Source organism: Mobula birostris, chromosome 5 (assembly GCF_030028105.1).
Source record: "Mobula birostris isolate sMobBir1 chromosome 5, sMobBir1.hap1, whole genome shotgun sequence".
NCBI classification, from domain to species: Eukaryota; Metazoa; Chordata; class Chondrichthyes; order Myliobatiformes; family Myliobatidae; genus Mobula; species Mobula birostris.
The window spans coordinates 37908728-38141584 of NC_092374.1; the positions used below are offsets into that span (position 1 = coordinate 37908728).

At 40.5% G+C, this 232857-nt stretch overlaps 2 protein-coding genes across 2 annotated transcripts; both read left to right on the forward strand.

The window, feature by feature from the left end:
• The first annotated feature begins 3267 nt into the window (after positions 1–3267).
• Positions 3268–141582, forward strand: LOC140197484 (uncharacterized). Its single transcript, XM_072257445.1, has 24 exons — positions 3268–3435; positions 7466–7545; positions 7910–7995; positions 18984–19030; positions 25490–25581; positions 33645–33721; positions 54412–55179; positions 68854–69047; positions 71684–71871; positions 74684–74869; positions 80871–81013; positions 85089–85215; positions 89058–89134; positions 92753–94577; positions 96576–96758; positions 103326–103468; positions 111010–111169; positions 113375–113463; positions 113586–113685; positions 119544–119640; positions 129130–130339; positions 134610–134750; positions 139712–139853; positions 141264–141582. The coding sequence occupies exons 1-24, from the start codon at positions 3335–3337 to the stop codon at positions 141419–141421; spliced, it is 6414 nt and encodes a 2137-aa protein (XP_072113546.1). The 5' UTR covers positions 3268–3334; the 3' UTR covers positions 141422–141582.
• A 34424-nt stretch (positions 141583–176006) lies between these two features.
• LOC140197641 (beta-1,3-galactosyl-O-glycosyl-glycoprotein beta-1,6-N-acetylglucosaminyltransferase 4-like) lies at positions 176007–183976 on the forward strand. Its single transcript, XM_072257906.1, has 2 exons — positions 176007–176311; positions 180792–183976. Exon 2 carries the CDS (start codon positions 180793–180795, stop codon positions 182140–182142), a length of 1350 nt encoding a protein of 449 aa, XP_072114007.1. The 5' UTR covers positions 176007–176311; position 180792; the 3' UTR covers positions 182143–183976.
• The last annotated feature ends 48881 nt before the right edge of the window (positions 183977–232857 follow it).

The window sequence follows — 232857 nt, forward strand, 5'->3', positions numbered from 1 at the left end:
AGACATGAATCACTGGGAAAATGCTGGAATGTATTACTAAGGATGTTATAAAAGAGCATTTAGAAACTAATAGAAATGGACATAGTCCACATTGACTTTGAAGAGAAAATCTTTTTTAACAAATCTATCAAGTATTTTTTTTAATGATTATAACTAGCGTAATAGAAAGGAGGGAATCATCAGATGTGATGTATCTGGATTTAGAAGATCTTTGATAAAGTTCTAAATAAGAGATTATAAAACAAAATTAAAGTGCACGGTATTGGAGGAAATACATTGTCACAGGCCCCTAGCTATTCACAATTTTAATCAGTGATTAGGTTGATGGGATATAATGTAATATGTCCAAGTTTGCTGATGGTACAAAGCTAGGCAGCTGTGGGCTTATGAGGAAGATACAGAGAGGCTTCCGGGATACAATCAGACAGTGAATATACATATATACGATAGGTAGAACACAATGTGGAAAATGAGTCATCTCATTGGTAGAGGAAAGACATAAGTATATATATATTTTTTTAAATAGTGAGAGACTAAAAGGTGTTAGTGTTCAGGGGGACCTGGGTGTTCTTGTAAATGAATTGCTGAACAGCAATTCTAGAGAGGATAATTCACTAAATATATCCAATTGGTTTGTGTGGACATTGAGTTAAATGTTAATGATGATCTTATTAAAATGACAGTGAAGATTCTATGGGCTGAATGCACTCCTCCCATTTATCAGACCACAAAGCTGGACTATGTAATGGTCACAGAATAGCTATGATATTGAATATCACTTTTCAAAACAAAAATGCCATCTCACATAACCTTTAGAACTATACAAAAATCCACAGTGAATTTCAAGATTAAAGGTACAAGTGATGAGCATTTCCCAGTGACTACTGAAGAAAGCCCAAAATGTTGTTCTAAAGCCAATACGTGAACATACCCAAGTTCAAATGAAGGATCATTAATGAACAACATTAACTCTGTTTGCCTTTGGACAGAATACACCCCTGAGCTGTTTCGTTTTCCAGCGGGGGAGAGGGGGGAATTGCTGGAGGAACTCAGCAGGTTGAACAGCATCTGTGGGAGGTGGAGAAAGGTAGATAATTGTCACTATTTCAGGTTGAGACCTTGAATCAGCACTGAGTGTAGAGCGGGGAGGGGCCAATAGGTGAGAAGAGGACTGGAGAGAGCAGAACGATGAAGCCAGGTGGGGCAGCTAGTGAGACAGGGCCAGGTGAGAGAAAGAGAGGATGAAGATGGAAGGTGGAGGCTGATAACCTGAAAGAAATTTGGAATCTGATAAGGAAGGAAGGTGATAATGGCAGCTAATTTTGGGGCGAAAAAGGGCAGATAGAACCAAATGAAAGAAGGGGAACCGGTGAAAGAAGTGTTGTGGATGTCAGGTGGATGAAACCAGGAGGGTACGGGCATGAAGTTGGATAATGGGGGATAGAGGGGTGCACTTGTGAGAAAGGCAACAAAAAAATAGGGGTTGGGGGAAGGGTTGGAGACTATTAGCAATAAGTCATAATTCCACTACAGTTTGCAAAGCCCCTTAACTTTCATTTTCTCTCTATCTACACCCACATGATCGTAATCTTTTGCAATATTTACATGAGCTGCAAGCAAATTGAAAACTTGCTTCTTCATCATTTTGTAAAGTTAAATGGTGGTTTACAAACCAATAAGGTGCATTACCACGATTTGTTGGAGTTGGAGTGTGGAGCAAAGAGATAGGAAGTATATCCACTAAATTCCCACCCCAAAAAAACTCAAAATCAAAAAGTCTAATGCTTTGCAGAGAGTCAAATATGCACTTGTATACATTATGATGGCAATGATATCCTGACAAATGTTCCATGTTAAACTATGTCTATCCTAAAGATCTCAATTTAGCTATGTTTCCTTTGCACCCCGTAGGAACAGCATTTAAACAATATATGTGGAACGATTTCTTGACAAGTGTACTTCCTACAGATGCTCTTATCATGCATGTTAATTCTGAACAGGGAATTATTCAACCTGGTATGTCCAATATGTAAATATAACTTTTTTTTTCGATTTTTATATCCATCTCCCAGTTGAGTTCCCACCATCCTCTGAATTTTATATAAATACTGTCCTTTCCTTTCTTTGTCCCAACTTTATTGCTACAGTGATTGAATAGACTTTTGACTAATGCCTTTCATCTAACCCTTATGCAAAGGCGCCACTACATTTATATCCTCAAATTTAAGTGATTGTTTTGCAAGAACGTCTGCCACCTTATTTCCTTCAATCCCAAACAGGGCAGGAATGAAACGAATACACAGGCATAGACCCTGCAACCGTCAACTGATGTTGTCCAAACTCAGGAAGAATGTCTGACCTACAATTAGAAGTACCTGTTTAAATAGATTTCAAGACTGAGAACGAAACAGAGCACAGAAGTACATAATCAGGGTGAATTTTTTTTGGACCCATTCCAAGGCTAAAATAATAGTGGCTATCTCTGACATCAATACTGATACTGTCTGATCATCTTTTCTTTATAGTCATCTGAAACTTCGGAACATAACCACCTGGCGCTGGATCTTTAGAACGAACTGTGTAATATCTAGTAATCTATAATATCTACCATAACCATACTGCCGAACTTTCTGTGCCACTGATAAATAATTGCTCCCCACCTTGACCTTTTCCTAAAGGCCCAAAACAACTACAGGCAAAGGGAAAAGCCATGGAGTAGGGACAGAACGTGGTACACTGGGACCATATTCCACATTAAACAATCCAAGATTTTGTGTCCATTCATTTCCAATCCACCCAAAACTAAAGACCTTACGAATGAAGTGCTCCCAACCCTCCACTAATATTGCCATTATTGAATGACCACTTTATGTTCTCTTGTGTTAACCCAAAAAACCATTGCTAACTGTAAGCTGAGTAGATGTAAAAACTCCGCCCATTTCTATCAGAAATGCTGAAATTGAGAATGATTTAATAGCACCACAACATCATCTCAATGCTCGAGCTAAGGCAGCATTTCCCAACACTTCTTAGCCCAACACCCCCCAAAGGTACTTTCATACCTGCCAATGCCCCCCCCCCTCATAAAGCAACCATACAGATCCGACTAAAGCAACCAATATACATTGTTTACATTTTGGAAAATTTGCCAAATCCATCAGCAATCACTGCTAGGTGATCAGTGGGAACGTACCTGCCAGTCGGGACCGCTGAGAGAGGGCAAACGACGCTGTGCAGATGCGCATGCTCACTGGCGGTCGAGCGATTGGTTCCGAGCCCGCGCGCGGCTGTCGCTGCTCGCTCGGTTGCCGCTGCCGGTGCTGGTGGGTCGGAGATGGCGAGCCAGCCGGTGTCGGATAGCGAAAGCGACGAGACGATCGTAGAGGGCTCGGTCCAGGAGAGTGAAGATGAGGCGGAAGACCGACGCCTGGAGAGGTGTGAGGATTATGAGGAAAACCTGGCGCGGATTGCGTGTTAGGCCGCGTGGGATTCGGCTTCGCCCCTCACGCCCGCCTTTCCCTCCATCGCTGTGACAGCCGCTAACCAGCAGCAAAGGCTCGCCCATTCCATGCTTACTGTTTCCATTCCGTGGCTGCCTTCAAGTCACCCAGTTTCCCTAAAATATTTGCCTCTCCTTTATGTCTTCACCTTTCATGTATTAGACTTATGCACTTGCTGAGAACTAGGATATGGGGCTTCATATTTTGGCCGTCTTCCCTACTAATCTCTTCCGAGACCATCAATTTTCTAATAACCTTATACAGCATTACAGACTTTGCAACACCCACAAAATGCTGGAGGAACTCAGCAGGTACGATGGAAGTGTACAAGTGTCGATGTTTCAAGGCAACTTCTTCGACTTTGGTTTTGCAGAATTTCTCACCATTTGTCTGGCTTTGCACTAATTGTTACCATGAATTTCATGCCAGCAATAAATTTCATTGCACCTTGGTATATATGTGCAAATAAACCAATCTGAATTTGAGAAAGTAATCCCTGAATTCCAAAGGGATCATTTGGTCTAGGACACTTTTTTTTTCCTGCCCTTCTACCTGCACTCTTGATATGTACTCCTGTGGGATTTCCTGTTCATCTTGCTTTCTTTATATGGAGACACAGAATGCAGAAAAGAATTTCTATATTGGGAGACACCTCATACATTTTTCAAGCATAATCCTGATTTTTTTTCATTCATTGAATTCATTTATTTATATTTATGGATATACAGCATGGAATTGGCCCTTCGGGCCGCAATGCCCAACAACCCTGATTTAACCCTAGCCTAATCTCGGGACAACTTGCAAGGACCAATTCACCTACCAACCAGTACATCAAACCGGAGCACCCGGAAGAAACTTACATGGTCATAGAGAACAAACAAATTCTACAGATAGTTGTGAGAACTGAACCCAGGTCACCTGTACTATAAAGTGTTGTGCCTACCATTATAGCACTATACAAAAGACATCAGTGAATTTATAATATTTAAGGGAATTGTGGGACATGGGGGTGGGGTAGTTCCACTGCTTTAATTTTCCACCTTGCTGTTGCTTCTGACTTTGGTCTAAAACTTTCTGGTAAAGCTTAATGTCAAGGAATGTCATCTTGTGTTTCTTTAAGGCAGTTTCAGCAGAGGATTTCTCAGCATTTTCTATTTGGTTATCAGCTTGCATAGAGTTGTAGCACAGAATGGAGCCATTAAGCCCATCAGATCTAGAAATCTGATATCGACTTGTAATCACTACTCTTAACCGTCCCCTCCCTTATGCTCTCCCCCCCCCATTTCTTATCTGAATCCTGATAGCAAGGAAATTGATGGGGAAGAAAGGCTACCAATGAGTTTTGTATGGGCTGCTGTTTACTGTAATCTGGAGGTATATACATGGTGAAAGGTGAGATGCTGGCTATTAATTGATTGGAATATTTATATGTAGAGTCAACAGTTTCAGCACTGGAGGATTTGAGATTAGTAGCATTAATTGTTTCTACTGCAGAGTGGAAGTGGAAATTGTATTGGATGGAATATGAACTGTTAGCTTCAAAATGAAGTCCAGTAAAGGTGCAGGCAGTTTAGTCCAACTAGTGACAATGATCAGGGTGAGGAATAAATTTGTGGTGAGGTGATGCTGATTCTAAGGACAGTCTTTATTTTCTCCAATCAAACATAAAGAAACCAATGTCTCTGAGAATTGATATGTCAGCTTAATATGATGCATTATCAAACTAATCCAGTATTTGTTGTATACATTATCTGTTCATATCTGTTGTGTTGCCAAATGCTTTTATGACTAATAATGAAGATGGGGATTTTCTTTGTCTCTTGAGCACTATTATAAAGCAAGATTTCTAAATTAAGATGCTGTAGGTATCAGTAATCTAAAATTTAAAAAATGGAAATGTTTGTAGATGCTAAAGAAATATCTGTGGATAGATACAGGATCAATGTTTTGGGTCAATCCTGTTTCATCAGAACTTCAAATGTAAGGATTCTTCAGCTGAACTTGGGTAGAAATATGGAGGAAAGCATGTAAGATTTCTGGTAAGTTGAGATGGGATAGGTTAAACCTGGAGATGATTTGGATAGTATTGTACAGTTCGTGATTAGTAAGTTTGCAGATGACACTAAAATAGGTGATATGTTGGTGAATGAAGAGGGTTATCAAAAATTACTGGGAAAGTTAAGTGGGCTGAGGAATGACAAATGGAGCTTAATTGAGATAAGTGAAAGGTGTTGCAGTCTGGAAAGTCAAATGCATGTAGAACTTTCACAGTGAACAGAGGAATCTTGGACTACACATACATGCTTCACTAAAAGAAGTCGCAAGTAGTTGGTGAAGAAAGCTTTTGCCATCTGACCTTTATAAATCAGGGCATTCTGTAAAAGCTGGGAGATCTTGGTGCAGTTGTATAGGATGCTCATGAAGCCACTCTTAGTATTGCATTCAGTTTTGGTTGCATTGTTGCAGGAAATATGTTATTAAACAAGAAAGTGCAGAAAGTATTTACAAGGCTGTTGCCAGGACTTGAAGGACTGAGTTATAGGCAGGCTAGATTCTTATCCCTTAGTGTAGGGGACTAAAGGGTGTAAAATCCATGACGGGCATAGGATGAAAACACTGTCTTTTTCCCGAGAGTTGGGGAATCAAGAACGGAGGGACCTGCGGATGGTATTGTGGAGTGAGCTGCCAGAGGAAGTGGGTTGAAGCATTGCAAAAACAGCTTTTAAATGACAGGTACATTGATTGGAAAGATTTAGAAGGTTATGGGCCAAATGCTGGCAAATGGGACTAGCAGGGATAGGGAACTTGGTCAGCATGGAACTGTTGGGCTGAAGGACCTGTTTCTGTGCTTGTAAATCTATGACTGCGATAATGATGCAAATCTAAAGTTACTACAACAAATAATGAGACAAACAAAGGGAAAGAGAATGCTTAATACTTCCTTAGGCACTTAACTTTAAGGTTTTAAAAAGAAACAGAGTAGTTCAGGTTGCTTTTTGCCGCAGGGAATTGCTTAGTTCCATCCAGGACTTTACTCTCTGCCCATTACGTTGCTGGCATTCGGACAGCAGTGAAGCTCCTCCATCTCTGTCTGCCTTTAGGTGCACACAGATATAGAAGGGTTCTTCATTGCTCTTTCTGTAACATTATTTTTTGACCAGTTGGGGTTGTTAGTCCTGAGCTGAACCCTTGAACCTGGAGGACCTTTGGACTACCCTTAGTCTAGACTCCACCCTTTGACTGTTTTGGCATGAGTGGCCCAACTAAGAGTCAAAGCACAAGGCCCTAACTCCAGCCAACATAGCCAGGTCATTAAGACACACAAGCCACCAAACCCCATGACAAAGTTGGGGTTCTCTTGGAGGATTCAAGACTTTGGCAAATACTTATGGGGTCTATAAGCTGTCATTTGACAACATAACTTCTTAGCACGCTCAGCTATACCCTTTGTTTTATAGTTAACTAATCACTAAAACTTTTTATAAAGAAATTGTTCCTTTGACAAATTTGTTAGACATAACAATTCAGGCTTTCAAAGCAGGTAGCACAGTTAGCTCAGTCAGGATCAATTTCCCAAGGCTGGAATATCAAAAAAGAGGTAATAGATTTTTAAATGAGAGGAGGGAGTTTTAAAGAGAATTTGAAAGGGCAGTTTTTCTTACCGAGAGGGTGGATGAGAAATAGAACTACGTAGTTGCCAGTGGAGATGATGGAACCAGGTGATGAAATCACTTAAGGGACTTTTAAACAGGGATTTGAATAAGCAAGGCATTTAAATAGGGATTTGTATAGAAGTATACTGTTTTGTTGGGACAAAAATGATTGGCATAGGTATGGTATGCTGACATGCAGTTTTCTTCATGTACAATTTGATAGCTATTTAAGAATATTTGTATGTTTCTAATTATGTTGCATCTTGTCAAATCATATTTTCCTTACTGTCATTTTATTTTGTTTTCATGTAGGATGCTATTTATTCACAAAAATGCTTTTCAACTGTACCATACAAGTGATTTCACTTCAGGGAAAGAAGCCCCATTTGGAGGTAATACTGTTGAGTTTGTGTATTTTGATTTGTATATCATCTCTATTTTCTGTGTTTTTTTTCTGTTCATTTTCCTCCCACAAGAAGGCATTGCTTTTACAGCCAGGTTCACCAGATCCGGAATTCTCTTGTATCTGCTGTGAGCTCAATATGTGTTAGTGCCAATGAGTTGATAGCTTTTCTAGAAAGTGTGTAGCCTCAGTTTTGATCTATTCTTTGGGGAAATTCAACTTCCTCTGCATGCTTCCAATAAAAATAGCAAAGCCCTTTACTCTTGTCTTGCAACTGCCCTTTTTGAAACACACATTATTTGAAATGTACCAGTGCCTGCAAAATGAATATTAACTTTTCCTATTTGTTCTAGGAAGTTCATCTCCTGTTATTCAGCTGATACCTAAAACCAAACGTTTTCAATTGCATATGAAAAATCAACAGCCGGTGAAAACTATGGTATGAACTGCGATATTGACATAGTCTTGTAGAACAAAATGGTAGTAAATATAATTTTGTTATATTCTGATTTTTAGTAGCTGAAATTAGAGGCAATTGGGAAAGGAATTTGAATTTTTATTTAAAGTTTCACTGGAATTCAAAAGCTCTTGTATATTTTTTCCTTCTGTACCAATATGAGGATTTGAGAATTTTTTTTGCAATAAATCATTCAGAATACCTGAAATTTCTCCTTTGTTAATTTCCAGTGTTATTTACACTTGATCTTAATAGTGAGTGATTATTTTCAAAGTCTTGTTCATCACCAGTTTGCTGCAGACAGCTTTTTTCCCTCATGCTTCATAGTATGTTCAGGCCTAATTGTGAGACAAGCATGATTGGGATTTTTGCCTCTACGGGAAGCTAGATCACAAAATACAAGCCTTTTAACCTACTCCAAGATCAATCTAACCCTTCCTTCCCACATATTCCTCCTTTTTTCACCCATTTGTCTATCCAGTAGTTCCTTAAATGTTTAATTATATTGTGAATACCACAAAAATTTGTGTGCTATATGATAGAATTTGACAAGACTTGATCATTAAATATTTACTGCATGAACATGGCATACAGATAAGTTGCTTGCTAGTCTTCAATGCATATGACCTGCACTAAACTGCATGGAGACATCTTACCACGAATAGAAACATTCAGTGCACGTTTGGCTATAGCTTGCTTTGGTGCAAGAATTGCTTTTGAATAGTGCCATACATAGAGAAGCAGGTTTCTATAGTTCATTTGAGAGCTGTTTCATTGTACATAGAACATTGAAAACCTACAGCACAGTACAGATCCTTCAGCTCACTATTCAGTGCGAACATGTACTTACTTTAGAAATTACCAAGGGTTACCCATAGCCCTCTATTTTTCTAAGCTCCATGTACCTATCTAGGAGCTTCTTAAAAGACACTATCGTATCCATCTACACCACAGTCGCTGGCAGCCCATTCCACGCACTCACCACTCTCTGCGTTTTTTAAAAAAAAACTTACCCCTGACATCTCCTCTGTGCCTCCTTCCAAGCACCTTAAAACTGTGCCTCTCGTGTTAGCCATTTCAGCCCTGGGAAAAAGCCTCTGCCTATCCACACGATCAATGCCTCTCATCATCTTGTCAGATCACCTTTCATCCTCCGTCACTCCATGGAGAAAGGGCTAAGTTCATTCAACCTATTCTCATAAGGTGTGCTCCCCAATCCAGGCAACATCCTTGTAAATCCCCTGTACACCCTTTCTATAGTTTACACATTCTTTCTGCGGTGAGGTGACCAAAACTGAGCACAGTACTCCAAGTGGGGTCTGACCGGGGTTCTATACAACTGTAACATTACCTCTCGGCTCTTGAACTCAATCCCACGGTTGATGAAGGCCAATGCACCATATGCCGCCTTAATCACACAGTCAACAGGCACAGCAGCTTTAAGTGTCCTGTGGACATGGACCCCAAGATCCCTCTGATCCTCCACACTGCCGAGAGTCTTACCATTAATACTATAGTCTGCCATCATATTTGACCTACCAAAATGAACCATCACACACTTATCTGGGTTGAACTCCATCTGCCACTTCTCAGCCCAGTTTTGCAACCTATCAATATCCTACTGTAACCTCTGACAGTACCTCCACACTATCCACAACACCCTCATCTTTGTGTCATCAGAAAATTTACTAATCCATCCCTCCACTTCCTCATCCAGATCATTTATAAAAATCATGAAGAGAAGAGATCCCAGAACAGATCCCTGAGGCACACCATTAGTCACTGACCTCCATGCAGAATATGACCCTCTACAGCTACTCTTTGCCTTCTGTGGGCAAACCAATTCTGGATCCACAAAGCAAGGTCCCCTTGGATCCCATGTCTCCTTACTTTCTCAATAAGCCTTGCATGGGTACCTTATCAAATGCCTTGCTGAAATCCATATACGCTACATCTACTGCTCTACCTTCATCCTCAAAGTCACATCCTCAAAAAATTCAATCAGGATTGTAAGGCATGACCTGCCTTTGACAAAGCCATGCTGACGGGTCCTAATCGTATTATGCCTCTCCAAATGTTCATAAATCCTGCCTCGCAGGATCTTTTCCATCAAGTTCCCAACCACTGAAGTAAGACCCACTGGATTGTAATTTTCTGGGCTATCTCTACTCCCTTTCTTGAATAAGGGAACAACATCTTCAACCCTTCAATCCTCCGGAACCTCTCCCGTCCCCATTGATGATGCAAAAATCATTGCCAGAGGCTCAGCAATCTCCTCCCTCGCTTCTCACAGTAGCCTGGGGTATATCTCATCCGGTCCCTGTGACTTATCCAACTTGCTGCTTTCCAAAAGTTCCACTACATCCTCTTAATGTCTATAGGCTTAAGCTTTTCAGTGCACTGTGGGTTGTCCCGACAATCACCAAGGTCCTTTCCATAGTGAATACTGAAGCAAAGTATCATTAAGTACCTCCGCTATCTGCTCAGGTTCCATACACACTTTTCCAGTTTCACACTTGATTGGTCCTATTCTCTCACTACTTATCCTCTTGCTCTTCATATACTTGTAGAATGCCTTGGGGTTTTCCTTAATCCTGCTCGGCAAGTCCTTCTCATGGCCCCTTCTGCTTCTCCTAATTTCATTCTTAAGTTCCTTCCTGCTAGCCTTATAATCTTCTAGATCTCTATCATTACCTAGTTTTTTGAACCTTTCATAAGCTTTTCTTCTTGACTAGATTTTCAACAGCCTTTGTACAGCATGGTTCTTGTAACCTACCATCCTTTCCGTCTCACTGGAACGTACCTATGCAGAACACCACGCAAATATCCTCTGAACATTTACCACATTTCTGCTGTATGCTTTCCTAAGAACATCTGTTCATAATTTATGCTTCCAAAATTGCAGATAGGGAAACAGATACTGGAAGGGTGTAATAATAACAGAGTTGTCATGATGGGAGATTTTAATTTCCCAAATATCGATTGGCATCTCCCTAGAGCAAGGAGTTTAGATGGGATGAAGTTTGTTAGGTGTGTTCAGGAAGGTTTCTTGACACAATATGTAGATAAGCTGACAAGAGGAGAGACTGTACTTGGTTTGGTATTGGGAAATGAACCTGGTCAGGTGTCAGATCTCTCAGTGGGGGAGCATTTTGGAGATAGTAATCATAATTCTAGCTCCTTTACAATAGCATTGGAGAGAGATAGGAACAGACAAGTTGGAAAAGCATTTAATTGGAGTAAGGGGAATTATGAGGCTATCAGGCAGGAAACTGGAAGCTTAAATTGGGAACAGATGTTCTCAGGGAAACGTACGGAAGAAATGTGGCAAATGTTCAGGGGATATTTGTGTGGAGTTCTGCATAGGTACGTTCCAATGAGACAGGGAAGTTATGGTTGGGTATAGGAACCGTGGTCTACAAAGGCTGTAATAAATCTAGTCAAGAAGAAAAGAAAAGCTTACAAAAGGGTCAGAGAGCTAGGTAATGTTAGAGATCTGGAAGATTATAAGGCTAACAGGAAGGAACTTAAGAAGGAAATTAGGAGAGCCAGAAGGGGCCATGAGAAGGCCTTGGTGGGCAGGATTAAGGAAAACCCCAAGGCATTCTACAAGTATGTGAAGAGCAAGAGGATAAGACGTTAAAGAATAGGACCAATCGCGTGTGACAGTGGGAAAGTGTGTATGGAGCCGGAGGAAATAGTAGAGGTACTTAATGAATACTTCAGTATTCACTATGGAAAAGGATCTTGGTGATTGTAGGGATGACTTGCAGCGGACTGAAAAGCTTGAGCATGTAGATATTAAGAAAGAGGATGTGCTGGAGCTTTTGGAAAGCATCAAGTTGGATAAGTTGCCAGGACCGGATGAGATGTACCCCAGGCTACTGTGGGAGGCGAGGGAGGAGATTGCTGAGCCTCTGGCAATGATCTTTGCATCATCAATGGGGACGGGAGTGGTCCCGGAGGATTGGACGGTTGTGGATGTTGTTCCTTTATTCAAGAAAGGGAGTAGAGATAGCCCAGGAAATCATAGACCAGTGAGTTCAGTGGTTGGTAAGTTGATGGAGAAGATCCTGAGAGACAGGATTTATGAATATTTGGAGAGGTATAATATGATTAGGAATAGTCAGCATGGGTTTGCGAAAGGCAGGTTGTGCCTTACTAGCCTGATTGAATCTTTTGAGGATGTGACTAAACACGTTGATGAAGGAAGAGCAGTAGATGTAGTGTATATGGATTTCAGCAAGGCATTTGATAAGGTACCGCGTGCAAGGCTTATTGAGAAAGTAAGGAGGCATGGGATCCAAGGGGACATTGCTTTGTGGATCCAGAACCGGCTTGCCCACAGAAGGCAAAGAGTGTTGTAGACAGGTCATATTCTGCATGGAGGTCGGTGACCAGTGGTGTGCCTCAGGGATCTGTTCTGGGACTCCTACTCTTCGTGATTGTTTTAAATGACCTGGATGAGGAAGTGGAGAGATGGGTTAGTAAGTTTGCTGATGACAAAAAGGTTGGAGGTGTTGTTGAAAGTGTGGAGGGCTGTCAGAGGTTACAGCGGGACATTGATAGGATGCAAAACTGGGCTGAGAAGTGGCAGATGGACTTCAACCCAGATAAATGTGAAGTGGTTCATTTTGGTAGGTCAAATATGATGGCAGAATATAGTATTAATGGTGACTCTTGGCAATGTGGAGGATCAGAGGGATCTGGGGGTCCGAGTCCATAGGACGCTCAAAGCACTTGCGCAGGTTGACTCTGTGGTTGAGAAGGCATACGGCATATTGGCCTCCATCAATCGTGGAATTGAATTTAGGAGCTGAGAGGTAATGTTGCAGCTATATAGGGCCCTGGTCAGACCCCACTTGGAGTACTGTGCTCAGTTCTGGTCGCCTCACTACAAGAAGGATGTGGAAACCACAGGAAGGGTGCAGAGGAGATTTACAAGGATGTTGCCTGGATTGGGGAGCATGCCTTATGAAAATAGGTTGAGTGAACTCGGCCTTTTCTCCTTGGAGCGACGGAGGATGAGAGGTGACCTGATAGAGGTGTATAAGATGATGAGAGGCATTGATCGTGTGGATAGTCAGAGGCTTTTTACCAGGGCTGAAATGGTTGCCACAAGAAGACAGGTTTAAGGTACTGGTGAGTACGCACAGAGGAGATGTCAGGGGTACGTTTTTTACACAGAGAGTGTAGGGTGCGTGGAATGGGCTGCCGTGGAATGGGTGGTGGAGGTGGATAAAATAGGTTCTTTTAAGAGACTTTTGGATAGGTATGTGGAGCTTAGAAAAATAGAGGGCTATGGGTAAGCCTAGTAATTTCTAAGGTAGGGACATGTTTGGTACAACTTTGTGGGCCGAAGGCTCTGTATTGTGCTGTAGGTTTTCTGTGTTTCTATGTTTCCAAGTTCCTGCCTGATAGCCTCATAAATCCCCTTACTCGAATTAAACACTTTCCTAACCTGTCTGTTCCTAACCCTCTCCAATGCTATGGTAATGGAGATAGAATTGTGATCACTATCTCCAAAATGCTCTCCCACTGAGAGAGGCGACACCTGGCCAGGTTCATTTCCCAATATCAGATCAAGTACAGCCTCTCCTCTTGTAGGCTTATTTGCATATTGTGTCAAAAAACCTTCCTGAATACACCTAACAAACTCCACGCCATCTAAACCCCTTGCTTTTGGGAGATGCCAATCAATATTTGAGAAATTAAAATATCCCAGCACAACAACCCTGTTGTTATTGCATCTTTCCAGAATCTGTCTCCCTATCTGCTCCTTGATGTCCCTGTTACTGTTGGGTGGTCTAGAAAAAACACCCAGTAGAGTTATTGACCCCTTGCTGTTCCTAACTTGCACCCACAGAGACTCCGTAGACAATCTCTCCATGACTCCCTCCTTTTTTGCAGCGGTGACACTATCTCTGATCAGCAGTGCCACACCCACACCTCTTTTGCTTCCCTCTCTGTCCTTTCTGAAACATCTGAAGCTTGGCACTTGAAGTAGCTATTCCTGCCCCTGAGCCATCCAAGTCTCTGTAATGGCCACAACATCATATTTCCAAGTACTGACCTATGCTCAAAGTTCATCTGCTTTGTTCATGATATTCCTCGCATTAAAATAGACATATCTGAAACCATCAATCTGAGGGTCCTTTCTCTATCACCTGCCTATCCTCCCTCTCACACTGTCTACAAGCTTTCTTGATTTGTGAGCTAACCTCTCCTTCCTCTGTCTCTTCAGTTCAGTTCCCACCCGCCAGCGATTCTAGTTTAAACTCTCCCCAGTGGCCTTAGCAAACCTCCCTGCCAGGATACTGGTCCCCCTCGGGTTCAGGTGCAACTCGTCCTTTTCGTACAGGTCACGCCTGCCCCAAAAGAGGTCCCAATGATCCAGAAACCTAAATTCCCTGCTCCAATCCCTCAGCCAGGCATTTTTCCTCCATCTCATTCTATTCTAATACTCACTGTCACGTGACATAGGCAGTAATCCCAAGATTACTACCTTTTGAGATCCTGTTTCTCAACTTCCTTCCTAACTCCGGGGTAGTGGAGGTATAATTTGTCCATCTCTGCTGATCACCCCATCCTTGACTAAGCTGTTCCACCGTGAACTCGATCTGTTATGAGTCAACATGATGCTTTCAGATCAGGTCATACATAGGACGTACCTCCACCGCACTGTTCAGGTGTGTTTCTGGGGTACAGGGGCGAGCGACCCTTGTGCCTGTTATCACTGAGCAGCAGTGAACCATCTGATTAACTATCAAAGTTCTCTTTGGGAACTAGCTGACTTGATCAGCATTTCTGATCTGGCTATTGTTCACGATTGCAGTTAATTTAAAAAAAACTCCCTGTAATCTGTTTTCAGGACCTCCTCCCCTTTCCTACCTATGTCATTGGTACCAATATATACCATGACCTCTGACTGTTCACCTTCGCATTTCAGGATGTCGTGGACGCAATCAGAAACATCCTGGACTCCGGCACCTGGGAGGCAGACTACCATCCGCGTTTCTTTCCTGCATCCACAGAATTGCCTGTCTCACCCCTTAACTATAGAGTTTCCTATCATTGCTGCCATCCTCTTCCTTTCCCTTCTGAGCCACAGGGCCAGATTCTGTGCCAGAGGCACAGCCACTGTTGCTTTCTCCAGGTAGGTCGTTCCCTTCCCCCTCCCCCCAACAGTACTCAAACAGGAGTACTTATTGTTAAGGGGGACAGCCACAGGGGGGTACTCTCTAGTATCTGACTCTTGCCCTTCCCTCTCCTGATTGTTACCCACTTACCTGTCTCTTGAGTCCCGGTGTGACTACTTGCCTGTAGCTCCTCTCTGTCCCCTCCTCACTTTTCCTGACCAGATGAAGGTCAGCAAGCTGCACCTTCAGTTCCCTAACCCGGTCCCTAAGGAGCTGCACCTTGACGCATCTGGTGCAGATGTGGCCATCGGTGAGGCTGGGAGTCTCCCGGACATCCCACATCTGACACCCAATACAGAACACTGGCTTCACAGACATACTTCCTATTCCTATTCTTCACGAGTAACTTGCCTCGCCTCAACCTGTTATCGCTTTAGCCCTGTTGAGCCAAAGCGCGCGCCCCTCCCCCTCCTGCCCCCCATTCTCATGCGCCCACTCTATAAAGCTGTCTTTTTAAACTCGTCCCGCTGGTCTAATTCGCTGACATCTACGTGCCTGCACAGTTGTTCCTGGTTTGTACTTGAGGGTAGCTACCCTCTCTCATCATCTACCATGGACTAGTCTCTTTTATCCACATCAGTGTTCACTGGCTTCATCTTCCCCAAGCTCCTTTTAGGGACGGTCTAGACACCCATACTATCAAGTCCAATCCAATCCAATCCAATCATGCTGTAAAGCAATTACAATCAATTTCAGTCAGGATGGTGTAGGTAATGCATTTTGGCTTCCAGCATCTTCAAAGCAGCTATTATGCTGCGTGATTCAGTCTGCAATGTGATGCAGCAATTAATGCTGTTGCCTCAACTCCAGGTACCTGAGTTTGATCCTGACCTTGAGAACTGGTTGTATGGGGTTGCACATTCTCCCTTCTTCGTTTTCTCAGTTTGTTGCAGTTTCCTCTCATGTCTCGATGTGCTGGTAGGATAATTATTTACCATGCAGGTAATTGACATAAGAGTCAGAGGGCAATAATGAAAGTGGAGAGAATAAATTGTAACGTTACAGAGAAATAAGAGGATAGCACAGTTGGAATTCCTGTGTTGAGTGTGGGCAATGAGCTGAATCACAGCCTGTTGTATGTTGTAAGTACATTAGAAACAATTAAGACATGAGAGACTGTAAATGCTGGAATCTGAAGCAAAAACCAAAGTGCTGGAGGAATTTGGTGGGTTGAACTGCACCTGTAGAGACAAAAAGTCAATGTTTCGGGTTGAGATCCTACGTTAGGACAGGTGTTCACAGCTCAAACTAACAATTGCATGACATAGTGACATAGTGAAACCTGACTGAACAAGCAGCAGGCAACAAAAAACGACATTTAAAGATCCAGATGTTTAAAAATACAAGAGCTATTCTAAAATAATACTCTATGTGTGTACTTTGGCATCTTAAAACAGAATAAAGTACAGGTTTCTCCCGCCATCCGAAGGTAGAGCGTTCCTATGAAATGGTTCGTAAGTCAGAATGTCGTAAAATGAAGAAGCAATTACCATTTATTTATATGGGGAAAATTTGTGAGCGTTCGCAGACCCAAAAAATAACCTACCAAATCATGCCAAATAACACACAAAATCTAAAATAACAGTAACATATAGTAAAAGCAGGAATGATATGATGAATACAAAGCCTATATAAAGTAGAAATACTTCTCTACAATCATTGCCGCACTGTTCTCCGTAGCGAAAATCTCACACAAGTGCCCTTTGGCAGAAACACGGCACAAGCGCTCTCAGCAGAAACACTCTCCAGGAACCCTTAAGCTATGAAGCTGCCAAATCATACCAAATAACACATAAAAATACACAGCCTATATAAAGTAGAAATAATGTATGTACAGTGTAGTATTACTTGAATCGGGAAGACAGCGCTGAGTACAACTGATGATGGTGTGTTAGGCTGAGTCGTCGGAGGTTGGGGTGGTGCAGTGGTCCCCAGCCTCCGGGCAGCGAACCGATACCAATCTGCGAAGCATGCAGGGGTGCAGCGGTAGCCGGGACACACCCAGCACATCTTTAAGAAAAAAGCCAAAATAAACAAGCTAATTAATTATGTGCTGGGCGGCACCTAATTAATTAGCTTGTTTATTTTGGCTTTTTTCTTAAAGATGTGTTGGGTGCGTCCCGGCTACTGCTGCATTCTCCGCGGCAATGTGTCAGTCTGCGGCTCGGGGGTTGGAGTGGTGGGACACTGGGGTGTCATCTCATCGTCGTCTGTTTCCATCAGGGCAGGCAGGTCACCTTCTTCTCTGTCTGCCTGCCTCGATGTCAAAGGCCGAGTTTCGTCATCTGCTGTGGAAGGCTTGAAAAACGACAGTATGCTTGACTGCTTAGACTCGCGCATCTTTCTATCATACAGTTCTTTGTAAGCACTCAAACCATCCTGCAAATGTGCCCTAAACCTACGTACCCTTTCAAAATTAAAGTTGTACTTTTCTGCAACCATTGTTGTCAATTGCAGCGAAAATCTCATGCAGTTCTTTCAAAATTAAAGTCGTACTTTTCTGCAATCATTGCAGCAAAAATCTCACACAGTTGCTTCACGTTCAGTTCCTGGACGACTTCACTTTTGGTCCGTTCGCTACTGCATTTGGTTTTGATTGTTATCCTTTCCTTTTCCAATTGCATCAGCTCTTCATCTATCAGTTCTTGGTCATGGGATAACAAAACCTCTTCAACATCATCTTCGTCAACTTCCGCCAGCCAAGCTCACTTTGTCCTTACTTCGTTCACCACGATCGAAACGCTTAATTATGTCTAGTTTTACACTAAGTGTAACACCCTTACGAGCTCTCTTAAGCTTTTCCGATACCTTAGAACTCATCTTGCTAATGGCTGCTCACAGGCACGTGTTTAAGCAATGCCGGCGAGAATGCAGTTCCGGGGGAGGAGCGGCTGCTCGGGGCGCGCGCTGCCTTTTTTCATAACAGTGAAAACACCTTCTGTTAGCGAAAGCAGGTAACTAATGTAAGTCTTTCATAACAGTGAACATTTGAAAAGCAGGGGACACCTGTATTGTATCCGAATTGAGTTGTTTTGGTGATACTTCCCCTGCAGCTTGCTTCCTATTTAATATTAAGATTCTGGATGTCAGGATATATCACTAGGCACATTGTGGTGATGGATTTTGTGGAAAGAGATGTCCCTTACCTAGTGTTCTTTAGCAGCAGGTTCTTTCAGTATCTAGGATTGTAGAACTGTTGCAGTTCTTTTCACCTTGTGGAATCTTTCTTGAATCAGAATCGGGTTTATTATCACTGAAATATGTCACAAAATGTGCTGTTTTGTGACAGCAGTAGTGCAGGACATAAAAAAATTACTATGAGATACAGTATGATAAAAGTGCAGAAGAGGAAAAGTGAGGTAGTGTTCACGGGTTCATATTATCGTTCAAAAATCTGATAGAAGAAAGGAAGAGCTTTTTTTTAAAATATTGAGTGTAAGTCTTAAGACTCCTGTGCCTCCTCCCTGATGCCCTCTGCATACAGGAAAGGAAGTCCAGGTGAGTGGGAACTCTGAACCATGATTAATTGTTCATGTATTATAGTATTTTTGTTCAGTCTGATCTAAAAATATAATAAATCAACACTAAAATAGTAGTTATTTATTAATGTGAGATGTAATTTATCACTTCTCACTTTTTATTGCCACATTATTATATGATCTCCATTCCGACAGAACATTTCAAAGCATTTAGTACTTAAGCACTTTTCACACTAAGATTTAAAAAAAAATTCTGGTGTTGGTAACCATTACCTTTTCTTTCTGTTTGTAGGCTTATGATGATGCAACACAGTTGGGGCAATCACAGAGCTTACTGAGGTAGGATTATGTGTGATACTTAGCAATCAGATATGTTTCTTCAATGTAGTTATTAGTTATTCTTTGGTATTGTTTACTTTTGAGTCATTGATTACTCTGGTGCTTGTTGCTGTTAAAGGTCAGTGATGGGTGGCCAGAAGTCATTTTGTTTTAGAAAGTTCCTCTTTAAGTTGCTTCTCATTTGATTCAACCCATACCCATTCCACTTCTGGCTGCCATAATTCCTTAATGGCATTGATCGGAGAGAATAATGCATAACTGTGTAACTTGTAATAGTTGTACTCTCAACCTCAGTTCACTGAAACTTCAAACTTTGAGCTGCAATGTGCATACAATGCTTGTGCTTGTGCATGCATGGAGGCTGAGATCCAAGCGGTTGTTGTCATTCTAATAAACATATGAGAGATTAGGCCTTATGCTCAGCATTTGCAAGACAAAATCCTGTACCAATCAGCCTCTGCTGGACTACTTTGTCTCCCAACATGAAAGTTTATGGCAAGATCCTGGAAATAATGGACCACTTCCCATATCTTAGGAGTTGCCTACTTGTGTGAAAGATTGAGGATGAAATTTACTGTTGCTGATTAGAACAGCCCTTTGTCATTTTGATGTAACCAATATTTGACAATGAAGACCTTAGATCTGACACAAAAGTAGCAGTAACCCTTTCTCTCCTAAAATATGTTCCTGAGACCTACAGCTGGATTCTCAAGTCAGAGGAAAGATATCATCAACATTACTTTGATGCTACCACTAAACATATCTTTATCAGCCCTCCACCCCCATGCTTTCCGCCGAGATTGCTCCCTCCGTGATTCCCTTGTCCATTCGTCCCTCCCCACTAATTTCCCTCCAGGCACTTATCCCTGCAAGTGACCAAAGTGCTACACCTGCCCACACACCCCCTCCTTCATCTCCATTCAGAACCCCAAACAGTCCTTCCAAGTGAGGCAGCACTTCACCTGTGAATCTGCTGGGGTCATCTGATGCTCACGATGCTGCCTCCTCTCTTACATTGGTGAGACCTGTTGTAAATTGGGGGAACTGCTTCTTCGAGCACCTTTGCTCCATCTGCTTAAATGGGGACTTCCTGGTGCCAAACATTCATTCCAATTCCCATTCCTATTCTGCCATGTCGATCCATGGCCGCCTCTTGTGCCAAGATTAGGTGACTCTCTGGGTGGAGAAGCAAAACCTTGTATTCCGTCTAGGTACCCTCCAACCTGATGACATGAATATCGATTTCTCCTTACTGTGACCAAATTCAGGAGGGGTGGCTCCTCTATTCCCCACTCTGACCTTTCACTTCTCGCCTGCCTGTTACTTCTCCTTGGGTCCTCCTTCCCTTTCTCCTATTGTCCACACTCCTATCAGCTTTTCTTCTCCAACTCATGACCTTTCTCACCCATCTGGCCTCACCTATCACCTTCCAGCTAGCCCCTTTCCCTCCCCCACCACGTGTTTATTCAGGCATCTTTCCCCTTTCTCCTCAGTCCTGAAGAAGGGTCTCGGTCCGAAATGTCGACTGTTTACTCTTTTTCATAGATGCTGCTGACCTGCTGAGCTTATCCAGCATTTTGAATGTTGCATCAATATTGCTTTTATAGAATCTTCAATTCAGTGGAAGGATAAGTTGATCAACGCCTGTGTCTTTTTCAAGCTTAAACTACCTAGCATTGAGGCTCTAGTTACTTTCAGTTTGACACCAGTCATCCCAAAATAAATACTGTACAAAATAAATATTTTGAGCCTTGTCAGAGGAAAAGGTTCAACAAGGTTGGGTCTTGAATGTTCGAAGTGGAGAAGGGGCATTTGGGATGATATTTAGAACTTCAAGTCTAAGCAGCAGGAGGACACAGAAATCCTCTGTAAATGGCAGAAGCGACGCACCTCCTCACAAACAACTACTCACCAGCTGCCTTCAGGCATCTCTTGCCTCTTCTGTTTAATTGTCTGTGATTTCTAAAATGCCTACTTCAAAGTCTACATAACCAGCAAAAAAAAATCATCCTTTATCCTTTGCAGCTGTATAAGAGCAATAAGATTAAAAGTTGATAGTTTTGAGCTGAAGTGAATATTTCAACTTTAAAGAGTCCCATGTTTTTATTATCAAATATCATGTAAACTTAAGTTTTCTATGTTTGTCATCTGATAATAACACACATTCTAAGCACTAGAACAGTATTTTTTTATATAGTGGCAGATTAAATATCTGTATACTATTAGACAGAAATATGGCAATGGTTTCAAAGTTCAAAGTAAAATTTATTATCAAGGTACACACAGATCACCACATACAACCCTGGGATTCTTTTTCCTTGGGCATGCTCAGCAAATCTATAGGACAGTAACTGTAAAGAGATCAATGAACAACAAACTACAAATTCAAATATAAATAAATAGCAATAAAAAACAAAAGCATGAAATAACAAGGTAAAGAGTCCTTAAAGTGAAATCATTGGTTGTGGGAACACAAGAAATAGAATGAGTATAGTTATCCTCTTTACTTCCAGAGCCTGATGGTTGAGGGGTAGTACCTGTTATTGAACCTGCTGGTGCGAATCCCGAGGTACTTGTATTTTCCACCTGATAGCAGCAGCGAGAAAAGAGGTTGCTGGTGAGGTTCTTTGATGGATGTTGCTTTTCTACTACAATGTTTCATGTAGATGTGCTCGATGGTGGGGAGGGCTTTATCTGTGATGTACTGGGCCAAATCTACTACTTTTTGTAGGATTTTCAAGTCAGGTCAAGTCACTTTTTATTGTTATTTCGACCATAACTGCTGGTACAGTACACAGTAAAAATGAGACAATGTTTTTCAGGACCATAGTGATACATGAACAATACAAAAGCTGCACTGAACTACGTAAAACAAACAAAACTACAGGAGACTACAGACCTACCCAGGACTACATAAAGTGCACAAAACAGTGCAGGCATTACAATAAATAATAAACAGGACGATATGCACAGTAGAGGGCAGTAGGTTGGTGTCAGTCCAGGCTCTGGGTATTGAGGAGTCTGATGGCTTGGGGAAAGAAACTGTTACATAGTCTGGTTGTGAGAGTGCCCGAATGCTTTAGTTGCTTTTGCCAGATGGCGGGAGGGAGAAGAGTTTGTATGAGGGGTGCGTGGGGTCCTTCATAATGCTGTTTGCTTTATGGGTGCAGCGTGTGGTGTAAATGTCTGTAATGGTGGGAAGAGAGACCCCGATGATCTTCTCAGTTGACCTCACTATCCGCTGCAGGGTCTTTCGATCCGAGATGGTACAATTTCCGAATCAGGCCGTGATGCAGCTACTCTGGATGCTCTCAATACAACCTCTGTAGAATGTGGTGAGGATGGGGAGTGGGAGATGGACTTTTCTCAGCCTTCGCAGAAAGTAGAGACGCTGCTGAGCTTTCTTTGCTATGGAGCTGGTGTTGAGGGCCCAGGTGAGATTCTCCGCCAGGTGAACACCAAGAAATTTGGTGCTCTTAGCGATCTCTACGGAGGAGTCATGGATGTTCTCAAAACACTTCATGATGATGGATGTGAGTGCGACGGGGCGGTAGTCGTTGAGGCAGGACACTGAAGACTTCTTCAGCACGGGGACGATGGTGGCGGCCTTGAAGCATGTATGAATGACGTTGCTGCTCAAGGAGATGTTGAAGATGTCAGTGAGGATCACAGCTAGCTGGTCTGCACATTCTCTAAGCACTCTGCCGGGAATATTGTCTGGTCCAGCAGCCTTCTGTGGGTTGACCCTGCACAGGGTTCTCTTCACATTGGCCACAGTAAGACACAGCACCTGGTCGTTTGGAGGAGAGGTCGTCTTCCTCGCCGCCACGTTATTTTCTGCCTCAGAATGAGCGTAGAAGTTATTCAATGCATCTGGGAGGGAGGCATCACGAGCACAGGCAGGTGGTGTTTTCTTGTAGTTGGTGATGTCCTGAATGTCCTTCCACGTGCGCCGCGTGTCTCTGCTGTCCTGGAAGTGGCTGTGGATTCACTGGGCATGTGCACGCTTTGCCTCTCTGATGGCCCGGGACAGTTTGGCCCTCGCTGTTGTTAGGGCTGCCTTGTCACCTGCTCTGAAGGCGGAGTCACAGGTCCTCAGCAGCACACGCACCTCCGTGGTCATCCATGGCTTCTGGTTAGCTTGTGTAGTGATTGTCTTGGCCACAGTGACATCATCAATGCACTTGCTGATGTAGCTAGTCACCGATGCTGTATACTCCTCTAAGTTGGTAGAGTCACCAGAGAAGTAAGGGCAGATACTACCTCAGGTGGCAGGGCAGCAGCGGCTTTTCGGATCAGGTGTTATTTTAATTTTTTAGTTTAATTTTAAGGCATAATTTCTAATTAGGGCACATGGATAACAGAGCGACTATCTACCATTGCCAGATACTGCTACAATATAGAGATCACCCAAAAACAAACCTTCATGAAGATCTGCTGGTTAAGTTACGCGACTTCGGCTTGCTGAGGGGATCGGGCCTACAGTCCTCAGAGTCGCCTGATGCCGGTGGCGGGAAGTAGGGACGTCGTAAGCGGTGTGCGACAAAGCGGAAGCGAGTCAAGCAGGCAGGAGTCCGTGCCAGGCAAAAAACAAACCCTAGCTGGCTGGCTGTCCCGTCCATTCTGCTCTCCAATGTCCACTTCCTGGACAATAAGTTGGACTACATCCGACTCCAACGAAATACTCGGCGGGAGTACAGAGTCTGCTGTGCGTATGTTTTCACAGAAACGTGGCTCTCTGATGGAATCCTGGATGCCGCCATTCAGCTGGACAGGCTCGTCTTGTTTCGAGCGGACAGAGATGCAGCTCTTTCTGGTAAGACTTGCAGTGGTGGCTTGTGTGTTTACATCAATACGGAATGGTGCAAGAACTCTGTGCTGGTTTCAAGATACTGCTCATCGCTAGTGGAGTTTGTGACTGTTAGATGCAGACCATTTTATTTGCCACGGGAATTCACCACTGTCCTTATAGTCGGTGTCTACGTTCCCCCCAGCGCTAATGCCAAGGAGGCGCTCAGTGAACCATATGGGACTATTAGCAAACTACAGAACGCACACCCTGATGGACTGTTCATTATCGCCGGAGATTTTAACCATGCGAACCTTAAGTCAGTGCTCCCCAGATTCCATCAGAATGTGGACTTTGCAACGACAGGGGAGAACACATTGGACCTTGTTTACACAAACATTCCTTACGCCTTCCGGGCGGAGCCCTGCCCCCACCTTGGTTACTCAGATCACATCTCTGTTATGCTAATCCCAGCATACAGACCGCTCGTCAGGCACTCCAGACCAGTTCAAAAGCCGGTGAAAACCTGGTCAGCCGGAGCCATCTCAGCTCTTCCAAGACTGCTTTGAGCACACTGACTGGCACATGTTCAGGGAGACTGCAAAGGCATTCCACTCAGAGGCATTGGTGTTCCCATACCAAGCCGTAATGTAGCCAGTGAATACTTTCCAGCAGATATCTATAGAAGTTTGCCAAGGTTTTTGATGACATGCTGAATCTCTGCAGACTCCTAAGGAAGTAGAAGCATTGTCATGCTTTCTTTACAGCTACATTTATGTGAAGGGTTCAGGAGGTTTCCAGTGCAACAGATTGCTAACCATATGTTGTATATTCTTGTGCAAGTGACATAGTGCAGCTGTGGATTCCATTTAAAGGAGAGGATAACTAAACACCCTATGTATTTTGTAACTGCTTACCTTGTCCAGTGATGCTAGTATATCAAGACATTTCCTTATGTCCAGTTTTGCAACCATCATACTTGAATGCTGCAGAGCCAGAAACTGAAGGGAATAAGCTGACCGATGCATGTAGGTGTATATAGATGCACACCTATTCTACACAATAACCGTGATGAGTGCAGAATACCATCAGCCCTATTTCTAACTGCATTTTAGGTAGCATCATATTGATACCTAACGGACAGGTATGCAAGTGTTTGCCACACGTTTGCCACTCATATTTGCTGAACACAACTGTCAGCTGTTGCTGGTCATCCACTACATAATGTACTGGGTGGGCACAGGAGTACATTCAGCCAGAGACTCATTCCACCGAGATGCAGCACTGAGCGTCATAGGAAGTCATTCCTGCCTGTGGCCATGAAACTTTACAACTCCTCCCTTGGAGGGTCAGACACCCTGAGCCAAAAGGCTGGTCCTGGACTTATTTCATAATTTACTGGCATAATTTACATATTACTATTTAACTATTTATGGTTCTATTACTAATTATTATTTATGGAGCAACAGTAACAAAAACCAATTTCCCCCGGGATTAATAAGGTATGACTATGACTATTTGATGATAGGTATATGTGAGTAAGTAGGTTAATTGAATTTCTTTATATGACGTTAGGATAGATAAGCCAGTTTGGAAGTCTCAAATATTATTAAACCTCTAATAAGCCCAATAATGCTTCTTGGTTTAGTAAATACAGCTGTATTTCTTAGATCAGGTGTGACATGTTTGACTGGTGTATCTGGCAGTGAAGGAACTACTCCCCATGTGACTTATATTGATATTGAACATAACTACTGTCAAGGTATGTAATGGAATTAATTTCATGTACTTGATTGTTAGTATGCTGCGCTTTATTAAGTGTCAGTAATGACTGACTTTTATTGTTGAAGACAGAGTTACAAATAAATAATCAGACAAAAATTGTTTCTCTGAGGTGAAAATTAATCAATATTTTTGCCAGTTATAATTTAATGTTTGCCACTCATATTTGCTGAACACAACTGTCAGCTGTTGCTGGTCATGATCGCAAGGTGGCACTGTGGAATTTATTTGTGAATCATAATTCCATAATAAATAAGTAGATAGCTTATTGATCTCAAACAAAATTACAGTGTCACAGTAGCATTACAGGTGCATAGATATACAAATATTGGAAGAGAAGTAAGAAAGAATAAAAAAAAAATAAGGTACCTCAAACACGAGGAGGTCATCACTTCGCCTGCTATAGGTTGACGTGTCATAAAGCCTAATGGCCAGGGGTAAGAATAACCTCGTATTGCGCTCTTCGAAGCAGCATAGTTGTCTTGGTCTATTACAAAAAATGCTCCTCTGTTCAGCCAAGGTGGCATGCAGAAGGTGAAAAACATTTTCCAGAATTGCCAGGATTTTCTGTAGGGTCATTTCTTCTACTACTGCCTCCAGTGTGTCCAGTTTGACTCCTATAACAGAGCCAGCCTTTCTAATCACTTTATTGAGCCTATTGGCATCACCTGTGTTGATGCCATTGTCCCAGCACACCACCATGTGCATTTGTACGCTCTGGTAAAATATTCCATGGTACTGTTCTTAAGTAACCATGAAATATTTTGACAATTATTTTAAAATATAGCGTTTATAGTTATGGACCAAAATAAGAAAACTTGTGCTTTTAACAAGAAACACATAAGATGGGGTGGGGGTTCATTGGGTCAGGCATCTGTGGAGGGAAATAGTTGATGTTTCTGGCAACATCTTCATCTGGACTGCAGGATGGAGGGAGATGGCCACTATAAAGAGGTGGAGAGAAGGGGTGGAACAAGAGGCAGTAAGCAGTGTGTGGATCCAGGGGAGGAAGGGCCAGAGGCAGATCAGGGGAGTGGAGATGGAAATAGCAACAGAAACTGGGAGGTGAGAGATGGAAGTGACAAAGAGCTGAGTATGATGGAATCTGACAGGAGAGGAAAAATAGCGTAGAATCCGGTGAGGGATGTGGGAAGACAAATGGAAACAATGGGAGAAGAATGTGTGGATGATGGGTAGATGGAGAGGGCAGAGGAAGAGAATGAAACAGGGTGATGGGAGTAATTGTAGGAAGAACTGAGTAGATCGAAAGGAGAGAAAAAAGGACGGAGAACAGTTTACGAGAAAGCGGAGAATTCAGTGTTCATGCTGTTGAGTGGTAGACCATAACGAGTAGAATATGAGGTACTCTTTTGCTCGATTGTGTTTCGTCACACTCTGGCTGTCGATGAGGCTGAGGATAGATATGTTGGTGTGGAAATTGGAAGGAGAATTAAAATGGGTAGCAACTGGGTGCTCCAGATAGCCATGGTGGTTGCTCAGCAAAGTTCAACATGTGATATAAATATTACGTTGCAAAATATTCTATTGAGCAATGGATTTATTTAGTAAAGGAACATGATTCAAACTGTACTTCACTATCAGTAAACACATTGGCCAACAAATTCTCAGTATTTTCCGAAGCTCATACTGCTTTGATGTAAAGCCAAGGTTTAAATTTGTTCAAGGATTGCATGGTAGGCCGTGTCCCCTGTAGTTTTCCATCATCACTAGTAAACAAACATTCAGGATGAACAATTCGCCCTGGACTATTATTCACAATCAGACCCCATGGTAGTATTCCAGGTCCCTGATACAAAAGTTGGAACATCATATTGCATACAAGATGTTGGTGAGACACTTGCAGTGTTGTGTGCAATTCTGGTTACCTACCTATAGGAATTATGTTATTAAGCTAGTAGCAGTGCAGAAAAGACTGACAAGGATGTTACCAGGTCTGGAGTGTATGAATTATAAGGAGAGACTGAATAGCTTAGGTTTTATTTTTCCCTTGTTGTGTAGGAAGCTGAGGGGTAACCTTTATAGAGGTATATTAAATCATTATGGGTGTAGAGCAGGGGTTCCCAACCTTTTTATGCCTTGGATGAATACCTGTGGATCCCAGGTTGGGAGCCCTGGTGTAGATAAAGTGAATGGCCACTTTTTTTTTCTTAAGGTAGAAAAGTCTAAAAGTAGGAAGTCAAAGATTGAAAGTGAGAGGGGGGACAACTTTAGAGGACCTGAAGGGCAAACTTTTCCATGTGGAGGATGGTGAGTCTGTGGAATAAGCTGCCAAAGTAAGTAGTAGAAGTGGGTATAATTAGAATATTTAAAAGACATTTGGACCGATACATGGTTAGGAAATAGTTTAGACGTATATAGGCTAAACCCAAGCAAGTGGAAGTAGCTCAGGTAGGCAGATTTCACGTCACATGCTGGTGGTGATAAACCTGATTCTGATTCTGACATGGTCAGCAAGAACGAGTAGAACCAGAAGGCCTGCTTGCTGTGCTGTATTACTCTGATCTTTCTGTTCTGTTCCTCTAGAAGTGATGCTTGGAGCTTTTTTTTTTCAATAGAGGTTGTATCTTGCATTGGCACTTAATGATTTTGTTCATGATAATTTTCTTAACAATTTTGTGTTGTTGCAATGTTGAAGTGTAAATTGAGGATCCAGTTTTCCACCACTCCATTTAAATCCTTGCATTTCAAAAAATGTGATACACATATCCCAACAAATTGTAGGGATCTGAAACCTGTTGCCTGAAAAGGGGTGGAGACAGAAACACTTGCTGAAATTCAAGTACACAAATATGCTTTCAGAGTCATTAAGTAATACAGTATGGAAACAGGCCTTTTGGCTCAACTCATCCATGCCAATTATGGTGCTCATCAATCTAGACCTATTTGCTTGCATTTGGTTCACCTCTCTCTAAACCCATCCTATACATGTATTTTATCAAAATGTATTTTGAATATTGTTATGGTATTTGCCTCAACCAGCTTTTCTGACAGCACATTCTAGATACATGCCTCCCTCTGCGTGAAGTGACCCCAGAGTCCTTTTTAAATCTTTCACCTCTCGCCTTAAATCTACGTCTTCTAGTTTCTAATCCCCCTTCCCTGGGGAAAAAAAGATTGTGGCTGCATGTGTGTATGTGTTCACCCTGTGTCCCTTATGATGGAATACATCTCTATAAGGTCATCCCTGGTGTTGGCATGTGGCCAAGTGGTTAAGGCATCAGTCTTAGTGATCTGAAGGTTGCTGGTTCAAGCCTCAGCTGAGGCAGCGTGTTGTGTCTTTGAGCAAGGCACTTAACCACACATTGCTCTGCGGTGACACTGGTGCCGAGCTATATCGGCCCTCGTGCCCTTCCCTTGGACAACATCAGTGGCGAGGAGAGGGGAGACTTGCAGCATGGGCAACTGCTGGTCTTCCATACAACCATGCCCAGGCCTGCGCCCTGGAAACCTTCCAAGGTGCAAATCCATGGTCTCATGAGACGAACGGATGCCTATAAAAGGTCATCCCTAAATCTTTTACCCTCCAAGGAATATAATCCCAGCTTGCCCAATGATGTCTTTTCTATAACAGGGTGACCAAAACAGAACAGAATACTCTTAAGTATGGTCTCACCAACACCTTGTATAACTGCAAGATAACGTTCCAATTCCTATACTCAATGCCCTGACTGATGAAGACCAGCATTCCAAATGTCTCCTTCATCACCCGGTCTAACTGTGGTACCGTTTTCAGTGAACAAGGTACTGTACTGTTAAGTCTTTCTTTTTCACAGCATAGCCCTTGGTGTTGGATTCACACACCTATCCACCTTTGGCTTGGCCATGCTGCTCTTAAACAATGAACTCTATTAGCTCTCCTGTAGTCTTTTAGAAGTTTAGTCTGCAGCTAAAGATAAAGCAAATAACTCTGCAAGGGCCTCCATAATTTCAACCTGAGCTTCTCACAAGGTCCAAGGATGGACTTGGACAGGCTCCGGGGATTTATCTGTCTTAATGCACCTTTAGAGTCATAATCCTAGGCAGTGGATCAAGAATTGGCTAGAGCTGTTTAAGTCTAAAATAAAAATGGAAAATCTCTGTACTGATAGAATAAGAAATGAAGTTAATATTCTAAATTGTGGTGATTTTTTTCTGGCATGTCGCTGTTTTCAGATTTCTGGCATCCAAATTCTTGTTTGATTTTTAGCACTAAGTCCATTTTTGTCCAGCAGTGACTGACTAGGCTGGAAATTTAGTGATAATCTTCCAATTTTTTGTAGTCTTCTTCAGTATTGACAATGTACCCAGTGTTTTGACAAGTAGAAATTTTAGAAATTGTATTTGATTCCATTATTGTTCAATATAAATGTTGACACTAGAAGTCGTGCTCTAATCTTCATAGAATCCAATTTTCATCTTCTGTTTTCTTGAGTAGTGTTCTTTATCTTTGTCTCTAAACTGCCAAGTATTGATTTAACTATCTATTCAATTTGTCTGACATTTCTGTATGCTCGGCCTTGTTAATAACGAAGCACCTTTCTGAAGATCTTTCAGTAATCTGGGTATATTATATTTGCTGCATTGCCCCTTTTTATTCTCTTAATATTTCAGAATTTGGTGAGGCTGTTCAAAGAAAAGGTTTCCTTTTCAAATCTATACTTTTAATACATTTAAAAAAATTCTGGTTTTTCATCTTTTGCTTTTTAGTAGTGAATCGTTTTATTTCAATCGCTTTTAAAATAAACACTTTCTAGCTTTAGATAACAAGTAGAAACATGTAATTTTGAGATTCCTCTGAAAGTACAATCATCTGGAACTTAATAACTTGGCCGCCATTAGAGCAAGAATCCACTGAAATCACATGGAAAGGATAAGGAAAATACAGAAGAGACAATGCTTTGAAAGAAAGGGTTGGAAGAATCAAGGGAGCAGCTGTCACCTGAATGCTTGGATAATGGCTGGCTGGATATTCATGAGCACCTATCTGAACCAAATGATGTAGTAGCATTTGGTGGAACCATTTTGGATGAGATGATACCATGTTATACATTGGGTATGTTTTTGTTTTCTTATTTTATATCAAGATCAATATGAGTAAAATCCATTTGTTTTCTAAATAACTTAAACTAGAAAACATTTAGCAAAATTAACTGAAGTTGAATGCCAAAACCCATTGTGCCACTTTATATGTTGGGTGTTTATAAATATTCTGGTTTATTATTTTTACTGATTTAAATAGTCATATTGCTGAAATAGATGTCATTTACAGTATTGGTGTATTTTTCCTAAAGGAAGTGTAACAGACTCGACAGATATAAACTTGGAACTTCTACAATTGAAGAAAGAGAAGTTACAGTTGGAAATACTGAATGCCAAATTATGGAACAAAGTGCTTGAGCTACAAAAAGATGTTTTAAATATTCAGAAATGGAACCTACAAACCCTAAACAGCCCATCATCAGTTCAGACTCCGGTATATCCCTCCCAGTTATCATTGACGACGTTCCACATGCCTTCCCAAAATTTGCTGTAATAAATTGAATCAAACTATTTTGAGATTTAAAGTTTAATGCATGTGGATATTTAATTGCTTGTAAAATGTCCAACAATTTATAAAAGTAGTTTGTGAACTATTCTTTGTTCAAGTTGTAATTATGATGTATTTTTGAGACAGCAAGTATTTGTACTTAAGTGGACCAATATTTTTCTCTAAGAAAGTCTCAAATGGTAACTGCGGAAATCGAGAAAGGAAGTCATAAGTGTGGAAATGAAGCTATGTTTTTGTATCATTTTTTATTAAAGCAGTTATTTGTTTTAGAGATAATATTTTAAAAGAATTTGAGAAATTTGTTTATTCAGACAGAAGTGTTACTTTTTGACTGTTAGTGAGGGAAGTAAATGGGTAAAAGATGATTTGATACATTTTCTAATAAAAAATCTAACAATTTTAAACCAGTTTGAGTTACACTCAAATAAAATGCCCAGAGCTCTGCCTGCATACTTTCTTTCCACTTACTTTAATAGAACTGAATTCAAGGGATGGTTGAAAATTCCCTTGCTATTAATACTGATTGGACTACTTCCAGGGAAAGAACTTCTTGGGAAAAGTGTTTTGTGCTGGAATTTCAATTGATGATAATAGTGGGTCGATATTTGGATGAAAAAAAAAATCTTCTGACTGCTAGGAATTAATATACATGAGATGTGATGGCATTGTTTGGTAGAAGTCAATGATAATTTATTTTCAGCAGCCATTTTAATGGTGATTGCTGCTCGTACAGCTTTATTAGAATGGGCAGCATGAGTGAACTTTCAGATTACTGGTTGGGATGAAGAATTAAATGTAGGGACGTAAATGGTTTAGGTGAATTAGGAATTGTGAATATTACTGAAATTTATTTCCATCCATCTCTGCTTATTAGTCAACAATTCTGATATTAATTGGAACCATTGAGTATTCAACATTATTCAACATTGAGTATTTAGATCAGTTAATGCATTTGAGATAATGTGGTTAGTGTAAATATATAACATGGTTTGATAGGATTTTAAGAAACATAGCAAATGTTAAATCTTGATAACCAAAACTATTGGAAATGCCCTGCAACTTCAGCAATGGCATTTCCAGCATTTTCTCTTTCTATTTCAAATTTGAAGCATCTGTATTCTGCTTTTTGTAGCTCCATAAACTTGCATTAAAATATGCTCTAATATATTCTATTTCCATCCAACATGTTTTAAAAAGAAAAGGGAGTGCAGTGATCTTAAAACCTATAAACATAGCTTTTTGTGATCTAATTGCAGTAGCTAGTCTGCACCTTATCATGAATAGAAATGGGAGCGATTTTCAATACTGTCTGATATTTTGTAGTTAAGTTTGAGTATTGCTTATGTGGTTTATTATGTCATTCAAAACAATCACTATCAAACCATTAAAGATTCTAACCCAATAAATAAATGTGTGAGCTTATGTATTCCAACTCTAGGCCCAATTAAGTAATTTTATACAGATTAAAAAGACGTATTGGTGCAGAGAAGATCATTCTCGTTCAGTGAAAGTGAAGTGAAACATGATGGTAGCAGGAATAAGTGACTTCATTTGGCATTTAATTTTAATTTCAACTTTTTACTCTTGTATACATGTGCTGAAAAGCTTGTTTTACAGTACATCATCTAATAGCACAGCAAACAAAATAATTTATAGATATCAGGAATTGTCAAACTAATAACAAGAATAAGGTTTTAATGTTTTTCTGACCTTAATAGAAGCACTTATTCAAGTTGTGTATATGTGCCTTAATGTTGAAAGATGTGCTGATTGTAATAGATGTAATTTTGATTTATGGATGTACAGTTTTAAGAATGAAGTGGTTATTGTAATAATTTAATCTTTCAAATGTTTTGAACATATCAGGCAGTTTGCCTCTGCTTACACTTCTATGGTCACAAAACAAAATGACTTCGTATGTAGATCTCAACAGATAGTGCTCTCCTATTATGAGTTAATAAATCAATGTCTTTTTCATGCCAGTGGAAGAGGAACAGAGCGTGCTTCCTTAAAATAATCCCACACAAATTTATGACCTATTAGACAGTCACTATGACTAGTGTAAAATTTTGAAAATACTTAAATTAAAACTAAGTTTTGTATCAGAAGGAATGATTGCTAACATAGTACAATGAAAGATGAAATTCAGCTGCAAGCTATGAACCAATGTGTTTTAAAACTAGATTTCAAATTAATTGAAAGATACTGAATTACAAGAGTAAATTAAAACATGGACTATGTATTGAGCTGCCATTTAGCCTTTGTTAATGATCTTTCCTGTTGAAAGATGGATTGTGTATTTGTTTAAGACCCAAAAACACCTGAGAGTAGCGTCACATGATAATATTTGCTCTCGATTTGAAGTTTACATTTGAACTGAACAGCCTAATGCATGTTTTTCTGGTTTAATATTAGTGTTTCCCCACAGCTTAAGTGTTGTTAATATTCTAGAAGCAATTTTAAGTTTATAATTGTTAATTCATGTTACCGTACAGAAGATTCAGAAGATACAGATGAAACAATGTTGGATACTGAGATGAGTAATGATCTACCAGCCCAAAGTAGTCAACAGGTAAATTGTATTTGTTCAGAAGTAGTAAATTATTTTAGATATGCTATATAATTAATGTGTTACCAATTCCTTATGACTCAGAATTTTTTGGTAAATCCTGGAGCTGAGTGCTTCATTCTCAACCTTAAACTTGATTTATATCTTGTTGCTGGTTTTCTCAAGGAGACCAGTGGGTGAAATAGACCCTGATATATCTACAGAATCATACTGCTCTTAGGTTGTGCGATGATCTGAACTGTTACTATTTTCCTGCATTTGGCCGTATCAATCTAAATCTTTTCTATCTATGTACCTGTCTAAATGTCTTTTAAACAATTAAGACCCCACACCTCACCACCCGCCCCAAAGACCCAATAACATATTTGTGAACGTTTAGTGCACCCTTTCCTAACTTCCTTTTATAGCAAGGTGACCAGAACTATACGCAGTACTCTCTCAGGTTCCCCTGTCAGATTGTACTCTTGTAATATGATGTTCCAACTCTATTCAGTGCCCTGACTGACGAAGGCAAGCATACGAGACGCTGCCTTCAGTTTCCTGTCCACTTGTGTTTCTGTTTTCAGGGAATTGTGTGATTGTTCTCCCAGGTTCCTTGGAACTCTCTCTAAATCGATGGTTTGTGGCAAATTTGTAGATAATACAAATATCGTTGGAGTGGCAGGTAGTGTTGAGGAAGCAGGGAGTCTGCAGAAGGACTTGGATAGGTTGGGAGAATGGGCAAAGAAGTGACAGAATATAGTGTAGAGATGTATGGTCATACACTTTAGTAGAAGTAATAAAGACAATAAGACAAGAGCAGAATTAGGCTATTCAGCCCATCAAGTCTGCTCTGCCATTCCATCATGGCTGATCCTGGATCCCATTCAACCCCTACATTTGCCCTCTTACCATAACCTTTGATGCCCTGAGCAACTAGGAAACTATCAACTTCTGCTTTAAATATGCCCACGGACTTGGCCTCCACCACAGTCTATAGAGCGTTCCACAGATTCACTACAGTCTGGCTTAAAAAAAAATCCTCTTTGCCTCTGTTCTAAAAGGTCGCCCCTCAATTTTGAGGCTGTGCCTTCTAGTTCTGAATACCCCCACAATAGGAAACATCCTCTCCAAATCCACCTTCTCTAATCCTTTCAACATTTGGTAGGTTTCAATGAGATCCCCCCCCGAGTCCCCGAGTTCTTCTAAGTTCCAGTGAGTACAGGCCCAAAGCTGCCAGATGTGCATATGTTAACCCCTTCATTTCCAAAATCATCCTTGTGAACCTCCTCTGGATTCTCTCCAATGACAACTCATCCTTTCTGAGATGTGGGGCCCAAATCTGTTGACAGTACTCCAAGTGCGATCTGACTAGTGTCTTATAAAGCCTCAGCATTATCTCCCTACTTGCACATTCTGTTCCCCTTGAAATAAATACCAATATTGCAGTTGCCACCTTTACCACAGACTGAACCTGTAAATTAACCTGGAAATCTTGCACAAGGACTCCTAAGTCCGTTTGCACCTCTGATGTTTGAATTTTCTCCCCATTTAGATAATATTCTGCTTTATTGTTCCTTTTACCAAAATATCTTATCATGTATTTCCCAACACTGTATTCCATCTGCCATTTTTTGCCCATTCTTCCAATTTGTCTAAGTCCTGCTGAAATTGCATTGCTTCCTCAGCACTACCTACTCTCTATAACTATCTTTGTATCATCCACAAACTTTGCCACAAAGCCATTAATTCCATTATCCAAATCACTGATAAACAATGTGAAAAGTAGCAGTCCCAATACTGATCCCTGAGGAATACCATTTGTCACAGACAGCCAACCAGGGAAGCCCCCCTTTATTCCCACTGGCTGCATAGCAGGCATTGACTTTTCTAAATGGGGAGAAAATTCAGAAATCAGGGATGCAAATAGAGTCGGAAGTGATAGCAGAATTCGCTAAAGGTTAAGTCAGTAGTAAGAATGGCAAATGCAATGTTAGCATTCATTTTGAGAAGACTGGAATATAAAAGCAAGAATGTAATGCTGTGGCTTTGTAAGGTACTGGATCAGAGCACATTTGGAGCACTTTGAACTGTTTTGTGCCCCATATATAAAGAATGATGTCCTCACATTGGAGAAGGCCCAGAGATTTATGAAAATGATGCTAGGGATAAAATGGTTAATTAATAATGAACATTTGATGGCTCTGAGATTGTACTCCCTGGAGCGTAGAAGGATGAGGGGGCAGCTGATTGAAAAATATTAAAAATTGAAAGTCCTAGATAGTGGATGTGGAGAGGATGTTTCCAGTGGTGGGAGAGTCTAGGATCAGAGGGCATAGCCTCTGAATAAAATCCCTGTAGAACACAGATGAGGAGGAATTTCTTCAACCAGAGGTTGATGAATCTGTGGAATTTGTTACCACAGATGGCTGAGAAGGCCAAAATGTTGGGTATATTTAAAGCAGAGGTTGATGGGTTGTTGATTAGTAAAGGTGTCAAAGGTTATAGGGAGATGACAAAAGAATGAGTTTGAGAGGAAGTAATAAAGCAGCCATGATTAATGGCAGAGCCGACTTGATGGGCTGAATGACCCAATTCAGTTTTATGATTCTATAACACTCTCCAGGGCCTGATCATTTAATGTTCAATTCCTGTTCTGGTTTAACTGGCCAAAATGCAATACTTAGCACTTGTTTAAATTAAATTCTATCTGCTATTATTTGTCCTATTTCCCTAGATCCTGTTATGTTCTTAGATCACTTCCTTCATTGTCCTGCATTGTGGTGTCACCAACTAACCACATTAACAACACTGCCATCCAAATCATTAATATAGATGACAAATAACAATGGAAGCAGTACCAATCCCTGCCGCACACCACTGGTCACAGATTTCCAGTCTGAATAACAACCCTCCGTTACTGCCCTCTGACTCCCTCTGCTAAGCCATTTTTTTTATCTAGTTGGCTAGGTTATCCTGGATTTCATGTGATCTAGCCTATTCTAGCGTAACACATGTGACCTTGTCAAAGTCCTTGCTAAAGTCTGTCACCCCGCTCTCATCGATCTTTTTGGTCACCTCTTCAAACAAAAAAATTTGAATTCGTGAGACTGTACTTCCCAAATGCAAAGCTATGCTAACTGTGCCTTATTCGATCCCGCCCTTCAGAATCCTCTCCCGTAATTTTCCCATTACTGATGTTAGGCTCACCTGTCTGCAATTGCCTTGCTTGTACTTGCAGTACTTCATCCATTGCCAAATATTTAATTAAATACTGTTTGATTATCTAAAATCTTTATTTTGATTATGTCGTACTTAAGGCACTTAGAAATAAAACATGTAAATTTTGCAATGTTGATTTTCCAACAGAGCTGTATATGAAAGGAATGAGGATTATAAAGAGACAACTGCTATTATTTGACAAATTCACTGATCTTCCATTCATTTTGAATGTAGCCTTGTTGAGATCTAAGTACAGAAGGTGGCAGCCTTATATAAATGGGAACTTTTTAACTAGTAATGTATCATTTTAAAAGTTATTCTTGAAGCATTCTGCTTTTTCCATACATTAATACATAGAAACATAGAAAATAGGTGCAGGAGTAGGCCATTTGGCCCTTCGAGCCTGCACCGCCATTTATTATGATCATGGCTGATCATCCAACTCAGAACCCCGCCCTAGCCTTCCCTCCATACCCCCTGACCCCCGTAGCCACAAGGGCCATATCTAACTCCCTCTTAAATATAGCCAATGAACTGGCCTCAACTGTTTCCTGTGGCAGAGAATTCCACAGATTCACCACTCTCTGTGTGAAGAAGTTTTTCCTAATCTCGGTCCAAAAAGGCTTCCCCTCTATCCTCAAACTGTGGCCCCTCGTTCTGGACTTCCCCAACATCGGGAACAATCTTCCTGCATCTAGCCTGTCCAATCCCTTTAGGATCTTATACGTTTCAATCAGATCCCCCCTCAATCTTCTAAATTCCAACGAGTACAAGCCCAGTTCATCCAGTCTTTCTTCATATGAAAGTCCTGCCATCCCAGGAATCAATCTGGTGAACCTTCTTTGTACTCCCTCCATAGCAAGGATGTCTTTCCTCAGATTAGGGGACCAAAACTGCACACAATACTCCAGGTGTAGTCTCACCAAGGCCTTGTACAACTGCAGTAGTATCTCCCTGCTCCTGTACTCGAATCCTCTCGCTATAAATGCCAGCATACCATTCGCCTTTTTCACCGCCTGCTGTACCTGCATGCCCACTTTCAATGACTGGTGTATAATGACACCCAGGTCTCGTTGCACCTCCCCGTTTCCTAATCGACCACCATTCAGATAATAATCTGTTTTCCTATTTTTGCCACCAGAGTGGATAACTTCACATTTATCCACATTAAATTGCATCTGCCATGAATTTGCCCACTTACCCAACCTATCCAAGTCACCCTGCATCCTCTTAGCATCCTCCTCACAGCTAACACTGCCACCCAGCTTCGTGTCATCCGCAAACTTGGAGATGCTGCATTTAATTCCCTCATCCAAGTCATTAATATATATTGTAAACAACTGGGGTCCCAGCACTGAGCCTTGCGGTACCCCACTAGTCACTGCCTGCCATTCTGAAAAGGTCCCGTTTATTCCCACTCTTTGCTTCCTGTCTGCTAACCAATTCTCCACCCACACCAATACCTTACCCCCAATACCGTGTGCTTTAAGTTTGCACACTAATCTCCTGTGTGGGACCTTGTCAAAAGCCTTTTGAAAATCCAAATATACCACATCCACTGGTTCTCCCCTATCCACTCTACTAGTTACATCCTCAAAAAATTCTATGAGATTCGTCAGACATGATTTTCCTTTCACAAATCCATGCTGACTTTGTCCAATCATTTCACCGCTTTCCAAATGTGCTGTTATCACATCCTTGATAACTGACTCCAGCAGTTTCCCCACCACCGACGTTAGGCTAACCGGTCTATAATTCCCCGGTTTCTCTCTCCCTCCTTTTTTAAAAAGTGGAGTTACATTAGCCACCCTCCAATCCTCAGGAACTAGTCCAGAATCTAACGAGTTTTGAAAAATTATCACTAATGCATCCACTGTTTCTTGGGCTACTTCCTTAAGCACTCTAGGATGCAGACCATCTGGCCCTGGAGATTTATCTGCCTTCAATCCCTTCAATTTACCTAACACCACTTCCCTACTAACATGTATTTCGCTCAGTTCCTCCATCTCACTGGACCCTCTGTCCCCTACTATTTCTGGAAGATTATTTATGTCCTCCTTAGTGAAGACAGAACCAAAGTAATTATTCAATTGGTCTGCCATGTCCTTGTTCCCCATAATCAATTCACCTGTTTCTGTCTGCAGGGGACCTACATTTGTCTTTACCAGTCTTTTCCTTTTTACATATCTATAAAAGCTTTTACAGTCCATTTTTATGTTCCCTGCCAGTTTTCTCTCATAATCTTTTTTCCCCTTCCTAATTAAGCCCTTTGTCCTCCTCTGCTGAGCTCTGAATTTCTCCCAGTCCTCAGGTGAGCCACTTTCTCTGGCTAATTTGTATGCTTCTTCTTTGGAATTGATACTATCCCTAATTTCTCTTGTCAGCCACGAGTGCAGTACCTTCCTTGATTTATTCTTTTGCCAAACTGGGATGAACAATTGTTGTAGTTCATCCATGCAACCTTTAAATGCTTGCCATTGCATATCCACCGTCAATCCTTTAAGTGTCATTTGCCAGTCTATCTTAGCTAATTCACGTCTCATACCTTCAAAGTTACCCCTCTTTAAGTTCAGAACCTTTGTTTCTGAATTAACTCTGTCACTCTCCATCTTAATGAAGAATTCCACCATATTATGGACACTCTTACCCAAGGGGCCTGTCACGACACGATTGCTAATTAACCCTTCCTCATTGCTCAAAACCCAGTCCAGAATAGCCTGCTTTCTAGTTGGTTCGTCGACATGTTGGTTCAAAAAACCATCCCACATACATTCCAAGAAACCCTCTTCCTCAGCACCTTTACCAATTTAGTTCATCCAATCTACATGTAGATTGAAGTCACCCATTATAACTGCTGTTCCTTTATTGCACACATTTCTAATTTCCTGTTTAATACCATCTCCGACCTCACTACTACTGTTAGGTGGCCTGTACACAACTCCCACCAGCGTCTTCTGCCCCTTAGTGTTACGCAGCTCTACTCATATTGATTCCACATCTTCCCGGCTTATGTCCTTCCTTTCTATTGCGTTAATCTCTTCTTTAACCAGCAACGCCACCCCACCTCCCCTTCCCTCATGTCTATCCCTCCTGAATATTGAATATCCCTGAACGTTGAGCTCCCATCCCTGGTCACCCTGGAGCCATGTCTCTGTGATCCAACTATATCATAATCATTAATAACAATCTGCACTTTCAATTCATCCACCTTATTACGAATGCTCCTTGCATTGACACAAGATCAAGAGTGCACTGAGCATTACCTTGAACAAGAGTGCACTGAGCATTTACTGCATTTAAACTTAAGCATGTCAAAATGTTGGGGCCTTTACACAATTCAATGTGGATAATGGAGACATGAGACTGCAGATGCTGGAATCTGGTGCGATAAACAATCTGCTGGAGGAACTCAGCAGATTGGGGACCATCTGTGGGAGGAAAGGTACTTGTGGATGTTTCAACCTAAAGGGACGTCCTTCTGAGGCTGTGCCTTCTGGCCCTATACTCTCCCACTAATGGAAGCCTCCTCTGCACATCCACTCTCTCTAGAGCTTCCAATATTCAGTACATTTCAATGTGATCTCCCCTTTTTCTTCTAAACTCCACTGTGTGTAGGCCCACAGCCATCAAATGCACTTCATACGTTAACCCTTTTTACCCAGGACCATTCTCGTAAACATCTGGACCATCTCCAATGGCAGCACATCCTTTCTTAGATATGGGGCCCAAAAGTACTCACAATACTCCAATTTAATTTGATCTATGCCTTAAAAAGTCTTTGTATTACATCCTTCCTTTTATATTCTAGTCCTCTCAAAATAAATGCATCACAACCTGGTATGGAAGTTGTCCTGTCCAAGACAGGAAGAAGCTGCATGAACACAGCCCAGCATATCACACAAACCAGTCTTCCGTCCTTGGACTGACTCACTTTACACCACACACTGTCAGAGCAGTGCTGCCAGGATAATCAAGGACACGACCCACCCAGCCAACACACTTTTCATCCCTCTTCCCTCCGGGAGAAGGCTCAGGAGCTTGAAGACTCGTACGGCCAGATTTGGGAACAGCTTCTTTCCAACTGTGATAAGACTGCTGAACGGATCCTGACCCGGATCTGGGCTGTACCCTCCAAATATCTGGACCCGCCTCTCGGTTTTTTTGCACTACCTTACTTTCCCTATTCTATTTTCTGTTTATGATCTATAATTTAAATTTTTAATATTTACTATCGATTTGTACTCCAGGCAGTGTGAAGCGCAGAATCAAATACAGGTAGCCCCTGCGTTTCGAACGTTCGCTTTATGAAAGCTCACTGTTACGAAAGACCTACGTTAGTTCCCTGTTTTCGCTAACAGAAGATGTTTTCACTGTTACGAAAAAAACAGCGCAGGATAAAAGGCAGCACACAGAAAAAGCAGTGCACGAAAAAAATCCGCGCGCCCCGAGCAGCCGCTGTCCTCCGGATTCGGAATGGCATTCTTGTCGGCATTGTTTAAACACGTGCCTGTGAGCAGCCGTTTGCAAGATCAGTTCTAAAGTATCGGAAAAGCCTAAAAGAACTCGTAAAGGTGTTACACTTAGCGTAAAACTAGACATACTTAAGTGTTTTGATCGTGGTGAACGAAATAAGGACAAAGTGAGTTTGGCTTGTGGAAGTTGACGAAGATGATGTTGAAGAGGTTTTGGCATCTCATGACCAAGAACTGATAGATAAAGAGCTGATGCAATTGGAAGAGGAAAGGTTAACAATCGAAACCGAATGCAGTAGCGAAAGTGAAGTCGTCCAGGAACTGAGCGTGAAGCAACTGCGTGAGATTTTCGCTGCAATGATAAAGTACGACTTTAATTTTGAAAGGGTATGTTGGTTTAGGGCATATTTGCAGGATGGTTCGAGTGCTTACAAAGAACTGTATAGAAAAATGCGCGAGGTTCAGCAGTCAAGCAAGCCTTCCACATCAGCGACAGCAGACGACCAACCTCGACCTTCGACATTATGGCAGGAAGTCATAGGAGAAGATGAGCTGCCTGCCCTAATGGAAACAGACGACAATGAGTTGACACCCCAGTGTCCAACCACCCCACCCCCCGGGCCGCGGACAGATACCGATTCGCAGAGAATGCAGTGGTAGCTGGGAGGCACACAGCACATCTTTAAGAAAAAAGCCAAAATAAACATGCTAATTAATTAGGTGCTGCCCGGCACGTAATTGTCAGCCCAGATCAGAGGCAACGCAATTGTCAATCGGTTCTGATCTGGCCAACGATTAACGTGCTGGGCGGCACCTAATTAATTAGCATGTTTATTTCAGCTTTTTTCTTAAAGATGTGCTGTGTGCCTCCCGGCTACCGCTGTACTCCTGCACGCTTCATGGATCGGTATCGGTTCGCTGTCCGGAGGGTGGGGACCGCTGCACCACCCCAACCTCCGACGACTCAGCCTAACACACCATCATCAGTGTGCTCGGCGCTGTCTTCCCGATTCCCGTAAGTGATACTACACTGTACATACATTATTTCTACTTCATATCGGCTGTGTTATTTGGTATGATTTGGCTGGCTGGCTTCCTAGCTTAAAAGTTACTGGAGAGAGTGTTTTTGCCAACAGCGCTTGCGTGAGATTTTCTGCCGAGAGTGCTTGCGCTGTGTTTCTGCCGAGAGCACTTGCATGAGATTTTCGCTACGGCAAACAGTGCAGCAATGATAGTGGAAAAGTATTTCTACTTTATATAGGCTGTGTATTTATCATATCATTCCTGCTTTTACTGTATGTTACTGTTATTTTAGGTTTTATGTGTTATTTGGCATGATTTGGTAGGTTATTTTTGAATCTGCGAATGCTCACAAATTTTTCCTGTATAAATAAATGGTAATTGCTTCTTCGCTTTACGACATTCTGGCTTACGAATCGTTTCATAGGAACGCTCTACCTTCGGATGGCGGGGGAAACCTGTATTGCTGTGATGATTGTACGCTCTAGTATCAATTGTTTGGCGACAATAAAGTATAAATGCTAACATTGCGTTTGCCTTCCTTACTGCTGACTCGATCTGCTAGATGACCTTTAGGGAATTCTGCACTAAGATTCCCAAGTACCTTTGCACCGCTGATTTCAGAATTTTCTCCCCATTTAGAAACTAGTCTAAGCCTTTATTCCTTCTACCAAAGTGCGTAACTATACACTTCCTTATGCTATATTTTTTCTGCCACTTCTTTGTCCAATCTACTAATCTGTTCAAATCGTTCTGCAGACTCCCTGCTTGTTGATCATTACCTACCCCTCCACCTATTTTTGTATCATCCACAAGCTTGGCCGCAAAATCCATCATCCATTCATTAATACATAATGAGAAAAGTAGTGGAGCCAACACTAACCCCTGCGGAACACCGCTAGTCACCAGCAGCCAACCAGAAAAGGTCCCCTTTATTCCCATTCTTTGCCTTTAGCCAGCCAGCTAATCTTCAATCTATGCTAATATATTTCCTGTAGTACCGGGGCTTTTGTTTAGCAGCCTCGTGTGGCACCTTGTCAAATGCCTTCTGAAATCCAAGTAAACAACATCCACTGACTCTCTTCTGTCTATCCTGATTTCAACAGATTTGTCAAGCTTGACTTTTCCTTAAGGAAACCACGCTGACTTTGGTCTATTTTATCATGTACCTCCAAGTACTCTGAAACCTCTTTGTTAACAATGGACTCTTATTATTTTGCCTACCACTACAGTATGGCTAACTGGCCCATAATTTCCCGTCTTTTGCCTCCCTCCCTTCCTAAACAGTGGAGAGACATTTGCAATTTTTGCTGTTCTCTGAAACCATTCGAGAATCTGATGATTGTTGAAGGATCACTACTGAAGCCCCCAGAATCTCTTTAGCTGCCTCTTTCAGAACCCAGCAGTTCAGGAGACTTATCTGCCTTCAGACTTTTCAGCTCTCCAATCACCTTCTCCTTAGTAACAGCAACTACACTTATTTCTGCCCCCTGACACTGTCAACTAATTGACAAAGTGCTTCATCCTTGCATACTTTACCCATCATGGATTGGATAATATTGGTGTTCAAAGGATGTGCTTTTACAAAAATTGTTTAATGTCTTAATGAAGTTGCAGCAAATGATTAGAAGTGCAAATGATAAGTTAGTTTTTATAAGAGTAAGAAAAATCTTACTGCATTTGTATTAGGCCTTAGGTGACTGGGAGGCATTCATTTCAAACTCATCTATAAAGAAAAGTGGGCATATATTTAGCTTTTAGTTGCTACAAGGTGTTAGAAGTTGCAAGATAGAGTCAATCTTCAGTGTGAGCAATGTGAAGTTGTGAGTGTGTAGGTACAGCAGTCTAGGAATTCAGGTTTAGTATGATAGATGATTTTCATGAAAGCTGGGTCTCCAAGTGAACAGTGTTATGTAAATGGCAACAATCAATATCAACTGAGACAGGTTATATAAAAACAACCAAACATTTATTAAACACGGATAAACGATAAGGAAAAAACCAAACGAAAACTTTAACCGGAAGTTAACCACTATGCAGCCGTTCAACAACTCGTCACTCGGCACTGGATTCTTAAAGCGTTAAATGCGAAAACAGTTCTTAAAGTTATAAAGTCAGATATAGTTCTTAAAATGGTAAATTCAAAAGTCCAACAGATTTATACGTTCAATTGGGAGAGACTTCTCTGGAGAAGGACTCCTTCATAGACGCGACTTTCCTGCTGGTTCTGTCCACAGGATTCACGATGCCAAAAATAAACAGTTTAAAACAACTGCCTTTAAATTCTTTTAGGGAGAGAGAGCAAACCTTTGCATGAACTCTTGCTCTTTTTGACAAGAGTTATCTTTGATGCAGGTCGCTACTCCCCCAACGAAGACTCAATAAGGTCAATCCTTTATTAAGCTGCCAAACGATGCCGACTCCTCTGGATCCTGTACTTCGATAAATTCTTCACTCTCCCTTCTACTGTTGGAATTGAGTAAATCAACACATCTAGCAAAAATTTCCGGTCCAATAATATTGTATTTTCCAACAGAACGCACACTCGGTTTTAAAAATGAAACTGCGTCACAAAAACAAACACGCAACAGAAACGGAGACACAGCACATTCTGCCTGGAAATCTACAAGCTAAAAACAACTAACTGTATCACCTGGGATCTTCCCTGATATACCCATGCACATGTCATCACGTGACCTCACATCAGCGGGAAAGTCACATCAGGTGACCTCCAAAAGACCATTACATCATTCTCACAAAAAAACACAGATCTCCTTGAGCATGTAACACCCTCCAAAAAAATTTTGGTCTCAACAAAATTTTAACAATTTATTCAAAAAAAATACAAAGGTATAAAATTTACAAAATACACAATATATACAGTCTATCTTTCAGCCCTTTACAAACTAATGTACAGTAGGAGTGTTACAAATGTTAAAATATCACTCCAAAAAAACCAAATTTTCATTGTACATTTAACATCTAGACAGACAATCAGCGATCACATTATCTTTACCCTTAATATGAGTGATCAAAATATTGTACTTCTGTAACATTAGACTGTTTTATTAAACTGGAGTCTAATTTCCTTAACCCTTTTCTCTAACAGTCACAGTGGCATGACTAAATTTACTGTTAGCTAAGTTAATAGTTAAGTTAGCTTTGGAAAGTGTCTCAAATAATTTCTCCACCGCAGTAATATGTGCTTTCCATGTATTATTTCCTGTAACTAAATCATCAATATAGGCATCTGTATCTTTTAATCCCTGAATCACGCTATTAATCATCCTCTGAAAAGTATCTGGTGCATTCTTCATCCCAAATGGAAGAACATTATATTCATATATCCCAGATGGGGTTACAAATGCTGAAATCTCTCTACCTCTGTCCATCAATGGAACACACCAATAACCTTTTAACAAATCAATTTTTTAAAGGAATTTGGCCTGTCCAACTTCATCCACACAATCATCTACCCTAGGGATTGGATATGCATCAGTTTTTGTCACAGCATTCACCTTACTGTAATCTGTACAAAACCTAATACTGTGGTCTGGCTTAGGCACCATAACACATGGTGAACTCCAATTCGAATTAGAATGTCTAATAATATCATTCTCTAGCATATACTTAATTTCTTGTTCAGCAAGTTCACATTTTTCCCTGTTCATTTGATACGGATGTTGTTTTATGGGTTTTGCATCAACATCTACATCATGCGTGGCTACGGTGGCTCTTCTAGGAACATCTGGAAATAAATATCTATATTTAAAAATTAACTGTTTCATCTCCTCTCTCTGCTCTGGCTGTAAATGAGCTAATTTTTCATCAATATTTTCTAGAATTTTTGAATTTGGTAACCTGGCTGAAATAATGTTGGGTTTAAGATGAGTTTCGGACGAATCCTCCAGTAAGTTTTTATCAAGGTCAGACTCATTATTGATCACAACAGTCATAGTAGGAGATTCTCTCTCATAATACGGTCTTATCATATTTATATGACACAGCTATGTTGTCTTTCTCCGATCTGGGGTTTTTACTACATAATCCACATCATTTACCTTAGATTTAACCTCATAAGGACCATGGCATTTGGCTTGTAATGGGTTCGTTTGCACTGGGAAAAGAACCAACACCTTATCTCCAAGCTTAAATGACCTCATCCTAGCTTCCTTATCATACCACATCTTCATCTTCTCTTGAGCCAACTTTAAATTTTCGTTGGCCAAGCTGCAAACTTTATACGATCTTTCTTTAAATTTCAAAACATAATCTAGCAAATTAGTGTGTACTTCTTTATTAATCCACTGTTCCTTCAACAAGGCCAAAAGTCCTCGAACTCTATGCCCAAACACAAGTTCAAAAGGACTAAAACCTAATGATTCCTGTACTGCCTCCCTTACTGCAACAAGTAGTAAATGTATACCTTCATCCCAGTCCTTTTCATTTTCTACACAGTATGTCCTAATCATAGTTTTTAGTGTAGAATGAAATCTCTCCAAGGCTCCTTGTGATTCTGGATGATAGGCTGAGGAAATAATCTGTTTTGCTCCCAGTTTATAAACTATCTGCTGAAACAACCCCGACATAAAATTACTACCTTGATCTGATTGTATTTCCTTAGGCAACCCAAAATAAGTAAAGAACTTTATAAGAGCCTTTGTCACAGTTTTGGCTGTTATATTCCTAAGAGGTACTGCCTCTCGAAACCTAGACGCTGTGCACATAATAGTTAATAAATATTGATGTCCAGTTTTAGTTTTTGACAAAGGACCTGCACAGTCTATAATGATTTTTTGGCTCACCAAATACAGAAATTGGTTGCAGTGGGGCCACTGGAGTAACCTGATTAGGTTTACTCACAATTTGACACGTATGACACGTTCTACAAAATGACGCCACATCTTGTCTTAAACTAGGCCAATAAAAATGTTTAGCAACTTTGTTCATAGTTTTCTTTACACCTAAATGACCACTCAAAGGAATACTATGAGCCATAGTTAAAATCTCATTTCGGTAAATTTTAGGAACTACTACCTGATGCTTAACTTCCCATTCCTCACTAGCAGGAATTGTAGGCAGTCCCCACTTTCTCATTAATACCCCCTTTTCAAAATAATATCCAACTGGTACTTTTTCAATTTCACTATCTGGAAGAGCTTGTTCTTTTAATTTAACTATCTCAGGATCTCTACCCTGCTCTGCTATTATCTCCTTCTGAGATAAAGACAAATCTTCCTGATCAGACTTACCAACAAAATCCTGATCAAATAAGGTAGGTAAGAAAGTTTCTGATATATCCTCAAAATTCGATTCCTGATTTGAACTGTCATGGGTAACAACCTCATCCTTTACATCAGTCTTTTTAGCCATAGCTCTTGTTACAACACAGGAAGAATCTGTGTTAGAATCCCTCTGTGGTTCCTCAGACTTTGAACTTATTGTCAAATGCACTTCAGGAAAAACTTGTCCACCTGCTAAATCATTCCCTAACAAAAGAGAAACATCATTCACAGGTAAACTGGATTGTAGTCTCACTTTAACAACCCCTTTAACTAATCCTGACCTTAAATTTATTCCATGTAAATGTACTGGCATAAGGGCACTCCCTACTCCTCTTATATAATTTACCTCACCATTGTCAGACTCATCACAAAACCTTAGCACACTGTCTAATATTAGTGATTGAGAAGCTCCAGTATCTCTAAGTATCCGTATTAGTACTGCATTGGATCCTTCTTTCAAGGATACAAATCCTTCTGTTATAAAAGTTTCATATCCCTTCTTAACTTGGTCAGACTCTGACACATCTTCATTAGTATTTTCTAAACCCTGTGGCTTTACGGGTTTTTCAATATGCTGCACACAAGCATCTGGGACCACTTCTTTCTCTTTCCGTTTCAATCGACAGCTATTAGCTACTACATGTCCAGGTTTCTTACAATAATTACAAATATTACCAAAATGTCTTTCCTTCACACGTGTCCCTTAATCCTTACTTTTTTCACTAACTTCAGATTTAATTTCTGGTTTACCTTGACTCTCTGTGCTATTTTTCCTTTTAAAAATTTTACCTGGAGAAAATTTAATCTTGTGGATTAAAACATACTCATCAGCTAATTTAGCAATCTCCTGCAATGTAGCAGTGTCCTGTTCATTTAAGTATGTTCTCACTTCAACAGGAATGCTTCTTTTAAATTCCTCCTGCAAAATCAACTCTTTTAATTTATTATACTCCCCATTCACATTTTTAGAGGAAACCCATCTCTCAAAACACACTGATTTCTCATAGGCAAATTCCACATAAGTTTTTTCCACCAATTTCTTCAAACTTCTGAATCTTTCTCTATACACTTCCGGAACCATCTCATATGCCTTTAATATGTGCTGCTTAACAATATCATAATTCAGTGCTTGCTTAGCATCTAAAGCTGTATAAACTTGTTGTGCCTTGCCTTTAATTACACTTTGTAACATCACTGGCCATTGGTCTTTCAGCCACTTTAAACTCAGAGCAACTGTTTTGAAATGTTGGAAATATGTCTCATTAAATGGAGGAGCCAACATAACCTCACTACTAGCAATAAACTGTTTCATAGAACCAGAAGACTGACTCCCAGACTTTAATTTCTGCATCTCTAGCTCAAATTTCCTCTGGTTCAAGATGTAACTGTTCAAGATGTAACTGCATTTCCAGATTACTCATTGGAAACTTACCTAACACCTCAGCATCAAACAATTCCAAATTAATGTAATGTTCAGCGATTTTCCTTTGTATGAAAGCCTTGGTGGAATTTCTCGTAATTCCTTTAATATCCAACTTCCTAATAATCTCCAATACCTCAGGTTTTCTCACATCCTCTGAAGACCCCGAGTCAGGCGTCTCCATAAACCCGTCAATATCCATTGTCTCCGAATACAACACACACACCAATCAAACCAAAAAAAAAATCAGATATTTCTCTTTTCCAAATCAAAATGGCAATTACCAGCACTTAAACTCAAAATCGGAACATCCCAGACGAGCCCCCACAGATTATGTTACGTACACGGCAACAATCAATATCAACCGAGACAGGTTATATAAAAACAACCAAACATTTATTAAGCACAGATAAACGATAAGGAAAAAAACAAACGAAAACTTTAACCGGAATTAACCACTATGCAGCCGTTCAACAACTCGTCACTCGGCACTGGTTTCTTAAAGCGTTAAATGCGAAAACAGTTCTTAAAGTGATAAAGTCAGATATAGTTCTTAAAATGGTAAATTCAAAAGTCCCACAGATTTATACATTCAATTGGGAGAGACTTCTCTGGAGAAGGGCTTCTTCATAGACGCGACTTTCCTGCTGGTTCTGTCCACAGGATTCACGATGCTGAAAATAAGCAGTTTAAAACCACTGCCTTTAAATTCTTTTAGGGAGAGAGAGCAAACCTTTGCCTGAACTCTTTGTTCTTTTTGGCAAGAGTTATCTTTGATGCAGGTCGCTACTCCCCCTACGAAGACTCAATAAGGTCGATCCTTTATTAAGCTGCCAAACAATGCCGACTCCTCTCGATCCTTTGATCCTGTACTTCGATAAATTCTTCACTCTTCCTTCTACTGTTGGAGTTGAGTAAATCAACACAGCTAGCAAAAATTTCCAGTCCAATAATACTGTATTTTGCAAAAGTACGCACACTCGGTTTTAAAAATGAAACTGCGTCACAAAAAGAAACAGGCAACAGAAACGGAGACACAGCACGTTCTACCTGGAAATCTACAAACTAAAAACAACTAACTGTATCACCTGGGATCTTCCCTTATATATCCATGGTGCACATGTCATCACGTGACCTCACATCGGCAGGAAAATCACATCAGGTGACCTCCAAAAGACCATTACATCATTCTCACAATAAAAAATACAGATCTCCTTGAGCATGTAACAACAGTAACTAATTTTTCTGATTGTGGTTGAAAATCTTGTTGACAAACTCGGGGAGTTATGCTAATCATTTGAATGATGCTTGAAAATTACCACTTAATTTTGAAGGTAGATGGTTTGACTCTCTCAGGATGGCTGGCATTTTGTACTGCAAATGTTATATGCTACTTTTCAGCCCATGCTTGAATATTTTCATGTTGGTGTACACAGCCATGGCCTGCTTTATTTTCTGAGTAAATGAGAATGGACTCGAACTCTGTGTGATAAACTAGCAAACATTCCAACTTCTGACATTATGATAGAAGGAAGATCATTGACAAAGTTGGTGCAGATGATTGAAACTAAGTTATTGCCTTGAACATCAAAAATGATGCCTTGAGGCTATGATGATTGACTTCAAACAAACATTACATCTTCCTGTGTGCAAGGTATGACTGCAACTGCTGGATTATTTTTTGTTTTTTTTCTTCTTTAGACTTCAATTTTCAATTCAAACTTCTTGATGCTACATTCAGTCAAATGTTGCCTTGATGTCTGCCTTGATGGGGCAATCACACTCACTTCTCTAGACTTAAGATCTTGTTTCAACCTATACTGGGATAATGTCTGGAGTCATGTAGTTTAGATGAAACCCAAATTGGCTTTCGTACGTGACAATTCTTGATGACATCTTCCATCACTTTGCTAATGATGGAGATTAGAATAACTATCTGAATTGGATTGTTATACTTTTTATGAATAGAACATACTTGGCAAATTTTCCACATTATTTGGTAGATTCCATTCTTGTAGCTGAGTGTGCCTGTGGCCAAGTGGTTAAGGCATTGGACTAGCGACCTGAAGGTCGTCAGTTTGTGCCCCAGCCGAGGCAACATGTTGTGTCCTTGAGCAAGGCACTTAATCACACATTGCTCTGTGACGACACTGGTGCCAAGCTGTATGGGTCCTAATGCCTTCCCTTGGACAACATTGGTGTCGTGGGAGGAGAGACTTGCAGCATGGGCAACTGCTGGTCTTCCATACAACCTTGCCCAGGCCTGCGTCCTGGAGAGTGAAGACTTTCCAGGCACAGATCCATGGTCTAGCAAGACTTTATTCTTGTAGCTATTATAACAGCTTGGCTGGAGACACTCCTAGTTCAGAAGTGTTGATCTTAACTCATTCACTAGGATTTGCCACTATTGAGGATAGGGATATGCATAGAGCTTCTCCTTCCACTATCTGTTTAATTATTCATTATAATTCATGACCAGATGTCTTAGGACTGCAAAGTTTTGATTTGATCTGCTGGTTATGGGATCACTTAGGCTACGTCCACACTAGACCAGATAATTTTGAAAACGCCGGTTTCGAGTGAAAATGACAGGCGTCCACACTAGGCATTTTTCAAAATATCTCCGTCCACACTAAAACAGATATTTGGGCGAATCCCCTCCTACTGGGCATGCACAGACACATCTACAGAAAACAAGCGAATAGGAAACGGTATAATATTTACGTTTCTGCGGCGGCGTTGTGCTATTTCCATTGGTCAAAAACTAGAGCACCTACAACAACAGTGAAAGAAAGTTTTCAAAAATGTCTTTGAGGAATACAAAGAAAACCTCCACTGGAGAAAGCTGACCGGACTTCTTCGTTTAGACGGACAATGAAGTTGAGCTGTTTCTGCAAGTTACAAATGACTACAAAGTCAGCAAAGCTGTGGAGATGTTTAATTCCAAACAAGCTATTAACATAGACAATAAAGTAAACAACACATGCTTGAAGCTGTCCTCTACCCAAGATCAACATTATCAACAATAACAAAATGTTAAATGGTCAACTCGACATGACTACCAATCCCACATCAAACCCAAACCTATTAGGAGCAGAAGAGGGCACTCAACTCAATTTGAAATACTAACTACCAAGTCAGATGTGTACAGCAATTCATTTTCCCCCCGCACAATTAAAGCATGGAATAATCTTAATCTTAATCCTAACACAGTCACACAACCAAACCCAATTAAATTTAAGGCAGCTTTTCTTCTTCAGAAATCTCCTTCTTAAGCCCACCCTCCACCACCTCCAGTTTAAATTCCATGCGGAATATTTTGGAGGATCAAGAACCAAGAGAGAAGAATCTTCTGCCGCCAGACCTGCGCAGTATTTCTGACATTAATGTTTTTAAAGATAGACTCAATCAAATCAATTTAGGGGATCTAGTCAAAAAAGTTCACTTTACAATTTAACTCTCACGCTGTTCACACGAACTGCGCGTTATAACAGTGGTGGTCAGTCAGCGACAGTGCCGGCTTGGAAACCCTGGGGTACAGGAGATTGAGGGTACGAGCACTGCAGACTGGGAGACCAGAGGGTACGGGCAGAAGAACAGAGGATGCAAACAGAGAAGCCGAGGGGACCAGCTTGAAAGCCACCTCCAGTTTAAATTCCATGCGGAATATTTTGGAGGATCAAGAACCAAGAACCAAGAACAGCCGTCTGGCAGTGCTTGCGCAGTCCCAAGCAGAAGCAGAAAAAGTATTGTTGTTGTGGTGTTGTCATGACAGCGTTTTTAAATCTCTGAGTTTACCCCGTACACGCTACAATGCGAAACAATCATTTTCAAATTTACACACTCTGGAGAGTGTTTTCGAAAATCTCCATTTTCGGGGGATGAAAACGCCGTTTCAGTGTGGACGGAAGGTTAAAACGAAGAGAAAAAGCTTCGTTTTCAAAATTATCCAACGTAGTGTGGACATAGCCTTAGTTAAGTCTCTAATGTGCTGTTTTTACTGCTTTCAAACATGTACTTTAATGTTGTAGTTTCATCAGGTTGACACCTCATTTTTAAATACTTTTGCATTCCACATGGGCCAATTTTGATTCTGTAGGTTAATATATTAACAGAGTGTGGGATTTTCTAAATCGTGAGTTTACACATCATGTTTGTATAAATTTGTTTGCTGCTGATCATCCTTAGTACTTCATGTGTGCCAATTTTGACCTGCCAGATCTTTTTTGAATTTATTCCGTTTAACATAATGATAGTGACATACCAACATGAAGAAAAGCTTCCTCTGTATGAACTCAGGACCTCGTTTCCATAAGGAGACAATTATAGCACTATTGTCTACAGTAGTGCTGTAATTGACAGATACTGCTGCAACAAGTAGAATATGTGACTAAGGTGAAGTAATTTTATCCCTCCTGTTGTTTAGCTTATTATATGCTGCAGAGCCAGATTTGGTAGTTAATGTGCTTCAGAATTCTTTCAACTTGATCAGTGATCGTGCTACTAACTAAGCTGCTTCTGTGATAAACATTGAAGTTCCCCTTTAGAACATTTCTGATTTCAGTTCTTCTTGCAAGTATTTTTCAACAGGGAGTAATTCAGGAAGAATAATAGGTAGTAATCGGAAGAACATTTCCTTCTACTGTATTTGCCTTTTCTGGGGGTCTGACTTGCTAGTAGGCTAAGGTGTGGAGCAGGCCCCAAGTAACTTTGCCATTTTCAATTTTGAGCATGATTCATTTAGATTAATTTATTGTGCTACCATGGTGGTTATGGTACAACTGAGTAGCTTGGTAGCCCATCTTAGAGGGGTGTTAATAGTGAACTATATTGCTTTGAGCCCATCAAGAATGAGGGGTGACCCGAAAGAAGTTTATAAAATCATGAGTATTTGTAAGGTCATAGTCTTTTCCCCAGGTTGTGGAATCCAAAACTGGAGGCCACGGATACAAGATAAAAGGGGAGAGACTTAAGGCATCTGAGAGGTAACTTCTTTACACAGAGGGTGGCGAGTACTTGGAATGAGCTGCCAGCTGAAGTGATTGGAGTGGGTACAGTTGCAACATTTAAGAGTTATTTGGATAGGTACATTGAGGATAGGTGGTTGGAGGGTTATGGGTTGAACACAGGCAACTGGGTAGAAGGACTGGTTAGGCCAAAGTTGGGTCTGTGCTGCATTACTCTATGACTCTGACTAAAAAATAATTAAAGGCATCACAAGTTCTTCCTTTGAGTTTCTATGCTTTATTTATCTCTGTAATCCATCAAAGTAAGATGTTTATTTTTTTTCCTTAGGAAATTTCAGATAATGAAAGTACTCCAGAAATAAATTTGATCACTGGAGCTCTTATTACCTCCTGCACATCGACACAGGAGAGGAGAATAGCATTTGCTGATGAACTGTCTGTAGGAAACTGTGCATCCAATATGCCATCATTGTTTTCAAGTCATGATTCCCTTGTAGAATCATTTAATGTTTCTAAAGCAGAAACAACCAATGCAATACGAAGTTCACTATCACAAGCTTTACCCCAGGAAGACATCTCAGCACAAGGGAATCTTGAAAAAAATACAAGCTCCAAATCTACAAGTAATGAAATACCAATAATGGACTTGTTAAGACCACTAAGCAATGAATCTAGAAGTAGCTCTCTTACAACAATAAATCTCTCACCCCTTATGGATTCTCTAGATGCATTGAGCGATGGTGCAGCAACAACATCATTAGCAGAAAGACAGGATGCATTGCCTGTAGAATTGTTGGCAGCAATCAACAAAATGCCATTAATGACAACAGTTCTTCCAGTCAACGAGACAGTGCCATCAGTTAATGAGAAATTGGCAATTAATTCATCCACTCAATGTGTAGTCAAAGAAATATTGTCTTCAGTAAATGACAAAGCTGCAGCAACTCAGCTGACAAACCCAGAACTCAAAGCATGTATATTTACACTGCATGACAATAATACAGAAATCAATGAAGACCTCACACAAATAACAGATAATGAACCAAACTTAGAATCTTCAAGGGAAACTGAACACCTGCAGAAGAAGAATATTGAGGTTAGAATCCACAGCATTTAGATTTTGTGCCATGATTTTGAATTACAGTTTTTATATTACATCTTAGTATCTAAACTTCTTCCATCAATATATAGCAAAATGTTTGTCAACCTTCTTCATCACATAAATTGAATTGAATTGACTTTATTTCTTATATCCTTCACACACATGAGTAAAAATCTTTACGTTATGTCTCTGTGTAAATGTGCAATCATAGTAATTTATAGTAATTTGTAATAAATAGCACAGTCAATGTAACATAGAATACACTCAAATCATCATGTTAATTAGTCTGATGGCCTGGTGGAAGAAGCTGTCCCAGAGCCTTTTGGTCCTGGCTTTTATGCTGCGGTACCATTTCCCGGATGGTAGCAGCTGGAGTAGATTGTGGTCGGGGTGACTCGGATCCCCGGTGTCTCAAACAAAGCCCAGGTTCAATTCTACAAATTATCTAGTGTAGTTAGCCACTTATTAAACTGACCGCTGTAAGAAAATAGAGTATATGTTTTCCCGAGTGAGAAATATTATCTTAGTATCTGAATTGGGTCGGAATACTTGTCAGTTCACCTTTCTGTCTCTTCTGTTTCGCTGCAGGAAATAGGAATTGTAAGCAAATGATTTCTTCTTTTGCTGATTACTCACTAATGTTAACGAAGTGATACAAAGACAGACATTGATTTCACTCCAATTTTGGTCCAGATCCCAGCAACCAGAAATGAATAGGAAGTGATTCTATGTATATTAGCAAAGAAAATCATCAACAGCTTCTCTGTTTTCACTGACCCTAGATTCTTGAGCTGAGTGCAAATCGTGCTTCAACTTTTTTGTTTCAGGATTTGGATGATAGACTTGTCCTAGATGCCAACATATTTATTACGCTACCTATGCAGAGTCTTGGCAGGTTCAAAGAGCATCACTAAAATTTGTTGTAGGCTTAATAATTCATGCTGATGAATCTTATCAATCTTACTGTATTTTCAACTTTAAAATTTGTAAGAGACAACTAAGTTCATATTCACAATAATCTTATAGTGTTCAGATCGCACAGCAATTACCAAAAAAACACAAACATATTCCATCACTAAATTAATGGTTGTCAGTATCTTATAAGTACCGTAAGCATTTGAATAATATTAAATAACCTAACAACAAATACATATGGTACCTTCTAGTACATTAGCAGTCTGTACAGAGTACAATCTTATCCCCATGTGGAATAGTTTATCTTTAAATGATTGCATTGTTTTAAATTGCTCATAATGCTGTGAGTCCAGCTACCTGCCAACTGGTCAATACAAAATGGGCTACAATAGCAAAGTAAAGCTGATTTGTACCATTTTGGAGAAGCAATCTCTCTGCTCCTTGCATTCATGTGTTATAAATTGTTGGAGAAATCACTTTCTTGTATTTTATGAATGATTTTGAATTGGATCTTGCTGGAAAAGTCATAGTGCTTAAATTATCCTTCTTAGTATGCAAATTAAGAGAAACTGAGATGAAAATGTGCAGAACTTCCTGTTTGATTTACTTCCATTGTATTGCACAAATCATATCTCACACTTTATCTCTCCATTCTTTTTTAGGACTTGTTAGATTCCCAAATTAATTGTTTATTAAACTCACCAGAGAAAACTGTATTGATAACTAAGGTCCATTTTAACCTTATAGCACTTCCAAATAATCTGCCTGCCTGGGGAGTTTACCATTTAAATTCTAATTGGGTACTGAGTTATTCTTAGAAACTTTCTAAATGATGTTTCAGATTTTACTGGCTGCATTGACCCGCCATCTGGATTTGACTCCCGCATACATACATTTAAATTGGCTCTCCCCATTTGGAACTACAATCAGATCTCTGCAATGAGCAAACCTCAGGTGGTGTACAGATGTGGTGGTGCTCTCTCATTTTTAAATCTTTTTATTGATTATTATTGAGATCAACAAAAATACATTAAAGTAATCAAGTCAACGTGTCAATACGTACAATGAGGAATTAAATTACCAAATAACTGATTAACAAAGCTAAACAATATATCAATAATTATAAGAAAAACTGAAGTGTTAAGAATTTTTTTTTGGAAAAAAGAAAGAAGGAAAAAAAGAATCCCTACTAACTAAAACAAAAAAAAATCCCTGCTAACAAAAAAAACGAAAAGAAAAAAAACATTGGGAGCACGACCCCGGAGCTATACGCCATATAAGCTTCCATAAAAGAAAAATATCAATCCGCTAACTCAAATCCATTTAAACAAGAATCAGAAGGAAACCATCTTAATTAATTACTATCAAATCAGATGGTAGTAGCGGGCAAAAGAACCCCACCTTTTCTCAAAGTCAAATTGAGGATCAAAAGTTCGACTTCTGATTTTCTCCAAACTAAGACATAACATCACCTGAGAGAACCATTGTATCAAAGTGGGAACAGAGACATCTTTCCATTTCAATAAAATAGCCCTTCTGGCCAATAATGTAACAAATGCAATTACATGTTGGTCTGATATAGAAAATACCATGAATATATTGAGGGATTATACCGAACAAAACTATCAAGTTATTAGGTTGTAAATTAATTTTTAAAGCTTTAGAAATTGTAGAGAAAATAGATTTCCAAAACTGTTTCAATACAGAACATGACCGAAATATATGTGTCAATATTGCTGTCTCGGTTTTACATCTATCACACTGACTATCAACATTAGGGTACATTTTAGACAGTCTCTCTTTTGTCAAATAGTAATGTACAATTTTAAATTGAATTAAAGAGTGATTGGCACAAATCGAAGAAGAGTTAACCAACTTCAAAATTCGCAACTAATCCTCTGTTATCAAGGTCATGTTAAGCTCTCTTTCCCAATCTTGCTTAATCTTAAGTGAAGGGTAATTGTACTGTTGTAACAGTAAATTATAAATTTTCCCAATAAAACCTTTCACTAAAGGATTCATTTTTAAAATAATGTCTAACAGGTCAGAATCCTGTATATATGGAAAATTACTTAAATATAAGAAATGTCTGACCTGAAGATATTGCAAGAAATGTGAGTACGAGAGAGAGTATTTAGCTACTAATTTCTCAAAAGACATCAATTGGCCTTCTTTGAGCAGATCCATGGAGGAATAGACTCCTTTATTCCTCCAAAGAAAAAAGGTCAGATCACTTGATGAAGATTTAAATAAATAATTTCGATAAATTAAACTTAGAATGTTAAATTTTTTTAGATTAAAAAAGTTACAAAACTGGTACCAAATTCGTAATGGTGACTGCTTAATTATAGGATATAAATTTATATTAGAAATTTTGGCCAGTTGTACAGGTAAAGAAGCTCCTAATAACGAAGTTAAGTAAAATTGTTTCATAGCTTTCAATTCCAAATCAACCCAAGGTGGTCATTCATTTTTATCAACCCAGTATAACCAGGAACACATATAACGTATATTAACAGCCCAATAGTACATTCTTAAATTAGGCAGAGCAAGACCTCCATCCTTTTTTAATTTTTGTAAATAATATTTTTCAATTCTTGGTCTTTTATTATTCCAAACAAAAGATGAAATAATAGAATCAACCTGATCAAAAAAACTTCTTAGTTAAAAAATAGGAATATTTTGAAATACATATAAAAATTTTGGTAAAATCATCATTTTAACTGCATGAATTGGGCCAGCTAACAAAAGTATAAGTGGATTCCATCTACAAAATAATTGCTTCATAAAATCCACTGAAGGAACCAAATGAGCTCTATAAAGGTCTCTGTGACTCTTAGGGATAATAATACCTAAATATTTAAAAGAGTCCGTAACTTTAAAAGGAATGTCATCATATATAAAAGCAGAATCACTTAGAGAAATAATTCACTGTTATGAAGGTTTAATTTGTATCCCGAAAATTTTCCAAACTCATTTAATAATTTCAATAAACTAGGAATGGATTCTTCAGGATTCGAAACATAAACTAAGAGATCATCAGCATAAAGGGAGATCTTATGAATAGTCCCATTTATGGAAGTTCTGTGGATATCTTTAGCTTCACGAAGTGCAATGGCCAAGGGTTCCAACACCAAATTAAATAACGGGACTTAACGGACATCCTCGTCACGTACCCTGCGAGAGTCGAAAAAAAGGAGATCTGCAGTTATTAGTAATAACAGTAGCAATAAGACTTTTATATATCATTCTAATCCACTTATTAAAATTAGTACCAAAGTTGAATTTCTCTAAAACGTTCAAAAAGTATTTCCATTCAACTCTATCAAATGCCTTTTCAGCACCAAGAGAAATAACACATTGTGGAGTCTTAGAAAAGGAGTATATAATATTTAACAGTCTCTGAGTATTAGAGAAGGAATAACGGCCTTTACAAAGCCTGTTTGGTCCTGAGAGATAATTTTAGCTAGAATATTTTCCAGTCGATTGGCCATTATTTTTGAAAGAATTTTAGCATCCACATTTAATAATGAAATAGGTCCGTATGAAGCGCAGTCAGTAGGGTCTTTATCTTTCTTAAGAATTAAAGAAATAGAAGCTTCATAAAACGTGGGAGGTAACTCTCCTATCAAAAAAAATCTTTTAAGCGTTTCCAATATATATGGAGAAAGCAATTTTTCAAATTTTTTATAAAATCCTACAGAATAACCATCCAATCCAGGAGCGTTACGAGATTGCATTGAAAGAATAGCTTTCTGAATTTCTTTTTCAGTAATAGGAGTATCAAGAGTTTGTTGATCTTCAACAGAAATTCTAGGAAAATCAATCTTTTGTAAAAAGGCATTCATTTTAAAAGGATCAGCTGGAAACTGAGATTTATAAAGTTCAATGTAAAAGTCTTGAAAAATTTTATTAATGTCTTCATAATTACAAGCTAAACTACTGTCTCCCTTAGGAATTTTAAAAATTTGTCTTTTAGCTCTAGCTGCTTTTAATTGAGATGCTAATAGTTTATTATTTTTATCTCCAAACACATAAAATTGACTTTTCAATTTAAGCAAATTTCTTTCAATAGGATAAGTTAATAGTACATTATATTGTGATTGAAGTTCAACCCTTTGTTTAAATAAATCAATGTTAGGAGAGATTGCATAAATATTATCAAGTCTTTAATTAGTTTTGAAATCTTATCTAACTCTATTTTTGTCTGTTTCTTAAGCTTAGCTAAACAGGAGATTATCTGACCTTGCAAATGTGCTTTAAATGTATCCCATATAATCAATTTTGACATCTCCTGTAATGTTAAAAAGAAAAAAAAGTCTTTTATCTGAGTCTCAATAATTTTGACAAAGTCGGAACTTTGTAATAAATTTTCTGGAAAACGCCAAGGCAAGTTTGCAATACCGACATCATTCAATTCAAAAGCTAAGCTTAACGGCGCATGATCCGAAACAACGATAGCGTCATATTCACATTTCTGGACTTTGGACAAAAATCAGAAATCATTGTAGGATTAATTTCAGTTTTTAATTATTTTTCCCATTACGGAGTTCCAGAGCATGCGGGTTTTCTATATGGTTATACTTATCACCGCCATTTTTGATTAGCCTGCGTTGGTGTGTGTGTATTTATGTGTTTAAAATATTTTATGGTAGTTAAACAGATAAACGTTATTAGTTGAAACGTACATGGCTGGAATCATCCTATTAAGCGAAAGAAGACTTTTAAAATTATTGATAGATTCCAACCTGATGTAATTTTCCCTCAAGAAACGCATATCAGAACGGGTGATCAAAATAGATTTTTTAAAATGTGGAAGGGGCTTCAGTATCATGCCACTTGTCAAAATAAATCAAAGTGAGTATCTATTTTTATTAAATCTAACATTTATCCAAGAAGACATTGTGTCAGATATTAATGGTAGATTTTTAATTGTCAAAGGAACAATTTGTAATGGAAAAATTGTCCTGGTTAATCTATATGGACCTAATGTAGATGATCCTTTTTTTTAATAACGTATTTGGTTTATTGCCGGATTTAAATGAATATATGTTGTTAATGGGTGGTGATTTTAACTGTTGTTTAAATCCTTTGATTGACAAGAGTTCAACCAATCAGCGGCTTCCGAGTTGTTCAGCATCACTTATTAACTCTTTTTTAATCGATTATGGCCTGGTTGAAATTTGAAGACATCTACATCCTAATGACAGAGATTATTCCTTCTATTCACATGTTCACAAAAAATATACTTGGTGCACTCTTAATGTTTTCGCAGGAGATACTGCTAGTAGCAAAGTTTTGTCTTCTGTCAAAACTAAGAAGCTTCTTTATACAATGTAAATATCTTTGATATTTACAGATATTTATGACAATCTTAATATTATTGTTAAATAATTTAAAAAGTAAAAGTTCTTTTGAAATGAATAAAATACAACCAAACATTTACAATTTAATAAAAATATTACGCTAAATTAAAATAACACAAAAGAGACTTCCCTTCCCTATTCTCTAGACTAATAATCCCCGTTAAAATGAATAAGATCAACTCTATACCAGTTTTAGCAATGTAGTAGGTAAGTGCAAGAGCTCTATCCCTCAGGACATCCTGAATTTAGGAATGTCCTTTGAAATCTAGATTCTCCTGGTGGTGGCTGATGGAGTAACAGCAATCTGCCGTTGCTCCAATTTTAATGATCTTACCATTTCCAACCTGTCTTGAAACTTCTTTTTTATTCTTTCATTATGGCTGGAAAGAGTGCCAGAGGTACTAAAAAGGATGATCTTCCTGCTTCTTTGGATTCTATTATGGATTTGCTGCAAACTCATACACGAGAAGCCTCTGAGAAGTTTCAACAATTCAGCACTGAATTTAAACAAATAGATGGTAAATTGGATTCTATTCAACAAACTCTTAATGAACACGATAAATGTATTAAAAATAATGAAGAAATTTTGTTGGTTCTGGAAATGGAAGTGGATGGATTGCAGAAGCTTCGTGAAAAGCAATCGAAGTCCAACGAAAAGTTAAGACAGAAGATTATCAACCTAGAAAATAGAAGTAGAAGGAACAACCTACGGGTTCTGGGTCTCGAAGAATTAATCAAAGGTAATCATCCTATGGAGTTTTTTGCAAACTTTTTGCAAGAATTATTTCCGGAGATTTTGATGTCTGTGCCTTTGATTGATCGAGTTCACAGATCTCCTGCGTTCAGACCTCCTAACAATCAGAGACTAAGATCAGTAGTAATCTGTTTTCAGGAATTTAAAACAAAGGAACTCTTAATTCGTGAATCTCGTCGAAGAGGTATGATTGACTATAATGGTCGCAAGATTAGAATTGTTGAAGATTATTCGCCTGAGGTTATGCAGGAATGCGTTAAGTTCAAAGAAGTTATGTCCGAGCTTTTTAATAAGGGTTTCAAGCCTTCCCTTCGCTACCAGCCTGACTCAGAATCACACTTAAAAATGGTTCTTTTGAATGGTTCCGCTTGTCTGTTGAAGCACAAAAGTTTTTAAAATCTGAAGGCTAAAGCGGAAGGCTAGCTGTTTAGTTTCTCCTTACAAGAAGACACAAGATTAAGCTTTTAATTCGCAAATCCCTTCGAAGAGGCATGATTGGTTATAGGGTGGAATATTAATAATCTCGGAGATTGTTCACTTGATGTTATGCAGAATGTGCTAAGTTTAAACAAGCTCTGTAGGAATTTTTTAGTAAGGGTTTTAACCCGTCCCTTGGCTACCCAGTTTGACTGAGAATCTCATTAAGATGGATCCTTTGAATGGTTTTGTTTGAATATTGAAGCACAAAGATTTTTTAAATTTGAAGGCTAACTGCTTAGTCTGTTTTTCCATGAAGATATAAGATTAATGTTTAATGTCTTTCTGTATAATAATTGTATCTTTTACTTTTGGTAAACCTTTGTAACTAATTTCCTTTTGTATTTTTGAATACTGTATTTTTGATATATGAGAATTGAATTTCTTGTTTGGATATTGTTTAGTCTAGGTTGGAATATAAATAACCTTGAAACTAATTGGAGCAATCACCAGGTTTTGGGGGGTTGTCCGTAGTTTTAGATGCCGACTTTCTATTTGTCAGTTTCCTTTCTTTGGGAGGTGGGCGGGGGTATGTTTTTTTTCCCAAAAGCTGTTTTCGAATTTTTAGCCAACTTGTTGCTCGGTTACCATTTCTCAAGGTTTATGGCTTGGTTTTTAACTTACATTTTAACCCTTCTTTTAAATAATATTAAAAATGGACCAAACTATTAATTTGCTCAGTTTTAACGTGAAAGGTTAAATCACCCTGTTAAACGTAATAAGTTTTTGCTTATATTCAGAAACTTAAGGTCCCTATTACTTTTTTTACAAGAAACTCACATATGCAAATGTCATAATCTACGTCTTTTTAGCCATTGGAATGGACTTTGTTTTCACTCTTCTTTTCAGGTCAAATCTAGAGGAGTTTCGATTCTTATAGATAATACACTTTCCTTTGTCCAACATAAAGTAGTGTCTGATACTAATGGACGTTTTATTATAGTTTCAGGAAAACTAGATAATAAATTAATAGTATTTGCCAATGTGTATGCCCCAAATGTAGATGATCCAGGATACTTGGAGCGTTTTTTTTTCGTTTTTACCAGATCTGAATCTTTATTCTTTGGTGATGAGAGGAGATTTTAACTATTGGCTAGACCCAATTTTAGACCGATCACCTTCTAGACCAGCATCTCTTAATAAATCAGCTTTGTTTATTCAATCCTTTTTATTGAAGTGTGGTATAGTTGATGTTTGGTGTTTTTTTATATCCTTTAGATAGGAAGTATTCGTTTTTTTCCTATGTTCATCATACATATTCCAGGATTGATTTCTTTTTATCGATAGTCAAATGATTTCATTAGTTCGTTCCTGTGAATATAAAGAGATTGCTATTTCAGATCATGCTCCTATGTTTCTATCTTTAAAACTCCCTGGTCTTCCTGAAACCAACAGATTTTGGCGTTTTAATACAACTTTGTTATCTGATGAGGATTTTTTAAAATTCCTAGAGAAGCATATTATTTTGTTTTTTGAAGAGAATAAAAAGGAAGAGACTTCTAATCTTATTGTATGGGATACTTCCAAGGCCTATATTAGAGGACAAATTATTTCTTATACTGCGAGTGTTAAGAATAAAGCTAATAAAGAAAGAATTGAATTAGCCAATCAATTGCAACAATTAGATCAAAAATATGCTATAGCTCCAGATCCTGTTTTATATAAAAGACCTGTTGAAGTTAAAACTAAATATGATCTTCTGTTAACATACCCAATTGAAACTCAACTTCTTAAAGATATAATTCAATTTTACATTCACGGAGATAAATCAGGCAAAATATTGGCCAACCAATTTAAAACTTCTGTAGTTAAATGACAAATTAAAGAAATTTGCAAAACTAATGGTGATAGGACAACTGATTACTCTGAAATAAATGATACCTTTAGAGAATTCTATTCTAAACTTTATAGTTCTGATTCCCCTAAAGATAATACTGTAAAGAATAATTTTCTAGCTCAATTAAGTATCCCTGCATTTTCTGCAGGTAATTGCAAACAGATGGATCAACCCATTTCTTATGAGGAAATCGCCGAGGCTATACATTCATTACACTCGGGGAAGGCTCTGGGTCCAGATGGATTTTCTGGAGAGTTTTATAAGGGTTTTTCTTCTTTAATTATACCGCAGTTACACTTGGTCTTTTTGGATCCTTTCAAATTGGGTAGTTTGCCTCAATATTTTTATGAAGCTTCTATTTCGCTTATCCTAGAAAAGAACAAGGACCCAACTGAATACTCTTCATATAGGCCAATTTCATGACTCAATGTTGATACTAAAATTCTTTCTAAAGTTCTGGCTCATAGGATTGAAAATACTTTACCCTCCATTATTTCTGATGATCAGACTGGATTTATTAAAAACCGAGTTTCCCATTTTAATATACGCCATGTATTAAATGTTATTTACTCTCCTTCGCAGGAGATATCGGAATGTGTGATATCCTTAGATGTTGAGAAGGCCTTCGATCGGGTTGAATGGAATTATTTATTTAAAACCTTAGAAAAATTTAATTTTGGACCAGATTTTATTCAATGGATTAAATTACTTTGTTTATTTCCTTCTGCTCGGGTTCTTACTAATTTTCAAAATTCCAAACCATTTAAACTTCACCACGGAACTAGACAAGGCTGTCTGTTGAGTCCTTTGCTTTTTGATCTAGCTTTAGAACCCCTTGCTGTTGCTTTTCGAGAATCTAATGATGTCTGTGGTATTTTAAGGAGAGGTATCACCCACAAAATCTCGCTTTACGCTGATGATATATTGCTTTTTATCTCTAATGTTGAGACCTCATTACCTTGCGTACTTACTTTACTCTCCCGTTTTAGCTAGTTTTCAGGATATAAATTGAACCTACGTAAGAGTGAATTATTTCCTTTAAATAATTTGGTATCAATTAATACTGATCTCCCTTTTAAAATTGTAAGGAATCAATTTACATATTTGGGTGTAGCAGTCACTAAGAATTACAAACACCTGTTTAAAGAAAACTTTCTTTACTGAACTATGTAAGAAAGATATCATTAAATTGGTCACCTTTTTCAATATTGTTGATTGGACGAATTAATTCTATTAAAATGAATATTTTACCTAAGTTTATATATCTCTTTCAGGCTTTACCCGTTTTTATTCCTAAATCCTTTTTTGATTCTCTTGAATCAATTTTATCCTATATATGGAAAAATAAATGTCCTCGTTTAAATAAGTTCATCTTCAAAAACCTAAAAAGTCTGGAGGTTCAGCCTTACCTAATTTTAGGTTCTATTACTGGGCAGTTAATATATGATATCTTATGTTTTGGCTATGTTATATTAATTGTGTAGACTGTCCGGTATGGGTTTCTTTAGAAGCTAACTCTGTTAATAAATTTTCTATTATTTCTCTTTGAAATCTTTTTTCATTTGAGCAATTGTCAGCTAAATAGAACTTACCCAAAACTAATTTTTTTAGATATCTACAGATCAGAGACTTTCTAAGATCTCAATTATGCACGTTTCCTATAAGTTCAGATAAGAACTTACTAGACGTAATTTTTAATTTGACACCTTTTCATAAAGGTTCAATATCTAATATTTATGGTATGTTACTGGAGACGAGGAATGTTCCTTTAGACAAAAATAAGAATCTCTGGGAAAAAGATTTACAGACATCAATATCTGAAGAAACTTGGAATGAAATTTTTAAACTGATTAATACTTCATCGCTATGTGCTCGCCATTCCCTCATACAATTTAAGGTGGTACATAGAGCCCATATGACTAAAGTTAAGCTATCTCGTTTTTATTCGGATATATCTCCCTACTGTGACAGATCTAATAATGGAGAAGCTTCATTAATTCATATGTTTTGGACTTGTCTATATCTTGAAAAATATTGGAAGGAAGTTTTTCACACTTTCTCTTTACCTTTCAAAGTCAATTTTAAGCCTAATCCTCTGGTGGCCCTATTCGCTATTGTTGCTAGACAAGATATCAAGCTGAAGACATCTGATTTACATATTTTGGCCTTTAGCTCTCTTACAGCTAGGAGGGCGCTTTTGTTTAAATGGGAAGATGTTTTTCCTCCTACTCATGCTCATTGGTTATGCGACGTTATGTCATGCTTAGATTTAGAGAAGATTCGTTGTTCAGTTTCTGAATCTCGTCAAGACTTTCAAACATTGTGGGGACCCCTTCTGAATTATTTTCAAAACTTCCAAAACCCTTTAATTTTTTGTTTAAATTTAGATGTTGGCTATTGTTAATTTTTATTTTACGTATTTTGCCTTTTGTTCTCCTTAATAAACAGCTTCGGTCTTAGTAGGGGTTAGACTTTTTTTTTGTAATAAGTTAGTATGTTTCAATATAACTAGTGACTAACCTACATGAATATGGGGTAAACACGAGGAAATCTGCAGATGCTGGAATTTCAAGCAACACACATAAAAGTTGCTGGTGAATGCAGCAGGCCAGGCAGCATCAATAAGAAGAGGTACAGTCGACGTTTTGGGCCGAGACCCTTCATCAGGATTAACTGAAAGAAGAGCTAGTAAGAGATTTGAAAGTGGGAGGGGGAGGGGAAATCCAAAATGATAGGAGAAGACAGGAGGGGAAAGGATAGAGCCAAGAGTTGGACAGTTGATTGGCAAAAGGGATATGAGAGGATCATGGGACGGTTGGCCTAGGGAGAAAGAAAGGGGGCGGGGGGAAGCCCAGAGGATGGGCAATAACGGATGGAGTATGAGGGGGAGGTGGGGCATTAACGGAAGTTAGAGAAGTCAATGTTTATGCAATCAGGTTGGAGGCTATCCAGACAAAATATAAGGTGTTTTTCCTCCAACCTGAGTGTGGCTTCATCTTTACAGTAGAGGAGGCTGTGGATAGACATATCAGAATGGGAATGGGACGTGGAATTAAAATGTGTGGCCACTGGGAGATCCTGCTTTCTCTGGCAGACAAAGCGTAGGTGTTCAGTGAAATGGTCTCCCAGCCTGGGGTAATGATATTGTTGTTATGAATAGATACGATGTAATTGGTGTTTTTGACCTTTTATATATACTTTCATATACTCTGTATTCTTCTATGTAGAAACTAATAAAACATTGGAAAAATAAATCTGGATAGTCAAACATTATCATTTTTGTTTGGTGTCACTGAATTTAGTGATACCAAACAGAAATGATCGTCCCAAAATGCATTTCTTTCCTCTACTACTCAATCCGGTCTTCTTTCCATTCATCTTTGTACTGTAGATTTGAATCTGTCCTTAGACATTCTTATGCTTCTTTCATGAATAATTGTTATGTTGTCCACATGCTCTTAGAGAAATGATACAGATTTTCAAAGTACAACAGAATGGTATTAAGGGGTTATCGACTCGGCTACAGGATGGTAACAGGCTGTTCTGACCCAATGACCCCACACTGCCCAATTGCACCCATGTGACCAATTAACCTACTAACCTGTATATCTTTGGAACATAAGAGGAAACTGGAGCACCCAGAGGAAACCCACGTGGTCACAGGGAATATATACAAACTCCTTACAAACAGTGCCAGGAATTGAACACAGGTCACTAGCACTGTAATAGCATTACGCTAACCACTGTGCTACCATGCCGCAGTGACTGATAAATTTCAAATTAACATTTTAATGTGTTGCTCAATAAGGACTCAGTTGAGCATAGATAGTGACCCAGGTAGACTGAAAAGGCAGCGTGTTGGGACCTGAGGTGAGAGCCGATTTGGCTCGCTCTCTGTGAGGGTCACTCTTCTCTCCGTGGTACTGAGGCTATGACGACTGCCCCACTTGCTGTGCTCCGTGCCTGCTAATATGATGAACTGATAAGAGAGACCTTGGGCCTACTCTGGGCTGCTTTGGGATTGGGATCTGAGGACACAATTTGATTCGTAATGTTGTTTGCTTCAATTGTTTGCATAATTTGTGTTCTTTTCCTTTCTCTTGCACATTGGGTGTTGGTCTTTTATTTTTCTTTAATTGGGTTCTTTCAGGTTTCTTGATTTGAGGCTACCTGTAAGCAAACAAATCTCAGGGTTGTATAATTTATGCATTCCTTGATAATAAATGTACTTTGAATCTTTGAAAACATGGATAATGTACATGGAACAGCTAGCAGAAAGGAATCCTGGGATAAACTTGTTCTTCTTGTTCATCCTACAGTTTTCAAATGGCAAGAATAAAAATGAAGCAGATACTTCCAAGTATGAGTTGATGGACAAGTTAACAGAAAGGCAAACTTGTAATGTGTCTAATGTGAGTCTGACAACTCCTTCACATCAGGACAATGTAGCTGGTGCGACCATCCTACGAAGATCTTCTAGGAAAAGGGTTGCAACAAATTTTACTTTTCCTTGGTATGGGTCTTCTTCTTGTGAAAATCACAAATTGCAATTTCACAAAAGATCAAAAGACATAAAGAGAAAGGCAGTGACACCTGACCATGAAGAACCTTTGCACAAATTACTTGAATATACCGGAGAGAAAAAAGTGCCAACTTTGCAAAATACACATATAGTTGTAAAAAATAAATTAGAACGTAGTGGTCAACAAGGAATGTGCAATAAGTTAATACACAATAACGACATTCAGGACTCTAAAATAAATGGTGCTTTTAGTACTAAGCTGCTTTGCAGTAAATTACAAAGCAGGCAACTATTTGCTAATTCACAAGAATACATGAAAATCAACACCAGGTGAGTTAATTCTATCATGTTACAGAAGTTACAGAATTCCAAAAGGTGCCACCATTAATTATCTACCAAGCTTTGGGAATAATATGAAATATGGCATAAACCCTGGTATACCTAGGTTATGACCTGCTGTTATAGCTGTACTATTTATATAGCTGGTGCAGTTGTGTTTCTGGTGAATGGTGAGTCACAGGATGTTGTTAATGGATTGAGCAATAGTATGCCATTGAAGAATGGGTGGTTAGATTCTCTTTTGTTGGAGATGATTGTTGCCTGGAACTACTGTCGTCAGAATATAGTTTGCTATTTATCAGCTTATGCTTTGATGTTTTCTAAGACTTGTACACAGGGATGGATTGCTTCATTTACCAGGGAGTTGCATATTGAATTATATGTTTGCACCCAGAGTTGTTGGAGATATTACCTTTCAAGACTTGATGTCATGCACTCTGTTTGAAGGAGATGGCTGTGAAAATAATGGATGCCATCTTACAAAATTCTAAAGATTCTAGAACAGTTTCCACCATTGGAAGATAGCAAATGTAACCTCTCAATTTAAAAAGAGTGATGAGAGAGAAAATGAAGAATTATGAACTAATTAGTCTGATTTCAGTATCAGGGAATTTGCTAGAAATCTATAATTGAGGAAGTAGTCATAGGGCACCCAGAAAATAATAATATTATATGTGCTTAAGAAAGAAAAAACGGGCAAATCAATTGATATATTTGAATTGTCAAAAGGTACTGAGAGTGCACTGACTGATGTACCCACGTGGACTGAAGATCAGCTAATGGAAAGGAAACAGAGTAGGTATAAGAGATCACTTTTGGTCTGAGAGTTTGCAACTGCAGGATTGCCACAGGGATGATGTTGAGGTTTTAGCTCTTTTTAATTTATAATCAATGATTTCATTGATGAGACCATGTGTAATATATCCAGATTTCCTGATGGTACAACACTAGATGGCAATGTATGATTTGATGAAGGTGATGGGTTTGAGTGATATGGGCAGTGTAAGTATTGGGGCAAAGATATAGTAGATGGTAAATAGAGAAAAATGATTGTTCACTTTGGTAGAAAAATTAGAAAAAAGGGGTGGTGAGAAAATGAATGTTGTTAGTATTCAGGGGGCCTGGATATTCCTGTATATGAATCACTCAAAGTTAAACAACAGGTTCAGCAAGCAATTAGGAAGATTGAGAGCAATGGCATGTTGGTTTTCAATATAACATTATTTGAGGACAAAAGTCTTTATAGAGAGTTCAGGTGATATTGCATCTGGAATATTGAATATTGTCTTCCTTATCTACACAATGATACGCATACGATAGAAGGAATCCAGAAAAGATTCACCAGATTGATGTCAGGGTTGACAAGTTTGTCATTTAATGAAAAATTAAGCATCCCAAGTTTGTACTCTCTTGAGTTTACAGGATTGAGAGATGATCTTTTTGAAGTGTACTAAGTTCCTAAGGAAGTCACAACGATAGATGCAGATTGAAGTTTCTCCTGAATGTAGTGTCAATTCATTCTGGTCTCATGAACTTCTCTATGCTGGAGCAAAACGTCTTGGGGTACAGATAATCTCTAGATCGATTGTTGATTCTATAAAGCATTCAGCTAAGTGCCCAGAGGCAGTTTGTGTGTTCAATGTTAACATAGAACATAGAACACTACAGCACAATACAGGCTCTTCGGCCCACAATGTTGTTCCTCCCATATAGCCCTCCATTGTCATAGATGTTTTAAGTATCTGATTCCTCATCTTTAAATCAGTCATAACTTCTGAATTTAGTATCCTGCTCACAGAAAATAAGTGAAATATGTCTTTGTTTCGTGAATCAATTAAAAATAGAAATAAAAGTTAAATATGATTTTAAATATTTATTTAAACATTTCAATGCTATTCAATAGTTTATAAATGTCTCTGATCTTTAGAGACATATAGAAACGGTGGAAAAGGACTTCAGTTTGCACAAAATGTCAGAAAGCCATTAGAGCGTTCTATTGCAAACAACAAGCAACACACATCAAAGTTGCTGGTGAACGCAGCAGGCCAGGCAGCATCTCTAGGAAGAGGTACAGTCGCTATTTCAGGCCGAGACCCTTAGTCTATTTGGGCAGGTTTGTAGTTTCTGCTGCCTGGAACCTATGGCCACGTAAAGGAAGTGTGACAATATTTAGGCCATAAGTGATGAACTACAAAGCTAGTTAAACGTGATCTGAACCATTAAAATTCCTGCCATTTCTTTACCACAACTGTTGTAAAAGTGTCATTTCACAGTTTATTTTAATTTAGGTCACATAGAGGAAAAGACAAAGAAAGAGAAAATATAACTAAAATAGAAACTAAAAGCAAACAAAAAGACATACAGCATAGGACAACATCAACAGTGAAAGCATATTGTTCAAGAGCTGAAAAAGAGAGCAACATGAGTTGTCATGATAAGTGCCAGGATGAACCACGAAGGAATACAGCGAAACCTGGTGAGAATATTTAAATAGCATTTATAAACTTGCATTTCCACATCTCTGCAGAATGTAATAGTGACAAAGCCCTTTATAATCAGATGAATTAACAGTGTGGGCATGGCTGATTTGATGGTGTATTATATTCAGTTCCACTGAGATTAATTTGTTATGTTGCTTAAAGCAAAACAATTGCAGTTTAAATAAAACAAAAGTTTCTGGAAGTAGGTCAGACAGCGTCTATGGAGAGAAATAGTATTAGCATTTTCTTGGACTAGTTATACTTCTAGGATTTTCTGTTTCAATTTAGATTACCTGCAGTATTTTGTTTTCAGGCAATTCCATTGTAGTAGCTTATTGAGTGTAAACAGACCAGCACCTAATAAATGAAGTAATTCAGAATGAAGAGCAATGGGAGAAACTGTGCTCTGCCTAGCTGTTCTGCATGTTTGTCCCCTGCTTCCCTCTTCTAGATGCACTTACTTACATTGCTTTTCTTTCCTGCTTTCTCCTCCTCATTGTGTCCAAAAAATGAAATGATGTACATGCGTTACAGACAAGCATTTAAAATCATGTGACATAGGAGCAGAATTAGGCCATTCGACCCATAGAGTCTACTTCACCATTCGATCATGGCTGATTTATTTTCCCCTTACAAACTCATCTTCCTGCCTTGCCTTCTGCCTGTAATTTTTGATGCCCTTACTAATGAAGAACCTATCAACCTTCAGTTTAAATATTCCCAATGACCTGGCGTCCACGGTCATCTATGGCAATGAATTCACCGATTCACCACCCTATGGCTAAAGAAATTCCTCCTCATCTGTATTCTAAAGAGATGTCCTTCTATTCTGAGGTTGTGCTCTTTTGTCTTAGATTCTCTCACCATTGAAAATATCCTCTCCATATCCATATCTATGCCATTCAGTGAGACATCCCCTCATTCTTCTGCAAGTGAGTGCAAGCCTAAAACCATCAAATGCTCTTCATATGCTAACCCTTTCACTCTCCGGGTAATTCTCGTAAATCTCCTCTGAACCCTTTCCAGTGCCAGAACATCCTCACATATAGGGCCCAAAACTGCTCACAATACTCCAAATATCATCTGACCAATGCCTTATAAAGCCTCAGCATTACATTCTTGCTTTCATGTTCTAGTCCTTGCAAAATGAATGCTGATATTACATTTGCCTTCTTTCCTACCAACTTAACCTACAAGTTGACCTTTAGGGCATCCAGCACAAGGACTCCCAAGTCCTTTCCAATTTTCCTATTCCTGAATTCACGTGCTATTTAGAAAATAGTCTATGCCTCTATTCCTTCTACTATTGTGTATGACCATACACTTCCCTACACCGTATTCCATCTGCCACTTCTTTACCCTTCTAATCTCTTGAATTCTTTCTGCAGACTCCCTGCTTCTTGAATGCTACCTGCCCCTCCACCTATGATTGTACCATTCACAAACTTGGCCTCAAATTATTCTCTGGAGTTGATAGTGGGATGGAGTAGGGGCTTTCAAAAGTCCAGCAATCCAGCAAGCTGAATCAGAAACTAACCTGAATGGAGATCTGTGCCTTTGAAATAGTGTGGTATTCTTGTGAATTATTAGTGCTGTAGTTCGTTTAGTTAGTTACCACTTGTAGAATACAATACCAGAACAGATAGTTTCATAAAACATTTCTAAAATCATCGTCATGTAAAATTGTGACATTTGTGAAATTTTATAGTGATATCTTTGATACTTATGGTATCAAATGTGAAAGGCAGCACATTTCCATTGAGTGATGGTTAAGTCTGCAATGCCTGTCATATGGGATACTTTAATTTCTGAGTGGTTCTGGACACCGCACTTTAGAAATGGGTTTGGACAAGGTTCTTCATAAATCTACTGAAATAGCAGGGACAGGAAATTTATCTGTGATCATGAGTGCTAAACACCCATAGTATCAGTCATATATTCTAAAGTACAACCAAAATTTGCCTGTACAAGTTATAGGATTCAGATTTCAAAAATTAATCATACCATGTGAATTAAGTGCAAAAGATCAATAATGAATTTTAACCCAGGTGAGGATTACATTTTGCAGAGTGCTTTCACAATGGTGTATTGCCAAGAATTTAAAAGATAGTTGACTTCAAAGTACTGGGGACAATTGATAGAATAATAGAATGAGATATGTCCAAATTGAAGCTTGGGATGAGTGAGAAATACGTTTGCTTCCTAAGATTAAAGAGTGAATATCTAGTTTTCTGATATGTTTTTCAGTTTGGGTATCAGAACGTAATGCTTCCAGGATCTTCCACTACAGAGTGGTGTTCTGGGGTTTGTTATGGTCCCATCACCACCTTCCTTACCAAGAAAAAGCTACACCCTTACCCAGACTCACTGTTGGGGTACAATCTTGCAACTAAATCACATGGTTGCTTATCCTACAGTGGAGCTGCCCCACTGTCCAGTATTGTTAGATATCTAGTTATCTACCATACCTCTCGCAGAAATTTGGTAGAGCTAATAAATATCTAGGGCAGGCCATCCATTTGCACTGTCATGACAATGGTCAAGAATTTGACCCTGGGGAAAAAAACACCAGGAATCTTGGCATATAAATTTGAATTTGACTTGATCACTGAAAATAAGGTACCCTGCTGTTATTACCAGTGTGATATATTTAAGGAATTATTATGAAACTGCGTCGTTTGTCTCACTGTGAGCAAGGTGATACAAAGTTTGTAATTATTCTAAATTTAAAAGTTTCGGTCCAATATAAACAATTAGTTATTTGACACCTGTATGAAAGACAATAATTCATTTAAACTTATTTATCAGAAGATGAACTGATCATAACTCGATCTGCTTCCAACATTGCTGCTATATTAAAGTGCCGCAAGACTATGAAAAGAAAAAACATTTATGGAGAGACAAAATTACATGAAGCTGCATTTAATGGCAATGTAAACCTGCTTCGTGCCCTTATTCAAGCAGGTGCCAACGTAAATCTGCCTGATTATGCAGGTGAGGAATGTATATTTGTAAAAGATTAACACTCCAATTATTGAACAGTGTTGAAATCTTCCAAGCTGAATTTTATTGATCCTTTTAATAACTTCCATTTATGATTTTTACAAAATGCTGGAGGAACTCAACAAGTCAGTCAACATCTATGGAGGAGGGTAAACAGTCAACATTTCAGGCCAAGACCCTTGATCAATGCTTGATTTGTTGAGTTCCTCTAGCATTTTGTGTGTGTTGCTTAAGATTTCCACCACCTGCGGAATTTCTTGTATTCATGGTTTCTGATTTGATCAGAATAAAATCAAAAAACTAAATTGTTAGGATATAGACCCTTGCTAGCTTGGAAGAGAAGATTAAACAGAAAATGCAAGCCACTGCACAATCCTGCTAGAATCATTGTTATTAATCTGTTGGTTTGTGATGTGTTTATCCTTCCAATTGTTGGGTGTACTGTTCAAAAGATATCTTATGAGTCTGCCTCTGGAGAAACCAAATGACAAATTAGGTTCTGCTTTGTGGAACACCCGTGTTCAGCTGGCAGGACAGCACTGAGCTACAAACTCAAGAAGCTGGAGGAACTCAGCAGGTCAGGCAGCCTGTCATGTGAAATTCTTCAACCCACTCCAAGTCTGATCTATATGTCTGTAGCTTCCATTACAAGATGGATATCCTAAGACTGAGGAACAGTACTCCATCTTCCATCTAGATACATCATAGCCCTTCAGGCCCAATATCAAATTCACAATTTTAGGTAACTTACTTTTTTTATATCAGAATTGGCCAACCAGATGTCATGTTGACTCAGTTTTTCTTTTTGCAGTAAGATAAGATAGATATTTCCTAGTGCTCTGCAATTCATTGTTTTACATGTTCCCTTTCATGTTGTCTTTCAATAATTGCCCTCATTGGCCAGATGAATATCACCTTGGTAACCCTGATCACACTCCATCAGAGATATTCCCTTTGTTCTATGTATCCTTCAGCACCCTCTTTGCGACTTGAAACTGATTTATTTTCTCTCTCTGTTCCTTATTCCAGTGAGAGATCTTTGAAGCAGCCTATTTCCACAATGGAGTCACAGGAGACTGCAGATGCTGGAATTTGGAGCAATGCACTTTCTGCTGGAGGAACTCAGTGGGTGTAGCAGGGTTTGTTTGGGGAAGGAATTATCAATGCTTGGGATCAAACCCCTGCACCAGGAGTGAGGGTGGGGTACAGGGAAGCTGGTATTAAGAGGAGATGGGGACTAGTAAGACCGAAGCGCGTGATAATTACTGAAATGACTGAGGAGAGGTGAAGGATGACATGCAGGTCCTAAAGTCAGGGAGTCATAGACCAATACAGCACAATACAGGTTCTTTGGCCCAACAGGTTCATTTGACCATGGTGCCCACTCATCTAGGCCGAATTTCCTGCCTTCAGCCCAAAGCCATGCCCCTACAATGTGCTTTCTAAATTATACTATTGTACCTGCCCCAACCACTTCCTCTCTGTTTGAAAAAGTTGCTCCTCAAGTCCTTTTTAAAACTTACTCCTCTCACCCTAAATCTATGCCCTCTAGTTTTGGACTCCCCAACCCTGGGGAAAAGACTGATTCCATCCTTTTACCTACAGTCTGCTGCTCATAATTTTATAAACTGCTATAAGGTCACCTCTCATTTAATTCCACTCCATTGAATAAAGACCTCGCCTGGCCAATATCTCTCTATAACTCAGGCCCTCCAATCCAGGCAACATCCTTGTAAGCTAATTTTGCACACTTTACAATTTAATCACATCTCTATAACAGGGTGACCAAAACTACATAGTACCCCAAGTGTGGCATCACCAATGACTTATACAACTATAGTATAATGTCCCAACTAATGAAGGCAATGTACTAAATGCCTTTTTCACCACCCTGTCTACTTCTGATGCCACATTCAATTAACTGTGCACTTATACTCCCAAGAACCTTTTCTATTACACATCCTAGTGCCCTACCATTCATAGCACAAGTTCTACACTGTGACTTTCCTACATGTATCACCTCACACTTATTTCTTGATTCATCCTGCACTGCCTTTATAAGTGAAAATCTATCATTTACTGCTACCAATATTTTCTGACTCTCATTTCATTTATATCTAATCATACTGATTATAATTCCTGACTTCTAAAGCAAGAATATTCCTTGTTACCATCCTTGTGTTATCCTTTATCAGGGTTACTTCCACTTTTTTTCTGTTAAAAAAAGTTGGGTAGCCTGGCATATTTGGTTCCTAACATTCCTTATTATGCGACCAGTCTCTCTGTAGTAGCTTTGAGGACAAACCATTTAGTCTTTATTTGTACCATTAATTCTTTACGTTGTTACATATGCTTATTCTATTCTTTAATGTTGCATAATTTTTCCTTATTTTACTATATGATGACGAAAAGGACTTCTTTCATAGGATGAGGTGCAGGGTTTTCATTACAACTGACTGAGGGATGAAGCTCTGCGCTGGATGCAGTTACAATTACTCACCTGTGACCTATACGATATCTTAATGGAGACCTATTGTAGCTCCACAATGCAGCACCATTCTCTTTATACTGTCTATCTCCCCTTCACTCCTTCAGCCTAGATGAACAGTCTTGACCCAAAATGTTCATTTCCTTTTGCAAATGCTGCCTGACTCATTGAGTTTCTGTAGAAGCTTTTTTATACTTCATATTCCATTGTCTGAAGTTCCTTATGTCTCTGTAGCTCCACCATCAAAATTCACAAAAGTTTTAAAATTTAGATTTTTAATGTGGTTGTTTCCAAATGACTCAAATAACAATTATATTGCTATAAATTACTCATTGGACCATTACTAATAACACTTCTAGCCCCCATCAGGAAGGCTTTAAAGCTCTCCGCTTCTTCCTTGACAACAGATCCGATCAGTTCCCTTCCACCTCCCCCACCCTCCTCCGTTTGGCAGAACTGGTCCTCACACTCAATAAGTTTGTATCCGCTCCTCCTACTTTCTCCAAACTCAAAATGTAGCCATGGGCACCCAAATGAGCCTCAGCAAAGCCTGCCTCATTGGTTGTGTGGAACAGTCTTCCCTGGTAATACTCCTCAACTCTTTCTGCGCTACATTGATGCTGATTGATACACCCATGCTGAGCTTGTCAATTATATCGGCCCTGCCTCCAACTTCAATCCTGCCCTTAAATTCACTTGACATCTCTTTCCCTTTTCTCAATCTTTCTGTCTCCATCTCTGGAGACAAACTGTTTACTGATAACTTTTATAAACCTACCAATTTCCACAGCTATCTTGACTATACCTCTTCCCACCCTGTATGCTTTAAAAATACCATTCCTTTTTCTCAGTTCCTTCATCTGCACTGGATCTGTTCCCAAGCTTTTCTTTCTAGGATATCTGAGATGTCCTCCTCCTTCAAAGGGCTGTGTTTCCCTTCCTCCACCATTGATGCTGCCCTCCCCTGCATTGCCTCTATTCCCTGAACATCTGCCCTTAGTCCACTTTCCTGTCACCTTAACAGGGATAGAGTTGCCCTTGTCCTCACCACCCCCCCCCATGAACTTCCACATCCAGCACATTATTCTCCACAACTTAGACCATAAGGCATAGGAGCAGAATTGGGTCATTCGGCTCATTGAGTCTGCTCCCCCATTCCAGCATGGCTGATTTAATATCCCTCTCAACCTCATTTCCTGCCTTCTCCCCATAACCTTTGATGCCCTGACTAATCAAGAATCTATGAACCTCCACTTTAGGTACACTCAATGGCTTGGTGTCCACAGTGTTGGTGGCAATGAATTCCACAGATTCACTACCATCTAGCTAAAGAAGTTCCTACTCATTCCTGTTCTAAGTGGACACCCCTCTGGTCTGAGGCTGTGCCCTCTGGTTCTAGATTCATCCACTATAGGAAACATCCTCTTCATGTCCATTCTATCCAGACCTTTCGCTATTTGATAGATTTCAATGAGATCCCCTCTCATTCTTCTAAAGACCAGCAAATACAGACCCAGAGGCTCATATTATCAAAAACTCCTCATATATTAACCTTTTCATTCCCAGAATCATTCTTGTGAACCTCCTCTAGACTGTCTCCAATGCCAGCAAAGCTTTTCTTAGATAAGGCACCCAGAACTGGTCACAGTACTCCAAGTGTAGTCTGCCAATGCCTTATAAAGCCTCAGCATTACATCCTTGCTGTTCTGTTCTAGTCCTCTCAAGATGAATGCTAACATTGCATTTGCCTTCCTTACCACCTACTCAACCTGCAAGTTAACCTTTGGGGAATTCAGAATTAGGTTTATTTTCACTGACATGTGTCGTGAAATTTGTTAACTAAGCAGCAGCAGTTCAATGCAATACATAATATAGAAGAAGAAAATAAATAAATTGATCAATAAATCAATTAAGTATACGTATATTGAATTGATTAACAATCGTGCAAAAAAGAAATAATATATATTAAAAAAGTGAGGTACAGTTCACAGGTTCAATGTCCATTTAGGAATCGGATGGCAGAGGGGAAAAAGCTGTTCCTGAATCGCTGAGTGTGTGTCTTCAGTCTTCTGTACCTCCTACCCAGTGGTAACAATGAGAAAAGGGCATGCCCTTGGTGCTGGAGGTTCTTAATAATGGATGTTGCCTTTCTGAGAAGCCGTTCCTTGAAGATGTCCTGGGTACTTTGTAGGCTAGTATCCAAGATGGAGCCAACTAAATTTACAACCCTCTGCAGCTTCTTTTGGTCCTGTGCTGTAGCACCACCACCACCCCCCCCCCCCATACCAGATAGTGATGCAGCCTGTCAGGATGCTCTTTACGGTACATCTATAGAAATTTTTGAGTGTATTTATTGACATATCAAATCTCTTCAAACTCCTAATGCAGTATAGTCACTGTCTTGCCTTCTTTATAGCTACATTGATATTCTGTGCTAGGACTTCCAAGTTCCTTTCTACTTTTGATTTTTGAATTATCTCCCCATTTTAAAAAAAAGTCTACGTCTTTATTCCTTTTATCAAAGTGCATGACCATATGCTTCCCTAAACTATATCCCATCTGCCACTTCCTTGCCAATTCTTCCATTCTGTCTAAGTCCTTTCTCAGAGTCCGTGCTTCCTCAACACTACCTAGCCCTCCACCTATCTTCATATCGTCTGTAAACTTAGCCACAAAGCCATCAATTCCATCATCCAGATAATTCGCATATAACATAAAAAGAAGCAATCCCAACACTGACAAATGCGGAACATTACTAGTCACCGGCAGCCAACAATAAAAAACCCTTTATTCCCACTCTTTGTCTCCTGCCAGTCAGCCAATCTTCTATCCATGCTTAGTATCTTTTCTGTAATATTATGGGTTCTTATCTTGTTAAGCAGCCTCATGTGCAGCACCTTGTCAAAGGCCTTCTAAAAATCCAAGAAAGTAACATCCACTGACTCTCCTTTGTCTACCTTGACTGTTATTTCTTCGAAGAGTTCCAACGGATATGTCAGACAATATTTACCCTTGAGGAAACCTGCCTTCAACCATCTTCAATTGGACCCTACCACCAAACACATCACCTCCCCAGATGCCCCTCCTCCATCCCATTCTCCCCTAGTCCACTCTTCTCTCGTATCAGATTCCTTCTTCTTCAACCCTTTACCTTTTCCACCTATCATCTCCCAGCTTCTTATTTCATCCTCCCTCCCTCACCCACCTGGCTTTACCTATCATCTTGTAGTGTGTACTCCTTTCCCCTCCCCCCAACCTTATTTTGGAACCTTTCCAGTCTGATGAAGGGTTTCAGTGCAAAATATTGATAATTTATTAATTTCCATAGATGCTGCCTGACCATTCGACTTCTCCAGTATTTTGTGTCTGTTGCTCTGGATTTCCAGCATCTGCAGAATCTCTTGTGTTCATGCAACAATTATTGCAACTTTTTTAGGCTGGTAGTGTTGAGTGAGATTGTTGGCCCTCACTATTAGTGTATGAAAATATTTTCCTTTGCTGCAGGTTGGACAGCTCTGCATGAAGCAAGTAACAATGGATTCCATGAAGCTGTGTTGGTGTTGTTATCAGCTGGTGCAGATGTTAACTCAAAGGGGTTGAATGGCATAACTCCTCTGCAGGATGCTGTCAGAAATGGAAATTCACAGGTATATTTTAAAGCCTATGTCAATATATCGACATCTTTTACATCCTCCTAGGACAAATGAGCACTGGAATCTATTCCTGGTAATACAGTGATATGCTGACCCCGTGTCAGTCAGGTCACATTGACCCTATATCTCTGACAGCTCTAACCCATCAAATATTGCTTCTCATATTGCTGCACAATTTGAACTATTTAAAGTGATTCACGAGTATAAATCTTCACGTTTAAATATGATGAATTTGATGCCAACAGAATTTTTAAAAAACTCATTTTTGCCCAGTTACTGAGTTTTTGATCTGCATTCAGTATAAGTAATACAATAAAATAATAAAGAGAACAGTGATTACTCATACTCCCTAGCACTTCCTCATATTTACTCTGGAAGTAAAGTGAATACCTATAGTACAGAAACCTTTAATTGACAATGGCCCACAACTTCTTGTGGTTTGTGTAAATCTACAGTGGGCTGGTGAGCATTTTGTGTGAGGACAAATGCTTCAAACCTTAATTAGTACATGAAACACAAGTATTGTGAATTACAGAAATAGCCTGGCTCTCTTGAAGATCTTTACTCATTGTTCTCAACCATTAAGAAGTACACAAAGGAAAACAGATACAGGTCATGGGATAAGAGACTGAGTGGGGCATGTGGAGAGGATTGGAATCACATTAAGTTGAATTGAGACTTTCAGTGTCAGGCTGAGTCAAAACTGAGCTGCTTAGGGTCAGGTAACACATCAGGTGGAAGATTGGTGGGAGGATTGCCAGGAGATCAGTGGAGGGTTACTAGTGAGAAATGAGTGGAATCTTGAGGATGTACAGTGAAAAACTTTGTTTTGCACAGCATCATACAAATCATTTCATAACGTCGGTACATTGAGGTAAACAAGGAAAAATAAATAACAGAATGAGGATTGTAGTGTTACATAGACAGAGAAAGTATGGTGCAGGTGGAAAACAAGATGCAAGGACCACAATGAAATTATGAGATCAAGAATTCACCTTTATTGTACAAAACGCCTGCTCAATAGAGTTATGGAATAGAACACATGACACCTGGCCACTAGGCTCTTCACCTCTTTCATGTATTCTATCTTGATGTTATTTGAGATCTGGCCACTCCACTGCAAACTTGTAGATGGCGCTAGAGCCAAATCTGGCCACAGTCTTGAGTGTATAGGGAGTAGAATTGGAGGCTGTGGTTACTGCCTCACAGGGCAACAGTGTTGATAATTTTGGCGGAAGTGTCCTTACTGATTGTAGTGTGGTGAAGAAGTCAAGGATTCAGTTACAAAGAGAGCAGCTGAGTTCTAGGAACACACATCAAAGTTGCTGGTGAACGCCGCAGGCTAGGCAGCATCTCTAGGAAGAGATACAGTCGACGTTTCGGACCGAGACCCTTCGTCAGGACTAACTGAAAGAAGAGCTAGTAAGAGATTTGAAAGTGGGAGGGGGAGGGGGAGATCCAAAATGATAGGAGAAGACAGGAGGGGGAGGGATGGAGCCAAGAGCTGGACAGGTGATTGGCAAAAGGATATGAGAGGATCATGGGACAGGAGGCCCAGGGAGAAAGAAAAGGGGGAGGGGGAAAGCCCAGAGGATGGGCAAGGGGTATAGTGAGAGGGACAGAGGGAGAAAAAGGAGAGAGAGAAAAAGAATGTGTGTATATAGATAAGTAACGGTTGGGGTGCGAGGGGAAGGTGGGGCATTAGCGGAAGTTAGAGAAGTCAGTGTTCATGCCATCAGGTTGGAGGCTACCCAGATGGACTATAAGGTGTTGTTCCTCCAACCTGAATGTGGCTTCGTCTTTACAGTAGAGGAGGCCGTGGATAGACATATCAGAATGGGAATGGGATGTGGAATTAAAATGCGTGGCCACTGGGAGATCCTGCTTTCTCTGGTGGAGAGAGCATAGGTGTTCAGCAAAACAATCTCCCAGTTTGCGTCGGGTCTCGCCAATATATAGAAGGCCACATCGGGAGCACCGGATGCAGTACATCACCCCAGCTGACTCACAGGTGAAGTGTGGTCTCACCTGGAAGGACTGTCTGGGGCCCTGAATGGTGGTAAGGGAGGAAGTGTAAGGGCATGTGTAGCACTTGTTCAGCTTACAAGGATAAGTGCCAGGGGGGAGATCAGTGGGGAGGGATGGGGGAGACGAATGGACAAGGGAGTCGCGTAGGGAGCGATCCCTGCGGAAAGCGGGGGGGGGGGGGTGGAAGATGTGCTTAGTGATGGGATCCCGTTGGAGGTGATGGAAGTTGCAGAGAATAATATGTTGGACCCGGAGGCTGGTGGGGTGGTAGGTGAGGACCAGGGGAACCCTATCCCTAGTGGGGTGACGGAAGGATGGAGTGAGAGCAGATGTGCGTGAAATGGGGGAGATGCGTTTGAGAGCAGGGTTGATGGTGGAGGAAGGGAAGCCCCTTTCTTTAAAAAAGGAGGACATCTCCCTCGTCCTGGAATGAAAAGCCTCATCCTGAGAGCAGATGCAGCGGAGACGGAGAAATTGCGAGAAGGGGATGGCATTTTTGCAAGAGATAGGGTGAGAAGAGGAGTAGTCCAGATAGCTGTGAGAGTCAGTAGGCTTATAGTAGACATCAGTCGACCAGCTGTCTCCAGAGATAGAGACAGAAAGATCTAGAAAGGGGAGGGAGGTGTCGGAAATGGACCAGGTAAACTTGAGGGCAGGGTGAAAATTGGAGGCAAAGTTAATGAAGTCAACGAGCTCAGCATGCGTGCAGGAAGCAGCGCCAATGCAGTCAATGTAGCAAAGGAAAAGTGGGGGACAGATACCAGAATAGGTTTGGAACATAGATTGTTCCACAAAGCCAACAAAAAGACAGGCATAGCTGGGACCCATACGGGTGTCCATAGCTACACCTTTAGTTTGGAGGAAGTGGGAGGAACCAAAGGAGAAATTATTAAGAGTAAGGACTAATTCCGTTAGACGGAGCAGAGTGGTGGTAGAGAGGATCTGATTAAGTCTGGAATCCAAAAAGAACCATCAGGAAGGTCTCAAAGCTCTCTACTTCTTTTTGGCTCAGCCAGAGTCTATTACTAACAATGAAATAGGCCTTATGAACCATACGTAAATAGAAATCTGAGATCATTTGGCAGGGACAGAAATTAACATTACCTTTGTATACATATTAGCATGGTCATGTTTTTGATAAATCCTGTGTTTCATGTTTCTACACTTCTAATTCACCCTGAATTTTATTAGCTATCTGGAAATTTGGCAATTGTTGAGGATATGTTCATTCTACCTTATTTAAGGAAAAGGTTTATAAAAATTATTTTTGCATGACCTATATTCACAACAATACAGCTGACATCCAGTTTTAACTTTAAAATATTCATAAAGTTGTGAATGAACACCAATGAAAATATTTTTCTTTTTGCTTTCTTACTCCTTTTTGACCCAATAATACCATTATTGTTGGTTTTGTATCTAACCCAATAAGAATCCTGTAACCAGATGATAGTGTCAAATGTACAATATAGTAGATCACAAGTTATGATAAGCATTATTTCAGATTCAGAATCAGGTTTAATATCAGTGGCATATGTTGTGAAATTTGTTGTTTTGCAACAGCAGTACATTGCAATACATAATAAAAACTAAGTAACAGTAAGTGTGATATATGTGTGTGTGTGTGTGTGTGTGTGTGTGTGTGTGTGTGTGTGTGTATACAAAAAGATAGAAAAAAAAGTAGTGAGGTAGGAACCATGGGTTCAATATCCATTCAGAAAATCGAATGGCAGAGGGGAAGAAGCTATTCCTGAATTGTTGATTGTGTGCCTTCGGGCTCCTGTACCACCTCCCTGATGGTAGATATGGGAAGAGGGCATGTGTTAAGGATGGATGCCGTCTTTATGAGACATCACTCCTTGAAGATGTCCTAGATGATGGAGAGGCTAGTGCCCATGATGGAGCTGACTGAGTTTACAGTTTTCTGCAGCTTATTTCCATCCTGTGCATTGGCCTTCCCATATCAGATAGTAAGCATTACTTCTTTATTTCGTGTCCATAAATTAAGTTCTTAAATCTTTTTATTATGTATTGCCCATAGATAGTGGAATTATTGTTGCAACATGGAGCTGATCCTTTTGAAAAGAATGATCATGGCATCTGTGCATTAGATGAAGCTTTGGATAACCGCATGAAGCAATTAATGAAAAGCTATCAACAAAGAAAAGGTATGAACATATTCTACTTTCATTGAACATGCATGATTGTGTACAGTATGCTGCATTTCAATTTTCAGACTTGCTGCCATACGTGGAAGAGACAATGGTTTCTGTAGGAGACATATCAGTCAGATATGACAGTAATGGATTGTGACAAGACTTTTAGAAGAGGTCTACACTTAGATCTACACTTTTGATCTACACGTAGAACCTCCTTTACAAATCGTCACCTTCTTGTCCCTTTCTTAGTGTTACTTTGACTTTGGGAATACATTTCATGCAGATCTGAAAATATATCAGAGGTTTTTATTTTTGTTTTGATACAAATTTGATGATATAGAAGAAGGTTATTCAGCCCAGCATGTCCATGCCAGTCAATGAAAAAGCTACTTGGCCCTATCACTTACAACCACTTGGAGAATAGACACAGCTTGCCGCAACAAGTACACGAGCAGGCATTTTAAAATGTTCCTGACTCTACCATCCTTTCAGGCAGTGAATTCCAGATGTCTACCATCCAGGGTGATTTTTTTTTCCTCATCTACCTTTTACTACATCTACTAATTACAAACGTTTGTATTTTAAATCAATAAATACTGGTTGTGGGCTCCTTTTCTAAGAGGAATAGATTATTTCTGCCTAGGCCCTGCATTATTTTATGCATCTCAATGTTCTCCCCTCTTTCACAGAAAGCAACCCTAGCCTGTCCAATCATTCCCCATAGTTTTAATTTTCTGGTCATGGCAACATCCTTGTAAGTCTCCTCTTTTCTACAAAGTTGTGATCAAAACTGTGCACAACACTCAAAATATGATTTATGTAGCATTATATGCAGTTATAGTTATAAGTGATAACACTAGAAAACAAATTGACTTTATTACTATAAACCAAAGATTTAGAAACTCAGTGACTCAATGCAAAACATATCCAGGTGCAGACTGTAATAGTGACCATAACCAAGTACTTTGTCATGTAAAAGTAAAACTTAAAAAACTAAATAAGCAAAAATCTGAACAATCCCTTGACTACTTGCAATTAATTAAAGAAGAAAACTTAAGACAAAAATTTGCAATTGAAATAAGGAATAGATTTCAAAGTCTAGAAATAGAATCTGTTGAAGATGATAGCAATCATGTAGAAATGAAATTTAACACTCTAAAGGATGCCTTGGTAGAATCAGCACAGTCAGTGATTCCTAAAAAAGAAAAAGGCACAAAGAATAAATGGATGACAGATGAAATCAAAAATCTAATGGAAGAAAGGAGACAGAAGAAAGCAAATCTTATAGAATATAAGTCCTTAGATAAAAAAGTTAAAAGCTTATGTCAAAAAGCCAAAGGAGAATGGTTAAACCAGGAATGTGAGCAAATAGAAAGAATCCCTATTACTGATCCAAAAAGGTTACATCAACAAATCAAGAATATCACTGGTAAAAAGCTCCTCTGTGCTTCAGGTGGATGTTTGAAAGCAAAGGACGGTACCATTATCCTGGAAAAAGATGAGATTATGAACAGATGGACTGAGTATATTTAGGAATTGTTTGAAGACGATTGAGGTGAAAAACCAGAAATTAAGAAAAACATTGAAGGTCCAAGTATTTTAAAATGTGAAGTTTGTAATGCAATAAATAAGATGAAGAAAGGAAAGGCAGCAGGCCCTGATGAATTAGTAATAGAACAAATTATTGCCCTTAAAGATTATGGAATTGAAAAACTTACTGATTTAATCAGTGACATTTATGAGACTGGAATAATACCAGAAGAGATGAAAAAATCAGTATTTATCACTCTTCCTAAGAAAGCTGGAGCAATAGAATGTGAATTACATAGGACCATAAGTTTAATAAGTCATATCACCAAGATACTTCTAAGAATTTTGATGACAGGAGCTAGGAGTAAGATACAAGCTGAAATAGGCAAAGAACAATGTGGTTTTGTGAAAGACAGAGGTACAAGAAATGCAATATTGATGTTAAGGAGACTATCCGAATGAGCTATTCAAGTGCAAAAAGATTTGTTTGTTTGTTTTATCAACTACACAAAAGCACTTGATAAAGTGAAGCACAATAAGTTGTTTGAAATATTACAGAAAACTCTAGATCTAGATTCGAAAGACCTCCGCCTAATCAGAAATCTGTACTGGGAACAAACTGCTGCTGTAAGAATAGATCGAGAAGTGAATCAGTTTACAAAAATCAAGAGAGGCATTAGACAAGGGTGTGTTTTCTCCCCTAATTTATTTAATGCCTACAGTGAAACAATATTACAGAAAATAAGACACATCTTGGGAATCAAAGTTGGAGTTGAAAACATCAATAATTTCAGATATGCAGATGACACTGTCAATTGCAAGTACAGAGAAAGAACTACAAAACTTGATTGATATTATTGTTGAAGAAAGTGCAAAAATGGGGTGGTCTATCAATTGCAAAAAGACAGAATGTATGATGATATCCAAAATGAAGGAGAATCCTATCTGCAGGCTGAGAATAAATGGGGAAGACATAAAAGAAGTACAGAACTTTTGCTACTTAGGAAGCTGGGTGATGTCAGATGGCAGGTGCAACTTGGACATCAAAAGAAGAACAGGGATGGCAAAAGACACCTTTACGAGAATGAAGAGTATACTGACCAATACTAAACTAGGCAAGACAACCTGCCTCAGAGAACTGAAATGTTACATTTATCCAGTTATGTTATATGGCTCAGAATGTTGGACAATATCTAGTAACATGAGGAAACAAATTGAAGCAGCAGAAATGTGGTTTTTGAGGAGGATGCAGAGAATATTATGGATGAACGAGGATGTCATGAACAGAGCAAACACAAAACGAGAAATAATGTATGAGATCATGAAACAGCAACGTAACTTCATCGGACATGTGATTAGGAAAGAGGAGTTAGAATGGCTGGTAATTATGGGAAAGATTGAAGGGAAGAAAGCAAGAGGAAGACAAAGACAAATGATGATGGAAATGACTGGAAATGAATACCAATGAATTGATCCACTTGACCCGAAACAGGAGTGTGTGGGCCATGGCAGTCAATGCTCAAACTGGGCCTGGCACCTGATGATGATGATGAAGCGTATATCGAATTTCATAGTCTATAAAGGATGCTCTAACCACTTCAGCTATCAGTCCACCTATCTTTAACAATCTGTGGACACACATTCTGTTCTCCCACAGTTCTCAATATCCTCCCATTTATTGTACTTTCCCTTGTCTTCTTGCATCTCCCCAAGTACATAACCTCGCCTTCATCAGAATTAAATTCTGTTTGCCACTTTATTACCCAGCTAACCAGACAATCTGTGTCTTCTGAAGTCATAAGCTATCCTCCTTCCTCTTAACTGCACAGCCAGTTTTTGCTTAACCTTCCAATATCTTTACAAGCTATGGGTAATGAATGAGCTTTATTTTTACAGACATCCATGAGTTGGTTTGTCTGTAAGTCAGAAAATTCACAAAAATCGCTTGATATGATAATGTTGTAATGAGTGGCATTAAAAGTACATGATATTGATTTAAAAAAGGAACAATCGCTAAAAGTGGAAAGAAATAGGAAACTAGTTCTGTCATTTGTAGGAACAAACATATGTACAGTACCATTGGAATTTTGAATTTAATATTATGGGAGCTCGTTTGGGGGTTTCAGTGAGTCAGGTGTTCTTAACCAGGAACAACATACATTATCCTTCCTGAAGTTAATTATAAATAGTAATAAACAAGGAACTGAGGACTGAACCTTATTGATCCTCATTGATAACATTGGATCTTCCTTGTACATTAATTTATGTCTTGAAATTGTCATGCTGGATTTATATTTCTAATTAAGAATAATGATAATTAGCCGCAGTCAAAGTTGGAGGAAACCGACAGCATACAAGAAACAGGGATTTAAAAAGTACAGTGGACAGTAAGATTGAGGTAAGTGTCAATTACATATGTATTTATTTATTTTGGGGGGAAAATTGTATTTGTTCACCATCAAACTCCTATCTTAACCTTCCTATTCCATAAAACTATCCCTTCAATGAATTACATTCATAGTGTGCTATTTATAAAGTCTGCCTTAAGAATAGCCCTCTGAAGATTAGCCATATTATTTATACATTGATAACTATGAAGAGCTAGAAATGAAGAAAGCTACAACTATCCATTTGAGTAGTCCACCCCTGCTTTCAATTCCTACATTCCTATGTTTCCTTCTGTTTTGAGTTAGCAGAATTAATCGGCTTTTGTACAGCTAGTTTGGGTGAATCCACCATACCATCTTTTTCAAGGCAGCTAAAACAGTAAATATGTTCAGAATAACTTTAAGCTTCAGTCAAGTCATGACATACGGTTTTTAAGTAAATTGTTTAGAAAGTATAGACTACTCAGCCCTTCAAGCTTCTTCCACTATTTAATACAATCGCACCTATTCCTATTGAAAAATTTTGCAGTCCTGTATGTTTGCAGTTAATTTTTGCCCTTTTGACATATTATGACTAACTACCGCTGCCTCGAGATCATTCAGACTCTTGCTTCCACTGCCCTTTGAGTAAAAGAATTACAAAGATCCTCGGCTCACATATAAAAATTGCCTTGCTATGTGTGATCCTTTATTTTTAAAGAATTACTTTTAAGTTCTAGATCACCCCTCAGTAGGAAACATTCTCTCTATATACACCATGTCAGTATTTTATATGTTTCAATTAATTTCTTTCCGACTCTGTAAAACTTTTTCTTTGAATGTTTTCTTTGAACTCCTTCCATTCCTTTAAGGAAGGAGACCTGAATGACAACCTCTCTGCAAGAACATTCTGTTAGCTTTCCTAATTACTTCCTGCAATGATTCACTAGCATTTTGTGAATCGTGTCCGGTTACCCAGATTCCTCTACATCTCAGAGCTCTGCAACCTCTCACCATTTAGAAAAATATTATATCTTTTCATTTTTATTTCATAATGGACAACTTTACATATTCCTGCATTGTAGTCCTGTTGGCAGAATTTTGCCTGTTCACTTAATCTACCTTTGTAGTCTCCCTGTACAGGGCCTTAAGAAAAGTATTTAGCCCCCACAATTTTTTTCACCTTTTACTGTCTCATTTTCTAAATTTAGAATATACTTAAGTAGGATTTTTGAGCTAATCTACAAAACATTGTACATCATGTCAAATCAAAAGAAAAATTTCAAAACTGTCAATAATTTTCTTAAAATTAAAAACCAAAATTGTGAGGCTGAAAAAGTATTCATCCCCTTTGTATTACTACACTAACTTTCTTCACGTGCAATATACGTATAACCTCACCAACTCACTCAATTTGTTGATTTGGAAAATTGGAGGATCACTTATTTTCAATTAATTCATAAGAAGAAATACCCAAGGTCCAACAGTATGGTAGGTTTTCAACAGACCAAACCAAAGTGAAGACTAAAAAGCATTCAAGACGAGTCAGACAACTTGTCAGGGAGAAGCACAAATTTGGGGAAGGGTACAAGACCATTTCAAAGGCACTGAACATACCTTGGAGCTCAGTGCAGTCTTTTATGAAAAAGTGGAAAAAATATGAAACCTGGGCCACGCTACATGGTCAGACCGCCCCTCTAAACTTAGTCGCTGGAGAAGAATGCCATTTGTAAGAGAAGCTACTGAGACACCAGCAGTTACTCTGAGTGAGCTGCGGAAGTCAATGGCTGCAACTGGAGATGAGGTATGTTTTTATGGAAGAGCGGCAAGGAAGAAGCCCTAGCTTAAAAAAAGCATATCCTTGCTGTGGTAAACCATATATATGTTGTAACTGGGTTAACTGTCTGGACACGCCCCTCTGCTGACTGCCCCTGTGGCTCCTCCCACAGACCCCTGAATAATGGTGATTTCGCCTTGCCCCTCTCCCTCAGTCCGGGGGCAGACACTCAGCCTGGAGGTCGTGTTGTACAGCGAATAAAAGCCTTTCAGTATTTTACCCAACTTCAGTCTTTTGGAGTTATTGAAGGTGTTTCACTTGCCTGAAAAGGCTTTGCAAAGTGTCACTTAGAAGACACAGTAGAGATGTGGAAGAAGGTCTTCTATCAGATGAGACTAAAGTGGAACCTTTTCGCCACAACACTGAGCACTACATGTGGCATATATCAGCCAGCTAACATCATCCCTACTGTAAAGTATGGTGGAGGTAACATCATGCTATGGGGATGCCTTTCAGCTGCAGGGATTGGAAATCTGATCAGGATAGATAGGAAGATGAATGCTGCTAAATACAGAGAGATTCTGGATAAAAATCTGTTTGCCTGTGCCAGAAAGCTTAAAGTGGGGAGGAAGTTCATCTTTCAGCAGGACAACATCCCAAAGCACACTGCCAGAGCAACCGTGGAATGGCTTCAAATGAAGAAAATTGATGTCCTTGGAAGGCCCAGTCAGAGTCCTGACCCCAACCTGATTGAACATCTCTGGCAAGACCTCAAGATTTCCGTCCAGCACCGCTCCCCAACTAACCTGGCACAGCTTGAGCAATTTTGCAAGAAGGAATAGGCAAATCTTGCTCTGTTACATAGTGTAAAGCTCATCGGGACTTGCCCAAAAAGACAACTGGCTGTGAGAGTTAGTTCAACCAAGTGCTGAGCAAAGGGGATGAATACATTTGAACTACTGACATTACAGTTTTTGAATTTTTAGTTTTTCATGCTTTACAATTTTCTGTGCTTTTTGGGATCTACTGTGAAAAAGGAGCATGTGATTCACAAATAATTCTCAGTTAAATCAACTATAATACGAGGTACTGTATCCTTTTCCGTATTTCCGTGTGACATAGAAAGAAGTCATTCTGTTCTATTGAGTCAATTCTGATTCACATAACAATCCCACTCACAACTAATTGTGTCCTGTAACCTACACTCCAATCCACTCTCCCAAGATTCTACCATCCAGATATGCACGAGGAACAATTTACAGTGGTTTCTCAACCAAGCTTTTATAATATACTTTGCTACCAATTTTTCTTCAATGACAGATTTAGCAACCAAAGCTTGGATGACTTACTCCAAATGATTTATATAAATGCTAAAAAGTTGAGGCCCTAATGCCTACACCATCACTAAAATTACAGAAGACATGCCACTACTGGCACTTAAAAATCTGCACACTGTTGCTCAGTTTTGATTTTGGCAGGACCCCTGCCCCAGGTCCATTCACCATATTGTGGTGGAGACTAAAGGTCTTCTCAGTGTTAATGGGTCATAGGTACAGCCTATCAAAGGCTGAAGAGAAGGATTGAGATATCAATAGAGGTGGTGGAGGCACACAGCTGAAATTTGAAACATTTACTTTGTTAGGTACTAGTATAGAAGACAAGTCGAGGACAGTGTAGATTCTCCTGAGGATAAACACCTTTTTTGAAATTGAACTTAGCATAACTTTATGAAAGCTAGAGAATTACACTATAATCTTGATTTCAAATGGGCCAAGATAGTTGAGGAAACCATTTAAATTGCAAGATACTGCCCTGTTCTTTAGTTTCACCATTGCTTAGTTATGGTTACTTACTGATTTTTATATAACTCTAGGTTTTCAAGAATTCTACTATGAACAGCCAGAATCCTGATACAGTGCCATCTGTTAAGAGAAAAACAGGAAGCACGCATCAAGTAAAAAACATTGTTCAACCCAACAAAACGAATCGACGCCCAGGGACTTATTGCGATATGAATGAAAATAAAACAAAGCAGCATGATGTGGAGCAGCCTCTGGGAAGACCTGTGACTCGCTACATGGTGAACTTGCAGAACCAGTTTGCTACCTATTCTGGACAGAAAATCACACAATCTAACAATTTAGAAATTCAGATTAAATCTACCTCTGTATCTGTAAATGCAGTTGAGACTAAGCTCACCAGTTATAATGATAATGTAGCTACTGGTAGTACATCTGGAGCTCAAATATCACTGAGGCGTTCTGCAAGAATCAGAAATTCAACTGGATTTGAAGTCCAAGCAGAGGAAAATTCAACTACATCCAAACAACACAGTATTGAAAATTCATCCAAACAATCTAGTAGAGAAAATTCACAGCAACATCCATTAGTACTTAAACCCTGTGGTGCTGTGAACAAAAATAAAAGTATTGCTGATCTCAGGTGTCATGAAAACATTACAACTCACACAGGAAGTCAATTAACTTCTCTGGAAGTTGAATTGACTGATACACTTTGCACCATAAATATGTTAAAGGGTGTAAGAAACAAATCTAATACCACTGATGCAGGTGGTAAATTACTCACAAAAGAATTGCTGAGTGCATGCAACACTGATGAACAACCTGCACAATTGATAAAATATTCAGAAGTTCATGTCAGCGAAGAAATGCTGAGTAAAGTGACCCCTTGTAATTTAAATGTGGAAATGTCTCAGAAAACTGAATATGAAAGAGCAGGAGGACACTGTATTCATGAAAGCATCTCCAACAATACAACATCCCTAAAAAATAGGAACTCTCACTTGCCTGACCAAGATGACTCCACAAAAATCAATAAATTTATTGAGTACATTCCAAGCACTGAATCCATTGCTACGGCTGAACTCACCATAATGGATGATACATTACCAAAAGTTGAAATTAAGCAGCACAATCACACTAAGAACAAGACTCTAGAATACAATCCTGATAGTAATGTGATACTTTCTGATGTTTCAGAATTTAGATGTAATATCCCTATGATTTATGAACATGAATCTGGACAGGATCTACTTGAACCTGTAACCTCAGAACACATTTCTTTACAGCAAAAAGTCAGCTCCACAACTTCAGATTATGAAAGAGTTGATCATTTTATCACAGAATATAAAACCTGTAATAATGTCACCTCAACTCCAGACCACAGTGAAACTGTAATATTAGAACTCATAAGCCAGGAAGAACATTCCAGAGATTTGATGACAACAAATGATCAGTATAACAATAAGCCACCTACTTGTGATATGGTCTCAGATTGCAAGTTTAATGCTGCAACTACAATGTTACATTTGGAATATCAAACCTATGAATCTAATGCCAATTTGTCTGAGCTCTGTACCAGTAATTTAAATGATGCAAAGCACTTGGCCAGGGCAACTAACATGGCGACAGCTGAAGAAGTAAATGCAAATGAAGGTGGAGAAAATATCAATGATACATTTGCAAAATACCAATTCGGAGAACCAGCACAAGAGACAAATAAAAGTGGACCTGAGCATGTAATAGCCGAAACAGGTAGCAGTGATGACAAAAGAAATAATGCATTGCACAATTCAGATGGAACAAGCAATGTACATACTCCAGAAGTAATTACACATGCAAAAAGTAAAAACAAGGGAAGAAAGAGATCCTGCAAGCTGTGCACCACAGAATCTTCAGGTATCCACTAAAGAAGTAAAACCGGTTGCTTTACATTTTGAAGTTACTGTTTAATTTCACACCAAAATTATGCTTTCCCAAATTGTAATATGCAGGAAACCTCCCCTACTTGTTCTCAATGTTCCTTCACTAATTAGAGTTTATCCTGGTTAAATGTCACTTTCAGCCTGTCCCACTTGATTGTCACAAGCCTGATGTCCTCAAGTACAACTTTGGACAATCATCTCAGCAGATGGGGGAAATCCCATCAATTTCACAATTCTTCATTCTCAAAAAATGTGTAAAATCTAACCTCAGTTTGTTTATTTCCATTTCTCACCTCCCATTTGTATCTCACTGAACAACAAGGTTCTTTCTGATTCTAACATTTTTGCTTCTCTAAAGATTGTTTTCATTAATTCAAATTTTCTCTTCACTTCTTAAAACATGCCTGAATTTAAGTTAATATTTCAGATAGACTGCCCTTTTCTCACCTTGTTAGATTGATCTATTTTTCTTTTAACTCCTTGGTTAAACAAATTATCCCCATTCCCTTAAAAAAAAGGGAGCAGTATGGTAGTCTAGTGGTTAGCACAATACTTTACAGTTCAGGCAACCTGGGTTCAATTCCCGCCATTGCCTGTAAGCAGTTTGTGCTACATTCTCCCCGAGTCCATTTGGGTTTCCTCTGGTGCTCTAGTTTCCTCCCACAGTCCAGTTGGTAGGTTGATTGGTCATTGTAAATTGTCCTGCGATTAGGTTAGCATGAAATCAGGGGTTGCTGGGTGCTGTGCTCAAAGGGCCAGAAGGGCCTACTCCACGTTGTATCTCAACAAAATAAAAATAAAAATGATCTATATAGGCCAAACAAAAATAAACTCTAACTCAAGAATATACAAATGCACTCACCCCATCTTCCCACTGCTTTAACAGTGATAGGGTTCCTCTTGTCCTTGCCTACCACCCCATCAGGTTCCGCATCTAACATATCATTCTCTGCAACTTCTGCCATCTCCAAAGGGATCCCATCACCAAACATCTATTTACCACCACCATCACCCCCCGGGATCACTCCCATCGTGATTCCCTTGTCCATTCATTCATCCCTCCCCACTAATCTCCCAGCATTTATCCCTGCAAGTGGGCAAAGTGCTACACTTGCCCATTCACCATTTCCCTCACCTCCATTCAGGGACATATATATTCCTTCCAGACAAGGCAACACTTCACCTGTAAATCTGCTTGGGTCATCTCTTGTGTCTGGTGCTCCCAATGTAGTTTCCTATACATTGGTGAGTCCCGTCGTAAATTGTGGGACTGCTTTGTCGAGCACCTCTGCTCCATCCACCAAAAGCAAAACTTCCAGGAAGCCAAACTTTTTAGTTCCTGTTCCCATTCCTATTCTGACATATTGGTCCATGGCCACCTCTTGTGCCATGATGAATACACCCTCATGGTGTAGGAGCAACACCTCAAATTCCACCTGGGTAGATTCCAACCTGATGGCGTGAATATTAATTTCCCCTCTGGTTTTAAAAAAAAAATCCCTTCCTCTCCCCTCTTCTTCAGTTCTACACTCAGTCCTCTTAACTCTTTTCACCTATTTACAACCTTCCTATGGGTCCCCTCCTTTCCTTTCTCTTAATTGTCCATTCTCTTCAATCAGGTTCCTTCCACTCCAGCCTTTTAACTTTTCTATCCACCTGGCTTCAGTTATTACCTTCCAGTTATCCTCCTTCCCCTCACCCTGCCTTTTTATTCTGGTGTCTTCCTCCTTCGCTTCCAGTTCTGAAGAAGGGTCTTGGCCCGAAACGTTGACTTTATTCATTTCCATAGATGCTTCCTGTCTTGCTGAATTCCTCCAGCATTTTGTGTGTGTGGCTTTGCATTTCCTGTATCTGCAGAATTTCTTATTTTTATGATATCCAACTGCAGTAGAAACTTCTTCTTCAGGATAAAACTTGTGATTATGGGGAGAAATTTTAAAGTTATGACAAGTGTTTCTTTTCATTGAAACAGGTGCATCAGTGCGTGGCATTGTCATACCAAAATCTTGTTTGACAACTCCAAAATTACATGCTTTAAACAAGAGAAATGGCAAAGGAGAGACTCGTCTACACCATGCTGTAATAAAGAGAGACGTATCTTCAGTAAGATCTCTAATTGCAGCTGGAATTGATGTAAACATGAAAGACAATGCAGGTTTGTACTTTTGAAAGCAATCTGTTTTATTTCCTTTAGATTCACAGAAAAGTACGGCACAGAAACAGGCCAATCCAGTCTGTGCCAAACCATTTTAAACTGCCTACTCCCTCGACCTGCTTTGGGGTTATAGCACTCCATACCTATACCATCAATGTACCTATTCAGATTTCTCTTAAACATTGAAATTGATCTCACATGCACCACTTGTCCTGGCAGCTCATTCCACTCTCACACAACTGAAGAAGTTTCTCCTCATGTTCCCCTTAAACTTTTCATCTTTTGCCCTTAACCCATGACCTCTGGTTTAGTCCCACCCAACCTCAGTGGAAAAAGCATACTTGCTTTAACCCTCTCTATACCCCTCATAATTTTGTAAACCACTATCACATCTCCTCTCAATCTTCTACATTCCAAGTACTAACCTGTTTGGTCTTTCATAGAAAAACAGAAAACCTACAGTACAATACAGGCCCTTTTGCCCACAATGTTGTGCCAAACATGTACTTACTTTAGAAATTACCTAGAGTTACCCATAGCTGTCTATATTTCTAAGCTCCATGTCCTATCCAAGAGTCTCTTAAAAGACCCTATCGAATCCAACTCCACCACCATCTCTGTCAACCCATTCCACGCACTCACCACTCCCTACGAAAAAAACTTACCCCTGACATCTCCATACCTACTTCCAAGCACCTTAAAACTTTGCCCTCTCGTGTTAGCCATTTCAGCCCTGGGAAAAATCCTCTGACTATCCCACATGATCAATGCCTTTCATCATCTTATACACCTCTATCAGGTCACTTCTTATCCTCAGTCGCTCCAAGGAGAAAAGACCAAATTCACTCAACCTATTCTCTTAAGGCATGTTCCCCAATCCAGACAACAACCTTGTAAATCTCTGCACCCTTTCTATAGTTTCCACATCCTTCCTGTAGTGAGGTGACCAGAACTGAGCACAGTACTCCCAAGTGGGGTCTGACCAGGGTCCTATATAGCTGCAACATTATCTCTCGGCTCATGAACTCAATTCCAGGATTAATGAAGGCCAATCTGTCTTCTTAACCACACAGTCAACCTGCACAGTAACTTTGAGTGTCCTATGGACTCGGACCCCAAGATCCATCTGATCCTGAACACTGCCAAGAGTCTTACCATTAATACTATATTCTGCTATCATATTTGACCTACCAAAATGAACCACCTCACACTTATCTGAGTTGAACTCCATCTACCACTTCTCAGCACAGTTTTGCATCCTATCAATGTACCGCTGTAACCTCTGACAGCCCTCCACACTATCCACAACACCCCCAACCTTTGTGTCATCAGTAAATTTACTAACCCATCTCTCCACTTCCTCATCCAGGTCATTTATAAAAATCATGAAGAGTAAGGGTCCCAGAACCGGTCCCTGAGGCACACCACTGGTCACTGACCTCCATGCAGAATATGACCCATCTACAACCACTCTTTGCCTTCTGTGGGCAAGAAAATCCTGAATCCACAAAGCAAGGTCCCCTGCATCCCATGCCTCCTTACTTTCTCAACAAGCTCTGCATGGGGTACCTTATCAAATTCCTTGCTGAAATCCATATATACTACATCTACTACTCTACCTTCATCAATGTGTTTAGTCACATCCTCAAAATATTCAATCAGGCTCGTAAAGCGCGACCTGCCTTTGACAAAACCATGCTGACTATTCCTAATGATATTGTGCCTCTCCAAATGTTCATAAATCCTGCCTCTCAGGATCTTGTCCATCAACTTACCAACCACTGAGGTAAGACTCACTGGTCTATAATTTCCTGGGCTATCTTGCACCCTTTCTTGAACAAGGTAACAACATCTGCAACCCTTCAATCCTCCAGAACCTCTCCCGTCCCCATTGATGATGCAAAGATTATTGCCAGAGGCTCAGCAATCTCCTCCCTCGCCTCCCACAGTAGCCTGGGGTATATCTCATCCAGTCCCAGTGACTTATCCAACTTGATGCTTTCCAAAAGCTCCAGCACATCCTCTTTCTTAATGTCTATATGTTCAAGCTTTTCAGTCCACTGTAAATCATCCCTACAATTGCCATGGTTCTTTTCTATAGTGAGTACTGAAGCAAAGTATTCATTAAGTACCTCCACTATCTCCTCTGGTTCCATACACACTTTTCCACTGTCACACTTGGTTGTATTTTCTTATGTCTTATCCTCTCGCTCTTCACATACTTGTAGAATCCCTTGGGATTTTCCTTCCTCCTGCTCAACAAGGCCTTCTCATAGCCCCTTCTGGCTCTCCTAATTTCATTCTTAAACTCCTTCCTGCCAGCCTTATAATTTTCTAGATCTCTATCATTACCTAATTTTTTGAACCTCTTGTAAGCTTTTCTTCTTGCCTAGATTTTCAACAGCCTTTGTACACTTGTTCCCTTTCCCTGTGTTATATCCCCTGAACATTTGCCACATTTCTGCCGTAAATCTGCTCCCAATTTATACTTCCAAGGTCCTGCCTGATAGTTTCATATTTCCCCCTACTCTAATTAAACATTTTCCTAACTTGTCTGCTCCTATCCCTCGCCAATGCTATGGTAAAGGAGATAGTATCATTTCCCAATATCAGATCAAGTACAGTCTCTCCTCTTGTAGGCTTATCTATATATTGTGTCAGGAAACATTCCTGAACACCCTACCAAACTCCACCCCATCTAAACCCCTTGCTCTAGGGAAATGCCAATCAATATTGGGGAAATTAAAATCTTCCATCACGACAACCCTGTTATTATTGTACAGTTCCAGAATCTGTCTCCCTATCTGCTCCTCAATGTCCCTGTTACTATTGGGTGGTCTACAAAAAAACACCCAGTAGAGTTATTGACCCCTTCCTATTTCTAACTTTTGCATCTGTATTTACTCAAGAGACGGACACGGAGTCTATAGAAGTGAGGCAAAGCAGCGTCAACTTCATGGACCCTATACAGATTACAGAGTAGGAGGTGTTTGCTGTCCTTTGGCAAATTAGGGTGACTGTATCCTCAGGGTTTGACAAGGTGTTCTCTGGGACCCAGAGGGAGGCAAAAGCAGACATTAGCAGAGATATTTAAATCATCCTTAACAACAGCTCGGGCACCAGAGGACAGGAGGGTAGCCAATGTTGTTCCGCTGTTTCAGAAAGGCTATAAAAATAAACAAAGAAATTATAGGCCAGTGAGTTTGACATCAGTAGTGGGAATGTTATTGGAAGTTATTCTAAAAACCATATATAGGTATTTGGATAGACATGGACTGATTAAGGATAGTCAGCATGGCTTCGTGTGTGATAGGTCATGTCTAACCAATCTTAATGAGTTTTTCGAGTAAGTTGAATGAAGGCAAGGCAGTGGATGTAGACTGCATGAACTTTAGCAAGGCATTTGATAAGGTCCCACATGAGAGGTTGGTCAAGAAGGTTTAGTCATTTGGCCTTCAAGATGAGGTAGTAAATTGGATTAGAAGGAGTGCAGAGGAGATTTACAAGGATGTTGCCTGGATTGGGAAGCATGCCTTATGAGAATAGGTTGAGTGAATTTGGCCTTTTCTCCTTCAACCGACGGAGGATGAGAGGTGACCTGACAGAGGTGTATAAGATGATGAGAGGCATTGATCGTGTGGATAGTCAGGCTTTTTCCCAGGACTGAAATGGCTAACACAAGAGGGCACAGTTTTAAGGTGCTTGGAAGTAGGTACAGAGGAGATGCCAGGGGTAAGTTTTTTTACACAGAGAGTGGTGAGTGCATGGAATGGGCTGCCAGAGACAGTGATGGAGGCAGGTACAATAGAGTCTTTTAAGAGACTCTTGGATAGGTCATAGAGCTTAGAAAAATAGAGGGCTATGGCTAACCCTAGGTAATTTCTAAAGTAAGTACATGTTCGGCACAGCATTATGGGCCAAAGGGCCTGTATTGTGCTATAGGTTTTCTATGTTCCTAAAAAAAATCATTTAAGATCTCCCCCATCTTTTTTGGCTCCACACACATAGATTACCATTCTGATCTTCCAGAGGTCCAATTTTGTCCCTTGCAATCCTTTTGTCCTTAACATACCTATAGAGTCCCTTAGGATTCTCCTTCGCCTGTCTGCTAGAACAACCTCATGTTTTCTTTTAGACCTCCTGATTTTTTTCCTTAAGTGTTCTCTTTAACCTGAAGTTGTATCTGGTCTTAATATTTTTGACAAAGGAAACACCTTTTCATTTATCTTGGTCCTATTAGTTACGTCTCTGTCTTTCTTGAACATCATATTAAAAAAATATTTATCATGCCCCACTGTAGTATGAAAAATTAGTGCAGTTGACATTGATCAAAAACATACATCGAAATCACCGAATTCTACGTCTTTGGTACCTTTGTTATTTTAAACAGGATCTTTTTTTCTGTTCTTGAAAGATTCCCTTTCCTTACATAACTCATAAACTTAATTAGCATTCTTTGAGTTCTTGAATTATTAAATATTAAAAGATGGCTTCTCATAGTAGAGTCCATTATGAGGAGTTTTGCACTTAGTTTAAGGTGTGCCTCTGTTGGGATGGTGAATGAAAGAAATCAATCAGATGGTGGTGAATCTTTGGAATTCTCTACTCCAGAGGTCCTTATTTGCACAGTTGTCCATGCCTGATTTTGATATTATTTTTTGACTCTAAGCAAATCAAGCGATTTTGTATAGTGTGAGAAAGTTAAGGTTGAACATTAGTCTTGATCCTATAGACTGATGTTACATGTTTGATGACCACATGGTCCACTCCTCTTTCTTTTTCCTAACTTTGTGTATTCATATGTTCCATGAGATATGGCTGATATGTAGTTTTAGTCTATTTACCTTGATGAGCAAAAGCATATTGACTTCAGATTTAAGATTATTAATAGTTATACACAAGATTCATGTCACATTTATTTGATCAGGAATCCAGAGATGAACAAAAGTACAAATAATAGTTTGGAAAGGATTGTGTACATTCTCTGAGAAAGTTTCAACTGAGTGAAGAAATAATAAATCACTAGAAATCTTGATGAGCTATACCAGCAAGGAAGTTCAAATCAATTTACCAAATGGCATCAGCAATACTGCATTCCATGTAGAGTGGGGAGACAATGATACCATTTTCACTCCCTCTTTGACTGTTCCCTATCTGAACAAGTGGACAAGTAATCTGCTTTAGGAAATCCAGAGCCACCAGCACTAGAACGCAATTGAGCTGAGTGATACCATTTCAAAATGCAATAAATCTTTCAGAAAATCCCCATATTTCAGCTAGGCCTTAGATTTTCTGCCTGCATTTGGCAGTCAAAGACCATAAAAGAACAGATGATGCCATTGACTGCTGACAATGAAAGAACTGGATGCAGAGCTGACCCTCAAGGAGCTCAAACAACAGGAATTCTGCAGATGCTGGAAATTCAAGCAACACACATCAAAGTTGCTGGTGAACACAGCAGGCCAGGCAGCATCTCTAGGAAGAGGTGCAGTCGACGTTTCAGGCTGAGACCCTTCGTCCTGACGAAGGGTCTCGGCCTGAAACGTTGACTGCACCTCTTCCTAGAGATGCTGCCTGGCCTGCTGCGTTCACCAGCAACTTTGATGTGTGTTCCTCAAGGAGCTCAGCAAGATCATTGGCAGCTTGGCCTCAAGGAAGGCACCAGGCAACAATGGGGTTCTCCCAGACCTGATCAAGCACTGCCTGACTACCCTACTGCACCCACAGCATGAAGTCCTCTGTCAATACTGGCAGGAAGGAACTGTATCAACAGCTTATGAGGAATGCCAAGATCATTACCTCTAAAAAAACAAAGGTGAGAAAGCAACTGTAACAACTATAGGTGCATTTCACTCGTAAGTGTTGTTGGCAAAGCCTTTGTCTGAGTCTTCGTGGTCCACCTATAGAGGTTGGCTGAACGTGTCTACCGGGAGTCACAGAGTAGCACCCATGCTGGAAGGTCAATTGTGGACATGATTTTCTGTCTCCGCCAACTCCAGGAGAAGTGCAGAGAACAAAAGAAGCCTCTCTACATTGCATTTATTGATCTCACCGTGGCACCCTGAAGCAACACCTTAAGTCAGGCAAGGAAAATTTCCTGAAAACTGCAGAAAGACAGACATAGAAAGAAATGCTGCAGCCCCAGCAGAGCTGAGATCAATTATAGATGTGACGTTTGCAACAGAGACTCCCTCTTTCACATTGGTCCCACATCCACAGATGGTGCTGCACCAACAACGTTGACAGCTAGGATGCAACATCCATGGTTGACCTCGACCAGTGGAGAGCCACTGATATCAGATGCCTGCAGGTCCTGTACAAATTAGGTTTCCTCTGCTAAATGCAGCAGTGTCTTATAAAATGCATAGGTTAGTATAAACCTGAATAATTATCATAATCAAAACCTGTGTATTTCAGAGTGTTTGTCCTGTTGCAGGCTGCCTTATAAATATAACATACAAAGTAATACAGTACCAGAGATAGGAAAGCATAGTCCACATTCAAATTATTGAAGTGAAAAAAGATACCTTGAGTGATAGTTTGTATATTCTGCAATTATCTATCAAGGTTGGACAGCACTTCATGAAGCTTCTTGCAGAGGTTTAACTAATATTATACAAGAATTACTGAAAGCAGGTGCTGATGTCAACTGTGGAGGAGTGGATGGGCTATCGCCATTGCAAGATGCTGTGAGCAGCTCTCATTACGAGGTATGTGTGTAGCATCAAAAGTTTAATTTTTTAGAAAATAATTTTAAATGATGAGAGTGTTATGCTGAATCCATACTGCTTTTAAATGCCCCTCCCTTTCCACGGTCTGCCCTCTGCTTGTGAAGCAAATAGCATAAAATTAATCTATTCAAGTGAACAATCAACTGTGGAAATCAGCCGAAGTGATAGCTGATCACTGAGATGTTGTGCATTTCAACCAATTAAGACTCAATAACATGCCTGAAGGAATTCCCTTCCCTGTAAATTCCAGTGGTGTAAATGCTCATAGCAATAAAATATTAAAGTATCAATACAAATTATGGATTTGTTTAAATAGAGAATATAGAATAAAATTACATTAACTAGGTAAACCTGAAATGGTAGGAGCTTGGTTGTTTATGCAAAAAAAGGTAAGAACACATTGGACCAAAAGTGTTTTTTTTTTGTACTGTAATAAATTTGAGTCTAAAATCCAAGAGCCCTGAAGCCATCCAAAATTTAGGATTTAAGCATTGTTTGTAGTTTATTTGAATGATAAAGCTTCTGCATTTATCTCAGAATTTCTAAAGTACATTGAACCACTGTCCTCACAGTATAAAGTTAAGTCTTGTTTTATTCATTTTAGGCTAACTACTAAATTGATTCGGAAAAGTCAGGTACAGACCAGGCCGTGGCGGCGGGACCAGGCCCAGGGTGTATTGATGCGGTAGGGCCTGGATCCAAGTGCGGGTCACAACCCAGTATTTGCACAATTTAAACGTCAGCCCAGATAGACTGAAAAAGACAGGGTGTTGGGACCGGAAGCAAGGGTCAGGCTGCTTGCTGCTCCACAACACTTACTCTGCTCTTTACAAGCCGAGAGGCTGAGGCAATGTCCTGCCACAGGCTTCATGTCTGTGAGCTTCAGTATGATTTGCCTGTTGTGTGAACAATTGGGAGTGGAGGAGCTGAAGACAGTCGGTCAGCTAGCGCGCTATAAAAGAAGTTTCGTCTAGCGAGGCGGCCGTTGTCAGAGCTGAGAAGGAGAGGAATCGCAGGCTTTTTCAGTTTTTTTTAAAACAGCCAACCAATTGGGAGTGGAGGAGCTGAAGTCAGTCAGCTAGCGCACTATAAAAGAAGTTTCGTCTAGCAAAGAGGCCATCGTCGGAGTGGACTGAGTCAGAGTGGGAGGGCTTTGGCTCAACAGGCTTCAGCGTAAACAGGCAGAGGCGAGGATAGGTTCCGAATTTCAGTATTGGGTATGACTCTAAACTGCAACCGGTGATGAGGCTGTGATTGGGGATTTTCAGAGCTTTGAGGAAAGTGGAGTTACCCCTTAGTCATTCATTGCTTCCAGGGCCGCTCTGACCCAGAACGGTAGCACCTGCAAGGGTTCCCGCTCAGGATACGAGCAAAGGCCAACGGCAGATCCGGCAGGTTAAGTAACTGAACTTATGACGGAGAAGGCGGATGAGCTAGGACCTCAAATGTCAATGGCTATAGTATAGGCAGACGAACACTTGGGAAGAGAAATGGCAATTTCTTTAGTTCGCCCAACGGTAGGCAATAGCAAACCACCATTGCAATTTGCTAAGCAAACCATGGTCAAACTCACAAAATGTATCACACAACAACAGCGTCAAGAGGATCTTCAAGACAACTCTGAAGATGTTTCGCTTGGTACGGTTGATTCTGGCCAGCAGGGGATCCCCGACCGTCATCAAGCTAATGCTCATAAAATTAAAGTAACACAAAAGAAAATTATTGCCACTTGGAATGTAAGAACTCTATATCAAGCAGGAAGATTGGACAATGTGATAAATGAAATGGAAAGACTAAAGATCAACATCAAGGGAATTAGTGAATTTCATTGGATAGGTACTGGAACATGTCAGATTAGAAATAAAACACTAGTGTATTCTTGTGGAACATCCCATACTAATGGAGTAGGAATTCTCATGGATGAAAACATGACAAAAAGTGTTTTAGGACATTGGCCAATATCAGAAAGAATGCTCCTTGTTAGATTCAGAGGACAACCATTTGATTTAGCAATTGTACAGGTATATGCACTGTGACGAAAGAGGGTTACAAAAGTACACATAGACTAAGATGTTAACTGTCCTGTGCTAGTACCAGTGGGATCAACAGTTGATCTGCCACCTGTCTTCAGGAGAGAGAGATAAGTAAAGACAATGGAGTAGCATTTGGAAATGTTAATGAAGAGACGAGAGAGTTTAACAGAAGGAGACACCGGTCTGAGTATTGTCAAGACCGGCTCCTTTTGAACCCTGAAACTGTTTGAAGTGTGATGAACAGGCGATACCTCAGCAGGGGGATAAAAAGGGGCAGGTTCGCTAAGACAACACACACGACACCACGAGGTAACAAGACCCTGGAAGCGGTGCGCCCCCACAAGTCGGTGGGAGTTTTGGAGGTCTGGTCGTGGGACCAGCCATAGACGCACAGGATAGAAAGATATGGTTGGCGGAAACCTGGTGTGTGTCCGCCCTTGCCTGGGTGCCGGGTTCACCGCTGAAGAATGATCGTGTCTGGAACGGAGGGGTCACAGTCGGTGACCTCAGAAGACATTACAAAGGGCTCGCCCGAAAGCTAACTGTGAGGAATATCAAAGGTCTGTTGAATCTGATTTGAATATCAGCATTCACTCTCTCTCTCCCCAATGGCACGACGGCGATTACTGCGAACTGAACTAAACTGAACTCTGTCACTTGTGATTGAACATTTTACCCCTAGACTGCGATAGAGCCTGATTGACCCTATTATCCTAGTTCTGTGTACGTGTGTGTTTTTTAATGCTAACCTGTTGCATTTATATCCTTACTATTGGAGTACTGTGTTGCTTATTTCTTTAATAAAACTTTCTTAGTTCCAGTAATCCAGACTCCAACTGAGTGGTCCATTTCTGCTGGTTTGGCAACCCAGTTACGGGGTACGTAACAGCACAAACAACAGATGGAACAAATGAAGATGTAGATAAATTCTATGAAGAGCTTTAACAAGTAAAGAATGGATGCAAATCTCAAGATATTGTTATTGTCATGGGAGATCTAAATGCTAAAGTAGGACAAGGTGCTGATGGAAATACCATAGGAAAATTTGGACTAGGGGAATGAAATGAAAGAGGTGAGAAATGGGTAGAATGATGCAAGATGAATAATCAGGTCATTATGAGCACCTACTTTAAAAACCATCCAAGACGCTTGTGGACCTGGAAAAGTCCAGGTGAGAACACTAGAAATCAAATTGACTTTATTACTATAAACTAAAGATTTCGAAGCTCATTGACTCAATGCAAAACATATCCAGGTGCAGACTGTAATAGTGACCATAACCCAGTAGTATGTTATGTAAAAAGTAAAACTTAAAAAAACTAGAGGCAAAAACCTGAACAATCCCTTGACTACTTGCAATTAACTAAAGAAGAAAACTTAAGATAAAAATTTACAATTGAAGTAAGGAATAGATTTCAAAGTCTAGAAATAGAGTCTGTTGAAGATGATAGCAATCATGTAGAAATGAAATTTAACTCTCTAAAGGATGCCTTGGTAGAATCAGCAAAGTCAGTGATTCCTAAAAAAGAAAAAAGCACAAAGAATAAATGGATGACAAATGAAATCAAAAATCTAATGGAAGAAAGCAAATCCTTTAGTCCTTAGATAAAAAAGTTAAAAGCTTAAATCAAAAAGCCAAAGAAGAATGGTTAAACCAGGAATGTGAGCAAAAGAAAGAATCCCTATTACTGATCCAAAAAGGTTACATCAACAAATCAAGCACGGTAAAGAGCTCCTCTGTTCTTCAGGTGGATGTTTGAAAGCAAAGGACGGTACCATTATCATGGAAAAAGATGAGATTATGAACAGATGGACTGAGTATATTTAAGAATTGTTTGAAGACGATCGAGGCGAAAAACCAGAAATTAAGAAAAACATTGAAGGTCCAAGTATTTTAAAATCTGCAGTTTGTAATGCAATAAATAAGATGAAGAAAGGAAAGGCAGCAGGCCCTGATGAATTAGTAATAGAACAAATTATTGCCCTTGAAGATTATGGAATGAAAAACTTACTGATTTAATCAGTGACATTTATGAGACTGGAATAATACCAAAAGAGATGAAAAAAATCAGTATTTATCACTCTTCCTAAGAAAACTGGAGCAATAGAATGTGAATTACAGAGGGCCATAAGTTTAATGAGTCATATCACCAAGATACTTCTAAGAATTTTGATGACGAGCTAAAAGTAGGATACAAGCTGAAATAGGCAAAGAACAACATGGCTCTGTGAAAGACAAAGGTACAAGAAACGCAATATTGATGTTAAGGATACTATCAGAATAGGTTATTCAAGTACAAAAAGATTTGTTTGTTTTCTTTTATCGACTACACAAAAGCATTTGATAAAGTGAAGCACAATAAATTATTTGTAATATTACAGGAAACTCTAGATCTAGATTCGAAAGATCTCCGCCTAATCAGAAATCTGTATTGGGAACAAACTGCTGCTGTAAGAATAGATGAAGAAGTGAGTCAGTTTACGAAAATCAAGAGAGGCGTTAGACAACAGTGTGTTTTCTCCCCTGATTTATTTAATGTGTACAATGAAACAATATTACAGAAAATAAGAGACATCTTGGGAATCAAAGTTGGCGGTGAAAACATCAGTAATTTCAGATATGCGATGACACTGTGTTAATTGCAAGTATGGAGGAAGAACTACAAAACTTAATCGATACAGTTGTTGAAGAAAGTGCAAAAATGGGTCTATCTATCAATTGCAAAACGACAGAATGTATAGTGATATCCAAAAAGAAGGAGAATCCTATCTGCAGGCTGAGAATAAATGGGAAAGACATAAAACAAGTAAAGAACTTTTGCTACTTCGGAAGCTGGGTGACGTCAGATGGGAGGTGCGACTTGGACATCAAAAGAAGAATAGGGGTGGCAAAAGACACCTTTTCAAGAATGAAGAGAATACTGACCAATACTAAACTAGGCATGACAACCCACCTCAGAGTACTGAAATGTTATGTTTATCCAGTTTATGTTATATGGCTCAGAATGTTGGACAATATCTAGAAATATGAAGAAATGAATTGTAGCAGCAGGGATGTGGTTTTTGAGGAGGATGCAAAGAATATCATGGACGAAACGAATATCTAACGAGGATGTCATGAACAGAGCAAGCACAAAAAGAGAAATAATGTATGAGATAACGAAAAGGCAACGTAACTTCATTGGACATGTGATTAGGAAAGAGGAGTTAGAATGCACGGTAATTATGAGAGAGATTGAAAGGAAGAAAGCAAGAGGAAGACAAAGAGAAATGATGGAGATAGCAGGCAGAGAATTGGAAATGAATACCAATGAATTGATCCACTTGACCCGAAACAGGAGTGTGTGGGCCATGGCAGTCAAAGCTCAAACTGGGCATGGCACCTGATGATGAAGTTGATGTTGTATGATGAGCTGAGGCTGTAGTCCTGCTCTGGCTGGTCCAGGCAATTGGCCAATATTGGGGCTGTGGACTCACTTTAGTTCTGAATGTTGTTGCTTGCTTCTATTGTTTGCATGTTTTTTGTTTTTTTTTCTTTCTCTGCGCTTTGGGTGTTGGTCTTTTAATTTAATTGGGATCATTCGGGTTTATTGCTTTATGGCTGTCTTTAAGCAGACAAATGGTTCTGGGTCTGTACTCACTGGAATTCAGAAGGATGAAGGCGGGATCTCATTGAAACATTTCGAATGTTAAAAGGCCTAGACAGAGTAGACTTGAAAGGATGTTTTCCCATGGTTGGAGAGTCTAGGACAAGAGGGCACAGCCTCAGGATAGAGGGGCGCCCTTTCAAAACAGGGATCCGGAGAAATTTCCTTAGCCAAAGAGTGGTGAATCTGTGGAATTCGTTCCCACTTGTGGCTGTGGAGTCCAGGTCGTTGGGTGTATTTAAGGCAGAGATTAATAGGTTCTTAATTGGACATGGCATCAAAGGTTACGGGGAGAAGGCCGGGAACTGGGGTTGAGGAGGGGGAAAAAGGTGTCAGCCATGATTGAATGGCGGAGCAGACTCGATGGGCCAGATGGCCTAATTCTGCTCTTATGTCTTATCGTCTTAGAGCAAGCTGTGATTGAGGATGTTGAGAATTTGGTTGTGACTGTGGGTGAGGCATTAAAAGTGTTTTTGGAGCCAAGGTTTATTTCCTTGACTGGCATCTGCAGGGGCAGCTGAAAAATCTTTCACCCCAGTTTGATGTTGTACCTCTAATTACTCCCCAGTAAACAATCTTTGATGTGCACTTAATTATTTCAGTAACTTATGAAAAATGCTATTTTTTGAGGAGATTAGTATGCATTAGTCATTCTAATCAAATTAGCCTGGGCTGAATTTGATTAAGTTGATAGCAAAGACAATGACAGCCTGTAAAGTTGATAGTAAAGGTAAGGACAAAGGGAGGGAGGAATAGTAGACTCCACTGTAGCAATTTAAAGAAGATAATATTTAACAGTGAACTTGAATAGTACAAAATCCAGACACAAATATACAATTTAACATTTAAAAAATTTAAAGTGCTACAGTTTTATTGCTACAAGGGTTTAAGCACAGAGTTAGTTATAGGATAGAAGTAAATAACTCATTTTTTAGCTACATGTACATGATAGGCTATGCTTCTATGCCTTCTCATGAGCTAACATTTCCTGTCAGAGGTGAACTAATGTTTCTCTATTGGCCAATATTATGCCAATGTTAGCATATAGTCCAAAGTCATCCCAATACAAATTGGCATGACCCTGCGGATCAGAAGGGCCTTGACTGATGTCGTACTTGTGAGCCAGAATAATTGTGAGGCATGAAAGAGAAGGCAAACCAGCTCTCAGGTTTAGATTTAGACAACTTCAATGCTGTCAAAGGCTTCTAATATATCTGAATTCCTAACATTTAAAAATATTCTTAAGTTACTAAAATCAATGAAAAGAATAAAAAAGGTGTTTACAGTTGTTAAGTTCTTATATAAAATAGAAACACATAAATACTTTTAAACAATGAAACATTTAATTAAAGTGAATTTGAAATTAGAATTTACCTAATAGTACCCTTTCTTGTTTATTGGGGTTTAGAAGAATGAGAGATGATACTGAAATGTATGTATTCCCACTCACTTTAAGCTTGTGAAGCTCAGAGGAAATATTGTTTTTATACTGTGTGAAATGTAAAAATTGTGAAATAAAAAAATGTTTATTTGAAGGCAAATCCAATACACCAGAAAATCCAATAGTTTGGCATTACCAGTGTCCCAAGGGTTCCTGATTAATGGAGTTTTGCTAATGCAATGAGGGTTGAAGAAATACATAATAACCTGTTAGATAAGGATATATTAAGAATATCCACATGTAATGTATTTACACAAAATACTGTATAGTGAAATAAAGATCAGGACCCAGATCATAACTTGATGCTTTCAAAAGTGAAATTTGGCTCTGAGTGAAAAAAATGGAGATTCACCCCAAATTGTTAGCTAAAAGATTTAACAAGTTTGTATATTTTTCTAGGCTGTGAAAGTCCTACTTCAGAATGGAGCTGATCCCATGCAGAAGAGTGAAAATGGGAAGAACGCTTTTGATGAAATTGTGGATGATAAGATTAAGCACCTGCTTGAGACTTACCATAATAGTGAAGTGACTAATTGTGAAGAGCCACAGCCGGTTACAGGTTAGTACTCTATCAGTTTAAGAAGATTCAATTGAGACTATGAGATATTCTTGATGCAGAATTTTCCCTTAGTGAATTGTGAATTCTCGATGAAAAGACAACTAACAAGGCAACGTTCTGATGTTGACTTCAGGCCTGATGCAGAGGTTGGCTGGTGTCTGAAATGCAGCTGACTGATTATGCCCAGTGGAATAAGACGTATAAAATCATTAGCATATGGTTTCGGTATGTTCTCTTCCAGCAGCTAGTAAATAAGGATGTTGAAAAATCAGACTAGGAACTCAGATTTCAAGGGAAGTCATTTTGGTGAAGTGCTATGGAACTAAATATTGGAATTCAAAATTATGAGGCATAAGCGGTTAGCACAATGCTGTTAGAGCTCAGGGGTCGGCGCTCTGAGTTCAGTTCTGATGACATCTGTAAGTTGCACATCCTTTCCGAGAGCACATGGATTTCCTCTGGGTGCTCCAATTTCCCCCCACAGTGCAAAGACTTACTGGTTAGTAGATCAGTTGGTCATGATAAATTGTCCTATGATTAGGCCTCCAAAAGGACCACAATCTTGGCATGGTTTGGCAGCTTGCATGCCCCAATGACCCGGAGAGCTATGCTGTCTAGAGTCAGAGCCTTATGCTTTGATTCTTGGAAGGGTCACCCATGCCAAACAGGTCAAAAGGTAGAGATCAGATTAAGAGTGGTCCACCAGTCCTCCAGGTTCGGGGTTTCAGCTCTGGGCGAACAGCCCTGACAAGTCAAGCAAAATTGTTAAGGAAACAGCAATGAAGAATCCTCTACATCTGTGTGTGATAGTATGACCAAAGAAAAGGTGGCGCTACATATAGGCAGAAATGAGGACCCTGAACCACACCTGGGCACGGTAGAGAAGATGGTCAGGAAAAGAGATGGAGGACTTTCATTGTTGCCCTAATTGTCAGCAGCTTAATGAGCAGAAAGTAAATAGGTCAGCTGCCAGGCAGTGCGGCTTATTGTACTGAAAGGGTCTGTTCTGCGGTGTATTTCTAAATAAATAAATGATGGAATCCACAGAGAGGACATGTAATGGGCAGGTAATGTCTTCTCTTTCAGAGGGGCGGTACTCATTGGCTACAACCTGGAAGTTCATAGAAGGTTGCACCACGTCTAGTTGAGGAGGATGACTTAGAAGCAGCAAGGATAGGCTAGGTTCAGTGATAGGTGATGCCTCCTGCATGGTTCTTGACTACAGTGTACTGAAATCTCATAGCTACACTTCCTCTATATTGAACGTGCAAGTATTTCCAGTGCTTAATCATCTGCTTCTGATAATTCTTCATCTTAAAACCCAACGTCTTCCCATTCAGATCAACAGTCTGTAGGACACAGAGAATGAGAAGCAGACCGAGGGCACCGATGAAAATTTGAATGCATCATTTAATGTTCCTTTTGGTACTGTTATATGTTAAAGAAGAGACTGTAGAGTCTGTACCTGGAGACTCATTTCCTGGGAAGGACTCCAATCCATCTTGCCTTTTAGGAGCTGAAAGACAAACATGTAGATCTGTAAAATATATTGGTGCCATCTAATTTGAGAACTTGTCACCTGCGAACCTGAATTAATGTTTATCCTATTGGAAATTTTATCATTTGCAAAGCTAGATTTGTCATTTGCTTGATCAACTTGTGACCAAATGACTAATTCGCTGAATTGGAAAGATCTGATGGGATAAATGTTTCGTGCATTGAACAGGTATTCCTATCGCTGGGACACGTCTACTTCTAAGATAAGTCTACTTCTAATTTTCCTTTCCATGCATTGTGACACATCTGGCAGCAACTTTGCTGTTTCTATAGCATTTGTCTGTTACGAGACCAAGTTGCTAGCTCCACTCTCAACCCAACACAGATGGAAAGCATGCAAGGACCTGGCCAGATTCAATCCAGGACCACTCACCTTGAAGTCTATTGTAGATGCCACTACACCACCGGCTGGCTAGTCTAAGAAAATATAACTCTGTATTAAATTCTTAGTGAAGCTGAGGTGAAGCATCTTTACCTGTAATTTTTTTACTTGAATTTCTGTTTGTATATATTTACAAAACTGCTGCATTGTGAAAGCAGTGCATTAGAATGAAATGGGATAGAATACTGCTGTCAAGGAGACAAAGACACTTGATTGACATGTTTATTTTTGATACATCTCTGAATGTTATGAAATGTATTTTATAGGTCCTCCACATGATGAATGTGCATCTTGTGATGTTGAGCAAACAGCACCAACTTTACAAACTAATAAAGACTTAGAAAGTCCAGAGTTTGTAAGTGTCATAGAAAACAAATATTTTAGAAATTGGAAATATGTTATTCAATTCCATGATGAAACAGTTCAAGTCATATGTATTTTAAATATTACTGAATAAAACAACATCTGTCATTTCAGAATATTTCCGAACATGAATCAATTGCAATAATGCTGAATGAAATAGAAACAAAGCAAGAAAAGATAACTAGGTATAAACTCAAGGAGCCTGAAAATGCAGGTAAGCAGATAATAGAGTCTGTAACACTAAGGTGAGAAAAAAATGTGAAAAGGTTCCATATGATTGAGGATTGAGTAATCAAAAATTTATAGCAGATGAGGAGGGATACTGAGTTAAGGTTACCAGTAAATTGAGTTTCAATTTGGTTTGGGTCACTGGTGCTGTGTAAGGGTAAGAAAATATAACACCAATTTTTTGAGATGAATGCAGTAACCTGCAGGTCTAAGGAATCAAGGAGGGATTTGGAAGATGCAGATGTTGTTAATGATAGGAGAAAGAGAATACATTTCAGGGAGGATTTTAGAAGAGAATTAGAGGACACAGGAAAAGAAAATGCCAGAGTGGAAAGCAATGCACAATGATGATTAAGACTTTGCTGCAGGATAGTTAGTGATGGAGGGGTTCAGACAAGCTTTTACCCTACATCTTTCCACTGACTCTGGCCTTTGGTCCCTAATGCTCTTTGCTTTCCCACTGTTGGAAGAAACAACAGCTACTTCTGCCCTGCCTTCCCTTTCCAAAGCCACACATTTCTTCCTTTACTCTAACAAGTCTTTTCAAAACTCTTCAATCACACTTCCATCCTGTTTTCTAAATTTTCTTACAATGTAAATCAGTACAGAGAAGTATAGTTCCACAGAGTACCATTATACAAAGTATGGAACTTGGAATTTTGAGTGTCTCAATGTGATGCAGTGAGAGAAAGAAGTGGTGTTCTCCCTAATGTTTCTAATAGATAGCTGACAGGATGCTTCAACCGTCTAGAAAGTATATCCTGTGTATCAAAATAAGCACACATGCAGGCAGTTTTGATTTGTGACAGGAAATAAAGGGTAATGGCCAATAAATTCTTTTGTGACAGGAAGGCTATTACTAATGGGTTTTCACAGAGCACAGTACTTGTACTTTTGTAATATTTTAATTTGGAGTTAAGTGTAGGAGATATGACAAACAAATCTGCACCTGATGTAAAATTAGCTATGTAGTTCGAAACTTTCAAATGCAGCATGATATAGATCATCTGGTCAATTGGGCAGCAAAGCAATAAGTGGAATTTAATCCAGAACAGTTTAAGGTGCAACAAGAAAAGGGAACATGCAAAAAATTCATGGTGTCATGTTTACAGGAAGAATGTCAGACTACAATTTATTGACCACAGTTCTGCCCTCAAGCAAACTCATCTCCAAGTTTCTAGACCTTTTACTCAACACCTCACCTTGCAACTATATCCTTGACTTCCTGACCAGCAGGGTGCACTCTGTAAAGGCAGGCAGCAAAAACTCCACCATGATCCTCAACTTTGGTGCCCCACAAGGCTGAATCTTTAGCCTCTTATTTTTTTGCTTTAAGCTCACAACTGTGTGGACAGATTTTACTCTTGAGTCTCTCCATCTACAAGTTTGTTGTTCTCACCACCATGGAAGGCCAAATCTCAAATACAATGATTTGGAGAATAGGAAGGAAACAGCCTAGTGACATGGTGTTATGACAACAACCTTTAGCTCAGTGTCAGGACATTTTTTTAAAAAGCTGATCATTGACTTCAGGAAGCAGAGGGGCACACATGCCTCTGTTTGCAACAGTAGTGCTAATGTGCAGATGGTAGCAAGCTTCAAATTCCGAGGCATAAATATCACCAATAACTTGTGCTACTCCTTCCGCACCCAATAAAGCACACTAGTGCATCTACTTTCCCAGAAGGCTATGGAAATTAAATTTTTATAATGCACCTTAGAATGCATTCTGTCCAGATGTATCACAGCTTTGTATGGCAACTGCTCTGCTCAAGACAGTAAGAAACTGCAGTCTTGTGAATACTGTCATAAGAACATAAGAAATAGGAGCAGGAGTAGGTTCAGCATTTGAGCCTCAATTTTTTTAGTCAAGTGGTTTTGAGCATTAGAGAATCAGGTTGGTGTGGTTTCAGCTGTTGGGAGATCAGGGATAGGGAATGATTCGGGGATTAGAAACCTTATTATAGACAGAATGACAGGCATAGGTTTCTGTCATAAAATAGGGATACAGAGATCAGAGCCTCCATCAAGATGAAGGATAACTAACGATAGGAGGATCAGGGAGTCAGGGCTAGGGGCACTTCAGTGAATGCCAGGACTGCTCAGATTAGAAGAATTAAGGCCAGACATTGTGGTCAGGGTGATGGGTGATACAAGGACAGCAAAGAATAAGAAGTCAGAGTTGGGAGTTGGGTTGGGGCAGGTGATTGGTTGCTGATTTGTGGGTTGCAAATTCTGTGGCGCCATTATTCCAGTGGAAATACACGGGCTGGAATTGCCACCAGTCGCTTTAACCTGCCAGTGACTCGTATCTCATTCCTGGAGAAATTACCATTTACAGAATGGGGTTATGTGCCAGTACCTATGACTGTAATTTTATGATTTCAAAGTTCAAAGAAAATATATTTTTGAAGTAATAATATGTTAACATTTGTAGTACTGTGCAAAAGTCTATACTTTTGTATAGTGGAGTGGTAGTGGGGCAGTTTGGAGGAGCAGAGGGATCTGGGGGTACATGTCCACAGATCCCTGAAAGTTGCCTCACAGGTAGATAGGGTAGTTAAGAAAGCTTATGGGGTATTAGCTTTCATAAGCCGAGGGATAGAGCTTAAGAGTCGCGGGATAGAGTTTAAGAGTGTAGCTCTATAAAACGCTGGTTAGGCCACACTTGGAGTACTGTGTCCAGTTCTGGTTGCCTCACTATAGGAAGGATGTGGAAGCATTGGAAAGGGTACAGAGGAGATTTACCAGGATGCTGCCTGGTTTAGAGAGTATGCATTATGATCAGAGATTAAGGGAGTTAGGGCTTTACTCTTCGGAGAGAAGGAGAATGAGAGATGATAGAGGTATACAAGTTACTAAGAGGAATAGATAGAGTGGACAGCCAGCGCCTCTTCCCCAGGGCACCACTGCTCAGTACAGGAGGACATGGCTTTAAGGTGTTACGTACCCCGTAACTGGGTTGCCAAACCAGCAGAAATGGACCACTTAGTTGGAGTCTGGATTACTGGAACTAAGAAAGTTTTATTAAAGAAATAAGCAACACAGTACTCTAATCATAAGGATATAAATGCAACAGTTTTATTATGATAAAACACACATGTACACAGAACTAGGATAATAGGATCAATCAAGCTCTATCGCAGTCTGGGGTAAATGATCAGTTTCAAGTGACGCAAAGTTCAGTTCAATTTAGTTCAGTTCAGTTCGCAGTAATCGCTGTTGTGCCATTGGGGCGGGGAGAAGTTGAATCATTTACAAACATTTGAGAAACACTTTCAAATTTCTCCTCAGACCTGCACGCTGAAACGATGACTGATTCTTTCAGAGCAGCAATTGGTTGCCGTGCACAGCTTACTTTTCTGGTTTTCTTTCAATTCAGACAAAGCCTCAGCAAGATTAAAGCTCACTGGGCCTACTGGTGCTCTGTATTTCCCTGTGTAATACACCACATCCACTGCAGTCTCAGCTTGTCACTGGCCCGCCTCCTGCTGCACTGTCATTTGATGCTTGTATTATAAAGCACAAGATTTGACTTGCATTTGCACCTCTATTTGACCAGAATTTCTCCAGAATTGTTCTCATGGGTTCACTGATATTCTACTCATGTTTACAATTTGTCAGGACATTGTGAAGACTTGTTAAATCAAACACTGAAGCAGAGAGCACCACCAGCATTTGAACTATTTAGGTATCTGCAGTCAGCCATTGTATGAGTGGTCAACCACAATTATCCCAGTACCAGCCACAGGGATAATAAAACTATTAACATTTCTCAGAGACATTGATGTTAGAGCCCTAGTCTCATCTATTTCTTTTGCATTTGCTTGAGACTTCACTGACTCAGTGATCTAAAGTTGCCCCCTAATAGAACAGAAGTTAATGCCATTAGCAACGATAGACATGAGTCACCATTGTTTTGCCAAAACTATCATTACCCTTTGTTACAAACACCCTACGTTGTTACAGAATGTCAGTTGTATCAAACTGATGTGACAAACATTGAGGTATCACAGTACATGCTCAGTGGCCACTTTATTAGGTACACCACTACATCTATTCATTTATGTAAATATCTAATCAGCTAATCAAGTGGCAGCAAATCAGTCCATAAAAGCATGTAAACATGGTCAAGAGGTTCGGTTGTTGTTTCGACCAAACTTCAGAGTAGGGAAGAAATTGAATTGAATTGACTTTATTTCTTACATCCTTCCCATACATGAGGTGTAAAAATCTTTATGTTACATCTCCATCTAAATGTGCAATCATAGTAATTTATAATAAATAGAACAATCAATGTAACGTAGAGTACACTTAAATCAGTGTGAGTTCATCAGTCTGATGGCCTGTTGGAAAAAGCTGTCCTGGAGCCTGTTGGTCCTGGCTTTTAGCTGCAGTACCACTTCCCGGATGGTAGCAGCTGGAATAGATTGCGGTTGGGATGGCTTGGGTCTCCAATTATCCTATGGGCCCTTTTTACACACCTGTCCTTGTAAATGGCTTGAATCATGGGAATTTCACAATTACAGATGCACTGGGCTGTCTGCACCACTCTCTGCAGAGTCCTATGATTAAGGGAGGTACAGTTCCCATACTAGTCAGGATGCTCTCATTGTGCCCCTGTAGAACATTCTTAGGATTTGGGGGCCTATACCAAACTTCCTCAACCATCTGAGGTGTAAGAGGCACTGTTGTGCCTTTTTCACCACAGAGCTGGTGTGTACAGACCACATGAGTTCCTGTGGATGCCAAGGAACTTAGAAGCTGTTAACCCTCTCAACCCCAGATCCATTGATGTCAATAGTTTAATGTTTAATATTCTGTGTTTTATTCGCTTGTTTTTACCATTTGCACCGTTTTTTCTTTTTTTGCATGTTGGGTGTTTGATGGTTTCTTTGAACGGGTTCCATGGTGTTTCTTTGTTTTGTGCCTGTCTGTGGGAAGACAAATCTCAGGGTTGTATACTGTGTACGTACTTTGATAATAAATGTATTTTGAATCTTTGAGTCTGAACACCTTGTGCTGATGATCAGAGACAGCTAGAAACTGTTGAAAAAACATTTAGGTAATTTAAAGAACTTTAAAATAAATGTTAAAATAATAAATGTAAAAAATACATTCAAATTATTTGCAACCCATGTAAGTCAATTTACTTCACCATCCCTAGACAAGCAAGCCTTTGCTGCACTCCCTCTAAAGCAACTATATCATAAGCCAAATAATGCTCCAGCTGTGGTCTGTGTAAGATCCTAAAGGATTACAGTAAGATGCTTTCACTTTTATACTCAAATACCCTTGTGTTAAAAGCAATCAACCCATTTTCCTTCTTAATCACCTGCTGCACCTACATGTTGGCATCTGAATAGTCTAAACAATACTCCTGTTGCAAGACAGAATGTGCTGGATGGTAGCATCTTGAAAGAAGTACTAGTGACATTTCATGATGCGTTATTAAATAAATTCTGTTACTGATCTTTCGTTCAGTTGTTCCTTGTACTCCCCTGCTGCAATACAGATCATTTGAGGTAATGACTGTGTAGCAGAGATATGTGTAAGAGAGAAGCCCTTGGCATGTTCATTGGGTATGGAAGCATATTACAGGACAAATCATCAATGTACTTTCTGCTTTTTTATCTGCTTGTAAATATTTTCTATTTATATTGGTTATTAAATTTTGTTGTTATAGGAATATATAAAGCTCACATATCTGACTCAAAAAATCAAAATGCTAACAAATCTATAACTTTTCTATGGGTTTCCTATAATATTGTTAGTAAATAACAGAATAGATAAATATCACCAAACTATTCTAACATTAAAAATGTCATCTGTGTGTTCTAACAGCTCAATTTGAACTGGAATTGACACAGATTCGGACTGTGTTAAATGAAATACTTAACAAACATAAAGCAGAAAAGGAAGATCTTGTCAAAAAATTCAGGTGAGTGTCAAATTTAGAACGGTACAGCACGGGTATAGGCCCTTCAGCATGCAATCTCTGTGTTGAGCATGATGCCAATTTAAGCTAATCCCATCTGCCTTCACATAGTCTACATCATTCCACCCCCTGCCTTGTTCATGTGTGTGCCCAAATGCTATCATATATGCTCCTCTGGCAGCATGTTCCAGGCACCTACTTTGTTTATATAAAATCTGTGTGGCACATTTCCTTTAAATTTTCCCTCTCTCACTTGAAAGCTATGCCCTGTAGTATTTGATATTTATATTTCGGATATGTGAGATTTCCATATTCCCACTGCAATCTGCAAGTTAACCTTGAGGGAATCCTGAACTAGAACTTCCAAGTCCCTTTGCAACTCTGATTGCAGGATTTTCTCCCCACTTAGTAAATAGTCTGCATCTTTATTCTTACTACCAAAGTGCATAACCTCACACTTCCTTTTGCTTTATTCCATCTGTTACTTCTTTGTTCACTCTCCCAACCTCTTCAAGTCCTTCTGCAGACTCCACCCATCTTGGTATCATCTGCCATTTACTGTATACTTTCCCCTTACATCTAACCTACCTGAAGTGCAGCTCCACACATTTGTCCAAGATAAGTTCCATCTGCCATTTTTCCACCCATATTGCAACTGATGTATATGTTGTTGTATCCTTTGACAACCTTCCTCACTATCCACATTTCCACTGATTTTAGTGCATCTGCGGACTTACTAAACAATTTCATTAAGACCATAAGACAAAGGAGCAGAAGTTGGCCATTCGGCCCATCGAGTCTGCTCCGTCATTTTATCATGAGCTGATCCATTCTCCCATTTAGTCCCACTCCCCCGCCTTCTCACCATAACCTTTGATGCCCTGGCTACTCAGATACCTATCAATCTCTGCCTTAACTGCACCCAATGACTTGGCCTCCACCGCTGCCCGTGGCAACAAATTCCATAGATTCACCACTCTCTAACTAAAAAACAACAGAAGTCCCTGTATTGATGCTTATAGAGCATCAATTTCATAGAACCTCAGTCAGAACAATAACCCTTCACCACTATCCTCTCTATTTTGCCAATTCTGATTCTAAACGATCTGCCTTGTCAAATACTTATTCAAGTTGACAAGTCCTGCCACTGTCCTACCGTCAGCAATCACCATTGACACCTTAAAAATCTTAATAAGATTTTTATGGCAACACCTTACCTACATAAACCCATGCTAACATAACAAGTCCATGCTTTTCTAGTTATGAGTAAATCCAATTTCTGACAATCTTCTCCAATAAATTCCCTGATGTAAGGCTCACAGGCCTATAATTTTGTGTTTTTTTCCCCCTTGTTATTTTTCTTAAAGTAACAGTGTTAGCCATTTTCCAGTCCTCTGGGACCTTGTGTGAGTAAAAGAGGAAGCAAAGATTTTAACACAAGGGAGTCTGCAGATGTAAGAAATCCAGAGCAACGGGCACAAAATGCTGGAGGAATTGGATAGGCGCCTGGGACTATACTCTCTGGAGTTCAGAAGAATGAGAGGGGATCTTATTCAAAATTTTGAAAGGGATAGATAAGATAGTAGGAAAGTTGTTTCCATTAGGTGAGACTAGAATTAGGGGACATTGCCTCAAGATTCAGGGAGAAGATTTAGGACGGAGATGAGAAACTGTTTTTCCCAGAGAGTGGTGAATCTATGGAATTCTCTGTACAGGGAAGCAGTTGAGGCTTCCTCGCTAAATATATTAAAGAAACAGTTAAATAGGTTTTTACATAGTAAGGGAATTAAGGGTTATGAGGAAAAGGCAGGTAAATGGAACTGAGTTTACGGACAGATCAGCCATGATCTTATTGAATGGCGGGGTCAGCCCGATAAGCATTATGGCCTACTCCTGCTCCTGTTCTTATGGGAGAAAGGGATGAAGGAGGGACACCAGGGGGAGGTGATAAGCAGGCAATGAGAAGGCGTCAGAGGCCGGACTGGGGAATAAAAGAAATAGGAGGGAAAAGAAAAGAAGTACCAGAAGGAGATATTGACGTTCATGCCATCAGGTTGGAAGCTACCTAGACAGAATATGAGGTGTTGCTCCTCCAGCCTGAGAGTGGATTCATCATGCAGGAGGCTATGGACTGGGAGTGAGACAATGTTTGGCCATCAGGAAGTTCCGCTTTTGGCGATGGAGCAGAGGTGCTCAACAAAGCGTTCCCACAATTTACATCAGGTATCACGAATGTAAAGAACACCTTGGGAGCATCGGATACATTAGACGACTCAACAGATTTACAGATAAATTGTTGCCTCACCTCAAGCACTGAATGGAAGTCAGAGAGGAGGTGAATGGGAAGATGCAGCATTTCTGGCGCTTACAGAGATAGATGCCAGGAGGGAGATTAGTTTGAAGGGACGAATGGGCAAAGGAATCACAGGGAGTGATCCTTGCAGAAAGCAGAGAGTGGGGGCGGGGGGATGGTGGTGGAGAGGTAAAGATGTGTTGGGTGGTAAGACCCTGTTGAAGATTATGAAGGTTGCAGACAATAATGAGTTGGATGCAGAGGCTCATGGAGTGGTAGGTGAGAACAAGAGGAATTCTCTGTTAAGGTGGTGGGAAACTGGGGTGAGGGTGGATGTCTGGAAAATAGAGGAGATATGGGTGAAGGCAGCATCAATGGTGGAGGAAGGGAAACCCTGTTCTTTGAAGGAGGAGGAGATCTCTGCTGTCCTGGATAGGAAAATCTCATCCAGGGAACAGATACAGCAGAGATGAAGGAACTGAGAAAAGGGAATAGCATTTTCACAGGAGACGGGATAGAAAGAGGAATAGTCAAGATAACCATGTGAATTGGTAGGTATATTAAATGTATCGGTGGACAGTTTGTCTCCAGAGAGATTGAGAAAGAGGAGAGAGGTGTCAGAAATGGACCAAGTGAATTTAAGAGCAGGGTGGAAGTTGGAGGCAAGGTTGACGAAATTGATGAGCTCAGCATGGTTTCAATAGGTCCATTTAATGTCAGAGAAATGTATACAATATACATCCTGAAATTCTTTTTCTTTGCATACATCCACGAAAACAGAAGAGTGCCCCAAAGAATGAATGACGGTTAAATCTTAGAACCCCAAAGACCCCCCAACTCCCCCCACCCACGCACAAGCAAAAGCAAGCCAACGACCCCCTCCACCAGCACAAAAGCATTGGCACCCCCCACCAAGCTCTGAAGCAGGCAGCAAAGCATCAATAAAGACAGAGACTTGCAGTACCTCGAAGATTATTCGTTCACCCAGTATTCGACATATCACAGTCCCTCTCTCGCGCACGCTGTCTCTCTCGCTCCCTATAATAAGGGAAAAAGAGATGTCCCCATTTCACAGTGAGAGGGAAGACATAATGAAGCAACTCACTGATTTATGGTGCTAAAAGTCTGTTGTGTTGCTTTTTCAGCTCTGTGCCGCTGGGCACACAGCCAACAGCAAGCCCACTGCTTCCGATCTTCCTTGTTCTGCCGTGATGCATCAGTCGGCAGCGGCGGCACCAGCCTTGAATCCACCCACCTCAAGAGACATGCAAATCTGGCACCCTGAAGGTGTGCTAGTCTTCTGGGCCGTGTCCTTGGCCTACCAAAAAGCAACCAGTCGTGAGGCCTGAGGGTGGTTTCTTTCTCGCAAAGAATCGAGTCAGAGTGCATAAAGCAACCCAATGCAATTGGCGATGTTGCGCAGAAGGAGTTGGGGAGCATTACTGGGGAATGCTTGGAACATGAACTGTAGCAGGATCCTCTTTTGAGTCAATATGGGTGGAAGTCAGGAACAGGAAGAGAGCAGTTACTCTATTGGGGGTATTCTATAGGCCCCCTGGTAGCAGCAGAGATACAGAGGAGCAGATTGGGAGGCAGATTTTGGAAAGATGCAAGAATAACAGGGTTGTTATCATGGGTGACTTTAACTTCCCTAATATTTATTGGCACCTGATTAGTTCCAAGGGTTTAGATGGGGCAGAGTTTGTTAAGTGTGTCCAGGATGGATTCCTGTCACAGTATGTGGGCAGGCCGACCAGGGGGAATGCCATACTAGATCTAGTACTAGGTAATGAACCGGGTCAGATCACAGATCTCTCAGTGGGTGAGCATCTGGGGGACAGTGACTACCGGTCCCTGGCCTTTAGCATTATCATGGAAAAGGATAGAATCAGAGAGGACAGGAAAATTTTTAATTGGGGAAAGGCAAATTATGAGGCTATAAGGCTAGCGGGTGTGAATTGGGATGATGTTTTTGCAGGGAAATGTACTATGGACATGTGGTTGATGTTTAGAGATCTCTTGCGGGATGTTAGGGATAAATTTGTCCCGGTGAGGAAGATAAAGAATGGTAGGGTGAAGGAACCATGGGTGACAAGTGAGGTGGAAAATCTAGTCAGGAAGAAGAAGGCAGCATACATGAGGTTTAGGAAGCAAGGATCAGATGGGTCTATTGAGGAATATAGGGAAGCAAGAAAGGAGCTTAAGATGGGGCTGAGAAGAGCAAGAAGGGGGCATGAGAAGGCCTTGGCGAGTAGGGTAAAGGAAAACCCCAAGGCATTCTTCAATTATGTGAAGAAAAAAAGGATGACAGGAGTGAAGGTAGGACCGATTAGAGATAAAGGTGGGAAGGTGTGCCTGGAGGCTGTGGAAGTGAGCAAGGTCCTCAATGAATACTTCTCTTCGGTATTCACCAATGAGAGGGAACTTGATGATGGTGAGGACAACATGAGTGAGGTTGATGTTCTGGAGCATGTTGATAGTAAGGCGAGAGAAGAGATTGCTGAACCTCTGGCTAGGATCTTTATGTCCTCATTGTCCATGGGAATGGTACCGGAGGATTAGAGGGAGGCAAATGTTGTCCCCTTGTTCAAAAAAGGTAGTAGGGATAGTCCGGGTAATTATAGACCAGTGAGCCTTACGTCTGTGGTGGGAAAACTTGGAAAAGATTCTTAGAGATGGGACCTATAGGCATTTAGAGAATCACGGCCTGATCAGGGACAGTCAGCATGGCTTTGTGAAGGGCAGATCGTGTCTAACAAGCCTGATAGAGTTCTTTGAGGAGGTGACCAGGCATATAGATGAGGGTAGTGCAGTGGATGTGATCTATATGGATTTTAGTAAGGCATTTGACAAGGTTCCACTTGGTAGGCTTATTCAGAAAGTTAGAAGGCATGGGATCCAGGGAAGTTTGGCCAGGTGGATTCAGAATTGGCTTGCCTGCAGAAGGCAGAGGGTGGTGGTGGAGGGAGTACATTCAGATTGGAGGATTGTGACTAGTGGTGTCCCACAAGGATCTGTTCTGGGACCTCTACTTTTCGTGATTTTTATTAACGACCTGGATGTGGGGGTAGAAGGGTGGGTTGGCAAGTTTGCAGACGACACAAATGTTAGTGGTGTTGTAGATAGTGTAGAGGATTGTCAAAGATTGCAGAGAGACATTGATAGGATGCAGGAGTGGGCTGAGAAGTGGCAGATGGAGTTCAACCCAGAGAAGTGTGAGGCGGTACACTTTGGAAGGACAAACTCCAAGGCAGAGTACAAAGTAAATGGCAGGATACTTGGTAGTGTGGAGGAGCAGAGGGATCTGGGGGTACATGTCCACAGGTCCCTGAAAGTTGCCTCACAGGTGGATAGGGTAGTTAAGAAAGCTTATGGGGTGTTAGCTTTCATAAGTCGAAGGATAGAGTTTAAGAATCGCGATGTAATGATGCAGCTCTATAAAACTCTGGTTAGGCCACACTTGGAGTACTGTGTCCAGTTCTGGTCACCTCACTATAGGAAGGATGTGGAAGCATTGGAAAGGGTACAGAGGAGATTTACCAGGATGCTGCCTGGTTTAGAAAGTATGCATTATGATCAGAGATTAAGGGAGCTAGGGCTTTACTCTTTGGAGAGAAGGAGGATGAGAGGAGACATGATAGAGGTGTACAAGATAATAAGAGGAATAGATAGAGTGGATAGCCAGCGCCTCTTCCCCAGGGCACCACTGCTCAATACAAGAGGACATGGCTTTAAGGTAAGGGGTGGGAAGTTCAAGGGGGATATTAGAGGAAGGTTTTTTACTCAGAGAGTGTTTGGTGCATGGAATGCACTGCCTGGGTCAGTGGTGGAGGCAGATACACTAGTGAAGTTTAAAAGACTACTAGACAGGTATATGGAGGAATTTAAGGTGGGGGCTTATATGGGAGGCAGGGTTTGAGGGTCGGCACAACATTGTGGGCCGAAGGGCCTGTACTGTGCTGTACTATTCTATGTTCTATGTTCTACATAATCAATGAAAAGGCAGGCATAGCTGGAGCCCATACGGGTGATCATGGCTATCCATTGTGTTTGGAGAAAGTGGGACAAGAAATTGTTGAGGGTGAGGACCAGTTCTCACCCAGATGGAGGAAGGTGATGGTGAAGGGGAACTGGTTGGGTCTTTTGTTGAGAAAGAAGCAGAGGGCTTTAGGGCCTTCTTGAAAGGGGATAGAAGTCTATAGGGACTGGACATCCATGGTGAAAATGAAGCAGTCAGATCTTTGTCCAGGTTTCAGCAGTTTCATCTCTTGCCTCTCTCAGTAATCTGGAATAGATCCCATCAGATCCTGAGGTCTCAGCCACCCTTAACACCCTTCAAAAGACCCAGCATCTCCTTAATATCAACATGTCAAGAACACCATCCTCCCCCTCCCTGATCTCAGTAACCCCCAGATCCTTCTCCTTAGTGAAAAATAAAGGTGAAGTATTCATTTTATACCTTGCCCACTTCCACTGGCTCCAGGTAAAATTCCCTCCTTTGTCCTTGAGTGATCCTTAGCTGCCCTCTCGTTTTTAACACTCATATAAAATGCCCTGGGATTCTCCTAAATCTTACTCACCAAAGGACATTCCCTTTTAGTCTTTTTGATGTCCTATTTAATTTATTTCAAGCTTCCTTTATATTCCTTAAGGACCCTGTCTGATTTCAGCTTCCTAAGCTTTACATATGCTTTCTTTTCCTTTTTGGATAATGTAACAACATTTCGCATCATCCATCACCCTGAACCTTGTCATCCCTGTCTCTGAACTTCCCTTTGCAACAGGATTCTTGACTTTCTTGTTGGTGGACCACAGACAGTATAGATTAACCTTACTTCAAGAGTGCACTGCTCTACTCGCTACACTCATGACTGTGTGGTAAGGCACAGCTCAAACACCATCTATAAACTCGATGATGACTACTGTTGTTGGGAAAATCTCAGATGGTGACAAGGAGACTTACAGGAGTCAACAAGATTGACTGGTCAAGTGAACTCAATGTCATTAAGACTAAGGAATTAATTGTAGCCTTCAGGAAGGGGAAGTAAGGAGAACACACACCAATCCTCATTAAGGAGTCAGTGGTGTGAAAAGGACAGCGGTTTGGAATTCCTGGGCATAAACATTTCAGAGGATCAATCCTGGGCCTACCATATTGATGCAATCATGACTAAGGCATACCAGCAGCTATTCTTCATTAAAAGTTTGAGGTAACTTGGTATGTCACCAAAGACTAGCACGTTTCTATAAATGTACTGTGGAGGACTTTCTGACTGGAGGTACCAATGCACAGGATTGTAAGAGGCTTTAGAAGGTTGTAGTGCTAGTCAACTTCATCATGGGCACAAGCTTCCCCAACATTGAGGACATCTTCTGAAGGCAGTGCCTCAAAAAAGCAGCATCCACCATTAATGACCCTCACCATCTGGGACATGCACTCTTGTCATTTCTACCATCAGGGAGAAAGTAGAGGAGCCTGAAGAGCCACGCTCATTGTTTTAGAACAGCTTATTCCCCTCTGCCATTTCTGAATGGTCCATGATCACTACTTTGCTGTTCCTCTTTTACACTATTTATTATTCATTCATTTGATTATAATTTATAGTAATTTGTTATGCTAGCACTGTGCTGCTGCCACAAAATGACAAATTTTGTGACTTGTGTCAGTGACAATAGACCTGATTCTGATTCTTTGCGGAACATATGTATTGGTGCCAAGTTCTAACCAGTTGACCTTTAAATGAATCTGACAAATTATGTGTACCCAAAACAGTTGATCCCAGTCTACTTTCCCTCAACCAGGGGTTCCCAGTCTTTTTTATAGATAGGTAGATAGATAGATAGATAGATATACTTTATTAATCCCGAGGGAAATTTGGTTTCATTACACCCTCACCAACCAAGAATAGAGCGTAAATATAACAATAAAAAAACCACCAACAATCAAACAACAAAATGCAAACTATGCCAGATGGAAAATAAGTCCAGGACCAGTCTATTGGCTCAGGGTGTCTGACCCCCCACGGGAGGAGCTGCACGTTCGATGGCCACAGGCAGGAATGACCTCCTGTGCTGCCAAGTGTTGTATCACGGTGGAATGTGGCTGAACTCCAACAGTAAAAAGTTCAATATCCAGTCTGCAAGCACGTTCCTCGATGGTAATATGCCCCGGATTGCACCATCTGTTGTTAACCAGATCAGTAAGCACCCAACTCCTTTACGCTTACCGCTCTCAGTGCACTTCCGGTCAGCCGGAACAGTATTACCCACCGGACTCCTCTTCTCCATAAGTCTCTGTTGTCTCGACCATAGGCCAATACCATTAAGCAAGAGATCCATGGACTCCAGGTTGGGAAACCCTTCTCTAGACCCTGCCTAATAATGTTGTAATTTATCTTCCCACAATTTAGAACTTTCTCCGGAAGTCCAATCTGATTCTTACCCATAACTATCTGAAAACTTGTGAAGTTATGGACACTGTTCCCAAAATGCTCCCCACTGAAACTCTGATCACCCTGCTAGTCTTATTTCCCAACACAAGGTCTAGTATGGCCTTTTCCCTGTTTGGACTTGACATATTTTTTCATGACACTGTCCCATCTAAGTCTCTGGCACTAACAATAGAACATAAAATGCTAAAGGTGTAATGGTGGGTTATACAAGAGGTGTCTGCTTTCCACAATGGAACTAAAATCAGCGAGTCATCAATTTGCAATATGGTTCCACAGGTCAATAAAAATGCCAAGGGTTTTTCTCTTGTATTACGTCAATGCCAATCAGCCATTACTTCAAAGCATAGAAATAGGCCACTTGGCTCATTTCTGTACTGTTACTACCATTTTACTAGTATATACCTTCTATCGCATGGCATTTCAGGTGATTCTTCAGTGCTCCAATTGTCCCACTACTGCTCTTTTTACCAAAGGTTATGTGTTATTAGCATTAAATGACTAATATCTATTTACTGAAGTTTTTTGAGCTTGATATATAATGACATATGTACATTATCTGTTATGGGGTTGGGGTTAATTAAGTTTAATTCATAAAGAGAAATAGAAGTAACAATTACTAAGTAATAATGTAACAATAGTGAATGGAATTTAAGTATGAGCAACTTTAGATTTTTCTGCCAATTGTCAATAACTATATGCCATAGTGATAAGTGCTAGAAAAATTATTACTAACTGTTTATTTTACAGGGTCTCTCCAGGTTCATTCAGACAGGGCACACTCCAGAAACAAGTAACTGCACTAGCCTCTCGACAGAGGATATTTCTAAATCTGTTACAGAAGCAGAAAACATTAGATCAGAAATTGCAAGAATACAAACTAAAACAGCAGCAGTTGCAGCAAAATAATTCAGTAATTCTAAATAATAGTTCAACATGCACTACTGAGAGCAGAATCAGGACAGATACACTCTGTAAAGAAGTGCAGCTTTCGAATCAGTGTAAAGGATTCAGTGCGACTTGTGCTACTGAAGGTACTGGACAAATATCCATTACCTGTTCTCCTCAAAACTCAGAATGCACACAAGAACATAATTTTCTCAGTCAAGGAGAGATAGATATCTCTGCTAATCAGGAGACAAATAGAACCTCTACTATTGAGGAAAATGGTATGGAATGTGGCATTGGAAGTGTTGCTACAATTAATCTTGATATTACAAGTAGGAATAACAATGTAAGTACAGTAAGTTCTTCTATACCTGACTCAAGTCACAGAGAGTCTAGTTCTTTAGAGTTGCACTCTCTAGAAACATCTTATCTTCAGGCTGAAACATTAAATTCAAGCCAAGCTGATGATGTGGATTCAACACCTTTCTGTAGCTCTAGCCAGAATATTCCTTTGAAAGCATCACAGTCAATCAATAATCCAGAAAATAATTTGGAAAGTAATTGTGGAAATGTGCTGCCAAATACAGAAAAGTCTATAGACACAAGCACAGTGCAAGTGACTTGTAACACGCAAAACTGCTTGTTTGTATTACCTGCCACTCAACCTACAGAAAGGTTGATGCCAATGAATTCAATGCGAAGTCAAACTATTGGCCAGCTCAAAATATTGAAATCCAACAATCAGTTTAATATCATGCCCAACAGCTCTCAGTATGGTAGGAATCAACAGCAGATTTCACAGCTCAACACTGGTGAGTCAGGTGTGAAAGACCAAAATATTAAAAAGATAAATGCTGTTCAACGAGACTACCAGTACACATCGGAGTTAAATGCTTGCAACAATGAAGATAGCAGCCTGGTGAATGCTTCTAGTTTCTCTGGGAAGCAGCATTATTCAAAATTTCTACCAGTGGATGGTGGAACTGGACAAAGAAGACTACTAAACTTAATAGATCTAATCAAACAAGGATTGATTCAGCCAGGAGAAGACACACTTGATCTCAAACTACAGGTGAACCATCAAAAAGAATCATTATCACAGAAATGTTTTCAGTATAATGGGCATTTTCCTTAGTTTATTTTCCTAATTACTGGAATGAGTTTATTTTCCTAATTACTGGAATGATATGATTTATTAATTGGAAAAATTCCAATTGGCTTACGCAAAATGCCTGATATGTATCTGTACACAAGGGTCATAATGGATCTATGCTCCCGTGCATTCTTTTCATGTACCCATTGCAATGCAGAGAAGGCCATTTAACCCGTGAACTCCTTGCCAGTTCCACTCAGGGGGATCCATTTAGTCCAATTGCCCTTTGTTTTATTCCCCAGTAGTGCTGTAATTTACTCTGTCCCATAAACCTCCCATCTCCCCTATTAAGACATTTGACACCACTTCGTGAAGAGGCAATTTACAGTAGAGTCTTAGACCACTTACAGCACAGAAACATATCCATGCCACACTGTATTCTGCTTAGTCCCATCAACCCGCACCTGGACCATAGTCGTCCTATCCGTGTATTTATCCAAATACTCTGAAATGCTGCAGTTGAACTTGCATCCATCACTTCCACAGATAGATTGTTTCATAAGAATTTCATTATTCATTCTTTGAGTGACGAATTTCCCCCCTCAAGTTCTCCTTAAACATTTCACCTTTCATCCTCAGACCACATCTCTCTCTGTGTAAATATAGGCCAAATAACCTATCTGCACTTTTCTAGTATGTAGGAGGAAGGAGTATATGCAAACTCAGCACCCAAAGTCAGAATTGAACCTGGGTTCCTGGAGCTGTGAGGTAGCAACAATAACTTCTGTACTAACAAGTTTAGAGGAGCAAATAAAATGGGATTCAGAGATCAGTAAATCAGTTCTATAATATAATTTTTTGCATAAAATATTATTAAATAACTAAATACTTTTATTGTCAGTCACTTTCCCATCCTAAATTTAAGCATGTTATAGCATTATTTTCTGCCATACATCCTGAAACTAACAATTCAGCAAGTGAGATCAATATAAGTTGCTTCAATTGATCCTAAAACTGATAGAATCTTGGCAAAACTGAACACAGCCTGAGTAGGATGAGGAAAAAGGCTCTCTACCCTGTCCCCAAGACAGCTCAAATTAGAATATAAATGATCAGCATTATTTGGAAACAAACATAAAAAAATTCTGAAGCTGCTGGAAATCTGTAGGAACACACACAAAATATTGCTGGAACTCAGCAGGTCTGTCTGCTTCTATGGAGAGGAATAAACAGTTTCAGGTTGAGACCTTTCATCAAGACTGGAAAGGAAGGGGAAAGAAGCCGGAATAAGAATATGGGGGAGGGGGAGGAGTAGAAGCTGTCAGGTGATGGCTGAAACCAAGTGATGGGTAAGGCAGGTGGGTGGGGAGGAGTATGAAGCAAGAAGCTGAGAGGTGATAAGAGGTAAGGGGCTGAAGAAGAAGGAATCAAAGAGGACAGAGAATCAAGGCAGAAAGGGAAGGAGGAGGGGCACCAGAGGGAGATGATGGGCAGGTGAGGAGAAGAGAAGGGTTAAAATAAGAACCAGAATGGGGAATGAAAGACAAAGGGGAGGGGGAGAAATTACTGGAAGTTATGGGTCAATATTCATGCCATCAGGTTGGAGGTGTTGCTCCTCCAACTTGAGGGTGGCCTCATTGTGACCATAAAGGAGACCATGGACCAAGAATTCAGAATGGGAATGGGAAGTAGATTTAAAATGGGTGGCTATTGGCATAAAACTATTTCAGAGTCCCTTTTGTGAAAATTCTTGTGCTATCTGAGTTTACTCTACTACTTTCACATCTGAGGTTACACATTGCCTGTGTTCTGAGAGATACAAATCATTCTGCCCATAGTCATTATGAACACATTTTTTTCTTGCCAGATATTTTAAATATATGGTGCAACCCCTATTTACCAGCTAAATTAAACTGTTTCTTTGTATTTGGTTTATCAAAACCTCTCATAATGTTTGTTAACTGTTAAATGTCGATTTAATTTATGTTCATGAAAAAATATATTTACAGATTTTTTGTTATACTGTATGTTTTAGAATATGTGTCTCATGAGCCTCTTTGCTATGACAGGAATGTTAGCGAAAGAAGGCATTTGAAATTGCAGTTAAGAGGAGAGTAGCCTTCAAGGACACAGCCACTTAACTGGATTGACAGTAGATTAGGAGAGTCGGAGATTGGAAGAGAGAAGTGAAGGGTAGTGAAAAAGATGGGAAAGAAAAGGGAGGATTGTGTGATGTTTATGGCAGAAGGGGAAAGAAATGGCTTGATATATGCAAGAGAGGCAGCTGCTGAGAAATGAGAGGAGTGAGGGCCTGTGAGAACAGGAGAAGAAAGAGTGGTTCAGGAAGAACTGCGAGAATAAGAAACATTTTCTCTGTTTATGTACATTATGTTCCTTTTTATTTTATTATCAGATTTAATTCTTCTTATAACACCAATTTATTATTTTAGATACACACATTGCCATATCTTAAGTAGTTAAGTGTTTTTGAATAAACTTCCTGAGCTCCAGAACACCTACAGATTTTTTTTACATTGAAACTTACAGAACATGGTATTTCAAATTAGGAGTTTTTACTTAATACAGAACTTTTTTTTCCAAAATATAACCTCTTCTTAAATCAAGCAATACCTGAAAATCAAAGCCTGATGTAAGATTCGTTAAGATTTAGCGTACTTTGCTTCTTTTTATAATCAAGGCCCTATTTACAAAATCAAGACGGGGAGGCTGTATTTAAAGTGCTGGATGTGGGATGTGTGGATACATATAGACTGCTTGGCAGATAACAAATAAGAAATGTAAGAAAGGCTGCACAAAATATCATGGCCCAGTATTCGTTGATGAAGAACCACCAATCACAGTAGATGTTTGGATTCTTCAATGTACTGGACTTTGGATCTGTCAAGCCAAGTTTCCTGGTAGGGAGGTTTCTGGATCAGTTGTTGAGACGCTGCATGGCACCTCATATGACAAAATCAGAACATTTGGTTGATCACATTCTAAATAACTAAGAAAGTCTTTGACAGGCTGTAAAGCCATAGCCTCAACTTTTCTGTCTATTGAGGTTTGTCAGTCTTTTAGAACCCTTGAATGTCCTTGACATTCAGAAACATCCAAAATCTGTGAAGGTTAAAATAATGCTTAGAATTTAAAGGTGAATAAAAATAATGAGAAATTACACATTTAATTGACAAATTAGCTGAGTAGAATCTATCAGGAAGTTCTGAACTTTCACGTTTGAAAGTACATGGACAGAAGCCCAGAACTTACTTAGAATATCTGTCCATAACGGTCATCCTGATATCTTTACATAGCAAATGAAAATGAGGGTATTTTCAATGTTTAGAACTATCTAATTGATTTGAAGCAATAAATCATGTTTTTAGCTTATTGTTTTTCAGGGTGGAGATTCAAAATAAATTTATTGTAACGACATGGCTTTTTTTTGTAGTTGAGAATCAAACTGCAATCTGGGACCTTCAAAAGATATATATTAATATGGACTTGAAAAGAGGGGAGTCTGGGCTGTGCTGGGGAGGATGCATTTCTCAGGACCCAATTTTAATAAATGTGGTTGATAGACATACCCATTATCAGACATTGATAAAAATAGCCCAACATCAGTCTTTGTGTAGCTAGCTACTGGTTTAGTGTTAATTAAACTTGTGTGGAGAAATGAAAACTGTTCATGATCTTATTGGAAAAATCTTATTGACATAATTTTATTGGTGTCAGATTGAATTACTGACCCCACAGAAGACCCAACTTCACAACACAGTTGCTTCAGTTTGTCTTGGCATGTTCAGAGATTTCTGAATATTCATCCAAGCTGCTCTGCTCTTGAAGCCTCCTTAATTGTTGTCTCTCCCTCATGCTGGATGTTTACCATCTACCGGTCTATGTTTTCCTAATGTCCTTTACCATCCTTCCCACCACTTACAACATTGCTGGTGTATATTAATCACATTTCTCTAGTTGCTGATTCCCACTGCCAAGTCCAGCTCATCATGTACGTAAAAAACAGTCATTCTAATACCTTGAGACACCCTGAAAAATGGTAGTCAGAAAAACATCAGTTTATCTTTCTTCAGAAGAGCGAAATATATTTCATATGCATTATTTGGCTACCTTTATGCATTTTTATATAAGCACTCTATGTATATTCTACATTTATGGTATATCAGAAAATATATATTTGCCTCCAATAGAAATGGCAGATAATGAGTTAGCATTGGTTTCTTGCCCTTAGGGAGTTTGTCATAAAGCTGAACTGCAAGCTTCTGGTATGATTAGAGGTAAAGATGGAACAATATACCGTAGTCCTGTGCATTGGATCAAAGAACTTCTGGGAGACAAAATACCAGTCAGCCGGAAATTTGCATGGAACAAGGTACTGGTTTAGTGACAATAAAAAAAAAGTAACTGCAGTCATTTACTGAGCTGTATTTACAGTACATGTCCTCATGACTGGAAATGCTCCAAGCTTCTACTGCTCTTTGTATTTGATGTGTTTTCTAACTTCACTGCGAAATGAAATGCATCTAAGCTTTAGAGTTTGATCTGCCAGTCTTAGACTCCTCAGTAAATGTAAATAGTTTATCTATCTATTCTTAGCTCTTCAAATTTCAGAGAATGAAATCCTGTTTTGTGCAGCCTTTGATCTTAATCTAACTCTTGACATCCAACTATGATTCTGATAACTGGCAAACAAATAATATTAGAAGTATGATCTAACCAAGGCTTTTTATAACTGCAGTATAACTTTTATTTCCTTTTGATGAAATCTTATGGATATAAAGGATGGGATTTTATTAACCATTTTGATTAGTTTGTGTACATGACCATTGTATTTTACTGATATATATGTTTGGAAATTAAAAATGTGTTTATAAGGATGCAATACATCATATCAGGCTATTTGGCCTAACCTACTGAATCATATTTCCTCATTTAGTGTTAGTGTCCTCAAGGGAGACAGAGGAAATGATTTGAGTGTGTGCTCAAAGTTTCCTTGAAGAAATGCAACACTTTTACTGATCCCTGGGAATCTCTGTCCATGACTGCTCAAATTGGACAATAACACTCTGAGTCAGTATTTTTCAGAACTCTTCTCCACTGAATATATTGATCATATAGAAAGTATTGCTTAATTTAAATGATTAAATAGGATCATAAGACATAGGCAAGTGTTAAGCCATTTGGCCCATCATCGAATCTGCTCTGACATTTCATCATTGCTGATCCATTTCTCTCTCCTGCCTTCTCCCTGTAATCTTTTGTGCCTTGACTGATCAAGAACCTATCAACATCAGCCTTACATACACCCAATGACCTGGCCTCCACAGCCACCTCTGGCGACAAGTTCCACAGATTCACTACCCTCTGGCTGAAGAAATTCCTCCTCATCACCGTTCTAAATAGACATCCCTCTATTCTGAGGCTGTGCCCTCTGGTCCTTGACCCTCATTATAGGCAACATCCTTTCTACATCCACTCTAACTAGGCCTTTCAACATTGGATAGGTTTCAATGAAATCCCCCTTCCATTTCTAAATTCCAGCGAGTAAAGGCCCAGAGCCATCAATTGCTCCTCATACCATAAGCTTTTCATTCCTGTAATCTTTCTTGTGAATTTCCTCTGAACCCTCTCCAGTGTCAGCACATCCTTTCTTAAATAAGGGGCCCAAGACTGCTCACAATTTGGCAAGATGGCATCAGCAACCAATGTGACTAACGGCAACATCCTGCAGACAACTCAGGGAACTACTACTTCTTCTTTTAAATATACTTCTAGCACAAATCTTTGTGCGATTGGAGCCTGTAATTTACACCTTAATGATATGGTTTTGGGCTGAATGAGCCATATGGTGCTTTTGCTGTTTCTGAGGGAATTTGGTGTGGTTGAGAGTGAGGTTGAGAACGGAGACTGCGGCCTAACAACGGAATGCAAACCCATGTTAGGCTCCATTACTTGGTGATCTTACCAAGCAAGATTTATATCGAGGATGAGATCAGAAGGCTAGTGGATATTCAGTGCCATATCCCTGGGTTTCACTGGTCTCCCTCTCCCTTTCGTTCATTGCTGATGGAGGAAGGTGCAGGAATCCTAGGTGTTGGGCAAGGTTAGATCAGTGTGGGTCAAGGAATGGACTCTGTTTTAGAGGACGCTGAAGTTCTTGTTAAATGTGTTTCTGGTTCTGGTTATTTTTTAAATTGCTATTTTGTGCAATTTTGATTGGGGCACTTTGACACAGGCTGACTCTGTACCCTGCAGTCAATGAACAACACAGCGCTAAATAAAACTGAACTGAACTAAACTGAACATTCCTAGATGGTTTCAAGGACTCTGCAGTTTGATGTTTAATATTCTGTGTGTTATTCATTCATTTTTTGATGTTTGTGCAATTTGTCTTTTTTTTGCAGTTTGGGTGTTTGATGTTTTCTTTGAATGGGTTCCATGGTGTTTCTTTGTTTTGTGGCAGCCTGTGGGAAAACAAATCTCAGGGTTGCATACTGCATGCATATTTTTATAGTAAATGTACTTTGAATTTCTGAAGTAAGACTGCACCAATGCCTCAGCATTACATCCTTGCTTTTATATTCCAGTCCTCTTGAAATGAATGCTGACATTGCATTTGCCTTCCTCACTACTGACTCAACCTGCAAATTAACCGTTAGGCCAGAGTGAGGACTCCCTTTGCACCTCAGATTTTTGAATTTTTCCCCCGTTTAGAAAAATAGTCTATGCTTTTATTCCTTCTTGACACTGTACTCCATTTTTCATTTCTTTGCCCATTCTCCTAATATGTTTAAGTCCTTCTGCAGCCTGCCTGCTTCCTCAACACTGCCTTCCCCTCCACGTATCTTTGTATCATCCACAAACTTGGCCACAAAGCCATGAATTCCGTTATTGTTGTCATTGACATACAACAGGAGTCTCCAAGCTTTTTTGCACCACGGACCGGTTTAATATTGACAATATTCTCGCGGAAGAGCCGACCCGGGGGTGGGGGGGGGGGCGCGGGGGGTGTTAATCACGACCGGAATATAGGTGATAAGTCATTTATAAGTGACTAATACACTCAATTTCGTTTCTAAAGGGGTTTATCTAATGAATTTAAAATTAAACACACAGCACATATTTTCCTCGCATGAATATAATGATAAGTCAATTATAACAGTGGTCCCAAACCTCCGGGCCGCGGACCGATACACTGCCGCGAAGAGTGCAACGGTACAGCGGTGGCCGGAACGCACCCGGCACGTCTTTAAGAAAAATGCCGAAATAAACAAGCTAATTGATTACGTGCCGGCGGCACCTAATTAATTAGCTTGTTTATTTTGGCTTTTTCTCTTAAGGATGTGCTGGGTACGTTCTGGCTACCGCTGTAGCACTGCATTCTTCGCAGCCCGGAGGCTGGGGACAACTGGATTATAAGTTACTTATAAGTCAATAGCATCATAACATTTTAAGTAACGTTTGGATATTAAACACACAGCGCATATTATCCTCGTATGAACATATAAAATCACTGCAACACACCAGTATGGCTGAATCAGTGGGAGCCCTGGGCTTGTTTCCCTGCAACAAGACGGTCCCATCGAGGGGTGATGGGAGACAGCGATACCCGAAGGGGGTTCCTTATGTCCAGTCTATTCCGCAATTTAGTTTTCATTGCATTCATTGCAGAAAACTCCACTTCACAGTGATATGATGTTGGAAATGGAAGCAACGTTTTCAGTGCTTTTTTGGCTATCTCAGGATATTCAGCCTTGACTTTGATCCAGAATGCCGGCAGAGATGTTATGTCAAACATACTTTACAGCCCACCGTCATCTGCAAGCTCGAGGAGTTGATCTTTTTCCCACGCTGACATGGAAGATTCACCGGAAACATTCACAAATGGGTCACGGACCCATTCCTTTGCACGCCTTGAGTCACTGATGACCTCGCATGCGTTAAAGTTCAACAGTGGGCATGACGGGGAATGAGGAAAGGTGCAGCTGACTCATATCGTTTCATATCGCCAAATCATATTGTTTCCTCGTGGCCCGTGGCCCGGTCGCACATGCTTTGCGGCCCGGTACTGGTCCGCGGCCCGGTGGTTGGGGACCACTGACATACAACATAAAATGAAGCCGTCCCAACACCGACTCCTGCAGAACATCACTAGTCACTTGCAGCCAATCAAAAAAGGCTTCCTTTATTTCCACTCTCTGCCTCCTGCCAATCAGTCAATGTTCTATCCATGCTGGTATTTTTTTGTAATGCCATGAGCTCTTATCTTGTTAAGAAGCATCACATGCAGTATCTTGTCAAAGGCCTTCTGAAAATCCAAGTGCTCAGCATCCACCAATTTTTCTTCCTCTATCCTGCTTGTTATTTCCTGAAAGAATTTTAACTGATTTGTCAGGCAAGACTTTTCCTTACCACAAGCCCCCAAATACCCCAAAACCATATCCTTAACAATTGCCCAACCACTGAGGTCAGGCTAACTGGCCTATAATTTCCTTTACTCTGCCTTTCTCCCTTCTTGAAGAGTGGGGTAATGCTTGTAATTTTCCATTCCTCTGGAACCATTCCAGAATCTAGTGATTCTTGAAAGATCTTTGCTAATGTCTCCGCAGTCTCTTCAGCTACCTCTTTCAGAACTCTGGGATGTAGTCCATCTGATCCAGGTGACTTATTTACCTTCAGAACTTAAAGGTTTCCAAACACCTTCTCCCTAGTAATAGCAACTGCACTCACTTCTGCCCCCTGAGACTCTTGAACTTGCAACATATTGCTAGTGTCTTTCACAATGAAGACTGATGCAAAATACTTAGTCAGCTCATGGCCATTTTCTTCTCCCCTAATACTACCTTTCCAGTAGCATTTTCCAGTGGTCCAATATCTATTCTCGCCTCTCTTTTACTCGTTATATATTTGAAAAATGTTTGGTATTCCTTTTGATATTGTTCACTAGCTTAGCTTCATATTTCATCTTTCCCCCTCCCTTGTATTTTGCTTGCCTTCTGTTGGTTTTTATAAGTTTCCTAATCCTCTAATTTCCCACTTACTTTTGCTTTATCATATGCCCTCTCATTTGCTTTTACGTTGGCTTTGACCAAGTTCTCAGCCACACATTCATCTGCCAAATCATCCTATTTTTACCCTCACTGGCTCATAAATAATATTCTCACCACTAAAGTTTATGAAAAGATAAATGCTGCTGATGTGATGTAGATAGCATCTTTCATATGAGCATTTAACTTTAATATAAAATAGTCTAACCAAATGCTCTGCTATTGCTGAGAATAGAAGCACTTTCATTTCAAAGTGCTGCATTGTACTAATATGTTTGCCTTTTAGGTTATGTACAAAGGGAAAGAACTTTTGAAATACAGCTCCATGATTACAACATCTACCACTCCAGAGATTCAGTCTATTTCAGAACCTATCATATTAACAGATAAGACATCTTCCTTAACTAAACAACAGAAAATGTGTACAGGTTTGTTAATATGACTGGTACATCAGCCAGTAAATATTATTCTGTACATGTTATTTTAGTTTATCTTTAAGTTAATAAACTCCAACTAAACTGTTTTATACAAAAGTTGTGTGTGTTCCTCCCTTCTATCCTGAAAGGTGAGTCTGGGCTTCCAGTTAGCTATCACTTTAATTCTCCATCCCATTCCTGTTCTCACCTTTCTATGGTCAGAGGCCTACACCATTTGACAAGGCCCACTGTAAATTCGTCTTCAAAATAAGCACAAAATGAAGTAAGGAATAAGAACAAAAGTAGACTATATGGGTCCCTCAAGACAGCTGTACCATTCAACAAAATTATGGCTGATCTTTGCCTCAAACACTATCTTCCTTCTCTGTCCCCTGATTCCTTTAACAACCAGAAATCTATCAGTCTTCATTTCAACTGATATAAGTGACTGGAAATCCACAGACCTCTAGCTTAGAGAATTCCACAAAGTCATTCTCTGAATGAAGTAAATTCTTCCCGTTTCAGTCCTACTTCTTATTTTTAGACTGATGGCACATTACAAACATTGGAACTCGCAACAAGTTCAATTTTACAGATAAACAGCTTTTAATGTTCAGAGCATCTGCCTGAAATAGGCATTGGAGACCACAGCCCTATGGTTTGCAAGTCCTTAGCATATCTGACAATATGGTCTTCAATGCTGTGTTACCATGCTATTACCATTTGAGGGAGTAGCTAAATAGAACATATATTTAGCACTGTTTATTAATCATTTGCCAACTTATTTATCAGATAATTCTACATTTTATCAATCAGTGGAGTGTATCTTAACTGGTTGCATCACAGCCCGGTTTGGAAACACCAAGGCCCAGGAACGGAACAGGCTAAAGAAAATGGTGGATACAGCCTAGCCCATCACATGCAAAGCCCTCCCACTGCTGAGTACTTGTAAGTGGAGTGCTGCCACAAGAAAGCAGCATCCATCATCATAGACCCCCACCATCCAGGCCATATTCCCTTTCACTACTACCATTGAGTACAGAAGCCTAAGTCCTACACCACCTGCTACAATGATCAGACCCTGAACCAGCATGGATAACTTCAATCACAACTACTCAGAACCTACTCTACAACCTATAGACTCTCTTTCAAGGACACTTTCATGCTCTTAGTATTGTTTTTATTTGCATAGTTTGTATTCTTTTACATATATGTTGCTTGTCAGTGTTTGTTTATGTATAGTTCTTTGTAACATGATTTTCTTTTTTCCTTATAAATGCCTGTAAAAATGAATATCAATGTGGTTTATAGTAACGTATGTGTACTTTGATATTAAATTTACTTTGAGTGTTGAACTTTAGTCTGCTTGTACAGCCATACACTTTTGTGCAACGTGTAATTTGTTTTTTTTAATATACCTAGTTACAGGTACCTTTTCACAGATTCAGAAAAAGAGATCCAGCTGCAGCTTCTTGCAGCTTCATGAGATTCTACTTGTAAGAGATGAGGAATTCCTGCCATGTCACATAATGAATCAGCATTGGAAATTCTACGCAGAGTCTGATGAGTGGAATTTCTAAGCTTACTCTTAAGACAAAAAAAATAACCACAGCAGTAAAGCTGAAACAAAATCACCATTTTGCTAAAATTGTGTTTAATTAATTACCAAATGACAGTTAGAGAAAAAATGTTTCTCAGCATTTTTAGTATTCTTTCATTGTTGACTTCTCTAGCATTAACTATAGCTGAAATTGATATTTTGGGTTAAAAACTTGTGAGATTTGCCCAAGTTTTGTGAAATTATTGTCTAAGATTATTCTATTTTTTATACTCTGCAATTAGTCCATTAAATTCTGTGAAAAGTAAAAAAATTGCCTTTGTTGGTGAAAGCTGTAAAAATACTACTGTATAAAAATGTACTATATAAAGTATGATAAAAAAAGGCTATAAAAATTGAGAGCATTTTCTGGATAAACACTGGCATCTTAGCTTTAAGTTAAAGGTTATCAGTTAAACTGAAAGTGTTTGATTTTGTTTCTTAAATGTCTATTGAGCAGTCTCAATACGAAAGATTTCATAATAGGACGTGGTGCTAACTTTACTGTATTGTATTTCACCTTAAGAATTTTCCATTCAGACTTTCTAATTTGCTTAAAGAGATTTGGTTATTATTTCATACTTCTGTTAAAATTATTGAATTGTTGTTATTTCACTACAGTATGTGTTGGAAGAATAAATCAGATGTTGAATGATTTGTGAAGAAATTGTGATTCTCTGGAGCTTCACCCTTTTATTTCCTATTTTCCATGATCATACTTACATTGAAGGGCAAAGTGCATTGTGGTTTTTTAGGTGGTAACTATATTAGAGTCATTATTGTTTAGTACAGAAGCACTACGTAGAAGAATATCTGACTTAAGATATATTTTAGCAACAATAAGTAAAATTAACAACAGCAACACACATCAAAGTTGCTGGTGAACGCAGCAGGCCAGGCAGCATCTCTAGGAAGAGGTACAGTCGACGTTTCAGGCCGAGACCTGTCGACTGTACCTCTTCCTACAGATGCTGCCTGGCCTGCTGCGTTCACCAGCAACTTTGATGTGTGTTGCTTGAATTTCCAGCATCTGCAGAATTCCTGTTGTTAACAACAGCAATATGATTTTATATGGTATGTCAACAAAAAATTTAAAAGCCTGGTGAGATAAAAGTTCTGGTTTTCCCAAAGATATTAAATGAAGAGAAAATTTTCAAGAGACAGATATTTAGAGAGGAAATTCTTGAGTTTATGACGTGTAGTTGAAGAAAAGTTTCTGGTGCTACATCAAAGGATTCTGGATGCACACATAAGGCAAAAATTGGAGCAATGCAGAGTTCTTTGTAGGCTATTGACCTTTTCTAACTATTCACCAAACATGGGGATCACAGTCAAAGCCAGCATTAATTGTCAATTGCTAAATACTCTTGAGAAATTATGATAAACTTTTAAACTGTTTTAAGTTTTTCTGCTGAAGATGCTCTCATAGTGTTGTTAAGAGAATTACAGAATTGTAAACCTGTGAAGATGAAAGAACGGAAATACATTTTCAAATCAAATAATGTGTGCCTAGTGTGGGGTGGTTTTCCTTTGCAATTCATTCCTGTGCTCTTCTCAGGGTGAAGGAAGTGGTGCCGCAGAACCATCAGTGATTTTTTTTATTGTATCTTGCAGATGGTCTGCACTGAAATCTTAAATACTGGTGATGGTGGGAATGAAATTTTAAGATAGTGAGCATGGTGGCAATTAGGCAGGTTACTTTGACATGGATGATGTTGAATATTATTTGAGACTAAAGTTTACCATCTACGAGATGTATTGAAATAATTTACTGAGGGTTATTTGGCAGCACCTTCCTTGGTTAAACTAATCTAAATCTTTGTTTATGGCAGACTGTTTCAGCTATTTGGTACAATTAGAATTCTATTTTCTGTGTTGCAGTTTCAAGTTTACCCTTCTAAATTGGGAGAAAGCTTCAAAGTTCTCTTCAAGAACAATACTGGTTCATAAGTTAAAAAAAGGAAATAAGGATTCAGCCAATCTCCATAACATAGGCTGAAGTGGGATAGAAGTGGCAACACTATGGCAAATGAACAAACTGCAGGTGATGATAATTTGAAATAAAAACTACAAGAACTTGAAATACTTGATAAATGGTGCACTCTTTGTGCAGTATGCAGAAATGTTACAGTTTCAGACCAATACACACACAAAATTCTGGAGGGATAGATGAAGAGTCTCAGCCCAAAACATCAATTATTTATTCCCCTCTAAGAGATGCTGCCTGACTTCCTGAATCCCTCCAACATTTTGTACATGTTGTTCAAAATTTCCAGCAACTGCAGGAATCTCTTAAGTTTTAGTTCCCTATCGATGTTTGGTGGAAAAGTGCTAAATCAAGTGCATTTTATGTTGCAAATTAGAGGAGGTGGAGCGAACAAAGGAAATGACTGATAAGGTGAATACCAAAGTTTCATAGTTACATCTCTTAGAAGACACTTCCTGTCTCATCTTACTCTGCAAAATCAAAATCGTAAATATGCTCAAGCCATCTAGTGTTTCTTGAATGACAGTTCTCATCACATTCTGAGCTCTTCCATTATTTCCATCCATCACACATGCAAGCTCGTCCCACTGTAAAAAAAAAGTATAACTCTCTCTTTCTCAAAGTGAGATAGAACTTCAATTCTGTTCAAGCTGTGTTTCAACAAAAAACCTTTCCTGTCCTTTCAGAATCAAATATCACAATTTTAACAGTTCACGATTCCCAATGTTCTTCTGTAAGTTTCTATCTCTTCACTTTTTGCTTTCTCCTACCAATGTCACCTTTTTGAGCAACAGGAATCTGCTGAGTCCATCGACAAGAAATTGTTTTTCAATATGTAATTGTATTCCAACAATTGCTGTTGAGGAACCCAGCAAACTCCCTTAAGATGATAAACACCAGAGATTCTGCAGTTGCTGGAACACCTAACAATGATACCTGAAAGTAACAGAAAGAGAAAATCCATGTCAAGAGTTCATTGAATATTTGTGAACTGGTCTCAGTGAGGTTACCAGCAGGCTATCAATCTTCGGAAAATACTGTAAGTGAAGCAAACGTACTTTACAGTATGACCTTAATAGAGGTAAATAACTTGTGAGTAAATAGTATTTTCCATGATATAATTGCCTATAAGAGGCTTAAAGTAACAAATTCAGCCAGTCAACTTCTTAGATGATGCAGCTCTTTACCATCCATGTGAAAGGACTTAACTTGCCCTAATGTTTTTCTGATCTCTTTGAGAAGGCTCACTGCTCCAAGGTAAGGATGAAAGTTGTTTCTTCTCTAGATGAGTTATGTCAAAACTGAACTGAAAGATCTCAATCAAGCACAGGCGTTCACCCACCGATAACACAAACGCAAAAAAAAAGAGGAGCAGCAGGCCATTTGGCCCCTCAATCCAGCCCCACCATTGATTATGATTATGGCTGATCTCTACTGGTTTCATCTTCTGTGCCTCTTCCCATAATGTTCTAATGTCTCAAACTTTCAAATACTTACCTATCTCGGCCTTAAATGTATTTAATATAAAGACCCCACCACCCTTGGGCATAATATTCTGCAGTTACATCATACTCTGAGAGAAGCAGTTGAGGTGCTTAGATATTTATTAATAAACATGTTCCCTTGCGCTTGACTTTCCTACGTATGGAAACATCTCACCACACCCTGTTAAGCCTTCTCAGGATCTTATATTTTGAATAAGGCTATTCTGTTCTCCAATGATGTCCTATGGGGACATGCCTTATTCTGATTGTTGAAAGTCGTTTCTGTTTTGATTGTTTAGTTTAGAAGATGCAGTTGCTTTGCCCCTTGGATAGACATCTGGTGTCCAGTTTCAAATATCCTGGATATATAAAATAGCACATGGAAGGGACTCATTCTCTTCTTCCTTTGCTTAAGACATGACCATTGGGAAGGTATTCTCTACGTGCACGTTGACAAATGTACGTATGTTTGTTGAGTATTCAGCATTGTAGTGCCTTTAATTTGGGAAACATAAATTTTTATTGTATGTAAGTAAATGATTAAAATACCTTTTTACAGAGAGTGCTTTCTGTATCACTTGCTAGACCCACGAACCTGATTGAATGGTGCAGACGACTACAAATCCAAACTGTTTAACCTTTCTTGATAGCACTGCCCTCTCATCCTATAAATTAGTCTAGTAAATCTTATTTGGACTGCCTCCAATAATCCTCATTTTAGGTAGGAGACCAAAACTGTGTGCAGATACTTTCAAGTCTTCCTGGATTTTTTGAATGAAAGACTTTCTAACCAAGCACACCCAATCACAAATTATGTGTGATCCTACACATTCACAGTATAAGATGTCCTTGGCCACAGTTTCAATCAGCAGCCTCTGTGGTTTCAGCAGCCTATTCTGCTGTTGGCAGTGTCAGCTGTGGCAACTCCTGCCCTTTGATTAGAGGTTAAACACCCAATTCTGCTGCAGACACTTCAAAGTTAGATTTAGATTGGCCCTAAAGTAATCAGACTGATACTGTAATGTGGTGCTAAGGAAGTATTTGTCAGTACCTCCAGTTGAACTCTGTCTTTTTGTGTGTTTCCCCCTAGCTGTGAGTCTGTGGTTTTGTATTACCATGTGCTCCTGTCTCCGCTCCTGCTCTGCTCCAGCCCCTGTATTAATGAGTACACCATCTCTCATCTGTTTCTTATCATTACCTGTATCGCTGCCACCTGTCTCTCATTGTGCTCCACTTATCATCTAACTCTCTGTTTATTGCTCAGTGTATTTCAGTCCTGTGTTTTCACCTGTTTGTTGCCAGTTTGTGCCATTGAGTTTTCCTGAGCCTTTCCAGTATCTGAACTCTGTCCGTCTGCATATCGACTCTGCCTGTTTCCTGATTCTGGTTTTTGGATTTCTCTGGAATTTTTGATCTCCACTTGAACTTTAATGCTGACTTTGTTCCCCTGGATTTGCTACTCAGTAAATATCACAGTGTGCACAGTACTTGGTCTGCGATTGGGTCCCCGCTTCAGCATCCTGACAGTGTTATACATTTGCAGATACTGCCTTTCTGATTAGATAATAAAGCTAGGTTAATTATTTTATTAAATTGCTTGACAAGGTTGATAGCCTGTTAATAATGCATATCTTCATCACCCTAGGTGCAGTTTAGCAGGTTTATGATACCCCATCTATTTGATAAATAGACATACCTTCATGTCTCACACAATGGAGTACAATCCAGGCAAATGTGAAGTATACTTTGGAAGATGAACTAAAAAGACAGTACACTGTTAATGGCAGGACCTTTACACTGCTAATGGCAGATCTTTTACGGTGCTAATGCAGATCTTTTACAGTGCTAATGATGTACAGAGGGATCTGTCCATAGCTCCATGAAAGTGGTTGTACAGGTTGGCAGGGTGGTAAAGTAAGTAGGCATATAACATGCTTACCTCTATTAGTTTAGGCAATGAGTTCAAGTGTCAGGAAGTTATGTTGCAGCTTTAAAGATCTATGGTTAGGCCGCACCTGGAGTATGGCATTCAGTTCTGGTCACCCCTTTATAGGAAGGATTTGGAGAGGATGCAAAAGAGATTTACCAGGATGCTACCTGTATAAGAGGGCATGTGCTATAAAGAAAGGTTGGACAAACTAGTGTTGTTTTCTCTGGAGCAGCAGAGACAGAGATGAGACTAAGTTGAAGTCTATAAGATTGTGAGAAGCCTAAATAGACAGCCAATATGTTCTCCCAAGGTTGAAATGTATGATGCTAGAGTGCATGCATTTAAGATGAGAGGGATATTCAGGGGGGAAAGTAGAGTGGTGGGTCACTGGAATGCACTGCCAGGGGTGGTGATGGAGACAAATACAGTAAGAAATAGTTAAGAGACTGCTGGATAGGCAAATGAATGTGTAGAGAACAGAGAGATATGGACATTGTGTAGATAGAAGGGATCAATTTAGATAGGTTTTAATTATTAGCTTAATTAGTTTGGCACATGAGCCAAAGGTCTGTTCCTGTTCCATGTTCTATGTTCCTCAAATAGAAATTTATTGAAATTCATTGAAAGTGGCATCACAGATATATAGGACCATAAGAAAGCTTTTGGCACATTGGCCTTCATAAATCAAAATAGTGAGCACAGGGGATGGGATGTTATGTTGGAGTTGTTTAAATTATCAGTGATGCTTAATTTGGAGTATTGTGTGCAATTTTGGTCACCTTCTTACAGGAAAGATGTAAATCAGGTTGAAAGAGTACAAAGAAAATTTACAAGGGTGTTGCTGGGCCTGAAGGACCTGAGTAACAAAGAAATATTGAATAGATTAGGACTTTATTCCTTGAAATTTAGAAGATTGTGAGGAGATTTAATAGAAGTATACAAAATTATGAGGGGTATAGATACAGAAAATGCAAGCAAGCTTTTTCCACTGAGGTTGGGTGGGACTACAACCAGAGGCCATGGGTTAAGGGTGAAAGGTGAAAATTTTAAAGGGAACTTGAGGGGAAATGTTTTCACTCAAAGGGCTGTGAGAGTGTAGAACAAGCTGCCAGCACAAGTGGTACATGCAAACTAGATTTCAACATTTAAGAGAAGTTTGGATAGGTACATGGATGGTAGAGGTAGGGGTATTGAGGGTATGACCCAATGGCTCTAATCTGGCACTATACAACATCAGTGTTGCAGGCTAACCCCAAGATAAAATTTCTATGGAGATATACAGTTCATATTAAATAGAAAAAGCAGATGTGCAAATCTTATACGAAATCTTGAAAATATGCATGAGAACATAGCATTAGGGAAAGGAGACTTCTGGGACTTTGAGATCTTTGTATCTTCTTTAGCGACAGACAATGTCCCAGTGGACAAGAGGATAGCTCATATTGCCCCTTTGTTTAGGAGGAACAGAAAGGACAAACCAGGAAATTACATCAATGGTAGGGAACTATTTTGAGAAATTTCTTAGGAATGGGACTTGCATGCATCTGGCAAATCTTGAACTCATTAGGGATAGTCACCATTGGCTTTGTGTGAGGGATGTAATGGCAGACAAATTCAACTGAAATTTTTGAGTAAGTGTTGAAGATTGATGAGGGTAGGGCTGTGGATGTTGTCTACATGGACTTCAGTAAAATATTCAACAAAGTCACTCAGGGTAGCCTGACCCAGGAGATTAAGGCACGTGGGATCCATGGAGACTTGGTAGACTGGATTCTAAACTGGCATAACCATAGAAGAAAGAGGACAGTGGTAAACACAAGGGATTCGGAAGGTGCAGGAAATACAAAGTAGTACATACAAAATGCTGGAGGAACTCAGCAAGTCAGGCAACATCTATGGGAATGAATAAACGAGCAAAGTTTTGGGCCGAGATCCTTCTTCAGGACTAGAAAGGAGAGGGGAGGATACCAAAATAATAAGATTAGGGTGGGGAGGGGGGAATGAGGACAAGCTAAAAGCTGATAAATCAGGTTAGATGGGTGGAAGAAGAAGCTGGGAGGCGACAGGTGGAAAAGGTAAAGGGCTGGAAAAGAAGGAATCTGATAGGAGAGAAGAGTGGGACATGGGAGAAACGGAAGGAGGAGGGGTATGGGGGGGGCACCTCATCTTGAATGCCGAGCGACTGAACCATCTTGACTAACCTTCCATGCAGGACCTTGTCAAATGCCTTGTTAAAGTCCACATAGACAACACCCACTGTCTTGCTTTCATCCACTTCCACCTCTAGAGTACTGGTAATTTCTGCACTTAACTCCCAAAGGGTCCCAAGAGAACATCTTGTCAGTCCCTGGGCATTTATCCACTCTGATTTTCCTCAGGACAGCAAACACCTCCTCCTGTGTAATCTGTACAGGATCCATGAAGTTGGTGCTGCTTTGCCTCACTTCTATAGACTCTGCATCCATCTCCTGAGTAAATACGGATGCAAAAAATTCATTTAAGATCTCCCCCATCAAGTATAGCACCTTCTGTTGTTGAGAATTGTCAAAGGCCTTCTGAAAATCTAAGTAAAAAACATCCATTGACTCTCCTTTGTCTACCTTGCTTGTTACTTCCTCAAAGAATTTCAACATATCTGTCAGGCAAGATTTCCCCTTAAGAAAACCATGTTGACTTCAACCTATTTTATCATGTGCTTCCAAGTACTGTACACCAAAACCTCATCTTTAATAATGGTCTCCAGCATCTTCCCAAACACTGAAATCAAGCTGATTGACCTGTAATTGACTTTCTTCTGTTTCCCTGCATTCTTAAAGTGTGGAGTGACTTCTGCAATTTTCTAGTCCTCTGGAACTGAATCTAATGATTCTTGTAAGATAATAGCCTGTCTCTGAATGTAAGAGATGGTTGTTGACTTCAGGAGAGCACGGAGTGACCACTCTCCGCTGAACACTGACAGCTCCTCCATTGAGATCATTAAGAGCACCAAATTTCTTGGTGTTCACCTGGTGGAGAATTTCACCTGGTCCCTCAACACCAGCTCCATAGCCAAGAAAGCACAGCAGCGTCACTACTTTCTGAGAAAAGTCCATCTCCCACCCCCCATCCTCACCACATTCTACAGAGGTTGTATTGAGAGCATCCTGAGCAGCTGCATCACTGCATGGTTCGGGAATTGTACCGTCTCAGATCACAAGACCCTGCAGCATATAGTGAGGTCAGCTGAGAAGATCATCGGGGTCTCTCTTCCCGCCATTACAGACATTTACACCACACACTGCACCCGTAAAGCCAACAGCATTGTGAAGGACCCCACACACCCCTCATACAAACTCTTCTCCTTCCTGTCATCTGGCAAAAGGTACTGAAGCATTCAGGCTCTCACAACCAGACTGTGCAACAGTTTCTTCCCCCCCAGCCATCAGACTCCTTAATGCCCAGAGTCTAGACTTGTATCTACATCAATTATTATTATATTGTAATTTGTCCTCTACTGTGCCTATTGTCTTATTTATTATTTATTGTAATGCCCTGCACTGTTTTGTGCACTTTATGTAGTCCAACACTTAGTCTAGTGTAGTTTTGTGTTGTTTCATGTAGCACCATGGTCCTGGAGGAACGTTGTTTCATTTTTACCGTGTACTGTACCAGCAGTTTATGGTCGAAATGACAATAAAAAAAAAGTGACTTAATTCCTCAATAAGCTTTTCAGCTACTTCAGAATGCTGGGGTGCAATCCATCTGGTCCAGGTGGCCTATCTACCTTTAAACCTTTCAGCTTCCCAAACACCTTCTTTATATTTATGGTTATGGTTATGGTTATGGTTACAGATCTTGCAATCCACCTGGGTCTTAGGGGTGCTGTACAGATGAGCGCTGCATCAGTTGCTTCCATCTCTCACAGTTGTGGGCAGGTGTCTGGGTTGTGGCAAAGCTCTCTCCAGTCCATTCTACAATGTTGTCCGTCCATTTCTTCCAATGCCTACTCCTTTTCCTTTTCCCCTGCACCATTCCTTGAAGAATGGTCTCCACTTGATCTTGTTATGTAGCCATACCATCTCAGTTTCCACTTCTTTATTGTGGACAGTAGATCTTTGCCGTGTCTCATGTGCTGGGTAATGGCTCTTCATCATTTGAGAGATGGTCTGAATAGGAGATGCCAAGGCGCCTGTTGAAGCATCTCATTTCTACTGCCTCGATCTTCTTTTGCAGTTCTGCCTGTCAAAGTTCATGATTCACACACATACAAGAAGATGGAGAGCACAAATGCATACAGGAGTTTCAACCTGGATGTGAGAGTGATGTTATTTTCTCTCCAGATTGGGTTTTAGTTTAGCCAGCATTGCTGTTGCTTGGACTGTCCTTGCAAGGGCTTCAGGCTTTGATCCTTCTTGGCTGATGATGGCACCAAGATAGTTGAACCATTCGACAGTGTCTAGTTCTTGTTCACTGATTGATTTCTGTTGTGATTGGCTCCTTACTACTTCTCATCAGCTTGGTTTTCTCTGTGCTGATCTCCATGCCATATTGTCCAAATGGTTCACAAGACAGTCCAATTCATTCTCACTTCCTGCCAGTCCATCAATGTCATCTACAAGCCTGAGGATGGTTGTGAACAGAAGAGATCCTGGAAATGTGTGACACTAGAAGAGACATGAAGAGAACTAAGAACACAACAACAGGATCTGTAGCATATGGAGATCAGCAACATGATCAAGAGCAAGGAAGACTGGATTGAGAGACAGTGTACAGAGATAGAGGATAGATTGAATAAGAACCACAGCAGGTGAGCATTTCAAATTATGAAGGACCTCACTAAACAGAGACAGTCATGAGTCAGCACCATCCAAAACAAAGAAGGAAACTGTCTCATAGAAGATGAAGACATTCTCAACAGATGGACTGAGTATTGCTCAGATCTTTACAACCATCAGACCCAAGGAGACCCCAACATACTCGCAAGCCAGGACTCATCAAACGACAGTGACTTTCTAATTCTGCAGGAAAAAGTAGAAGCAGCCATATAATCACTGAAAAATGGGAAATCTGCAAGAATAGACAACATCCTGGCTGAGCTGATAAAATATGGAGGAGAGACAGTGATAGACATCCTTACCAACATCTGCAACAAAATCTGGCAGACCGGGGAATGGCCAACACCATGGACAAAGTCACTCATCATCACTCTCCCCAAGAAAGGCAACTTTCAGCAGTAACAGAATTATAGAACCATAAGTTATAAGAACCATATAGGACGGGCAGACTATTATTTAGATGGGAAGAGAATTCAAAATGCAGAGATGCAAAGGGACTTGGGAGTCCTTGTGCAAGATACCCTAAAGATTAACCTCCAGATTGAGTCGGTTGTGAAGAAGGCAAATGCAATTTTGGCATTCATTTCTAGAGGTATAGAATATAAGAGAAGGGATGTGATGTTGAGGCTCTATAAGGCACTCGTGAGACAACACTTGGAGTACTGTGTGCAGTTTTGGGCTTCTTATTGTAGAAAGGATATAGTGACATTGGAGAGGGTTCAGAGCAGATTCATGAGAATGATTCCAGGAATGAAAGGGCTACCATATGAGGAATGTCTGGCAGCTCTTGGGCTAAATTCCCTGGAGTTCAGGACAAGAGCGCACGACTTCAGGATTGAAAGACATCCTTTTAGAACATTCACGCTGTTCAGCATTTTCCTGGAGCAAATAATGACAGATGCCTTGGAAGACCATATCGGCACAGTCAGTATCAGAGGACAGATCATAACCAACCTCTCCATAGTAATAGCAACTAAACTCATTTCTGCCCCCTGACATTCTCGAACTTCTGGCATACTGCTAGTGCCTTTCACAGTGAAGACTGACGCAAAAATACTTATTAAGTTCATCTCCCATTTTTTCCCTCATTATTACCTCTCTAGCGGGTTTGATATCCACTCTTGCCTCTTTTTTACTCTTTACAGACCTGAAAAAAACTTTTTGTATCCTCTTATACATTATTAGCTAGCTTACATTCATATTTCATCTTTTCTCTTCTTATGGATTTTTAATTCCCATCTTTTGGTTTTTAAAAGTTTCCCAGTCCTCAGACTTCCCGCCATTTTTTGCTAAATTATATACCTTCTTTTTTGCTTTTCAACTGCCTTTGACTTCCCCTGTCAGTCACAGTTACATCATTCTCCCTTTAGAATACTTTTTTGTGATGTATCTATCATGTACCTTCTGAATTGCTCCCAGAAACTCCAGCCATTGTTGTTCTTCATCATCCCTGCTAGTGACCCCTTCCAATCAAACTTTGGCTAGCTCCTCTCTCATGCCTCTGTAATCCCCGTTACTCTACCGTAATACTGATACATCTGACTTTATCTTCTCCCTCTAAAGGTCTCTAATCAAATCTGATTCATTGCACAACAGCCAGTCCAGAATTGCCTTTTCCCTAGTGGGCTGAACCACAAGCTGCTTCAAGGATCCGTCTTGTAGGCATTCTACAAGTTCCATCACTTGGGACACAGCACCAACCTGATTTTCCCAACTTAACTGCATATTAAAGTTCCCCATGGCTATCGTAACATTGCCCTTTTGACATGCCCTTCTATCTCCCGTTGTAATTTGTAGCCCATATACCGTCTACTGTTCGGAGGCCTGTATATAACTCCCATCAAAGCCTTTTTACCCTTGCAATTTCTTAACACTACCTGCAAAAATTCTTCATCTTCTGATCCAATGTCACCTTTTTCTAAGGCTTTGATTTCATTTTTACCAACAGTCACCCCATCCCCTCTGCCTACCTGCCTGTCTAGTCGATACAATGTGTATCCTTGAATGTTAAATTCCCAGCTATGATCTTCTTTCAGCCATGATTCATAACATCACAGCTGCCAATCTCTATCTGCACTACAAGATCATCTACCTTATTCTGTATACGGTATGCATTCAAATATAACACCTTCAGTCCTGTATTCATCACCCTTTTCCATTTTGCCCCCTTGTTACACTTCAACCTGTCCCACTGACTGCAATTTTGCCCTATCATCTGCCTGTCCTTCCACACAATATCACTACACTGCATCCACTTGTATATCCATTCACTTGGATGCTTTGGAGAGGGTGCAAAAGAGTTGGCCAGGTTGTTGCCGGGATTAGAGGTTGGACAGACTTAGATTGTTTTCTCTGGATCATTGGAGGCTGAAGGACAACTTATCGAAGCATGCCTAATTACAGTAGATAGAGTCTTTTTTTCCCCCCAAATTTGAAATGTTAAACACTGGAGGGCATAGATTTAGGTTGAGAACAGGAAATTTTAAAAGAGACTTACACGATTTTTTTACACAGCGATTGGTAGGTGGTGGAATCAGATGTGATAACAACATGTAGTCAGCATTTAGACGTTCAAATGAACAGACTGGAGATGGAGAGGTATGCAGATACTATGTGCAGACAGTTAAGGTTGGTTTAAATTGGCATCATGGTTGGCACAGACATCATGGGTGAAGGGCCTGATTCTGTGTTGTACTGTTCTATGCTTTGTGTTCTAATCAACAGAAGCAAAAAGTGCTGACATGCAGACAATTGTTTAAAAAATAGACAAGTTCATAAAAGCAGGTACTACTCAAAACCTCTGCAGCTTACTATTTTGAACTCAATCTTTTTTAACTTTTCCTCTCGTTGTAAAGTAATGGTGGACAGTTGAATGTGCCTGTATGAACCTGGTTACAGTGTCACTTCCTGTCACATTCAAGACATTAATGAAAGTAGTGCAGTGGATTATGGTTAATTGGGTCATCGGTTAATCGGGCCAGCCACTTATTCGGGACAACTCTTAAAGAGCAAATTGGAAATAGCCAGGACTCCCTTCATTTATTTGGACAATGCTGCTTAACTGGGGCAGGAGAAGCTCAGTTACATATGCTTGTGCGGCCATTGGACACTACACCATGCTTAGAGCAAATAATTGCATCAGTTGCGTATACTTGTGAAGTGTTATCCATTCGGTCTGATGGACACTGATTCAAAAAGCAATGGTTTGTGATAATTTTGGATTTTTAAAATTTTGACAAAAATTTTTTGGAGACCTTGGCCAGGATAAGATTTGACACTAGCTAAAAATTGCCTAACTGGACCAAACTAAAAACCACCTGCCTAATACCATTCATTGTCAGCTGCAGAAATAACTGCGTACCAAAACCTACAATTAAACACTTGATACATCAGCAAGATAAACTGCAAGAAGAATGGGCATTATATGAGGGACAACAGGGAACATCCCAAAAACAAAAGTGTGAAGGTAAGAATCCAAATATTGAAGAAGCCCTTAATTAGTCGTTTTCCATTGTAACTGGACGATGGACCAATGTTAAGAAACAAGTTCGAGGAGCTGGCTAGGAAGCTGGGTGATGAAGATTTTGAAGCAATGTTGTCTCAATGAAAATGTAGGCACTACATTAAATACAAGAAAGCACATGATGAGAAAGTTAGTGCTTTTTTAAAAGCGTGTCGTACCAGACTTTCAGCCATTCTTGTCTGGCGTGTGGTGTCAGGATTAATCGGGTCACGTTATGACGTTCCTCACTCGACCTTTGTATTTAACGTCAGGAACGTTCATAACCTTTGCTCCGGAGTCCGGTGCTGATCTCACTGCGCCACCAGCTGGCCTAAGTTAGTGCTGAAACTGGGCAAAAACATGGAAACCTGCAAAACTCCAGAACTTCCTTCAAGAATTTTGTCCAGACATTATCTACAATGCCGATGAAGCAAGCCTTTCTTATTGTGCCATGTCGGGTGGTTTCCTTTGCTACAAACATTCACCACTATCCGTTTCAAAGAAAGCAATGGTCACATAAATGTGTTATGTTGTTCAAATATGCAGATAAAAAGAAACCGTTGGTTATTCGGAAAAGTGTTAAACCTTGATGCTTTAAGGGGCTAAGAATGGTTAGTTTACCAATTGAGTACTATGCCAGTGTACACTTGATGGATTCCTCCAGTGGTAGCCATTACAAACTAATAGACAGTTTTATAGTACTGTAGTAACATTGGAGATGTTCTAATTTATTTTGTATTTCATTTAAGTATGTAATTTGTTACTCAGTAGTTTGTCTTTTTTATACCTTTTTAACTATTTCCATAACATTCATATAATTTGGGCAACTATTTAATTGGGCCAAGTCATACTGGTCCCAATGTGTCCCAATTAACCAGAATCCACTGTATTTAAAATCATCCCTTATACTTTTAGTTTTATCAAATGTTGCTGTATTTATAACAAACCTGATCTGCTTAGCAAACCACTTCACAAAAATGTAACAAAATTGAAATTAAGGAAAATCCCAAGGCATCCTATATATACATGAAGAACAGGAGGATGACTAGACTGAGGGTATGACTAATCAGGGATAAAAGAGGAAACGTGTGCCTGGAGTTGGAGGAGGTAGGGGAGGTCCTCGATGGATATGTATCAGTATTCACCAGTACGAGGGACCACAGTGAGTGTGAGGTTGGTGTAGAACAGGCTAACATGCTAGAACATGTTGACGTTAAGAAAGAGGAAGTGTTAGAACATTTGAACAACATTAGGAGAGATAATTTCTTGGGTCCAATGGAATGTTCCCACGAAGTGAGGAAGTGCCATTAGTGATGAACTTTGCATCCTCACTGACTACAGGAGTGTACCAGAAAATTGGAAGGTGGCAAATGTTATTTAAGGAAGCTAATTATGGTAATCCTGCCAATTCCATCTTTCACATGTCCAGTTCTGAACTCTTCTCTTTCTTGATCTCTCTGTCCCAATATTGGAAGACAAGCTGGTCTGAAACAAGCCCACAGACCTCCACAGCTATCTTGACTATGCATCCTCTCCTCCTGCTTCCTGTAAGGTCTCTATTCTATTTTCCCAGATTCTTCATCTTTATTACATTGACCTGATGATTGGACATTCCACACAGGTGCCATTGAAATGTTTTTTTTTCATTCTGAAACAAGACTCCTTCACCATAGTGAACAGAACCTTTGATCGTATTCATCTATTCCCTGCACCTCTACTCTAACATGCTCTCCTCTGGAACAGGACAAGGAAAGAGTTCCCTAGGCCTCATCTTCCATCTCACCAGCCCCTGCACTCACCCAAGCTTCATTCACAATCATCTTTTGTAAGTTGTGTCATCTCCAACAAGGACTCTGAATATTCTCCCTGTCAGGAGTATGCATGTTTGTTTTGTGACTGTAGCTTTACCTGTGAGAGAATCAAGAACTATAGATCACAATTTAAAAATAAGGATGTATCTACTTAAGAAAAAGGTGGGATGATTTTTTCTAATCTTCAGAAGGTTATGATCTGTCAATTCTGATGGTAGAAGCTACCAGAAAAGGTTTGGCAGAGGGATTATGCAAAGATGGAAAATATTTGACTCGATGCATAGATAATCAGCATTATCTATCTCACTGCAATCCTGCTGATATTATCTGTACACACACCAATAGCTTCCTTATTGGCTTAACTTGAGATGATGTTCCAAATGGCCTCATATTTATATATTTGTAAGGTTTCCTCTATGCATCTTCATTCAAGGCAATAGATATCCATTTACCATTGACATTTATTGTAATGTGGCGAAGAGTTTCCTTGGGAATCAGAACAACCAATTTGGCACAAGACAGACAGATTCTCGTATCAACAGGCTTCAGGCCAATCATGAACCAAGGTTATGGCATCTGAATATGAAAAATTACTGAGATTCAAGGATATCCACTTTGTGATTCAAGGTTTCCACATTGTGACTCCTTCCCCACCCCACCCCCCACCGTTTTTTGTGCAGAGATGCGCCATAACGATTTGAAGTACTTTATCAGGCATTGTCCATTGGTACATGGTAAATTACTGGAATAAAGGTCTAAGTCTCTGGTTTTATGATTGCCAGACAAGAGTTCAGGTCTGGACAACTGAAATTCAGTTAATTAAATAATATGGAATAAAAAAGAACATCAATGATGATGTTTGTGGAACTAATGGACTGTCATCCGTTAACTGTCAAATGCCATCTGATTCATCAAGGTCCTTCATACTATATATGGCTGCAGATCCACACCAATGTGGTTTCACACTTAACTCTTGAATGGCCAACCATGCTCTTTAAGAGTAATCAGGAACTAGTAACAAACGTTGGATGATTCCAACATCCCGTGAAAGCAAAAGGTGAATGGGTGACGACAGCTGCCTGGGTTTGGCCTTCCCTGCAGACCAAGAGCAGAAATCCATTGTAGCATTGATGGGAGAACTCCAAGACCATAGGCAATTGCTGCTGGGACTGGTACATTGTCCAAGTATGAGAGGTCCTGCAAAGGAGCTTGAGCATTTTACAATCTGGAAGATGTTATCAGCAAGCACTGTGACTCGAATATGGGTAATATCTGGTCAGGCATGAGAAACGTGCTCGAAGAAGTGTTTCTAAGGAATGGCTGCCAAAGAAATGCCCACCAACGTCAAAAGCTTTTATTTATACTAACAATGATTGCTCATGCAGTACATTTTAAGGGGAGATGTGACAACAAGAGGTCATTGCTAAAGTACAGAACATCTACAGCTATCAAAGGGAGGTGGGCCATCAGATTAGCATTTCAGCTGTGGTTCAATTGGTCTCACTAGTAATACCTACTAGTAATCAGAGATCACTAGTGAACTCTAAATATCTGATCAAAAGGTTTAATGCTGACACTTTAAAGCAGTGCGGACAAAGCAGTATAAAGATCAGAAAAGACAAACCGTGATCTCACATGCTCCTTTATACTCTGGCTCTATTTAGAAGGAGACCTTTGAGCTCATCACCTCCTTTTGGTTCCCTTTTTGCTTCCCTATCTCCCATGGTCCACTGTCATCTCCTGTCAGATTCCTTCCTCTTCAGCTCTTTACATCTTCCACCCATTCCTTCCCAACTTCTTACTTCATAGCCCCTTCCCTATCCACCCAACTTCCTTTCACCTGCTCTTACCTATCACACCTTCCCCTCCCCCCAGTTTTTAAAAAATTTTGGCTTTTTTCCTCATTCTTTCCAGTCCTGCTGGAGGTTCTTGGTTCTGTTTATTCCTCTCCATAGATGCTGCCTAACCTGCTGAGATTCTCCAGCATTTTGCATGTGTTTACCTTATAAGCTTTTGCTCACATTTGAACAAACATTTGGTCCTCAATCAATCTTTCCAAACAAGATCATCAACGTGTAGCTGGATCCAGTGGGGATCCATGTTTCTGACAGTAGAGCAGGTTGGGACATGGAAAGCACAATATAAATGCAAGTCTTCTTTTATTGGCTTGGTAAGGATTAAAGTAGCCTTTCATCCAAAAAGTGTAACATGAGCACAAACATCCTCGGGGCTAGGTTAATATGAAGGTTTCAGAAGGGTTGATTTTATTTATAGCCTAAAAAATCATATTTATGTTTCTGAAAAGCTTTTCAACAACAATGTGAACATTGGAAAATCAAATTCACTACCATTCTGAATTATTTCTTGTTAATGTTGAATAATAATAAATAATGTTGAATAAATATAATAATGTTGCATTTACTGCACTGTTATATATGTGAAATAGTTCATTCTCTTCCGTAAAAGGTGCTTTCACCTGCTCAGGAACATGCTGCCCTATTTTTTGAATTACAATTCTTTGGAATGTCATCAAGTTGAAAAGCATAGTTTTGATTCTAATGTAACTTTAGTAGATATAATTATTTATCAGCATTTATTGAGTGGAGTTCTTGAATTCTGGGAAATCATGTAACATGATTGCATTGCTTTGTCAGTTACCTGTTCATATTACCAAACACTCTCAGTGCTCTTGCTACCAGAGCAGCAAAGCTTAACAAAATAATGGCATTATATTACTGTTACAGTAATTTTTGGGTTTAGGACTTATACATTTAACAGTTGACTTTGGCTACCAGTCTTCAGATCTGAATATGTATTCTGGATTTAATTTGGAGAGCAGCTCTGAACAATGGGTTCCTAAAAATGTCATGGTCCGGCCTGTGAAGTCCGCGGTCCAGTTCACGGTCCAGTCCACGTTCCCTATTCCAGGTTTTCCGGTTTTCCCCAGTTTTTGTTGAGGCAGCTGATTCTCATTTGAGCTGACTTCATAAATAGCTTCAGGATTCAGCCTCTGGCAGCTGGACTGTTTCCTTCTCTTCCCTCCCTTCTGTATCCCTGACAGTTCCCACGGCAAGTTCCCTCGGCAGTTACCAGGGCAAGTGTATTCAAAACTATACAGAGAAAGCAGCTGCAATTGTATCTCAAATTTCAGTTAATTTCTTGGTGGTAGCAACACGCACAAAACACTGGAGGAACTCAACAGGTCAGGCAGCATCTGTGGAAATGAATAGTCAACGTTTCAGGCCGAGACCCTTCGACAGGACTGAAGAGGGAGGGGGCAGGGGCCCTATAAAGAAGGTGGGGGGAGGGTGGGAAGGAGAAGGCTGTTAGGTGCCAGGTGAAAAACCAGTGAGTGGCCCCTGCCCCCTCCCTCTTCAGTCCTGATGAAGGGTCTCGGCTCAAAACGTTGACTGTTTGTTTCCAAGGATGCTGCCCGTCCTGCCGATTCCTCCAGCGTTTTGTGCATGTTGCTTTGACCCCAACATCTGCAGAATATTTCGTATTTACAATTTCTTGGTGGTGCTATGGTGGTGCTATTGTAATTTCTGCTGGTGGTATAGCACCAGCAAGCACCACCTCAGTGCTGCCACTGCCTTTGTCTACCTCTCCTCCTTTTCCTCTCCACAGTTCCTTGTAGAACGGTCTTTGCAAGGTCACTGGATCTTGTTACATAGCTGTACCATCTCAGCTTTCTTTCTTCACCGTTGTGAGAAGGTCTTCATGGGGGCCAATGTAGTGCTGGATGGTCTTGCGGACCAGCTCATTTGTGATGTGGTCCAAGTATGAGATGGCCAAGATGTTGCGATAGCATCTCATTTCCAATGCCTGTATCTTCCTCTGTAGCTCTGCTGTGAGGGTCCATGTCTCACATGCGTACAGGAAGATGGAGAATACCAATGCACACAGGAGTCTGATCTTGTACTTCATGGTGATGTTGCTGTCCCTCCATATTGTCTGTGCAGTTCTTGCCAGAACTTCTGGTCTTGATCCTTCATCACTGATAATTGCCCTTACGTATTTGAACTGCTGCACTGTCTCAAGTTTCTGACCATGGACTGAGTTGCCTGTTGTGATGGCACCACTGGCATTTGCCATGAGCTTGGTTTTCTCGGCACTTATTTCCATTCCAAACTTTGTAGAGGCTCTGTCAAGATGGCTGACCAGGTTGGCCAGTTCGTCCTCTTTTCCTGCAAGTCCATCAATGTCGTCAGCAAATCTTAGGTTTGTGATGTTCCTCCCTTCGATGCTGACTGTGCTCACATGATCTTCAAGGGCAACACTCATGATTCGTTCCAGGAAGAAGTTGAAGAGAGTGGGGGAGAGGAGGCAGCCCTGACGGACTCCTACACCAGCTGGTCCCAAAAGCCCATGGCTTGGTACAGTAGTTTTATGCTGTCAAAGACAATCCTATGGCCATTGTAAATGCAATGTTCTGCTACTACCAATTTCTCCAGGTAACCCAAACAGATATACCTCCTGTGCTCCTTGATGTGGTTTTTGACTTTGCGTCCCATCTAGCCAATATATGCTATTCCACATTCACAGGGAATCCTGTAATTACCAGCCATCCTCAGGCCCATGTGACCTTTGACCTGCATAAGCTGTGATTTGAGCTTCCTTACGGGTTTGTATTAATCTGGTATTTCTTCAGGATTCTGGTGACCCTCCAGAAATCATGGAAACGTAGGGAAGACAGGCAGTCTCAGGATGGCTGGCTTTTCCATTCAAGGACATTTGTCATATCAGGCCGCAAAGTTCTCGAGGCGCTGCTGAGCTTTCTTCGTAATAGCACTTACATGCTGGACCCATGACAGATCCTCTGAAATTCTAATACCGAGGAATTTAAAATTGCTGACCCTCTCCACCTCTGATCCCCCAATGAGGACTGGCTCATGGACCTTGGTTTCCTCATCCTGAAGTCAGTAGTCATCTTCTTGAAGGTGGTAATAAAGTTGGTAAGGTAACTTAAAAGGAATGTGAATGCTGCTTCATATAAACAGAGTCAAGGAGTAAAAACTGAGCAGTAAGGCTAAATTTTTCATCAATCACCGGTAGCTAGAGCTGAATCGTTGCATTCAAACCTAGCCACCACAAATTAGGGCCAATTTCAATGGACGGTCCAGGGGGTATTTTCTAAGATCGTTCCAAAATGAGTGCCTTCAGTTTTGTGGAGGGACTAGAGGCTGGCATTCTGCATGTTGGGTCAAAGGAAGCTAATTGGAGGTCTTCAGAACTTAGAAGTTGATAGAGTACCAAAGGAGACCTGTTTCCAATAGTGGGAACCTGAATAAAACAGTAAAAGAACCAAAACAATAATTTTTTAAATTCAGCTGTGATCAAGGATTCTCTGCATGAGAGGCTGGCCAAAGAGGATTGATTAGCCACTTTCAAAATGGAATTGGATATATACTTGGAGGGGAAAGTTTTCATGGAATTATTTGAATGCTCTCTCATAGGACCATCACTGTCTCCGAGATTAAATGCCCTCCTTCTCTGCTGTACCATTCAATGAAATTCCAAACTTGAGTTTAATTGATGTGGTTAAAAAGGAAGGCAATGGCAACAGTCAATCATTCGCTTTTGCCCAGATGGAAGCTTGACAAATTAGAGTGCTTTCATGTTGTTTCAACCTTGGGCAATGCGTGGGGTATGCTTGCACAAACATTTGTTCATTTATTTGTTTCCAAAGATTTTCCATCAGGCTTGCACTTACCTTCACTGGTTTGAACATGCACTTGGCAGTGAGTGGGAAGTTCTGCTTAAGCCTTTTGAGGACTTTTGGCAGAGATCGCTGGAAAACCTATGGATTCCTCCAGGTTTTCCCCTTGGTGTTGAGAATACATTGCATGGTCACAACAAAATTTTGAGCTTTTGACTGTATAACACAGAAGTGTAAATGACACTACATTAAATTATCGTATATGACTTATGCTAGTTCATTGTTTTTGCAGAGAGTGAGTAAGATGCATTAAATATCTGAGTTAAACTATGTTCTTCCAACAGCAACAATACTTGGGAAGCATTTGGATAGGTGCTGACTGATTAGGGCATATAGAGATATGAAATGAATGCCACCAAGTAGGTTTGTTAAAGATAGGTATGATGGTTGGTATATATATGGTGAGTCAAAAGGCCTGTTTCCAAGTGTACAACTCTATTCCCCATGACTCTATAAGTACCCCTTTGTAACTTCCTAGTCCCATTTTCTAACTCAGGATAGTCTCTAAATTCAGATATACAACTTTTCAATCTATTATTCCATTGATTATTTCATATATGGTGGGAAGCTAATATTCTGAGGAACATTGTTATCTTACTACCTGCCAGTCAGAGAACAATCCCTTTATAACTTTTCAATATCTTCTAACTTCCATGAAACTGACAACTAATTCCTCAGTTATCATCATTTCCAGACATTTTCCTAGCTGTTGTAATGTTACAGATGCAGAAGATCTTACAAAGTATATATTTCTTGTCAAGCAACCTATTTATATATTTTGCTATTTTACTTGCAAATGTATTTTCCCCTTTTTATGAATATTTTGCTTATTCTTCCTACAACTTTTCCAATTATCTGCTTTACTACCTCTTGGCATTACAGTAAAACTCAAAATTCATTTTCCAGCTATTCAGAAATCCGAATGGTTCTGGCTGAGGGCATTTGCTGTTCACTTGTCTCCCTTGAAGCAGAAGGCAGTACATAGGAAAGTGCAGCCCTCTATCTGTATCGATCATGATGTCAAATTAAACTAAAGCCTCTTAACCTTAGTCCTATCATCTCCCCTAGTAGCAGATTCAAGGTGACCTTTACTCTTTGTGTTTAAAAAAATTACCACACAAATCTCCTTTAAATTTTCTCCCTTTCCCTGAAAACTGTACCCACTAATATTTGACATTTCAACTCTGGGCCGAAGATTCTGCCTCCCTAATTTTATATACTGTATTTCTATCAGGCTGCTCCTCAGTCTCCAGTTCTCCAGAGAACACAATATAAGTTGGAGGCACAGGAATTACTGCCAGGGCCCTAGTTCCTGTGCTCCCTTCCACCGCGGGAGCCCCAATTACTGAACTCCCTTCCAATTCGCGGGAGCCCCAATTACTGAACTCCCTTCCAACTCAACTGAGCCCCAGTTCCTGTGTTCCCTTCCAACTCACCAGGACTCCAGCTACTTCAATCCCTTAAACTTAATGGTTTTACCTGAAAACCTACTAAAATATTGTGCAGCAGCTACAAAACAGAATGAAAAGTGTGTAAGGGTATTAAAAGTAATAACATCTGTGAAGCTATCAGAGATGCCAAGAGAATGGGGTTGAGAGGGAAAATAAATCAGCCATGATGGAATAACAGAGCAGAAGCAATGGGCCAAATACTCCTCTGTCCTATGGTCTTACAGTCTAAAACCCATCCAAAGCTGAGTATCCAACTAGCTGTCATTTGTGGCAGCCCTGTGTACTAAAATTCCTGAAGAGATTAATGCATTCTACACAAGTTTTAAGCAGAAGGTGATTGGTATGCCACCACTCCGGCAGCTTCAAATGCACCTGAACCCACAATCACTGTTGCCGATTTAAGATCAGTCTTCCGGAGAGTGAATCTGCGGAACAAAAGAAAACAAAGGATCTGGCCATTGACTTCATAAAGGGCGGAAGTGCACATGATCTTGTCTGCATCAGCGGTGTTGGGGTTGAGGTGGTTGAGAGCTTCAAGTTCCTGAGTGTACACATCACCAATAGTCAGTGCTGGTCCAATCACAGCCAAGGATGCTCACCAGTGCCTCTACTTCCTTAGCAGGCTAAAGAAATTTGGCACATCCCCATTTTTTATTGTTGCACCATGGACAGCAAGCAATCTGGATGAATAATGGCTTGGGATGGCAACTGCTCTGCACATGACTGGAAGAAACTGCAGACAGTTGTGGCACAGCTCAGCACGTCATGAAAATCATGGACTTTATCCATACTTCCCACTGCCTCAGTAGAGTGGCCAGCATAATCAAAGACCCCACCCAGCCCAGACACTCCCTCTTCTCCCATCCTCCATCAGGCAGAAGATACAAAAGCCTTAAAAGAAGATATCACCAGGCTCAAAGACAGTTTCTACCCCACTGTTATCAGACTTTTGAATGGACAATAAGGTGGATTCTTGCCCTCAGAATTTACCTCGTTATGATTTTGCACCTTATTGTTTACCTGTGCTGCACTTTCTCTGTAGCTTTTACACTTTTTTCTGCAATGTTATTGTTCATCTTGTTCTACCTCAATGCACCGTGTAATGATTTGATCTGTCTAAACAGTATGCAAATCAAGTTTTTCACCACATCTTACTACATGTGATGATAAGAAACCAATACCAATACTGTACAGAAAGCATCTGGCCTAGATGGTGTCTCTGGCAATGTCCTTAAATCCTGTTCAGATTAGACGGTGGGGTATTTGCAGACACTTTTAATCTTTATTCTTTTTTTTGAAGGGAATACGCTGGAAGAGACTTCCGGTCTTATTATATGGGATGCCTTCAAGGCTTATATTAGAGGACAGATTATTTCTTATACTGCAAGTGTTAAGAAAAAAGCTAATAAAGAGGGAATAGAATTAGCTAATCAGTTGAAACAATTAGACCAAAAATAAGCCTTGGCTCCAGATCCTGCTTTATATAAAAGGCGTGTTGAAATTAAAACTAAATAGGATCTTCTTTTAACTTATCCAATTGAAACTCAACTCTTAAAAGATAAAAGTCAGTTTTATATTCATGGAGATAAAAAGGTAAATTGTTGGCTAACCAATTAAAAACCTTTATAGCTAAATGGAAATTAGAGAAATTTGCAAAGCTAGTGGTGATAGGACAACTGACCATTTAGAAATAAATGACACCTTTAGAGAATTTTATTCTAACCTTTATAGTTTCGACCCTATTACTGCAATGAATAATTTTTAGACCAATTAAACATTCCTACACTTTCTGTTGATAACCGAAAACAGCTGGATCAAACTATTTCTTATGAGGAAGTTGCCGAGGCTGTACGTTCATTGCACTCGGGGAAGGCTCCGGGTCCTGACGGTTTTTCTGGAGAATTCTATAAGGCTTTTTCCTCACTGCTTATGCCTCATTTATGTTCAGTCTTTTGAAATTCCTTTAAGTTGGGTAGGTTGCCACAACCTTTTTACGAAGCTTCTATTTTGCTTATTCTTAAGAAGAATAAGAATCCAACTGAGTGTTCTTCATATAGACCAATCTCCTTACTTAATGTTGATACTAAAATCCTATCCAAAGCTCTGGCTCGTAGGATTGAAAATATTTCACTATCTATCATTTCTGATGATCAGACTGGATTTATTAAAAATCGATATTCCCACTTTAATATTTGTCATTTATTATATGTTATTTATTCTCCTTCTAAGGAGATATCGGAATGCGTGATATCCTTAGACAATGAAAAAGCTTTCCATCGGGTTGAATAGAATTATTTATTTAGAACCTTAGAAAAATTTAATTTTGGGCTTGATTTCATTCAATGGATTAAATTACTTTTTCTATCTCCCTCTGCTCGGGTTCTTACTAATTTTCAGAATTCCAAACCATTTAAACTTCAACATGAAACTAGACAAGGTTGTCCCCGAGCCCCTTGCTCTTTGATCTGGCTTTAGAACCCTGAGCCTTTGCTTTTCGAGAATCTAATGATATTACTGGTATCTTAAGAAGAGGTACTACCCACAAAGTTTCACTCTATGCTGATGACCTATTGCATTTTATTTCTAATGTCGAGACTTCATTGCCTCCTGTGCTTTCTTTGCTCTCCTGTTTTAGTAAATTTTCAGGATATAAACTGAATTTACGTAAGAGCAAACTTTTTCTTTTGAATAATTTGGTATCAATTTATACTAAGACTCTTCTTCCTCAGAAAGCTGAAACAGGCCAAGCTTCCACAAAAGCTGTTGCTTAACTTCTACAAAAGCACAATTGAAACCACCCTGACCAACAGTGCCACAGTGCGGTATGCCAGCTGCACAGCTGCTGAGCGACAAGACCTGCATCGTGTGGTGAAGGCAGCCCAGCGAGTTGTCAGGATGGAGCTCCCAGGAGCTCCCAGCATTGGCAGGTATTCTTGGGAATAATGCACAAGGTGCAAAATCAGTTCATCCCCCGGAGAAGGAAGGATTCAAAGGGGGGAAAGTGGCCACAGTGGTTGACAAAGGAAGTCAGAGATAGCATAGCATTAAAAAAGAAGTATAACAGAACTAAGGTGAGTGGGAAGACGGATGATTGGGAAATTTTTAAGGAGCAACAAAACTTAACTAAAAAGGCAATACGGGGAGAAAAAATGAGGTACGAACGCAAGCTAGCTAGGAATATAAAGGAGGATAGCAAAAGTTTTTTTTAGGTATGTGAAGAGAAGGAAGGTAGTTAAGAACAATGTTGGGCCCTTGAAGAATGAATTGGGAGAAATTGTTATGGGGAACAGAGAAATGGCAGACGAAATTAATAAGTACTTTGGATCTGTCTTCACTAGGGAAGACACAAGCAATCTCCCAGATGTATGGACGGGCCAAGGACATAGGGTAACAGAGGAACTGAAACAGATTGACATTAGGAAGGAAACGGTGATGAGTAGACTGATGGGACTGAAGGCTAACAAATCCCCAGGTCCAGATGGTCTGCATCCTAGGGTACTAAAGGAGGTGGTTCTGGAAATTGCGGATGCATTGGTGATCATTTTCCAATGTTCCTTAGATTCAGGATCAGTTCCTGAGGATTGGCGAATGGCTAATGTTATCCCACTTTTTAAGAAAGGAGGGAGGGAGAAAACAGAGAACTATCGCCCTGTTAGCCTAACTTCAGTAGTGGGGAAGATGTTAGAGCACATTATTAAAGATGAAATAGCAGCATATCTTGATAGCAGTGATAGGATTGGGCCGAGCCAGCATGGATTTACCAAGGGCAAATCATGCTTGACTAATCTATTGGAGTTTTTCGAGGATGTAACCTGGAAGATAGACACAGGAGATCCAGTGGATGTGATGTACCTAGACTTTCAGAAGGCATTTGATAAGGTACCACATAGGAGATTGGTGGGTAAAATCAGAGCTCATGGCATTGGGGGGAGGATATTGACATGGATAGAAAACTGGTTGGCAGATAGAAAGCAAAGGGTAGCAGTGAATGGGTGTTTCTCGGAATGGCAGGTGGTGACTAGTGGGGTGCCACAGGGCTCGGTATTGGGACCACAGCTGTTTACGATTTACGTCAATAATTTAGAGGAAGGCATTGTGAATAACATCAGCAAGTTTGCTGATGATACCAAGCTGGGTGGCAGTGTGACATGTGATGAGGATATTAGGAGAATTCAAGGTGACTTGGGTAGGCTGGGTGAGTGGGCAGAAACTTGGCAGATGGTGTTTAATGTGAATAAGTGTGAGGTTATTCACTTTGGGAGCAAGAACAGGAAGGCAGATTATTATCTGAACGGTGTGGAGTTAGGTAAGGGAGAAATACAAAGAGATCTAGGAGTACTTGTTCATCAGTCTCTGAAGGTGAATGAGCAAGTGCAGCAGGCAGTGAAGAAGGCTAATGGAATGTTGGCCTTTATTACAAAGGGAATTGAGTACAAGAGCAAGGAAATCCTTTTGCATTTGTACAGGGCCCTGGTGAGACCACACCTGGAGTATTGTGTGCAGTTTTGGTCTCCAGGGTTAAGGAAGGACATACTGGCTGTGGAGGAGGTGCAGCATAGGTTCACTAGGTTAATTCCTGGGATGTCCGGACTGTCTTACGCAGAGAGGTTAGAGAGACTGGGTTTGTACACGCTGGAATTAAGGAGATTGAGGGGGGATCTGATTGAGACATATAAAATTATTAAGGGATTGGACAAGATAGAGGCAGGAAATATGTTCCAGATGCTGGAAGAGTCCAGTACCAGAGGGCATGGTTTAAGAATAAGGGGTAGGTCACTTAGGACAGAGTTGAGGAGGAACTTCTTCTCCCAGAGAGTTGTGGAGGTGTGGAACGCGCTGCCTCAGAAGGCAGTGGAGGCCAATTCTCTGGATGCTTTCAAGAAGGAGCTAGATAGCTATCTTATGGATAGGGGGATCAAGGGTTATGGGGACAAGGCAGGAACCGGGTATTGATAGTAGATGAACAGCCATGATCTCAGAATGGCGGTGCAGGCTCGAAGGGCCGAATGGTCTACTTCTGCACCTATTGTCTATTGTCTATTGTCTATTAACTGGACACTATCTATTCCAGCAGACTCAGGAGGAAGTCAATCAGCATAACCAGAGACACGACACATCCCGGCCACTCTCCGTTTGACCCACTGCCGTCCAGCAAAAGGTTCAGACCACTAAAAGCCAGAACAAATAGACTGAGGAACAGCTTCTATCCCAGAGCTGTGGCCTCCATCACACCACTCCCACAGAACAATGACTGAAACTGTGAGCACACACAGGCACACACAAGGACTCAAATACTTGCACTAACGGCACTTTGTGCATTACTGTGATATTCTGGTGCTGCTGCAACTTATTTTCTGCTACTTATCTATTTAATACTGTTTTTCTATTACAGTCTTGTTTTTATCTACCGCTTTATTTAGTGCCTGAGAGGAAGCCAAACAGAGTTTCATTGTACCTATGTATAATGAAAATAAAAATCATTCAATTCAATTCAATACTAACCTTCCTTTTAAAATTGTAAGAAATCAATTTACCTATTTGGCTATAACAATTACTAAGAATTATAAACACCTACTTAAAGAAAATTTTCTTACTCTACTGAATTATGTTAAAAGGGCACTATCGCCCCTTTCGTTATCGTTGGTTGGCTGAATCAATTCTATTAAAATGAATAACTTACCTAAATTTATATACCTTTTCCAGGCCTTACCCATTTTCATTCCTAAATCTTTTTTTGATTCTCTTGATTCTATTCTATCTTCTTATATATGGAAAAATAAACATTCTCGATTAAATAAAGTTCATCTTCAAAAAGCTAAAAAGAATGCAGGTTTAGCTTTACCCAATTTTAGGTTTTATTACTGGGCAGTCAATATACAAAACCTTATGTTTTGGTCATATTATATCAACTGTGAGAACTGTCAGGTATGGGTCTCTTTAGAAGCTAACTCTGTTAATAAATTTTCTATCATTTCTCTTCCTTTATCTTTAAGTAAACTAACTGACAATTTGGTAGTTAAACATACTTTGAGGATCTGGGTACAACTTAGAAAATATTTTGGTTTATTGAGATTTTCTATTCTAGTCCTACTTTTTCTAATTTTTTTTTAAACCCTCTAAGACTGATCTAGTTTTTAAAGAATGGGATAGATTAGGTATGAAACGCTTCCAAGGTTTGTTTGTTGGAGGAAGTCTCTTTTCGTTTGAGCAGTTGTCAGCTAAGTATAGCTTACCAAAAACCCACTTTTTTCGATATCTACAAATTAGAGACTTCCTGCGATCTCAATTATATACATTTCCTAAAAGTCCAGATAAGAACTTATTAAATGTAATTTTTAATTTGAAACCTTTTCATAATGGTTCAATATCTAATATTTATGGTATGTTGCTGGGAATGAGAAATGCTCCTTTAGACAAAATTAAAAATCTTTGGGAACAAGATTTATAGACTTCAATTTCTGAGGAAACTTGGAATGAAATTTTTAAATTGGTTAACACTTCATCGTTATTTGCCCGCGATTCCCTCTTACAATTTAAAGTGGTCCATAGGGCCCACGTGAACAAGGATAAGCTATCTCGTTTTTATTTGGATATATCTTCCTTTTGTGATAGTTGTAATAATGGAGAAGCTTCACTAATTCATATGTTTTGGACATGTCCCAGTCTTGGGAAATACTGGAAGGAAATATTTTAAACTTTCTCTGTACTTTTCAAAGTAAATTTTCAGCCTAACCCTTTGACAGCTTTACTCAGTGTTGTTGGAGAAAAAGATAGTATTCTGGAGACATCTGATTTGCACATTTTGGTGTTTATTTCTCTTATAGCTAGGAGGATGCTCTTGCTTAAATGGAAGGATGTCATTCTGCCTACTCATGCTCAATGGTTACATGATGTTATGTCATGTTGTCATGGTCCAGTCCGTGAAGTCCGCCTTCCAGCTCACGGTCCGGTCCATCGATCCTTGTTCCGGGTTTTCCTGTTTTCTCCCTTGTTCTGTTGGGTGCCTTAATCGAGGCACTTTATTCTCATTTTGGTCTGGCAGATAAATACCTCTGCAAACCAGGGATTGTTTGCTGGCCTGTTCCCTTCCTTCTGAAACCTTCGCCTGAAACCTCGTCAGTATCCCCGTCAAGTTCAACCGCTGGAGTGAGACCGGAGCCTTGCCACGCCAAAATAAGGAACTATCTATCGTTGAGTTTGGAACTGTCTCTTTGTGCCCCTGTGTTTAGTGTCCATGTCTAAGCCCTACGTCCTGTTCCCAAGGAGGGGTCCTGGCTCTGTGTTCCAAGTCCCAGGCGCTGTGTTCCTGTGTTCAAGTCCGAGGCTCCGTGCTCCTGTGCTCCAAGACCAAGTCCAGGGGCCGTGTTCCAGCCCTGTCCAAGTCTAAGCTTCGTGTCCTCATCCTGTTCTGGTGCCTAACCAAGCCCAGGAGTACCTCGCCCAGCCCAGTGCTGGAGATTCCTCGTCCCCATCTGAATCCTCAGCAGTTTGCCTCAGCAAACATCCTCGGCAGTAATCCTGGCCCTGCATCCTAGAAAGGGTCCCAGCCTTGCGCTCCAGGACTTGACTAGAGAGCTGGGACAGAAACACAGACTTGGGCTAGAACATTGGTTAGGCAAGCGGGACCAGGACAAGGAATTGGGAACTAGGAGCCTGGGCTTGGACTCTGAGCTGGAGACTGGACAAGGACCCAGAACCTGGGTCTTAACTCGGGCTCGGACCCCGGAATCAGGCGAGGACATGATGTGGCTACAGGACTGAACATAGCTTGAGTTCTTCATGACGAGGACGTGATGAGGCTTGGGTTCTGACTCTGATCCAGAGACTGGACAAGAACCCAGAACCTGGGTCTTGACTCCGGCTTGGACTCCGGAACTAGGCAAAGACACGACGTGGTCTTGGGAGACAGGACTGGGCGAGGCTACAGGACACAACGAGAGACTCTTGGGCAGGATGAGGGAACTCCTGGACAGGACAAGAACACGAAGCCTTGAGTTGGTACTCAGGAACAGCTGAGCCTTGGACTTGGGACAACAGGAACCTCGGAACCTTGGACTTGGGACGACAGGAACGCAGAACACAGAGCCTTGGTCTTGGGGAGAACAGGAACACAGAGCCTTGGGCTTGAGAGACAGGAACACAGGGACATGGAACACAGAGCTGGGACCCCTCCTTGGGAACAGGACTTAGGGCCGGGACTCGTACTCAGATCACAGAGCCAGGACTCCTCCTTGGGAACAGGACTTGGGGTCAGGGCTCTACACAGAATGCTGAACGCAACGAGATGGTTCCCAACATTAGGTAGCGGCAAACGGCCGGACCTACCTAGTGAAGGCATGGACACAGAGACGGTTCCCAACACTAGGTAGCGGCAAACGGCTGGACCTACCTAGCGAAGGCGTGGACACAGAGACGGTTCCCAACACTAGGTAGTGGCAAACGACCGGACCTACCTAGCGAAGGCGTGGACACAGAGACAGTTCCAACTCAACGATCTTATCTTGACACAGCAAGTCTCCAGTCTCGCTCCAGTGGTTGAACTTGACAAAGTTGCAGGCAAGGCCCTAGACACAGGTTGCAGGCAAGGCTTCAGAAGGAAGGGAAGAGAAGGGAACAGTCCAGCCTCCGGGTAATGGCAAAGATGGCCCGGCTTACCCAATGGAGGCAAGGACAGGAAGGGACAGATCCAACTGCAGGGTAACGGCAAAGCCAGCCTGACTTACCCCTGTTACGTACCCCGTAACTGGGTTGCCAAACCAGCAGAAATGGATCACTCAGTTGGAGTCTGGATTACTGGAACTAAGAAAGTTTTATTAAAGAAATGAGCAACACAGTACTCTAATCAAAAGGATAATGAATACAACAGTTCAGCAATGATAAACACATGTACACAGAAACTAGGATAATAGGATCGATCAAGCTCTATCGTCGTCTAGGGGTAAATGACCAGTTTCAAAGTGACGCAAAGTTCAGTTCAATTGAGTTCAGTTCAGTTCACAGTAATCACTGCCGTGGGAGAGAGAGAGAGAAAGCGAATGAATATTCAAAAATGGCTTCCATACAGACCTTCGATATTCCTCGCAGTCAGCTTTCAGGCGAGCCCTTTGTAATGTCTTCTGAGGTCACCGACTGTGACCCCTCCGTTCCTCTACAGTGAACCTGGCACCCAGGCAAGGGCAGACACACACCAGGTTCCCACCAATCGTTCCTTTCCACCCTGTGCGTCTATGGCTTGGTCCCGCGACCAGCCCTCCAAAAACTCCCACCGACTTGTGGGAGAAGCACCGCTTCCAGGGTCTCGTTACCTTGGGGTGTCGTGTGTCCTGCCTTAGCGAACCTGTCCCTTTTTATCCCCCTGCTGGGGTATCGCCTGTCCATCACTTCAAACAGTTCAGGGTTCAAAGAGGAGCCGGTCTTGACAATTCCCAGACCACTGTCTCCTTCCGTTAAGCTCTCCCGTCTCTTCATTAACATTTCCAAATGCTGCTCCATTGTCTTTACTTATCTCTCTCTCCTGAAGACAGGTGGCAGCTCAACTGTTGATCCCACTGGTGATAGCACAGGACAGTCAATATCTTAGTCTATGTGTACTTTCGTCACACCCCACAGAGGTGAGGACAGGATACTGACAAGACAAACCAGTAAGCACACTCGAACCCAGGGCCACTTATAATCTCAGCCCCAAGATGAGCATCAGGTGCCTATGATTAAGCCCAACTGAAACAAGGGACAGCCGGAAGACCCGAAGTCCGGAGTCCATGGACCGGACTGTGAACTAGAATGTGGACTTCATGGACCGGACCGTGACACCTTTGGTGTCATTGACAATCTCAGTCAAAACTTCTTACTTACATAGTTTGAGCATGATTTCTCTGGCCTAATATTCTGCACCTTGGCTGATAATGTGAACTTGGAATGCAATCTTCAAATTTCAAAGTAAATGTATTGTCAAAGTAATTTTATGTCATCGTATACATCCCTGAGATTAAATTAGTTCAAATTAAGTATAAAGAAACACTACAGAATCAAAGAAAAACTGCACATAACCGCACAAAAGATGGACAAACAATGGATGTGCAGAAAATAACACAGGGCAAATACAAAAAAATCAAATTAATAATAATAAATTAACAAGCAATAAATATTGAGAACATGAGATGAAAAGTCCTTGAAAGTGACTTTCAAGGTTGCGGAAACAGTTCAGTGATGGGGTGAGTGAAGTTATCCCCTCTGGTTCAGGAGCCTGATGGTTGAAGGTTAATAACTGTTCCTGAACCAGGTGGTGCGGGACCTAAGGTTGCAGTACCTTCTTCCTGATGGCTTCAGCATGAAGAGAGTGTGGCCTAGATGGTGGATGTCCCTGATGATGGATGCTGCTTTCCTGCCACGGTGCTCCTTGTTCTCAATAATGAGGAGGTTGTAACCACTACCTTTGGTAGGCTTATCCTTTGCACTTTGCACTTCTCCATATCCTATATCGCTTATCACACCCTCCCCTACCATGTCTATCTCCCCCAACTTCTCTTCTGTACTCACTTTGTTATAATCACAATTGGTGTATCATAACCTCCCAGCTCTAATATTCCAAGCCCCGGCTAATGAAGGCAGATACACCTTAACCAGCTTCTCTCCCATTGCTGCGACCTTCAAGGTTCTTTGGATATTACACCAAGATCACTTTGTTCCTATTCTGCGTATATCATCGCCTTATTAGTTTTCCCAATATTTAGCAGCTCTCATTGTCAACACTAAATTCTATTTCCCTGCCCACCTAACCAACTTGTCAATATCTTAAACACAAGATTCTATCCATTTATTTCCTCCTCACAAACAACAATGCAATCTTATCATTGCTAGTGACATGTCTCCTCAGTTCATCTCCAGGTCGTTAATGTTCCAGGTCCCTTTCTCTTCACCATTTACACATCAGACTTCAACTACTGCACAGAGTCTTGCCATCTTCAGAAGTTTTCGGATGACTCTGCCATAGTTGGATGCATCAGCAGGGGAGATGAGGCTGAGTACAGGACTACGGTAAGAAATGTCACATAGTGTGAGCAGAATTATCTGCAGCTTAATGTGAAAAAGACTAAGGAGCTGGTGGTGGACCTGAGGGGGGCTAAGGCACCGGTGACCCCTGTTTCCATCCAGGGGGTCAGTGTGGACATGGTGGAGGATTACAAATACCTGGGAATATGAATTGACAATAAACTGGACTGGTCAAAGAACACTGAGGCTGTCTATAAGAAGGGTCAGAGCCGTCTCTATTTCCTGAGGAGACTGAGGTCCTTTAACATCTGTTGGACGAAGCTGAGGATGTTCTAGGAGTCTGTGGTGGCCAGTGCTATCATGTTTGCTGTTGTGTGCTGGGGCAGCAGGCTGAGGGTAGCAGACACCAACAGAATCAACAAACTCATTTGTAAGGCCAATGATATTGTGGGGATGGAACTGGACTCTCTGACGGTGGTGTCTGAAAAGAGGATGTCCAAGTTGCATGCCATCTTGGACAATGTCTCCCATCCACTACATAATGTACTGGTTGGGCACAGGAGTACATTCAGCCAGAGACTCATTCCTCCAAGATGCAACACTGAGCGTCATAGGAAGTCATTCCTGCCTGTGGCCATCAAACTTTACAACTCCTCCCTTGGAGAGCCAATAGGCTGGTCCTAGACTTATTTCCTGGCATAATTTACATATTTTTTTTTATGGTTTTATATTGCTATATTTATATTCTTGGTTGGTGCAACTGTAACGAAACCCAATTTCCCGAGGGATCAATAAAGTATGACTATGACTATGACTATGACTATGACTATGTGACGAACAGCAGGCGAGTGTCTGACGGGGTAGTGTATTAACTGGGGTTTAACCAACACGCCCCGCTCAGAGTGTTCGTGTTCACTTGTTCCAATGATTGTCTCGATCTGGTCAGACGCCTGTAACGGCATCACGTGATCAAGCTACACACGGCAGAGCATGAAGTGGGTGTGCCCTGACAACCAACGAGAGAAGTTCAACCCAGCTCTTTCGCCCAGCCTCTCTCACGGCCCTCCCAAGCCCGTTGTTCCGCAAGTCGGCAGCTCGGAGCGTGGACTGCACCGCCGCATGCACTTGGGATCCATCACACGTTTGCTTCGTTTACTTTCTCAGAGCGTCCCTCATCGCTTGCTTTGTAAGTTATTCCGGTGGCAGCCCTGTTCGGTAATGTAGGGGTGCGGAGTGCTTGGGGAGCGCACAGTGAACTGAAGAGAGTAGCCTGTGTAACAGTTTTGGCTGAAACTACTTCCTAAAAGTTAAGAATCAGATAATTACCAATAGCGCCGAAACCCCCCGATCTTGGATCTTGCTTTTTGCCCAAGGCACAGCGAACACTTGTACAGATGGGAACCATCTGGTGTTCGGTTGAAGTGCCCTTAGTTGGAACTACCAACTTTAATAGTTAAAAAAAACCAGCATGTTAGAAGCACTCCAGCATCCGCAGATTTCCTCTTCTTGTGTTAGAAGCACTTATTGGGGTTGGTAACGTTTGTGACAAGAGTAGTGTATTAGTTCCGGACCTTCTCAGAACTTTGACAATAAGTCCCGGAACTGAAAATGTAGCTGTTTTCCTCCTGTGGATGCCTCCTGACCGGCAGATTGTTAGCAGTTTCCACTGTTTTTGTTTTCGGATTTCCAGTATCTGCAATCTGTTATTTTTAAATTCCATGTACTGTTAATTGAGTCCCGTGTGTGCGATCCAATTCGAGCCTGTTTCTATATCTGTGTGTATGCATTCAACTGCAGTGGTGTGTGTGTGTGTCTATGACAGGCAGTGAGAAATAACGGGGTACGTTATACAGGTTACACTCCTTACTGAAAAATACTGTTGAGTCGTGTCGAGCGGTTCCAGGAAATGTTTCCACTTGCCCTTCATTAGAATCCAGTCACATTGTATGTGCAATCCTCACTTCAGTCTAGTGCACACATTGGAAGACTCTAAGTTTCAAGTCGCATTTTAACTGCATGGAAATGAATAAAATCTCTCAAAGGCGAGTTAAAGCGTGAGTTGGCCTTTGAACGCAAAGACGCTTTTGCCGCTATTGATAACATTTTTCTTGCTGAAACCACTTCGCAATCTCGTGTGTACTTATTTCAGACCCGCGAAGTTAGGTAACCGATTTCCCAATACAGAACCGTAATCAATGAATATCCAGTCATCTCAGATCCGGTCAGAGTAGCAGAGGAAGGATGTAGGTAGCTGTGCTCAGGAATCTGGGGAGGGAGGTACTTTAGTTCCTATTATCTCGTAAAATCAGAAATCAAAATGTGTTTTGTTCGGTACATTTGCAATTTCAATTTGCCAAACAAATATCGAAGGTCAATGAACAAAGTCTCCAAATAGTATAAATGCAAGGACTTCACGAGCATTGATCCTGGGGTGCAAGTTTTCCTGGGAGTGTGACACAGGTAGATAGTATATGGAAGGAAGCATTTTGGTATCTTTGGTGAGATAGAAGGGAGGAGCTTGGGATTTGCCTCCTTACAGGCAACCACAAAACAAAGAAACTGCCGAAGGTTTTCAGCCCAAAACTTCGACTGTACTCTTTTGCTAGATGCTGCCTGGCCTGCTAAGTTCCACCAGCATTTTGTGTGTGTTGCTTGGGTTTCCAGCATCTGCAGATTTTATCTTGTTTGTGAAACAAAGAAACTCAATAGAACCCATTTAAAAAAAACACCCAATGTGCAGAGAGAAAGAAAGCAAATCGTGCAAACAATAAAAGTAAGCAAATCGCATCCAGAACTGGAGTTTTACAGAAGTGAGTCCACAGACACGAAGTCAGGCATCACTGCAGTCGGAGCAGACCCCAGCCTCAGTTCAGCACAGAGCCGAGTGAACGTCGCGGAGCAGCGAGTAGAACTGCTTCATCCTTTGTCTCCAGTCCCAACACCCTGACCTTTGCAATCTGGCCTGGCACTTAAGTCGTCCAAACCTTGGGTCGCTTCTTCCTCTCAGCCCTGGGCCCTGCCACTTCCATACCCCTGGGGCTGATGCACCTCCACCTCAATTTGGTCTGCACTCAACCTTTCCAATTTGACCTGGTGCTTACATCGATGAAACCTCGGATCTCTCCTCGATCTCGGGCTCAGACTCCACCTCAGCTCTGCCTCTCCTCTGCTTGCCTTGCCTTGGTTCTGCCACATCAAATTGTCTCCTGGCCTGCTCCAGCAATGGGCAAACGTTGGCTCATTGGCCTGGGCCTCGCCACCATTACTCAGCCTCTACATGCTGCGCCACATCCGTCCTGCGCCCTTGAGACATAAGTTCACACCGCAGAAATATCAGGTCGAACAGGGAGTTCAAAAGCTCAACTTCAAAAGGGAAGTTATAGGCTATTGTTTGCAGTGGTCATTTTCCATAAAAGATTTGAATTGAATTTGAATTTCAGTTTGAATGATGTTATTAATAAAGTATTTAGTTGTTTCCTTTGTTTTGTTTGCTACTGACAAGTAGTCACTGAGGTTTACCAACACCATCTTAAACTAGAAATTCTAGAGGTGAGCTGAGTGCAACTGCCATAATTGACTGAGTGTGATACCAAAGGGGGCTGGCAAAAAGGAAATTATTGGGTGTTGAGGGGAGAACACTAATGGTTGGAATTATTCCTCATGGAAATCATGCAATAAGGTCAGGCATGGGGACAACCACTGATTGTCCCCATGCTGACAAGCACCTTCAATTCCATTCTCAACCTTGCAAGAAATGAAGCATTTCTTGCCTGCATATAGCAAGACCTGGACAACATTTAGGCTTTGTTTGATCATTGGAAACTAACATGCACCTTACAAAAGTGCCTGGGCAGCACCCATCTTGAATCAGAAGTCATCTAATCACGTTCAAACTCATTACCATTGCAAAGTCTACCACCATCAATAACCTTGGGATTAATATTGACCAGAAGCTGACTCAGACCAGCCACATAAATACCAGGGCATCGTGAATAGGTCAGAGCCAGGATATCCAATCGTACTCACAAAGTCTCTCCACCATCTGCAAGGCACCTGTCAGACACTCAAGAAGCTTGGCTCCAGCCAGGACAACATAATCCTGATGCTGGGCTTTGACCCAAAATGTCAACAATTCCTTTATTCCTAAAGATGCTGCTCAGCCTGCTGAGCTCCACCAACAGATTGTTTATTGGAAAATCATTTGGGACCCAATCTACCACCTTAAACATTCATTCCCTCCACCTTTAGTGTCCAGTGTTTATCGTTTACAAAGTGCAGTTACTCAGCTTAGCTGGTTTGACTACACTGCCCGTGCCTCCATAATGCTTACCCCTAAGAATGATAAGGGCAGCAGGTTCTTGACAAGAGTGCTCCCAGATGGTCGCTCTCCAAGTCATAAGTCACTCTCATCTGCAAATAATTCACAGGCCCTCCATTGTTCCTGGGTCTTAACTGTGGAGGTCCCCACCTGACAGTACTATAGGACGGCCTTCATTAGAAGGGCTACAGCAATTCAAGAAAACATCTCATTGACTCCTTCTGAAAGGGAATCAAGGATGAACAGTAAATACGAGGAAATCTGCAGATGCTGGAAATTCAAGCAACACACAAAATGCTGGTGGAACGCAGCAGGCCAGATGGCATCCATAGGAAGAAGCGCAGTCGACGTTTTGGGCTGAGACCCTTTGTCAGGACCCTTCAACAGTCTGGCCTGTCTGCGTTCCACCAGCATTTTGTGTGTGTTGCATCAACAGTAAATGCCGGTTTTGCCCATGACACCCACATTCCAAACGAACAAACTAAATGTAATTATCAGTGAATATCCACAATCAACTTTGAGTTTACAATTAACCAGAAACCCAGGAGGACAACATGAAAGAATAAGCAGAAATATTCATTAAGTATCGTTGCATCACTACATTGTGGGATAACTTGGTTGCCTGATTTATACCTGCATCCTTTTGTCTCTTATCCCTGCTGAAACCTGTGCTACTATCCAACCTAAATAATGTGAGTATGGATTGGATCAAACTGATGAATTGTAATGCCTCAATCACCAGCTCAACAACTTGTGACTGAACAAGTAGTTTGCCAGGGCAGTTGGGAAGGTACAATGAACACTGGCCTTGTCCCTGTTGTCCCCACATTCAAATGTAAAATAATAGTGGGGCCACTTGAGGGAGAATCACAGATTTTACCTGCCTGCTTTTCATTGGTGCACTTTTCAATGACTGTATAATTTCATGTTTGCTTTCAACCTTGTAAGAAAATATTTGATGAATAGTTTTATGTAAGAGCACTTTCTGTGTGAGACAATCCGGAACTACGTTTCAATGTTAAGGGTAGCCCATTTAAAATGGAGGTGAGGAGGAATTTCTTCTCTCCAAAAGTTGTGAATCTTTGGAATTCTATAATATAAAGAGCAACAGAAGCTGAATCATTGAGTATATTCAAAGCAGAGACTGTTTTTTGTGTTATGAAAGAGTCAAGGATTATGGGGAAATGACTGGAAAGGTGAATTGAAGCCAAGATCAGATTAGTCATGATCCTATTAAATGACGGAGTGGGCTTGGGGGACCACATGGCCTACTCCCTGTGATTTTATTATATTCTAAATGACATCCACATCTGTTTGTGCTGACATTTGGGCTTTCTATGTTTTGCAGAATGCGTTTCAAGTTTTCCATTGGAAAAATTCATCTGAAGATGCTTCGGCTGCTTTTAGCTGTTACACTGCTGTGTGTCGGTTACAATTATGTAGTCAGAGACCGGCAGAAAACTTGGCTAGTAGAACCTCTCTTGAGTACCTCTTCACTTGTGTGGAATAGAAAGGATGCCATGTGCTTGCAGTCAAAGATTGAGATAAATTGCACGGAAATCTACAATTACAACTCAGCAGAGGTGGGAAAAACATTGGAAATTCGCAAGGGTAGCATTGTTGATTTGGAAGATGAAGACGTGGAGTTGATGACATCAAACTGTGTCCAATACCTTCAGCATAGAGGATACCACTACAAGTTGACCTCAGAGGAGGAGCAGGAGTACCCCTTGGCATTTTCTCTGGTTGTTCATAAAGATGCCATTATGGTGGAAAGGTTGCTGAAAATGATTTATATGCCGCAAAATATATATTGCATCCATTATGACCAGAAATCCTCAAAATCTTTCAAAACTGCCATGCATAATTTAGCCAGGTGTTTACCAAATGTATTCATTGCAACCAAGATAGAGTTGGTGTACTACACTCATATCTCCAGGCTCCAAGCAGATCTCAATTGCTTATCGGATCTTCTCAACTCCTCTGTCCAGTGGAGGTATGTTATCAATTTGTGTGGCCAAGATCTGCCATTGCGATCCAACATCGAACTGGTATCTGAACTGAAGAAGCTGAATGGAGCGAACATGTTGGAGTCTGTGAAACCCAGTGCCATTAAGAAAGAGCGATTTACATTTCACCATGAGTTTCAAAATACCTTCGGTGAGTTTGGAGGCATACTAATGAAAACGGACATAAAGAAGGATCCTAGCCCCCATGGCATTGAAATGTTCACTGGCAGTGCCTACTTTGTTTTAAGTTATGAGTTTGTCAAATACATTAATAACAGCACAGTAGCCACAGATTTCCTTGCATGGTCTGCAGATACATACTCACCGGATGAGCACTTCTGGGCAAGTATGGTGCGAGTGCCAGGAGTACCAGGTGAGCTCTCCAGGTCTGGAGCTGATGTGACTGATATGCAAAGTAAGACGCGGCTGGTAAAGTGGAGCTACCTCGAGGAGGTGTTATACCCACCTTGCACAGGAACTCATCGCCGCAGCGTCTGCATCTATGGTTCTGCTGAGCTCAGGTGGCTCCTTCAGAGTGGCCATTGGTTCGCTAATAAATTTGATTCTAAAGTAGACCCTGTTTTAATAAAATGTTTGGAACTAAAGATTGTGGAACGCCAGAGGGATTGGCTAGGATTGACTTCTCGAAAGTTCTCTGTTTATAATATTGATGTAAACTTTTGGAGTTGAAGAAATATCACACTTGGCATTGGAAGTTTTGATCAAGCTTCAAAGCTAAACAGAAAATCAAACAATGTTCTCTCCTGTTTTGTGTTTAAAGTTTTAACCACTAGCAATATAGAGAGCAGAGAACAGGCCTTAAGATAAGAAAACAAATGCCTATAAAACTTGAGCTATAGTATAGAGTCAAATGACACTATTTGTCAAAGAGGATATAAGGGACTTTATTTCTTAGACTGTATGGAGACTGAGATCTGATCCTATGGAGGTGTAAAAGATCATAATGGTCCTAGAGCCTTTTTTCCAGAGTTGGGGAATCAAGAACTAGAGGGCATAGGTTTAGAGAGAAAGGGGAAAGATTTAATAGGAACTCGAGGAGCAACTTTTTTCATGGAGGATGGTATCTATGTGGAATAAGCTGCTGGAGGAAGTGGCCGAGACAAGTACGATAACAACATTTAAAAGAAAGTTGAACAGGTACATGGATTGGAAAGATGTTAAAGGTTTTGGGCTAAGTGGGACTAGCTTGGCTGGGCTTCTTGGCTGTAGTGGACTGACTGGTCCAAGGGGCCAGATTCAGTGCTCTATAACTCTATGACTCTGAGAGGAAATTTACAGAGGACAGTTAACTTACTGATACTTATTTCAATGTAAAATATCTCTTTTGCTTCCTAGAAACAAAAGCGAGGTTAAAGATTAGCTTTATTTGTCACATGTACAGTATATTGAAACATTGAAGGTTTCACCAAACATCTTGATCAGTAATAATAAATGATCTCACTGGGGGTTGTCCCAAGGGACTTTGTTTGAGAACTGGAACAGAGCCACATGAGCAAGGCATTTTTGAGAATGAGCACAATATTATTTTATGCCCTGCTTCTAAAGGTACTATTTTCAGTTTGAGAATAATCCATATTAATACTAGATGTAAAAAATATAAAATTAGTAATTGCAAAATTCACCCCATAAATTTTATGTGTATCGGTGCTTCATATATTTACGTATTGGTATGTGTTCACTGGTTGGGCCAGTGTTTATTGCCCATACCTAATTGCTCTTGATGGTGGTACCAGGACTGCTATTGAGGATTTCGAACCAGCAGTGATGAAAGCTGCTGATATCCTTCCAGTTTAGGATGGTGTGCAGCTCTGAGGGGAACCTGCAGACAATAATGCTCCTGTGGTCATGAAAGTTTTGTCATCCTTGGTGGCAGAGATGATACCAAAGTAGCTTAGATCAGTAACCTTCATTTATTCAGTTGTTGTAATCTGGGTTTCATTGGAATATCTCCAACACATTGTGAATTCTGCAGTTGATACATCCACACTGTGCATCGGTCGTGGAAGGAATGAATATTCGGGATGCTGAATAAGTTGCCAATGTGCTTTCTGCTTTGTCCTGGATGGCATCAAACTTCAGTATTGCTGGAAAAGTGCTCATCTGGGGAAGTGTAGAGAATTCTGACAGTATCCATACAACTGGAAGAGATTTATGGTGTCTGGAGTTGGGTCATTTTCCTCTAGATACCCAGCTTCACATGGGACTTCTGTAACATATCCCATTAAGTTTCTAGTTAGTGGTGACCTATATGATGTTGAAAATCTGGAACTATTCCCACAACCTATAGACTCACTTTCAAGGACTCTTCACTCATGTTCTCGATATTTATTGCTTATTTATTCATTGTTACTATTTTTGTTTCTTCTGTATTTGCACTATTTGTTGTCTATTGCACATTGGTTGTTTTTCCATTATGTTGGGTGTGGTCTTTCATTGATTCTGTTATGGTTTTTGGATTTACTGGGTATGCTTGCAAAGAAATAAATTTCAGCTTTGTATGTGGTGATATATTGTGTATATGAACTTTGAATTTCTGAACTTTGGTAGTGCCATTGAATGTTATGTGTAGGTAGTGTGATTTACTTTAGGAGGTGATGGTTATTGCCAGGCATGAGTGTACACGAGTATATCAGACCACTTATAAGACTATGAAAATGATGTCTAACTCTCACTGCAATGGAGGTGTGGACATTTTTATCTGCCGAAGGTTTGCAAATGGAATTGAACACTGCACAATCATCAGTGAACATCCCCATTTCTGACTTTATGATGGATGGAAGGTCACTGAGAAGCTGCCAAAGATGCATAGCCTTAGAACACAGCCCGTGGCTATGTCCTGCGGGTCGTGATGAGTTACCTCCAACAATCAGAGCATTCTCCACAGTGGCAGCTACGTCCAGTCATTGGAGTGTTTTCCCCTTGATGCCCATTGACTGGATTAGGAATGGAGGTACATTTCATTCAAATGTTTTAGAATGATAAATTTAAAACCCTCATTATAGAACATCGAACATTGCACAGCAGTACAGGTCTTCAGCCAATGAGGTCGTGCTGATCTTTTGATCCACTCTAAGATTAACTTAACACTTCCCTCCTACATAGCTCCCCATTTTACTGTCATCCATGTACCTAAACGCTCCTAATATATCTGCCTCAACCAACTCCCCTGGCAGGGTATTCCACACACTCGCCAGTCTGTGTTAAAAACCTACCTCTGACATCCCCCCCATACTTTCCTACAATTGCTTTAAAATTATGCCCTCTTTTATTAGTGATTTCTGCCAGGAAAAAAGCCTCTGCCACTTATCATCTTGTACCCCTCTATCAATTCACCTATCTTCCTCCTTCACTCCAAAGAGAAAAGTCCTAGCTCGCTCAATCTGTCCTCATAAGACATGCTTTCTTTATTTTTCTATAGCCCCAAGGTAGTTTCCATCAGTCAGACCGTGCTCAGGCTGGAATAAAGCACACAAGGTCTGCAAATATAATGACAAGTCTCCTGGAATGGCAGATAAACCCTTCACTATTGATCCAGAAATTGGAATGCAAACTCCACCAAACCAGGCAGCAAATTTAAATTAAAGTAAATAAACAATACCTATATAGAACAATTAACAAAAATAATTACCGACCAAAAATGATCCCATCTGGTTCAGAGAAGGAGACCTTTCAGTGTTTTATTCCCTCTATGGCGAACTCATCATAGTCTTCAGAGATAGGAGAATTACAAAGGTTCACCACACCGAGGGAAGAATGTTTACTTTATCTCTGAAATAAACTGCCTATTCCTGGTTCTGTGAAATGAGTCCAGTGAAGCCTCACAGAACTCATTTCATGTCAGTTTTAGATTAGGAGGCCAGAATTCTACACTAATTAGACAGTGTGGTGAGGAAGGTAATAAAATGTGGGCTTTCATTAGTCAGGGTATCGAATACAGAAGTAGGAATACTCCAACTTTATATAAAGTCTTGGTTAGGCCTCAGCTGGAATACTGCATGCAGTTCCAGTCGTTGAGGTATAGGAACCATGTGATAGGTCACCGAGGTATAAAAAGGGTGGGGTGTCACAGGAGTGCGGCAGTTAGCGCGACACTGTTACCGCTCGGGTCATCAGAGTTCTGAGTTCAATTCCGGTGCCGTATGTAAGGAATGTGTACATTCTCCTTGTGATTTTGTGAGTTTCCTCTGGGTGCTCTAGCTTCCTCCCACAGTTCAAAGATCTTCTGGTTTATTGGTCATTGAAAATTGTCCTGTGATTAAGCTAGAGTTAAATAGGTGGATTGCTGGGCAAGAGGTGGGATTGAAGGGTCTGTTCTCCTCTGTATCTCCAAATAAAACAAAATAAAATTTTTCTGGAGAGAGTGCAAAGGAAATTTACCGGATATTGCCTGGGATGGAACATTTCACTTCTGAGAGGAGAATGGAGACGCTCTCCTTGGAATGGAAGAGCTTAAGAAGGAATGTGATTGAGGTACATAAAAGTATGAGGGATATACATTGGGTAATTATGAGGGATATACATAGTGTAGACTGCTGGAAACTTTTCCCATATCAGACGTAGATAAAACCAGAGAAGATAGGTTTAATGTAAGGGGAAAATGTTCAGAAAAGATATCAGGGAGACCATAGAGTCAGAGTCATAGAGAAGTACAGCACAGAAATAGGCCCTTTGGCCCATCTAGTTCAAGCTGAAACCATTTACACTGCCTGCTCCCATTGACCTGCACCTGGGCCGTAGCCCTCCATATCCCATCCATCTAGGTAACTATCCAAACTTCACTTAACATTGAAATTGTATTCACATAGGTCACTTGTGCTGGCAGGTTATACTACACTCTCAAGTCCCTCTGAATGAAGAAGTTTCTCCTTATGTTCCCCTTGAACTTCTTACCTTTCATCCTTAACCCATGACCTCTGGTCGCAGTTCCACCCAATCTCAGTGAAAAAAGCCTGCTTGCATTTACCCCATCTATACCCCTCATAATTTTGTATACCTCGATCAAATCTCCTCTCAATCTTCTACACTCTAAAGAATAGAGTCTTAATCTATTCAATCTTTCCTTATTAACTCAGGTCCTCCAGGGTTATATCCTTGTAAATTTTCTCTGCACTCTTTCAACCTTGCTTACATCTGTCCTGTAGGTAGGTGACCAAAACTGCACACAATACTCCAAATTATGTCTCACCAACTTCTTATACAACTTCAACATAATATCCCATCTCCTGAACTCAATACATTGATTTATGAAGGTCATTGTGCCAAAAGCTTTCTTTACAACCCTATCTAATTGAGACTCCAATTTACCTGGGCGTGACACTGGATAGGACGCTCTCATTTGCCACCCACATCCAAAAACCCTGAGGGAAAGTTGGCTCTCGCAATTCTCTCTTGAAAAATTTAGCAGGCACAAAATGGGGAGCTAATGCTCACACACTTAGATCAACTGCCCTAGCACTCTGCTATGCACCTTGCAGAATACTGTGCACCTGTGTGGGGCAGATCAGCTCATGCGAAGAAAATAGACCCGTTGCTTAACGAAGCCTGCTGAATAATCATGGGCACACTGCGCCCCACACCCACATTTACAGACTTTCAGGCATTGCTCCCCCAGAGATCTGAAGACACACTACAACAAAAATTGAAAAAGGTAAACAGAACTCGGATCTACGGCACCCACTACATCATCAGCAGAATCAGATATTGCTGTGATGATTTTACGTTCTAGTATCAATTGTTTGGCGACAATAAAGTATAAAGTATCATGTGCCAATTTCCAACCGCCTAAAATCGAGGAAAAAGTTTGCTACAGTGGAGGAACTACCGCACGGAACACCCCCCCAAACATACAGGATTGACCTCTGGCAACAAACAGAAGCCAGAACCCCACCAAACAATACAGCGCAAGACCCCACAGAAATGTTACCAGACGGGGCACTGCTTGACAGATGGAAGTGGTGCACTCTCAACAAAGCGAGAGCGGAAGTTTGTAGGACGGGAGACAATATGGTGAAGTGGGGTTTAAAGACCAGCAAATCCTGTGAGAGTGGCGAAAGGGTGCAGAACATTGAAGACGTTCTGCGCAACTGTCCACTCTCGCCTGATTTAACTAACACTGACCTGCTCAACATCAACCAAACAACACTAGAGTGGCTGGCTGTCTGGTGTGACAAGCTACGATGATGACTACTTTCAATGAATCATGTACCTGTATTCCCAGACGCCTTTGTTCTACTGTTCACTGTGTAAGACCTACCCTGGCGGCTCGTACTGAAGTGCAAAACCTCGCATTTGTCTGCATTAAATTCCATCGATCATTTTTCCAGCTGATGCAGATCCCTCTGAAAGTCATGATGGCCTTCCTCACTGTCCACTACACCCCCGGTCTTGGTGTCATCCACAAATTTGCTAATCCAGTTAACCACGTTATCATCCAGATCAGTGATATAGATGACAAACAATAAAGGACTGATTCCTGTGGCACAGCACGTGACGGGCCGCCACTCAGAGAGACAACCTTCCTCTACCACTCTCTGGTTTCGCCCACAAAATCAATGTCTAATCCAATTTACTACCTCAGCCTGAATGCCAAGCCACTGAACTTTCTTGACCAACCTCTCAAATGGGACATTGTCAATTACCTTACTAAAGCCCATGTAAACAATATTCACTGACTTGCCTTTTTTTCTCATAACTTTCTCGAAAAATTCTATAAGATTGGTTAGACATGACCTGCCATGCTGACAATCCTTGATCAGTCCGTGTCTATCCAAATGTATCCAGTCCCTTAGAATACCTTCCAGTAACTTTCCCCCAACCAATGTCACACCCACCAGCCTATTATTTCCTGGTTTATTTTTAGAGCATTTTTTAAACAGCGGAACAACATTAGATATCATCCAATTCTCTAGTACCTCTCCTGTTGTAAGGATGTTTTAAATATCTCTGCTAGGGCTCTGTCAATTTCTGCACTCGCCTCCTGGGGGGGGGGGGGGGGGGGGTGGGAGAACACCTTGTCAGGCCCTGGGGATTTATCCACCCTGATTTGCCTCAGGGTAGCAAACACCTCCTCCTCTGTAATTTGGGTCCATGAAATTGATGCCACCTGGCCTCATTTCCATAGACTCTGTGTCTGTCTTCTGAGTAAATACAGATGCAAAGAATGCATTTAATATCTCCCCCATCTGCTTTGGCTCCACACATGGATCACCATTCTGGTCTTCCAGAGGACCAATTTTGCTCTTTTGCTCTTAACATACCTGTAGAATTCCTTAGGATTCTCCACCTTCTCTGCTAGAGCAACTTCATGTCTTCTTTTAGCCTTCTGGATTTTTTCTTAAGTGTTCTCTTACATTTCTTGTACTCCATAAGCACCTCATTTGCTCCTATTTGCCTATACCTGCAATGTACCTCCTTTTTCCTCTTAACCAAGGCCTCAATATCTCTTGAAAACAAAAGTTCCCTACATTTGTTATTTTTACCTTTTATTGTGACAGGCACAGCTTTGTACTCTCAAACTTATGTTTTTGAAGGCCTCCCACTTTCCAAGTACACCTTTGCCAGAAAACAGCCTGTCCCAATCCACACTTGCCAGATCATCTCTGATACCATCAAGATTGGCTTCTCTCTAATTTAGAATCTCAACCCACAGACCAGACCTATCGCTTTGCATATTTACTTTGAAATAAATAGCATTGCGGTCACTGGATGCAAAGTGCTCCCCTACACTTGGGGTCACCAACCCGTCGATAGCGATCGACTGGTCGATCTTTGAGACTTTCCCAGTAGATCCCGAAGAAAAATCAAAAATAAATACACAAATACTGTTGTAATGTGAACATTATAAAAGTAAGTAATACTAATTAGGATAATGGTAATATAGCAATATTTTCACTAAAAAGCTGTTCGTAAAGAGAGATTGTTTCCGGGTTACGGGGGTTTAGTTCCGTTCTTTCTGCCCAGTGCGCATGTGTGTAGTTCCCCCGCCATGCACCGCGTTTTCAGCGTAGCCTGTGCTGCATCAAAGTGACCAATCAGATTAGATAAGAGTACTGACTGTCGCAAACATCAATATACGGCAGTGGTCCCCAACCTCCGGGCCGTGAAGCATGCAGTGGTACAGCGGTAGTCAGGATGCACACAGCACATCTTTAAGAAAAAAAGCCGACATAAACAAGCTAATTAATTAGGTGCTGCCTGGCATGTAAATGTCAGCCCACATCAATGGCGACGCAATCGGCAATCACTCGTGATATCCTGATAGCATAGCGGAGGCTCCACGAAAGAAGGCGAAAACATACAAATTCCATCCAGAATGGGAAGAGGAATTTCTGTTTACCTTGGTGAAAGACAAGTGTGTATGTATGTTGTGCCACCAAACACAAGCACTGACTAAAAGAGGGAATCTGGAGCGGCACCGCAACACCAACCACCAGGAATTTAAAGACACCTACCCCCCAAAGAGTGCAATCCGTGCCTGGAAAACTGAGCTGAAATCGGGCTTGAAGGCCCAGCAATCGTTTTCCACAAAACATGCTGCTCAAAATAAGTCTGCTATTGAAGCATTATTTCGTGTAAGTTGCCTTTTGGCTAGACACAAGAAGCCTTTTACAGATGGCGATTTATTCAAGGAAGCAATAGTAATTACTGCAGAGACTGTTTTAATGACTTTAAAAACAAAAACGGCATCACAACCGCAATACATAATATACTGCTCGGCCCTGCAACAGTGACAAGGAGGGTAGAGTCATTGTCAGAGGACGTGGATATTTTTCACTACAGTTCGATGAATCCATGGATGTAATGCAAACAGCTCAGCTTGTTGTATTTGTCAGAATGGCTTTCCAGGATTTTACAACAAAGGAGGACTTCCTCACTCTTTTGCAATTAAAGGAAAGAACGAGAGGTGAGGATATCTGCAATGAGTTCAAAAAATATGTCCGTGAAAATGACATCCCCATTCATAAACTGGTGGCAATTACAACTGATGGGGCCGAGGAATGTGCGCATTGGTTTTATACCACCAAATGTCAGTGCCTACTTCGGGTCAACTTAACTATGTGAAATTGCATTTTCTCAGATGAAAATTATTAAATCTAAGTACAGGAGCTGACTTACTGACAGACACCTCACTAGGGTTGCCAACTTTCTCACTCCCAAATAAGGGACAAAAGTAGCAGTCAAATCCCAGGACATTTGTATTTACCCCGAGAAAGACTACCATGACCATGAAGCCTTGCACGGGCACCTGTGTGAGCATGCATGATGTGCTGATTTTTTTTAACCCCACGAATCGGTTTTGGCTTATTCTTCATTATTTCTACTTTTTATAGGCTGTGTATTTATCATCTCATTCCTGCTTTTACTATATGTTAGTGTTATTTTAGGTTTTATGTGTTATTTGGTATGATTTGGTAGGGTTTTTTTGGGTCTGGGAACGCTCAAAATTTTTTTCCATATAAATTAATGGTAATTGCTTCTTCGGCGTAAAGCATTTCGGCACAAAAGGTTTCATAGAAACGTTCTACCTTAGCAGGGGAAATACGGGACAGTTGGCAACCCTACGCCTCACAGACTGTCTCAGACTGGCTGTCTGTAGTTATGAGCCAAATTTCAGGGAACTAGCAGAAAGTACTCAGCCCAGGTCATCACACTGAGTGCAACAGTCAATTTTTATCTTTTTTTCGTGTTGAAATAAAATTAAATAATGAAACTTAGAATTAAAGGTGTGAAGTATTGTAATATCCTTAAAGAAAGACAGCTATGGCCTGTTTGATATGCTAGTTACAGTGTTTTCTTGTTTGAATTAATTTGAAAGTTTGACAAAAGTATTTTGTGTAATTCAAATACAATTCACCCAAATAAAAGGCCTCAAATTAGAAGTACAATCTGAGCTGTTTTTTCTCTAACGATTTAGTAGGTAGATCTTGCCTTTCACTGAGGTCGAGGTAGAGGATCTTGGGCTTAAAAAGGTTGGTGACCACTACCCTACAGAAACTTCTGTCACCTGGTCTGTCTCATTCCCTAATAGTACATCCAGTATCACATGCGCTGTCATCAAGGTCGATCCTCTCTAGTCCTTTAACAGTATGGGGGTCCCAGTGAATATTTGGAACAACCTTATAACAACCTTGGGTTTCTTGCAACAGTCTGCGATCACTTTACAAATTTGTGCCTATAAATCTTTAGGACTGTTGGATGGTCAGTAAATAGCCCCATTAACTTAACCTAGAGCTTTTCTTTGCTTTCTCTGACTAAAGCCTCTTTTCACTGAAGCCTCAAAGAGCAAAGGCCTCAAGATGTCTCTGTCCACTCAGACAATGGCTGCTTTTCATCCAGAGCGGTATCTGCCTGGAGTAGACTGGCTGAGAGTGGGTGAAGTTGACAGTATCTGAAAAGTGTCTAGCTGAAGCAGATGAATTGGACTTGTTAAGCACAGAGAGCTGTAGATTAAGGTCTGGGCAGTGGGGTTAACACAGAAAGGTTCCCACTGGTCAGCATGAACGACTTCTGTCTGTCTGTCTGTATCTTGTTTTATGGCGGTTGGCATCCATCTTAATGGTGCATTACCGCCACCCTCTGCTCCGGAATGTGCACTAGACATATATTCTAAATCCCTTCACCCAATCGCGCACATGCACACGTGCACATTTGACCATCCTAGTACCCTATTCCTGTTTATCCATCATATCCTATAAAAACCCCCGTACCCCCTAAAAACGCTAAAAATACCCAGACTTGTGCTCTCTCACCCATGCCCAGCAACCCTTTTAATGTGAATTCCTGCACCCCCAACTCCCTTAATTTAATTCTAATCATCTCTCTCTGTATCCCATACTTCCTGCAACACAAAACTACATGTTCTACTGACTCCTCTTCCTGACATTCCTCACACAATCCTGTCTGGTGTTTCCCTGTCATTTTCAATGTTTTGTTTAATGCACAATGCCCCAGCCTTAACCTAGTCCACACAGTTTCCTCTCTTCTGTTTCCATTACCTACCCTAGTACCTGCAACACTCTTTTGTATTTGATATAAATGCCTCCCCTTCCCCTCCCTGTCCCATCTTTCTTGCCACATTCGGTTGACTTTTTCCCAGATTACACACTTAACCTCTGCTTTACTGATACTAATGTGCATTTCCACATTTTCTTTCTTTAACGTCCTCTTTGCCAACTCATCCACCCTCTCATTCCCCTTCACCCCTACATGTGCTGGAACCCATAGAAATTTTACCTGACCTCCCTGATTTGCAATTCTTGTAACTAACTGAAGAACTTCATAAAGTACATCTTGCCGACTGTTTGTGTGAAAAGACCTTAAACTTGCTAGAACTGAGGATGAATCTGAACATATCAATGCTTTGACTTGTCTGGCTTTCTGCACCCATTGCAATGCAACCAACACTGCCAGCATCTCCACTGTAAACACTCCTAACTTATTAGATGTTCTTCTGCTGATTCCAATTTCTTTTGCTGGTGTAACCACCCCAAACCCTGTCACTCCTGTTTCAGGTTCCTTCGCACCATCCATATAAATGTGAGTATAATCACTATACTTTTTCATCACATGACAGTTAAATGCACTTACCAAATCTGTTTTATATCTTTCTTTCCTTTTTACCTCTAACAAATGCTAGTCTATGTCAGGCCATACAAGCTTCCATGGAGCTACAACCGGATAAACTACTGAAGGACTTATCCTCAGATCAAACACTCCACATTCTTTCGCGATATCATTCCCTACCCGACTAAAGGTATCCCTCTGAAACCTCCCATTTTCCCAGCACTCCTGCAACACTCCTTTAGCAGGGTGAGAATCATTGTGCCCCTGCAAGTTAGCCCAGTAGTTTGCCATCAGTTGCATCCTTCTTAGTTCCAAAGGCATTATTCCCATTTCTACCTGTAGGGCTGACACTGGTGACGTTTTAAAAGCCCCACTGCACACTCTCAAGGCCTGAGCCTGAATCACATCCAGTTTCCTTATAAGAGACCTAGCTGCTGATCCATATACTATATTTCCATAATCCAACACAGATCTCACTAAAGCTGCATACATTCTCTTCAACGCTGAACAACTTGCTCCCCATTCCCTACCAGTCAAACATCTCATCACATTTATTACTTTTTTACATTTCTCCTCAACTTTCCTGATATGGTCTGCCCATGTTAATCATGAATCAAATATAACTCCCAGAAATTTAAATGATGCAACCCTTTCTAATTCAATCCCATACATCCTTAACTTCTTCCCTACCTCAACTCTTTTCCTGGTAAAAAATACAGTTTGAGTTTTATCTACTGAAAATCTACATCCCCAATCATAACCCCACTCCACCACTTCATCTATTGCTTCTTGTAGTTTCCTGATTATATGGTCCATGTTCCTGCCTCTTTTCCACAAGGCCCCATCATCCGCAAACAGTGACCTACCTATATCCACTGGTACCTTTGTGAAGACACCATTGATCATAATCATGAAAAGTAATGGGCTAATCACACTACCTTGAGGTGTGCCATTTTCCACTATGTACTGTTTTGATAATTCTGATCCAATCCGAACTTGAATTTTTCTACCAAACAAAAAATCCTTAACCCAATTAAAAACTCTCCCACCAACCCCCATCTTGTGCAGTTTAATTAATAATCCTTCCTTCCACATCATAGCATAGACTTTTTCAATGTCAAAGAACACTGCCACTACTGACTCTCTATTTGCCTGGGCCTTCCTTATTTCAGTCTCTAACATAATCACTGAGTCCATGGAATTCCTTCCCTTTCTAAAACCACTCTGATAACTTGCCAGCATTCCCCTTTTCTCAAGCTCATACGATAACCTTTCTGTTATCATCCTTTCCATTATCTTACATATACTTGATGTTAACGCAATTGGTCTGTAGCTAGTGGGTTTTGACGGATCCTTGCCAGGCTTCCTTATTGGAATTACTACTGCTTCTTTCCATGCACTTGGTAATCTTCCCTCCTCCCACACTCTGTTATAAAAATGCAGCAACTTCAAGAGCACTCCTTCTCCTAGATTTTTTAGCATCACAGAGCATATCAGATCTTTCCCTAGGGAGGTTGGTCTCGATCTCTTTATTGCTCTCACCATTTCTGCTAATGTAAATGGATCATCAATTATATCATCTGTTCCTTCCCTCCTGTTTAACACACCTGAGTGTTGGCTTATTATTCTTTCCCTTCTCCTTCTCCCTTCTTCAGACAAATTTTCTGAACTGTGTATCAGCACAGATGACTTGGCCATGATCTCAGCCTTATCCCTACTGGAGACTGCAGTTTCCTCCTCAGATTTCATTACTGGATATTCCCATTCCCTTCTATCTCCTCCCATCCTCTTAATCATTCCCCATATCTCTCCCACAGGTTTTGTTCTTCCTATCTTGTCGCAAAAACTCCTCCAACTTGCCCTTTTAGCTTGACATATAGTTCTTCTTGCCACTGCCTGTGCTTTCTTATATTGAACCAAATGTTGCATATTATGGGTTCTTTTAACTAGCCTGAATGCTCTATTTCTGTTTTTTACAGCCTGACAACATTCCTCTGTCCACCATGGTACCAGTTTCCTATTCATCCTATTTTTACTCCTAGGTATAGATCCTTCTGCTGCCATGATAATTGCTGAAGTCACCTGACTGTTTAATTCATCTATATTTCCAGAAATATCAATCTTTGTCAACCCTTCTTCACTCAACTTCTGGAACTTACCCCAATCTGCTTTTCCAAACACCCACTTTGGGGTTCCGCCACCTGGTCTTACTCCAACTCTTTCACCCACTGAACATAAAACTGGGTAGTGATCACTTGATCACTGCCTACTGTTGAAGCAGTTACTAATGCCAGCCAAAGTATTAGACACTAAAATAATATCTAACACTGACTCAGTTCCTGTTGTTATATCTATCCTTGTGCCGCTACCATCATTCATACACACCAAATCCCTTTCTTCCATCAAATCTTCAATTACCTTTCCATTTGGATCTGGAATCTGATCCCCCCATATTGTGCTATGAGCATTGAAATCTGCACACCACACTACTTTATGTCTGTTTTGTCCTTGTATTTAATAGGCTGTCCAAATCCAACCTTTTACATGGATTGTAGTAGTTAATTATAACCACTCACTCCCCTCTCTCCCACACTTCCACCACTATGTATTCCTGATCATCTCCTTTTTTCAGTACCCCATATCGTATAGCTTGCTTGATTAACATAGCACAACCCCCTCCTCCCCCTAGATTTCTATCTTTCCTTATCATTGTATATCCATATACCACAAAGTCTAAAGTTGGTTTCAACCAAGTTTCCTGAATACACACTGCATCCGGTTTGACAACCATTTCTTTATAAAGTGCTTGAATTCCTGGCTATTGGCCAGTAAGCTCCTTGCATTCCATTGTAAAAGAATCACCATAATTAGTATTAACCAACACATGACACTTCCTGGTTTGACTGATTATTGAGGTTCTCCCTCTCTTCCTCCCATGTCAGTCCTACTAACCCTAAATGGTTTACCGCTGCTTTGACCACCAGCTGAATTTTATCACTTTTTGACTTTACCTCAGCCGTACTATTAATCACTCCTGCAATGAATGTTACTAGAGCCTTCTTGTCTACATAAATCCTGTCATTTGTTCTTTGTTGCATCTCTCGTATCCCTATTGCTCCCTGTTCATTAGGAGCATTATTCTGTTCTCTTGACATTCTTACAGCTTCTGCATAAGTGATCTTTCTTTTCACTCTTATTTCTTGAATTTTAGTCTCCCGTCTCACAACCGCACACCCACTATATGCAACATTATGAGCTCCTCCACAATTGCAGCATTTTGGTTGAACTCCTGTTCCGCACTTTCCATATTCATGATCACCCCCACATCTAGCACATCTCCTCTGCCTTTTACAGTTTTTAGCCACGTGTCCAAACCTTTGACAATTATAGCACCTCAGTGGCTTTGGCACATACACCCTTACTGGGTAACTCATGAAACCCAGGACCACCTTCCTTGGCACTCTTTCTTCTTCAAATTCAATCAATACTGATTCACTTTCCTTTTTCATTCCCTCCTTTGTTGCTTTCAGTCTTTGAACATTCATTACTTTCCCTCCTTTGATATTCCTCTTTATCTCCTCCATATTTATACTCATTGGTATCCCCGTGATCACTCCTTTACAACCACCATTTTGTGCTCCCACCCTCCCAGTGTATTCCACCTTGCATTTTCCTATCTCTTTTAGCTTGAGTGCTTTCTCAAGTTGTTCCTCATTCGCACATCTTACCAATAAGTTGCCATCATTAAGGACTTTTGCAAATACTATTTCCCCTATCTTATTTGCCAGAGTTGTTGTTAGCACAAACGGGTTAATTTTCTTCATATGTCCCTGAGCCTTCTCATTAAACCTAATTATAACAACACCTCCTCTCTGAGCTTGTTCATCTTCCTCACTTTCAGAGCTTTCTCCACTATCATTTCTTATTCTTTTATTCCCTTTGTCTTGGTTTTTATTCATCCGACCCCTCACTATCTCCTCACTCCCTTTAGTTCTCCCTTCACAATAATCCACCTCTCCCCAGCTGCCTACCTCTGATCCCAAGTCCCTATCCCTCTCCTTCTCCACTTTCTTTCCCTCAACCGCCCCTTTTACCTTGTCCGCCATTACTGGACCCACACGACCCCCTCCCAGCAGTTTCCGTTCCTTCCCCACTCTCTTTCCCTCAACAGGTTCCAAACCACATTCACGCATCAAGCAAAACACAGCCAGCTTCCAGTCGAGCCAACTCCAGTTCCAGCCTTTCCTCAACTCGACGTTACAAATGGGCCAGTCGCATGAACGACTTGGTTAAGTGGCCTGTTTATATACTTCACAAGTCTATCATTCTATGAAATCCAGAACTCTGTCGATTACCATTTGGTCTATGCTAATTAAAAATTTCTATTTCCTATCTCCTAGCCTTGTCAGTTGTGATTCTTAAACTGGAGCAGAACAAATTAAAAGAACATTAGATAGGAACGAGGGAGAGTTCATTGCGAACAGCTGTTTTTGGGCAAGTCCATATCAAACATGTGGAGGGTGTTTAAAGATCAATTGCACAGAGTACAGGACAGGCATGTTCCAATTAGAAGGAAGGACAGGGATGGCAAGGTAAAAGAACCTCGGATGTCAAGAGAAGTGATAAATTTAGAAGAAAAAGGAAAAGTATATTAAGTTAGAGAGCTAGAATCAAACACAGCCCTGGAGAATTATAAAGAAGCCAGTAAAGAACTCCAGAGCAGATTTAGGAATGCAAAGAGGAGCCATGGCAAATAGGATTAAGGAGAATCCCAAGATATTCTATACATACATGAGGAGCAAGAAGATAATTAGGGACAAGGTAGGACCACTCAGTGATAAAGGTGTGAACATTTGCTTTGTTGTGAAGGATGTGGGTGAGATCCTTAATGAGTACTTTACATCAGTGTTTAACAAGGAGAAGGAATTGGAGGATGGGGACATCAGTGGAAGAACATTAATATGCTAGGGCATTTCAAAGTAGAATATAGTGTTGTGTCTATTAAAGAGCATTACAGTGGAAAAGATCCCGGGATCTGATGGGATATAACCCAGGTTATCGAGAGAGACAAGTGAAGAGATTGCTGGAGGACTAGTGAGTGTTGCATTATTCAAGAAGGGAACTGGGGTAATATTTTAAACTATAGACTAGTGACTCCCATGTCAGTGGTAGGTAAGTTACTGAAGAGACTTCTTAAGGGTTTTATTTATAAGCATTTGGAAAACCATGTCCAAACTAGGGAGAGCCAGCGTGGCTTTGTATTGGGCAAGTTGTGGCTTACTAACTTCACTGAGATTTTTGATGTGATGACAAGGGTAATTAATGAAGACAGAGCTGTGGATGGTGTTTACATGGATTTTAGTAAGGTGTTTGACAAGCCTCCTCATGGGAGGCTCATCCAGAAGATTAAGATGCATGGAATCCATGGTGAATTGGCTGTTTAGATTCAGAACTTGACAGAGGGTGGTGGTTGAAGGGACTTACTTTAGCCAGATGTCCATGATTAACGGTGTTCTGCGGGGATCTGTACAGGACTTCTGCTGTTCGTGATTTATATAAAAGACCTGGGTGAAAATGTACGTGGGTGGGTTTGTAAGTTTGCAGATAATATGAAGATTGGTAGCGTTGTGGATGGTGTAGATGACTGGCAAATAATATAGCAGAATATAGATTAGTTGCAGTTATGGGTGGAGAATGTTGTGGCCAACACTGAGACCTGGCTAAAGGATGCATGTCTTTGGGAGCTGAATGTCCAAGGATGCACGGTGTATCGGAAGGATAGGAAGGTAGGCAGAGGGGGAGGCGTGGCTTCATTGGTAAGAAATGATATTAACTTGTTAGAAACAGGTGATATAGGATCGGAAGGTGCAGAATCTTTATGGGTTGAGCTAAGAAATCGCAGGGGTAAAATGACCCTGATGGCAGTTACTTATAGGCCTCAAAACAGCTGCAGTGACGTGGACTACAAATTACAACAGGAGATAGAAAAGGCTTGTCAGAAGGGCAGTGTTATGATAATTGTGGGGGTTTTTAACATGCAAGTGGATTGGGAAAATCAGGTCGGCACTGGATCTCAAGAGAGAGAATTTGTAGAATGTCTGCGAGATGGCTTTTTAGAACAGCTTGTTGTTGAGCCCACTAGGGAATCGGCTGTACTGGATTGGGTATTGTGTAATGAACCGGAGGTGATTAGAGAGATTGAGGTGAAGGAACCCTTAGGAAGCAGTGATATGTCCGTCCATGGCCTCCTCTGCTGTAAAGATGGGGCCACCCTCAGGTTCCTGTCCCATGATCCTCTCGTATCCCCTATTGCCTATCACCTGTTCAGCTCTTGGCTCCATCCCTCCCCCTCCTGTCTTCTCCTATCATTTTGGATCTCCCCCTCCCCCTCCAACTTTCAAATCCCTTACTCACTCTTCCTTCAGTTAGTCCTGACGAAGGGTCTCGGCCTGAAACGTCGACTGCACCTCTTCCTACAGATGCTGCCTGGCCTGCTGCGTTAACCAGCAACTTTGATGTGTGTTGCTTGAATTTCCAGCATCTGCAGAATTCCTGTTGTTTGAGAATGATTCTGGGAATGAGAGGGTTAACATATGAGGAATGTTTGTCCGCTCTTGGACTGTATTCCTTGGAGCTTAGAAGAATGAGGGGAGACCTCATAGAAACATTTCGAATGTTGAAAGGCATGGACAGAGTGGATGTCGCAAAGTTGTTTCCCATGATGGGGGAGTCTAGTACGAGAGGGCATGACTTAAGGATTGAAGGGCGTCCATTCAGAACAAAGATGCGAGGAAATTTTTTGAGCCAGAGGGTGGTGAATCTATGGAATTTGTTGCCACGGGCAGCAGTGGAGGCCAAGTCATTGGGTGTGTTTAAGGCAGAGATTGATAGGTATCTGAGTAGCCAGGGCATCAAAGGTTATGGTGAGAAGGTGGGGGAGGGGGACTAAATGGGAGAATGGATCAGCTCATGATAAAATGGCAGAGCAGACTCGATGGGCCAAATGGCCCTTCTGCTCCTTTGTCTTATGGTCTTATGGTCTAAATGAAGATGGAATTAACCCAAGCAAATGTGAAGTGTTGCACCTTGGTAGGTCAAATGTATGGAGACAGTAGACTATTAAGTGGAAGACCCTTAACAGTGTTGATAAGCGGAGAGATTTTGGGTCTAGTTCATTGCTCCATGAAAGTAGTGACATGGGTTTATACAGTGGTTAAGAAGGCATGTGGCGTGCTTGCCTCTGAGTTCAAAAGCAGGAAGTTATGTTGCAGCTTTATAAAACATTAGTTAGCCTGTATTTGGAGTATTGCAAACAGTTTCTGGTCGCCCCGCTATAGCACGGATGTTGATGCTTTGGGGAGGGTGCAGAAGAGGTTCACCAGGATGCTGCCTGGATTAGATGCCATGTGCTATAACGGGAGGTTGGACAACCTTGGGTTGTTTACTCTGGAGTGGCAGAAGTTGTGGGGAGATCTGATAGAGGTTTATAAGATCATGAGAGGCATAGATAGAGGGGGCTGACAGGATCTTTCTCACATGGTTGAAACGTCTAAAAGCAGAGGGCATGTATTTAAGATGAGAGGGGATCATTTTAAAGGGCAAGTTTCTTTACACAGAAATTGGTGGGTGCCTGGCCTAGTGGTAGAGGCAGATACATTAGGGACAATGTGTAGGCAGAAGATTAGTTCAGGTAGCCAGTTGATTACTGATTTAATCGGCTCAGCACAACATTGTCCACTGAAGGGCCTGGTCCTGTTGCATTTTATAAACCTCAGTGCACGGCTGAAGGATGGTATGGGCGACAGGATTTTTGGTTCTTCAGTCACTGGACATTGGGTATTCGAGAAGAAAGTAGCTATTCCGTTTTGAGAAGCTCACTAATCAGAGTCCTACAAATAAAATGGCAACGCTGGATGTGGAGGAATGGTTGATGAATATAGAATGGGAGAGTTTAGGAAAACAAAGATTAAGTTTGGCATTTTATCAATCAAGAAAGGATGGAAAACGTAACTAACTGGGTACAAGTAACAAGTGATTTTGGGGGGGAAATAAAGGCCTAATGTCAATATGCACCAAATATTCACAGCTAAATAATTCAATTAATAACACAAAATGTAGAAGAATAAATTGATCCATTCGCCCTTGTGATGTTGCTGGGAACTGAATATTTCAGAATACTTTGCATATAGTTAAATACCAGAATACCAGATACAGTTAAATGCAATGTTTGCGGTTAACAACCAACACAGCCAAAGAATGCACTGGGAACAACCCCCAATTGTTGCCACACATCCTGGTGCCTAGAAAAGATAGGCAAGTAGAACTGGTGGTGGGTAGTGTGGATAAAAAGGAGTGAGATGTACGATAAATAGTTATGGAAAAGAAACTTCTTTCTGAAAATCTAGGTGTTGAACTACTTTGGGAAGGAAGAATGAAAGGATGAAAAGAGAATTGGTATTGCCATTTAAAATGCCTGAAAGTAAATGTGGAACTGGGCAAAAGGAGATTACAAATATAAAGAAACACTTACATAGTAACTTGATAACAGCAGGGGATTTTAACCTTCAAGGAGACCAGGAAAATGAAATTTGCATCAATGTATAAGATGAGTTCACAGAATGCATTCAAATTAATGTTAAGGAACCCGTAAGGAGAAAGTCTGAACTCTGTGTAATGAGACAAGGTCAATTAATAAGTCTGCAAATGAGTCTCTGGTAAAGTGGTCATAATATGGAAAATATGAGGAAGTTCTCTATAGTGGGGAGTATAGGACCAGAGGGCACAGCCTCAGAATAGAAGGATGTCCCTCTAAAACAGAGATGGGGAGGAATTTCTTTAGCCCGAGGGATTCTGTTCAACTCATTGGCACAGGTGGCTGTGGAAGTCAAGTCATTGGGTATGTTTAATAGGTTCTTAGGTTGATAGGCTCTTGATGAGTCAGGGTGCCAAAGGTTAAGGAGAGAAAGTAGGAGAATGTGGTTCAGAGCAATAATACATCAGAATGATGGAATGGCAGAGCAGTCTCAATGGTCCAAATGCCCCAATTCTGCTCCTTTGTCTAATAGTCTTGTGGTCTAAAATGTAGTACAGAACCTCCTCAGTTTTGGGGTAGGTTCCATTTCTGTTAGCACTCAGAACAGTTTGCAAGTCGGAAATCTAGACACCTGGCAATATATGCAGATAAATATATAGGCCAACTCAACGGTTTCAATTTCTCTACTATATGCAAATATATTGCTGCAGACTGATCTCCCACAAAGCAGAAGATGCTTGCAGCCCTGCAGCTGGCACATCCATCCCGTTGGGGTTCTAACCATAAGACCATAAGACCATAGATACAGAAGCAGAAGTAAGTCATTCGACCCATCGAGTCTGCTCTGCCATTCAATCATGGGTTGATCCAATTCTTCCAGTCATCCTCACTCCCCTGCCTTCACCCCATACCCTTTGATGCCCTGGCTAATCAAGAACCTATCTATCTCTGCCTTAAATACACCAAGTGACTTTGCCTCCACAGTCACTTATGGCAACAAATTCCACAGATTTACTCTGATTAAAGTAATTTCTCCACATCTCTGTTCTAAATGGACGTCCTTCAATCCTGAAGTCATGCCCTCTTGTCGCAGACTCCTCTACCATGGGAAATAATTTTTCCATATCTAATCTGTTCACGCCCAAAACTGCACACAGTACTCCAAGTGCCTTATCGCACCTCAAAATCACAGCCCTGCTCTTATAATCTATACCTCTAGAAATGACTGCCAACATTACATTTGCCTTCTTCACTACCGACTCAACCTGGAGGTTAACCTTTAGGGTATCCTGCACAGGAACTCCCAAGTCCCTTTGCATCTCGGCATTTTGAATTCTCTCCACATCTAAATAATAGTCTGCTCGTTTATTTCTTCCACCAAAGCACATGACCATACACTTTCCAACATTGTACTTCATTTGCCACTTCTTTGCCCACTCCCCTAACTAACTAAGTCTCTCTGCAGGCTCTGTATTTCCTCAACACTTCCTGCTCCTCCACCTGTCTTTGTATCATCTGCAAATTTAGCCCAAGTCCATTAATCCCATAGTCCAAATCATTGGCATACATTGTAAAAAGCAACGGTCCCAACACTGAACCCTGTGGAACTCCACTGGTAACCAGCAGCCAGCTAATGTAGGATCCCTTTATTCCCACTCTCTGTTTTCTGCCGATCAGCCAATCTTCCATTCATGTTACTAACTTCCCTGTAATTCCATGGACTCCTATCTTGCTAAGAAGCCTCATGAGCAGCACCTTGTCAAAGGCCTTCTGGAAAATCTAAGTACACCACATCCACTCCATCTCCTTTGCCTACCCTGCTTGTAATTTCCTCAAAAAATTGCAGTAGGTTAGTCAGGCAGGATTTTCCTTTCAGGAAACAGTGCTGGATTTTGCCTATCTTGTCATGTGCCTCCAGGTATTCTATAATCTCATCCCTAACGATCGATTCCAGCAACTTCCCAACCACTGATGTCAGGCTAACAGGCTTAGAGTTTCCTTTCTGCTGCCTCCCACCCTTCTTAAATAGTGGAGTAACATTTGCAATTTTCCAGTCATCCGGTACAATGCCAGAATCCATCGATTCTTGAAAGGTCATTGTTAATCCCCCGCAGTCTCTCTAGATACTTCCTTCAGAACCCCAGGGTGCATTCCATCAGGTCCAGGAGACCATTATCCACCCTCAGACCATTAAGCTTCCTGAGCACCTTCTTGGTCATCATTTTCACTGCACATACTTCACTTCCCTGTCACTCTTCAATGTCTGGTACACTACAGATGTCTTCAACTGTGAAGACTGATGCAAAATACACTTTCAGTTCCTCTGCCATCTCTATGTTTCTCTTTACGATATCTCCAGTGTCATTTTCTATTGGTCCTATATCTACCCTTGATTCTCTTTTACCCTTTATATACTTAAAAAAAACTTTTAGTATCTTCTTTGATATTAGTTGCCAGCTTCTTTTCATAATTCATCTTTTCCTTCCTAATGACCTGTTTAGTTTCCTTCTGCAAGTTTTTAAAAGCTTCTCAATCCTCTATCTTTCCACTAGCTCTGGCTTCCTTGTAAGCCCTCTCTTTTGCTTTTTCTTTGGCTCTGACTTCACTTGTCAGCCATGGTAGTGTCCTTCCATTTGAAAATTTCTTCTTATTTGGAATATATCTGTCTTGCGCTTCCCTCATTTTTCGCAGAAGCTCCAGCCATTGCTGCTCTGCTGTCCTTCCTGCTAGTGTCCCTTTCCAGTCAACTTGGCCAGTTCCCCTCTCTTGCCATTGTAATTTCTTTATTCCACAGAAATACTATCACATTGGAATTTAGTTTCTCCTGAAATTTCAAAGTGAAATCGATCATATTGTGATCACTGTTCCCTGAGGGTTCTTTAACCTTAAGCTCTCTTATCACCTCTGGATCGTTGCACAACACCCAGTCCAGCACAGCCGATCCCCTAGTGGACTCAACAACAAGCTGTTCTAAAAAGCCATCCCTCAGACATTCTACAAATTCTCTCTTTTGAGGTCCAGTAGTGGCCTGGTTTTCCCAATCCACTTTCATGTTAAGATGTCTAACGATTATCATGACATTGCCCTTCTGATACACCTTTTCTATCTCTTGCTGTAATTTGTAATCCACATCCCCGCTGCTGTTTGGAGGCCTGTATACAACTGCCATTAGGGTACTTTTACCCTTGCCATTTCTTAACTCAACCCATAGATACTCTACACCTTCCAGTCCTATGTCAACCCTTTCTAATGATTTAATATTATTTTTTATACACAGGGCCTCACCAACCCCTCTACCTACTAAACTATCAATCCAATGCACCATATATCCTTGGACATTCGGCTCCCAATGGCAGCCATCCTTTAGCCGAGTTTCACAGACGGCCACAACGTCATGCTTGCCAATCTGTAGCTGAATTTCAAGATCGTCCATTTTATTTCTTATTCTGTGAGCATTCAAATATAACAATTTCAGTTCAGTATTTGTTGCTTTCTGTTTTAACTGCACCATGCCTCTATTACTCTGTAACTCATTCCACTGGTTGTGATTATGCCTCATCTCCTGCCTGTCCTTTCTATCACCTCTGTTGCATGCTATCTTTGATTTATTTCTGTTTTCCCCTTCCTCAGCCCTATCACTCTGGTTCCCATCCCCCTGCCAAATTAGTTTAAACCCTCTTTAACAGCTCTATTAAACCCACCTGATAGGATATTCGACCCCTTTGAGTTTAGGTGTAACCCGTCCTTTTTGTACCGGTCGTACCTCCCCCGGAAGAGGCCCCAGTGATCCAGGAACCCGAAGCCCTGCCCCCTACACCAGTCTCTCAGTCACACATTAATACGTCTGATCATGCTGTTCTTGCGCTCATTAGCACGTGGCACAGGCAGCAATCCTGAGATTACTACCCTGGAGGTCCTGCTTTTCAGCTTCCTACCTAACTCCCTGAATTCCCTCTTCAGGACTTCCTCCCTTTTTCTACCTACATCATTGGTACCAACGTGTATCAAGACTTCTGGCTGTTCACCCTCTCCCTTCAGAATACTCTGCACCTGATTGGAGGCATCCCATACCCTGGCACCTGGGAGGCAATACACCAAGCAGGTATCTCTATCAGGCTGAGAGAACCTTCTGTCTGTTCCCCTCACTATGGGATCCCCTATGAATACCACATTCCTCATCTTCCCCTTTCCCTTCTGCTCCACGGAACCAGACTCAGTGCCAGAGACCGGATCGCTGTGGTCGCCCTCTGTCAGGTCACCCCCCTCAACCGTATCCAAAACAATAACGATCACTGAGGGGGATGGCCACAGGGGTGCTCTCTACTATCTGAGGTCTTCCCACCCGCTCCCTGACAGTCACCCACTTATCTAACTCCTGCAGCCTCGGGGTGACTAACCCCTTGTAGCTCCTATCTATTTCCTGTTCACTCTCCCTAATAAGCTGTAAGTCATCGAGCCACAGCTCCAGATCCCTAACATGGTCTCTCAGGAGCACCTGGCACAGATGTGGCCATCTGGGAGACTGGAAGAATCCCAGAATTCCTACATCCAACACCCAGAGCAAGGTACTAACCCTACTGACAAGCTTTCTACTCCTCAAAAAAATGCAAAGGAAAACCAATGTTATTATTTATTATTTAGATGGGGAGAAAATTCAAAAATTGGAAGTGCAAACGGACTTGGGGGTCCTCGTGCAGAATACCCTAAAGGTTAACCACCAAGTTGGATTGGCAGTAAGGAAAGTGAATGCTATGTTGGCATTCATTTCAAGAGGAATAGTGTATAAGAGTAAGGAGGTGTTGATGAGACTCTAAGGGGCACTGGTGAGACCTCATTTGGAATACTGTGTGCAGTTTTGGGCCCCCTATCTTAGAAGGAATGTTCTGATGTTGGAGAGAGTTCAGAGAAGATTTATGAAGATGATTCCTGGAATGCAGGGGCTAACATATGAGGAGCATTTGTCGGCTCTTGGACTGTATCCATTAGAGTATAGAAGAATGACAGGGGATCTCATAGAAACATTTCGAATGTTGAAAGAGTTGGACAGAGTAGATGTGGAAAGGCTGCTTCCCTTGGTGGGTGAGTCCAGGACAAGAGGCCACAGTCTTAGAATTAGAGGGTACTCATTTAAAACAGAGACGAGGAGAAATTTTTTTAGCCAAAGGGTCGTGGATTTATGGAATTTGTTGCCACATACAGCTGTGGAGGCCCAATCATTGATGGTGTTTAAGGAGGAGATTGATAGGTATCTAATTAGTCAGGGTATCAAGGGATATGGGGAAAAAGCTGGAAATTGGAACTAGATGGGAGAATAGTTTAGCTCATGGTGGAGTGGCTGGGCAGACTCGATGGGCCAAATGGCCTACTTCTGCTCCTTTGTCTTGTGATCTTGTGATCTAAAAATAGAGTGAAAACAAAGATCTTATGAACATAAAGAATTTAAACTGGAGGTTGGATTGGAGTGAAATACAATTTATTTCTTCGTTTTAAAAGAAGTAACAATAAAAACAGTAGTTGCATTACTATCTTCCAGAGCTCCCTGCATTTTAGAAGATTAACTGTAGATCAGAAAGTAGCAAAAATAATCCTGCTACTTAAGAACTGAAGTTGAGATAAGCTACCCTAACATCTGTAGTGGTGAAAACTAGTAAAAGTCACCAGGTACTTAATAACAATGGATATCAAAGTCATAATAAAATACAATAAACAGCCTTTCTTGCTGGTGTCAGATCTGGCTGGCTCTGCAGTAACCCTCTCAGTATTTTCTCTAAACAGATGCTGCCTGACCTGCTGGTTATTATTGGCATTTCTTTTTATTTCCGATTGCCAGCAGTTGCTGTGTTCTATGCCTCACTGATCAAGCATATTCTTAGCTTCGTTCAGCTTCCTCCATTTATAACCCTCAAAAACAATTCTGTCTGCTGGAAAATCTTGATCTGCACCCGATCACATATGTCCTCTCTGTCCTTGCCATCTCTCTTTCTGCCTGCAATTTAAAATTCAAAGTTCAAAGATCTTTTTTTACTTTCCCAGTCTGATGAAGGGTTATTAACCTGAAGCATTAGTTGTTCTTGTGCCACAGACTCAGCCTAATCTCCTAACCTGCAAGTGTTGCCTTATTTCAAAATCATAATAATGTTAGCAGAATCAGCAAGGAATTGTAAAAAGATTAACAAATCTTCAATGATTTTTAAGCAGGGATGTTTAAATTCGTTATTTAGATTAAATTAGGATTATAAATAAAGATACTGTCCAGCTGAGGTATTATTGAGAAACACAATATTCAGAGGCTGTAACATCTGAAATCCCACAGTCCATTATGTGTACCATAAATCTGTTAAAATCACTGCCAAACTGCCCTGAATGTGGTATGCCAATTTCTAGCCTCCACCAATATCCTACAAGACAAATTATCTCAGCTGGGTCAGGTCATAGCGGTTGGATTCCCCTTTCTCTAGAAATTTCTGTGTTCCAGTTGCTTCTGTGCTTTGGTTGTCAGAGCAACATCAGTACGAAGTTCAAGGTGCACTTATTATCGAAGTGTGTACACTGTATACAACCGTGAAATTCATCTTACAGGCAGCTACAAAAACAAGGAAATCCAATAGAACCCATTAAAGAACACTATCAAATGCCTAAGGTGTGAAAAAACAACAAGTTGGGCAAACAATAAAGATTAAACAAATAGCACTCAGAACTAAAGTTCATGAAGGTAAGTCCACAGGCACAAAGCCAATTCATCTATGCAGCCAGCCCAGCAGAAAGACAAGTGAACCTCATGGAGCAGTGAGCTGAACGCTGGCCCGTCACTCGGCTCCGGCCCTGACGCTCCAACCCTTTCAATCTGGTGCGGCCCTTAAATTGGCCAAACACCGGATTAATCGATTCATTCCTCTCTCTCTCGGGCCCAGGTCCTGCCGCTTCGATTCAGCCCCAAGTCTTCTCCAGCAATGGCTAGACATCGACTCGTTCCTCTCTGTCTTACAATACCAAAAGCTGTTAAGATCTGCCATTTATACTTTTAAAATAGCTTCAGCCAATATTTTTCCACAAAGCTGATAGTCAAAACTGGTTAGATTTATCCTTTCTCCAGTGTACATGTCTCCTAAGCCTGACTTGTTCAGAGGTATCCTTTCAGTCGGCAAAGCATTCTGACAGAATCCTCTGCAGGGCCAGCAATTCTCTCACCTCCTTAACCTCGTATCCTTTTGCCAATCACCTGTCCAGCTCTTGGCTCCATCCCTCCCCCTCCTGTCTTCTCCTATCATTTCAGGTCTTCCCCTCCCACTTTCAAATCTCTGACTATCTCTTCTTTCAGTCAGTCCTGACGAAGGGTCCCGGCCCGAAACGTCGACTGTACTTCTTCCTATAGATGCTGCCTGGTCTGCTGCGTTCACCAGCATTTTTTATGGGTCTTTGTTTCCCCCATATTGTGGACTCTGAACTGATTCTTGTTCTGGGATAATCCAATCAGAGCAACTGAATGTGGACACAAGGAGCTTCAGGTAATGATCTGCTAGACCTGAGACCATTCTCAGAGGAGTGGTTATGGCACACATCAACCACAGCCTACCGGTCAACCTCGATGCTTTGCAATTCGCCTACCGGAGCAACAGGTCAACCTCAGATGCCATCTCTCTGGCCCTACATTCCCCCTTAGAACACCTGGAGAATAAAGACGCATACGTAAGGCTCCCTTTCATTGAATACAGCTTTGCCTTTAATACCATCATTCCAAATAAACTGATTCCTAAGCTCTGGAAAATGGGCCTCAGGACTCAGATCTGCAGCTGGATCTTCAACTTCCTCACAGACAGGACCAAGGCTATAAAAATAGGGGACAAGCTCTCCTCTACAATCACTCTGAGCACCGGTGCCCCACAAGGCTGTGTACTCAGCCCCCTGCTGTACTCACTGTACACCCATGACTGTGTAGCCAAGTTTCCATCAAATTCAATATATAAGTTTGCTGATGACAACAATCGTAGGCTGTATCTCAGGTAATGATGAGTTTGAGTACAGAGAGGAAATTAAGAACCTGGTGGCATGGTGCGAAGACAATAACCTATCCCTCAACGTCAGCAAGACGAAGGAATTGGTTGTTGACTTCAGAAGGAGTAGCGGACCACACGACCCAATTTACATCAGTGGTGTGCAAGTGGAACAGGTCAAAAGCTTTAAGTTCCTCGGGGTCAATATCACAAATGACCTGACTTGGTCCAACCAAGCAGAATTCACTGCCAAGAAGGCCCACCAGCACCTTTATTTCCTGAGAAAGCTAAAGAAACTTGGCCTGTCCCTTAAAACCCTCACTAATTTTTATAGATGCACCGGAGAAAGCATTCTTCTAGGGTGCATCACAACCTGGTATGGAAGTTGTCCTGTTCAAGACCAGAAGACGCTGCAGAAGATCGTGAACAGGGCGCAGCACATCACACAAACCAATCTTCCATCCTTGGACTCACTTTACACCACACGCTGTCGGAACAGTGCTGCCAGGATAATCAAGGACACGACCCACCCAGCCAATACACTTTTCGTCCCTCTTCCCTCCGGGAGAAGGCTCAGGAGCTTGAAGACTCGTACGGCCAGATTTGGGAACAGCTTCTTTCCAACTGTGATAAGACTGCTGAACGGATCCTGACCTGGATCTGGGCCATACCCTCCAAATATCCGGACCTGCCTCTCGTTTTTTTTTGCACTACCTTACTTTCCCTTTTCTATTTTCTATTTATGATTTATAATTTAAATTTTTAATATTTTCTATCTATTTGTAATCCAGGGAGCGCGAAGTGCAGAATCAAATTTCGCTGTGATGATTGTACACTCTAGTATCAATTGTTTGGCAACGATAAAGTAAGTAAGTAGTTAATTATTATGTAAAATGCCAGACCTACCAAAGAAGCAACCTGTAATCTTGTTAGGCTCTGTCAGGGTTGCCTCGTTTAACCAGTCAGAGTTGAAAGACACAAATACACAAGGCTGGGGTGGGCAGAGCCATGAAACAATGTTGGTTGTAGCCCTGGACAAGAACCAGTAAGAAGGTGACCCAGGTAGATCGAGTCATCTTGTGCCAATGGTATGGAGATCCACCAATTCAACTCATGAGGAACACTGTAAGAGCACGGATCAACCGAGAAGCCCTTAGTCTAGTATGGGGAATAAAGAAGTCCCACCACTACCTCTATGGACAGAAGTTTACAGTATTAACAGATCACCAGCTCCTTGTGTCCATTTTCAATCCCAGGAAGGGAATTCTAGTGACGACTGCTACCCAGTTACAATGTTGGGCACTTCTCCTAGGAGCCCAGTCTTATGACATAGAATTCAAGGGTACCAAACAGCACAGCAACACTGATGTCTTGCCAGGTCTTCCACTGTTGGCAACTGAAGAAGAGAAATACTCAGACTGTGACCCAGCAGAAGTGTTTCACACAGCATTGGTGGAGAAGCTGCCAGTAGCAAATTCTGAAATACAAAGCAAAGAATGACTCAACATTGTCAGAAGTCTATGACATCACCATGCAAGGATGGCCAGCTCATGGTATTTCTATGTTTCCAGAGTTCTCAGTGAGACGAGATCAACTTCTGTATGCTAGAGAACCCTGATGTGTGGATCTCGTGTTGTGGCTCCCTTTAAACTGTGCACCAGAGTGTTAGAGAATCTGCACGAAGGACACCTGGTACAGGCACGATGAAGTCTGGCCCCGAGCTATATATGGTGGCTGATAAACAGATTGAAGAATTAACCAAAAGCTGTTCCGGATGCCTCAACATTCAAAATGCACCCCCACAGGCACCATTACACCCGTGGGAGTGGGAAGGGGAAGTCGAGGGAACACACACCAGTCCTCGTGGAAGGATCGGAGGTGGAAAAGGTGAGCAGTTTCTGAAGATCTATCGTAGGCCCAACATTTTGATGCAATTACAAGGAAGGTATGACAGTGGTTATATTTCACTAGGAGTTTGAGGAGATTTGACCAGAGGCCAATCCAGGCATCAGAAGTTTAGAGAGGAAGAGACTTCAATCAGTTCCACAGTCCGAGGATAAAAGACAGGAGCAGATCATGGCAGCGTAATAGAGCTTTGACCAGTGACCAATTGTCATTTGGGATTGATTAGCCAGGGCAAGTTAAAGGAAAGCAGGGGCAAGCACAGTGGCTGTTTTCTGAATGGACATAGCCAGAGTGGTGATCTTGAGGCTTTAGCTCTTTGAGGTTTTAGTGAAGAGAGACTTCACTCAGAGAAAGCAAAGGGAAGAAAAGCTCGATATTTTTTTCCTTCTCTCCTTTATATCTGCTCAGACAGTAGAGATGCCAAGCAGGGTAGTGAAATTTTCCTCTTGTGGGATGTAGGAAGGCAGGGAAACCTCCAGCGTCCCTGACAACTACAACTGCAGGAAGTGCATCCCGCTGCAGCTTCTAATAATCCACATTTAGGAGTTGGAGCTGGAAATGGATGAACCCGGATCATTCGTGAGGCTGAAGGGGTGATAGGACATATTAAAGAGGTAGTTTCACCCAAGTTGCAGCACACAGGAAATTGGGTGACAGTCAAGGAAGGGAAAGCGGTTAATAATCCAGTGCAGATTACCTGTGGCCATCCTCTCAACAACAGGATACTGTCGGTGGGGGTGGTGGGGATGACCTAACCCAGGAAAGTCACAGTGGTCAGGTCTCTGGCACTGAGTCTGCCTCTGTCACTCAGAAGGGAAAGGGGGAGAAGAGGCGCGCTGTGGTGATAGGGGATTTGCTAGTTAGGGAACAGACAGGATGTTCTGTGAGTGAGAATGAGATTCCCAGATGGTATGTTGCCTCCCAGGTGCCAGGGTCCGGGACATCTCGGATCAGGTCCTCAGCATTCTTAAGTGGGAGGGTGAACAGCCAGAAGTCGTGGGCCATGTAGGTACCAATGACATGGGTAGGACGAGTGACAAGGTTCTACATAGGGAGTTCAGGGAGTTATGTGCTAAGTTAAAGGGCAGGACCTCCAGGGTTGTGATCTCGGGATTGCGAGTGAGGCTAGAACAAGGAAGATTATATAGTTTAATACATGGTTGACAGTGATGTAGGGGGGAAGGCATAAGATTTTTGGGTCATTGGTTTCTCTTCCAGGAAATATGAGACCTGTACAACAGGGGCAGTTTGCACCTGAACTAGAGGGGTCTAATATCCTAGTGGGAAAATTTGTTAATGCTGCACGGTGGGGTTTAAACTAGACTTGTGGGGGGATGGGAACCAGAGTGCCAGAACAGTTAGTGGAGAGGTTGTGGAGGCAGATGTTGGTAAGACCTCAGACCAAGTTAGGAATCAAAAGGTACGACTAGTGTCCTGAGCTGCATATATTTCAAAGGAGGAAGTATTGTAGGAAAGGTGGATGATAGTGCTGAAGGTGAGGCAGCTGGTTACGAACAGAGGCAATGTGTGGTGAGGAGAGGTTGTTGATAGGTCAAAACTGCAGTCAGCAGGATGAGTTGCAACGTAAAAGGCAGACAAATTTAAATAGGGTGAATACAGGATTGAAGGTGTTGTATCTGAATGCGTGCAGTACGTGGAATAAGGTAGATGTAGATAGGCAGGTATGATGCTGTAAGCATCACTGAGTCATGGCTGAAAGATCATAGCTGGGAGTTTGGTGCCCAAGGATACACATTGTATCAAAAGGACAGGCAGGAGGCATTGCTCTGTTGGTAAAAAAATTAAATCAAATCACTAGCAAGAGGTGACAAAAGGGCTGAAGGTGTTGAGTCATTGTGGATAGAGCTAAGGAACTGCAAGGGTAAAAAGACCCTGATGGGAGTCATATACAGACCCCTAAACAGTGGTAAGGATGTGGCCTACAAATTACAATTGGAGATAGGAAATGCATACCAAAAGAACAATGTTACAATAGGCATGGGGTACTTCAAAATGCAGGTAGATTGGGAAAAACAGGTTGGTGCTGGATAACAGGAGGGGGAATTTCTAGAGTACCTATGAGTTGGTTTTTTCAAGCAGCTTGTGGCTGAGCTCACTAGAGGATTATTTATTCTGTATTGGATGTGGTGACTGAACTGGAGTTGATTAGCAAGCTTTAAGGTAAAAAAAAACACCCTTAGGGGAAGTGATCATAATATGATTGAATTCACCCTGAAATTTGAGAAGGAGAAGCTAAAGTCAGATGTATCAGTATTTCAGTGGAGTAAAGGGAATTACAGAGGCATGAGAGAGGAGTTGGCCAGAATTGATTGGAAAAGGTGCAGTCGACGTTTCAGGCCGAGACCCTTCATCCTGACGAAGGGTCTCGGCCTGAAACGTCGACTGCACCTCTTCCTACAGATGCTGCCTGGCCTGCTGCGTTCACCAGCAACTTTGATGTGTGTTGCTTGAATTTCCAGCATCTGCAGAATTCCTGTTGTTATTGATTGGGAAAGGTCACTGGCAGGATGATGGTAGAACAGCAATGGCTGGAATTTCTGGAAACAATCTGGAGGGCAGAAGATATATACATCCCAAAGAGGAAGAAGTACTCTAAAGGAAAGATGACATAACCGTGGCAAACAACAGAAGTCAAAGCCAATTTAAAAGCCAAAGAGAGGGCATAAAATAGAGCAAAAATTAGTGGGGATTTAGAGGATTGGGAAGCTTTTAAAAACCATCAGAAGGCAACTAAACAATTCATTAAGAAGTTAAAGGTGGAATATGAAAGTAAGCTGGCCAATAATATTAAAGAGGGTACCAAAAGTTTCTTTGGATGCATAAAGTGTAAAAGAGAGGTGAGAGTGGATATTGGACTGCTGAAAAACAGTACTGGAGAGGTAGTAATGGGGGACAATGGAACAGCGGGCAAACTGAATAAGTATTTTGCAACAGTATTCACTGTTGAAGACACAAGTAGTATATTGGAAGTTCCAGATTTCAGGGGGCATGAAGTGTGTGAAGTTACCATAAATAGAGAGAATAATTTTGGGAAAATGGAAGGTCTGAAGATAGATAAATCATCTGGACCAGATGATGTACATCCCAGAGTTCTGAAAGAGGTGGCTGAAGATATCATGTTGGCATTAGTAGCGATCTTTCAAGGATCACTAGGTCTTGGAATGATTCTAGAAGAATGGAAAATTGCAAATGTCACTCCATTTGGAAACCATAGGCCAATTAGTCTGACCTCAGTTGTTGGAAAGCTGTTGGAGTTGATTATTAAGGATAAGGTCTTGGGGTACCAGGTGGCACATGATAGAATAGGCCACAGTCAGCATGGCTTCCACAAGGGGAAATCTTGCCTGACAAATCTGTTGGAATCCTTTGAAGAAGTAGCAAGCAGGATAGACAAAGGAGAATCAGATGATGTGTACTTCAATTTTCAGAAGGCCTTTGTTAAGGTGCCACACATGCTTAACAAGCAAGGAGCCTATGGCATTAGAAGAAAAATTCAAGAATGGATAAAGCAATGGGTGCTTGGCAGGAGACAAAGAGTGGGAATAAAGAGAGCCTTTTTTGACTGGCTACCGGTGACTAGTGGTGTTTCACATGGGTCTGTGTTGGGACTAATTCTTTTTACATCATATGTCAATGATTTGGATGATGGGATTGATGGCTTTATTGCAAAGTTTGCAGACAATATGATGATTGGTGGAAGGGTCAGGTTTTTTTGAGGAAGTAGAGGCTACAGAAGGGTTTTGACCGATTAGGAGAATAGGCAAAGAAATGGCAGGTTGGATTATAGTGTCAGGAAATCTTTGGTCATGCACTTTGGTAGAAGAAATGAAAGGATTGACTATTTTCCAGAAGGAGAGAAAATACAAAAAACTGAGATGCAAAGGGACTTGGGAATCCTTGTGCAGGATCCCTAAAGTTTAATTTGCAGATTAAGTTTGTGGTGAGGAAGGCAAATGCAATATTAGCATTCATTTCAAGAGGACCAGAATATAAATGCAAGGATGTAATTTTGAAAATTTATAAAACGCTGGTGAGGCCTCACTTGGATCATTGTGAGCACATTTGAGCCCTGCCTCTTATCTTAGAAAGAATGTGCTGACACTGGACAGGTTCATGAAAATGATTCCAGGATTGAACGATTGTCCTATGAAGAGCACTTGATGGCTCTGGGCCAGTATTCACTGTAATTCAGAAGAATGAGGGGTGACCTCATTGAAACCTATTGAATGGTGAAAGGCCTTGACAGAGTGGACATGGAGAGGATGTTTCTTATGGTGGGAGAGACTAGACCAGAGGACACAGCCTCAGAATAGAGGGGCATCCGTTTAGAATGAAGATGAGGAAGAATTTTTTCAGCCAGGGAGTGTGAATTTGTGGGATTCTCTGCCACCAGCAGATGTGGAGACCAAATTTTTGTATATATTTAAGGCAGAGGTTGATAGATTCTTGATTGGTCAGGGCATGATGGGGTACGGGGAGAAGGCAGGAGATTGGGGCTGAGCAGAAAATTGGATTAGCCATGATGAAATGGTAGAGCAGACTTAATGGGCCAAATGGCCTAATTCTGCTCCTATCTCTTATGGTCTTATGGAGATTTGGTATGTCACCAAAGACACTCGCAAATTTCTACAGCTGTACAGTTGAGAGCCTTCTAATTGGTTGCATCAATGTCTGATATGGAGGGGCCACTGCACAGGACTGGAAAAAGCTGCAGGAAATTGCAAACTCACCCTATTCCATCATGAACACTAGCCTCCCTAGCATCAAGGACATCTTCAAAAGGTGATGCATCAAAAAGGTGGCATCCATCATTAAGGACCCCCATCATTTAAGACATGCCCCTCTTCTCATTGCTACCATCAAGAAGGAGATACAGGAACCAGAAGACATGCACTCAACATTTCAGAACAGTTTCTTCCCTTCTGCCATCAGATTTCTGGATTTCTGGATGGACAATGAATCCATGAATGTTACCTCAGTATTTTTTCCCATCTTTTAGCACTAGTTATTTAATTTTTTATAAATATACTGTACATATAATTACAGTAATTTATAGCTGTTTTATTATAATGTACTACAAAGTACTGCTGCAGAAAAACAACGAATCTCATGATCTATGCCAGTGATAGTAAATCTGATTCTGATTCAAATCAGGTGGAGCAGTTTGAGCTTAGATAGACCCAAATCTAGAATTCAAAGCGAATATGTTAGCAAGTGAAAAATTATAAAAAACACACGTGCATATTCCACAGGTTCTTGATAACTAAAATCGCCATTTGTGAAATCCTGAGTTAGTCGCAGGTTTGTAGAAATTTCTAAATTATGCAGATACCTCACATAAATTTTGGTCCATCCAATGTTTCAGTCACAGCCACACAAGTAGTTTCCCTGTACGCACTCCTGAACACTTCCTCACTATTTTTCCACACTTTTTGTAATACTTATATAATTTAAATTTATATATATATATATATATAACTTATTGTTGTATTTTTATTATTATGTATTGCAATGTAATGCTGCCACAAAACCACCAATTTCATGATATACACCAGTGATGTTAAACCTGAAATCAGGAGAGTCAGTATGGCTGGTGGGGAGAGACTGAGAAGTGTAGAGTTCCCAATCTTGCCAAATACTTGCTGTTTACTTGCTTGTCTGCATACTCTAAGGCAAATTAGGAAGCTTCAGAGGATTCTCCAACTAACTGCATAATTTTTTGCCTTCTGCGTGGTACTGTAAGCTTTTGGACTGCTTTGATATATTGGTAAGATGTAACATGACATTCAGAATCAGAATCAGGTTTATTATCACCGGCATGTGTTGTGAAATTTGTTAACTTAGCAGCAGCAGTTCAATGCAACACATAATATAGAAGAGAGTAAAAACATAAGAATAATAATAAATAAATAAATCAGTTACAGTATACGTATATTTAATAGATTAAAATATGTACAAAAACTGAAATAGTGTATACTTTAAAAAGTGAGGTAGTGTCCAAGAGTTCAATGTGCATTTAGGAATCGGATGGCAGAGGGGAAGAAGCTGTTCCTGAATCGCTGAGTGTGTGCCTTCAGGCTTCTGTACCTCCTACCTGATGGTAACAGTGAGAAAAGGGCATGCCCTGGGTGCTGGAGGTCCTTAATAATGGACGCTGCCTTTCTGAGACACCGCTCCCTAAAGATGTCCTGGGTACTTTGTAGGCTAGACCCAAGATGGAGCTGACTAAATTTGCAACCTTCTGCAGCTTCTTTCAGTCCTGTGCAGTAGCACCCACCCCCAATACCAGACAATGAAGCAGTCTGTCAGAATGCTCTCCACGGTACATCTATAGAAGTTTTTGAGTGTATTTGTTGACATACCAAATCTCTTCAAACCATTAATAAATTATGGCCTCTGTCTTGCCTTCTTTATAATTACATTGATAAGTTGGGACCAGGTTAGATCCTCAGAGATCTTGACACCCACAAACTTGAAACTGCTCACTCTCTCCACTTCTGATCCCTCTAGGAGGATTGGTACGTGCTCCTTCGTCTTACCTTTCCTGAAATCCACAATCAGCTCTTTCGTTTTGCTGATGTAGACCCCGGTAAGCCTCAGGCTCACTCAGCTCGCTTCCATCTAGGGGGAGCAGCCTTCGGCCCCGCCAAACTGGGTGATCAAGTTTGTGTGGATGCTGTGTGATGTACCCACCATGCCAAATAACTGACAGTACACCATATGCCATTAAATGATTACACTTTATAGATCTTACTGGAACTAGGTAATTAATAGAGATAAAATATAAAAGGAAAGTAAAAGGTGCCAAACTTACCAAAGTTCAACCACTTCTTGCACACAGTTGGAGCTCAATTAATGGAGCCTTCTTTCCACCATTCGATCCCCTCTGATCTCCTCGACCCGCCGCCTGGGACCAACCATGGTGGTCGACCAGACGCTTCCCACGAGTCTGTCTTCATCTCTTCTCCTCGCCAAAGACCCTGGACCTCGGTCTCCCACTTGGGGTCCATTCCATCGCCCAGCTTACAGCATTGTGTCTCCTCTCCCTGTCCCAATCGCGCCTTCTGCTCCAAAGCCCATGAAACAATAGCTTACAGACACACAAGAAAGAATAACATCTATCCCAATTGGTTAGCAAATGAATACAATGCTCTTATCAGTAATATAACCCAAACAAGCTGCTAGAGAGAGAACTTTCTCAGCAGTTAACATAACAAAGAAGCCATTTTATTCTAACATAGCAAAGAAGCCATTTTGATTAGCCTCAGCAGTAACATAAAAGCAGAAACCCCTTACACTGACATTGAGTGCCAAGTTATTGCTGCAACACCACTCCACTAGTTGGCATATCTCGCTCCTGTATGCCCTCTCATCACCATCTGAGATTCTACCAACAATGGTTGTATCATCAGCAAATTTGTAGATGGTATTTGAGCTATGCCTAGCCAGACAGTCATGTGTATGTAGAGAGTAGAGCAATGGGCTAAGCACACACCCCTGAGGTGCACCAGTGTTGATTGTCAGTGAGGAGGAGATGCTATCACCAATCCACACAGATTGTGGTGCGGTTAGGAAGTGGAGGATCCAATTGCAGAGGGAGGTGCAGAGGCCCAGGTTCTGTAACTTCTCAATCATGATTGTGGGAATGATGTTATTAAATACTGAACTATAGTCGATGAGCAGTAGCCTGATGTGGTGCTTATATTGTCCAGGTGGTCTAAAGCCATGTGAAGAGCCATTGAGATTCTGTCTGCCATTGACCTATTTTGACGATAGGATTCCAGGATTCATCTGCAAGACTGAAGATTTACAAACGAAAATGCATCCAAAAATGATTCTGATCTGCTAAGTGAACATAAACCTTTGGCATTTAATTAGAGCTAGATTGTGAAAGTCAGTTAGAAGTGGACAGTATGTCAGGTAGCGATGTCCATTGCAATTCAATCCTGCCCTGTGAGTGTTATGCAGTTTCCATTCTATTGCTCAGGGTAAAATACCTCAAATGCAAAAGCAAGTTCCTCATTTTTATTGGACTCTTTGAAATTAATATATCTGGTTGCTTTTTTCACTTGATAATATGAAAATATATTGCAACATGTCATTTTGGCTTTGCAAGGCTCTGGTTTTCATAAAATTTCATCAAAATCCTTTAAAATGAAGCATGTAGCTAAAAGCATTTGTCTAAGTGTAGTCCTTGCAGTGAATTGTGAGCCATGTGCCATTGCTGCATGCTCAAACAAATGAGTTAAAAGTTGCAGGAAGTCCACTGTCAGATTTTTAAACAAAAGTCCATGACCTGGACTATTTCACTCCTCCATTCTGGCTGAACAGATTTCCAACTCTCGAAAATCTCTAGAGGCAGCCGATGACCAGATTTTCCAGTTTACATCAGAACTGGACAGCTCTCCATTCTCAGAGACAAAGGCAGGTGTAAGGTGCAAGTGGATTTGGTGAGAAACCAGCATATCACATGAATGCTAAAGTTGGTTAAGCTGTATGCATAAAAATCTAGCACCCTGAATGTTAGGAGACCCATCCAATAGTAGGGTCTCTATTCAAAATGGCTAATGCTACAACTAAAGAGTTTTTGATATATACAGCACTAAAGCATGCCTTTTGACCATCAAGACAATAAGACCACAAGACATAGGAGCAGAATTAGACCATTCAGCCCATCGTGTCTGCTCTGCCATTTCATCATGGCTGATCCCAGATCCCATTCAACCCCATACACCTGCCCTCTCACCATATCTCTTGATGCCCCGACCAATCAGGAATCTATCAACCTCTGCTTTGAATGTAACCATTGACTTGGTCTTCATCGCAGTCTGGGGCAGAGCATTCCGCAGATTCACCACCTTTTGGCTAAAAGAAATTCCTCCTTACTTCTATTCTAAAAGGTCGCCCCTCAATTATGAGGCTGTGCCCTCTAGTTCTTGATACCCCCACCAGAGGAAACATCCTTTTCACAACCACCATATCTAGTCTTTTCAATATTCGGTAGGTTTCAATGAGATCCCCACGCATTCTTCTAAATTCCAATGAGTACAGGCCCAAAGCTGCCAAATGCTCCTCCTCACATGTTAACTCCTTTATTCCCAGAATCAACCTTGTGAATCTCCTCTGGGCTCTCTTCAATGACAATACATCCTTTCTCAGACAAGGGGAACAAAACTGTTGACAATACTCCAAGTGCAACCTGACTGGTGTCTTAAAAAGCTTCAGCATTATCTCCTTGTTTTTATATTTTTATTCCCCTTGAAATAAATGCCAATATTGCATTTGCCTTCTTTACCACAGACTCAACCTGTGAATTAACCTTCTGGGAGTCTTCGATGAGGACTCCTAAGTCCCTTTGCACCTCTGATGTTTTCATTTTGTCCCCATTTAGATAATACTCTGCACAATTGTCACCTTTTACCAAAATGCATTATCAAACATTTCCCAAGATCCACAGTAACCATCAAGTACCTATCTAGACATTCCATTCAATCAGGATGTGCTGTAAGAAGATAGTCATGCCACACATCAATACCAACCTCCCAAACAATTGTACCCATTGCAATTCACCTCCCATTGATAAAGGTCCATGGTATCCTTGCCCTGCACTCATTGCCAGAACATTTAGACAATAATGACACCTACATTAAACTGTTGTTCATTGACTACAGCTCCACCTTCAATATTATAATTCCAAACAAACTCATTGCCACACTTCTCGACCTGCGATTCAATATTTCTCTTTCTGTTTGATTCTTGACTTTTTGACCTACAGACTTCAATCAGTAAAGATGGGCAGTAACACACTGACCATGCTTATGCTCAACACAAGTGCCCTACATGCTGCATGCTTAACACCTTACTTAACTCCCTATAATCTCACTGCTGCCAGATTTGTTCTTATTCCTGCTACTAGTTCGTAGATAACATCACCGCAGTGGGCTGTCTCTCAAATAATGATGAGTCAGAGTTCAAGAAGGAGATAGAGAGCCTAGTTACATGGCTTGTCACAAAAAAAACTTTTACTCAACGTCAGCTGAACAAAATTTACCTTGTTATAGCTTTGCACCTTATTGTCTATCTGCACTGCACTTTCTCTGCAACTGTAACACTTTATCATAGAATCATAGAAATTTACAGTACATCACAAGTCCTATCGATGTCCTGCTGTAACCTCTGACAACCCTCCAGACTATCTACGACACTCCCAACTTTTGTGTCATCAGCAAACTTGCTAAGCCACCCCTCAACTTCCTCATCCAGGTCATTTATAAAAATCACAAAGCGGAGAACAGATCCCTGCGGAACACCACTGGTCACTGACCTCCATGCAGTACACGAACCATCCACAACCACCCTTTGCCTTCTGTGGGCAAACCAATCCTGGATCCACAAAGTAAGGTCACCTTGGGTCCCATGCCTCATTACTTTCTGAATGAGCCTAGCAGAGAGAACCTTATCAAATGCCTTACTGAAATATATATACACTACATCCACTGTTCTACCTTCATCAATGTGTTTTGTTACATCCTCAAAGAATTCAGTCAGGCTCGTAAGGCATGAGCTGCCCTTGACAAAGCCATGCTGACTATCCCTAATCAGATTATGTCTCTCCAAATGCTCATAAATCCTGCCTCTCAGGATCTTCTCCAACAACTTGCCCACCACTGAAGTAAGACTCACTGGTCTATAATTCCTTGGGTTATCTCTACTCCCTTTCTTGAACAAGGGAACTACATTTGCAACCTTCCAATCCTCTGGTACTTCTCCCATCCCTATCGATAATGCAAAGATCAATGCCAGAGACTCAACAATCTCCTCCCTTGCTTCCCACAGTAGCCTGGGGAATATTTTGTCCGTTCCTGGCAACTTATCTAACTTAATACCTTTCAACAGCTCCCGCACATCCTCTTTCTTAATGTCTAAACACTCAAGCATTTCAATCCACTGTACGTCATCCCCACAATTGCCAAGGTCCTTTTCACTGGTGAATACTGAAGCAAAGTATTCATTAAGTACTTCCACTTCCTCCTCCAGCTCCATGCACACTTCCACTATTGCATCAGATTGATCTTATTCTCACACAGCTCATCCTCTTGCTCTTCACATACTTGCAGAATGCATTGAAGTTTTCCTTAATCCTGCTCACCAAGGTCTTCTCATGGCCCCTTCTGGATCTCCTAATTTCATTCTTGAGCTCCTTCCTGGCACCCTTGTAATTTTCTAGAGCTCTAATAGAACCTAGTTTCTTGAACCTTTTGTAAGCTTTTCTTTTTAACTAGATTTTCTATATCCTTTGTACACCATGGTTCTTGAACTCTACCATCCTTTTCCTGCCTCACTGGAACATACCTATACAGAATGCCACGCAAATGTTCCCTGAATATTTGCCACATTTCTGCCATGTATTTCCCTAGGGACATCTGATCCCAATTTATGTTCCCAAGTTCCTGCCTAATAGCATCATATTTTCCCCTACCCCAATTGTCTGCTCCTATCCCTCTCCAGTGCTATGGTAAAGGAGATAGAATTGTGATCACTATCTCCAAAATGCTCTCCACTGAGAGATCTGGCACCTGACCAGATTCATTTCCCAATACCAGATCAAGTACAGCCTCTTCTCTTGTAGGCTACGTATTGTGTCAAGAAACCATCCTGAACACACTTAACAAGCTCCACCCCATCTAAGCCCCTTGCTCTAGGGAGATGCCAGTCAATATTGGGGAAATTAAAATCACCCATCATACCAAACCTATTATTATTGCATTGTTCCAGAATCTGCCTCCTTATCTGCTTCTCAATGTCTCTATTGGGGCACCCATACTAAACACCCAGTAGCGTTATTGCCCCCTTCCTGTTTCTGATTTTATTCTGCATTCTGTTATTGATTTTCACTTGTACTGCTTCATTGATGTGATGAAGTGATTTGTATGGATGACATGAAAACAAAGTTTTTCACTGTACTCAGTAACCTGTACTAAAGTAACAGTAACAAACCAATGACAAAAGTGTCTGTACTGACAGTAATAAACCATTTAGTAGTACTATGCCAGCCAGTGGTGTAGTGGCATTCACACCGGACTTCGAGGAGAATAGTCATGGGTTTGAGGCGAATGGTCCAAGGTTTGAACCTGGCTGGCTCCTTGCATGCTTTCCATCCATGCTGGGTTGAGCGCGAGCATTGTAAAAACAAACAGATGCCAAAGAAACAGCAAGGTTGAAACCCAAAGCACCAAAAGGCACAGAGGGGAACAGCAATTTACTAGCACTTTGTCTTTAGCCCTTTCTGACTTGGAAATCTAGAGGACATAGTGAGTGAAAGTCTGCTGACAAAGAGTAGTGACAAAGATAGTTGATCCTGTCTGTTACGTGCAAAAGGCCAATGATTCAGAACAGGATAATGCACATAAGGCAGAAGTGAATGATGAAGAGGTGGAAACGAGAAAGCAGAACAGTATCTGTTGCACACAGAAGCAAAAAAATTAAGAACAATGCATTAAGATACATTAATTGAGGAAGCACATAAATGTGTTCATAATTATTGTGACAAGTAATTTGTCATAGGCCAGGATATGCATCTAAAATATTTCAATCTTGCTCTATTGAAGCAGAGCAAACTAGTTTTGGGCAGGTATGCAGTCGGGACTTTCCAAGTTGTGAGTGAGGTGCACTCTCAGTTTGCCCATCATAGTCGTGGACCATTAATATGTACCTGTGATCAGGTGAATAGATTAGATTGAATCATTCTGATAGATGATTTTGTTACTGAAAGGGTTATTGCATCAGCTAACATTGAGATGCAGAAACCACTGGCGTATAGAGACCAGTCCAAAGAGTTAAGCACCAAGAGCTGGCAGGTACTGGCAGACCAGAGACACGACAGAAGCCCCAGTGGTATAGTTATGGAAAACAATAGTTCAATGACTATGATACAACTTGCACTAACAAAAGGATGAGAGTGTAGCAAATGTAGGTAGTTTTCTTCACAGGAGCATGCATGGTGAACAGTGTGTAGTTAGTAAGGAGCAGTTACTTCTGCAGATATAACTTGTAAGAAGTCCAACTGAGAAGAAATGTAAAATATGTCTGAAAGGGAAACAAAGCAGTTAAATGCAAGATTTCCTGGAGGGGAGATAAGATAGCAATTCAGCTTAAGCATGCAATATATACAGGCTGAAGAGACTGCAAGAAGCTATACAGAAATATATTGTCAAGAATCATAGTGGCTTATATTTCATTAGAACATTTCATTTGACCTGAAATCTTCACTTGAGGTGGACAGAACTTCTCTGTGAAAGGGCAGAGCACATATTTGAGTAAGAAGTGAAAGGTGATGGGGAGATGAATCAGAATCAGTTTTAATATCACCGGCATATGTCTTGAAATTTGTTCTCTTTGTGGCAGCAGTACAATGCAATACATGATAACAGAAAAACAATGTGGATTACAGTAAGTGTGTGTGTATATATATATATAGTTAAGTAACAAGCAACAATGAATATCAATCGAGACAGGTTATATAAAAACAACCAAGCATTTACTAAACACGGATAAACGAAAAAAAAACTAACAAAAACCTTAACCGGAAGTTAACGGCTATGCAGCCATTCAACAAATCGCCACTCGGCACTGGTTCTTAAAGTGTTAAATGCGAAAACAGTTCTTAAGGCAGTAAAGTCAGATATAGTTCTTAAAATGGTAAATTCGACAGTCCAACAGATTTATACTTTCAATTGGGAGAGACTTCTCTGGAGAAGGATTTCTTCATAGATGTGACTTTCCTGCTGGTCCTGTCCAAAGGATTCACGATGCAGAAAATAAACAGTTTAAAACAACTGACCTTAAATTCTAGACAGCAAACCTTTGCATGAACTACCTTACTCTGTTGGCAAGAGTTATCTTTGATGCTGGTTGCTACTCCTTCAACGAAGACTCAACAAGGTCAATCCTTTGTTAAACTGCCAAACGAAACCGACTCCTCTCAATCCTTCAGGTCCTATGTTTTGATAAAGTCTTCACTCTCCTGTACTACTGCTGGAATAAGGTACATCAACACATCTAGCAAAAATTGCCAATCCAGCACTATTGTACTTTGCAACAGAACGTAACAATCGTTTTGAAAATAAAACTGCGTCATAAAAACAAATATGCAACAGAAACGGAGACACAGTATGTTCTAGCTGGAAATCTAGAAACTAAAAAACTAACTGCGTCATCTGGGGTCTTCCCTTATATACCCATGGTGCACATGTCATCACATGACCTCACATCGGTGGGAAAATTACATCAGGTGACCTCCAAAAGACCATTACATCATTCTCACAAAAAAATCACAGATCTCCTTGAGATATGTAACACCTACCTCCAAAAAATAACTTTGGTCTCTTAAAGAACAAAATTTTAACAATTAAAAATTTACACAAAAAATACAAAGGTATAAATTTTAAAACATACACAATATATACAGTCTTATCTTTCAGCACTTTACAAACTAATATACAGTAGGAGTATTACAAATGTTAAAATACCAGTCCATGAAAACAAATTTTCTTTGTACATTTAACATCTAGATAGACAATCAGTGATCACATTATCTTTACCCTTAATATGAGTGATCAAAATATTGTACTCCTGTAACATTAAACTGTATTATTAAATTGGAGTTTAATTTCCTTAACCCTTTTCCTTAACAGTCACCGTGGCATGACCAAATTCACTTTTAGCTAAGTTAATAGTTAAGTTAGCTTTTGAAAGTCTCTCAAATAGTTTCTCCACCACAGTAATATGTGCTTTCCATATATTATTTCCTGTAACTAAATCATCAATATAAGCATCTGTATCTTTTAATCCCTGAATCACGCTATTAATCATCCTCTGAAAAGTACCTGGTGCATTCTTCATCCCAAATGGAAGAACATAATATTCATACAACCCAGATGGGGTTACAAATGCTGAAATCTTTCTACCTCTATCCATCAATGGAACACACTAATAACCTTTTAACAAATCAATCTTTGTAAGGAATCTGGCCTGTCCAACTTTATCCACACAATCATCTACCCTAGGGATTGGATATGCACCAGCTTTTGTCACAGCATTCACCTTCCTGTAATCTGTACAAAACCTAATACTATTGTCTGGCTTAGGCACCATAACACACGGTGAACTCCAATTCGAATTAGAATGTCTAATAATATCATTCTCTAACATATACTTAATTTCTTGTTCAGCAAGTTCACATTTTTCCCTGTTCATTCGATACGGATGTTGTTTTATGGGTTTTGCATCTCCAACATCTACATCATGTGAAGCTACGGTGGTTCTTCTAGGAACATCTGGAAATAAATCTCTATATTTAAAAATTAACTGTTTCATCTCCTCTCTCTGCTCTGGCTATAAATGAGCTAATTTTTCATCAATATTTTCTAGAATTTTTGAATTTGGTAACCTGGCTGAAATAATGTTGGGTTTAAAATGAGTTTCAGATGAATCATCCATTAAGTTTTTATCAAGATCAGACTCATTATTGATCACAACAGTCATAGTAGGAGCTTCTCTCTCATAATACGGTTTTATCATATTTATATGACAGCTGTGTTGTCTTTCTTCGATCTGGGGTTTTTACCACGTAATCTACATCATTTACCTTAGATTTAGTCTCATAAGGACCATGAAATTTAGCTTGTAATGGGTTCGTTTGCACTGGGAAAAGAACCAACACCTTATCTCCAGGCTTAAGTGACCTCATCGTAGCTTCCTTATTATACCAAGTCTTCATCTTCTCTTCGGCTAACTTTAAATTTTCCTTGGCCAAGCTACAAGCTTTATACAATCTTTCTTTAAATTTTAAAACATAATCTAGCAAATTAGTGTGTACCTCTTTATTAATCCATTGTTCCTTCAACAAGGCCAAAGGTCCCCAAACTCTATGCCCAAACACAAGTTCAAAAGGACTAAAACCTAATGATTCCTGTACTGCCTCCCTTATTGCAAAAAGTAGTAAATGTATACCTTCATCCCAGTCCTTTTCATTTTCCACACAATATGTCCTAATCATAGTTTTTGATGTAGAATGAAATCTTTCCATGGCTCCTTGTGATTCTGGATGATAGGCTGATGAGATAATCTGTTTTGCTCCCAGTTTATAAACTATCTGCTGAAACAATCCAGACTTAAAGTTACTACCTTGATCCAATTGTATTTCCCTAGGCAACCCAAAATAAGTAAAGAATTTTATAAGAGACTTTGTCACAGTTTTGGTTGTTATATTCCTAAGAGGTTCTGCCTCTGGAAACCTAGACGCTGTGCACATAATAGTTAATAAATATTGATGTCCAGTTTTAGTCTTTGGCAAAGGACCTACACAGTCTACAATGAGTTTTGAGAACGGCTCACCAAATACTGGAATTGGTTGCAGTGGGGCCACTGGAGTAAACTGATTAGGTTTACCCACAATTTGACACATATGACACGTTCTACAAAATGACGCCACATCTTGTCTTAAACTAGGCCAATAAAAATGTTTAGAAACTTTGTTCATAGTTTTCTTTACACCTAAATGACCACCCAAAGGAATACTATGAGCCATAGTTAAAATCTCATTTCGGTAAATTTTAGGAACTACAACCTGATGATTAACTTCCCATTCCTCACTAGCAGAAATTGTAGGTGATCTCCACTTTCTCATTAATACCCCCTTTTCAAAATAATATTCTACTGGTACTTTTTCAATTTCCCTATCTGGAAGAGCTTGTTCTTTTAATTTAACTATCTCAGGATCTCTACCCTGCTCTGCCATCATCTCCTTCCGAGATAAAGACAAAACTTCCTGGTCAGACTTATCACCAAAATCCTTATCAAATAATGTAGGAAAGGAAGTTTCTGATACACCCTCAAAATTCGAATCTTGATTTGAACTGTCATGGGTAACAACCTCATCCTTTACATCAGTCTCTTTAGCCATAGCTCTTGTTACAACACAGGAAGAATCTGTGTTAGAATCCCTCTGTGGTTCCTCAGAATTTGAATTTATTGTCAAATGCACTTCAGGAAAAACTTTTCCACCTGCTAAATCATTCCCTAACAAAAGAGAAACATCATTCACAGGTAAACTTGATTGTAGTCTCACTTTAACAACCCCTTTAACTAATCCTGACCTTAAATTTACTCTATGTAAATGTACTGGCATAAGGGCACTCCCAAATCCGCTTATATAATTTACCTCACCAATGTCGGGCTCATCACTAAACTTTAGCACACTGTCTAATATTAGCGATTGAGAAGCTCCAGTATCTCTAAGTATTCTTATTGGTACTGAATTGGATCCTTCTTACAAGGATACAAATCCTTCTGTTATAAAAGTTTCATGTCCCTTCTTAACTTGGTCAGGCTTTAACACATCTTCATCAGTATTTTCTAAACCCCGTGAATTTACAGGTGTTTCAATATGCTGCACGCAAGCATCTGGGACTACTTCTTTCTCTTTCTTTTTCAATCGACAGCTATTAGCTACTACATGTCCAGGTTCCTTACAATAATTACAAATAATACCAAAATGTCTTTCCTTCACATGTCTCCCTTCATCCTTACTTTTCTCACTAACTTCAAGTTTAATTTCTGGTTTACCTTGACTCTCTGTACTGTTTTTCCTTTTAAAAGTTCTACCTGGAGAAAATTTATTCTTGTGAATTAAAACATATTCATCTGCTAATTTAGCAATCTCCTGCAATGTAGCAGAGTCTCTTTCATTCAAATATGTTCTCACTTCAACAGGAATACTTCTTTTAAATTCCTCCTGCAAAATCAACTCTTTTAATTTATCATACTCCCCATTCACATTTTTAGAGGAAACCCATCTCTCAAAACATACAGATTTCTCATAGGCAAATTCCACATAAGTTTCTTCCACCAATTTCTTCAAATTTCTGAATCTTTCTCTATACGCTTCCGGAACCAACTCATGTGCCTTTAATATGTGCTGCTTAACAATATCATAATTCAGTGCTTGCTCAGCACTTAAAGTTGTATCACTGGCCATTGCTCTTTCGGCCACTTTAAACTCAGAGCAACAATTTCGAAATACTGGAAATATTTGTCCACTTCAGCTTCCTTAAATGGAGGAGCCCAAGTAACCTCACAACTAGAAATAAACTGTTTTGTAGAACCAGAAGACTGATTCCTGGACTTTAATTTCTGCATCTCTAGTTCAAATTTCCTCAGGTTTTCAGCTTCTCTTTCTTCAAATTCCCTTTTTTATGGGCCTCTCTTTCTTCAAATTCCCTTTTTTTATTAGCCTCCCTAGCCTTGAATTCCTTCTGTTTATTTACAGCTTCTAACCGACTTCTTTCCAAATCAGCTTCTAATTGCTTTAACTTTATTTGTTCAAGATGTGACTGCATTTCCAGATTATTCATTGGAAACCTATCTAACACCTCCTCATCAAACATTTTCAAAGTAATATAATGCTCAGCGATTTTTCTTTGTATGAAAGCCTTGGTGGAATTCTTCATAATTCCTTTAATATCCAACCTCCTAGCAATCTCCAATACCTCAGGTTTTCTCACATTCACTAAAGACCCCGAGTCAGGCGTGTCCATAAACCCGTCAATATTCATTGTTGCCGAATACCACTCACACACCAATCAACCCAAAAGAAATCGGGTATTTCCCTTTTCCAAATCAAAATAGCAATTACCAGCACTTAAACTCAAAATCGGAACATATCCCGTGAGTCTCCACAGATTATGTTACATAACCAGCAACAGTAAATATCAATCGAGACAGGTTATATAAAAACAAGCAAACATTTATTAAACACGGATAAACAATTAAAAAAAACAAACGAAAACCTTAACCGGAAGTTAACAGCTATGCAGCCATTCAACAAATCGTCACTCGGCACTGGTTCTTAAAGCGTTAAATGTGAAAACAGTTCTTAAAGCAGTAAAGTCAGATATAGTTTTTAAAATGGTAAATTCGAAAGTCCAACAGATTTGTACGTTCAATTGGGAGAGACTTCTCTGGAGAAGGATTTCTTCATAGACGCGACTTTCCTGCTGGTTCTGTCCACAGGATTCACGATGCAGGAAATAAACAGTTTAAAACAACTGACCTTAAATTCTAGAGAGCAACCTTTGCATGAACTACCTTACTCTGTTGGCAAGAGTTATCTTTGATGCAGGTCACTACTCCTTCAACGAAGACTCAACAAGGTCGATCCTTTGTTAAACTGCCAAAAGAAACCGACTCCTCTCAATCCTTTGGGTCCTATACTTTGATAAAGTCTTCACTCTCCCGTACTACTGCTGGAATAAGGTACATTACCACATCTAGCAAAAATTGCCAATCCAGCACTATTGTACCTTGCAACAGAATGTAACAACCGTTTTGAAAATGAAACTGCGTCATAAGAACAAATATGCAACAGAAACGGAGACACAGTATGTTCTAGCTGGAAATCTAGAAACTAAAAAACTAACTGTGTCATCTGGGGTCTTCCCTTATATACCCATGGTGCACATGTCATCACATGACCTCACATCGGCAGGAAAATTACATCAGGCGACCTCCAAAAGACCATTATATCATTCTCACAAAAAAAATCACAGATCTCCTTGAGGTATGTAACAATATATATATATAAAAGTTAAATTAATTGGTATCAAAATGGTTGCTGTGATGCATCTAGTGTGGTAGTGTAGTGGGTAATGCTTGTTAGTCTTGCTTTCGCTTCCATCACTTGCTAGCAGTCTTGTGAGAAAGAGAGTTGAATGTGTAAGTCTCTCCCTACCAGTACGCAGCCTCTCCAACAGCAAGAATCATGTAGTGACTCCTCACGGGTGATACACAGAAACTGAGCTCCTTTCAGACTCAGGCTGAACTACAGAGGATGGGGAAGTGGCCTGGCCCCCATGCACGTAGCACGCAGGTCCACCGGTGTGTGGATACGCTCTGGTGCTCATGACCCAGATCTCCAGCTATGTGTAAATAGCCCCACTGCCTTGTGGACAGCCTCGGGAGAGACAAAGGCTAGAGGAGTAAGCACAGACAGAAAATCTGGAGTGGAGCCCCTAAGGAGGCTGGACGTTATTGCCATCCTTCCCGCAGCTCCTGCAGCCAAGTTGGTGCCAAACTTATTGCTTCACAAGTTTTCCTTTGGACTACACTGGTGAGACTGAGAGAGGTATCTTGACGACTGGGCATCTCAGGATCTCCATACCTTCCACCCAAGCTTATGATGTGATCATCATCACCCATTCTCCTTCAAGACAGATGGATGCCAACAAACCAGTTAAATTAATTAAGTAGTGCAAAATTAGAAATAAAAAAGCAGTGAAGTAGTGCTGATGGGTTCAGTGTTCATTCAGAAATTGGATGGCACAAGGGAGGAAGCTGTTCCTGAATCATTGAGTGTGTGCCTTCAGAGTTCTGTACCTCCTTCTTGATAGTAGCAATGAGAAGAGGGCATGTCCTGGGTGTTGGGGGTCCTTAATGATGGATGCCGCCTTTTTGAGGCATTGCTCCTTGAAGGTGTCCAGGATACTATGGAGGTTAGTGCCCATGATGGAGTTGACTAAGTTTATAACTCTCTACAGCTTACAAATTAATGAATAACACAACATGGTGGATTGTGCTGGAAATAAACTTGAAGATCAGAGTTGATTTTACAAATGTATTTTGTAATCAAAGGTAATTAAGATTCATGGGATGGATTAAATTGTTTAGCATAACCTCATAGTTACCTCTCAGTGTGTATGACCCACCTAGTAAATGATGAAGAAATGATTAAACAGATATAAGTAATGCAAAGGGGAAAGATCAGGCCATCAAAAGTCAGACAGTGAATTAATGTCATGTCTTGAATGTAGCCATATTATTACTGAAACATTATTATTCATAGATAGATTTCTAGAGCTTTACAGCATGGGAAAAGCCCTACAGTCCAATTTAACCAAACTAACTGAAAAACCAGCTATGCTAATCTCAAACCTGGTTGGCCTATATCTCTCTAAACCTTTCTTATCCATTCACCTTGCAGACTTTGTAATTATTCCCGCTTCTATCACCAGCTCTGGCAGATCATTCAATATACTCCACTCCTTTGTGCAAAGTCTCATCCACAGATCGATCCTCTTTAAATCGTTCCCTTATCATCTTGAACCTGTGTCCTCTAGTTTTAGACACCTCCAACCTGGGGGGAAGACTGACTATCTACTGTATCTCTGACTCTTATAATTTTATAAACTTCTGAAAAGTCACCCTTAGCCTCCTTCCCTTCAGGGAAAAACAATCCCAATTTATCCAATTATTCCCTGTAACACAAAGCCTACAGGCCAGGCAGAACTCCTGTGAGTATTTTCTGTGCTCTCCAGC

What these genes read in the sequence shown, in the direction of transcription:
- LOC140197484 (XM_072257445.1), top strand. Translation starts at nt 3,335, where the DNA reads ATGGCGAGCCAGCCGGTGTCGGATAGCGAAAGCGACGAGACGATCGTA. An exon ending in AACAGCCGGTGAAAACTATG is followed by an intron (nt 7,996 to 18,983) that starts GTATGAACTGCG and finishes TTCTGTTTGTAG; the next exon opens with GCTTATGATGATGCAACACA. An exon ending in TGAACATAACTACTGTCAAG is followed by an intron (nt 25,582 to 33,644) that starts GTATGTAATGGA and finishes GTTACCGTACAG; the next exon opens with AAGATTCAGAAGATACAGAT.
- LOC140197641 (XM_072257906.1), top strand. Translation starts at nt 180,793, where the DNA reads ATGCGTTTCAAGTTTTCCATTGGAAAAATTCATCTGAAGATGCTTCGG.